The sequence below is a fragment of the Amphibalanus amphitrite genome, unplaced genomic scaffold (assembly GCF_019059575.1).
Source record: "Amphibalanus amphitrite isolate SeventyFive unplaced genomic scaffold, NRLGWU_Aamphi_draft 000977F_arrow, whole genome shotgun sequence".
Taxonomy (NCBI): domain Eukaryota; kingdom Metazoa; phylum Arthropoda; class Thecostraca; order Balanomorpha; family Balanidae; genus Amphibalanus; species Amphibalanus amphitrite.
In genome coordinates this window covers 1-274,385 of record NW_024882471.1, presented here as the reverse complement: position 1 = coordinate 274,385, position 274,385 = coordinate 1, and the positions used below count along the sequence as shown (strand labels likewise).

The window sequence follows — 274,385 nt, the reverse complement described above, 5'->3', positions numbered from 1 at the left end:
TTCAGTTGGTGACTTACCAGGGAAATAAGCTAAAACTAGAGCCCTCTATTTAATGGTCCTGTCCCATGTTGAAGAGATACCCCTAAAAGTGTTATCTTTTATCAGCCCTTATACAGCAAGGCAACACTTCTCAGACCAGTGGACAGTGAATGGTATCAACAGAAAGAGAAATTGTCAAATATTATCATACACCAGCAAAAATAAAATCAAAGTGTTTCTCCAGCGAAGAAATCAGTCCTAAACATAAGCTAAATATTGATTCTATTTTGCCACCAGAATCAAATATAGATCCTCCAATCACCTGATAAGCTAATAATAATGCTGATCCTGCTGCTCAGGCAGAACTGTTTTTCTCGCAAATTAATTTTGTAATTATTTATTAAACAAAAGATTGTATTTCAGAAAGATAGGCCGATTTTATATGGAGCTGTATTTATAAAAATTAATCATCATGGTTAGCTTGTTTGTATTGTTTTCTTAATTTAGGTACATATCCTCATAGTTCGGAGTCATATTTCAGCATGTTCTACAGGGAGTTGAGCATTATTTCAGTACCAATCTTTTCCTTGTTCATTTGTCCATCAATCACAACATTTCCAGGGTGGAACTATTAGTTTTCAGGCAGTCCAAGCAGTTTTCATGAGAAGGGTACCAAAATGGTGTCATTTTTAGATCATTTAGACAGGACTCTATGGGAGGCAGTGCGGGTGGGACTAAATGCTTACTTCGAAATCTAAGCTACGTTGCGGCATTGGCGGTTATGTGCGGCGTGTATGCCGCATGATTAGTAAGAGGCGACCACTAAATTAAAGACTCAAACGCTCCGACCGGTTCTCAATGAATAACACTGCATACCAAAAATGCCAACCGCTCTCGTCATAAGATATTCAGCTTTAAATAACTAGGTTATCTACATCATCATTTTGAACCAAATTAATACTTTCAACTTAACTCACTCATTCCTTGCTTTGTTGTCTCCAAACAGTCGTTCGATTGTCTGGAAATCGTATGCTAAATCCCGTACCTGTATGCGACTGGTGCATATAAAGGCCGATAAAAGAATTTGAATAGGCTCTGGCATGCGATTTCCTGGCTACCCAAAAAAGTCTGTTTCAGTCTTGCTATCAAAACATGACCTCGCCCGCACAGGGGGCGAGGTTGATGCAACCCCCCTAAGGTTTTTCGCGAATAACTCGCTTAAAAAGCGGCTGATCGCGACGAAACTTTCAGTACCCTCGCATTGATCAATTTAACACCCATCCTGAAAATTTCATGACCCTGACCCAAATGACCTTTGACCTGTGACCTACTTTTCGAGACCATGTTTGGCCGGAACCGCGATTCAGCGTATGTCGGCTCGCATTAGCAGCGCGTTTGCAGTCTTTTCGTGGTTTCAAGCGTTCAAACATGTGATATGATGTTGCCCCCATGCATTAGGGTGGGTGTCAAGGTCACCTGAAGGTCAGGTCAGGTCATTGACCTTTGGTGACCTCGGTTCACTTTTTCGAGTTTGACATGTTTCTAGGTCAGTTTTTTCGAGCTGAATTCGAATTAAAGGAAGGGTGCCACCTTTTGGACACAACGCAGTTTTTACAAGATTAGCCTCACATGAACCTAAAAACCGGCTTCACTTACCTATGCTCGAGACGGTCAGCATTGAATCCGCACGTGAAGTTATCATTTGCCAGTTTTGCTGCCAGCATTTGGGCAGGCAAAAATCTTCAGCACTATTTCCTCGTCGTGTTAAGGGTATTTTATAAAACATGAAATCAGCAAAGGTATGTATAAAAGTTATACTTTTGAAGCATGTTTTATCATTTTGAAAGGGTATATTTTTTCTTTATGGTATACACTTAAGTTTTAAAATTTTAATTGGGTAGTTTTTCTAGTAAGTTGCATGAAGGGTGAAGGGTTCCATAGATCTCTTAAGCATTGTAAAGGAAAAACCTTTACTCGACTTATTTGATGTTCTTTTCTGATGTTCTTTCTGATGTTCTTTTGATGAAACCTTTAGTTCAAATCATGTTATCTTCTTTCTTTTTATTTGTTCATCTTTTTGTCTCAGTTGCGCCATCAATGCAAATGGCAGAATGATATGTTGCCATGACAACAGGATATGCCAGCCGTCCTAGCTGCCACATCAAACGACCTTGAGTTGTAGTGGTGATATAAACAACGATCTTTTTTTTTGGCCAATGTATTAAATGCAATGTTTCGGTTTTTTGTATATTGTGGACGCGCTAACCACGTCTAAAAATTCAAATAAGTAAAATAGATTCATAGAACAAAAATTTCGGAAGGTGGCACCCTTCCTTTAAGCAACCACATGAACGTTTACAAAGTAGTTTTGGTGCCTTCGTAACATGTTACGAGGCTGTCAGAGGCGGTTGACACCTACTACAAATACCTGGCAGGACCTCTACTGGTTGACCTGACCTGACCTAGCCCGACCTGGCCTAAATGAATGAAGACATCATCTGTGATCAAAACTAGCATGATATTCGTGATCAGCACCCCGAAAAACCCCATAGCAGCCACACTACGACGTTCTAACAGGTCCCAATTTTCCCGCCTTTTGGGTCATTGACCTGACCTGGAAGGTCAACCGATAACCTAGGACCTTAAAATTGGGTATCATCGGCTTTCTCTCGTCACGGGCAACACGCTCGTTTTTGCCGCGAAGCTCTAGCTTGATCAGGAGCAAAACGGCAGGGGGTTATACCTTATACGTTCGCGGCTGAGTATTAATTTGGTTCAAAACAATGATGTAGATAAGTTAGTTATTTAAATCTAAATATCCTATGACGAGAGCGATGGACATTTTTGGTATGCAGTGTTATCCATTGAAAACAGGTCGAAGCTATTGAATTTTTAATTTAGTGGTCGCCGCTTACTAATCATGCGGCATACACGCCGCACATAACCGCCAATGCCGCAACGCAGCTTAGATTTCGAAGTAAGCATTTAGTCTCACCCCCGTGCTGTCACAGGATCATAAAATAGAGTGCTCCAATTTTAGCTTATTTTCCTGGTAAATTGAAGTCACCAACCGAGTTTGAACAACACAAAAATGCCAAATGCCAGTATCTTAATCTGTAAGTCCCCTGCAAAGTTAACAAGAAGCATGTGAAAATTTACAAGACAAAAACTATTATCACCCAGCAGTTTTAGGTGGCCATTCTGGACAGGTGGCCTCAGGGCTTGCAGCAATGGGCGTCACTGAATGCAAATAATACATATTAAAAACCATAGCCTACAGATTCCTAAAATTTGCAAGCTACAGCCTTCAAGAATCATAAATAATATTAAAAGGTGCCAGAATTGGTGTTATGGTCTCCAAATATGCACTGTCAGGCGACCTCCTCCCCCAGTTGCCACAAGTCTTTTTTTGTCTGTAAGGCTAAGGTTTGTTGATTGATTGGCTATTTCAATGGCACAGTAACAGTATAACTGCTGACAAGCAACTGGCACATCTTGTGCAGATTGGGTTAGTTTCCTTCCAAACCATTCCATTAAAAATATCAATATTGGTATGCCGCAGCCAGCAACGTGAGTAAATGCGTTCTCAGTTGGGAAACTACGAGGCGAGCATCCAAAAATTTATTGGTCAATAAATGGACTTTTGATGACCATACATGGGCATAAATGCAGCCCCCCCTACTAAGGGTGAAAACAGTATTGGTATAACAAGCCGGTACTTGTGGTATCTCGTCCACTTATCGCAGAGAAAAAGGCTTCCATTTTCCACTAGGAATTAACGTGATTTGATTAAATTTGGCAAATTGACTCGATAATGGCAATAGGAAAACGGCTTTTCTGCAGGTTCTGCCTCTGGGCATCACAATCAGCTGGCCATTAAATAAATGGATCGGTGTTTTGAAAGAAAATTGTTTAAAAATTTAATTTAATTGCAATAAACAAAGATATTTAATTTTAAAATAATAACTTAACCACAATTATAAAAACCATAAACAAAATAATAAAAATGACATTTTTAAACCACAGTACTGCTTACATTTTTTGGCATGTCAGTTTCAATCCACCATATTTGCCAATCACTGTTTGACCTTGTGTTGTAACTCTGCGATTTAGAGGCGCCAGTTAATCGTGCACCGAGTCAGTCGGGGAAACTATGGTAAAATCTGCTATTTTTAGCAGTCTGCTATTTTTAGCAGAAATCTGCTAAAAATGGGTACGCATGTGACGTCATCGTACCCAAATATAGCAGATTTGGGTACGGCCCCATACAAAAGCAGATCTGCACCCTAATTGAAGCAAATGCGCATCAAATGCCTGGCAGATTCATGATGAGAATAGTGCTGAGAGTGTTCTCTGCTATTTTTGTTCAGATCCGACTATTTTCAAATTCATTATTTGAAAATAGTCTGATCTGAATTAAAATATCAGAGGACATTCTCAGCACTATTCTAATTATGAATCTGCCAGGCATTTGATGCGCATTTGCTTCAATTAGGGTGCAGATCTGCTTTTGTCGGGGGCCGTACCCAAATCTGCTATATTTGGGTACGATGACGTCACATGCGTACCCATTTTTAGCAGATTTCTGCTAAAAATAGCAGATTTTACCATAGTTTCCCTGACTGGAGTGAGTGCAGGCCTCATGTGGTTAAAAACATTTTATGCCTTACTTTTTCATTTGAATGCTAGGATGCATTGAAAAGATGAAGTTATCTGATTTTATGACCATATATGGTCATCGCCTCGCCCACTCCAGCCGTTGATTGGCTGATCCAATTTTTGTTTGGCTCCTCGTAGTTTCCCCAACTGTCCTTCAGGGGATGAATAAAACGTGAGCGACGGACATAACTAGAGGAGATACAAGTAAAGTAAAGGTATGAACAGGCATAAGGGGGCATAAGCCACGTAACCTCATTCACCCTTGAAAACAACAAGCGCAATTAACACCCATTACGCGACTCACCTGCAGCGAATCCCAGGCGAAAAAGAACCACAGTCTACAGCTTTTGTGTTACCTATCAATATGTACAGTCGGCATTTGTGGTGCGGTGCGGTGTATATGTCGCTGCAAGAAAAAAAGTCAACTACTAAATAAAAACATGTGTGTGTGTGTGAAAATTGACTAATACAATCGAAAGCACATAAACAAATAAATAGAGTTACCTTTGATTTTAAACAGTCAAAGCACATTGCAAACATGAAACTATCTCAATCAAATCTGAATGCGTTGATGTTCCGGTTCGGAGGTGCGGCCCTCGAATGCCAGCAAACGAAAAAGCGCGATATTATTACAGTTCTCGGCAGGGGCGGCGCCACTACAGGGAATGCCGAAATGGATCGATAACGTTTTGCTTAAATTCAGATCAAAGTTAATTGCGCTTGTAACACTACCATTGACGCATTTAGTGCATAATGTGCTTAAAGGGACCCTCCCACCTTAACATTAGTTTTGAGTTGAGATAGCCAAGTTTGCGGCCAGGCTCAGAAACCACCATTTATCCTGGTCGCAACCCCCGCAGATTTATGGTGTTCAAGAAATTTCTTCCCTTTACTTGCAGGGTGGGACCAGCGTGGTCCCTATCTCTTAACCATTACGGGAATCTGATGACGTCATCAGGCTTTCGAACGTCCGTTTAATGTTTGACTAAAACGTTTTGTAGCACGTGGTGGTATATGCTCCTTTGCGCGCAACAAATGCCGCACTTTCAAATAAAGTCGCTAGGAACAGCGGAGATCCCAAAAAGTAAACAAAAGTAAAAGTCTAATATCTTGAAAAACGGTGAATATTTTTCGATGAAATTTGGTAGATATTCGTTTTTGCTCTTTCTGAACCGAGCGACATCACTTTCATGCCAATTCATTAACTTTTTTGAAGGTGGGAGGGTCCCTTTAAGCAGACCAGAATTATGTGAAGCAGCGGCCACGCCTGGTTGGATGGCGGTGCCGCCGTACCGAGCCCAATAAAAACGACGGTTCAATCCGCCGACAGTGTTTTTGCACTGCAAAATCACAGTTAAAGGAACACAGGCTTATATGCATCAAAATAACAGGTTGGGACAACGCCGAAAAAAAATCCACAATTTCGGCTTTACCCCAGTGACCCATATTGGCACCCGGAAAAGAAATTAAAATACACATGTGGTAAAATAAGCAATATCACAGCATGTTCCGTTTATATGGATAATTGACACCGTAGACAGCAATAATTGAGTTTTAATTTTATACAACTTGGTGAGTTATAGCAATTTTAATATCGGGATAAGCATTAATCGACGTGCCTCGAAAAAAAAAAATCCGTCGTCGCCGCCACCTCGCTAACAACTGTTCGCGCATGGCGTTTATACTGGTGAATCACTTGAATTGAGACTTCACAAAAATGCCACCAGAGGACTGCACCTCCCAGTTGTTTGGCCACAATCGAGAATTTCGGCTTTCCCCGTAGTTTGGCATTACCCCACTTTCCCCTACCTGGCCTCGTGTTAACTGTTATCGTCATGGCCTAAGTGTTCGGCGGTCGTTACACTGAGAAAAAAAAGTGAGAACACATAGCCTTCTCTGAGACCCGTACCTCTTCTCATTTTCCCTATTCAAATCAGATCACACGTTTTAAGTCCTTTTCCCGGTTAAGCCAGGACAGAAGTGGATAGAGACAGAAGGGCGCGAGATGGTCAGGAGGGCGCCGTGAGACGAGACCATGAAAAGGGCGCCATTCTCCTAGAAGGGTGCCGAGTGGTTGAAAACGTCATGTGGTCCAGGGGTGCTGAGAGGCCCGAAGGGCGCCGAACAGTCGAGGGATGCATGGTGGACAGAGAAATAAGGTCGCAAGACGGTCAGGAGGGCGCCATTAGACCATTAGAATGGCGTAATGCTGTCAAAAGGGCGCCGTTCTGCCAGAAGAGCGCCGAGTGATTAAAAACGCTATATCCTCTTGAGTCCCGCCAATTCGCCCATGAATGGAGAGCAACGGAACTTTTTTGGCTGAGAGCTTTGGTGCCAATAATGACCAGATTGGTGACATTTCAGCCGTGAAGGTCATCGCGCATGCGCAGTGACATGTATACTGGGATATACAAAAATACTCAAAGCCTATAAAATCTGACTGAAATGCAACCCATGAAAACTTCCATACAAACACCAAAGTGTATTTTTTCGTTTGTTTAGGGCGTAAGATGGCTAATAGTATTGACACGTTTAATTATCAACACCACTCGCCCTTAACTTCAGCTTCTTCTGCCCCTTGCCCACTGCTCTTAGGTCTTTAGTTGCCATTTCCTTTGAAGATATAGAACTTGTAGCACCTGTTGCGAATCGATAAACAGTAGAGGAAGACCTTGCAGCATTATCTGAAGCGACATCTCTAAAAAAAATCGCCGTATGGTGTGTTTTAGAGAGGTGCTTGCCTATGTCATTGTGCTTAGGGGTCGGATTCTAATTCATCGGGCGATTTATCAAACTTTGAGTGAGGATCTACGGTCATTGAGGTCGCCAACGATTCGAAGAATGTCAACGCTCAACCACAGAGCCATTTGAACTGCATAAGGTTGTTTGTGAGCCACAAAAAATGGCTTTAACTAACCCAGCAACCATGTATACTACAGTAGGTATACATGACTAGTCCTAGGCACAGTCCGTTGTATACTGACGTTTACATTTCTCCGTCGTGCAGGATCCCGTTGGTCACTCGGGTGTACATTTATTTTTTCAGAGGTCAATTCCTCCGAATAATTGTAGTGCTACTTCTAAAGCACGTCTCAAAATTTTTCGGGCCAAGGACATTTGTATACCTTAGTATACACCAGTATAACGCCTTATGGGGCGACTAACGGAGCGAGCGAGAGGGTGGGCCTTGCACGTGCGAAATTGCGAGGGGGTACCTCCAACTGACTTGTGCACGGCACCCTACTAACCGGTCTCTAGCGATGTGCCAAATTTGGGCACAATCGGCCCAGCCGTTCTCGAGATCTGGAAGCGGCACCCTGCACGTGCGCACGTGCAAAATGGGTCCCAACTGACTTGTGCACGGCACCCTACTAACCGGTCCCAAACTGTGTACCAAATTTGAGCGCAATCGGTCGAGCCGTTCTCGAGATCTGGAAACGACCCCTGCACGTGCGCACGTGCAGCAGCACCCCAACTCTGGCACATGGATATGCAGTGCCTAGTGGGTGCCTACCTACATGCCAACTTTGAGCGCAATCGGCCAAGTAGTTACCGAGATATTGCAACAATTGCAAAACTGACACCTCTTCGTTTTGCACGTGGCACGTGCATAAGGGGTCACCCACATGCATCGGGAATAGTCCAATACTTGGTAGAAGGAATGAAGCTACCCTACAAAAATTACCGCATGTAAATCGGTCAAGTGGTTGCTGAGATATAAGCCTCGCAAAAGCGTCCGCACGGCCGGCCGGCCGGCCGGCCGGCCGCTCATACTAAGAAATTTCCGTTAATCTAAGGAAAGACTCCGCTCGCTTCGCTCGCTCCGTAATGAACTTTAATTCTTTCTGGAAAAGTTCCAAACACACAAGTTTGTTTACAAAACCTGCAAGCAATGATCAACAACGAATGGTTATGTTAGCAAAACAACAGTTTTCGATGAGTCATACTCTTAAAAAGAAATAACAGGAAAATAATTAGGAGACGTACCTCTATGCTGCGACCGCCGAGATACCGGGAAGATTCAAGCGCTGAGGCGTCAACAAATTCAACTTGAGGATATAAATTCAGCCACCAGGTGGCGGACCATGGCATGAAGAATGCAACGCATGGCCATGAAATAGCCTAGCCATTAGTGAATTCCGTAGAGATCGACTTAAGACGATGTATACCCCAGTATACAAAAAGAACCAAGAGGATATTATCCAGGAACGCGAGACGGTCAGGGCGACGCCGTTGGAGCATGCGAAAGGCACCGTGCTCCCGAAAGGACGCTGGTAAAAGACTTGTGGGTGCATTTTCATCATTGTGCCGGGACATAATTCAGGATTGTGGGTACATACATCTGCCCTCACAAAGAGATATACCTAAAATTACACCCATTAAAAAGGTTTAGTGTCAGCCTGACCTGACCACATGCTTGTCGTGGTGTCATAACATCGATGTTAACCTCACCAAATTATTATTATTCAGTCAAAACTATGTATAGCGACCACTGAAGTAGCAACGCATGCCAGGGGCTGCTTAACCCGCGCCCCACTGGGGGGGCTATTTATAGCCCCCCTCCCGTTTTTCTGCAATAACTTCCAAACCGCTTGACGGATCGACGCCAAACTTTCAGTACCTTCGGCTGCATCAATTTGACACCTTGTGTCAAAATTTGAACTTCGTAGCTACCATAGGTCGGCCGGAAATGACGTCAGAGTGACGTCATGTTCGTCCGATTTCGACGCAAAACATTGAACCACGGCAATCGCTCCCAAGAGCTCAGTTTTTAAGCTAGATCCAATTTCTTTTCATGAAGGGACTCAGAATTGACCGCGCTATCAAACTGCTATCTCGGATTTTCAAAATTTTGAAAATTTCGAAAATTTTAAATAATAATATTCAAAATTTATATGTTTATATTTTTTCAAAAAGTTTTTGACTTTTCGAAAAAAACCGGAATATATGTGACAGAACGCATGATTATGACTAACTCTAGCAAGTTTTAGCTAAATATCTTCAAGAATGGCCAAGTTATTCGCATTATTGCAAAAAAAAATTCACAATTATTAATTTTTCAAATCAATTTTTCATTACGTATTTGACATCGTACACCAATATAAATGGCACCATCGTGTTCCTGAGCTCAAACTGCATCCAATAGACACCTTTTTTGTTGAAAAAATTATAACTTCAAAATTTGACCTTTTTTGACCTGAAAGTGACCTGACCTAAGCTCAATTCGACTCAAAATGACCTCAAATGACACAGACGACATCAAATTCGAAATCTATGGCCTAAATGGACCATAAAACATGTGTCACGTGACCAACGCATGATATAATATTTTCGTGACCTGTGATGACCTGACCCTGACCTGAAAATCAAAGTACAAGTTTGGTACCCTCAAGGTATCTAGAGCATCTGTTCACGAGTGTGGAAACCAAAAATGAGCCTGATCTGACTTGTAAGACGGCGGCCAGAGCCCAAAATGTGAACAAGCCAAAATGCTAATAATTTTTACTTTGACCTGACCTGTGACGTCATCGGTGACCTCGAGGTCAATGAAATTAGGTTCCGCTCGACAGTTTTTCCGGGGCTATCAGACGCCGTTCGAATTTTGACGATCGGCCCAGTAGTTTCGGAGTTAGGAGGGGGGGCTATGAATAGCCCCCCCCCCCCCCCCAGTAGGGCGTGTTATACACAGACCCCAGTGGGGCGCGGGTTAAAGTGAATGCTGCAACCTACGACTTACGTGACATAGGTACCTACTACCTACATTAACCCACCCATGCACATGTGTACCTACAACACAGTTAATAAGCCATTGTTCGCTAGTAATCGTTGCGCAGTCCATTGCAGTCTGTTCACGGGGGTGGCGGGGGGGGGGGGGACAGGGCACAGTACAATCTTATTCTCCTCCCAGACTACAATGTGTAAAATTGTGCTTCCGCGCCCCTATGGCGTTTCAGCCGCTCCTACGCCCGCGTATTTACATGCGAGTGCGCCGGCCGCTTCTGATTCCGGTCTCAGTTGCACCTGCTGCCGTTAAAGGGACCCTCCCACCTTAACATTAGATTTGAGTTGAGATAGCCAAATTGGGGTCCCTGGCTCACAATTACCGGTTTCGGCACTCACAACATCGAGAAATGCCTTAAATCGGAAATATTGAATTTCAAAATTGCAGCATTTTGATTCAGAGGGGCTAATGCTGAGGAATACCCCTCTGAATGTGTGACGTCAGCGCAGATATCTAACGATTTTTAAATGTTTGACTAAAACGTTTTGTAGCACGCGGTGGTATATGCTATTTGCGCGCAACATCTGCCGCAAACGCCGCACTTCTAAAATAAAGTCGCTAGAAACAGCGGAGATCCCAAAAAAAGTAAACAAAAGTAAAAGTCTAATATCTTGAAAACCGGTGAATATTTTTCGGTGAAATTTGGTAGATATTCGTTTTCGCTCTTTCTGAACCGAGCGACATCACTTTCATGCCAATTCATAAACTTTTTTGAAGGTGGGAGGGTCCCTTTAATATCAGCGCAGTGCCGCAGTCATTCAGGTGTGGACGGTCGGCACTGGCAGTGCAGTTCACTAAGGCACGAGCTCCTGTGGTGACGTCAGTGGCAACACCACACAACACCTCGGCCGCCGGGACCATCAGAAGCTATCGATCAGGTCAGGTGACGCCAGGTGTCCTAGCCAGTCAGATTTTCTGCGGTGCTCTATCACAGGCTCACAGCTCCGAGACTGAGCCGACATAGCGCTGTGTCCATTGGCGTCGGATGGGTCGTTCCAAGGCCGTGTGTGGTCGTTCCTTCGACCCGTAAGGTCCGAGCGGAGCGCAGTAGAGCAGCTATAGTTGAATGATGCCTTCACACGATGACTTTGAGCTCGTCGCTTCGGTAAAAGTCTGTGAACCCGACGTAGAGGCCGTACGCCATGTTGGCCAGAATAGCGACCAGCACGATAGCGAAAGTCACGCGGAGACACAGTGACAGAGCCTGGCCCAGTGACGTCATCATCGGTGGCGTCACTGGTTTGTTGCCAGGGAGACTTGAGATGAGATGCCCAGCCTGCAACATAAGAATGCACGCGTTTAGGTAAATTTTCAGTCAGTTTCAGAAGTTTTTTTTTAATGAATCAATCCATCAATCAATCAGTCAATCAATCAATCAATCAATCAATCAATCAATTGGCTGAAGTTTTTTTAATTTTTTTTTCACTCAAAATTTCGAAATTATAAACCCGCGCATATAACTGGGGGCTCTACAGAGCCCTCTTCCCATTTTCAGCAGTATCTTCCAAACCGTTCGACGTATCAACACAAAACTGGCGGAACATTCAGCGCCATCAATTAGACACCTTGTGTGACATTTTTAACTTTCTAGCTATCCATAGATCAGCTGAAAATGACGTCACAGTGACGTAATGTCGGTCGATTTTATGCAATACATTGAACTACGGCAATCGCTGTCAAGAGCTCAGCTTGCTAGATCTAATTTCTTTGCATAAGTAGACTGAGAATGAACGTGGCTATCAAACTGCTACCTCGGATTTTCCAAGTTTTGGGAATTAAAAAAAAAATTGTATACCTATACAGTTATAAAAAGTATATTTTTGATTTTTTTTAGTGTTTGAATTTGTTGAAAGAAAGACAGATTATGGGTATGTAATAGACCATCCATCAATGACCTACTCCAGAAATTTTTAGCCCAGTATCTTTAAAAAATGGCTAAATTTTACGCATTACCTATCGTAAAAATTTCACAAATCAAGATTTTTCACATCCATTTTTCAGTAGGTACTTTATTCACATCGTATAGCAATATAAATAGCGCCATCGTGTTCCTGAGCTCTAATCGCATCTAATTGGCACCTTTTTTGTTTAAAAAAAAAATATTATTTTCAAAATTTGACCTTTTTTATCTCAAAATGACTTAACCTCAGGAAAAATCATGACCTCAAATAACACAAACGACATTGTTTTCGAAATCTTTCAGTTAAATGGACCATAAATCATGCGTAACGTGACCGATACATGATATGGGTGAATAGGTCAAAAACGCCCCCCTTAAGCGCGAAACCTTCTGACACTCAACCCAACACAGATTACTTAAACCTTTGGGCACCATCATGAAGCTCATTCTTTTTACTACGTTTTGAGACCAAGAAAAGACACCTGCGTGTGGTATTTAACCCCCCAAAAAGGTTTTCGCATACCCTTGCAAAAGGGCGTTTTGCCCCATACCCTGGGTAATACGCCCACACCCATGTGCAAAGCGCCCCCACCCCATCTATCAACAGAAAATGATGAACATGGCAGAACTTGACGTCATTCTGACGTCATTTGTGGTCAACCTATCATAGCCTTTGGAATAAAATTTTGTTGCAATGTGTAAAATGGATGCCCGGAGGAGTCCTGAAAGTTTGGTGACGATATCTGCAGTCGTTTAGGATATATCAGCAAAAAAGGACAGGGAGAGGCCTTTTCGGCCCCGACCTACAGGGCGCTACCCTGCACTCTCACCACCGTGCAAAACGCCCCCCTTTCAGAAAACTGGGGGCGTCTTGCCCCATGCATCGAGTAGGCGTCTTGCCCCATCCACTCCATTTCCGGTCAACAAAATATTGACAAAAAACGCGGCACTAACGCCGCAGCATAATATATTCAACAGAATGACAATAAAACGCAGTTTTGAGTGATGTGCACAATAGCAAGGTTTGTGATATAAAGAGGGCATCAAAATATTAGGAATCTTCTGCAAAAACAACAAAAACAACATCCAAAACCAACATCAGCACCTACCCACGCTGCTCCTCAAGACTCAGAACCGGAAATAGAGACCTACGTAAACAAGCAGCTGACTGTTCTGAAAGACAGGAAAAAACACCTATCCGTCGATAAGAAATACGATTTGTTTAGGGGAGGCGTTTAAAGGAAATAGTTCACTTTCCTGAAATTAGTATTTTGCTATGGATTTATGTTTTTTTATGCTCAAAATGATCAGAAAATAAAACAAAACGTTTTTGTAAAAAGGATTATTTTCTATATTTTAGTATAAGAAGAACTATATTCTATATTAAATAATGTTTGACGCGGAAGCTTATTACGCGTTGACCAATCATATTGCGTAGGACAAACCCATCGGCTGTAAGCAGCATTCTGATTGGCTGACGATGACGTGACTGCATTCCTCAGCAAGGCACGCATTCCTCTGCAAGGCACTCTTTTCGGAACGAAAAATGGAATATCTTCGTCTAGGGTGATCGTTGGGCCGTAAAAGCTTCTGATTTGTGCTAGTCTCAGCGCAAGCAACAAAACTGCTATTCCAGTTCCAAACCCATGTTAAAAGTGAACTATTTCCTTTAACCCAGGGGTGCGTTTTCCCCACAGTTACCCTAAAATTTGTGTGACCTAGGATGACCTGGCCTTAACCTTAGCAACGAAGTACAAGTTCGGTGCCCTCAGGGTATCTTAGGCATATATCAAGCAGTGCGTAAACCAAAAATGAGCCTGATCGGACTTGTAAGCCGGCGTGCTCATAATTTTTATTTTGACCTGACCTGTGACGTCATCGGCGACCTCGAGGTAAATGAGCTTAGGTTTCCTTCGACAGTTATTCCAGGGCTATCAGATCCCGCTTGAGTTTTGACGATCGGCTCAGTAGTTTCGGAGATAGGAGGGGCTCTGTAGAGCCCCCCCCCCCCCCCCCAGTCACTCGCGTTATGGAAAATACCACAGTCATGCGCGGGTTAAGCGTAGAATAAGATGGTTGAGGCTCCAATCTTGAGTCATTCTTTCCAGAATTGCTAATTTACAAATGGTGACCCTCTAAATTCCTGTCTTCTATCGCTCATTATCATTATTGAATAGTTTTCCTATTGGCCTTGCAGGCTTAGCACTAACTAGATAAGGGAGTTTGGGGTAATTTGGCCGCTTTTTTTACAAAACGATATAACTTAAGATTGACGACATACTTCTGCATTTTCTCAACGCTAGCCGGTGTCGCATTCATTTTACTTTACTGGACAGTAAACTTAAAATGATAGAGTAACTACTTTTATTGAAATTGTGACGTATTACAAAGGTCTGCAAAGCGGCCAAATTGCCCCACTAGCAGGGTTATTTGGCCGGGGGTGTCACCTGTGGGGCAGTTTGGCCGTTGTTAGTTTGAGGCCGGGATTTGTTTTGCTACGGAGCAAGCGAAGGGAGCGCAGTCTTTCCTTAGTTAAACGGAAATTTCCGAGTATGAGCGGCCGGCCGGCCGTGCGGACACTTTTGCTAGGCTTATATCTCAGCAACCACTTGACCGATTTACATGCGGTAATTTTGTAGGATAGCTTCATTCCTTCTACCAAGTATTGGACTATTCCCGATGCATGTGGGTGACCCCTTATTGGGGGGCTGGCTATTCATAGCCCCCCCCCCCCCCCGCCTCCTAGCTCTGAAAGTACTGGGCCGATCGTCAAAATTCAAAAGACGTCTGATAGCCCCGGTAAAATGTCTAGCGGAACCTAATTTCATTGACCTCCAGGTCACCGATGACGTCACAGATCAGGTCAAAGTAAAAATTATCGATAATGGGCTTTTTCACATTTTGGGCTCTGGCCGCTGTCGTACAAGTCAGATCGGGCTCATTTTTGGTTTACACACTAGTCAGATCTTAGTTTATTTGATTGTTTTTCCAAAAAAAAAAAATGGCAGCACAAAGCACCTGTCTAGCTTGGGTACCTGGAACATAGTAAGACATTTTGAAAACTCTTTCTTCAAAAACCTGTGAATGGCAGTCTCTACAAGTGTTTTTGGGAATCCATTGTCTCTAAAATATTTGTAAAGGAAGTTGAGCTCATTGTGGAAATAGCGATAAGTTGAACTAAGGTTAAAAGCACGATAAATAGCAGAGCTAATAATGGCCTTCTTGATTGAACTCGGTATGAAGCTAAAGAAGCTCAAACCAAGACCAGTGAAAGTTGGTTTCCGGTAAACTGAAGTTTATGTATAACTCAGTACCAGACCGTTCGACCTTAACATCCAGAAAAGGGAGCGATCCATTGAACTCCATTTCTTTAGTGAACTTTATTTTTGGTATGTACAAATTGTATATCTCGGAATTTTGATATCGGTGACCTAAGGTCAGGTCAAATTTGCGACCTCTCCATTTAGGTACCTATACCTAAGTCAATGGGAGAAAATTGAAATGCGCCTCTTTTGGACGAATGATGTTCAAAACCCTCACAAACATCGTTTCTTGGGACAAAATGACCCACTGAATCGGAAAAATGCACCTGTTGTGCCCCTGTTGTGTGCCCCTGAGGTCATCTCAGGTCATGAGCGGTCACCAGCAATTTTTTGACAATAACTTTTGATAAAGACATGCTAGAGCGATGAAAACACGTCAGATGTATTCAGCTCGACGATACGGATCGACTGATATGCAACATGAGTCATGACCCTTTCCGGTCAGGTCATGACCTTGACCTGAGGTCAAATTTTCAAAATGACTTTTCAAGGTCAGCAAATAGTTCATTCGACGCCTCTCGACGAGAGGAATACGATGCTGCCAAAAGTAATGTCGTGGCTCTCTTGAGTCAAACGTTATTGACGTAAAACTATTTTCGTGAAAACTGCTATTTTTACAGTTTTTGCCCTATTGGAGGCTAAACCGTTGACCTGAGGTCAAATCTGAGAGCAATACTCAGAAAGGTCTGTAAAAGGGCTATCGAGTGCACTTTTCCGCGACGCTGTAGTTCTATTGGTTCCCGATCTAGCCGTTGGCAGTTTCCAAAATTGTTGAAATAGACTACATTTGGCCTTTGATGACTTCTGGCGACCTGACCTTTGACCTGACCCAAAAATGACCGAAGTGTTTTCATCCTTATTTTTGACGCTCTTTCGAATGCCGCTTACCGCGTGTCGATACGTGACCCAGGAGCCGCGTAACCCCAAATGGAAAACAAAAACAAAAACCTGGAGCCTCCGAAGACACTGAGGAGAACCGATCTGTGAAAGGAAAAAAATACCACGGGCTAGGAATGATTATCGGAATATAGCATCGTACAGGCGTACAACCTAACTATTTAAAGGTAGTGTGCCACCTTTGAAAGATTTCCCATTTTATTTTTCCTAGGATAAGAAGCTTCTGTTTTTACCTAATATCGCAAAAAAAAATCAAAAATTGGCCTGGAATAGTGCCTTTTTCGCCTAAAAGTTTATCGGTTTTTCGATATGTGTAACAACTGTAGTGGGCTGACCTGCAAACAGGCGTCGGCAACAATCGCGAATGCGGCGCACATGTGACAATAAGCAAAGGTCATTATAGAGTTACGACGTACGGGAATGAGTTATCAGCTGTCTAATCGTAGACAACACAATGTCGAGCCTTAAACTGTAAGCCTGTATTGGCATTGTTTCTTTTATTTGGCTGTCGAATATTATTCATGGTTTGAAATATGATTTTATGTAAAATAATTGATATGAAAAAGCCGTCTCTTAACCCGCGAGTTGCTGGGGGGGGCGTTAAACGCCCCCACTTTTTTCGCCGGGTCATAGCATAAAAACGGCGCGCCGCAGGCGCGCCAAATTTTGGGTACCTGTAGGGAATTGATTGAAGTTTATTGTGACAAAGTTTCAAAAAAATCGGTCGGAGAATTTTTGAGATATCGAGGTTTTAGTGACGTCATGATTTCTGAGTTTTCGACCAAAAACGGCATATGTTCAAAAAATCATATAAAATCACAGAATAGACATACAGACATGCCGTAAACGCCATTAGACTGCCAATACCATGATCAATCAAATGGCTATCTTCGATTATTGATTATCGTTCCGCATTTTCCAAAATCTTGAACTGAATCTTGGCAATTTTTCGTGACTACTTGACGACCATGATGCATGAATTTATTAAATTGAACTTTTTGAGCCAAACACGTACACATATGATAAAATGAGTGTCACCATCGTGTTCTACGCCCCAAATTACCTATAAAACATGTGTCACAGGCTGCGAATATCAGTTTTGATTTTCGGGGATATGTGCCTACCCGGTTGACCTTGTGGTGCTGTGGGGCTGTTCACCACATATCAGTGACTGGATTTTACGTTAATCAGAAATGGAAAATATCAACCTGGTGCGTGTTCCAAAAATTCAATCAGTTCGATCCAAACGGCCCCAAGTAAAAGAATTAATTAAAAGAGCGGGTTGTTATATTTAAATTACCAAAACGAAGTCAAAAACCAAAACAGCGAATCAGATAATGGAGCGACGAAGAGACGAGAATGAAATCCAAGTTTGCCAAATATGCCCTGCCTAATCTAAGTTATAAATCCCGGACAGAACGGGCCAAATCGCGGAGCCAGACGTGACGCGTCTGCTCGGGTCAAGAGCTCAGCCTAGAATGTCGGGGGAGCGGAGCGCGCGGCCCGACGCAGCGGGCTGGGCCCCAGACATGCGCAGAAACACTCGGAGACCACGCGGCGACGGATCGAGCGCGGATTGGTCAGCAGACTGCTGCAATGCAGGCTGCAGACACGCGGTCGCATCGTGATGGGACAAAGTTCACGAACAGACACGTCCTGGGCCGCCCCCCAGCGCCGGGGCGGGGTAGCGACGTCACAAGTCGGCGCGCGAATCGGTCTGCGCCGGGAACTCCCGTGCCGGCCGGCGACACACGTGGTTACCACAGTACTCACCGCCTCAGCGCGGAGCGCATACACGATAAGCCAAAACAATCACTTTTCACATCACTCGGTGCGCGACGTGATCGACACTTCACTGCGCGACGCAATAATCACTACACGGTACGGCGCAACGCAATTGTCACTGCACGGTCCTCCGCGACACAAGAATCACTACACCGCGCGACGCAGTTATCACTTCACTGTCGGCGCCACGCGATCAGGATCGTCCTCGAACGCACGTACGCGGGCGCACTCAAAAGTATCGGAAGTCCGGTTGCGGCCGGAAGTGCACGCGGCGGCCGCTGCGGGTGTGCACCGGCGCAGCCGCGGACGGCTTGTCGTCCTCGTCCGGCGATGCGGAAGACGTCACTCCAGGTCTTGAAGTCCTCTTGCTGGACGGTCTTGTAGTCGTCGGCGTCGGTGTCGGCTCGTCGGGCGCCCCAGTGGCGAGGGGCCCGAGCGAGGTCGACGGTGACGGCTGCTGCTCCGGAGCCGTAGGCTCGGTACTGCTCGGACCAAGCGTGTCCGCAGATGGCGGCATGTGTGCCGGTTTGAGTCTGTCGACGCTTACAGTGTCGTGGGCGCCAGTCGGCAGCTCCAACGTGAACACTTTAGGGCTGCGTCTGATGACTCGCATGGGGCCGCGGTACGGGGACTCCAGAGAGTGCCGCACGCGGTCAACGCGTACCCACACGTGTGTGCATGTCATGAGATCGGGTGGCACGTGCGTCGGTGGTGTGCGGGCGTGGTTCGAGCCCTGTGAGAGCGTGACGAAATCGATTTCTGACATACGCTTTGCCAGTTCTTGGACGTACTTTGTCCCGACGGGGACCTTCTCGACGGCGCAGCGGGGAAACAGCACCTGCGCGCCTGTGACGGCAGTGAATGCCGAAAAACCCGACTCTGCTGGCATAGCTCTTATACCTAACAAAACTACTGGTAGCGCGCGCAGCCACTCTTGCCGGCGCGCCCTGATCGCGGCTTTGAGCGTTCGGTGGACCCGTTCCACCATTCCATTGCACGTCGGATGATAAGCAGTGGTTCGGAGGCGATGGAAACCTATCATTGAAGACAAGTGTGAAAACAGTTCTGATTCGAATTGGGAACCGCGGTCCGTGACTACATGCAGTGGCACTCCGAACCGGGACACCCAAGTGTCGAGGAAAGCAGAGGCTACACTTTCCGCGGTGATCGAGACCAACGGCACGGCCTCGACCCAACGCGTGGCGCGATCGATGCATGTCAACAAATAACGAAATGGCGCGGTGAAGGGGTGCCCGTGGGGTACTGACGGTGGCAGCGGCCCGACTATGTCTATATATACAGTTTCGAACCGCTGTGAGGGCACGTCAAACCGACCGGGCGGAGAACGAGTGTGCCTGTGCACCTTTGCTTCCTGGCATGTTTCACACTCCTTCACCCATCGCGCAATGTCATGGCGCATATCATGCCAGAAATAGCGAGAGCTGATGAGACGGGTGGTGCCTTTCCTACCCGGGTGTGACAGGCCGTGGAAACGATCAAACACGGCGCGCCTGCATGCCTCTGGTACGTACGGGCGTGGATGTGGTCCAGTGTTTTCACACAGGACTGTGATGTCGCCAGACAGTGTTACTGGCTCCAATCGGGAGGTGTCCTGCGGGTTTGAGCGCGATCCTGGACCTGACTCGGAATCCTGGTGCTCTGAATCGGCACTGTCGGCGTCTCTCTCCTTTTCCTGCTTCTGAGCCGCCGCGATAAAATGGAGGTCACATGCATCGAGGGACACTGCATTTACCGGGCGACTGAGGCAGTCTGCCACCACGTTGTCACTGCCACGAATGTACGAGACCTCCGTGATGTATTCCGTGACGACACACCAGTGGCGCTGTTGGCGGTCAGACTTAGCCGTGTGCGGGCTGTGAAAAGCGCGCACGAGTGGCTTGTGGTCCGTTCGCAGGGTAACGTGGCGGCCTTCGATCATGTCACGAAAGTGGAGTGTGGCCAGATAAGCCGCGAGTAGCTCTCTGTCATACGCGGCGTACTTCTGTTGGGCCTGACTGAGCTTCCGTGAGAAGAAGCCAATGGGAACGGGTACTCCGTCCACAATCTGATGGAGCGCGGCACCCACCGCGACTTGTGATGCGTCAGTAACGAGCTCGTACTGCTCGCAGTGTGGCACTGGGTGTGGCAGAGTGCAGGCGCCAGCCAGAGCTGCTTTACTGTCACTGAACGCCTGAGTCTGTTCCTCTGTCCACGTCAGTTCTTTGCTTTTTGGATTGAGTCGAATCAGTTCGGTCAGGTGGAACGTGACATCGGCGAATCGCGGAATCATACGCCGGTAGAAGCCGATGAGTCCCAGATAGCGACGCAGTGACTCTGAGTCATGCGGTAGAGGGAGGTCCAGAATCTCCTTCACTCTGGCCTTGGGAGGTGTGACACCTGTGCTGGTGACGTCATGACCGAGGAAAATGAGTGACTTCTTCATGAACTCGCATTTCTCCAGTGAGATGCGAAGCTTGTGCTCAGCCAGCTTGCTGAACACGAGGCGCAAATCTTTCTCATGCTGCTCCTGGTTCTCGGAAAATACCAGGATATCGTCAAGATAGACGAATACGCACGGCACGTCTCGGAAGATGCCGTCCATGACCCTCTGGAATGTGGCACCTGCGTTGCGAAGCCCCATTGGTATGAAGGCGTATTCGTACAAGCCGAAGGGCGTGGTGACGGCCGTCTTCTCTGAGTCAGCGGGGTTCATAGGCACCTGGTGATATGCACGGAGCAGATCGATTTTGCTGAACCACTGAGCGTTGTGGAGCTTGGTTGAGAGGCTCTGAATGTGCGGCAGTGGGTAGCGGTCCGGTTTGGTTACGGCGTTGAGCGCGCGGTAATCACCGGTGACACGCCACTCACCAGGGGTACTCTTCGGAACCATGTGGATGGGTGAGGCCCACGGGGACCTAGAGGGACGAATCACTCCTGTTTTGAGCAGCACATCGAGTGCTTGCTTTGCTGCGGTTAGTTTGTCGGGCGGCAGCTTGCGTGGGCTGGCGAACGTGGGTGGAGCGCTACCGGTGTCGATGAAGTGAGTGGTTTTGATTGGCGAGTCTGTGTAATCCGGCTGGTTAGGGCTGAGAACAGCGGGGTGATCCTCTAGGATGGGCCGCACTGCCTCAGGCACCTGAGCGAGATCGTTTATCACCAAATGAACAGACTCCCCGGTCGTCGGCACACCGGGAGCAGAGAGCAGAGTGGTGGAGTCGCGGAGAACTTGGGAACCACAATCGACAACCAACGAGTTGTGAGCGAGAAAATCGTTACCGAGTAGTGGCTCTGTCACTTCAGCCACTACAAATGTCCATGTGTAACTGCGTCTGAGTGTGGGGAGGACAATATCGAGAGTGGCCTCGCCATGCACGCGCAGTGGCTGCCCGCTGGCAGTCGTGATCGAAACAGCGGACGGGTGAATTAGAGTTCCATTCACATAGGAGGGTGGAACCAGGGATACACCAGCGCCAGTATCCACGATGAATTTCAGGGGCTGATCATTCACCTTGGCTGTGACCCTAAGGAGCGGCAGGCCGAGGGCTGCGTTTACGGCCTGCTCCTCTCGTTTCCCGACTCTGAGGCTGCACGGGAGGGAGATGCAGCTCGTGAGGACGGTTGCATGGTCAGATCAGCAGCTTTGTCGGGCCAGTGACACCATGGCTTGCAAGTGCGTGCTCTGCTGCCGAAAAACAGGTGAGCACGGCATACTTTCGGCTTCAGGTCAGGGTGGAACGGCGTGAGACCGAGAGAAGCTCTTGAATCACGAGCATCACGAGCAGGGGAGTGTGTGGCGGCTCGGCTCTGCGGCTGAGTGGCCCTGTGGTACCTTGGGTGCTGCTGAGCCACCAGGAACGCCTGTGAGTCAGACTGTGGGTCCTGATCCTGACAGTGAACCATGTTAGCAGCTGGGTTTTGCACAAGAGGGATCAGCTCGTCCGCGAGTTTGCCCAACTGCGACAGTGAGAGCTCGCGCTGAGAAGCCAGGGCCGTAGCAATGCCTGTGGGTAGCGACTGGATAAATTTGTGCCGAACGAGATCGTCTCCGACACCAACCTTGTCGGCCACCTCTCTGAGTTCGCTTAGAAAGAGTGAGGGTCGGCCCGTCAGACACGTTTTGCTGATCAGTTTCTCAAACATCTCTGGCTTTGTCTTTTCGTACATGTCAGTGACGGCTGTCTGTAGCTCAGAGAAATTTTTGTTGCTCAAGACAGCACGCGGAATGTGCGAGATGGTTTCCGGAGGCAGGGCAGAGAGAACGTGGTAGAATTTGGTCTGCGAGTTGGTGATTTTGGCAATGTTAAATTGGGCGTCCATCATGGTGTGTCGTTTCGGGAACTAGCGAATGAAGTTTAGTACCGCCGTTCACCGGTGGATGGCGCTAGCTGGTAGTTTCGGCGAAAACTCCGTCTGAGATGTTTGAAGGCTTCCCTTAATCCCTTGTTCAAACATGGACCCCGTCAGCCCCGGCAGAGGTATTTGTCCAGTGTACACCGCACCTGAGGACGGGTCAGCTGAGGGAGGGGAGTCACTATTGTGGCCTGAGGAATGCCGCGCCGGTCGGGGGACGGGGTCGGGAGGAGGGGGAGGGAGGCAGCACCGTTCTTGCGGTGACGGGCTGGCTTGTCGCCTCAGCCTGGCATACGCTCAGTCGGCGAGGCGCTGCGCATGACCCGGGAGCAGCTGAGAGTCCATATAAACAATTGGCTCGTTTGTAAGCACGAACACTTGGAATGTTGCTGGTGCAGAATTTTAGCATAGGGACGATGTTTTTTTTGTGCCAAATTTTGTGAAGGTAGGTACATGTAGGGAATTTATAGAAATTTATTGAGACAAAGTTTCCCAAAAAAATTGGTCCAATTTTTAAGATATCGAGGTTTTAGTGACGTCATGATTTGAGCTTTCGAAAAAAACGACACATGTTTAAAGAAATCATGGGTAGGCACAGAACAGACATACAGACATGCCGTAAACGTCATTAGACTGCCTATACCTACCATGAACAATCAAATTGCCATCTTCGATTTTTGATTACCTATCGTTCTACGGTTTCCAAAATCTTGAATGGAATCTTGGCAATTTATTGTGACTAATTCACGACCATGATGAATGCATTTCATAACCCGCACCCCGCTGGGGGTCCTGGAATTACACGCCCTGCTGGTGGGCGGGGTGTTTGAACACCCCCCCCCCTTTTAGCTCGGCTCCTGGGCCATGTAGCGATACGGGGAAAGCGACGTTCGAAAAAGCGTAAGGAATAATGGCGAACTTTATACTTAAGTCACTTTTTCGGTCAGGTCAAAGGTCAGGTCACCAGAGGTGTTTTGGACCCATGCTACTGAAAGCCCAATTTCATGTGTTTGATCTGACCTTGACCCGACCTGTGACCTTGAAATTCAACTTTCAGGTGCTCATCGTAAGTGTCTCGTCGCGTTCTCTCGTTTGCCTTCTCGTCCGTTTTGCTGCGTCTATTGGTTCTTGAGTAGGGTAGCTCTATTGGTTCCCGAGTTGTGCGCCGCTTTTTGAAGAAAAAAAAATGTTGAAATAATCGGCTCAGCCGTTCTCGAGACCTGGAAGCGCCCCCTGTACGTGCGCACGTGCACTACACGTCGTGCAGTAGCACCTTAACCGCAACACATGGGAATGCATAGCCTGAAAGCATACATTGCACATATATGCTTTCATTCGTTTTTTTTAGTCTTGCACAGTAATAAGCTAGTTTTTGTTTTAAGCTCAGTCGCGAACCTCTGAGTCCACTTTACAGTCCTTGTCCCAGCCCATCCACACTCACCACAGCCCATCGATTATTTATATTTGAGGGCCCAGCCCAGCCCGTGACCCAGCCCAGCCCATGACCCATTGGCTGGCCCGGCCCATGGCGAACACTGCCATATAAGTCCACTCGCCAGAAAGCCCGTCGTGAAAACGGCTATTTTTCGGCAGACTGGCTTCCGCTTCGGGTATAACTTTGAGCCATTCAGTTAGCGATGTCGATTCGGCTCCGGAGTCGGAGTTAGTAAGATTTTGGTGACTCTGGGTTCAACTCCTATTCTACTGTCCTGGCTCAGACCCATTCTAATCTTGCTCCACCCCATCATTCAGATCGCAAATTCGCCAAATTCTAAGATCGATGGAGATCCTATATCGATAAAAACGCGCATCGATCTTATGCGAAAAGGCTCCAGACCGGTCACATGCATGGAAGAGATTATACCATGGAGCAACCTATGTTTTTGGCGGCGTTTCAAGCTAAGGCCGGTTACCTTAGTGTTCGTGCAAGCATCGTGCAAGTATCTCTAGGGGACGAGAATTGTTGACGACACGTGCGAAACGTCAGAAATTAGTGAAAAGCCTGTGTGAATACCACCGTCACTTATTTTCCTTCTCAGTAGCAGAAACCTTGGCAGTAACAGCAGGAGGTCTGTGAGAGGGTCAAAGCGTCCAACCCTTCCGGCGCCCGTGCCTTCGCTATCGCTTTCAGGAACACGCGCGCGGCCGCTATTGTGCGCCCGTCAAACCCATGGCCCGCCCTTTGACAGCGGGCGAGTCATCAGCGGTCCGCCCGCGTCCCTTCCTGTGACGTCACTACGGTCCTGGAACGCAAGCGAAGCGTAGCCCAGCGGTGCATTGTTGTCATTGTTGTGGGTACATACTACATAGGCATTAAAAACAATCCGCTCGGCTAGCATCATGTCTCTCTCGTCCAATAGTGTAGAATGGTGTGTAATTTGACCTCCAAAGATGAACATTTTTTAAGGTCGAGCTCATGACCTGACCGGTAAAACTCATGTGGCATCCCAATCGATTTCCTATTGTAAAACTGAACCCATTGCAGCTGTTTTTACTGCCTTTCCACGTCTCATTCACATGTCAATTGTCCAAAAGTGCTTTTTCGACCGCTTAACCCTCGCCGGACGCCGCCACAGGGGGGGGGGGGGGGGTATGCAACTATCCACTAAGGTTTTTCGCGAATAACTCGCGTAAAAAGCGGCCGATCGCGACGAAACTTTCAGTCCCTCGCATTGATCAATTTTACACCTACCCTGAAAATTCCATGACCTTGACCCAAATGACCTTTGACCTGTGACCTACTTTCCGAGACCATGTTTGGCCGGAATTGCGATTCGGCGTATGTCGGCTCGCATTAGCCGCGCGTTTGCAATCTTTTTGTGGTTTCGAACGTTCAAACATGTTATTTGATGTTGCTCCCATGCATTTGGGTGGATGTCAAGGTCACCTGAAGGTCAGGTCAGGCCATTGACCTTTGGTGACCTCGGTCCACTTTTTCGAGTTTTACATGTTTCTAGGCCAGTTTTTGGAGCTGAATTCGAATTTAGCAACCATTTGAACATTTACGAAGTAGTGTTGGTGCCTCCGTAACATGTTACAAAGCTGTCAGAGGCGGTTGACACGTATTACGAATACCCGTCACGACCCCTTCTGGTTGACCTGACCTGACCTGACCCGACCTGGTCTAAATGCTCAATGACATCATCTGTGATCAAAACTAACACGATATTCGTGATCGGCACCCCGGGAAAACCCCATAGCAGCCACACTTAACGACTTTCTAATAGGTCCCGATTTTCCCGACTTCTGGGTCATTGACCTGACCTAGAAGGTCAATCGATGACCTAGGACCTTGACCCTCGCCGGCCGAGGGGGGGGGGGCGGGTGCCGCCCCCCCCCCATAGGTTTTTTTCGCGATAGCTCCGAACACGCTGGCGATAGAGAGCTGAAACTTGGCATACCTGACCTTTGATTCAAGCCGGATCTTTTGGCACCAACCGCATTTTTGGGTCAGGTCAGGTCACTGACATATGACGTCATAAGTGAACCTCTGCACGGTCTTCAGATGTCGCAACTTCGCAACGCCCTCACTGCCAGAGGAGATGTCACAGGGAAATGAAACTTGCAGGATCTAGTATCCATTATGAGTCTCACAACTTGTATATCTCGGATTTTTCCTAAAGGTCATATGAGGTCAGGCCATTTTCGTGACCTCACCATTTATAAGTCAATGGGGAAAAATAAAGACTGCTATTCTGGCGACGGCAACGATCTACAACTATCTCAAGCACACAGAATCGTGATTTAATGCACTCCTTGCAAGGTTAGATGCGTACTTTTGCAATGTTGACCTTGCGTGATGTCATTTATGACGTCATCAAGGTCATATTATTTTTTCGTCAATAACTCTTGATCAAATTGAGCTAGCGAGTCGGGAAAGCCACCAATGGACTCAGAAAGACCTGCCGAATCGAATGATATGCGACATGACCTCTTTCGACCAACTTCGTGACCTGGGGGTGCTGACCTGACCTTGACCTGAGGTCAACACCCTAGGCTGACCTGACCCGAACAAAAGTATATCATTCGACGCGCCTGAGCGAGGTGAACACGATGCTGCCAAAATCGCGGCTCTGCGGCCGTTTGTTGCGAAGTTATTCACCAAAAACTGAACCGTGCCTTGGGGCACTTGGCCTGACCTCAGAGGTCACCGGTTGACCTAGGACCTTACAATCGGGTACCAATCTCTGCGTCTCGTAACGGCGCACACGCTCGTTTTTTCCGCGACGCGCTAGCTCCACCAGGGGGCGAAACGGCGAGGGGGGGTCGTACTCGTCCCCCCCCTCTCGGCTGGCGCATATCGACACCTTTTTTAAACCCCACATTTGTTCTCCCGTGAAGCTCAGACAAGTTGTTTAGAAACCTTCAAAAAAGGTACAGTCACTCGATTTTTCTTAAGTTTGTCTGTCTTGGCAAATCAAGCAATGCCAGAGCAAGCTTACGAACACACAAATTTGATCAGGATCGGACGATTGGACACTTCTAAAAAGAGATCTTTCGTGCTTCCCGGAAATTCACCGGAGAACAGTTGTGGGGTTTAAAAAAAGGTGTCGATATGTAGAAAACCAATAGGGCCGGCGAGGGTTAAAATTGGGTATCATCGGCTTCCTCTCGTGACGGGCAACACGCTCATTTTTTCCGCGAAGCTCTAGCTCTCAGAGGAGTGGAAGATAGAAATATCCCTGTACTGTAGACCCATTGGCTAAAACCTCTACTAGAAAGGTTTAGGTCTTTCAAAAGTGCTACTTCAACAAAACAGCTTTCGCGTGACACGTGCCAGTTGCCACGACGATCACCTATGTATGTTATATGTAGATGTATTAAGAGCAATTAATTACGGGGTAGAAGAAATAGGCTTCCCAACAAAAAGGGCGGCAGGTCGATCAGCCCAACCACTGCAACGGTTACTGAGGCATGAAATATATGCCTCTCAAAAGCGTTACAGGCTGGGCCGGGCCGTTATATGTAAATGCTGATATCTTTCCGTTATCTTAACCCGCGTGGGGCTGGGGGGTAAATTTTACCCCCCCCCCCCTCGCGAATTTTTGCGATATCTCAAAAACGGCGGCGCGCAGCGCCGCCAAACTTTCAGTACCTTTTCTTACATCAATTTGACACGTTTCCTGAAAATTTGAGCGAAATCCGTCGGAAATTTTTTGAGAAATTGACGTTTTAGTGACGTCATGTTCGCCATTTTCGCCTAAAAAGCGGCAAAAGTTCAAACGCCGCTAACGTCTTCATTTTTAAAGGAATCAAGACGTAACAAAAAGGTTATACGTAATTTTACTTTGTCTATCAAATGGCTATCTCGGTTTTTTGAAAATTTTGGATTTTAGCCTAAATTTTTTTTCTCAAAAAACTGACTTTTGGGAAAATCATTATAAAATCCAAAATTTTGAGTCTATCGAAAAAACCGGAATATATGTCAGAGAAATGGTCTATGTGCACCTACATACCAAATTTTAGAAGAATCGGTTCAAAAATGTGGGAGTTATTCAAAATTTTATGACGTTACGACACACAAAATTTTTGAAAAATGACTTTTTTGGAAGTTCTGGACCTCGTACGGAAACAAAAATAGCACCATTCGATTTGCCGTGAAAAACTGCATCAGATAGACACCTTTTTAGGCCTTAACAACCAACTTCAAAATTTGACCTCACTTGACCTGACCTTGACCTGACCTCGACCTGAAATTCATCCAGAGGTGGTCCATATCACTTATTGAGTGTGCCTATTGAATTCTATGAGTAAAATGACCCATAAAACATGTGTCGCACATGCCCTTTTCTATATTTTGTTTTTTGGTGACCTGACCTGACCTGACCGGACCTTGACCTTGACCTCTGAATGATATTGTATGCAACGAATATTGTCTTGGTAGCCTAAGAACACGTTTTGGGCGATCAGTCTCAGTCCATGACTCCATTCTTCGGCAACTACGGTGCAAGGCCGATACTGTAGAAACTTGCAATTTGTACCCTTGACCTGACCTTGACCTTGACCTCAAACTTTAAATTAAGTACATGTTTTTAGTAGTTCGTGATGAGAGCTTTCGATTGGCGTTTGAATTTTCCAAATCGGACCATTAGTTCGGGAGATAACAGGGGGGTAAAATTTACCCCCCCCCCCCCAGCCCCGCGCGTTCGGCTGGAGACCCCAGCCCCGCGCGGGTTAACCCTCGCCGGCACAGGGGGTGGGGGTTGATGCACCCCCCCCCCCCAAGGTTTGTCGCGAATAACTCGCGTAAAAAGCGGCCGATCGCGACGAAACTTTCGATACCCTCGTATTGATTAATATTACACCTACCCTGAAAATTTCATAACCCTGACCCAAATGACCTTTGACCTGTGACCTCTTTTCCGAGACCATGCTTGACCGGAATCGCGATTCGTCGTATGTCGGCTCGCTTTAGCCGCGCGTTTGCAAGCTTTTCGTGGTTTCAAACGTTCCAACATGTGATTTGATGTTCCTCCCATGCATTAGGGTGGTTGTCAAGGTCACCTGAAGGTCAGGTCAGGTCAGGTCATTGACCTTTGGTGACATCGGTTCACTTTTTGGAGTTTTACATGTTTCTAGGCTAGTTTTTGGAGCTGATTTCGAATTTAGCAACCATTTGTACATTTACGAAGTAGTTTTGTTGCCTTCGTAACATGTTACGAAGCTGTCAGAGGCGGTTGACACGCATTACGAATGCCCGTCACGACCCCTACCGGTTGACCTGACCTGACCTGACCTGACCCGACCTGGTTTAAATGCTTAGAAACAAAATCTCTGATCAAAACTTACACGATATTCGTGATCAGCACCCCGGAAAATCCCATAGCAGCCACACTTTACGACTTTCTAACAGGTCCCGATTTTCCCGATTTTCGGGTCATTGACCTGACCTGGAAGGTCTCCCGATGACCTAGGACCTTGAAATTGGATATCACCGGCTTCCTCTCGTGACGGGCAACACGCTCGTTTTTTCCGCGAAGCTGTAGCTCGATCAGGGGCAAACGCGAGGGGGGTCGTACCTCCCCTCCCTTGTGCCGTCGATGGACGCAAAATGGCCTGTGCCGGCGAGGGTTAAAAAGATTTCGCTTCGCTTGCGCGGTCCGTTCGCTCGTATATTTCTCCTTCGTTTTAACCCTCGCCCGTATTCGTGCTTGCCAGCGTCTAACGTATATGGGGGGGGGGGGGTCCGTTGGACTCTCCTTGCCGTTTGGCCTCTGATGGAGCTAGAGCTTCGCAGAAAAAAACGAGCGCGTTGCCCGCAACGAAAGTAAGCCGATGATACCCAATTTTATGGTCTTATTTATGTCACTGGTTGACCTTCCAGGTCAGGTCAATGACCCAAAAATCGGGAAAATCGGGACTTGCTGGAAGTTCGTAAAGTGAGGTTGAAAAAGGGATTTTGTGGGGTGCTGAACACGTAGTTCATGTTAGCTTTGATCACATATCTTTGATTTTTTAATGTATTTAGGCCAGGTCGGGTCAGGTCAGGTCAGGTCAACCATTAGGTGACCTGCCGGCCATCCATAGCAGGTGTTGACCACTATTGACAGCTTCGTAGCATACGAGGGCACCAAAACTATTTCATAAATCTCCAAATGGGAATTCGAAATCAGCCCCAGAAACTACCATAGAAACATGTAAAACTCGAAATAGTGAAGCAAGGTCATCAAAGGTCAATGACTTTGACCTGACCTTCACAGGACCTTGAAACCCACACCAAAAAAAAAGATTGGAAATTGCGCGGATAATGTGAGCCTCAGCCGACATACGCCAATTCGCGATTCCGGTCAAACATGGTCTCGAGAATCAGACCATGAATCAGGTCAAAGGTCATTGGGGCCAGGGTCATTAAATTTTAAGAGTAAGTGTAAAATTGATTAACTCGAGGGTACTGAAAGTTTCGTTGCGATCGGCCGCTTTTTGCGCGAATTATTCGCGAAAAACCGGGAGGGGTTCCGTTCGACCCCGCTATATGTAAGTGCGAGTGTTAAATCACTAAAAATCTGTCCTTAAAGTAAAAACAGTTTATTCCTCGAGCTGAGAGGCCAGAGTTGTACAGTTGGAGTAGGTACTTCAACATATCATGTAGGTATTTGCTTACATCCATGCATACATTCTCGAATTAAACATCAATAATACCCACTAAAGGCATATTGCTCTTTGGAACGTCGCTTTCGGTATGGGGATATCATGGGTCTGAGCCAGCTGACACGGGTGATACCCCCTCAGTGGGGTTCTGGCATGGCCTGCGTTGGATCACCCACCACCGCAATGGGCGGTTCCTCAAAACCAGCGTAATTGACCGGTGTGAGGCGGCGACGTGAGGCACGCGAGTGCGGGACCGTCCCCATGCCGTGGCGGTCCGGGTTAGGGGAGCAGCCCCCTCCCCGCGCGGCGGGCGGTCGCCCATTCATCCGCGACCCCAACCCCATGACTGAGGGGTTGACAGAGGGCAAACATCACGTATTTAAACTGGGCAAACAGACGGTGTTCTACGCTAGGGACATCTCGCGGCTGTGATTCACGATACTGCTTCGCCAAACTGCCTTTAGATGGTGGGTCAGTCGGTGTCCGTCTGCTGCTGTGCGCCGAGAATTAGCCCTATAAATTACCATGAATTACACCTTCTAGTGTGACGATACAATCACATTATCATATAGGTCGCGTTTAGATGCAAATGAAGAAACGACTGCGTTGAAAAAATATGTCATTTCATCGAACGCTGAAATGCTCGAAGTGCTCGCTAAAAAATGAACTCGCTAACTGAGCCCTAAAGGTCGGCTGCCGTGTTGCATTGCATTTAAGCCAAAAACGCGGGCTGGGTGTAAGTTGTCGAGAAACAATTTTTGGCCTGAAGTGTTCTCTAAAGTATTATCTACATAGATCCAGGGAACATATTTGCTATCTATGATGGCTTAGGAGATATTGAATCTTAAGTCCTCCGGTGTACCCTGTTTTGCGGCGGCCCACGTGTTAAAAGCTGCTGAACATTTTTACTTTGACCAAAAAACGCGGGCACAGTTTTGTCTGTACGAAAATGACTATTGTCCTATCGCATTCCACGTGAGCGGAAAATTCAGAAACCAGGGAACATATTTGCTACGACCAGTACTTCTCACGATTCAGACCGAAACGTGAAAAAATAGCCCCAAAACCCTATGGCGGGCGCCTCTCCGCGGCGCCCGGCTGCGGGTCGCTAGTTCCCGAAACGACACACCATGAATAGCAAACCAGCCGTCAACCGCGGTGTCCATAAAAACCGACGGCTTGATCGACACATGATGGACCGGCTCAGCATGAGCGGGTTCCATCGTGCCCTCGTTCGTCATGATCATTAAAGTATAGCCGGTGTTTGCAATGCACTGAACAATTAAAATTTAAAACACCGAGTGCAAAATCCAAAAGAGCCAATGGAACGCCAAAATAAAATCACCGAGAAGATAAATGCCTAACTAATCACACGGCGGAGAGATGGCACAGAAACCATCATGGAAAAGTGGCGCAGAAGCCACTGTGGAGCGACGGAATAGCAATCCATGTGGGGAATAATATAAAATAATTGATTCGGGAATGAGCGGAGGCGACAACCCGGAAGCATGGAAAAATCGAACAAGAATCACGTCGGGGTCACCAATATGTGGTGCTGTGGGGCTGTTCACCACATATCAGTGACTGGATTTTACGTTAATCAGAAATGGAAAATATCAACCTGGTGCGTGTTCCAAAAATTCAATCAGTTCGATCCAAACGGCCCCAAGTAAAAGAATTAATTAAAAGAGCGGGTTGTTATATTTAAATTACCAAAACGAAGTCAAAAACCAAAACAGCGAATCAGACAATGGAATTGGAGCGACGAAGAGACGAGAATGAAATCCAAGTTTGCCAAATATGCCCTGCCTAATCTAAGTTATAAATCCCGGACAGAACGGGCCAAATCGCGGAGCCAGACGTGACGCGTCTGCTCGGGTCAAGAGCTCAGCCTAGAATGTCGGGGGAGCGGAGCGCGCGGCCCGACGCAGCGGGCTGGGCCCCAGACATGCGCAGAAACACTCGGAGACCACGCGGCGACGGATCGAGCGCGGATTGGTCAGCAGACTGCTGCAATGCAGGCTGCAGACACGCGGTCGCATCGTGATGGGACAAAGTTCACGAACAGACACGTCCTGGGCCGCCCCCCAGCGCCGGGGCGGGGTAGCGACGTCACAAGTCGGCGCGCGAATCGGTCTGCGCCGGGAACTCCCGTGCCGGCCGGCGACACACGTGGTTACCACAACCTGACCTTGACCCTGACCTATGCTTGACTGACCCCTACATGGAGCTGACACTCTTGTAGGCCTTATAAGATGGATTGTGCACCGTTTTGACAAAGTTTATGGCGAGAGGCGCCCATTGCGAAGTCCTGAAGTCCATGCTACTGAAAGCCCGATTTCAGGTGTTTGACCTGACCTTGACCCGACCTGTGACCTCAAAATTCAACTTTAAAGTACTCATCTGAAGCGTCTCGTCGCGCTCTTTCGTTTGCCGCCTCGTGCGTTTCGCTGCGCCTATTGGTTCTCGAGTTATCGGCTGGGGGCGTTTAACGCCCCCCCCCCCCCCCCCCCAGCAAACGGTGTGTGGCGAAATACCCCAGCAACTGCCGGGTTAAGTTATGACCCCATTTCAGCACACGCAAGTGGCAGAAATGACAATGATCAGCTGACGCATTTTTCTTGGCCGAAGTCAGAGCGCGCGGCCCGACGCACCACCACCGCATCACAAAGTATGAGCAGAAGCCGCGCCCAAAGCCAGGGCCCCGGTAACGTGAGGTAGCCGAGTCGGGGCAGCGTGCGCTGACCCAAGCCGGGGCCGCAGCTTTGGGCGCGGTCTACCGCATCCCCGCGGGCAGCCCCGGGCTATCACATGACACCGGGAGGACGCGCGGCCCCGGCTTGGGTCAGCGCACGCTGCCCCGACTCGGCTACCTCACGTTACCGGGGCCCTGGCTTTGGGTGCGGTCTACCGCACCACCTAACAGGCGTGTTCGAAACCGCAGGAGATGATGATGAACGGGTTTATCGAAACTTGATTGGATGAGCATATCGGTAATAGCGATTTCAGTGTGTGCATTTATTGTTCATAGTGGTGTGAAATGTGGTTGGGGTACGACCGACAACCCGTCGGGGCGAATTTCGCACTGGGGTACTCAAAATTTGAAGAATTTAAGACGTTTCCATGAGTTTTGAACGTATGGATAAGTTCTAAAAATCCGGTTCTCCTTATCTGGGCCCAGGGACGTATCCAAGGGGGGGGCGACGGGGGCGGTCGCCCCCCCCCCCCTGGGCCCTGCCGGGCCCCAAAAGCGGGCCCGGTAGGGCCCGCTAGGCAGCCCGTGAGCGGGCCCGAAGGGCCCGCTTTTGGGCCAAACCAGGGACAGTTTTGGGCCGGCAGGGACAAAAAGTGGAAGGGCCTGTCAGGGACGTATCCAAGGGGGGGGGGGGCGACGGGGGCGGTCGCCCACCCTGGGCCCTGCCGGGCCCCAAAAGCGGGCCCGCTAGGCAGCCCGTGAGCGGGGCCCGCTTTTGGGCCAAACCAGGGACAGTTTTGGGCCGGCAGGGCCAAAAAGTGGAAGGGCCTGTTCAGAAGAATTTGTTCGAGCCTTCAGGCTTGAGGAAGGGCTCCTATGGCCCTGCCGCCTGCCGGGCCCCAAACGGGTCCCTTACCGGGCGCGAAGGTCCCGCTTTTGAGCTAATTGGCCCTCGAGAGGTTATGAAAAGGGGATCCGAAAACTCCTCTTCCAGGCCCAGTCACAGGGACTGTCCGGGCCCTAGAAGTGGAAGGGCCCGCTGGGAAAGTCTTGCCCAGGCTTTCGGGTCCAAAAAGGGCCCCATGAGGCCTTGCCGGTGCTCCCTGGCCGGGCCCCAAAAGCGGATCGGGTCAAGCCAATGACAATCTGGGGCCCGGGAGGTCTCCGAAAGCGGAAGGGCCCGCTTAGAAGGCCTTGGACCAGGCTTTTGAGCTTGAGTAATGGGTCCTCGGCCTCGACAATGTATCAAGAAAGCGGGCCCAGATATTCACTTCCGGCTCAGTCTCAGGAACAGCTTGTCCTGGCCGTGCCCCAGAAACGGAAGGGCCCGCTGAGAAGGCCTTGCTCAGGCCATCGGGCCCGAGGAACAGGCAACAGCCGATGATGGGCCCCTGTCGACTGACCTCGTGGGGATGCTCCGGTTTACAGTTCTCCAAAGAAAATGAGCTCCAACAATACATAACTAAACTAAGCTAAACTACTATTTATTATAAGCAAGCATTCTGTACAGAAGGTATCATTTCCAATTCGCATGTTTTTTTTTTACCTTGTTTCTTCCTTCATTTGAAGCGCATTTGGCAGCTTTTTAATGCATGCTTCTGCAACGTGCAGACGAATGTGACGAAAACTTAACCCGCGCCGTGCTGGTGGCCTGAACTTTCCGCCGAGTGCTGGGGGGGGGGGGGCGTTTTCACGCCCCCCCGTCTAACTCGGCTCCTGGGCCACGTAGCGACACGCGGTAAGCGGCAATCGAAAGAGCGTCAAAAATAAGGACGAAAACACTTCGGTCATTTTTTGGGTCAGGTCAAAGGTCAGGTCACCAGAGGTCACCAAAGGTAAAATGTTGACTATTTCAACATTTTGGAAACTGCCAACGGCTATCTCGGGAACCGATAGAGCTACAGCGCCGCGGAAAAGCGCATTCGATAGCCCTTTTACAGACCTTTCTGAGTAATGTTCTCAGATTTGACCTCAGGTCAACGGTTTAGCCTCCAGAGGGCAAAAACTCCAAAAATAGCCGTTTTTACGAAAAACGTTTTTTCGTCAATAACTTTTGACTCATAAGCGCCATGACATTACTTTTGCCAGCATCGTGTTCCTCTCGTCGAGACGCGTCGAATGAACTATTTGTTGACCTTGAAAGGTCATTTTGAAAATTTGACCTCAGGTCAAGGTCATGACCTGACCGAAAAGGGTCATGTTGCATATCAGTCGATCCGTATCGTCGAGCTGAACACATCTGACGTGTTTTCACCGCTCTAGCACGTCTCTATCAAAAGTTATAGCCAAAAAACTGCTGGCGACCGTTCATGACCTGAGATGACCTCAGGGGCACACAGAGGGGTCACAGGTGCATTTTTCCTATTCAGTGTGTCATGTTTACCTATGAACCGATGTTTGAGAGCGTTTTGAACGATATTCGTCCAAAAGAGGCGCATTTCAATTTTCTCCCATTGACTTATAATGGAGAGGTCGCAAAATTGACCTGACCTTAGGTCACAGATATCAAAAATCCGAGATATACATTTTATACATACTGTTACTCATATCAATCGCTGAAAGTTTCAAAGTGATTGTTCAGTCGGTGTAGCTATAGCGAGCCTTTGAACTTTTTCTGAGGTAAGGTCACTTGACGTGACCTGGTGACCTGACCTTGAACGGCCTAGGTCTGAAATTTTCACAACATGTGCGGAAATGATGTAGGAACACGTGTACCAAAAACGGCGGCGCTGCGCGCCGCCGTTTTTGAGATATTCGCGAAAAACCTGAGGGGGGGGGGGGCGTAAAAACGCCCCCCCCCAGCACGGCGCGGGTTAACAAACATCCGGAACGTTTGTGAACGGCAAATGGCCTTACCTTCAGTGCCTGGTTGTAATCCCCCCACCCCCCACCCCCACCCGCACGTCTGCCTGTCTCGCCCCTCTTGGGCTGTGTGTGTCGTGAGCGGGGTCGTTACGTGCGATTTGTGGCCCCCGCCCTACCCCATCCGGGCTAACCCGTGCCCGGCCCCCCAGCATCTGCTGTGCAGTGGGCGGGCCGGGCCGCCATATGGGGGCCGCCGGCCCGTCCCGCGAACCGCCGCGCCGGTGGCCCGCGGGACTGGCCGGTGGTCAGGGGGCGCCGCTTCGCGTAGATAGCCGCACTGAGGTGCGAGGCGGCGCGGGCGGGGGCCAGCGACTCCGTCCGGTGAGTCCGAGTCCGTGCATCGTCCACGGCAAGTGGTGTGACTGTTGGTTTGGTAACGTGTGGTTGCTTGGTCGCTTGTTGCTTGGTCTGTGACGCTGTTATTTACCGAGCATGTATGTGCCTTTTGTTCAACCGGAAATGCCATTGGTGGTAAAATGTGAGATGAGACTGATAGGAGGCAAAGAGGTGTCAATTAGGATCGATCACAAGTGTACATTATCAGGGGTGTAATTTTCCCAAAATGATTGTGGGTGCCCAGCTGTAGGGGCGCCAGGCCGCTTAGGGGACGTAGGGGCGCCAGAAGGTTACAAGAGCGCCGAGAGATCATGACAAGGGCGCCATTCTCCCAGAAGGGCGTCAAGTGATTAAAAATGCTATATTATCCAGGGGCGCAGAGAGGTCAGAAGGGCGCCGCACCGTCAGTAATGCTAAGTTGGTGGGGACGTAGGGGCGCCAGACGGTTACGAGGGCGCCGTGAGATCATGCAAAGGGCATGGTCTCACGGTCTCTCATAAAAAAGGGCATGGTCTCTCATAAAATTCTCCTAGAAGGGCGCCGAGTGATTGAAAACGCTATGTGGTCCATGGGCGCTGAGAGGCCAGAAGGGTGTCGAACAGTCAGTAGTGCTAAGTTGGCGGGGACATAGGGGCGCCAGACGGTTACGAGGGCGCCGTGAGACCATGAAAAGGGGCGCCATTCTCATAGAAAGGCGCCGAGTGATTGAAAACGCTATGTGGTCCAGGGGCGCTGAGAGGCCAGAAGGGCGCCGAACAGTCGAGGGATGCACGGTGGACAGAGACATAAGGGCGCGAGACGGTCAGGAGGGCGCCGTTAGACCATGAGAATGGTGCAGTGCTGTCAAAAGGGCGCCATTCTCCCAGAAGGGCGCCGAGTGATTAAAAACACTATATTATCCAGGAACGCGAGGCGGTCAGGAGGACGCCGTTAGAGCATGCGAAGGGCGCCGTGCTCTCGAAAGGGCGCTTGTGACATAAGACTTGTGGGTGCATTTTCATCATTGTGGGGGCATATTTCAGGATTGTGGGTGAATCTGCCCCCACAAAGAGATATAAAATTACACCCTTGTACATAATCATGCTTGCTGAAGGCTGATGCTGCTTCCAATGTCATGAATAAACGCAACCGGTGAAAAAGTAAGTGGGGCGTAAAGAGGTAATATTGGCACGAGTCACGATTAATAACTAACTGTTCATAATGTTCAGAACGTCGAACTTCAACGGAAGTGAGCTGCAAAAACGAACTTCAACGGAAGTTAACTGCAAACATTTTATCAAGGTCAAAAAACGCAAGACAATGCATTTTCATTTACAACAGGTCGAATTCTATCGTAAATTTACTGTTTTTCGGCATTCTCGATTTTTTTCACACCAGGACAGGCAGTCGCTGTGGGGCCCCTTTTAGCTGACCTCCGGGCCCTTCTCAGCTGTCGCCCCCCCCCCCCCCTGAGCGAAATCCTGGATACGTGCCTGTCTGGGCCATTAACTCCATACGGTCCAGGAAAGCTAGCACACTACCTTTAATCGCGCTGCCACCCTAGGTAACATTATGCCTAGATATGCCAGCGCATGGATTACCTATATCAATCAGTAAATGAGCAAAGCAACATGTTTTTGAAGTAACAATTATTGTTTAAATGCTGAATTTCAATGAGGTTTGGGTAAATCTGAGGGAGCTCTAAAAATTTCTTACTTTTACTAAAGGTGGAGCCATTTTTAACTTAATTATCACTATCTCCACTACAAAGTAATTCTGAGCCATGCGGGGCTATGGAACCCAAGTCATGACCTACAACCCACATAAAGGCGGTGGAGTGTTACCGAATGAAGCACACGTGGCGAAGTCGGCCGTGAGATGTGGGCTCGGTTCAGTCCACTGAACGGTCTACTCACGGCCGGTGGTGTCGGCAGCAGGAACCGGCTGGACAGCGCGGCCGGTATCGAGCGGGCCACCTGACCGGCCACCGGGCCCCGCACGGCGCACCGCCACGTGCTCTGTTGTGCCCCGTTGCCCGGACCGCGGCCCAGGGGTGCTCCAGCCGACAGCCCGCCGCCGTACCCGAGGCTACGAGTACGAACTGCGCTCCTTCTATGCCACCCGGCTCTCATGACAGCTCGTCGGTGCAAGCGCGTGGCTTCTCAAATATCAAGTCTCAACTGCCCCTGCAGGATCGTCCAGCCGACACTTGCGTAAATATCTTCTAGACTTCTCGAGGGACAAAACAGACAAAATAGTACAAAACGGAACAAGATTCATGCTGTTGTACCGAAGAGTAAGACGGGCAGTACTAATCATGTGGGGGTGTGGTTGTCCTGAATGGTCCTGAAGTGGGTAGAAGGTGGTAAAACGCCCATACATAAGGGAAACTGATCAATACTCGCACCTTGGCACGCGAGAGTTATTTTTGCTAGCGCCCATGATTCATTTGCAATTGGTCGATCAACGTTGAGAGGAAAGATCTATTAGCTTGATTAATAAGCCATATTTTCTTCATTTTTCGAGACGCTTACAAATGTGCGTCTGCGCATGTGAACAAATGTGCTACAAATATGAACGAGCGCTTTGAAACTTTCAGCGATTGATGAGAGTAGCATTATGTATAAAAATGTACCCGTATATCTCGGAGTTTCGATATCTGTGACCCATGGTCAGGCCAATTTTGCGACGTCTCCATTACCTATAAGTCAAATGGGAGAAAACTGAGATGCGCCTCTTTTGGATGAACGTCGTTCTAAAAACTCTCAAGCATCGGTTTATAAGTAAGGTGCCTAATTAGCGACCCTTTCCGATTTGCGACCTACCTCCCTACAGAAAAACTGGCAGGAGGAAACGGGGTAAAAACATCGTCAAAAGGTCAGCCATACTTTGGTTATCAAATTAAATTATTTTCCGGTCGTCGATGTTTCTGGTGGGACGTTTCATGTGAGTTTAGATAAAAATGACGAGTTTCTTATCCAAAACGTGTGTGTTTGTGCCCTCTCTGATGAAAAGCGATGCACATTAGGATGATGCACCTTTTTTATTCTGAATCGACATTCCTTTTTCAATTGATTGCCATTTTCCCATAGTGAATCGCTCAACTGTGCACAGCATGGCGGTTAAAAATGTGTCGCCACTCATATTTCCTATTTGCGCCTGACATGGTCGCAAATAGCTCAAGAAGGGGAAGAAAGGGGAAAAGAGAGAAATGAAAATGAGGTGTTGCTGAAGGTTGCAATGTGTGGCAGGGGATGCTAAATGTCGTCATCGACTGCAGGGGTGCCGAATTCAGCGCGAACCTCGAATATCATACGAGATAGCCCGCAAAATTTGGGTTTTCGCCTTCTTTTCGCCTTCGGTGCATCACGTGATCAGTTTTTACTTACGTAAATGTGTTGGATAAACGTTAATGTTCGAGTGATTGGGTGCTTTGCGTATAGGTTACATTTTTTTAGATCATATTTCATCTTTTCAGGCGTCGCATTTTTTGCCATTTTTAATATGGGGAAACCCAGGTGTTGTCCATCTGAACTGCACAGTCACGTGACCCATTTGACCTTCGGATCCAATTCTGGTAGTCAATTCTGGCGCTTTTGTTACCATAGCGAAAAATATAACCCCGTGTTCAACGTTTTGCTGACGACTAAGATTCTGCGTAATCTGGCCAATGACGTTCGAGAACTGCGGCCAAGCCCCGCTCATCTTGAACGTGATTGGTCGGACGGCGTTTAGAATCTTCGTCGTCCGGGAGACTGCGAACACGGGGTAAGCCAAGGGGTAAACAATCTGTGCGTGGAATGGGGAGTGGTGAATGTGTAAGGGCGATGATAGGCTGATTCGTCGATTTTTATTTATACTTTTATCCTTATTATACATTCTGATCATTTTGTTTATGTTCAGGAGTTTTCTCTGTTGATTTAACATCAAAAACTTTGTGTTTTACTGTTAATGCCAAGTGCCATGTTGATATTGAAATTGGGTTACAATTCCATATTCACCTGTTTTTCTATGGCCTGTTGTGCATCATATTATTGGTAATGTGAATATAGGTACTCCATACACTGCTATTTTTGGGTATATATTAATGTCTGACCTGATTTTACTTCACGTCTTCACTTCACCTTATATTTTCTTGCAGCAACAGTTATCACACCATTATTGTGCAAAAATAAGGGTGGTGTTTCGCGACACTTGCCAGCCACTTTTGATTTCCATAGAGACATCAACAAGCCTATACCTCCAACACTACCAGAGGTTGACGCTAGCTCACAGATTGCGCTGGCAGCGCCAGCGCGCCCGTGAAACACAGCCAGGGGTTTCCTCTGTAACGTCATTGTTGTCTAGGTACTTGGGCCTTCATCAATTGTTAACAGCTACAAAAATTGGAATTAAAAATGTCCAGGTATTGTGAGCATCAGCCGAACAGGGAAGTGAATTTGGCTACAGCCCATCTTGCAACGCCTCAGTGAAATTTAACGAGAAACTTAAATTGAGGGAGCAGCTACATAACTGAGGTAAAGCCCATCAATCCTTGTGGATTTACCTACATAACTGAGGTAAATCCACAAGGCACTTTGAGTTCAAACTATGAAGTGACTCCAAGCGAAATATAACAGAAATTGGGACTTTGTGGAGCTTAGAAATAATCTGCTTAGTGCTGGATGAATGTTTTCACTTAAAATAAACACCACCATATTTGAGTCATGAAAAAGTGTTTGGTAAGCATAAGCTTGTAGCATAAAAGATGTTTGTGAAATGTCACTAGATTTTAAAGTGTTAGTCTCTGCACATTGATTCTCAGATTGTTTGAATGATGAAGTCTCTGCACAGTCTCTGATTGACTGAATGAGCTCTGCAGTCACAATAATGAAGTTCATGGAAAGATATGATTTATCTTGCGATTTCCTTGAAGTGTGACTGTTTACCATATGTTGTTTTTTTATTCAAAGTTATTGTTAAAGTCAACCAACTTTTGCAACATTGAGGATCATACTTTAGATTTGGAAACAAGACATATTATGTAGTTATGCTGATCTTCTTTTCCAGTCTTTGATTATCACTTAATTTCATTCACTTTTGATGTAGTGAAATTCATGATCATTTTAATGACAAGCTACATTTGAAATGTATTGTTGCTCCCTTTTTTACCATGCATATTTTTGTGTCTTGTGAGGTCTCATATCAATATAGCAATAACAAGAGCAGTAACATGCATAGTTTGCTTGTGTTGTCATAACTTTGTACAATATTTCCAGCTTTATAATATGCAGTTACCTCACATTGGGCATCACACATATATTTTTTCCTGCAGGAGGAAAGACACAGAGCCAACTAGTGACTCATGTTTGTGCTCCTATCACTTCACCCCTGGGGAATCAGTGCCTACACCCCTTGAGTATAATGGTCATCGAGGGGTGCTGTCCTGACATGTTCACTTTCTGTTGAGAAGGTTAGAACAAATACCATGTGTGTCATTTAGTTGCATATATAATACCTTCATGTTAAGTCTGCATTAAGTCTAAAGTCTGTAGCCACCCTTAATCCTAGGTTGTTGTGACCTTAATCTAGCCTGGGTGAATATCTTGCTGTACTTAAAGCACAGACTGCGCTACGCCCCGGCACGGCGGCCGGGGCGCCTCCCCTGGAAGAAAACGGCATCGGGGAGAGGGGACGGACGGCGAGGAGCCGGGGAAGGAGCGCGGCACCGTCACCCCACAAGCCGCCCGCAGCACCGCCGTTATTCTTATGCCTCTTGGGCGCCGCCGACGCCCTGCGGTTGGGGAGCGCATCCCAGACGGGCGGGAGCCGGGAGGGCCGCCTGCGCCACCCGGCCGGCGAAGCAGCTGCCCGGCCAGGCGCGGCGGGCGGCTGGGTAGCGGCCGGACTGAGACGAGTCCCGAGTCGCTCCATGTCTGTCCCTTGCGAAACTAGTACCGCCGCCGCCCAGCCTTGATGGGTCACTACGAGGAAAAGGCGAGCCCGCTCCCAGTACCTGGCGTGGAGCTCCCGCGCGGGTACGCCGCCTCACCGATGGCCCCCTGGTCTTCTCTCTCTCTCTCTCTCTCTCTCTCTCTCTCTCTCTCTCTCTCTCTCTCTCTCTCTCTCTCTCTCTCTCTCTCTCTCTCCGTCTCCGTCTCCGTCTCCGTCTCCGTCTCCGTCTCCGTCTCCGTCTCCGTCTCCGTCTCCGTCTCCGTCTCCGTCTCCGTCTCCGTCTCCGTCTCCGTCTCCGTCTCCGTCTCCGTCTCCGTCTCCGTCTCCGTCTCCGTCTCCGTCTCCGTCTCCGTCTCCGTCTCCGTCTCCGTCTCCGTCTCCGTCTCCGTCTCTCTCTCTCTCTCTCTCTCTCTCTCTCTCTCTCTCTCTCTCTCTCTCTCTCTCTCTCTCTCTCTCTCTCTCTCTCTCTCTCTCCCCGACGCCAAAACCGGCTCACAGCGGCGTTCATGTCGGCCGGGGCGAAATGATTTGATGAATTATTTCATAAAGGCATTAACAGTGACAAAAGACAAAAGTTCAACAAATTCTACGCATGAATCATCCAGTAGGTACTGGCTTCGAGAACAGTTAAAATGAAGATGCACAAGAAATCGTAATTTCCCAATGACATGACATGGCTGTCGCAATGCTTAGCCGCAATCACCTCTTTTTGTAGTTTAAATGGTAAGTAGTTTTTGAAATTATCCGATAAAAATCTAAAATTGATACCATATGAAAGACCAATCAATTCTACACATGAATCAGGGTGTATCTTTGAGAAAAACTTGAAAGTTTAGGTGTGATAAGAAAAACAAATAAAAATGAACCATTTCCCCATAGACTTTACATTGGCTCCAAAATCGCATGGATCCAGAATTTCTGGAAGTGCCCCCGCCACAACTGCACGTGCGCTGCGCTCGAAAATGATCACGTGACCAAATCCAGATGAGATCACCGTATTTATAGTCACCGTGGGGAAACCCATAGACTTATTAGCGACCCTCCCCGGTCGCTAATTGGGAAGAGTTCCCTATTAGCGTTTTTTTTTTTTTTTGCAATGGTTTGCCAGAATACTCACTTCAAATAAGTTAGTGAATATTGGGGCAGAAAATGACTATATTTCAATAGAAAAATGAACGATCTCTCCGAAAATCAAGCCAGTAATCTGTAATACAGTGGCACCCACAGAGCGTGAGCAATGACGGTTCAAATTAAGGGGGTCGCTAATTAGGCACCTTACCCTAAACATGACACACTGAATCGGAAACTTGCACCCGTGACCCCTCTTTGTGCTTCTGAAGTCATCTCAGGTCATGAAAGGTCCCCAGCAGTTTTTTTAACAACAACTTTTGATAGAGGCATGTTAGAGCGGTGAAAACACCTCAGATGTGTTCAGCTCGATGCTACAGATCAACTGATATGCAACATGACCTTTCCCGGTCAGGTCATGTTGCATTGCATGTTGCATGCGGTGACCTGGAGCGAATGTCAAATTTTCATAAAGGCCTTTTAAGATCCAATTATAGTTCATTCGACGCGACTATACGAGGGGAACACGATTCTGACAAAAATAATGTCGTGACTCTCTACACAGCCAGAGTTAAAAGCAGAAAAACAATTTTTCGTAAAAACGGCTATTTTTAGAATTTTTGCTCTCTGGAGACTAAAACCGTTGACCTGAGGTCAAATCTGAGGAGTCAATCCAGAAAGGGCGTTAAAAGGCCAATCGAATGCGTTTTTCCGCAGCGCTGCAGCTTTCTTGGTTCCCGAGTTATGCGCCGGTTTTTCGAAAACTGTTGAAATAGGCAAAATTTGACGTTTGATGACTTCTGGCGACTTGACCTATGACCTGACCTAAAAAATGATAGAACGGCGCTGTGCGTCGCCGTTTTTGAGATGGTCGCGAAAAACCTGAGGGGGCGTAAAAACTCCCCCCCCCCCCCTCCATAGCAAAGAATATAGAAAGAATATAGATTCATAGAAAGAATCATAGCTAAGAACATCTGTAGCCGATTTCACCGAACTTTCCTTAAAATTTTATTGAGTCGAAATCAGGGGCCAGGAGTGAAGCACCGAAAGGACACCCAGTGCACATTGGTACATTCTGGTACATTGGTACATACAGTGTGATATATGACAAACCGTAGAAGCCAGCGATGACCTTGATATAGGTATTTCATGTATCATATATTACATATATTTCATATTTCATATAGGTACTTGCGCTGAGATGACAGTTGCTAAATAATGGCGACACTGTGAAGGATTACCAGCACCGAAATGTTATCGTTTTACCTATTGATACTTGATAACATTCATAGATCATACTCTGTCTACTGCATCTACTGATGTCTACTACTGGCACCAATGCTAACCAAATAAACTACGCATCTCATATTCAATGCCACCAATAGTCGGAGAAGTAAGGCAGCATGTTAAGAAAAAAAAATACTTCTCATGAGTGATTGCAAAATTAACCGCATTCACCTTTATCACGAGCAAAATATAACAAAAGGCATGCTTGGTTCATGCCAAACTAGCTACCTACATACTTCGGTGTTATGTTATCATTGACCCGGCTATTCAATACCACAGTTCCGAATGTCCCCTCTTCCCGAACAGCGGTCAGCAGTATTGCAGAACTTCTAACATTTGTGAACCGTCGCATACAGGGTCTTCAATAAATCGCGACGTTTCCATTTTACTTACAGTGCAGGCTGTAGGCACCTATAACAAGCTGCATCCCAAAATACATACACAGGTATCACATGCCATAAAGCTTAACAGACTCTGAACGATTCCTGATTGCTTGATTACCACATGTCGTATCTAGGAAATCACATTCCAAAATCGGCTGGTCTTAACAACATGACCTGATCGCCCAGAACCCCAAGTAGGTGAGTAACAATGGTGAAGGCACATAATATCGCTTTTATGTATACATGCACACTCGGCTGCCTAAAAAAAGTTCTAGGGTTAATAGTTGTTGAATTGTAGAGCATGTCTGCCAGAGCTCAGAGCATAGAGTTTTCGTCATGTTCGCCATCTGCGGAGAGGCGGCTGTCAGCGGCGGTCTGAGCGTCCGGCTCCGGCTCGGCGGCCGGACCGTCCTCCCCAGCAGCGTCCTCTCCGTCCTCGCCGTCCTCTGCGTCCTCGCCGTCCTCCTCGGCCACCGGGGAGACGCAGAGTACCGTCTCCTTGAAGCCCACCGACTTGAGCGAGTAGTCGGGCGTGGGCTCCTCGGGCGTCGGCTGCTGCGTCTCGGACAGGTCGATGAGCGGGTGCTCGCCGGGGGACGACGGGCGGCGCTCCTGGCGCGGCGCGCTCTCCGACGCCGGCTCCGAGCCGAGGCCGTGGACGGCCGGCTGAAACACCGACCGGAGCTGTCAGCGTCCGAGCGACGGCGGCCGTCACTCAGCCCGGCGCCAGTGGCAGCACCGAGACGCAATCAGTGCACCACAAATACACCTGTAACTGTGCATCACAGACAAGAATAGCTTGCTAAGCACGGCAGCTTGCGGCGTCACCTCCTGTTAGGAGTTGGAAAGCATGTTACCTGTTGGATGGACTGGAAGAAGGACTGTTTGCCCCCTGTTCGGTGGACTGGAAGGCGCGGCTGTCAGTTACCTGCGGTCCGGACTGGAAGACGCGGCTGTCTGTTTCCTGCGGTCCGGACTGGAAGGCGCGGTTGCTGTAGGTATTGCTCTCGCTGCGCCGACCAGTAGCTTCAGGTGAGTAGTTGGAGTTCACCATCCCTCCGGCGTAGGACTCGGCGTCATTCTTCTGCCTGAGTCACAGCACACACGACGTGACTCAGCACAACGCGCTCACCGCTCACAGTGTCAGAATTAATCCCTGTTTGCAACGCCCAATGGGCAATGGTCAATTACTCTTATTAAATTGATATGAACGACTATTGGTGAGATTTCGGCGTTAACTACACGCAGCACGGCCCCAGCATGGTGCGTAGCTGCAGTAGCCAGCCGTTTAGGTGCTGCGGCTGTAGCAGCCAGCCGTTTACCTGGTGTAGCTGCAGACTACAGGCCGTTTACCTGGCGTAGCTGCCGGCTGGACGACGCAGCAGCTGACGCTGACGCAGCACGGCCCCGATGATGACGACAACCAGAAGGCAGGCCAACACGGCCACGGCCACAATCAGGCCGGTGTTGTCCCCTTCCGGGTCCCCGCCGCTACCTGCGGACGGAGGTCACACATGCAGGGGACCGATGTACCGCACGGACGGAGGTCACACTGGACTGCAGAGGACCGATGTACCGTACGACACTGGACTGCAGAGGACCGATGTAACGGACAGCCACGCCGATATACAGGCAGCCAATTCACATTACTAACATATCTTTTTTTAGAAACCATTAACAGCCCCTACTAATCGCAACATATTTCTGCAGAAGTGCCATAATGATTGTTTATAGTTGCGTAAAAGAAAGACAAACAATACTGTCTCGCTAGCAGATAAGATCAAACCCGGTGTGATTGCAGCGGTAGCCAATCGTCAGGTGGGCATTGCGAGGTCGGGAGACTGCTGAGCTGGCAACACTCACCTCCACCGGACATCTGGTCCTTTTTGGTCTCCACATATTCCACAGAGTCCACGGTGTCCAGCGATCTGCCGGCGATAGCACAAAGATATTTGAGAGATGGGGCGAGACGGAGAGAGAGAGGGAGAGGAGAAGGGGGATAGAGAGGAAGAGGGGGAAAGAAGGGAGAGAGGGAGAGAGAGAGAGAGAGAGAGAGAGAGAGAGAGAGAGAGAGAGAGAGAGAGAGAGAGAGAGAAAGAGAGAGAGAGAGGGAGGGGAGAGAGAATGAGCATCGAGTACAGCGCTCGGCGCTCGGCGTACGATCCGGAAGGTAGGCTGCCCGCCGGACAGTGCTGCCCGCCGGAACAGCCTACCCACCCAGGCTATTGTATTTGCGGGCGGCCGATACTGGTGTCAGCGCAGCTCGCAGTCACGCTGACCGACTCGACAGTCGACACTCACTCTTTGATGTCGTCGGAGTCGACGGCGACCACGGCGCCTCCGCTGTCCTCTCGCAGAGCGTAGAAGTAGATTGCGCTGCCGTCCTCATCATCGTCCGAGAGCCGCCGTGTGGAGGGCGCCTGCAACACGTCAGCAGGTGGGGAACGGACGGAACGAACCGGCGCACAGAGACACTGGAGCTCGGTAAACAAAGGCTCGGTAGTCAAGATTTGGAACTAAGTACCTAAGGTATGCACACGCCCAACGGTGGTCAAAAGTCAGGGTTAAAAGCTGGTAAGACAGACAGCTTTTTTGCCGTAACTGTTAACTAATAGGACAGGGAAGGCATGGTTCGAGTTTAGATGAAATTGCATTCCTATACGATATTTCAAAATAGCCCTTGTTGAGTGTCTTGTTGAGCTTTTCTCCCCACCGTCATCCCGCTGTCCCGCGCCTTCGCTATCGTCCTGCTGTCGCTGTCCGTGACCGCTGGCCTGCTGTTCCTGCCGTCCCCGCTGCTCCCCTGTCCACCCGTAACCAAATCTCCTGCGACCCGTGCTCCAGCGGCGGCTGCGCTCGTACCTTGTCGGCGGCGCTCAGCGCCTGGAAGTCCCAGGAGAACACGGCCCGGTAGCTGCCGCTCTGGGCGATCTGTTCCAGCAGTGACGTCACACTGCCCACGTCTGTCAGCTGGCTCTCCGTGCGCACGAAGAACACCTGGTCGTCGGTAACAGGCACCAGCTGCGGGCGAATGTTCGGTCGGCTCAGTGGCCACGACTTACACACGAGAACACACTACATCTAATCCATCACTTCTGCATATAAAACATTCGCAGACAGGTCTGCGAGCTCTGGAATACATTTCAGCCCCAGTGCGGTTCCACTGACCGCCCGGGCCTCACCTGAATTGTGGCCGTGTCTCTGTTGGACTGGTCCTGGCCGTTGTTGTCGAGGGCAGTGACAGTGGCCCTGATGGCCGAGGTCCTGAGGACGGCAAACCATGCATCACTCAATACGCGAGTCCAAAAGTGTGGATGTAATGACCCACTCAACTTATCCAGGTTTTTTTGTTAGACTGGAACTTTCACACCTTTCTTCAATAGGTACATGCTGAGTATCCCTAAAATCAAACTGCTGAGCCTTAAACCTGTAGGTAAAATGCCTGTAGATACTGAAGTACATGGCCATAAGTCCTAGACTTAAGTAAATCATAAGTCCTAAAATGGCTGTTGGCCACCCTGCACACTATAAATCATTGTCCGACCTCTCCGATGAAGGAGGCGCGGCGGAACGTACTGCTGTTTGACCAGGTAGAGCATTCCGGACGAGTCCACGTCGAGCGCGTCCGAGTCCACCCGGTAGCGGACGCCAGCCACGCCAAAGTCGCCCCGATCGCCGTCCGTCACCTGAAAGTCACGGCGTTACGCACGTCACAAAAGGCGGCTCACCATCACACGCCTGCATTCAGCTAGCAAATAAATCACAGTCACCGGTGCTGACTCCCACCACGACGGGTGGCCGGAGCTCACCGTTAGGCGCAATCGCTCACTGTGAGCGGGTGTAGTGTCATTGACCCTAACTAGCAGTGACTTGGAACAGCACCGTTGGGCCTCACTGACCGCTTGGAGCAGCTGTACGGGGCCTAACTGACCGTGAGTTGGAACTTGGAACAGCACCATTGGGCCTCACTGACCGTGAGTTGGAGCAGCACCATTGGGCCTCACTGACCGTGAGTTGGAGCAGCACCACTGGGCCTCACTGACCGTGAGTTGGAGCAGCACAATTGGGCCTCACTGACCGTGAGTTGGAGCAGCACCACTGGGCCTCACTGACCGCGAGTTGGAGCAGCACCATTGGGCCTCACTGAGTACTGACCGTGAGTTGGAGCAGCACCACTGGGCCTCACTGACCGTGAGTTGGAGCAGCGGCGCCGGCAGGGAGGCCGTGGTCGAGGCGGGAAATCCGACCACGACGCTGTCGCAGCTGTCGGCGTAGGCGGAGCAGTCGAGCACCGGGCTGCAGTCGTTCTCGTCCTGTAGGCGGACACAGAGCTCAGTAGTGAGCCAGGGCCGTGCTCCGCGGCACACTGCTGGGGAGGCTCTGCGGCACAGCTCGGCCGTCACTCACCATCAGTGCAGCCTCTGAATCTCGCCACCTGTCTATGAAGGAACATTCACTTCACTCCCACGCAGACCCGGGGTTTAACGTTTTTCGTCCCTGACTAATATTTGCGATAGCCCCCGAACGCTTACGGATAGGAGCGCGAAACTTCAGTGCCATTTCGTCCATTGATTTGACATCTTTCTGGAGTAATAACTTTAGACGTCGCTCTCTTGATGACGCCACACAGTCTATTTTTATACCCTGGCACGACAAAATTCGATGTCATAGTGGTAAATTTCAAACAGCTGCTAAGAATAGTTTAAAAGATGTGGACAAATATGGAGCACATTTGTGTAATATATGAATTAAAAAATACAAAATTATTTTCTTTCCATCGTTACATGAACCATAAATAGGGGCCTGTTAACTGGAGCATATTTTAAAATCATTCGGGATTCGGTGCACATGGTAAACGAAATCTGCGGAGTTTGAGATAAATTTTTAGCATGGCCTTGACATTTGACCGTATCATTGGATTATCTCAAATGTCCTCTATCGTTTCCAACCAGTTCTGCCCGATTTTATTGCATCCTGCCATCCTCTAGGACTGGAACACATAAACTTGAGATCACTGCACATATGCTAGTTTTTGCCTTTGGGCTTTGACTCTTATCTCCGTTGTAAATGTTAGATGCTCGGAAACTGTCTCTTGTAAACCGTACAATTCCACCCAAGCAAACATAAAAAACTAGAAGTAATGAATTCATCAATCGATTTGGTATGCGTATCTTTGCACGAGTATGTTGCACTTTTCCTCTAAAAACACCTGAAGCATGCGTTACCACTGTCTGCGAAAACCCACCATAATGTCGACGATAATGAGCGTCTCGTCCCAGTCGACGATGTCAGTGCGGTCGGTCTGATCCTTGGCGCTCCCTCCGGCGGGAATGGCCTGCACCAGCAGAGACACCTGCCAGAGAGGACACACAAGCGCCGCCGAATGAGACATCCGGATCGTGGCATCCGCTTCCCGAACAACACGATCCAACAGACACACCGCCTTTGACTTGCAATGATGGCAATCGAAGGTTGTGCCAGTGGACCAAAAGCTTCCCGTATTGAATGTGTAGTAACGTTAAGATTATTAGCACCGCGTCTTTTCACTGCTAAGATGAAATGTCTCACCATGGAAGTATAGCTGAAATAATAGGTATGTATACGGAAAATTATAAAACGACATGAAGCAGTTCGGAGAGAAGCCAACTCACCTGCTGGTAGCCAAGTTTCGCCTTCTTGGAGAGTGTTCCAGTGGACTCATCGAGAGCAAAGCTGTCTTCTGGAAAATGTACGGCTTTTGAATCAGTGATGTTCATGCTCGCTGGCGATCCATGATTCGATGCACAATGTACCTACATGGCTCTAAGACAAAAATAGCGTGCATGCCGGCAGTCGTTCTACAAACATAGGCAGGTACTAATTACAATCACTACGCTTTCATATGTCGAATGCTGTTTCATCAATTCATCCCACGCAATGAGCTGGAAAAGAACAGCCACTACGACATGTGAATGCTCGTAAGATGCTAGTATAATAAGCCGCTGTCGTATACTGGTGCGCGTCACCCACCGTAACCGGGCGTGCGCAGGAAGTAGGTGACGGCTCCAGCCTCGGGGACGGCCGCCACCGTGGTCACCTCGCCGGTGAAACCCTCCGAGCTGTTGGCGAACCACTGGCGCTGCACAAACAGCGGACACACCACCGGACTCGGACTCGGACTCGGGCTCGGAGTCGGAGTCGGAGTCGATGACGGCGCAGCTGTGACGTCAGAGAGGACCTGTGATTCTCACAGAGCATACATGCAGGCGGCGAAGGGCTCACACAACTGTCCTGACTCTCCCCGTGCCCCACCCATCCGCAGGCGCCCTCGGTCACACCACCTTGTCCGGACTGACGGTCAGCACTACCAAACTACCGGTAGTAGTGAGGATGTCGGTAGTAAAGGCACCTCCTAGATTGCATCACACCCTCTCCGGAGTCACCGTTTGAGGGCAAGGAGGGAGGAAGAGAGGCATTGAGGACTGTTCCAGCGCAACTGCCTGCCTCTTGTTGATTATGGTTACGGATGTAGGAATCCCTGAGAAGAGTCGAATGTCATGGCAAGGCAGCAAATCGCGTCTACATTACAGTAAGCGGCACATGGTGAAAGCATCCCGCTAACAAGCACTGCATTTTCTGTGTCAGATGTTCATGTATCTGTTCACCGCCGGCCGTACCTGACGTCGGCACGGTTGTTGGTGATGTTCCCGGCGATGTGACGGTGGTGTCGGCAGATGTGACCGCTGTTGTGTCTGTGCTTGTTGGCGACGTCACAGGAGTGTCTGTGCTAGTCTGTGACGTCACCGGTGTGGGTGTTGTCCCTTCCGATGTTGTCTGTGCCGTTGTCCCCGTCGGCTCCGGTGTTGTCTGTGCCGTTGTTCCCGTCGGCTCCGGTGTTGTCTGTGCCGTTGTCCCCGTCGGCTCCGGTGTTGTCTGTGCCGTTGTCCCCGTCGGCTCCGTACTCGAAGACGTCACCGGTGTGGGTGTTGTCCCGTCCGATGTTGTCTCCGTAGCTGCCGTAGTGGGGGAGGAGCTCGCCTCCGTACTTGTAACGGGCGTGGTGGACGTGGGGGGCGCTGTAAGGTCATGAAGAGACCATCATATACCAATGGCAGACAGGGCGCTGTCAGGTCACAGATAGAAGACTACAGATCGGTCACTGACAGACTGAAGATAACATGAGAGACGGACGGGGCGCCGTAAGGCCACAAATACAATAACAAATCAATAACAAACGGGGCGACGTAAGGCCACAAATACTGTATCACACCAAAGACAATGCCACTCCACCTACACAAGCATATGTATATTGTACATGAAGAAAACATCACATGTGGGTATGAGTATGAGTATGAGTATGAGTTTATTGTAGAGACCATCCACGCAGTGGCTATTCTGATCTCACGTCAGATGATACATTACTAAAACACAGGATTAAAACACATACCTAAAACACCAGGCCATTACATTTTAAAAGTAAAGCAAATTAAGCAGTAGGCAAACACTATAAACACGTTAAAACACCAGATAAAAATCCCGGTGAAAGATTGTTTGCTGAATTTATAGACATTGCAGTGACTAAAAGGTTCTAGAATTTAGCAATTCACCTGTGGTGGTGGTAGTCAGTGCAGGAAGTTTGATGACCAGCGCCGAACGGCATGTAAAATGATATCCTCCATCTTCTTGGGCCTGCAAGGAAGCCAATGCCATTATTTGGCAAATTTGCTGAGATGGAATTGTTAAGACCCACGCCGGGCCGGGGGGGGGGGGTGTTTGGTCACGTCCCTTGCGGTTTTTTCGCGGTTATTTCAAAAACGGCGGTCTGGCACACCTGTTGACCCGCGCCCCACTGGAGTCTGCGTATAACGCGCCCTACTGAGAGGGGGCTCTTCATAGCCCCCCTCCTAACTCCGAAACTACTGGGCCGATCGTCAAAATTCAAACGGCGTCTGATAGCCCCGGAAAAACTGTAGAACGAAACCTAATTTCATTAACCTCGAGGTCACCGATGACGTCACAGGTCAGGTGAAAGTAAAAAATATTAGCATTTTGGCTTGTTCACATTGGCTCTGACCGCCGTCTTATAAGTCAGACCAGGCTCATTTTTGGTTTACACACTCGTGAACAGATGCTTTAGATACCCTGGTCCCTGAGGGTACTAAACTTGTACTTTGAATTTCAGGTCAGGGTCAGGCAGTGGCGTAGCTAAGGGGGGTCTCTATGGTCCCTAGGGACCCCCCTTGGGCCTTCCATGGGCTCCTATCCCCGAAGCTGACGGCAGGGTGCTTCGAAGTTTCAAAAGTTTAGGGATGGGCTGTTTCAAATCGGGATCCCACATGTATGTGGGCTTTACCTTCGTACGCACACCCTAACGAATTTTTAGGCCGGATTTCATCCACTTTATTTTTGATAAGCCTCTTTTTTAATTTTTATTGAATATGTGGAGTTTGGTTGAAGCATGTTGACGTTCGAGAATCGAGAGGTCCTCTTCAGAGCTAGTGAAGGGGCCCCTGATAGCTTGACGGGGGTCCTCTAAACTAAAGAAAGGCCCTCTTGATACACGAGAGGGCCCTTTGAAAACATGAAGGGGCCGCCTGATCGCTTGCCAGGGGCCCTCTAGGCTCTAACCTGCAGAAAGGCCCTCCATGCATAAAGGGCCCCCTGATCGTTTGACAGGGGCCCTCTGAACCAAAGAAAGGTCCTCTGGGTACACGAGAGGGTCCTCTGAAAGCATGAAGGGGCCGCCTGATCGCTTGACGGGGACCCTCTAAGCTACAGGGAAACTCTCTGATTGCATTAAGGGCCCCCTGGGCCTGATCGTCTGACAGGTCCGACCGGCACGGGGAAAACAGCATCGTGTAGAGAATCGAGCGGGCTATCGAATGGTGTGCCGTGCAGGGGTTGGCACCAGTGCTGCCAGATGGGGAAGGCTGTAATCCTCTATATCAGTTACAAAAAATCCTCCAGATTCCTCCAAATCCTATTGGTAGATATAGAAAGGCGGTCTTGGACGCTGCGGGGGGCTATACCCCCAAAAAAGTTTCACCAAATACTAAAAACCCATCGGATTTCGAATCTTTTCGCACTGCTGTGCAGTTTAAAAGATACTTTTTCTTATAAAAGTTGTTGAGTTTTCGTTTTATCTTCAAAAAACGAAAATTTTCGTCGATTTCAGGCGCTGCAGGGGGGCCGGGGGCATTTGCCCCAAATGTCCCCCTTAGATCCGCCAGTAGTTTGGTACCCTCGTAAATATAGCTACAGACTGAGACATTCTGCAGTCTCACGGTGATAAAGGACGTGATATATCCTAACGGGTAGGGTGACGCTGGGCAGGAAAATGCCTTTTTAGTCTTGAATGTGTTATATTTTTCCATGAAATTGAATATAATAATCGGGCGACAAATCCTCCAGATTTTCCTCCAGAATCAAAAATCCTCCAAAAGCGAAATTTGTCCGCAAATAGAGTTCAAAATCCTCCAGATTTGCGGAAATCCTCCAAATCTGGCAACACTGGTTGGCACGCGCCACGTGCACCGGGGAGGGCACTTTCTTTTGAAAAAATGGACGTTTCGGACGGATTTTGGATTTTATTTTATTTTCACGTGACCGTCAGACTGAGCGAGTTAAAACAACGCCTATTGGCAAGATAAATGTACCGCCTCTTATGGAAAAATTGTGAAAAGCTAATTGATCAAAATAAGGTGGAATAAATCGCTAAAGAAAATGGCATTTGTCCATAATGTGGCAACAAATGATTGCACGGATTTTGCTGCTTAACCTAATACGTTTGACAATTGAAAATACTATCATTGGAAAGAGCATTCAATTCTTTCCAAAATCCAAGTATCACGTTTGCATGACAAGCAACAGTATTCTTAAAAATATAAATGTTTCAAACCTCTGCAAAACCATTTTTAGCGAAATTTATCTACGGCTTCCTTTTGTCATAAAACTACGCACCTAAATTATAAAACACACTTGGCAGGTTCCCTGAACTATGACAGGTTCTGAAGTAGTGCTTATCATGCTAGTGCTAATCATGTGCTAATCATGTGCTAAGTAGTGCTAATCATGCTTATCAAACACGGGCACCTCGATGCGATGGATATTCTTTCGAAACCAAATCGTTTGGCCGTCAAAAAGCAATCGACCGACATTGATAGATAACCCAACCGACACAAGAACAACCAAACACCCACCAATCGAAGATACCCCTTTTCGCGTTGCGGGGCACGCGGGTCAGTCCCTAGTATACACTGAGTTTTGATGTGATGTCTGTAATTGCATAAGATCCCCAAAAAGGAATAAATGCCCAATATCCCAAGTGTTTCTCGAGGATTTCTGTGTTGATAAACTAAGATTGAGGAAAGATTTATGACCTCACCGGATCTCTGGAAGAGAAATAGTGAGCTCTATGATCCCAATGGATCTTTCGACAAATGAGAGACTTGAATATATGATTTCATCGGATCCGAAATTAATAGCCGTAGGATCAGACCCCATGAACCAATTTCTCGGATCTATGCACATGCTTGCTCAAAAGTCAAAACTGATGTCAGATTTTTTTTTCTAAATAGTGATCTCACCACAGCCGCGATTTCACCTGATGAATGGTAACCCCACCTCAATGGTGAACGTGACGGCGGTGTCATAAGGCTGCAACATAGCGCTGATTGACTGAGTAAGGTTCAGCTCTGCAGTGGCCGGGTCCAACGAGAAGTAATCCATATAATTACCTGAAAGAGAAAGTGCACAACTATCAGCCAGTGTCAAACAGTGCTCAAACACTGTCAGTAACCACCGTCCTCCTCAAAAAGGCCGGCTGCAAATTCAGCACGCTACGTTATTGCTCCATCGCAGGTTATCAAATGTTTAAGAGCAAAATTGTGTCCGATTTGTTAGAACACTTGAAAATTTTCAGACGAACTCATACAAGCCGCCTCCCTTACGATGCTCCGAAAGTCTCAAAAGCTCGTCTTATTTCAAAGACATACGATATGGACCTACCTCCAGAGGAATCCGTAATCAGAGTGTATGTTAAGTTTCCAGGAGCGTCGGGATCCGTGGCGCTTATGCTGACCCCCAACTGCCCAGGAGTCTGAAAATAATCGGACATGCAGGAAAAAAGGTAAGTTAGCTTGTGCGGCTCTTTGCTTCCTTCATATGACCGTTCACTATAGTGAACGGTATAGAAAACTATATTTGTAGAAATTATATTATTTATTATTATTACAGAAATTATATTTGTAGGATGCGCCTTATAATGCGCATCCTACAAATATAATTTCTGGCAGACAAAAGCACGTTAAACATTATAGTTACTTGAAGCATACATGCTTGAAGTAAACATTTATAATAAAAAACTATGAGCTGCACACACCGAAACTAAAAATGTAAAATTATCTTTTGTGCTTTACTGAGGTGCGGAATTTCTTTGAATTATATGATAACACTCACTCATCCGATGTGATCTGCTGTTCAATATAGACCTAATTAAAGAGGAAATCTACTACTGTGGACGTCAAACCGCGTGGGACGCGACTTTTTCGCAATAACTTTTGAATACGTTGCCTCTCAAGAACGAAACTTCGGCAATGGGCGTTTCAGACCCCGGCCTAATTTTTATTACTAAGGTTTTTTAATGTCCGATCAATATTTAGGGCACTTCCCGTTCACTCGTAATGCTAAGTGAAATATTAGCCCGGATGGCGGCTATCGTCAGGCTGCTCTCGAAGCCCCGCCTACTAACTACGAATTCCCTGCCATCTACCGTTCAGACACGACTGCCATCTGTCGGTCGATCCTCACTCAGAACCGGTTCTGCATGCTGTGTGCGTCGGGTCTCAGATGGGCGGACATCTCGAAACCGAGATTGTTCAGTATGGCCTTTTACAAGGTTTTTTAATCCGAGAAAAAACCGAGATTGTTCAGTATGGCCCTTTACCAAATTAACTATACGAATTATTGACTTAGCAGCAGGGATGCAGAGCCTTGAACATTTGAGTCAGCTCCAGCTCCGGCTCCGGCTGCGAGTAAAATGGCAATACGGCTCCGGCTCCGGCTCCGGCTCCCACTCAGGGCAAAATATGACGGCTCCGGCGGATCCGGCTCCCCTCCGGCTATGCGTACCGGTGCATTACGGAAACATTTAAGTTGGGGCATATTGGGGCTTGGCAGGATATCACGAAGTGTACTAACGTTCCTGGCGGTTTGATATCTACAAGAACCTAAAATTAAATTTTTAATTAAAAAATTAACTTGACTGTGTAAATACATATATTATATTATTATGTATCTCATTTACGTAATTACGTTGACAAGCTTACCTATTAGATAATCATTTAATTATTTTCTGTTATTCTTAAATCATCGTAATATTTGGCGTACGCGTATAGTCTTCCTATCTGGGTGACATTCTTAGCGAGTCGAAGAAAATATTTCATTGATAGAAGTGGGAACAGTCAACACTCGGTCCATTCTAAAAAGAATACTCTATGTAGGTAGATATTTGAGCCATCATTCGCCATACACGTTATATCCACAAACACCAGCTGAGCATTCATTCAGGAAGCACCGCGTACCAACCCCTACGGACCGCGACTGACCGGTCTCGGGTCAGGTAGCGCCTCAGGCAACGGCCAGCCGAGGCAGAGCTTAGCTCCAACGTCACACTATGGCTCCGCCCCTTGTGGAGTAGCCTCTGCTCACCGAGAGAGTTTCAGGAGCAAAATTTAACATTACGAGTGAACGGGAAGTGCCCTAAATATTGATCGGACATTGAAAAACCTTAGTAATAAAAATTAGGCCGGGGTCTGAAACGTCCATTGCCGAAGTTTCGTTCTTGAGAGGCAACGCATTCAAAAGTTATTGCGAAAAAGTCGCGTCCCACGCGGTTTGACGTCCACAGTAGGGCTATTGGACGTCGCCCATGTAGAGCATGCAGAGCCCGCTCTACCCCTTCGGGATAACCTGAAGGTGGGTCACATGGGCACCTCAGCCACCACTGACCTCTGGTTCATCCACGGTGACGGTGTAGATGTCCTTATCGAACTTGGGCTGCTCCGTGTCCTCGTCTTTCACATTGACTGTGATCGTGACATCAGCTGACTTGCCTCCCGGGTCCTGGGGACAACGGCGGGCAGACACATGCAGACAGAGTAGGAGCATCAAACCAGTTGGGCCTGGCGTGAAACGATCTTAAGAGAATACTCTACTTTTTATTTGGATATTAAAGTTCGGGTAAATTTTTGTAGTATGAGTTAAAAATAACATTTCAGGTGTTAGCACGTGTTACAAAAAAAAGGAATCCGAAATTTAAATGAAGTTTTAGGCACGGACGTAAGTCTTGCAGACAGTTCATAATAAATGCATTTTTTCGGCCAAAAATGGCGTGTAGGGACGTCTCAAACGAGTCGTACCTCATTTTTTTACGAATACAAGCACAATGTAGACGTTATCTGATACAAAAAACAATTGCATGAAAAGCTGCAGTAAATTTTAGGGTGATTACGTGATAAGCTCTTGAGTTATCGTGAAAAGGCGGCCGGGGGAGTTCGGCCCCTCAGTCAATGGCGGGTTACGACTCTACATTGCTAGCAGGCGGCCATTCATGTATGCTGAATCGACAACGATAACAGCAGCACAATGATAACTGTTGACGGCACTTTCCGCCCTGTCTCCGCGGCTGCTGGCGTCCCTGTTCACCTTGGCGGTGACGGTCAGCTGGTACATCGTGTTCTTAGAATAGTCCAGAGTCGCGGCCAGCTTCAGCTGGGTCGTGTACGTGGCCAGCACGTCGCCGGTCTTCACAGGCTCGGTCAGACGGAACGGGCTGTCCTCTTTGATCGTGAAGGTCAGAGCGTAGTTTGTCGCGTCGGCATCAGCATCTGGAGATGAAGAACAGTTGGTTGGCCCGTGCCCCGCGAGGAACTTTAGACTCGGCCTTTCCTGTCTTAACCCTCGCACGACCAGGCCATTTCTCATAACACGAACGACCAGGGGGGGGGTTGTTACGACCCCCCCCCCCCCTGGCGTTTCGAAACGGAAGGTCGTAGAGCTTAGCGGAAAAAAACCAACGGATTGCTCTCAACGAGATCTCGCGATTGGTGGTATATTTTTTGGTCCTAGGTCAACATTTGACCTACTTTTGACCGGTCAAATGTCAAATTTTCGGAAAAATAGACTTTTTCAACTTTCCGCGGCGATTGCGGCAAAACAGTGGGAGATATCGACTTGAAACCTTCACTATCGTGTTCCTTGATCAATTCTCTATCGTTTGGTATGTATTTCGTTTCCCTAGCTCTAAAAATGGCGCGTTGGGAGCGCCGGAAGTCGGCAAGGTCACAGTCGGCGGCAGAAATTCGAAAAATCAAAATTTAAATTTTTGAAATCTGATTGTATTTTTGGATTTGGAAGGTCCATTTGCTCCTTATAGAAGCTAATATTGCTGCATATTCCCATTGAGGTGACAAGAATTAGCAAAATAGTTAGTGGTTCGGGCGCTTTTCAAAAATAGTACCGGACGCTGTTCCTCTTATGACGTCATAACTCCGTGACCTGACCTGACCCGGTCAATTTTCTTGCACCACACGATAGCCAATGCTTGCCCCAACATGCATGGGAAGTTTCATCATGATCCATCAAACAATGTGGGTATCACCGGCAGAAAACCTAGGGATTCGGCGCACACGTTTGGTAACTGTCGGCCGGAGGCTGTACCTCTTATGACGTCATAACTCCGTGACCTGACATGACCCGATCAATTTTTTTCGGCAAAAGATGCGCAAAGGTTGCCCCAGAGTGTATTGAAAATTTCAGCCCGCTACGACAAGCCGTTTAGCGTGCACTTCGAAAAAACCTCAGGGGGGGTTGATATAACCCCCCCCCTAGGCGTTCTAGGGTTAAAGGGACCCTCCCACCTTCAAAAAAGTTTATGAATTGGCATGAAAGTGATGTCGCTCGGTTCAGAAAGAGCGAAAACGAATATCTACCAAGTTTCACCGAAAAATATTCACCGGTTTTCAAGATATTAGAATTTCACTTTTGTTTTCTTTTGGGGATCTCCGCTGTTCCTATAGCGACTTTCTTTGGAAGCAATAGTTTGGCAGCTGAAAGTGCGGCACTTGTTGCGCGCAAAGCAGCATATACCACCGCGTACTACAAAACGTTTTAGTCAAACATTTAAAAATCGTTAGATATCTGCGCTGACGTCACACATTCAGAGGGGTATTCCTATGCATTAGCCCCTCTGAATCAAAATGCTGCAAGTTTGAAATTCAATATTTCCGATTTAAGGCATTTCTCGTTGTTGTGAGTGCCGAAACCGGTAATTGTGAGCCAGGGACCCCATTTTGGCTATCTCAACTCTTGGGAGGGTCCCTTTAAATGGACTATCCCACCTTCTAAAATGTTGTTAAAACCAGTTAAATTGTGCCCGACTTTATAGATTGGATGACCAGGAACATGGTTCTGGCATTTATTTTTCATTAAACATCTTAGGCTTCCCATATTCCAAACACAAACTTTCAAATATGTGACGTCACAGCCCATAATTACCTCCTTCCCCAGGCCACATTACTGTCATAAAGCTGATTCTTTTTACTCTGTAGGCACCACAACAAAGTTCAGACCAAGTTTTAAGCGATTTTTCAACGAACAAACCCATTTAAATCAGAATGACTAAACGAGGTGACGTCACACTAACGGTCGCTCCATGTTGAAGATAGGGCCTTGCACAAGGCCCATTTTCAAATGAAGGGAACGAATTTCTTCAACACCAAGAGGCCGCGGGGGTTGCAACCTAGATAGATAGTGGTTTCTGAACCTCGCCGCAAACTTGGCTATCTCAACTCAAACCCCATGTTAAAGGTGGGATAGTCCCTTTAACCCGCACCCCATTGGGTTCTGCCGAGCAACGCGCCCCGTTGGGGGGGGGGGGCAATTTGCCCCCCCCCCCCCAACGGGTCAAAACATGACAAAGATCTCGAGAACCACGCAACCTAGCGACAAGCGGCAAACGGTGTTGGATAGCCCTATCAGGGAACTACCTTGTGACCCAATTTTGTTGACCTAGGTCAAACTGATGACGTCACAGGTCAGGTCAAAGGTCGAATTTTCACCGTTTACAGGCATTTCAAGAAATGCGTTGTAAAATCGAGTAAAATGCATTTCATTGAACATCATCGCTGGGGAAATATTCTTCAAACACATATTTTGCTATTTGAGGTCACTGATACCAGGTCAGGTCACAGAGGTCAGGTCACTGGGGGGTCACAGTATGAAAGTGTCGTGTGATACATGTTTTATGGTCCATTTTACATGACAAATGCGACTATGTGGGTCAGGCAGACTTTTGGGCCAGCTTAGGTCACGTTTTGGTCAAGGTCAGGTCAAGGTCAGGTCAAGGTCAGGTCAAATTAAGTCAAATTTCAAAGTTGATATTTTTGCATAAAATGGGTATTGATTCGATGCAGCTCGTCACGGGGAGTTCAATGGTGGTCGTTGTTTTGCCCTACGTGGTCTAAAATCGCTTTTAAAAAAATTGAGTTAAAAAATTTGACGTCATCATTTTTGAACAGTTTTTTTTTCGCTATAACTTGGCCAAAAAACGAGATATCGATCTGAAATTTGGTATGTATATAGGAAAGCACAGGCACTATCATATGTATTCCGGTTTTTCCGAAATTCGATTTTTTTATTTTTTATTTTTTCTTTAAAAAAAATTGGACTTTTTGGGGGTCAAAAATCCAAAATTTTGAAATTCCGAAATAACAGTTTTGTAGCGCCTCTTTTTGTCTACTAGACCATATAAAGAAGTTTGAAATCGTTTGGTATCTGTAGATTTGGTGAGCGTTTCAAGATTGCATATTTTTTGCTCATTTTTGCTCGAACATGACCTCAGTTTGACCTCAATAACTCCTGACCTAAGGTGACCTAAGACTTGAAATTCGGTGTGAAGGTGTCAAATTGATGCCCGGGAAGGTACTGAAAATGTGGCCGCTGTTTTCTTGGTATTCAGGAAAAACCACAGGGGGGGGCCAAATTGCCCCCCCCCCAACGGGGCGAGGGTTAACCCGCGAGTTGCTGGGGGGGCGTTAAACGCCCCCACTTTTTTCGTAAAAACGTTTCGTTTCATAAAAACGGCGCGCCGCAGGCGCGCCAAATTTTGGGTACCTGTAGGGAATTGATTGAAGTGTATTGTGACAAAGTTTAAAAAAAGTCGGTCGGAAAATTTTTGAGATATCGAGGTCTTAGTGACGTCATGATTTCTGAGTTTTCGACCAAAAACGGCATATGTTCAAAAAAATCATATAAAATCACAAAATAGACACACAGACATGCCGTCAACGCTATTAGACTGCCAATACCATGAACAATCAAATAGCTATCTTCGATTATTGATTATCGTTTCGCATTTTCCAAAATCTTGAACTGATTCTTGGCAATTTCTCGTGACTATATACCTACTTCACGACCATGATACCCGCATTTCTTAAATTGAACTTTTTGAGCCAAACACGTACACATATGATAAAATGAATGTCACCATCGTGTTCTACGCCCCAAATTACCCATAAAACATGTGTCACAGGCTGCAAATATCAGTTTTCATTTTCGGGGATATGTGCCTACCCGGTTGACCTGACCTGACCTTGACCCTGACCTATGCTTGACTGACCCCTACATGGAGCGCTGACACTCTTGTAGGCCTTATAAGATGGATTGTGCACCGTTTTGACAGATTTTATGACGAGAGGCGCCCATTGCGAAGTCCTGAAGTCCATGCTACTGAAAGCCCGATTTCAGGTGTTTGACCTGACCTTGGCCCGACCTGTGACCTTAAAAATTCAACTTTAAAGTACTCATCTGAAGCGTCTCGTCGCGTTCTTTCGTTTGCCGCCTCGTGCGTTTCGCTGCGCCTATTGGTTCTCGAGTTATCGGCTGGGGGCGTTTAAGGCCCCCCCCCCTCAGCAAACGGTGGGTGGCGAAATACCCCAGCAGCTGCCGGGTTAAATTTCGACTAGATATTTAGGCCAAAACATTGTTCCTTGACATTTTGTCAGAGCAGATCGCCCAGCCATTTGCTTAGGCCTATCAAGCTTCCTGCAACAATTTCGAATGTTGCCATAAATGCAGAATGGCGATATCTCTCGTCCTCCCGTATCCTGGGGCCCTCCATTGGTCTGAATAGAACACCAAATAGGTACAGAAACATCCACTTACCTGAGGCGGAGATGATCAGGTCGGGCACGACGATGCCGGTCGGGAACGTTTCCGACACGTCCACACTGCGGGGGAAGTCGCCGCCGAACTTCGGGCTGGCCGTGTTCCGGTCCTGCACTAGCAGTATAAATTGGAACTCACCAATCTGCAACGAAACGGCCCGCTCACCAACGATAGGCACTGCACCCGGACAGAGCAGTCAACTGACAGCTCACGCACCAACAATGTGACCCGACTTCATCCTGTCCTCGAGTCAAGATTACGCTCGTAACATTTGCCATTTTTGGTAGCTTGAAATGAAGAGTAGGTTCCTAGCTACTGGAGATATACATAGAACCAAGGCAAAAATCAATAGCGAATACCAATGCAATATTTGCTCGATGATAATACTTCGAATTTCACCGATGTCAGTGAGAGAAAATGTAGCAAATAGAGCACACATGACCAAACAATAGTATCTCAAATAGTATCAAAGATACGATGTTGATAGTTGATGATGCTACCACATGCTACATGCATGCTACCGTAGAAGTAGGCATTATTTACTGTTATTGTTAACCAGTCAAGCGGCAACAATAAAAAAGGTTACGAGATTCCAATTGTTGAACTTACCATGACCTCGCCATAATACCTAATTCAATAGGAAAATATAGAAACAGCTTATTTTGCGCTGTAAACATATCATAATATACTACATGTCTGTCATCGTCCTTTTTACATATTCAGTTGAAAACGTAATTTTCTTGCAAGACCTGATGCTTAGCTTTGAATTTAGCTTAACCTTACGCTACGTCGCTGAAATCACTTTGGTTCATGGGAAGGTTTCGTTGAATCAAGAGCGGAAGCCATAAGCTCAAAATGAGTCGCCGAATTGAATTGCATGCAACATGACTTACCTCGAGAAGCATCCTGACCTCCTCGGCATTGACCTGACCTTGACCTGAGGTCTACAGTACCTACACCCAAGTTAACCTAACAAAAGAGATACTATTTGACACAGCTGGATGGATCAAACATCTCAGGTCTTTAACAAAAAGGGTCCCGACAGGTCGGCCTCGCTCTCTGACCCGAAATCAGAGTTCACCGGTTAACCGGAAACCTTAAATACGTCATGTGCCGCTTATTGTAACGGCACACATGCTTATTCCTGCATGCAAAGCTCTATACTTTATGTACATATAGCAAGTAGAGGTGAAGCGGCACAGGAGTCGTTCTTGCCCACGCCCCCTTCCCGGCCGCGAAGAAGGGGGGGGGGGAGAGTATTAAATACATGATATGTACGGAGGGGGCTTTACAAAAACCAACATCAGTAGGTACTTACGTCCCCTCCGCATCTCATCTGGCAGGTGCCGGTCAGCTGAGCAAGTGTCGGGTAACCCTGGAACGCAGCAGTCGGTCGGCGTTACAATCACCAACCGACGGAATCATCGGAATGTAACAATTATCGCCTCAATATGCCAGCACATGGTAAAAGAAAGAACACTGGCGGATCCAAGAGGGTATTTTGGGCATAAGCCACTCCCATTGCGTCCAAAATTGACAAAGTTTTGTCGTTTTTCTCGCATAGAATGACAACTTCCCAGTTTCTATCAGAAACACACTTTATAATGCATTATTATTACATGGATCGTATGAAAACTGGGTGTGTGATAATTTTGACTGTTGGCCGCAATTTTCACATTTAATTACGGAGCGAGCGAAGCGAGCAGAGTACGTAGAATAACGGAAATTTCTGAGTATGGTCCGTGAACTTAGCGACGTATACGTATACGTTTTCAGCGACGAATTCCAATTTACTTCAAATTTATGGCATAGGTTAAATTGACCATGCTGAACACGAAAATGACATTTATTTTAACTTTTGAGCTGATCTTCATGGTTAAAATCTAGTTTAAATGACGGGGAACCGCATAACGTCGCGAAAATAAAAACCCACGAATTCCAAAGAACTGTGAACTTTCCAAAGAACTGTGAACGAATTCCAAAGAACTTTGACCTGACCTGTGACGTCATCGGTTTGACCTAGGTCAATGAAATTTGGTCACAAGGTAGTTCCCGGGTGGGGCTATCGAACGCCGTTTGAATTTTGAAAATCGGCCGGTAACTTTCCGAGATCTTAGGGGGGGCCGAAACGCCCCCCCCCCCCCCTACGGGTGGTAGGATCCGCCGGTAGCCCTACGGGGCGCGGGTTAAACCAGATATTAACCATGAAGGTAAAGAGTCACGAGCTTGGATTCCTCCACGGACGTTAGATCAGGATGAGCTCTACATTTTGCACATACATTGGAATTCGTGGGTTTTTATTTTCGCGACGTTATGCGGTTCCCCGTCATTTAAACCGGATTTTAACCACGAAGATGATGAGCCACGAGCTTGGATTCCTCCACGGACGTTAGATCTGGATGAGCTATACATTTTGCACATACTTTGGAATTCGTGGGTTTTTATTTTCGCGACGTTATGCGGTTCCCCGTCATTTAAACCGGATTTTAACCACGAAGGTTATGAGCCACGAGCTTGGATTCCTCCACGGACGTTAGATCTGGATGAGCTCTACATTTTGCACATACTTTGGAATTCGTGGGTTTTTATTTTCGCGACGTTATGCGGTTCCCCGTCATTTAAACCAGATTTTAACCATGAAGATCAGCTCAAAAGTTAAAATAAATGTCATTTTCGTGTTCAGCATGCTCAATTTAACCTATGCCATAAATTTGAAGTAAATGGGGTTGGGAACTCGATTTTTTAAGAATGCATGAAAATGATCAAACTATTTTCACAGAATTTATGGTGCATACCATTGCCTCATAAAATTAATAAGCTGAGAGAAATGGGGGAAGAAAGATAGGAAACTTGTTTTGAAAAGTTCTTGAAAAAAGATGCTCTTGATGCTGTTACGTGTCACATGTCACCTTCTGCGGTTGACAAATAATGGCGCATCTGGCGCACCACAGATTACATGTTATATCAATGGGTGAAAGATGTTGTTTGCTTCACTCTGCCATTCACGCTGTTTTTAACTTTAAATTATGCTAAAACATTTACGGATGAAATGTTCAGTGTCAAAAATTGATGTGTCTGCCGTGTACTATATTCCCACTTAACATGAGCGCGTGATAAACATTTTATGTAGGGTAACTGTGGGGAAAACGCACCCCTGGGTTAAACGCCTCCCCTAAAAAAATCGTATTTCTTATCGACGGATAGGTGTTTTATCCTGTCTTTCAGAACAGTCAGCTGCTTGTTTACGTAGGTCTCTATTTCCGGTTCTGCGTCTTGAGGAGCAGCGTGGGTAGGTGCTGATGTTGGTTTTGGGTGTTGTTTTTGTTGTTTTTACAGAAGATTCCTAAGATTTTGATGCCCTCTTTATACCACAAAACTTGCTATTGTGCACATCACTAAAAACTGCGTTTTATTGCCATTCTGTTGAATTTATTATGCTGCGGCGTTAGTGGCGCGTTTTTTTGTCAATATTTTGTTGACCGGAAATGGAGTGGATGGGGAAAGACGCCTACTCGATGCATGGGGCAAGACGCTCCCAGTTTTCTGAAAGGGGGGCGTTTTGCACGGTGGTGAGAGTGCAGGGTAGCGCCCTGTAGATGGGTGCCGAAAAGGCCTCTCCCTGTCCTTTTTTGCTGATATATCCTAAACGACTGCAGATATCGTCACCAAACTTTCAGGACTCCTCCGGGCATCTATTTTACACATTGCAACACAATGTTATTCCAAAGGCTATGATAGGTTGACCACAAATGACGTCAGAATGACGTCAAGTTCTGCCATGTTTATCATTTTCTGTTGATGGATGGGGTGGGGGCGCTTTGCACATGGGTGTGGGCGTATTACCCAGGGTATGGGGCAAAACGCCCTTTTGTAAGGGTATGCGAAAACCTTTTTGGGGGGTTAAATACCACACGCAGGTGTCTTTTCTTGGTCTCAAAGCGTAGTGAAAAGAATGAGCTACATGATGGTGCCCAAAGGTTTGAGTAATCTGTGTTGGGTTGAGTGTCAGAAGGTTTCGCGCTTAATGGGGGCGTTTTTGACCTATTCACCCTACCTCGAATTTTCAAATGATAAAGATGATGAATCGGAGGATGCTGAAAAGCAAAAGCTCATTCCAATATTTGGACTACTTTACGATTAAAATGTTTACATTCCTGTCATCTTATTGATCATTTATTTGTTCTTTTTTATGAAAATAACTTAAGGCGTTGAGAACCGAGGTAATTTCTATCTACCGTGCCGTGCTTACCAGCAACAGCAATCTATCTACGCCCTACGGTGGCAAGGGAGACTGTGAAAGAAGCGTAAGATGGATTCTAAACAATTCTTTTGTGATATACTGAAGGGCAAAGTGCAGAGAAGAGCGTACAAGTCCTGTTTTGTGCCAGGCTGTTGCAGTAACACTTATGAAACTCCGAAAACGATCTTCGTTCATGTCCCGAACAACATTACCCTGAGGAGATGATCGTCTGCAATAGCAGGAAGAGCTGATGCAAGTACTTTGAAATCCACTATCAAGTCGGTGCTATTGTTGTAATGATCACTGTGAGGTGAGATATTTTGTGCAAGGGCTGAGTGTAATGCCCAGGAAATGACCTCCATTCGCCCCCTGACCGGTCAGGGTTATAAAATTTGAGCATGGATGGCGGTCCGTTTGGGGTTCAGATGTCAATTGTATTTTGTTACTGTCAAACAATACATGTTATGCTGGCAGCGAATGTGTGTAACGTCGTTTTTCGAAGCAGAAGTTAGAACTGTAACGGCAGAGTGCTTGCTGGTCTCATCGTATTTCGTAAGTATTGTAAGTGTTGTAAGCAAAAGCATTGTCAATATTGTAAGTATTGTGAGCATTGATGTATGGTAGATATCACCTCACATGATCTCGGCTCAGATAACCCTCTCCGGTGTCCCTGTCAGTAAATGGCACCTGGATCATTACAGATAAGATAATTTGTCATAATTCTTAAAGAATTGGGTGGTTTTGACTCGTTTACTCGAGGTGCAGGTCGCATTTCAATACTTTTCCATAGGCTTGCAATGTAAAGGTCACGACTCTGACCTAACCTCAGGTCACAGATCAAAAATTCTAAGATATACAAACGACACATACTGCAGGTACTGTTTTGAAGACTTGATGAGAGGAAATAACTTCGTGAAAAACTCAAGCTCTGACGTGTTTGCAAACTTTTCTGAGGTGGGGTCAACAAACCCGCTCTGGTTACCTGACCTGACCTGACCCGGCATTTTTTTTTTTTTTTTTGCTGAGATGTGCGCAATGAGCATTTAGGAAAAGTCACCAAATATGAGCTGAATGTCTCGCGGCGTTTGGCAATTGTACAAGAAAATCCTGAAAGGTCTCCCCGTCCGAAATAGGGTTAATGTGTATATGAAGAGTTGCAGATGCCAAACATACCCAGATCTAAGACTGCAGTTCCCAGCGCCGCTGCAACGGTTTTAAAACAAACATAGGGGAGAGTGGGGTGGGTTGTATCAGTTTTTACTCCGAGACCCATAACCTCGTAACTATCCGTGATAAACTCATTATTTCCATACCATCCCCTTCCTTGATTCTTCTGCTTTTTTGTGCAAAGTAACTTTTCCGCTACCTCTACCAGTTTTTCTTCTACGGTCTCCCGAATAGAACAATGTTTTTGATACAACTTGCCCCATGGCTTGGGTGAGTTGTATCACATGCGCCCAGTTTCACCAAGCTCTGTTTGGGGTAGTTTCGGCGAAACTACCCCAAACCAGTTTCACCAAATGGGGTAGGTTCTGATTGGCCACTTCCAAACTACCCCATGGAGTAGTTCTTATTTTACCCCAAATTTGCCATGCAAACAGATGCTCACGGTCCGTGAGCAACTGAACAAGCCAATCAATCAGCTGATTATCGTCGGTTCTACCCCAAATATCCGACCAAAATTACGGCAGACATTCGTGGGGTAATCTGTGAATATTATCTGTGATACCAATTGTGAGCAAGAATTGACAGTAAAATAGTAATAAGAACATAATTTATTGAAGTCCAATCACCTGTCACGTTTGAGTACGCATTATTCATAGCATACCTACTTCAAATTTCATCCAAGTATTTTACTGCATGTAGCCTGCGCCACCTACATATGCTTGTGATCTACAACGCCAAAAGAAGCATTACAGATATCGCCCATAGCTGAATGCCAGGAATTTTACTTTTTTTTAACTATTAAAGGTTTTCTTCAACAGTGACCTTGAATACCGGATGAGGAAGCCTTGAAATATAAACAATAAAAATGCACATTCTTCACGGTGGTTACATGCTGCGTCTTGTTGAAATGATCCAAGTACTTGTGTGATCTATTCAAATTATCATTTGAGCCTATATATGGCCTTGATTTGAGGCATCTATGTATTACGGTCAATGTGCAAATATCCAGCAAATATCAAGACGCTAACAACTGAAATCAATATTAAAATGCCGTATACCTAAATCAGCAAGAGGATGTGTCGTGCATGCCTAGGTAATTTTCATTAGAAATAAAAAGCATATGGTGCACGAAATTCGTAAGAAGCAGTTGTTAAAAATACCAGGCCAAGTGGATTCGATACTTTCCATATCTTTTTTTTTGTCGCTGTTGTGCATATCTCAATTAAGTTGCGTTATCTGTAATGTATGTATTTTGTAATGCACATTAGAAATAAAAAGCATCTGGTGCAAAAGATTCGTAGTTAAAAGTCGTCAAAAATACCAAGCAAGGTGTATTCGATAGTCGATACTAAAACATGCACTACTTTACTAAAACATTCTAATTATAAAACACTAAACATCTAATCTAATTTAACATCTAATCTAATCTTAAATATCTAATCTAAACATCTAATCTAAGCATCTAATTTACTAAAACACTAATTAATATTAAAACATTCGATACTATTCGATAATAAAACTAGATAAATAGATATTCGATAATGTAACCTATCCATCAAGATTCGCGGTTGTGCATTGCATTCCTTTCTCAATAAAGTTGTGATTCTTGGAAACTGAGGTGCCATGGTGCCATCGTTACCAAGGTGATTGGTAGACAAATACAAAAAGCCAAATCGAATGTGTTCTTCATTTCACGCCGTCGTGAAATGAAATTCTCGACCAATCAAAACGTTCCGTTGTTTTGCTGATGCTGCTTGCTTAGCAAACATTCACAAGAGATGCCGAAACTACCCCATGGGGGTAGTTTGAGCTGGTGAAACTGGATTCTATCCCATGGGGTAGAATGGAAATCTACCCCATGCCGAAATTACCCCACTTGGTGAAACTGGGCCATGGTGGGGTAATTTGTATCACTATTTCACGTTTCAGGGAGTGTGCTTGCTACTGGTTTTGAACATAACAACAACATTAAATGGGGTTAATACAATGTATAGGTATGCTCAAAGGCTTCACTTTATTAGACCAAACTTAGGTCAATGCAATCCGAACGAAACATCAACAGACTAGACGCAAAAGTGGCCCGTTAAGAGCAAAGAAGCCAACACCTTGTGCCGAAATGGAACGAGCATTGACTAGCTACCTACAAACGCGAGCCAGGGCTTAGCTTTCGCGATCAAAAGCAACATACCCATACATACATACATACATACATGTTACAACATACCCCACCCGGCTCTGATACAACATGTACCTAGCCGCCATCTTGGAAAAAACATCCTCGTGCTAAAAAAACAGCGAACAGCTGGAGAAATCCGTTTTCACTCACGCAGCCTTAGAACCTACCCTCACCACCGCTACGGAGATCTTTCAAATTCGTGCACATCTAAATGCCCAGAACACACATTTTCATGCAACTTATTTTTTTAGAATGACATTAAAAAAACATAAAATCGGCTCTCACCTCGAGACGCGTCCACTCAGCCACAAGACAGAACAGGGAAAGATGGCGCCCGGAAAACCTCGTCGGCTGGTCGTGTCGCGAGCGCCATCCATTGGATAAGTTTGGCACAATTCGCCCTGATACAACTTGGACATGATACAACTCTCCCCGCTCTCCCCTACATAGGACATACAAACATGTACATAGGATACATAGGATGACAGGCGAATAACCGCTCACGCAAGGAGCGGAGCTCCGCCCCGTCCAAAGTGGCCAACAAAGCAGAGGCAGAGGCAGCATCACATCTTCCATCAAAGAACTGGTTTCTGGCTTGGAAGATGAGCTCCATCTTTGCATCCGAGTCGGTGCTGTCAGGAATCAGCTGGTCTAATGGAGTGAGAGTAGTGAGACGACTAGCTATTGTATCAGAGCTGCCTGGTCTTCGTAGCATTTGCACCGATTCTTCTCGATCGGACTCTGAATTCTGTTCCTCCTGCGTATTACTTGAGGCATTGCTATGTAGCTAAGTCTTTGGCAGAGTTTCATTATCCATGCTTTGCAAACAGTGCCATAACAACACAGTTAATTAATCACCAAGCTTCTTTGCAAGTTCCAATACAGTTGAATCGCACGCGATTTGAGTGCAAAAATAAAGAAAAGTGCCAACTTGTTCTCGTAAAATATTTTGAATATTGACCTTAAAGGTATTATCAGGGTTTTTTCCAAAATTTCGGAGTTACTCAGTGAAACGTGTAGAAGAAGGTGACTGAAGCCCCAATCCAAAGTCATTCGTCTCAAAATTGCCTAATTTTCCAATGGTGGGCCTCCAAAGTTTTCGCGGCTGCCAGCCGCGTAAACTTGCGAGTACTTGGTGGTCCATCTCTAAACGCCCATAGGGTTTACACTAGCGGAGACTTTTCTAAATATTTCTAGGGAAAATATAATGGATCTAGGGAAAATATAATGGATCTAGGGAAAATATAATGGATTACATGCTCCATTATATTTTCCCAAGACAAAATAGGGAAATATAGCATAGGTCCGTAACAGTCGCCGAACACAACCTTCTTCTCATTCTTCTCAGCTTCTCATTCTAGATATCCTGTGGGTTATCAAAATAATTCAAATTAAAAAATTGTGTTGTGTGCGTTCAAACTAAGCTCATCCCGAGTGTAATTCAAGAATGTCTTAGTTCAAGTAATTAAACTTGAAAGTGATATAGCTCAAGCAATGAAGAAGCTTGGATGGAACTAGTGTTGAATCAAAGTTACCTATCATTTTTAATGCTAAGTGCTGAACGTTACCAATAATTCGAGACATCCGTTGTAAGATGTATGACGCAGATCAACTTTGATCAAGTGAAGAAAATAGATTTCAGATGAAATAATGTCAATGTTCAAGGCTGAGCGACTGGCAGATTTCGGAGTGAGCACGAGTGGCCTTGAGACATTCTGTTTCTGTAGGTACTCAAAATAAATAAATTATCATGTTGTGTGCTTTGAGGTTAAGTGTTATCAGTGGTGCTTCATGGTTGTGCTTTGTTGTTGGTGTATAGGCATGTTTTGAGCACATTGCAGCATGATATTGGTGGTGTGTAAAGCAACTGATCTCCGCAGACTTTGCACTTACTTGCAAAGCCTGCGGACTGACTTTGCAGACTTTGGCTGACAATGAGCAATGCATTGCTGACTGATATCATTTATTCTGTGTTTGTAGCACAAAGTACAGAAGTGGCACATACATTGTTACTTTGAAAACCTGATGTGAATTTTGATGTAGAAAATTGGTGGCTGACGTTGAGTCCTGACGTATTGTGAGTAGTGTACATCTGGTGCATTGAGCGCAGACTTGAGACCAGTGACGTTTGTATCAGTAGACTGTGTTTGAGTCTACTTATATGGGTAGTCATAAAGCAGGCGTCACACTTCTTTTTGCAACCAAGGAGATGCGCTATACCCAGAGATGCTTTCTCACCAAACCTTACCAAACCAAACCTAACCTACAGCGCCTCTCTTCGTTCGTTCATGGTTGCAAAAAAACAAGTGTGACGCCTGCTATACTACTACCCTTATATGGCCTTGGTTTGAGTGTGGTGACTGAGTAAGCTGGTGTGTATAGCCATGCAATAAGTGTTTTGAAATATATTTTTGGGACAGTAGTGAAATGGTGTGTTTTGGCCATCTGGCATGGATGATGGAAAGTCACTAACTCAACTTCAGGAACGCTTCTTCATTATCCCGCGAGTTGCTGGGGGGGGCGTTAAACGCCCCCACTTTTTTCGCCGGGCCATAGCATAAAAACGGCGCGCCGCAGGCGCGCCAAATTTTGGGTACCTGTAGGGAATTGATTGAAGTTTATTGTGACAAAGTTTCAAAAAAATCGGTCGGAAAATTTTTGAGATATCGAGGTTTTAGTGACGTCATGATTTCTGAGTTTTCGACCAAAAACGGCATATGTTCAAAAAATCATATAAAATCACAGAATAGACATACAGACATGCCGTAAACGCCATTAGACTGCCAATACCATGATCAATCAAATGGCTATCTTCGATTATTGATTATCGTTCCGCATTTTCCATAATCTTGAACTGAATCTTGGCAATTTTCGTGACTTCTTCACGACCATGATACATGCATTTCTTAAATTGAACTTTTTGAGCCAAACACGTACAGATATGATAAAATGAATGTCACCATCGTGTTCTACGCCTCAAATTACCTATAAAACATGTGTCACAGGCTGCGAATATCAGTTTTGATTTTCGGGTATATGTGCCTGCCCGGTTGACCTGACCTTGACCCTGACCTATGCTTGACTGACCCCTACATGGAGCTGACACTCTTTTAGGCCTTATATGATGGATTGTGCACCGTTTTGACAGAGTTTATGACGAGAGGTGCCCATTGGGAAGTCCTGAAGTCCATGCTACTGAAAGCCCGATTTCAGGTGTTTGACCTGACCTTGACCCGACCTGTGACCTCAAAATTCAACTTTTAAGTACTCATCTGAAGCATCTCGTCGCGCTCTTTCGTTTGCCGCCTCGTGCGTTTCGCTGCGCCTATTGGTTCTCGAGTTATCGGCTGGGGGCGTTTAACGCCCCCCCCCCCCCCCCAGCAAACGGTGGGTGGCGAAATACCCCAGCAACTGCCGGGTTATGCTCATCTAAAGCACAATGATCTATTTTCTCTTCGCAAGGATTGATTCCTAATTCACTGTCAATTATAACCTGGGCCAGAAGGTTTCGCTGAGCCACAGGGTTCATACAGATTCATCCACAGTGCTCAGCAGTGTATGTTTTCAGATTTCAACAGACTGTATTTTTTTCTGTATGTACATATGCATCATGCAAGGGTACAACAGATGCGGTATTTGGTAAGCAGTTGGCAGCAAGGTGGTGTTTGTACTTATTGGCAGAACTAGTTGAGCAGGACTAAAACTATCCTAGTTTCTCTCCAGTTTACTCAGATCCGTCTCAACACATTGAACATATTGAAAGCGTTCATCCATGAAATGTCTGCATGTATACTCATTTCCGAGAAGGCACGCTCGTCGCTCATCCATTGCCGAGCAGGCACGTGCGTGCCCATCGCCGGCGCGCATTAGCGCGCGTCCATGGCTGGGGCGCACGCGCGCGGCCATGGCCGGCATGCACGCGCGCGCGCCCATCGTCGGCACGCAAGCGCGCGCCGCGTCCTTACCCGGCGAGCACGCCGCGTCCGTACCCGGCGCGCACCCGCGCGCGTCCACAGCCGGGGCGCACCCAAGCGAGTTCGTACCCGGCACGTACCGGCGCGCACCCGCGCGCGTCCGTACCCGGCCCGCACCCGCGCGCGTCCACTGCCGGCACTGACAGACCCTGACAGACGGGCGTGCTGCCGTCGGCGGTCCTGACAGATGAGCGGCGGGCCCGGCTCCCGCAGCTCCGGCAGCGGGCGGCAGCCATGGTCGGCATACACGCGCGCGCGCCCATCGTCGGCACGCAATGACGCAAGCGCGCGCGCGTCCATAGCCGGCGCGCACCCGTACCTGGCGCGCACCCGCGCGCGTCCGTACCCGGCCCGCACCCGCGCGCGTCCACTGCCGGCACTGACAGACCCTGACAGACGGGCGTGCTGCCGTCGGCGGTCCTGACAGATGAGCGGCGGGCCCGGCTCCCGCAGCTCCGGCAGCGGGCGGCAGCTCCGGTGACTGTTCCGGCAGCTCCGGCAGCGAGCGGCGTCTCCGGCAGCGCTCAGCAGCGGCGCCAAGCAGCAGCAGCGGCTGAGCCAACAGGCGGCCGCGGAGGCACGCCCCCCCCCCCCTTTGCACATTGTTCGTCCATGGAGATGTCTGCAAGCACGCCCATTGTTGAGAAGGCACGTGCATCCATGGCTGAGCACTGAGCAGGCACGTGCGACCCCTTTGCACATTGTTCATCCATACATACCTTATGATTAGTGCGAGTCTTACAAAATCTTGAACTCAGAAATACCACAAGGCAGGCTGCCTGGGTGAGTTGCTAATATGAACATAATGAACATTATACATTAGTGCAGTACCTATAAGCATCCATGCTGTGTGAAGGACCTGGCCCTCACGTTCATTCGTTTGGTGATTGCACATGGTGGCATGTGTACCAATTGTTCTCCCTAACCCTTCTTACAACTTTGACTAGCAAGTAGAAGCTGGCAAAATGCAAGGAGCTTACAAAGCATGCCTATATGTAGATAACTGAGGATGATTCTCTCAATTAAAGCATGATCTGCACTCAGCAGCTTCTTCTGTTCTGTTCCACAAACTAAAACTGAAATGCCTCAATTTTCCTCAAAATATAATCATTTATCACTCATAAACAACAAAAATATACATTAAGTAGGTACCAGGGCAATAAAAAACATACAAGTTACATATTTTTTCATGTACCGTCCTTTCACAGCAGCAATATGTAGAAACGCACCAAGACGTTCACGGAGAGCCCACCCATAACAAACTATAGTTGAAGCCGGGGCTCTGCTGCAGCAGCAGGGGAGACGTACAGGACACAGAGGTCATGTCACAACATCATGTTGTACAACCTGTTGTTCGAAAAAACAGATCAACATAGATCTTGAAAAACTGTAGGTAGCGCTTTCTTCAGTCACTTAGGTAAGCTTTCTCGCAAGACGTTACATTAGATTGACCACTCTTGACAAAATAATCAGATTGAAACTTAGCTCTTGTGCCTGATGCACTTACATTTCAATTTATTGAAATAAAACACTCAAATTTACCCTTGAAAATTGTTGACATTTAAATGATATTAATCAAGATTTGATGATCAGCAAACAAGCTCAAGCTATTCAAATCACACCCAAATCATAATAATAACTTTGGCAATGTTGATAACTCTTGCTGTCTTATTGAAAAGCAAATCTTCAATTTGTTCATATCCAAATTCAATGCCAAGCACTGAAATCTTGTTGCAAGGCCCTAAAAACAACAGACAAAAACAAAACAGACAAGGCCCGTCTTGTGGAAATCGACAGTGCGGTGCGGCGGCCTTGGCGAAATTTCCCAAGGCTGCTCTTTGTTTACATTTTAGTGATGGGCCAACTTGGCCGCCCAAGTACTTGTTTTGCGTGAGTAAGTACAATTTTGTCAATTTTGAAACGGCTATATCTCGCAAATTTTGGTACCGATTTACATTTTATGCATATATTTAGAATCGGCAGAGTCTGGGGAGTTCATTGATTGGAAATTTATGCCGATTCCTTTCAATTTTTAAACCCTGATAATCCCTTTAAAAAATGAGTAATTTCCAGATAAAATAACAGCTAAATCAGTTTTCGCTTGCCAATAAAACTCACAGATATTGAAGCTCCATTATTAAAGGAACATTTTAGTATATGCCATTCTTGATAAAACTTCTTAGCCACGCAATACCAGCGCAAAATAAAGAGACACTGAAAACACGACCAATCACTCCGATTTACCATAGGAAAATACATAGAAAATGTATGTCTCAACTGCGCCAAATATACAGACAGTTATATACCTACATGTGACGTCATGATTAGCCCGACCAATCAGAAGCAAGTTGTTTTCAGCCACAAATAATTAATTTCTGAACTAACTAGGCATTTTTTTAACAAAGTGATTTTAAATTAAATCATTAAAAATTCTGAGCTTTTTTATTTTACCAAAACATACAGAGCATGCAGATAGGTCCCAACCCTATTGGAATTCGTCGCTGAAAACGTATACGTATACGTCGCTAAGTTCACGGACATGGCCGGCCGGCCGTGGTCACGATTCTGCGACGCTTATATCTCAGCAACCACTTGACCGATTTACATGCGGTAATTTTTGTAGGGTAGCTTCATTCCTTCTACCAAGTATTGGACTATTCCCGATGCATGTGGGTGACCCCTTATGCACGTGCCACGTACAAAACGAAGAGGTGTCACTTTTGTAATTGTTGCAATATCTCGGTAACTGCTGGGCCGATTGCGCTGAAAGTTGGCATGTAGGTTGGCACCCACTAGGCAATGCATATCCATGTGCCAGAGTTGGGGTGCTGCTGCACGTGCGCACGTGCAGGGGTGGATTCCACATCTCGAGAACGGCTCGACCGATTGCGCTCAAATTTGGTACACGGTTGCGGAGCAGTTAGTAGGGTGCCGTGCACAAGTCAGTTGGGACCCATTTTGCACGTGCGCACGTGCAGGGTGCCGCTTCCAGATCTCGAGAACGGCTGAGCCGAATGTGCTCAAATTTGGCACATCGCTAGAGACCGGTTAGCAGGGTGCCGTGCACAAGTCAGTTGGAGGTACCCCATCGCAATTTAGCACGTGCAAGGCCCACCCTCTCGCTCGCTCCGTTGTTCGCCCCAAAAGGCGTTATCTGGTTTTATTCTCCGGGATTTCATATTTTATAACGACACCATGACAACGGGCGATAGTAATCCACGCGTGTTTTCATCCTTTCCATTTATCTTCTAAGCGACGACAAATTTAGCGAAAGCGAAGCGAGCGAAGCGAGTCACTTTTGTAACAATTGCAATATCTCGGTAACTACTGGGCAGATTGCGCTGAAAGTTGGCATGTAGGTAGGCACCCACTAGGCAATGCATATCCATGTGCCACATGGTTGGGGTGCTGCTGCACGTGCGCACGTGCAGGGGTCGATTCCAGACCTTGAGAACGGCTGAACCGATTGCCCTCAAATTTGGTACACGGGTAGGGACCGGTTAGTATAGGGTGCCGTGCAAAAGTCAGTTGGGATCCAGTTGGCACGTGCGCACGTGCAGTGTGCCGCTTCCAGATCTCGAGAACGGCTGGGCCGATTGCGCTCAAATTTGGTACATAGCTAGAGGCCGGTTAGTAGAGTGCCGTGCAGAAGTCAGTAGGAGGCATCTCCTCGCAATTTCGCACGTGCAGGGCTCACGCTCTCGCTCACTCCGTTTGTCGCTCCAAAAAGGTGTTTTACTGGTTAGCCGGTTGGGGTGGACCATGTTATAAAATGAAACGGTATCGTGTAGGGGCAACAAAAAAGAATTATTGCCCCCTGTGACGCCACTGTAGCCCTCGGGCAAAGACCTCAACAAGCATTATTGCCTTCGGCTACGCCTCGAGCAATAAAGCATATTTTGGTCTTCGCCCTCGGACTACAGTCTACAGTGACGTCACATCGGGCAATAATGTTTACTATTGCCCGCTACTCCATATAGTATTCATATACTTTATAATGCACTGCAGAGTATAAGGAAGCAAACTCCGAGTTTTTTATTTCGAGAACATTTTGGCATAATTACGCCAATAGTCAATACCACCTGCGTCCATTATCACCTTTTTCGATCCGCCAATGAACCAAAGAGCTAGTCCATAACGAATGAAACGAAGCGTTTCTGTAAAGGTAGGAGCGATGAGCAGCATGATGGCAAAACATTTGCATTAAGTAACAAAATTACTTCATTACTAATGGCCCGCACGATATTGCCAAAGATGTACCTACTACCTATCACGTATAGTACATCAGAGGGAGAATTACTACTAGTCTACAATTTGCAATATTTGCATTCCATACACTCTGTCAGCCCCATCGTCATCATCACTGAAAAGGTACAAAAAAATCGTATACGATTTAACAAATGAATATGATGATATTCTCAATCTTACCTTCTGATCGTAGTCTCGGACACCAGACAGAGTCGGCAGAGCCGTGAACTCGATCGCCTGGGCAGTCGAATTATAAGTAACTTCCACATACTGACTGGCATCAATTGTGTCATTGGTGTAGACATACGGAGCCCAACTGACACCTGTGAACATCAAGCAGAAGCAGTACGTTAACCCGTCAGTCTCAGTCTCAGTTTCTGTAATCATGAGCCCGCTAGTCTCAGTGTAAACAGAGATCGTCATTCACAGTAATCAGTGTTACAGCCTGTCGGGCCTATCAGTCTCAGTCTCAATGCAACAGCCCGCTAGTTTCAGCCTCAGTGTAGGGGAGGGTGGGGTAATTTGGCCGGTGGTGTAAATTGGCCGCCCCCACCTGTACGATGTCTAATAAAAGTGAGTGAAATAACTCTAGTCTCTATTCATTTGTCATGGGTAGAAATAAATGGAGGACAAATTTCAAAACTTTGCCCCTCGTAGTTTTATTCAAAATTAATAAAACTTTAATTTCATTAGAAAATGGTAACTTTTACATCTGCTTAAAAATTTGTATATATTTAGGGGCATTCCATGTCAACCGGGACAGCCAAAATCGGCCACCTCTGCGATTTTGTTCAAACTTGGTATACTTATTGGCTATTGGGTGAAACCTCTGAGGGTTAAAGGATTTTGTCATATGCCCTCAGGCTACAGAGATACAAGCCGCTTAACCCGCGCACCGACGGGGGGGGGCGGATATCCGCCCCCCCCTGAGGTTTTTCGCGAATAGCGGGAAAACCGCGGCGCGTAGCGCCGCGAAATTTTGTATGACTATTCCCTTATCAATTTTACACATGGTGTGCAAGTTTGAACCTCCTACCTTTCAAGGTCAGGTCACCAGGTCACTTTGAATGACCCAACCTCAAGTCACTTTTTTGCAACTTTGTCACCGTGCCAGAGCTACAGTAGATGTCGGAGGCCTTTGAAAGTCGCAGGATGTTATTAGGTCATTAGTAGCTACAATTTGTATATCTCGGAATTTTGATATCGGTGACCTAAGGTCAGGTCAATTTCGCGACCTCCCCATTATAAGTCAATGGGGGAAAAATCAACTCCCTGTTTTTACCACTAAAACGGGTCGGAATGGCCCCATATACCATACATGACTTCATATACGATCAACCTTCACTACCTTGAGGTCTGTTTTGCTGTTGGGCAGCTGTGAGGTCATGTGACGTCATCAAAGGTCACCAAAGGTTTTTGGCCAATAACTCCGTACAGGAACAAGATACAGACGCGTGGATGGTCTCATTGTGTTCAGCTCGTCAAGACGCATCGAATGATATACATGATGACCTCGAGGTCACGTGACCTGAGGTCAACCTTTGACCTTGACCTTTCGAGGTCAACATATATATCATTCGATGCGGATTGACGAGAGGATCACGATGATGCCCTTAGTTTGTTCCTATCTTGACTAATTCGAAAGTTATTCGAGAAAAACTCTCTCCATATTTAGCGCCGCCATTTTGACTTTTTCGACCCCTGTGACGTCATCTTTGACCTGACCTGAAAATGACCTTTGTAAAAATTGTAGATCTTGACCGTGCGTATCCGATGCCGTTTACCGCTTGTCGCTATCTTGCTTCGTTCTCGAGATCTCAGGGGGGGGCGGTCATCCGCCCCCCCCCGTCGGTACTAAGTTGGCGCAGACCCCCGTCGGTGCGCGGGTTAACTTCTGCTTTTTTAGCAAAATTGGACGTGTATTGCAATCTTGAAAGATCTCTAGCTTCAACATTTTTGAAGCTATCAATTTCAAACAAACTGAAACGTGTACATAAGGCGTTATGCTAGTTAAATTTGGCAATTTTTACATTTTATGGTGATTTTGAATTTATCTTATTTTGATTTAATTTCTTAAAATCTAATTTGTGAAAAATGGGTACCCTTCGATCTTGCTCAAATTTAGATATTGTCTTCCACTACACGTAACGCACACGTGCTGAGAAAATTAGAGTGGGCCAACGATAACTTTGGATGATATAGCAACAAGTAGTGCAATGTAGCACGGCCAATGGAAGGGGCGGATTTCGCCAACTCCACCTGTTTTTCGCCAATAACTCACGCTATAATTATTATATTAACGTCAAACTTTCAGTATCTGTGTAGAATTGAATTGCAAATCCTCCCGTGCAAGCAATAGCTAAATCGGTCCGCAACTTTTCTAGTAATAGCGGTGTAAAGTCAAACATCTTGCCGGAGCGGCGCGGCGGCCGGCGCCGGCAGTTGCCGCCTGAATGGTAGACTGTGCCGGCGCGGGACTGTTCCATCTTTGCACTGCGCTTCTTACCGCTGATTAAGATCGATTCGTGTCAAATTTTGTGTGAAGGCTTAACCCGCGCCCCACTGGGGTCTGCGTATAACACGCCCTACTGGGGGGAGGCTATTCATAGCCCCCCCCCCCTCCTAACTCCGAAACTGCTGGGCCGATCGTCAAAATTCAAACGGCGTCTGATAGCCCCGGAAAAACTGTTGAAGGAAACCTAATTTCATTGACCTCGAGGTCACCGATGACATCACAGGTCAGGTCAAAGTAAAAATTATTAGCATTTTGCTTGTTCACGTTTTGGGCTCTGGCCGCCGTCTTACAAGTCAGATCAGGCTCATTTTTGGATCACACACTCGTGAACAGATGCTCTAGATACCCCGAGGGTACCAAACTTGTACTTTGATTTTCAGGTCAAGGTCAGGTCATCACAGGTCACGAAAATATTATATCATGCGTCGGTCACGTGACACATGTTTTATGGTCCATTTAGGCCAGAGATTTCGAATGTGATGTCGTCTGTGTCATTCGAGGTCATTTTGAGACGAATTTAGCTTAGGTCAGGTCACTTTCAGGTCAAAAAAGGTCAACTTTTGAAGTTAAAATTTTTCAACAAAAAAGGTGTCTATTGGATGCAGTTTGAGCTCAGGAACACGTTGGTGCTATTTATATTGGCGTACGATGTCAAATACGTGCTTGAAAAATTGATTTGAAAAATTAATAATTGTGAATTTTTTGCAATAATGCGTAAAACTTGGCCATTTTTGAAGATATTTAGCTAAACCTTGCTAGAGTTAGTCATAATAATGCGTTCTATCACATATATTCCGGTTTTTTCGAAAAGTCAAAAACTTTTTGAAAAAAATGTAAAAATATAAATTTTGGATTTTATTATATCAAATTTTCGAAATTTTCAAAATTTCGAAAATCCGAGATAGTAGTTTGATAGCGCAGTCTATTCTGAGTCCTCTCATGCAAAGAAATTGGATCTAGCTTAAAAACTGAGCTCATGGGAGCGATTGCCGTGGTTCAATGTTTTGCGTCGAAATCGGCCGAACATGACGTCACTCTGACGTCATTTCCGGCCGACCTATGGTAGGTACGAAGTTAAAATTTTGACACAAGTTGTCAAATTGATGCAGCCGAAGGTACTGAAAGTTTGGCGTCGATACGTCAAGCGGTTTGGAAGTTATTGCAGAAAAACGGGAGGGGGGGGGGCTATAAATAGCCCCCCCAGTGGGGCGCGGGTTAAAAATGTAGGTACACGCAATCTAATGGTCAAATGAATACGAAAATAAAGTGGTAAAAATTGAATTATTAGGGTGCAAAAACAATCTTTGACTGAAACGTTTCCCGCGTCGGCCGATCCCCGCCTCTGCCGGCGACATCTTACTCTTATTAGGCCACTAACTACTTAATTTATGGTTAGATTAACTAGAGATTCTCATAACACTACAAATGTCGTATAAAGGAAGAAATAGGAAAATCGGCCGGTAACTCTTAGAGCTATGGGCGTATAAACGCAAAATAGTCACTATAGCAAATTTGATCACTTTTAACCTCATTTGATCTTGAAGATATTGATCTAGGACCATGAAATTGACACACGATGAAGTTCCCCACCGCCCCACTTACAATTCAAATTCCGTTTTTTTTTTTAATACCTTTTTTGGCTAAACCGGGCCTTTCTCCCCTAACGCTGGGAGAGTCAGGAGTATTTCCTTTTTGCAACCAAAGAGAAGCGCTGCCCAGAGAATGCCTAATGGAATCATTAAAAAAAAACTGGCTTACATCTCCGCGATGACCACCTATCTTCATGGCTTAGTAGTTAGTGTGCCAAGTGTACCCACCTCGTAATCTAAAGGTCGCTGCCTCGCAGCCGGTCAGCCTCAAGTGTTTTAACACGCATTCGCTTTTTAAGTAGCATCTGGCCAGCCGGCAAATGTGAGGGCTAATGTTCGTATCTAAGTAGCATTTGGCCAGTCGGCAACTGCAGTGAGGGCTGTATATATTTACGCGTGTTAGATTAGGTCAGGTCACGTCAGGACAGGTTAGGTTTGCTTTGGTTTGGGGTAGAAAGGAGCATCTTCGGGTAGCGCCTCTCCTTGGTTGCTAAAACGAAACAGGCGAGTGCCAGACATTACGAAGTCCAAAAGACAGTTACGTAGACGTCGGCCCATTCTGGATTTTTTATATGATGTAGCTAATGTATAGGAGAATAAAATATGTAAAAACCAGCAAAATAGAAGGGTACCCATTTTGCAGAAAATCAAAATTTATTTTTTTTAATTTTAATTAAGTTCACTAATTACTTAATTATGTCAATATTGTTATCCTCAAATTAAAGCCTGATCTATTCCCTCCATTTCACACTTTGTCTCGTGCAATGTCTAAAGCTTCAATGGTTATGACGCTTTTAAGATGATAATGTGCCTTGCCTAAGTCAATGTTTGATGACGTGTATCTCGGAAACGTGACGTCATATCTTGACAAAAAAATGTCTCCTTTCTTTTCACATATAGATAAGTAGTTTCACCAAGTTTCGCAAAAATCGGAGGAGGTGAGGTTCAAAATGGTCATTAATTGTCTCACTTGACGTGGAATGCCCCTATAACATGTAGTATTTGGGCTAAAAACGAATTCAGACATTATAGCGCCATTCTTGGCGATGCTCAGCGGTTCCAAGAGCAATTTTATCTAATTCCGTAAAGCTGTGATGACTTTATAGACAAAAATTTTCAGAATGGCAATATGGGGTAATTTGGCCGGGACTAGCGGGGCAACTTGGCCGGTGCGCTCATGGTCACTATGCTGGGACGGCCGAGTTTTCATGGTCAATTGTACCATAAATGACATGATTCATGACCAACTTTGACTACTTTGATGCCTTACTTCCGATTGGTCAACTGTAAGAGCATGTGACGTCATCAAAGGTTACCAAACGTTTTTTGCTAATAAATCCTTACATAAAAAATGATACAGCCGCACAAATGGTCTAATTCCGTTCAGCTCGCCAAGACACATCGAATGACATGCATGATGACCTTGAAATCACGTGACCTTGAGGTCAAGCGACCTGATGCAACGTGACTTGGGGTCAACCTTTGACCTTGACTTCTCAAGGTCAACACATAGGTATATCTTTCGATGCGGACTGACGAGAGAATTGCGATGGTACTCGAAGTTTGGCTATTTTGACCCCTGTGACCCCTGAGTCAACATCAAAAATGCGGCAAATGCGTCATAGGACACACGTCATTGCTGAATCTGAAGCTGACTCGCAATATAACAGAAAATCCCGACCGCAAACTAACACCGGCCAAATTGTCCCACACCCCCGGCCAAATAACCCTGCTAGTGGGGCAATTTGGCCGCCTTGCAGACCTTTGTAATACGTGACAATTTCAATATGAGTACCTAATTACTCTATCATTTCAAGTTTACTGTCCAGTAAAGTAAAATGAATGCGACTCCTGCCAGCGTTGATAAAATGCAGAAATGTGTCGTCATGTATATTGATAGAGACAAGTAGAAAAACACGGAACAAATAGTGCATGGACGCGTTTCGATTATTAAATCTTCATCAGCATGACATAATCATTTCTCTGTGATTATGTCATGCTGATGAAGATTTAACCCGCGCGGGGCTGGGGGGGGTAAATTTTACCCCCCCCCCCTCGCGAATTTTTGCAATATCTCAAAAACGGCGGCGCGCAGCGCCGCCAAACTTTCAGTACCTTCTTTTACATCAATTTGACACGTTCCCTGAAAATTTGAGCGAAATCCGTCGGACATGTTTTGAGAAATTGACGTTTTAGTGACGTCCTGTTCGCCATTTTCGCCTCAAAAACGACAAAATTTCAAACGCAGCTAACATCTTCATTTTTAAAGGAATCAAGACGTAACAAAAAAGGTTATACGTAATTATACTTTGTCTATCAAATGGCTATCTCGGTTTTCTTTAAAATTTTGGATTTTGGCCCAAATTTTTCCAAAAAACTGACTTTTTTGGGAAAATGATTATAAAATCCAAAATTTTGAGTGTATCGAAAAAACCGGAATATATGGGGCATTCCACGATAGATCGTACCAGGCCCGTCACCCTCATCCCTCAGATTTTAATGAAAATCCGTCCTAGGGGTAATCATAGGCCCCAAAGACGCCTGGCAAAATATCAGACTTCTCAGATCAAAACTTTTTTAGTTATATTGCATTGCATTTTTTTAACTTCGGTTTGTAACGGTGAGTTAGATGGCCTATAACTCAAGAACGGGTTAAGCTACCAACAAACAGTCAACAACACTAAGCTTGCGATGAATCAAAAATTAATATTACCATTTAAAAATTCCAAAGAAAAATTTTCATTATTGAGCAAAAACCTTAATCTTTTTTCATTTGCCTCTAATGACCTTTGGGACCAAAATTTTTCAAATTTTTATTTTTTCAAAATAAACTTCATGTCATTGCAAATCGACATGCAAAAAATTAGAAAGGTGTTCTTTCTATAAAATCCTCATTTTCCCGCAAACAAAATGGGGTTCGGAGGGGTTGATACGACCCCAGCACGCCGTTTCGCTTCCAATAGAGCTAGAGCCTCGTAGAAAAAACGAGCGTGTGTGCCGCAACAAGTCGCAGCGATTGGTACCCGATTTTAAGGTCTCAATTTAACCGGTAGCGTCTGAGGTCAGGTCAAGTGACTGAAGTTACGGGTTCGGTTTTTACATACATACATACATACATACATAAAGGTTTATTTGACCACGTGACAGTCAACGACTGGTAAAAAGTAAATAACTTCGCAAAAAATGGCCGCAGAGCCGCGATTTTGGCATTATTGTGTTCACCTAGCTCAGGTGCATCGAATGGTATACTTTTTGCTAGGGTGAGGTCAACTTAAGCAGTTGACCTCGGATCAAGGTCAGGTCAGAGCCCCTCAGGTCACGAAGCTGGGCAAAGGGTATCATGTGGCATATCATTCGATTCGGAAGGTCTTCCCGTGTCCATTGGTGGCTTTCCCGACTCTCTAGCTCCATTTGATCGGGAGTTATTGACGAAAAACTCGTACGACCCTAGTGACGTCATAAATGACGTCACGCAAGGCTACCAATGCAAAAGAAAAGCATTGGACTTTGCAAGAAGTGCATGAAATCACGATACCATGTACGTGGGATAGTTTTAGATCATTCTCGGCGCCAAAATAACAGTGTTTATATTTCCCCATTGACTTATAACAGTGATGTCACGTGACCGACCTAACCTCACGTAACCTTTAAAATTCCCAGATATACAAGTTGTGAGACCTCTGGAGGACACCATGTATGAGCCCTGTAACTTTCATCTCGGACAGCTATGGTCGTTAAGGCGTCCAAAACAATGTCAGAACCAAACAGCCTTTTTCACCCTCGCGCTTATAGGAAAGAGGGTTGGATGAACCCTCTTTTCACTTTTTCAGATGACTTAGACTTTAATTGAAATTTCAGTAACCCGTGATGTCACTAGGCAGCTTTACCACGCCATTTGTAAGCTCCCCTCCCGAAATTACTATTCGAAACCGTTATCGTAACGTAAAATAAATATATTTATAGAAAGAACACCTTCCTAATTTTTTGCATACTTCTTAACAATGAGCCAAATATTTTTTTAAAGAAATAAAAAATTTAAAAAATTTGGTCCCAAAGTCCAAAAAATACAAATGAAAGAAAACTCGATATGTCATATATCAAAAAAGCAAATTTTTCGAAATTTTAAAAGTACATATTAATCTCTGTTTCATTGCAAGTTCAATGTTATATAATATTTGGCATTTGAATAATCCGTCTTAGAGTTACAGCCCGCCAAACTTAGCGCTGCAAAGCAAGATCCAAAAAATGTTATACACCATAACTCAAAAAATACTTATCTGATAAGCCTGAAATTGTTACAGGTGGATTCAGAGCCCCTGATTACCCCTGAGACCAATTCTCGTCAAATTCCGAGAGATGAGGGTGTCAAATTGGAAAAAAGTGGTACGATCTATCGTGGAATGCCCCATATGTCAGAGAAGTGGTCTATGTGCACCTACATACCAATTTTTAGAAGAATCGGTTCAAAGATGTGGGAGTTATTAAACATTTTATGACGTCACGACACACAAAAATTTGAAAAATGATTTTTTGGAAGTTCTAGACCTCGTACGGAAACAAAAATAGCACCATTCGATTCGCCGTGAAAAACTGCATCAGATATACACCTTTTTAGGCCTTAACAACCAACTTCAAAATTTGACCTCACTTGACCTGACCTTGACCTGACCTCGACCTGAAATTCATCCAAAGGTGGTCCATATCACTTATTGAGTGTGCCTATTGAATTCTATGAGTAAAATGACCCATAAAACATGTGTCGCTCATGCCCTTTTCTATATTTTGTTTTTGGTGACCTGACCTGACCTGACCTGACCTTGACCTTGACCTTTGAATGATATTGTATGCAACGAATATTGTCTTGGTAGCCTAAGGAGTTAGGACACGTTTTGGGCAATCAGTCTCAGTCCATGACTCCATTCTTCGGCAACTACGGTGCAAGGCCGATACTGTAGAAACTTACAATTTGTACCCTTGACCTGACCTTGACCTTGACCTCAAAATTTAAATTAAGTACATGTTTTTAGTTGTTCGTGATGAGATCTTTCGATTGGCGCTTGAATTTTCCAAATCGGACCATTAGTTCGGGAGATAACAGGGGGGGGGGGGGTAAAATTTACACCCCCCCCCCCTCCAGCCCCGCGCGTTCGGCTGGAGACCCCAGCCCCGCGCGGGTTAATAATCGAAACGCGTCCATGCACTATTTGTTCCGTGTTTTTCTAATGTGTCGTCAATTTTAAGTTTTATCGTTTTCTAAAAAAAAAGCGGACAACCTCCCCTAAGCTTTTCAAGTGTAAAGGCCTGGCTACACTATGCGTTTTCTGCGTGCGTTTTTTGCGAGTTTGCATGATTTGAGGAATATCGTTCTAGAAAGAAAAGACATTACGTTTTGGTATATGTTTTTCACATAAACTTTTAATTAATGTACACGTTTTATTAACTTTTATATAAATATTAAAGAAGTTATATTAATGATAATTTTTCTAGAGCGATAGGTATTGCGCGCAAACACGCAATCTCGCAAAAAAAAAACGCACGCAAAAAACGCATAGTGTAGCCAGGCCTTTAGAGTCTCATATGTGTAAGTAGTAAGTACATTGTACACGTAAACAAGCGCATTTTCTTCTTCCTGGCAGCCTAGCCCTGCTCGGCCAAAATTACCGCGGCAGAGCTCGTTTAAACGGACCATCCCACCTTCAAAAAGTTAACATACCTAAAAGTGATGCACCATGGTTCAGAAAGAGCAAAAATTAATATCTTTAAAATTGCACCGAAAAATAGTCACCGTTTTTTAACGAATAGACTTTCACTTTTGTTTGCTTTTTGGAGCCAACGCTGTACCTATCTACGACGTCACTTGGAAGCAATAATTTGCTGGTTTTTTTAGTGCGGCAGATATTGTGCGTAAAGCCGTAAAGTAAAGCAGCATATATTTACCACCGCAGCTTTACAAAGTTTTTAGTATAAGATTTTAAAATAGTTAGATTTACGCTGACGTTACAAACGCAGAGGGGGTATCCAAAGGCATTAGCCCCTCTAAATCCAAGTGCTGCAACTTTGAAATTAAATATTTTCGATTTAAGGCATTTCTCGACGTTGCGAGTAGGTAGGTACCGAAACCGGTGATTGTGAGCCAGGGCCCCAGTTTGGCTATCTCAACTCAAATCTAATGTTAAGGTGGGATGGTCACTTTAATGCCAGGTGACGTTCTCTCTCCTCCAACTCTCGGATACCATTCCAGTGTTTTCTGCAGGAAGCTAGTTAACCTACACTGCTGGACATCACTGACAGAGGGCTTGCAGACCGACGCGATATACACAGATTACTCGTCCGCCTTTACTAGTGTTAACCACAGGCTCCTGTTACTCAAGCTCGGTCACTCTTTTAAAGGGACCCTCCCACCTTCAGAAAAGTTTATGAATTGGCATGAAAGTGATGTCGCTCGGTTCAGAAGGAGCGAAAACGAATATCTACCAAATTTCACCGAAAAATATTCACCGGTTTTCAAGATATTAGACTTTTACTTTTGTTTACTTTTTTGGGATCTCCGCTGTTTCTAGCGACTTTATTTTAGAAGTGCGGCGTTTGCGGCAGATGTTGCGCGCAAATAGCATATACCACCGCGTGCTACAAAACGTTTTAGTCAAACATTTAAAAATCGTTAGATATTTGCGCTGACGTCACACATTCAGAGGGGTATTCCTAAGCATTAGCCCCTCTGAATCAAAATGCTGCAATTTTGAAATTCAATATTTCCGATTTAAGGCATTTCTCGATGTTGTGAGTGCCGAAACCGGTAATTGTGAGCCAGGGAACCCATTTTGGCTATCTCAACTCAAATCTAATGTTAAGGTGGGAGGGTCTCTTTAACATCAGAGGTCTTGCATATAGCTGGATTGAGTCCTACCTGTGCCAGCGCTCCCAACGGGTCATTGTCGATGGGAAGCACTCTGAGTGGACGCCAGTCTTGTCTGGCGTCTCGGAAGGCAGCATTCTCAAGACGATATCAAGACGATATCATTCACTCTCCGCACGACCCCGGTACAGTGTACTTATTACCTGGACGGACATCAACTGGAGCGATGCGATGCGAGCAGATGCGCGATCTCGGTGTCGTCCTGGATGCAAAACTGACCTTTGCCGATCATGTTGATGCCGCGGTTGGCAAGGCGAACCGTAAGTAATGCTCGGTCTGCTTATGCGCAGTGTCCAGATGTCCCCATGTGCTCGCCACCCAGGCTTCAATCATCTTGCAATCTTGTCAGCGTACAGAGCCCACGTGCGGTTCGTGATGGAGTACGCTAGTGTCACCTGGTCCGAGGCCGACGCAAATCATCTCAAACGCATGGAACGTGTTCAACATAGGTTTCTGAGTTTTACGCCCCAACATGTGGTTGGGGCGTAAAACTCAGCCCCGCTGCCCTTCCATGGACTACTACACCTCACTCCTGAACCATTTTAAAGTGACCATCCCACCTTAACATTAGTTTTGAGTTGAGATAGCCAAATTGGTGGCCATGGCCATAGGTGTAGGAACAGGGGGACGGGGGAGCCGGTGGCCCCCCCCCCCCCACTTTTCATAGTGGGGGGCCAGTAATGTTAACTGCCCCCCCCCCACTTTTTGCCGAACTTTTTAATGTAGGTATTTGTAGGCATCACCCCGAAGAACAAACTTGACGGTTGTCCGGCCTGCCCTTCCATGAAAATTTCCATTTGTGCTTCATCATTATTGAGTGCAATTTTCCTCCACCCAATGAAAGGTAACTTTGTCAGAAGCAATAAGTGACAGCTTAGGGGCAGCGCGCGCTGCAAAGAGAGACAATACTGGCACAGCAGAATGCGTAAACGGCGTAAACTAACAATTTATGTTAGGCGGCCTTGCATTAGTTGATCGGTTACTGGCATAGGCGTAGGAACAGGGGGCAGGGGGCAATGGTCCTCCACTTTCGAATGGGGGCCAGCAATGTTAACTGCCCCCCCCCCCCCACACACACACACCTTTTGCTGACTTTTCACTTCTGACGTTTCACGCTCGCTCGTAATAAAAGATGTTTTTGGATGCTTCTGGAATTCGCATGGGTGCCAACCAGTGGCGGATCCAAGGTGGGGTCACATGGGTGATGCCCCCTTGGGGCCCGGGGGCACCACAGGCCTACCAGGGGCACCACCGACCTATCAGGGGTTCCACAGACCTGACAGGGGCACCACCGGCCTGTCAGGAACACCATCGGCATAGCATGAGCACCACTGGTCTGCCAGGGGCACCACAGGTCTTCCAGGGGCACCAAAGGCCTTCCAGGGGCACCACTGGCCTCGCAGGGGCACCTTGGGCCTGTCAAGGGCACCACGGACCTGTCAGGGGCACCTCAGGCTTGTCAGGGCCCAGGGGCACAACAGTCCTTTCAGGAGCCCCACAGGCCTGTCAGGAGCACCACAGGCCTGTCAAGGGCACCAGAAGCCTAGCAGGGGCACCACATGTCTGCCAGGGACACCACAGACCTGCCAGGGGCACCACAGGCTTGCCAGGGGCACCCACTGGCCTCGCAGGGGCACCTTGGGAGTGGGACTGTCAGGGGCATCACGTGGCTGTCGGGGACACTTCAGGCTTGTCAGGAGCACCACAGACCTGTCAGGGCCCAGGGGCACCAGCGGCCTAGCAGGGGCACCACGGCCTCGCAGGGGCACCACCGACCTCGCAGAGGCACCATGGGCCTGTCGCTGGCACTTCAGGCTCGTAAGGAGCACCACAGTCCTTCCAGGGGCACCACAAACCTGCCTGGGGCACCTGCGGCCTAGCAGGGGCACCACAGGCGTGCCAGGGCAAAAACAAATAAATGAAAAATGAAAATAGGGCACCACCAAAATTAAGTGGCCGAAATCAGTTGAGGTTTTAATTTTGGGTATAGGTAGGGGCACTACTTCGATTCATGACCCTCCCCTTGGAGTTTTCCTGGATCCGCTCCTGGTACACTCGTGGGCAGGTTGATGTTCGAGTACTCTTTATCCACCGGGCTCCTATGGCTCAGCATTGGCAGCAGCCGCCTGGTACCGGTAGACTGTGCCGCTTCACTTACTTGTCAAGCGGCACAGCCTACCCACACCGTATGACACCGGTCTGGGTCGGTGGCTGGAAGGCAATGTGGGCCGCCTGTGACGTCAGCGCAGCGGTGAGGGCCGAGCCCGGAGGCATGGCTCGGGTCGGCGCGGCGCGGCGGCTGGCGAGGGCTGGGGAGTGAGGTGGGGTGGGAGCATGGACCATCGCGCGGCTGGGCGAGTGTGGTTAACTTTCGCGTCTCCAGGCGCAAATTGTTCCAGGTCTAACAATTGCGCTAAAGCATTTGTTAAAATACCCTATGCCCAAGACAGCACCTATATCATTTACTTGCTATGCGCATTACGACGCACAAGCATGACATTTTCACGTGGGTCATGTGTGTGAACACACATGACATGACATTGTCACAAGCATGACCTTGGGACAGCCGATAGAACTTATGTCACAGGTGCATCGAGGTGCGGAGCTACATTGTTTATAAAATATAAGTGTTGATGCCTTGGTTGAGCTGATTTGTGTCTATTGTTTCGCACAGCAAACGTCCAGAGACGTGAGAACTGGGGATTATGGGTAGTGCGGCAGCCAACGCCCAATTTAAAGTGAATATTACTGTTGCTCTAATATGTGGTCGCAGCCACCAATAGCTAACCGTTTCAACTAGGAGCAAATAATTCGGGCACTCAGGAGGGTTCGAACCGGGCTCCTCCCACCGGACATTTTACGACACGAGCGTTCATCCACTGAGCTACCGAGAATGATCCCTAACTGCACAAAACGAAATGACATTCGCCCGCTGACCGCCAATGACAGTTGTGTGACATTTGATCGCATTTGACCGCGGAGGGTGGTCACTGGTCTCGGTAGCTCAGTAAATGAACGCTGGCGTCGTAGGGTGACCGGTTGGTGAAGCCCGGTTCGGACCGTCCCGGGTGCGCGACTTATTTGCCCCTTGTTGGAATGGTTTCCTATTGGTGGATGCGACCACATATTAGAGGAACAGTAAGATTTGCTTTAAGTTGGGGCGTTGGCTGCCGCGCTATCCAAAAACCCCAGTTCCCACGTCTCTGGACGATTGCTGTGCGAAACAATAGACACAAAGCAGCTCAATCAAGGCCTTCGCTTATTTGTTATAAATAATGTAGCTCCGCACCTCGATGCACGTGTGACATTAGTTCTGTCGGCTGTCACAATGCCACGCTTAAGTGCGTCGTAATGCGCATAGCAAGTGTGATGATAGGCGCTGTCTTGGGCTAGGGTATCTTAACAAATGCTTTAGCGCCATTGTTAGGTGGAACAATTGGCACCTGGAGACGCGAAACTTAACCACACTCGCCCAGCCACGCGATGGACCGTGCTCCCACCCCACCTCACTCCCCAGCCCTCGCCAGCCGCCGCGCCGCGCCGACCCGAGCCATACCTCCGGGCTCGGCCCTCACCGCTGCGCTGACGTCACAGGCGGCCCACATCGTCTTCCAGCCACCGACCCAGACCGGTGTCATACAGTGTGGGTAGGCTGTGCCGCTTGACAAGTAAGTGAAGCGGCACAGTCTACCGGTACCAGGCGGCTGCTGCCAATGCTGAGCCATAGTAGCACGGTGGATGAAGAGTACTCGAACATCAACCTGCCCACGAGTGTACCAACGCGGCTGCGGAGGCCAGGGGCACGCGTCCATGAGATTAAATTTCTGGACGGGAGTCTCCCCAAGATTTTGGTCGATTTTTGTCACGTTTTTTTTTACCAATTTGAGCATGCTTGCGAACATAAAGTGGCCGAAATCCGAGGCGAAAATGGATTTTGGGGGTAGGTGAGGTTTTGTGCCTCTGGGAACCTGCCCCCCCCCCACTTTCGAAAACGTTCCTACACCTATGGCCATGGCCTGCAAATACCGGTTTGGGCACTCACAACATCGAAAAATGCTTTAATTCGGAGATATGGAATTTCAAACTTGCAGTTTTCGGATTCTAAGGGGCTAATGCATTGAGATGCCCCCTTAGAATTTGTGACGTCAGCGGTGATCTATCGATCTTAAAACCTTATACTAACATCTTTGTAAAGCAGTGGTGGTATATGCTATTTGCGCGCAACATCTGCCGCGAACGCCGCACTTCCAAAATGAAGTCGCTAGGAACAGCGGAGATTCCCAAAAAGTAAGCAAAAGTAAAAGTATAATATCTTGAAAACCGGTGAATATTTTTCGGTGAAAGTTGGTAGATATTCGTTTTTGCTCTTTCTGAATCGAGCGACATCACTTTCATGCCAATTCATTAACTTTTTTGAAGGTGGGAGGGTCCCTTTAAAATCCAGTCCATCAAAGCTCGCCTAATTCAAACCGACATGAGGTTCTTGCAGTCTGTCAAGTGTCCTACATGGCCGACTGGACTGCCAGTATCATGTCTCCGTGTTCTCGCTGGCTGTTCCCTCACGACGTACCCGTCACACTGGCATGTTCCATGTGCCGGGCGGGCGAGTGAAATTTGTGCGTAACGGCTTCCTTTCGCGGTTACCGGAAACATGCCACGCGCTTTTGAAAAAAGCGCCAGGGGCAGGGACTGATTTCTTTTACTCAATACTCACAATCTTTTTTAAATCTCAGGTTTTTAAGTTCGCAAACAGTGAGGGTTTCTACTGATGTCCAATTATTGTCCATAGTTGGGGCAGCGGTGCTATCTACATATTCTTAAACTACGCTGTCTAGTCATTCATCTTCTATAATCGTGCTTCTTTTAAGTGCCCCATAATGCCCCATGTAATCAGGAGATGGCGGCTCTTACTTGTGACTCCGGTGGCGTTCTGTGATGTAATGAGCTCTATGTTAGTCTCCGGCCAGTTATTCTTTCTGACCGGTCCCACATCCGGACAGGTCAGCGGCGCCTCTGTGGGCATAATCAACACCAATCAGTCATTTCAACGTTGCTCAACACCGACAAACTAGCTGAAACCCTAATGCATAGGGCATAGTTACATGCGCATTGTGCATTGTGCAACCTTATGATTATAAGCATATTTAGTGACCGAATCCTCAATAAAATCTGAATAAATAACAGAATAACAAAATTCGGGTGTATTCGATCACAGATCTTCGTCAACCGATGGGCCAGCATGCGTCGCAATTGTAGACATGTCAAACACTTTTTTTGTCACTTCACATGCACAAAAGTAGATATATCCTCAGATAAAGATTTATACATGTTATTGATAATTCTAAAGGTCAGGGGTGTCTAATACAATACAGGAAACATAGATGTGACAATAGTATGTGGGCCTAAGCACGTAAAAAGAAGATTTTAAAGTTCGAACATATTTTGTGAGACGATAAAATAGAGAGCATAATATACTTGTATCCTGCACAAAAATAGAGCACATACTACATTCACAGTACATTCAATCTACGCAAACATTCCGACACAATCGCTTTTTTAACGTTGTGAGATTTTGCCAAATGCTAACCCGCTAACCTACTTTGGAAGTACACTGACAACCAAAACGATTCTCTATTCCCTTTGATCATGGTGTGTCATGCTCCTATAACTCTGCCGTTTTCCTGGCGGAATGCCCTTAAGATACTCAAATGATTCCTCAAATGATTCCTTTTAAGCATATCAGGGGTTTTGGTCTAAAACAACACCCGGATCATTTTCTTCGAACATACCCAAACTATACCGTCATTCTTTAAATACCTCCCTTGAATTCTTCTAATATACCCTAGTGTACAGTCTCTGCCGCTACTGTCAGATACCGTACCTGTGCCGCTCGGCGCCTCCGGCGGTGACCGGTCGGCGGGCCGGGACTGGCCGGCAGGGCGGGCGAGGAGGACGGGCAGTCGCTCCCTGGACGTGTTGCTGACCACTAACCCGCGCCCCGCTGGGCTATTCAGCCATACGCGCCCTGCTGGGGATAGAACCTTAACCCTCGTTTTGGATGTGTTACGATATATAAAGGGAAATCGGACGAGGAAGCTGAGAGTAATGAGACAGTTTCTGAGCAAGTTCTACGACGAATATACCTAGGGCATTATTATTTTCCCTTCTGGGTCTATGTGGGGTCTAATGCAAGAATACATTGAGATCAGTGATGGAAATCACAGAATAATAGGGGAGTGTTACGTGGTATAATGCGAGTATAGTTTGCAAAATATTCCCCTTATACGCTTAGAAGGAATACTAGAGGTTTCGATGTAAGGGTATTTTGGTAGGTTAAAAGGAGTGTACTGTGGGTATCGCAGGGAATAGAACAGGAATCATATTCCATTCCTCTTCGGTACTTACTAGGGTATATTAGAAGAATTCAAGGGAGCTATTTAAAGAACAAGGGTATAGTTTGGGTATATTCGAAGAAATGATCAGGGTGTTGTTTTAGACCAAAACCCCTAATATGCTCAAAAGGAATCAAAAAGGTTCTCAGTGTAGGGTATATTAGAAGAATTTCAGAGTGATATTCAAAGAAAGTGTATTTGGGGTATATTCGGAGAAATGATCAGGGTGTTGTTTTAGACCAATTCCCCTAATATGCCTAAAAGGAATCAAAACAGCTCTCAGTGTAGCTGCCAGGAGGTGCTGTTGTCGTTCAGAACTGGACAACAGTTAAAAATCTTTTTTTTTACGTGCTTAGGCCCACACACTATTGTCACATCTATGTTTCCTGTATTAGACAGCCCTGACCTTTAGAATTATCATTAACATGTATAAATATTTTATCTGAGGATATATCTACTTTTGTGCATGTGAAGTGTCCAAAAAAGTGTTTGACATGTCTACAATTGCGACGCCTGTTGGTATCGGTTGACGAAGATCTGTGATTGAATATACCCGAATTTTGTTATTTTGTCATTTATTCAGATTTTATTGAGGATTCGGTCACTAAATATGCTTATAATCATAATGATGATTTTCCTCACAACGCTTAACTCTTTACATTGTGCAACCTATTGCAAAGATATGTGCGTACCGTAATGCTGGACCATCTGATGTGATATTCACTCTTTCCGCCTTCTCTTCTTGAAAAGAACATATTTCTAAATGTAATATACCTCATTTGCAAATGAGCTTTCTCATTTCGAAATATGTGCACTGTTTGGGCTGAATTAATTTCCAAGCACGCTCAATATATGTAGATGTGCGTGTGATCTACCCACCGACCTGTAGTTGTTGGCGGCACAGTGGTTGTCGGTGAAAATGATGTCGTTTGCGAGGTGAGCTCTGATGTTGATGAAACTGTCGTAGGCTCCGTTGAGTCTGTTGAAACCACACTTGATGCTGAATCATCTGCAAAATAATAATAATAATAATAATAATGTCGTAAAGCTCACGTATGTATGTACAGGTCTCGCGGGTTTTAGCGGTACGTTTTGCACCTAGAAAATTTAGTGTACTTCAAGCTATATCGTCGTCGTCTTAACCCTCGCCCGTAAACGGCGATCTGCCACCTTCGCCCATGCAGGGGGGGTTGGTGCGACCCCCCCCCCCCTTGGCGTTTGAAAACGGAGCGTCGTAGAGCTTAGCGGAAAAAACCAACGGATTGCTCTCGCCGAGATCTCGCGATTGGTGGTCTATTTTTTGGTCCTAGGTCAACATTTGACCTACTTTTGACCGGTCAAAGGTCAAATTTTCGGAAAAATAGATTTTTTTCAAATTTTCCGCGGCGATTGCGGCAAAACGGTGGGAGATATCGACTTGAAACCTTCACTATCGTGTTCCTTGATCAATTCTCTATCGTTTGGTATGTATTTCGTTTCCCTAGCTCTAATAATGGCGCGTTGGGAGCGCCGGAAGTCGGCAAGGTCACAGTCGGCGGCAGAAATTCGAAAAATAAAAATTAAAATTTTTGAAATCTGATTGTATTTTTGGATTTGGGATGTCCATTTGCTCCCTATAGAAGCTAATATTGCTGCATATTCCCATTGAGGTGACAAGAATTAGCAAAATAGTGGTTCGGGCGCTTTTCAAAAATAGTACCGGACGCTGTTCTTCTTGTGACGTCATAGCTCCGTGACCTGACCTGACCCGGTCAAGTTTCTTATACCATATGATAGCCAATACTTGCCCCAACATGCATGGGAAGTTTCATCACGATCCATCAACCGATGTCCGTACCACCGGCAGGAAACCGCGGGCGTTGGCACTCAGTTTGTGAAAATCCGGCCGGAGGCTGTTCCCTTTGTGACGTCATAACTCCGTGACCTGGCATGACCCGGTCAAATTTTTTTTTATCAAAAGATGCGCAAGGCTTGCCCCATAAGGTACCCAAAATTTGGCGGCGCTGCGCGCCGCCGTTTTTGTACTATTTCCGAAAAACCTCAGGGGGGGGGGGTTGCACCAACCCCCCCCCTACATGAGCGAGGGTTAACCTTCCAGGCGGTGGGGGGGGGGGCAATTTTTTGCCCCCCCCCCCTTTAGTTTTTTCGATATATCTCGAGAACCGCTGCGCCGATCGTCACCAAACTTTCAGTACCCTCCCGGGAGCATCTAGCGCACATGGTGACCAAAAATTTTTCCAAAGGCTACGATAGGTTGGCCGCTAATGACGTCAGAGTGACGTCATTTTTGCCATTTTCGACCCAAAAAAAGGTTTCGCGGGAAGAGCTGTCAGGCCTACAGCTTTAGAGATACAGAAAAATGTTTTAGACATAAAAGGTGTGGAATTAAAAGAGCTACAAAACTGCTATTTCGGTTTTTCGAATTTTTTGGATTTTGACCCCAAAAAATCAAAAAATAGATTTTTTGAATATAATAGCCAAAAAATCCAAAAAGTTTTTTGAATTTCGAAAAACCCGGAATATATGTGATAGTCCCTACCACCTTCTATATACATACTAAATTTGAGATCGATACCTCTTTTTTTGGCCAAGTTATAGCGAAAAAACTGTTCAAAATTGATGACGTCAAATTTTCAAACTCAATTTTTAGTAATTCTAGACCTCGTAGCGCAAAACAAAGACCACCATTAGACTCCCCTTGACGAGCTGCATCGAATCGATACCCATTTTATGCAAAAATATCAACTTTGAAATTTGACCTTTTTTGACCTGACCTTGACCTGACCTCCACCAGAAAGTGACCTAAACCGTACCTGATGGTCTTGTAACCAACACCATTGAGTTGGAAATGAAAAACTGGCCATAAAACATGCATCGCATAACCTTAGTAAAGTTGGGCTCATGTGGTGACCCTTGGTGACCTTTGGTGACCTGACCTGTGACCTGACCTGGTATGACCAGTGACCTCTAATAGCAACATATTTACTAGACAACTGGCGCCTTATCGCTGATTTTCGACAAAATGCGTTTTACTCGGTGTTGTAGCGCTTTCCCTAGAAGCCCCGTGAACGGTGAAACATTTTATCTTTGACCTGACCTTTGACGTCATCGGTGACCCCGAGGTCAATGAAATTTGGTTTCCTTCGACAAATTTGACAGGGCTATCGAACGCCGTTTGAATTTTCCGGATCCGTCCAGTAGTTTCGGAGATACGGGGGGGGGGGCAAAAAAGTGCCCCCCCCCCACCGCGCGGAAGGTGGCTGGTAGGCCCACCGCCTGCCGGGTTAAGCTTTTAAGTGTTGAAGATGCGATCGACTTGTTGGGTAACAAGCCGGCCATGATCGTGTAAAATGGCTTCATCGTAGATCGATTAGTTTCTGAGATATAACCGGAAATGTAAAGTGCAAAACCTACCGCTTAATTTCGCGAGACCTGTACACTACATACCTACACACATGTCCACTGCCGCGCTGCCGCAGGTCCCCGACCTAGGATAGCCTCACATGACTAGACCTGGTCGGAAGCCTTCACGAGCCCGAAGGAAAACACCCACATCGCCCTGTCGCTCCCGGGTATAAACGGCTCCTTCGGCCCTGGCCCGACACTCGACAGGACATCCTTCTTAGAGCAGGGTGATATCCCGGCAGTCACATTTTACAGGATCAGTTCTGAAGACGCGGCTCCCCAAAGTTTGGTCGCGGAAGGCTCAGCGGCAGGGCGGCTGACCCGGTCCGCCCTGCGACAGAGGCCCTTTGCTCCGCTAGCTACGAACTACAGGCATTCTACGCCGCAATGCATGTGGTGGTATTCACAGAGGCTCGGACCGGTTTCCACCTCCAGGTGACACGCAGCAGGGTCAGGGGTCAAGGAAAGGTCATCAAAAGGCGGACAGCAATCGACAGTCCTGTGAAGCGTGCAGTTGCCCCCCCCCCCCCCCGCCCTCCCCGCACGTGTCCGCACGTGATCGCCCAGACGACGGTGACAGAGGGCCTATCGGGCTTGACCGCGGTGAAGGTCATTTATGTGGCCAGCGGGTCGGGTCAGGGTGGCTCGGCCGATTGTGACCGCCGCAGCCTTAGCTGGGTTCCAGCAGCGGCCAGGAGGCGAGCAAGTGAACTGCACTTTATGTTCTGTTCAGCGTGATTTTGCTTTGTAAGCATTGTTGTATGGTTTGTCACTTTATAAAAAAATGGAGTTGCCTAGAATATGGCGTGTTTCTATTGCTGTAAGTGTAAAAATGTGTGCCGCGCTACAACGGCAAACGGCAATCGAAAACAGAGATGCCAATCGGATACCAACTTTTTGGTATAGCGATATCGATCCAATACCAATTTGGTATGTTGTACCGGTCCCACTTGAAGTTTTCACAAATGCTTCATAAAATTGTGTTACAATTGTGCGTTTAATGTGGCGCTTTAGATGCAATAGTACGTATATGAATTTGACTGATCGAATCGTACAACATCTCGATGTTTCGTATTGCTGTTTTTTGCGTTTTTACATGACTTGGCTGAAGAAGGCAGCCGAAATGCTTTTGAAAGCTTCTATTGAAACAATAAGGTGGTGTCAGAGAAACGTTTTATACATTTTTGCACAATAAAACTTGGAAAGGAAAATGGCGAAAATGGCACTTATGTACCGTAATGTAATGTAATGTATTTAATGAGACAATCCTCGATGTACTCGGGGCTATTACAGTCTCAGTTATGTAGTACAAAGCATGCAACATATGTACACAGCATTTCCTGCCCTATCATAAACCACGCCTAGGTTGCTGTAAAATATAGCACATCTTATACACACACGAGACGAATCATCCACATTTAACAACAATCGCTCGATAGTCATTGCTCTAATAGTTCGGACATCGGACCACGTCACTCTTGCCCAGTCACGGTGCGACTGTCACATAGGTGGCTTACTAAGTGACTCCGGAAAGCTGGCGTCGAGCGTAACGTCAGATCATGTGGCAGCGCATTATACTGGCGAGGTGCACGACAGCAGAAACGCCTTCGTCCCATCTCTGTATGTGACATTGGTACGTACAATGTGTTGTTTTGTCTAGTATTGCGGTCACGGGTCTCTGAGCTTTTAATGAGATTTTCAGCCAGTGCTTCAGGTTCGCCTGCGCGACGTACTCTATGAACCATGCACATAGTGTGGTACTGGACGAGCTCATTAGCTTTCAACCAACCCAAACGTTGAAGCAGATCGGACACATGGTCAAATTTCTTGCGACGGAAAATGACTTTGGCGGCATAATTGATCACTTTCTGAATCCGAAGAAGATTTTTGTTTGTGGTATTACCATAAACGGATAAACAGTAGCGGATATGAGATAAAACTAAGGCATCCACTAGAATAGAAATGGTAGATGGCGGTAAATGGCCCCTCAATTGCGACAATCCGGTAAGAATTCCGAAACAACGGTGCACAACAACAGAAACATGAGTGTCCCAGCTAAGGGCACAGTCAAAATGAACTCCAAGATTCCTCGCTTCGGAAACAGGAGTCAAATTACAATTATTAAATTTTACAACATAGCTGGAAATGTTTCGCAAATTCTGTGGGCTACCTAACAACATTAATTGAGTTTTCTCAGAATTAAGTTTGAGCCCGTTAGCTCGGAACCATGACCCCAGAGATTCCAACACTTGTTCCAGCCTGCTAACAACAAGATTGAATTCCGCCTTTTTACCACTGACTAAAATTTGTGTGTCATCTGCATACTGCACGATCATCGCATCATCAGCAAATAGACTGAGATCGTTTGCAAAAATGCAGTAAAGCAATGGACCTAGCGCTGAGCCCTGAAATACACCGATATTATTAGGGAGCGGCTTGGAGCATCGGAGGTTTCCCAAGCTGTCAGAAAATGTGACACTTTGCATATGGCCCATAAGGTAGCTTGAAAACCATGAGACATCAATCCCATGTAGCTGTAATTTTGTTAGGAGTTTGGAGTGGTCAATTACGTCAAAGCATTTACTTAGATCAAGCATGCACAGGAATGAAAGCTCTCCTCGATCATTAGCGGAGAGGATATAATCAGAGACGGTCAGCAGAGCTGTTTCGGTTGAATGGCGTGGACGAAAACCATGTTGAGTAGAGGAAAGAAGATGATTACTAGAAACATAACTGTAAACTTGCTGGTGAACGGCTCGTTCTACGATTTTGGCGATCACGGGAACTACCGAAATCGGTCTATAACTGGATGGTTTAGAGGATTCTCCTGACTTAAAAATTGGAGAAACAAGTGAATGCTTCCAAGAAGAAGGTACTTCAGATAGAGAAATACTAGAATTGACAATGTGCAGGAGCACATTGCCAATTGCAGCAAAAGATATACGGATCATGTGGATATTGATGCCATCCTGGCCACTGGCAGATGATCCGCTCATCTGAAATATCACATCACGCAGCTCTGGGAGAGTCAGTGGGGTGAGCTTAAATGCACAGGCACCCACCCGCGGTAGGCGACATGGGAGGTCAGGGGTCGGCCCTGAGTTCCTTGCCTCGCTCGCCGCTCGTGGGCCAACGCTAACAAAATATTCATTCAGCTGATCAGCCGTTGCTGTAGGTAAATTTCTATCAGCCTGTTTTGTGCCCACAACAGACCTTATTGCTCGCCATGTGGAATTTGGACCTCCATCATTGATCCGCCGCTGAATGTCTAGCCGGATGTCGCGTCTGATGGCCGATCGTACAGCGCGATTCAGATTTTTGTACTCAGATGAGGTATGACCGCCGGTGGCGAGTGCTGCACGGCGGCAACGCATGAGCTCTCTGTTTATCGCGTGTTTTATCGCGTGTGTTTATCGCGAAGGAAGAAAGAAGTGAACCTGGACCCAGATAGGGAAGAGTGGGGCACATTCGTGCACGGGGCACATTCGTTTTCAGAAGTTTATGGGAACACGAGTGACTGCACGAGCTAAAGGTAAATTATGAAAATATGTCTATCATTGCCGCCCTTCGTTCACTGTAGAAGACAACACTGTATCTGCTGTTATGCTTGATAAAAACGCAAATTTGTAATATTCGTGCGCTTTCCAAACTGTTCTCATGTCAACCATTTTCGTGATCCTGACTCGGAAATGTGGTTTAACTTTTCAAAATTGGGGGCGAAGAAGCTCACTTTATTCACGGAACTGCTGCAAACTTGTTTGTTGAAAAACTGTCATTTTTTCAATAACAAATTTTGAAATATATTACAAACAACGTTGTGGGGCAGGTTCGTGCACGCACTGCCTAGGGGCACATTCCTGCATATTCTTTTTCCGTTTTTGCGATTTATGACTTTATCTGTAGTAGTGACGCTCGCCTGACTTAGTCTCGGCTGCTTGCGACGTCGTGACAAGTAATTCTCGTGACCTTGGAGAGGTCACGGAAGCAGGTCGATAGCCGGCAGTTGGCACATTCTTGTTGGCCAGCCCATTCTTTCTACCAGTGCTTTCCGCGATAACTTATTTTCGGACCTGCGATAACGATAAAACGATAAGAAAGGTTTGCGACAACGATAAACGATAAACGATAAAAAAAATCAAAAAATTAACAGCGATTGCGATAAAACGATAAAACGATAACGTTGATTGCTTTTTAATAGCGATAACGAAACGATAAACGATAAAGCGATGACGATAATTGTTTTTTAACAGTGATAACGCAACTATAAACGATACAACGATAACGATAATTGTTTTTAACAGCGATAACAAAAGCCATAAGAAATACAGCTTAACCCTCGCCGGCACAGGGGGGGTTGATGCAACCCCCTAAGGTTTTTCGCGAATAACTCGCGTAAAAAGCGGCCGATCGCAACGAAACGTTCAGTACCCTCGCATTGATTATTTTTACGCCTACCCTGAAAATTTCATGACCCTGACCTAAATGACCTTTGACCTGTGACCTACTTTCCGAGACCATGTTTGGCCGGAATCGCGATTCGGCGTTTGTCGGCTCGCATTAGCCGCGCGTTTGCAAGCTTTTCGTGGTTTCAAACGTTCAAACATGTGATTTGATGTTGCTCCCATACATTAGGGTGGATGTCAAGGTCACCTGAAGGTCAGGTCAGGTCATTGACCTTTGGTGACCTCGGTTCACTTTTTCGAGTTTTACATGTTTCTAGGCTAGTTTTTGGAGCTGATTTCGAATTTAGCAGCCATTTGAACATTTACGAAGTAGTTTCGGTGCCTTTGTAACATGTTACGAAGCTGTCAGAGGCGGTTGACACGTATTACGAATACCCGTCACGACCCCTACTGGTTGACCTGACCTGACCTGACCCGACCAGGTCTAAATGCTTTAAGACATCATCTTTGATCAAAACTAACACGATATTCGTGGTCAGCACCCCGGAAAAACCCATAGCAGACACACTTTACGACTTTCTAACAGGTCCCGATTTTTCCGATTTTCGGGTAATTGACCTGACCTGGAAGGTCACCCGATGACCTAGGACCTTAAAATTGGACATCATGGGCTTCCTCTCGTGACGGGCAACACGTTCGTTTTTTTCCGCGAAGCTCTAGCTCGATCAGGGGCCAAACACGAGGGGGGGTCGTCCCCCTTGTGCCGTCGAAGGACGCAAAATGGCCTGTGCCGGCGAGGGTTAAATAAGTGTACTTAACCCGCGCACCGACGGGGGGGCGGGTATTCGCCCCCCCCCCCCCTGAGGTTTTTCGCAAATAGCGGTACGACTATTCCCTCATCAATTTTACACATGGTGTGCAAGTTTGAACCTCCTACCTTTTAAGGTCAGGTCACCAGGTCACTTTGAATGACCCAGCCTCAAGTCACTTTTTTGCAACTTTGTCACCGTGCCAGAGCTACAGTAGATGTCGGAGGCCTTTGAAAGCCGCAGGATGTTATAAGGTCATTAGTAGCTACAATTTGTATATCTCGGAATTTTGATATCGGTGACCTAAGGTCAGGTCAATTTCGCGACCTCCCCATTATAAGTCAATGGGGGAAAAATCAACTCCCTATTTTTACCACTAAAACGGGTCGGAATGGCCCCATATACCATATGTCGCCGCCGTAGCGGCTCCAGTGTGTTATGGCACGCGCCATTTTGCATATTTTCACGCAGTCGGAATTTCGCCGGTGCTATTGTTGTCGTGTGAATGAACTCGTTGAAATTAGAAGGAAAAAATGGCGGACAATATAGATTGATCGATTCGGAACAAGTTTAATTCGACTTCCGTATCATTCGGATTTTGCTTATTCGTAACTTTACCAGTCTCCGGGCCGGATTCGATTCGTTCGCAACATTTTTTGGTCCTCCGGGTCGTGGATAACGTAATTTGTGTGTCGTCTCGTTCGCTCTAACGTAATGTTCACGAATAACGTAGCCTTTGAGCGTTATATCGTCGTTCGCTCTAACGTCATTATCGTGAATTCAGTTACGTTTTGAGTTTCGCATCGTTCGCACTTAACGTAATGACCACAGATAACGTAACGTTCCGCGCATTGCATGGCTTCTAAGCATAACAACGTATGCTCTGAATGATCGTGCTGCTCAACATCAGCAAATAATCAACATGGATCAATCACCCGAAGCAGCAAGATTGAAGCGGATCCGAGCAAACAAGAAGTCGTGTTTGACACGCATCTGCAATCGAGCCGAGAATCTGATCGCAGTTCGAGGCAGTCGTACCATTCTCCAAGAGCTGCTCGGTGATATTGACCGTGCAATGGACACAGTGACGGACTCCAATGAGTCATACTTGCTGGTATTGACGGACGAGGAAGAGAAATCGAAGGCAAACGAATACATGATTGAAATCGAAGCGCAGCGGAACAGTATCGTTCAAAAGATAATGACTTACCTTCAATCGAGATCTGACGAGGCCGCTTCTGAAGCTGGTGCAGCGTCGTCCCATCGTTCGACGGCAGCTGTGGCTCAGTCACATGAGGCTGTGATTCAGGCCCGTCTGACCGCCTTGAAGAGCCGCCAGGAAGAAAAACGTCTTCAGTGCGAAAAGGAATTTAACCTGAAGATTCAGGCGGCTAGAGAAGCGGCTGAAACAGCCGAACTTGAAGCTCGACTGCGGCAAGAAGCCATTGAGTCAGGGACAGTCAATCTGGATAGGACTGATGACATCAGAGACGAAGCTGCTGTTGCCGATTGTGAAGGTGAGCATGAACGCGCGAACGTTGGTGAAAACAACCTGAGAACAGCAGACTGGATCAGGAGGCTGAACGGTCCTGAGGCCTCACCAGCTCAACAGAGAGAGACGACAGCGCGCCACACCGAGCTCCACAGCGTGCCGCGCATAGCACTGCCGAAGTTCTCGGGTGAGCCTCTGGAGTGGCCAAAGTGGATTGGTCTTTTCGAGGCGCTGATTCACAAGCAACCAGGGCTGTCAAACGCAGAGAAAATCGTTCATCTACAGTCGGCAGTCACTGGTCCGGCGCAGAAAACAATCGAAGGGATGCTATACGATGGCGAGCTCTACCCGCAGGCGCTACAAGCTCTCCAAAGTCGATTCGACAGGAGTGACGACATCGTTTTTGCACACCTGAGGGCTGTTTTCGAGAGCCAGCCTCTGAAGCACCTCGACGCAGCAGCCCTAGAAAAGTTTCAAGCTCGTCTCCACTCGGCGGTTACGACTCTCCAATCGCTCGGCTATCATGGTGACGTCACGAGCCGCGAGAACTTGCGACGGGCAGTCGTGAAGCTGCCGATTCAACTCCGTCACGAGTGGGGAAAACGAGCAGTAGAGCTGGAGCCAAGGCAAGTCACACTGTCGGATTTGGATGACTGGCTAGCTCTACAAGTCCGGATATTGCTCAGCAGCTCAATGTCTGAGCGTGAAGGAAACAGCGGCATCAGCTCAGCGGCAGACAGTCAGCGCCGACCGCCGGCGTCGCGTCAGAGGCATGGATCGAGTGCGCGTTCGGCTCTCGCCACGGTGGCCACTCAGCATGGCTCCCAGCCGGCGTGCCCCCTCTGCAATCGCCGACACAGCTTGGCTCGCTGCAATGCATTTGCCCAAAAGTCGGTGTCGGAACGAGCTCGATACATCGCTGACAATGACAGATGTTTTCGCTGCTTGGAGACGGGACACATCTCGAGAAGGTGCCCGTCCACATCTGTCCAACAGTGCAGTTCTGCCGGCTGTGGAGGCAGACACCACCAGTTACTACATGGCAGCCAGCGTGTTTTCGAGCGTCGTGGAACGGAGCAGGCTGCCGCGCTCGAGCAAACCCAACATATGGATCCAGCAGAGCAGCACTCAACTAATCGCACGATCGGAGCCGCGCTGAATGCGACCTGCAGAACGTCTACACTTCTTCAAGTCGTACCAGTGCGTGTGTACGGGCCAGACGGCGAGTACAGTGACACGCACGCACTACTGGACGCCGGAGCACAAACCTCTCTCTGCACCGATCGGCTGAGGCAGCGCCTGGGTATCATCGGAGAACGCCAGGAGCTGCATCTCAACAACGTCGAAGGGGCCGGCGAGAAGAGAACTGTGCACCGATTTGAACTGCAGGTATCGCCAATGTCGGATGGAAACGGAAGAGCGGATATTACCGTACAAGAGGTATATTCCGTTCCTAAGCTGAACGTGCAGCCGCAAACAATCGACTGGAGTCGGCGACACGAGTGGCTCCATCTCTCGGATCTCGACATTCCAGACACTAGTGACAAGCCGATCGAACTACTGTTAGGCGCTAACGTCACTGAAGCAATAGTGCAGCACGAGGCACGCGTTGGTAGGCCAGGCCAGCCAGTGGCCGTTCGTACAGCCTTTGGTTGGTGTCTAAGCGGCAACATCACACAGCTGGTCTCGCCTGGTGCTCGTCACGTCATGCACATGGCACGAGTTGACACTCGAGAAGAAGAGTTGAACTCTCTGGTGAAGGAATGGTGGTCCACCGAGTCCTTCGGCACCAAATTCAGCGAGAACGTCGCCTCATCAGCTGAAGATAGGCGCGCGGAGAAGCTGCTCGCTGAAACGACGAAATGGCGCGGGGACAGGTACGAGACCGGTCTACTGTGGAGATCAGACGACGTCTCCATGCCAGACAACTACACAGCAGCACTGAATCGGCTTGAGAGCACGGAAAAAAGACTTCTCCGCCAACCAGGGACGGCAGCTGCATACAAAGATACCTTTCGACAGTATCTGGACAAGGGATACGCTCGAATGCTCTGCCCAGAAGAACTCGAGAGAGCAGACAAGAAACGATGGTTCCTGCCGCACCATGCAGTGGTCAACCAAAACAAGCCAGGAAAGATCCGTGTGGTATTCGATGCTGCAGCCAGCTACAGAGGAACGTCTTTGAACAGTCAGCTTCTCACTGGCCCTGACTTCCTTCAGACGATTCCCGGCGTTCTTCTGAGATTCAGGGAGCAACAAGTCGGCGTTTCGGCCGATATCGAACAGATGTACCATCAGGTGGCGGCAGTGAAGGACGATCAGCCGGCACTCAGCTTTCTTTGGCGAGATTTGGACACCACCCGGCCTCCTGATGTGTACCAAATGGACCGTATTATCTTTGGAGCCCGGTGCTCACCGGCTTCGGCATCGTATGCTCTTCGCAAGACCGCCAATGACATGGCGGCTGACACTGACTCGGACAGAGCGGCGACAGAAGCGGTCCTCTGCAACTTCTATATGGACGACTTCCTCAGCTCGGAGCCAAATAGCGACTCGGCTATTTCTAGCCTCACAGCAGTGACAGCACTCGTATTTCGAGGAGGCTTCAGACTCACCAAATGGCTCAGCAATGCTCGTGACGTCCTCGCCGCTGTGCCAGAGTCCGAGCGTACGCCATCAGCGGCAGATCTGACCGTGCAGCTGCCGACAGAACGCATCCTCGGTTTGCTGTGGGACGCAGAGACTGACCTGCTAAGGCTGCATGTTCATCACCGAACTGTGCCTCCTACAAAACGGGGTATCCTTCAGATGGCTGCCTCCATCTACGATCCACTCGGATTCGCCTCTCCATTCACTCTTCTCGCAAGAATCGTGATGCAGAAGCTGTGGGCACTGAAGCTCGACTGGGACTGTGAGCTCACAGGAGCGACGGCGGAGGAATGGACTCGTTGGACGGGAGAATTGGCGTGCCTAGAAGCACTCACAGTTCCTCGGAGCTTCAAAGCATGCGACTCACCTGCACATGATCGGCAACTTCACATATTTTGTGATGCTTCCGAGCTCGCTTTCGGGGCCGTGGCCTACCTCAGAGAGACATCGGCTGACGGCACTGTGTCTGTCTCTTTCGTCATGAGCAAGACTCGAGTCGCTCCATTAAAGAAGATGACTATCGTTCGGCTTGAAACTCAAGCGGCTGTGCTAGCCGTTCGACTGGCAGACGCCATCAGAAGAGAACTGAAGCTCGCAATTGATGGAGTCAACTTTTGGAGCGACAGTATGGTGGTTCTCCAATACATCAACAACGAAAGCAGACGCTTCCACACGTTCATCGCCAACCGAATAGCAGAGATTCGCCAAGGCTCAGAACCATCGCGGTGGCGGCATGTCCCAGGATACCTAAACCCGGCGGACGACTGCTCGCGGGGTCTGCCGGCTTCTCAGTTGACACCGGATAGCCGCTGGATTCAAGGACCTGCCTTCCTTCGCCAGCCGCCGGATCAATGGCCTTCAGAGGTTCGCCAAAAGGCCATAAACGATGGTGATCCCGAGGTCAGGGTCGTGAATCTCACCTCCACTGATCTCAGCACAGGGATTGTTCTCCCTGACCCCAGCAGATTCTCAAGCTGGACTCGCTACAAACGCTCCGTCGCCTGGCTGATGCGGTTTCTCTGCAACTTCGTGGCCAGACACGGCTCTCAAGAAGAGCAAGAATGGCGCCGTGCTGGCACGCTCTCGGTGACAGAGTTGAACGATGCAGAAAACCTTATTCTGCGCAAGATGCAAAATGATCAGTATCATCAGGAACTGATCGACCTGAAGAACGGCAGATCGGTCTCTAGCAAGAGTAGTCTGCTGGCACTCTCACCCTGGCTGGATGAAGACGGTGTCATTCGGGTCGGTGGTCAGCTCGTCAACGCACCACTCCCAGCCACGGCTCGCCATCCAGTGATCCTGTCTCGCAGCAGTGAAGTGACTCGATTAGTAGTCACGCACTTCCACAGCCAGCTTCTGCACGCTGGCGCCGAACACGTCATCAATGAAGCCAGACAGCTGTACTGGATCCCCAGGGCACGGGCGACAGTGCGGAAGATCCTGTCAGCCTGCCCGCTCTGTCGACGAAGACGAGCCCAGCCTCAAACGCCAAGAATGGCTGCGCTTCCGAAAGCGCGCTTAGCTGTGACACACCCATTCTGCAACGTCGGCATCGATTACTTCGGCCCGATACTCACCAAAGTAGGCAGGAAGACGGAGAAGCGATACTGTCTGCTGGTGACATGTATGTCTACCAGAGCAGTCCACCTCGAACTATCGACATCTTTAAGCACCGAGTCGTTCCTCATGGCCTTCCAGCGTTTCGTCGCTCGTCGCGGTAGGCCAGCTTCGGTGTACTCGGATAACGGAACCAACTTCCGCCGAGGGGAAGCTGAACTCCGACGTCTTCTAACCGGCCTAAATCAAGGCTGCATCAGTGATCGGCTCGCCCAAGACAATATCCGCTGGTTTTTCAATCCTCCCACCGCATGCCATATGGGAGGTATTTGGGAGCGAATGGTGGCAACCGTGAAACGAGCACTCCGAGTAGTCCTTGGAAACTTCATCGTTCATGAAGAAGCTCTACTGACCGCTATCGCAGAAGTAGAGGCAGTCATCAACAGTCGACCTTTGACGCACGTCAGCTCAGAGGCCAGTGACTTTGAAGCGCTCACTCCCAGTCACATCCTTCTCGGCAGACCGGCGTGTCTCTTGCCGTCTCAGCTCAGTGACTCATCACGCATGAATGTCAGGAGTCACTGGCGGCAAGCACGAGCCATAGCCACACAGTTCTGGCGAAGATGGCTCAGGGAATACGTCCCCACCCTCGTTCAGCGCACCAAATGGACGTCAGACGTTCGGAACCTGCGCGTCGGAGACTTGGTGCTGCTAGCCGGCGACGACACGCCAAAGGGATTGTGGCCGCTGGCTCGAGTCGCTCAGGTGTACCCTGGACCCGATGGTCGTGTCCGTTCTGTGGATATAGTGACCGCTAGAGGACGTCTCCGCCGTCCTGCTAGCAAAGTGTGTCTCCTCGAGGGGAGTGATGATGATGGTGATTAGTGGTGCAACTGCGCTCTGCCCAGTGTGTGTATCGATGGGCATGGTGCCAAGGGTGACGACGGGTCACTCTTGGGGGGGAGGATGTCGCCGCCGTAGCGGCTCCAGTGTGTTATGGCACGCGCCATTTTGCATATTTTCACGCAGTCGGAATTTCGCCGGTGCTATTGTTGTCGTGTGAATGAACTCGTTGAAATTAGAAGGAAAAAATGGCGGACAATATAGATTGATCGATTCGGAACAAGTTTAATTCGACTTCCGTATCATTCGGATTTTGCTTATTCGTAACTTTACTGGTCGATCGGGTCGGATTCGATTCGTTCGCAACACCATACATGACTTCATATACGATCAACCTTCACTACCTTGAGGTCTGTTTTGCTGTTGGGCAGCTGTGAGGTCATGTGACGTCGTCAAAGGTCACCAAAGGTTTTTGGCCAATAACTCCGTACAGGAACAAGATACAGCCGCGTGGATGGTCTCATTGTGTTCAGCTCGTCAAGACGCATCGAATGATATACATGTTGACCTCGAGGTCACGTGACCTGAGGTCAACCTTTGACCTTGACCTTTCGAGGTCAACATATATATATATATCATTCGATGCGGATTGACGAGAGGATCACGATGATGCCCTTAGTTTGTTCCTATCTTGACTAATTCGAAAGTTATTCGAGAAAAACTCTATCCATATCTAGCACCGCCATTTTGACTTTTTCGATCCCTGTGACGTCATCTTTGACCTGACCTGAAAATGACCTTGTAAAAATTGTAGATCTGACCGTGCGTATCCGATGCCGTTTACCGCTTGTCGCTATCTTGCTTCGTTCTCGAGATCTCGGGGGGGGGGCGGTCATCCGCCCCCCCGTCGGTGCGAAGTTGGCGCAGACCCCCGTCGGTGCGCGGGTTAAAGTTTATTTGCTGATCTATACACTTAGCAGATGGCAGCAGTTTGCGCACACATACTGTCGCGCGGCATACCTACACTGTCGATCGTCTTCCATTTTTCCATCATCCCGTTTTACATTTTATCGTTTATCGTTCATAATTTTTGAAACTTGCGATAAGTGGATGAGCGATTATTTTGAAGATTTAGCGATAAACGATAACGACCAGTATAACGCCTTTTGGGGCGACTAACGGAGCGAGCGAGAGGGTGGGCCTTGCACGTGCGAAATTGCGAGGGGGTACAGTCACCAGCACTTGCTACTAATCACCTCGTTTTTGTTCAGTAGTTTGAAGACCGATCAATTCTCAGTCGCGCAAGATACGTCAAACGGTCCGTTTGGTCCTCCGATTTTCGAATACCTAACTTCTTTTTGTATATTCAAAGCATTTTGGGATGGGGAGCCAAAAAACCTCTTTTCTGCCCTAAAGTGTGCCCCAAGAAGTCGTAGAACCTAGCCCCGCCTCTGATCCACAGACCACTAGTGCCATCTCTTGTCAGCCGAACAAGCCGTAGAAGTAAATAATGTCACGTGACCTTTGCACACGCTACAATTACTACGCAGCTGTAGTGGGGGAAGCGGGGCGGAGGCGTGGAGAGGGACGCGATCGGTCGGCTGGGGTCAGGTCGCCGAGGTCAGAGGTCATCCGCCGGAGGCTGTTTAAGCGGTTGGGCCGTGTGGGCTGGGACCTGCGGAGTGGGGAGCGCCTGGACCTGTCTGGAAACAAGCCCTACAGGCTACAACGCTGTGACAGTCGAGAATATTGTGAGGAAAGAGAGAGAGGGGGAGAGGGAGAGAGAGAGGAGAGAGAGAAAGAGAGAGAGGAGAGAGAGGGGGAGAGGGAGAGAGAGAGAAAGAGAGAGAGGAGAGAGAGAGAAAGAGAGAGGAGAGAGAGGGAGAGAGAGAAAGAGAGAGAAAGAGAGAGGGAGCGAGAGAGAAAAAGAAAGAGAGAGAGAGAGAAAGAGAGAGAGAGAGAAAGAGCAAGAGAGAGAGAGAGAGAGAGAGAGAGAGAGAGAGAGAGAGCGAGTGCGAGAGAGAGAGAGGCAGTGCGAGAGAGAGAGAGAGAGCGAGAGAGAGCAAGAGAGAGCGAGAGAGAGCAAGAGAGAGAGAGAGAGAGAGAGAGAGAGAGAGAGAGAGAGAGAGAGAGAGAGAGAGAGAGAGAGAGAGAGAGAGAGAGAGAGAGAGAGAGAGAGCTAAGAAAGACTGGAGAGAAGGGATAAGGACGGGATGAGAGAAAAGAGAGACAGAAAAGGAAAACCAGAGAGGGTAAAATGAGAAAGAGGGCAATGGGTAAGAGGGAGAGAGAGAGGAAATATTTAGTTGTGTCAGCTTGTTTCACATGTAAAATGTAAATTTGTTTTCCATCATTACAGGTTCGGATTGGAAATTAAATCTTAACATCCTTATGATAAACACACGTTGACGGGATGCAGTAGCGGCGGAGCACCTTCAATTAAGGGGGGGGGGGGCACTGCCGACTTTTGGTCCTATTATTTCCATGCAACGCACATAGGGCTAATGTTGAAATGCCAAAAGCAAAGGGGGGCACGGTGCCCCGGTGCCCTCCCCGTTACGCCGCCTATGACTGGATGGGGACGCTTTTATTGTCGTCATTGGGAGCTCGGCACTAATGGGGTCTGGGGATGATGTTGAAGGTTTCGCAAATGTTTCATAAAAGAGATGCTATTTTTTTGCACAGCCTATTAAACATTTTTTTTTACGTTTGCTATGAAAATGTTAGGCCCAGTTCCTTCAAGATCAGGTCTACGACTCCACTGCTTACAACAGGAGCTAGCTAACATAACATTAACCCGCGCCGTGTTGGTGGCATGAACTTTCCGTGGCGACACGCGGTAAGCGACAATCGAAAGAGCGTCAAAAATAAGGAGGAAAACGCTCGGTCATTTTAAGGTCAGGTCAAAGGTCAGGTCACCAGGGTTCATCAAAGGTCAAATTTTGTTGATTTCAACGATTTTGAACACCCGACGGCAACCTCGGGAACCAATATAGCTACAGCGCCGCGGAAAAGCGCATTCGATAGCTCTTTTAACGCTCTTTCGCCAACATGTCCTCAAATTTGACCACAGACCAACGGTTTAGCCCCCAGACGGCACCGCTCTGATTGACCTCAAATTTGACCTCAGATTAACGGTGTTTTCACCGCTCTAGCACGTCTCTGTCAAAAGTAAAAAAAAACTGCTGAAGACCTTTTATGTCCTAAAATGACCTCAGGGGCACACACAGGGGTCAAATGTGCAATTTTCCACTTCAGTGTGTCATGTTTACCTATGGACCGATGTTTGAGAGGGTGTAGAGCGAAATTCGTCCAAGAGGCGCATTTCAATTTTCTCCCATTGACTTATACATAATGGAGCAGTCGCAATATTGACCTGAACTTAGGTCACAGACATAAAAAATCCGAGGTATCCATTTTATACATGCTGTTACCCTAAGCAATTACTGAAAGTTTTAAAGTGATCGCTCAGTCGGTGTAGCTACAGCGAGCTTTCGATTTTTTTTTCTTAGGTAAGGTGACTTGACGTTACCTGGTGACCTGACCTTGAATGACGCTACGCGTCGCGTCGCCGTTTTTGAGATATTCGCGAAAAACCTGAGGGGGAAGGGCGTAAAAACGCCCCCCCCCCCCCCCAGCACGGCGCGGGTGGTCGACATAGCGACTCGGACTGAACAAATGCCTTTAACGTTTCAACGGTTGAATAACGTGAGAGGATTGAGGTAGGCTTGTATCGGATTTTCTTCTCCTTGTCGGTGGTTTAGGTTGAAGTTAATTTCGCGAGCTGTCCATAATCATTCAAGAGGGAAAATTCAGCTGCACATCGTTCGGGTCCAAGTAATAGGTACCGAACATTTTCAAATTTTGTAGTTAAGAGCCAGTAGTCTACGAATATATTCAAAAAACAATTAAAAAGAATAAGCGAACCGGTTTCGTCTATCAAAGACTTCTTCAGAGCGCTTTTTCAAAAACGTATTAGAAGAAAACTAGCACAGTGACAATCGTTTGAAATAAAATTGGATTCAGTAAGAGCTAAGAGCTTCATTTTCCGAAAACCGCTGACAGTTGATAGCTCAATGACACTTAGAGCCGTGCATAAGGAGGCGTGAAAACACTCTCCTCATCTCGTTCTATTACGAGAGGACCATGTCATGGCGTGAGAAAGATGTTCTCAAAATAAATGACACTGTGTGAGTGAATAAATAATCCTCGCCCCCTTGGGCTATTGGCGGACCCTACACCTGATCGGGTGGTGCAGCCGTTTCGCCTTCCACCTGAGATCTCGGAAAGCTACCGACCGATTTTGAACATTCAAAGAGCGTTCGATAGCCCCACCAGGGAACTACCTTGTTACCAGGTTTCGTTGACCTAGGTGCAGCCCATGACGTCACAAGTCTCAGGTCAAAGGTCGCATTTTTTCACCGATTTAGTCTAAGGAATGCGTTACAGTCAGTTAACACATCAAATAAAAGGCGTGTTATCGAAAAAAATCGATGGAGCGTTGGTTGTCTAATACATATGTTGCCTAAAGAGGTCATTGATGCCAGGTCAGTTCACAGAGGTCAGGTCACTAAGGGTCACAATATGAACCCAACTATGCTAGAGTCGTATGATGCATGTTTTATGGCCAATTTTACATTTAAAGTTCAATGGTGTGGGCTAGACGGCCATTGGGGCCGGTTTAGATTACATTCTGGTGGAGGTCAGGTCAAGGTCAGGTCAAAGAAGGTCAAATTTCAAAGTTGATATTTTGCATAAAAGGGGTATCTATTCGATGCAGCTCATCACAGGAAATCCAATGGTTGTTTTTGGCTTGCTCTGTGTGTTCTGTGACGGCTAAAATTGAATTTGAAAATTTTACGTAATAAATTTGAGTAGTTTTTTTTTTGCCATAACTTTGCTAAAAATGGAGCTATCAAGATTAACCCGCGCGGGGCTGGGGGGGGGTAAATTTTACCCCCCCTCGCGAATTTTTGCGATATCTCAAAAACGGCGGCGCGCAGCGCCGCCAAACTTTCAGTACCTTTTCTTACATCAATTTGACACGTTCCCTGAAAATTTGAGCGAAATCCGTCGGAAAATTTTTGAGAAATTGACGTTTTAGTGACGTCATGTTCGCCATTTTCGCCTCAAAAACGGCAAAAGTTCAAACGCCGCTAACATCTTCATTTTTAAAGGAATCAAGACGTAACAAAAAAGGTTATACGTAATTTTACTTTGTCTATCAAATGGCTATCTCGGTTTTTTGAAAATTTTGGATTTTGGCCTAAATTTTTTCAAAAAACTGACTTTTTTGGGAAAATCATTATAAAATCCAAAATTTTGAGTCTATCGAAAAAACCGGAATATATGTCAGAGAAGTGGTCAATGTGCACCTACATACCAAATTTTAGAAGAATCGGTTCAAAAATGTGGGAGTTATTCAAAATTTTATGACGTCACGACACACAAAATTTTTGAAAAATGACTTTTTTGGAAGTTCTAGACCTCGTACGGAAACAAAAATAGCACCATTCGATTCACCGTGAAAAACTGCATCAGATAGACACCTTTTTAGGCCTTAACAACCAACTTCAAAATTTGACCTCACTTGACCTGACCTTGACCTGACCTCGACCTGAAATTCATCCAGAGGTGGTCCATATCACTTATTGAGTGTGCCTATTGAATTCTATGAGTAAAATGACCCATAAAACATGTGTCGCACATGCCCTTTTCTATATTTTGTTTTTTGGTGACCTGACCTGACCTGACCTGACCTTGACCTTGACCTCTGAATGATATTGTATGCAACGAATATTGTCTTGGTAGCCTAAGAACACCTTTTGGGCGATCAGTCTCAGTCCATGACTCCATTCTTCGGCAACTACGGTGCCAGGCCGATACTGTAGAAACTTGCAATTTGTACCCTTGACCTGACCTTGACCTTGACCTCAAACTTTAAATTAAGTACATGTTTTTAGTAGTTCGTGATGAGAGCTTTCGATTGGCGTTTGAATTTTCCAAATCGGACCATTAGTTCGGGAGATAACAGGGGGGGTAAAATTTACCCCCCCCCAGCCCCGCGCGTTCGGCTGGAGACCCCAGCCCCGCGCGGGTTAAGTTTGGCATACCTAGAGCACATAGCTATAGAACATATATTTCAATTTTAATTTTGAAAGTTGTTGGTATTTTTGGGGTGTTATAGTTCTATAGTTTTGATGGTCAAAATCTTTTTTTTTTTTTGGAAATAAGAGTTAGCAGTTTGGTAGCGCTGTTTATTTTACATCTTTTTTATCTTGAACATTTTTCGTTATCTTCAAAACTGTAAGCGTGACAGCTCTTCCCGCTAAACCTTTTATTGGGTCGAAAATGACAGAACACGACATCCCTCTGACGTCATTTGTGACTAACCTTTCATAAGAGCTCTGGAAAAAATTGGTCACAAGGTGTTGAAATGATGCCCGGAGGGGTCTTGAAAGTTAAGTGGCGACATCGACATTTACTATACTTTAGGAGATATTGACTGAAAAGGAGAGAGGGGGCCGTTTCGCGCTACCCTCTCCCCTCCCCCCTCAACGGGGCTTTCAGTTGCTGCTCTCACATAAATCTTGGTTATATTACAACGTAGTGGAATTGCAAGTGGCAATATAGGAGCTTCCTGCCAGCGCCGGACCAGAGTTTAAACACGTTAGGCGGCACGGGCGGACATCGATAGCAGCGCCTCTATCGGTCACTAGGGAAAGCTTGGCTGAAGGCGACGAAATACCGGCTGAGTTGTCACACGTTGAATAGGTTTATAGACATCCGTCTTGTGAAAAATTGAACTTTTGCCTTCAATATTTCTACAGGCAATTTTAGAAGTGTCTTCACATTGATTACAAAACCATTTAGATTATTGTATTCACTTCAAGCCTTTCCTATTGTTCTTGATGATGATGCGGGAACTATTTCTAATTAGTGTCTCTAGCTTAGTAAAAGAACATACTATGCAAACGATGAAAAAAGCATAAATGGAAGGTTTTATATGCAATTTTCTCTAACAATTAATGGTAAATTATCTACATATCAAGGAAAAGATGCATGCTAACTGATAATTTAAAGTTCTTGGTGCCAATTGTTTTCCTCTTTTCTTATGTCGCCCCAATGGCCGCGAATACACTTGTGATAACGCCTATCGCATGCAGGCTGAATTTTAACATTTAACTTTTGAATCTTTAAACCGTTGAGCTTTTTAAAAGTTGTATGAACTGTTCAGCTCCTTTTTTGGTCCTGCAGCGGGCTTGTGTCATTTTTCAACCAATATCGAATTAATTTTTTTTTTTAGTCTGGCTACCTCGCCAACTTCTTAACTGAATCGTTTAGTAGCTTTTGATTGGGCACTGCCCACATTGTCTGTCTAGCTTTTCGTGTCATAAACACTGTCTATGACACGAGAAGAGGCTGCTGACATCGTTAGTCGCGGTTGGATAATACCAATCCACGTCCCAGTGGCTGCTCGATCGCACTTTCCCTGGCCCACCTCTCCCACCAGGCTAGACTTTGCCTGGCACAACCGTCGCCTCAGTGCCTCGGGCGGTGACCCGTTCAAAGGGGCTCACAATTCGTATGGTGCCGTGGCTCTCAAACCAATACAGAACAGTGAAACGCAAAGGCTCACTTTCCATATAAGGCGAACGGCTGATTCTGGCGACGGGGCTTCATTCATGCTACGGCGCCCAATCACAGCGCCGCATTTCAGTTAGTGTCGGGCGCAAAAGCTACTATGCTCCGCCCTTCCATCACGTGACCCTGCCCTCACGTGGCCTCAGTCACGTGGTGTTTCCACTTCTTGGCGCATGGCGGCGCTAGTCTCGCAGGGGCGGTGGTAGCTTGCTCCCCCGCCGTCCGGGGGTGATGGGTAGCAACTGCTGGTGACTGTACCTCCAACTGACTTGTGCACGGCACCCTACTAACTGGTCTCTAGCGATGTGCCAAATTTGGGCACAATCGGCCCAGCCGTTCTCGAGATCTGGAAGCGGCACCCTGCACGTGCGCACGTGCAAAATGGGTCCCAACTGACTTGTGCACGGCACCCCACTAACCGGTCCCTAACCGTGTACCAAATTTGAGCGCAATCGGTCCAGCCGTTCCCGAGATCTGGAAACGACCCCTGCACGTGCGCACGTGCAGCAGCACCCCAACTCTGGCACATGTATATGCAGTGCCTAGTGGGTGCCTACCTACATGCCAACTTTCAGCGCAATTGGCCAAGTAGTTACCGAGATATTGCAACAATTACAAAACTGACACCTCTTCGTTTTGCACGTGGCACGTGCATAAGGGGTCACCCACATGCATCGGGAATAGTCCAATACTTGGTAGAAGGAATGAAGGTACCCTACAAAAATTACCGCGTGTAAATCGGTCAAGTGGTTGCTGAGATATAAGCCTCGCAAAAGCGTGACCACGGCCGGCCGGCCGGCCGGCCGGCCGCTCATACTCAGAAATTTCCGTTAATCTAAGGAAAGACTACGCTCGCTTCGCTCGCTCCGTAATAACCGATTTACTTAACAGTGATAACCAGTATAACGCCTTTTGGGGCGACTAACGGAGCGAGCGAGAGGGTGAGCCTTGCACGTGCGAAATTTCGACGGGGTACCTCCAGCTGACTTGTGCATGGCACCCTACTAACCGGTCTCTAGCGATGTGCCAAATTTGAGCACAATCGGCCCAGCCGTTCTCGAGATCTGGAAGCGGCACCCTGCACGTGCGCACGTGCAAAATGGGTCCCGACTGACTTTTGCACGGCACCCTATACTAACCGGTCCCTAACTGTGTACCAAATTTGAGCGCAATCGGTCGAGCCGTTCTCGAGATCTGGAAACGACCCCTGCACGTGTGCACGTGCAGCAGCACCCCAACTCTGGCACATGGATATGCATTGCCTAGTGGGTGCCTACTTGCATGCCAACTTTCAGCGCAATCGGCCAAGTGGTTACCGAGATATTGCAACAATTATAAAAGTGACACCTCTTCGTTTTGCACGTGGCACGTGCATAAGGGGTCACCCACATGCATCGTGAATAGTCCAATACTTGGTAGAAGGAATGAAGCTACCCTACAAAAATTACCGCGTGTAAATCGGTCAAGTGGTTGCTGAGATATAAGCGTCGCAAAAGCGTGACCACGGCCGGCCGGCCGGCCGGCCGGCCGCTCATACTCAGAAATTTCCGTTAATCTAAGGAAAGACTACGCTCGCTTCGCTCGCTCCGTAATTATCGTTTATTGTTTATCGCTCATGTTATCGCACGCGGAAACCACTGCTTTCTACATACGTTGTGCAATGCATTCTTGTCGAAAGGAATCAAGTAAAATGACCCGCTGCCAATTTCTCTTGGTAAATTTCTGGCAATGCCCGGTAATTCCTCGAACTTTGCAGGGTGCACGGAAGTGCCCCACCCCTTGCACGAATGTGCCCCATACATGGGGCAGTTTTGTGCAAACGTTCAGAGTTATTAAAAGTCATTTTTTTCTAATAGAAGCGATAACTTTAGAGGATAACTTTAAAAGAGGAAAACTATCTGCAATAGTTCCTTTTCATATAATACTACAATCAACAATTTTGCCATGCCATTGCACTAACCGACGAACAGAGATATGGATTTATCCATTTTTTGCACGAATGTGCCCCACACTCCCCTGTATTGTAAAAGAGAATGAGATAAACGAAAGCCAATCATGAGACAAGACGTGTAACCAATATCGAGCAAATCCCTAATCAAGTGAGCCGGCCGCGTACCTCATCCGACCGGCGACGCGGTCCCCACAGTTCTGCCGGTCGCAGCTCGGCGCACCCCGTCCGCCCGACCGCGCCTGGTCACGTGACCGGTCGGCGGCCTCGGGCGATGACCGCTCAGTGGTCGGCCGGCCGGTGGACCCCCAGCCGGCCGGCCGGGCGGCCAGCGACGCAACACAGTAACACTACACTATGCACGCCTGTAACAAAGACCCTTCCTTGAAAATTAGCTTATCAAATTTAAAACTTATGACAATGTTTTTGCAGTTTTTTCACGTGCGGTGTAAAATGACTACCACATGGTAAGATGGACCACAGTGGTCCGGCTAATCCCAAATCGGAAGTTTTGTCATTTTCATGACGCCTTGCGAAATAGCCCAACATTGCGAAATCCTTACGTGTAAATATAGCATCGCTCTTCACAGTAAAATGCAACACAAAGTAATCATGGAAGAAAGGCACCAACATTAAATTTTCTTCATACCTCTAACATGAGACTAGTTTGACAAAACTATCAATTTTCTCAAAAGCTCAAAATCCATGCGCCCTGGCCCCATGAGCCCATGAAGTGGCCATTAACGCGAAGGAAAACAAAGGTAGTGTGTGCATAAAGCAGCAGATAGCAGCAGCGGCGGCTGAGTCGGGAGGGATGGTGGTTCGTGTTGCTCCACTATTACCCCACTTTCCTCTTACCCCACCTTCCTCTACCTGAAAAACCGGATATGTATGCATATTAACTATATAGGACATTCTTCATCATATGGACTAACCTGCACTGACGAAGGTAGCCAGCAGCAGCAGTAGGACAGTCCGCGGGCCAGTCCGCCCAACTCGCGCCATGGTATCGCCGGCGAGCACCCCACGCTACCTGACCTGACCTGACCCGACCTGACCCGACGGGACACCTGCAGCTGCCGCGGGTCAGTCACTGGTCACGGCCGCCCACTGGGCCGCCGTCGGTTGGCCGGGGCGCGCCGATTGCCCACCTATCTCTGGCTGTCTTATCTAGTGAGCCGGTGCTGACGCGAATGGTGGCTATCGGCCGCCCGGCACGGATCGGTCGGATCGCGTCCGATTTCAGACAGCTCACGGTGCCCCCCCCCCCTCCTCCCCCTTCCCTCCCCTCGCTATAGCGCTACCGGGACCGAGAGCCGTCGGGAATCAGACTGCCCTCAGACGCCTATCGCCTCAGCTCGGAGCGGCGCTAATCCGCCACCTATCGGCGCCGACGCCAGTGACGTCATCGACCCGTGCAGACAACGGTGGTGACGTCAGCAAACCGTGCAACTGTATGATGACGATATTGACCCCTGCAGCCGACACGGTGAAAGCCGATGGCCTTTTAAAAATGACGTTTTCGTGCAAAGTACCATATATGTATATTATATATGTATGTAAGTCTTTTTCAGCGGACTGCTCGTATACACGTATTTTTGTACCTTCTCCTAATTTTTGTCATGCACCTACCGAGGACGTTATGACCGGCTCAGGGCAATAATTTATCATACCTACCCGTCTGTCGTGGCCTCGACTGAGCCAATAGTTAAACTCTAACGCAGCGCAATCCATCTACATAGACCCATAGTCCAGCCTCTTCACCTGGGCCACGATTTTGACCTTACCTTCTTTGGGGCACCTGACCTGACATCAGATGTCACCGGTTGGCCCAAGACCTTAAAATCGAATGCCAGTCGGCAATCGCTGTGTCTCGTAACGATGCGTGCGCTCACTTTTTCCGTAAGTTTCTAGCTCAACTTTGGAGCGAGACGGCCGGGGTCTTTCCACCCCTTCTTTACCATGTTCGCGAACAGTTCATGAACGTTCGCAGACTGTTCGCTGTTTGTTCACAAAATTTGACCGATGACGTCACTTGTTCTCGAACACAACTGTTTTTGTTTATTTGAAAAAAAAAATGAACAAACACCAAATCCTGTATCAATTCATTCGTCACTAACATGTGCCACTCGTCGAGATAGGTTGACTGGCTTGGATGCGATCTGCATTTACAATGCTCCCACTGTATAGTGACAGCCGAGTCGGCCCCCGTCCCGGTCCCGCTCAGTCCCAAAGGGCCAGCCACCCAGCCACCCCTCACCCCTGCCCCTCTGCGCCGGGCTAACGGTGCCCGTGCCCCGCGGCGGCAAGGGGAGGGGGAGGGAGGGTCGGCGCCGTCCCCCCCCCCTAACGGAGCGGTAGGGTCGGCTAGCAGGGGAGAGGAATGCGTGCCTCATGTGACCGAGCCGGTACTCCCCGGTATGGGGGGAGGGGGGACGTGGCCGGTGCGGTCGGCGGCGGACAGGAACAGGGGTGGAGGGGCGGAGGGGCGGAGCCGAGGCCGCCCCGGGGGTCGGGACTCGGGGGCCGCCGCGGCGGCCGCCGGGTGGCAGGCCGCGAGTCCAGCGGAGGCGGCGTCACCGGCGGGACGGTCCACGCGGCGAGTCAACAGGTCGGTGGTCAGCAGTGGTGCCCTGTGAGCTGAGCGTCTCCGCCGAGCGGGACACAGCAGCGGCTCTCCGACAGCGAACGGGTGGCCGCGGCGCTCTGGACCTCCCCAGCCCGGCAGCTTGGAGCTAGGAACCGCGGAGGAACTCGACACTCTGCGACTGCAGGTGAGTGCAGTGCTGTGCACTTTGCAGAGTGACCCGACCACAAACCGACCAAACCGTTGGGCGAGTTTAATGCTGATACTCATTACTCAGCCTGGCCTTTTGGGTAATAACCGTGACCTGGTACATTTCGATATTGTCATCTCAAGGTCAAGTTACCAATTATTCGTCACCTCTCGGTAAATTATTTTGCATGGATACGATAGATCTTGTGAATGAGTAATGAGTACGTAGCAGAGAACTGTCTACGACGCCCAGGGTAGGTGTGATGCCCATTGCCCTTATTTATGACAATAACTTCTTTTACTTTAGCAGCATTACAGGTGAAACAAATGCTGTTGAAGCAAAACACTGACGGAGTTTGGTGACCACCATTATCAGTGGGTCGATTTATTAGCCAAAAACATGGTTTTATGCGATATTTTTTTATGCATAAATGTCTGTCATAAAAGCGACACCGATTCACCGCTCAGTCGTCATTTAAATCTGCGATGCTTCGGTAAACAAGTTTAGTTTGTTGTTCACCAAAAACAGCGTGATTTGAGTGCTTCAATGTTGTCGGTTCATCAGATATGCTGCTATCCTAAGCATTGTAAAAAATCCGAGATTTTCCGGCACGTCCAAGACGCCCATACCATTTTTGCATGTAAAATGTCTTACATTTTTATAAATATGTCTAATAAATATGTCTAACAATATTGAATAAAATGTCTTACGTTCCAGAAGTGGCTTCATTGCGATGAATTGCTGCTAATTGGGGTGAATAGGCGGACAAAATATTGGAAACAGTGCATATTTTGAAATTGGCTCATTTTTCCAGCTAGGCAACTTTGTTTACAAATGCTGAAGTTTTGTCTTTTTTTAAACGGTACTCCATCTGTTCTAAATCTCCGAAGGCCATGTTATGATGTTACTGACGTACAGAGTGTAACGAAATTATCCGGACATCATTCTTCCCGCATGGAATAAAAAAGCAAAGCAATCTGGAGCTTTTCCTTGTAAATGACGATATAGCCACCTTTCATAAGAACACCGTTATGAATGCGCTGGATCATTCCAGTTTTTGATGCGATTGGGATCCGGACTATTTCCAAGACATGCCCCGTTAGCCCAGAAGATAGGAGGTTCTCTCAGCATCATTTCTCATTCTTGTAGGGACTGACGTGGCGCGCTGCCCGCAGGAAGACAGCGCGGCTTGAATCACGCATAAGTGCGCGTTCAGAAACCGAGCCCTGCTGTGCCTTGGACTGCCTTGGACGAAAACTGAACCTGGTGAAAAAAGTGAACCTGGTGGTGACTCGGCCCTTACTCATAACCAGTTGGCAACCAAAGTGGGACGTTTTACCGTACTCTAATGGTCAAATGATAAGGCTTCAACAAAATACTGAATAGCCCGCGGTAAAATAGCACTGACACCATTTTTCCTTAAGGGGTGAGGCGTATTGGACGGTTCTCTCCTAATGGGCAGCCGTTTGGTAGCTTTTTTAGTTAGATAGGCAATAAATGAATATTTCCACTGCGATCTGCAAACAGCAGAACGCCACTTCTTCTTCTTCTTCTTCTTCGTGGATTAGGGCGCGTAGAGCAGAACGCCACGCGATTCCCGGGATCATGTGATTGTGTTGTTGCCGAGTTTTCCCGGCCGCTGATTGGCTGCGCTCGGTCGGCGCTCCTCTGTGATTGGCCGGTGGCGCCGTGACTGACCTGGCCTGGGGCGCGTGCTGCTGTGACCGAGCTGGCGGCCGGCCCGGGTCAGCTCAGTGGCGTGTGGCAGCGGGCGCCGGAGCAAAGCGGTCCAGGGCGCCCACTCAGGCAAGTCTCTAATACTATTTTCGTTATAGTTCGTCACATAATTTTCACTCATTTTGCATTGGACGTTTGACCAAAGGACGCTGGGGAAAAGTGAGCCTATAGGTATTGTTTTTAAGCGGATCTTTCAAAACCTGCCGATAATTGGAAATGAACTCCTAGTGTTTCTTACGAAGCACTAGATCGAATAGGTATTGTTTCATTTGTTTTTTAACTCGCGCCGGGCCGGCGTTCGGTGCCAATCGTGCCGGGTCGGGGGGGTGTCTGAACCTCCCCCCCCCGTCTAACTCGGCTCCTGGGCCACGTAGCGGTAAGCGGCATTTGAAAGAACGTCGAAAAGCAGGCGAAAATATTCAGTCATCTTTAGGTCAGGTCAAAGGTCAGGTCACCAGGGCTCATCCAAGTTAAAATGCTGCCTATTTAACTTTTTTTAAATACCGGCGTGTATCTCGGGAACCAAGACAGCTACAGCGATGCAGAAAAACGCATTCGATAACCCTTTTAGCACTCTTTTTGTGTTGTGTCCTCAGATTTGAACTTGGATCAACGGTTTAGCCTCCAGACGACAAAAAGAAATCCAAAAATTGACATTTATAAAAGATAAAAAAAAAACATTTTTCTGTACTTACGTTTGACTCAAGAAAGTGACGACATGGATTTTGCCAGCATCGTGTTCCTCTGGAGACGCGACGAATGAACTATAACCTTGAACTGCCGAACCGACGATAGATATTTCAAGGTTGAAAATGACATTTCAAGTCGACAAACCTTGAGATGTCATTTTGGAAAGTTCGCCTCAGGTCAAGGTCATGACCTGACAATATCAGTCGATCCGTGTTGTCGAGATGAACACATCTGAGGTGTTTTCATCGCTCGGGTATGTCTCTCAAAATTTATTGTCAAAAAACTGCTTTGGCCTTTTCACCCCCCCCCCCCCGCCCGGTGGGCGCCGATGACCGCTGTAGTCCGGGCGCCTAAAAACCCCAATTCATCATCATCACCCCCCGCCCGGAAAAAGGGGTATCAGACCAAAACGCGTTTTTAATATTTGGTCTTTAGTTGGTCTGTTCGATAAGAACCGATAAAACCGTACCTAGATTTATATAAAAATTAACATTTGATAATGACACTCATTATGTGGTATTCTGGTCGTTACCTACATAAAGTAAAAACAAACATTACACATCGCACTTGCATTCCGACAAAATTAATTTGTTAAAACTGTCAATGCATAGACCCGGGAGGTGCGGGCCGGTTTTGTGAAAAGACTATTTTCTTCCAGTGGGCAGTGGCTAGACCTGGTTTTCACTCTGTGTGCGTGAAATTTCTCTTTGCCTGCAAAGTGTGCCTGATATTAGGCATCTGGGATCAACTATTTTGTCTCGATAACTTTTAATAAATCATGCGCTTTTTCGATCCGTCAAAATATAGCACACCGGGAGGTATAGGGGAAAGTGGGTGTATTGCGCCCTCCTAACCAATTGCGCCCACCAACATTCCCACGGATTCAATGGCATGTTTAGAATTTAGTGTTCGAAAACATTATTTTCACTACTGGATAGTTCATTTTATGGCCCAAAATCTCCGATGAAGCCAATCTGCAAAGCTCATTACGCCATCAAAGATGTTATGGCGTTTTCTTAGCTTTTTTGCAGTTTGAACCGTTGGCTATAAAAATTTGCGATATTTGTGTGATTTTCAGAGTGATATTTAGAAGGAAAAACTTTTTTCATTGTATTTCACTGAAACAGTAAACTTCCTTCAACATCTTTATGATAACTTCTACGCTTTTATTAAAAAGTACCTAAATTTTAATTGCGCCCATGGCAATTGCGCCAGGGGGCGCAAATAAAATAATGGTGTAGCCATTATATCACATATATCACGACAGTATGAATGCATCATTAACTGATTGCAATAAATAAGGAGTTTAATGTCAGGCAAGGGAGCAGCCCGCTGTCGTCAGTCCGTAAATTATTTCTCTCGTCAAACTTATAATGCAGCTGCCATTTAGGCTACGACTTGTGGTGTAATTGACAAAATACGGCGTGAGAAGTGACAGCTATGATAAGAAAGTAAAAACTGATGTCATTAAGTTGTCAAAACGATAAAAATTATTAATTTTGAGAGAAACGATTGAAACTTTAACTGTATACATAGGCACAGACGTTCACATATATCTATTCGGTTACAGTAAACGTTTTCGTTGCACTTTTACAAGCGTACGGACACATGTAAAGTTATCTACCTGGGCAAAACACATCGCGATTTATATCTACATTTATTATTTATCCAGCCTGAATAACATTATAAATGTTTAAGTAAGCCGCAATGACATTAGACTGCCGGGGTGTATGCATTCCGTCTCATTCACTTAGCCATGTTAAAGTATAGGGCGCAATTGGGTTCTAATTGCGCCATCCCCCTGGCGCAATTTACAGCAGTTGTTGGCAAATGCGCCCTTTTGCACGTTTCTGAAAAAAACAGCTGTCAGAAGCAAACGAAACATTCTTAATTGATCGGGAGGCTCTTAAATCGTAGCCAATGAGTTCCTCTTTGAAATGGTTGGTTACCAGTGCATGCTGGTATCTCCAGCGATTTTCTTACAATTAGCGTTTTTCCTTAACCCTCGAGTTGCTGGGGGGGGCGTTAAACGCCCCCACTTTTTTCGCCGGGCCATAGCATAAAAACTGCGCGCCACCTGTAGAGAATTGATTGAAGTTTATTGTGACAAAGTTTCAAAAAAATCGGTCGAAAACTTTTTGAGATATCGAGGTTTTAGTGACGTCATGATTTCTGAGTTTTCGACCAAAAACGGCATATGTTCAAAAAATCATATAAAATCACAGAATAGATATACAGACATGCCGTAAACGCCATTAGACTGCCAATACCAAGATCAATCAAATGGCTATCTTCGATTATTGATTATCGTTCCGCATTTTCCATAATCTTGAACTGAATCTTGGCAATTTTTCGTGACTACAAGACCATGATACATGCATTTCTTAAATTGAACTTTTTGAGCCAAACACGTACACATATGATAAAATGAATGTCACCATCGTGTTCTACGCCCTAAATTACCTATAAAACATGTGTCACAGGCTGCGAATATCAGTTTTGATTTTCGGGGATATGTGCCTACCCGGTTGACCTGACCTTGACCCTGACCTACAGGGTGTCCCATAAGTTCGTTCTCACCTTATATTTGCATGTAAAGCAGAGTACATTGCGTTTTGATATGTTTATAATCCCTCAATGTGCTCCCCATTTCATAGGCAAACACATGAATACATGCTGCGACATGCCAACCGGCATGTTTGGCAGCATAGCAAGCTTGAAGTTAGCCCAGACTGACTTGGTATGAGCCGTGAGCTCCTCAATGCTGGAACACCGCTTCGTTTCGACGAGCCTCGATTTCAATATTCCCAACACATTTTTATGAAATTTGGATCCGATGAGTTGCCTGGGATGTGAACTTGCCACAGACGCCTATCATAGTCTCCTGGCACTGCTTCTAAGCTTTGCTTGACCTGTGCACTGATGCACTGTCTTGCTTGAAGATGGGCCTACGACCTCCCGGATGCCATTTTCTCCTAAAAAAATGTGGTCATACTTGCGGTTCGAGTTAAGCTAGAAAGCTGAAACTCCTAGATCTTCTTGGAGAAGCATTCTGCGTCCCAAGACTGTTTCTGGAGTATCAATCGCAACGTGATCAGTGTCTGGACGCATATTACCCCACATTACCGTGACCATGGCCTTTTGTATAGGAATAAAGCGGGATGACACAAAGGCCTTTTCCGTCGCCCATATGGGACCGTTTTGGGGTTTGGACGGGTGTTTTATCTCGAGCACGGACTAGGTAGTCCAGATGACCACATTGATGTCATCGGCCCTCCAGTTTTGTTAGCCTCAGGCATAACGAAACACATGTTTGGCCATTTTAAGACGTTTTTGACTGTTTTGAGCCCTCCGGTAAGTAGAGCTTAAGTCACCTTGAGTTAGGTACCCTGAAATGATACTCTTAGACAGCTGGTAATGCATCCTGAAAAGCATGTTTACCAACTTTCTAACGCTAAGACCCTTTTGACGGCCATTTTAGCGCCACACAGTTTTGGCCACATGGCTCACTCGTGAAAGCTGACAAAAAAAGAGCATAAACTTGCAGCGATTGACTCCCGACAAATCATCGACGTCACTTGTTGACTGTGCGTCCAGTTAGCGACAGACATTGGCTACATACTGGATGGTCTCAATCACCCTCAGCCGTTGTGAATGGCCCAGTGCGGACTAAATACCGAGACGTACCCGTATCGGAGACCTCTATGTTGCGGCGTAAGCCGTCTCCACAGGAAGTGAACTCTCTGGCAAAAAATATTTTGTCTAGACGAATTAGTTACCGCGGAGCACATTCACAGTTGCCATGGCAACCCCAAAAGCTCAGTTACAAAATAGATTAAGCGTGGCTTTAAATAAGAGAGCCTCTAAAAGAAAAATTTAGGTGAGAAGGAACTTATGGGACACCCTGTATGCTTGACTGTCCCCTACATGGAGCTGACACTCTTGTAGGCCTTATATGATGAATTGTGCACCATTTTGACAGAGTTTATGACGAGAGGCGCCCATTGCGAAGTCCTGAAGTCCATGCTACTGAAAGCCCGATTTCAGGTGTTTGACCTGACCTTGACCCGACCTGTGACCTCAAAATTCAATTTTTAAGTACTCATCTGAATCGTCTCGTCGCGCTCTTTCGTTTGCCGCCTCGTGCGTTTCGCTGCGCCTATTGGTTCTCGAGTTATCGGCTGGGGGCGTTTAACGCCCCCCCCCCCCCCAGCAAACGGTGGGTGGCGAAATACCCCAGCAACTGCCGGGTTAAGGTGGCGCAATTCACCCTCCTTCCCCTAAGCCATGGCCCGGGAGGTATGGGCCGGTGCCATGTTTCATATTCTTTTCTAGACATTGAGCACAATACTCGTAGCTGGTATCTAACTTGATCTCTCTCAGAGCCCAGGTACCGCATAAGCGGCCAACAGCTCACTTTATGGAGGCCTCCTGGACACATATGTATTTTGGTAAACCCTAACTATGTTTCATGAAATAATACAAATAATATTTTTCAATTCGATTGCAATTTGTAGTTAAATTTTCGTCCCTCCGCGACAAAAATAACTTATTGAGGACAGAGGGAAATAAATGAAAGCATCAGTTTATTGATTTAGGATCACCGGGGGTGGGTGGCCACTGGCCAGAACCTCCCGGTTAGGAGGCCAGAATACGCGTAGCATCTCAGCGCATAATCTTGCAAGAAAGCTTCAAATTGTCTAACCAGTCTTAATTTGCCTGCTTTTAACTTTATGTTAGCGATGGTCTGACATAATAAAACGAGTCTGGTTCAAACTTAGCACGAATTTTCTGTATATACCGTACTTTGCTCGAAGACGGCAAAAAAGCTTTATCACCGTTCATTGCCAAAGAAGACGGAGGAAGATTTTGGAAATCACGTGGGTCGTATAATGTATAACGAAATGGCTGCTAGCAATTTACACGGTTAAATATGTAAAAATACGTAACTTTTCTTCAAAACTGCGATGGCCCATAGGTACCTCACGGGTATCTCCTATAACTGAGAAATTAACTTGTACTTCTAGTCAGTATGAGTCAAAACACCAGATACCCAAGTACCACCGTCTTTCATGCCAGTCATCGATGCCTTATCGTCACATAACGATAGCGATACATACTCGCTCGTCTGTCCTCTCCAAGCTTCCATTTTCACTTCAAACGTGTCCTTAACGAAATCAATATTGAATACATCATACATCAGAAACCTGCTTTAACGGCATTTTAAAGAGATGCTCCACTGGTAGGTATACCATAGTACCTAATGGATCATTCAAGGGATCTTAATAATGAATCATTTACGATTACCGGCACATCATGCTCGTACCAGCACGCTGAGTCTTACATCATTTTTTAAGCATATTACTATTTACTTGAGTGACTTCAAGTAAACTCAAGTAGGTATTCATTGAATTGGGTGACCAAATAATAAATCGAGCCTAACAATCGATTTTGACCCGAACCTCGATATCTGTTAGCCGTAACACGCGTGGCGCGACAAATAGGAGCATGATTGATAATTCGATTACAGCTAATTGGAAAAGCGATACCAAGCCAAGTGCGTTTCAGTCTTTGCAACTGTTCTTTATGGTTTATCTGGGACGCCCTGTGCGCAGATAACTTCGTGCAAGCTGCCGCTTGATGCCAAGCTTATCGTGGTGTTCACCGCTGTCAGGCAGCCGGGCCTTATCTTCACGTGCCCCTCACCCTGAGTGACGGCCTGAAAGGACTCTGAACCTCTGCTGTCCTAGCCACACGCCTAGGGCGCCCACCGACTGTTAGGACTATGAACTCTTGCCGTCCTCGCCACCGCTTATCGCAATCGGCCGCGAAGATACGACCAGCGAGGGATGGGGAGGGGAGGGAAGGGTGGGGTGGCGTCTGGTAGACGCAGTCCTGGAGACTCGGGACGGGCTTCGCTCGACCCTGGAGATTGGCGACTCCGGGGTGGTCCTTCAGAACGGTCTACAGACTACTTACTCTGTGACACTGTCAGATCTTCCTCCGACGCCAGTGAGTCGCAACTGTGTCAGCTCGAGGTGGTACTTTTTACCATGGCCTGTGGTAGCTTATTGTCTGTGATGCCGACAGCAATGTCCGTTTGTTGTCTGCTTGTTTTCGTCTGATTGTTGTCGCCTGTGTTTTTTGTCTCTGTTGACTTTTTGTTGTCTATAATGTTGTCGTCGGTTTGTCGCCTATACTGTTGTCAATAATGCTGTCTGTTTGTTTTTTGTTTTGTCTGTTGTCTGTTTGTTGCATGTTTGTTGTCTATAATAACATCTGTTGTCGTCTGTATGATGTAGTCTGGGCGGGCTGGGACGGTCTGGGGAGGTCTGTTGTGGGGCGGGCTGGGACGGTCTGGGGTGGTCTGTTGTGGGGCGGGCTGGGACGGTCTGGGGAGGTCTGTTGTGGGGCGGGCTGGGACGGTCTGGGGAGGTCTGTTGTGGGGTGGGCTGGGACGGTCTGGGGAGGTCTGTTGTGGGGCGGGCTGGGACGGTCTGGGGAGGTCTGTTGTGGGGCGGGCTAGGGTGGTCTGTGGTGGTCTAGGGCGGCAAAAACCGTGACACCGTACCGTAAGGTTTGTGAGGTTCGTTACAGTTACCTGTTTTCCAGTGAAACAATGCTTTACGTCTGACAAGTTTGTTGTTTGACACATCCAGAAAAAGGGCTGAAGATGGTACCTGTATTGCATAATGTTTCGCCCATATATATGTGGCATTGGCCAGCCTGAACGCCCCTCTTTCTGGCCACCAACCAAGTCGGCGCGGGTCGACTGCCCGCGCAGCAGCAGCTCGCTCCTCGGTGTGCGGCTATTACCGCAAAAGTGGCGCCCCCCCCCCCCGACAAACGACCCGTCTCACGAGCCGCCCGTTTCGAATAGCGAATTAATGATTTGATTTGATCTGTATTTGCGTTTCCTAACCAGCATTCCCATTGTTGCAGATGAAAGGAGAGGATCGCTTCCACTTCGCACAGTTATCTGCGTTTTAGCGCGGCTACCTAAGCTGGTTGGACATTTTACGAAGGCGTTATCGAAGATAATTAACATGCTGCTTTTACAAGCGATACCAATCACGGGACTGCACAGTGGCGCCCAGGAGCGTCCCACCGCGGAGATATTCGGTAAGTTCGGCAGGTATGCCGCTTCGCTGTTCTCACCATAACCGACCTACGGTATGTACGGCTATTTCAACTCGAATAAATCGTTCATACGAGGCAAATCGTATTACACCAGGCCTGTAGGTGACTGTGGAGTAGTGGCGCCATATCCAGAGACGGGGACTGAGCTGTGTACCGGCCGTATGACCAGTGACCACTGACCGACGGTGACGAACGACTGAGACTGTTGTGTGACTGACTGGGACCGCTGTGTCACTCTGAGCAGCCATGACGGCCACCGCCTGACGCTGATCACTGTGGTCAGGTGGAGCTCGTACACCCAGCACCAGCGAATCGTCAGAGAGCTCCAGCGGCGACGAGCAGACTCCGGATCCCGGACAGACGTTCCGCCCGGATCCCGGACAGACGTGCCGCCTGGATCCCGGCCACCGTCCGGACGTGCGGACGGCCAGCGATGTCGCGGAGACCTGTCCCCGCTCGCCGAGCGGCCGCCGGGAGGCCGCAGAGGAGGTGGGGAACACAGAGACGTCTCCGCTGACCGGGGAAGGCTCTGTCTCGGACGACGCTGACCAGGTGAGCTCTCTGTCCGACTCGCCGCGCCAGCACTCTGATCAGAGTGTGGCGTACCGCTCGGACGGCGACTCTGTGTCCGTGGGCTCTCCGACTGCGTCTTCTCCACAGTCCAGTCAGTCATCTGAGTCCGACTGTGAGCGGACGCGGCAGCCGGCCGCCGACACCGCCCAGCAGCGCTACGACTCTCTCTGCCGCTCCCTGGAGACGCTGATCTGCTCCGCCGAGTCCGAGGAGCCGGCCCGCGGTGAGCCCGCGGTCTCTGGTGGGAGGTCTCCGGCCAGCCGCTCAGCGGCGTCCGGCGCCGGCAGCTCGGAGCGCCGAGTCGACAGGACGCTCCGCGCGGCCCCCGAGCAGCCGCCCCGCTCCATCGGTTACGCGGGTTTTGTGGGTGTGCCGGTCCCTCGGAGCGCCGGCCGCTCTGACGGCTCGCACGCGGCCGCTGCCGACTTCACCTGTCTGCGGTCGGCCGGGCCGGCTGCCCCTGTCCAGAGGGCGCCGCGCGCCATCCGGGGCGCGAACCGGCCGCAGCGGCTGCCGGCGGCCGGCGGCGGCGGGAGCTGGGCGGGGGACGGCCGCTGCGCCGCCCCGGCAGCCGACGGCGGGCTCCAGTGGCGCGTACCCAGCCGGGAGGAGCAGCGCGCTGCCGCCGCCCGCCGGCTGATCGCCACCGCCCAGCCGGCCGAGCTGCTCTCGCCGACCGCCGCCTGGTACCAGGACTTTGACCAGCTGATGGCACAGTGTCGCGGCGACCAGCCGCTGCCGCCGCGCGCCGGCCGCCGGCGCTACCGGCAGCCGACACCGTCCCAGGAGACGCTGCGCCAGCTGCGGGAGCGCGTCTGTCTGGGCTGCACACGCGCCTTCCCAGAGGCCAACTACTTCGACGTGTACTGCCACGTCAACACCGTGTACGCCTGGTTCAACTGGAAGCTGGACGTCTGAGGGCGGCTGTGTTGGAGAGCTGAGGGACTGAGGGCGGCTGTGCTGGAGAGCTGAGAGACTGAGGGTGGCTGTGTTGGAGAGCTGAGGGACTGAGGGCAGCTGGTTAGAGAGACGAGGGACTGAGGGCGGCTGTGTTAGAGAGACGAGGGACTCTGTGTGGCTGTGTTAGCGGGTCGCAGCATCTCAGCCCCGGACCATCTTTATGAAGAGTTTCTGCGCTTTGTAACCTGTTCGTCGCGCTGTACCAGCAGAGGTTTGTCTCTGACGCGGCACGGACTAACTTTGACAAGTGGTGCCATAACTTATAGTACAAATCAGAGTACTGGTAGCGATGCTCCTGCATGCGGATTGTGGCTGTACACGTTTAACCAAGGTTAACCAAGGTTTATTCTTCAACCAAGGTTGTGCTTCATACATACTCATTTAACGCGCATAATTCATTAGCATGTTGCCATTTTAGAAGGAACTCTATTTCTGATTTTATACTACGGTGTTCCAGTTCACTCTAAATGCATACATTTATTATTCTGTAACTTCAACTCAGGCCAATGATCTTTGCCTTTGAATGGGTGCTTTTGCGCTCACATGTGTGGGTTTTATGGTTTGACTTGGGTGTGAATTATGTTTGTTGTTTCCCATATGTTGTTGATTCTTATTGAAATAAAGTTATACACTGGCCCAAAGCTCATTACCGATCACAGCGATGATTTACATGAGCAACTGTTCACCAGCTGTTGGCTATGATGGGCGGAGTGACCGGCCATCATATCGGGTGGTGTCCGTTATTTAAAGAGAAAATGGATGTACTGAACGTTACTGGAACCCGTTATTGGGACGATACTGGGGCGTAGCGACCATTATTCAGAGGGTAACTAGGTGTATCGGCCGTTATTCAGACGGTAATGCAGTGTGGTGGCCGTTATTCAGACGTTAATGGGGTGCATGGTGACGCTATTCAGGAAGTAACTGGGCGCAGTGGCCATTAATCAGACGATAACGGGGCGTAGTGACCATTAAGCAGACGATAACGGGGCGTAGTAGCCGTGATCCAGACGATAACTGGGTGTAGTGATCATGGCAACGGGTCAGTGGAACAAGAGAAGTGGCGTACAGAAGCCGACGTCTTTGGAAAATGCGACCGACGCAGGTTTCTGCACATTCTTGCGGCCGATTACACAAAAGGGCTTAGATTGACACTGACACCGTTTTCCACACTTGGTTGCATTTTACGCCAAAACTGTTTTATGAAGCGACTGCGGGACGTGCGGGTGTAGCCATATGATGTAATCAAAGTGACAGTATCATCATTTTGATGAAATTTCATATTGCATAGGCCCCATCTTTCTGGTCCGGGAATGCTCACTTGGTAAACATTTTGGTCGCATGTCACGATAAAGACAATCTTCTAACTTGTCCGTTGAATGACACCATCTCCAAGCGCCTGGTGGTAGGTTGCGCCGCAATGCACCGACAATCCTGCCGCTAGATGACACCAGCTCCGAGCGCCTGGTGGTAGGCTGCGCCGCAATGCACCGACAATCCTGCCGCTAGAGGGCACTGGCTCCGAGCGCCTGGTGGTAGGCTGCGCCGCAACACACCGATGATCCTGCCGCTAGATGGCACTAACTCTGAGCGCCTGGTGGTAGGCTGCGCCGCAATGTACCGACAATCCTGCCGCTAGATGGCACTAACTCCGCGCGCCTGGTGGTAGGCTGCGCCGCAACACACCGATGATCCTGCCGCTAGATGGCACTAGTCACCGAACGCCTAAAAGCACGCTGCGCCGCAACCACCACACCTTGCCCCTTAGCGGACCCGTTGCAGTTAGTGATAGTGTCTCAGCAAACATGTCTCATTCTTCCCTAGCTTTTCCTGCTGCCGAATTTTTCACCCAAGGCTGGTGCAAGAGAACAGCATTTGTTCCAGAAACGGAAAGCAATTATAGGCCCTATTATAACAACCTAGAGAATAAAAACGAGAATCCCTCCGTTCCGTCCTCAGGCTACTGAAATCTTTTCCTTCACGCCGCAACCCCCACTCCGGGCTGGACAGGCAACAAAAAAAAAAACACAAAAAACAATGAGAATCGTGGTTAAAATATAGGTTTGCAACTTTCCTCACTTCCTTGCGTAATCGAAAAAAAAACATTAAAATCTAAAGCATTTCGGAAAACCTTCCATCATAAGCTCAAACATGAACGATTCAAGGCTATAAATGTTGTGCCGTAAATCGTGTATTATCGAACTGAATAAGGAACGTATTCCAAAATATGGAAATATGGAAAGTATTCTAATATAAAATACAAATTTGCTTAGGATCTTTCATTTTTTTGCAAGAAAGCTAGCAAACAAATATTTGCATATTGTACTCACGCAGTAGTATTTTACTTATTGTACAAATTTAGCTCGATGTTTGAATGGACGGATTGACATAGCCGGAGCTCCGGCTATGTCAATCCGTCCATTCTTAGGGTGGGTTCCAGGCTCCGGCCCGGAGCCCGGAGCCCACCCTAAGCCAACCTTGTTGCCTAGGCCCCGTCCCTCGCCGTTCCAGCGCGAAATTCCAGGTAACGGGATAATGTAGCGGCATAAGTTTAACGTGCCCTTCAAAGCCGGACGCGGCCTGTCCCACTCAACTAGCTTCAGCTGGCTGAGCTGCGGCTGCTCCCACCAACCGCAGCCCATCCCGTCAGGATGCTCATAATACCGAACGCCAGAGCGACTCGAACCCGGGCTCGTACAATCAACAATACATGCAATGCACGGCTCGGAAGGCGATATCTATATCCCTAAAAAGTTCAAAGCAGCATCGTAGTAATTTTCAAAATGTTGACCAAAAAACTAAGCTTATCATCCCTGCATCCAGAAATCACTCATTCATGAACCGAGCTGAGTCAGTTTTCAGTTTATTCGCATCAGCATGTACAGATAAATGCCGCTCGTTTAGCGCGGCTCATTGTCTGGGAGTCGCGCGGCCCGGCCACCGTCCCCGGTCCGCCCCGCAGTCTGGTGACGGCTCCGAGCGGCCGGCTGAGGCCCCGCCAGCCGGGCGCGACTCACACCGCCACACACACACGAATACACACACATACACACGAGCTTAGGAGCGTATGAACAGCACACACCCACACACACAGTCTGAGGTGCTCACTGGTGCCGCGCACCGCCGTCACGCGGTGGGTGGGCCGTCTGGGGAGGCCGCAGCCTCTGGGTGGCTGGGCCGGCCGGCCGGCGCCTCACCGGTCTCTCTCCGGCCGCCGGCCACTGGCCACGAACTGCAGGGCGCTGGGCGCCGCACACGCCGCTCTCGGCCGATCCGGCCGGAGCGGGGCGCTCATCACACACCGCCCCAGTCGCGCGGGGCGGTCGCACCACGCCAATGGTCATCTAAAAATAGTCTGCGGCGCGCGCGCGCCGGCCGTGCTGCCGCGGCGGCCCGCTCACAGCGCGCCGGCCGCAGGCACATGTGGTGCTCGCCGCGCTCACCCCTCTCGGTCGGCTGGCGCTGGCAAGAAGTCGTGCTGTGGGTGGCCGCCGCCGTCCGCCGCTCAGTCCAGGTTGTCCTGGAAGATGAGGCGCACGTGCGGCGTGGCGGCGCTCAGCGGCGTGGCGCAAAACGGGCACATGGAGTGAAAGCCGTTGGTGCCGTGCGGGATCATGACGGCCGACCAGTAGCGCACGGTGGCCTCCGAGGCCATGTGGCCGCACGGACTGAACGCGTGGGTCGGCCGCTCGCAGTCCACATGGAAGCACGGCTCCATGCCCATACAGAGGCGCACCACGGAGCCCGTCTGTGGGGAAATACAGGGTAGCGGTTAGGCGAGCGTCGAGCAGTCACAGACAAGACAAGACAGGGCAAGGGTTAGATGGACACAAACCCAGAGACTGATACGCAGCAGACAGGCGTATAACAGACAAAGAGATACGCAGAAACATATACAGCTTTACGGTACCTAACAGTCACAATATATTATTCCATCTTACGACATAAGAAACTTCCTTCAGAGAAAAATAAAAAGTACTCCCTGGCGCAGACTAAGTCGATGCGTAGCGTGGTTCGCCATGCCGTGCCGCGCCCTAGCTAGTGCGGATCAAGTGTTATACCGTCCGTACCGCGTTCCTCGCTCGCTCACCTTGAAGCACATTGGGCAGGTGAGGGAGTCGGTGCCGTGCTCGTGGCCCCACTGGTGGCGGCCCTGCACGTGGCCGCAGTTGAGGTACACCCACGGATCACCGTCACCCGTGGCGGGCGCCGCCGACTTGCGTGGGATCACCAGCGTGTTCAGACCCACCTGGCGGACGGCGGAGCAATCACAGACAGCGGTCAGAGGGAGCGGCTCTGTCACAGACAGCGGCCAGAGAGCGGACATGGAAGGGGGGGGGGGGGCACAGACAGCGGTGAGAGGGAGCGCAGATTGCAGTCATAGAGCGCTCAGAGGGAACCGCCCACCGTCCCCCTTCACTGACCGGACACTGGGGTCGGCCGGCGTTGAGCTGGTCCACCATCCGCTCCAGGTCGTGTTTGGTCGGTGACCGGCTGAGACCCTCTGCCGAGCGCCACAGCAGCGTGGCGCCGCACAGGTCCACCAGCGTGCCGTCCTGCAGCTCGCTCGTCTGGTCCTCCATCTGTCCCGATACACACAGCCCGCAGTCAGAAGATAAGACATTGCACACACTTCGCAGAGACTCATAGATGTCTTGTCCTAACCCAACGCTAGGTATATGACCGATGAGTGTATCCTGAGCTGTGTGTGTGTGTGACTATTAAATGTAACCTGAGCAGATTGTATAAACGTAAACATAAGACGAGCCTCCCCAGCACTTCTGCAGCATATTTATTTCTAGGGGCGGGAGAGGGCGGATCGCGGTACCCCTCCCTCCCCTACCGTTGTGTGGGACCCAGAGTCCCTGCTAGAAGACTCCTTTCATCTCCTCCACCCAGTGTGCCGCACCTGTTGTTGTTGTTGTTGTTGTTTGACCCCCCGGCTACCGCCGGAGCGGTAGCGTAGCCGACCGGCTCTTGTGGGCCATGTATCCGGCGGCCAAGGCCGCCACCACGTCGTCGCGCCGGACATCGTGGGCCGCGCCGATGATGTTGCCCAGCGCACGGAGCCGGGGGCCGTACAGGCACGGGCATTCCAGCAACACGTGCGCCGGGGTGTCCGCTGCTTCAGAGCAGACTAGGCAGCGGCCCGCAGGGCATTCCTTGTCGTCGCATTGAGCGCACTCAGGTGTAGGTCTTCGACCAATCCGGTGGAGGTACTGCTCCGATCGGGCCCAGTGGCCAGACCGGAGCTGGTGGATGTCGACGGCCTCCTCCCTGGTGGCGGTCCGGACCGGGGCGGGGGCGCGGTCCCCCATGACGGTGCGGTACCAACCGACCGGCCAGTCCGCCTGCCACTTCCTCTTGGAGTGCCGCGCGACAGCCCGCGTAAGAGTACGGACATCCACCGGCGTTGACTGCTGAGGAAGAGCGGCCGCCTCCTTGGCCAGGGCGTCCGCTCTTTCATTACCGGCGAGCCCACAGTGGGCCGGGACCCATTGCAGCGTGACCGTGCTGCCGTCGGCCGTCATGCGCCGGAGCTGGGCCCACAGCCTAGCGCCCAGTGTGCCGCACCTTGAGGCGTGCCCCGTCCCCTCCCCCATCAAATCGTACCTTGAGCCCCTTCTGTGCGGCGGAGCGAAGTGCGAACCCTCCCCTCCCCCATTGTACCATACCTTGAGCCCCTTCTGTACAGTGGAACGGTGCCCCCTCCCCTCTCCATCATACCGTACCTTGAGCCCCTTCTGCGCGGCGGAGCGGTATCCCTCTCCAGTATACCGTACCTTGAGCCCCTTTTGCGCGGCGGAGCGGGTGGCGCGTAGGCCATACATGCCGCCGCCCACCGAGACCTCCATCCAGGCGCCGGGCCGGCCACGGCCGCCGCAGAACGCGCCCTGCGGATGCATCAGTAGGATGCCGTTGGTGGTGAGGCCGTCGATGATGCCGTCCGTCTCCCACTTGGTCGCCTTCTCCTGGAAGAAGGAGGACGTGATGAGTGAGGCTGCGGAACGCTGAGGACACTAGTGTTGAGCGACTGGACACGGCAGAGTTAAAACGATGCGGGTGCCAGGGTGGAGTTGCGACTAGCGTATGATGATATAATCCGTCCAAAGCTGCGATTGGGACTACATTCGAGGCGCTGACTGGGCTAACTCGATCAATGTCTAGCTGATCTAAGTCGCAGCAGACGCAGACCTTCCCACTGAACCCCTGAATCCTGACGTCGCTCAACCGACCCGCAGCCCACTCACCCCGAGGAAGATATTCCGCGACGAGTCGAACCCGGCGGCGTACACGTTGGCGCGCATGGTGGCTCGGTTGACGAGCAGCCGGCAGGCGAACCTGCTGATGGTGCTGTGGACCACCTTGCTGTCGCGCGTGTCCTCCGCCTTCACGCCCGGGATGGTGTCCAGCACGACAAAGTCGATCGGCGACTCGGACGACCGGCCCACCTGAGACAGCGGACAGGCGGGTGGTCAGATGGGCAGATAGACGGTCAGACGGACAGCGGTTCGAGGTACAGCGGTCAGGGGTACAGCGGTCAGATGGCTGGCGGTCAGACAGACGGCAGTCAGACGGACGGTCAGAGGATATCAGTCATAAAGACGAACAGATGGCCAGCGGTCAGATAGACAGCAGTCACACAGGATCAGATGAATTTAAGAAAAGCTCAAGCTTCAGTCGGAGAGTTAGGCGGAAGTCACATGGAGCCATCTCGCGCCAGGGATAGGCGAGGGTGACACGGGCCAGGCGGAAATCGCATGGGGTATCCATGGTCGAGGGAAGACCGCACAGAGTTATACGCATCACGGGCTTGTTGGGATTTCACTGGAGATGACAGGGATACACGAGGTGGCAAAATAAGTCAGCCGTACACACCTGAGGGTAATACAGGTCAGTCACCCGTCATAAGCGACAGGCAGAGTGCTAGTCTGGTACTTAAACACCAGTGGTATAGCCCACTGCCACTGATGGACATATTGGGGTCAAATACGTTCCCTAGCGCTCAAACATTGCAAAAACGAAACGCGGACAAAAACGCAGCCACGCGGATCCGTTCCTATTTAGCTCGCTGCAGAAAACAACGGAGCCTGCGTGACACTCAATGACCCCTGTGCTACTGCGATTCAGTCAATTCCGTCACGGACAAATGGACTCGGCCGACTGACTGGGGTGCCGCCGGTGCAATGTGACACCCGAGCGGTGCTGCGGCGGGCGGCGCCGGCCGGAGACGGAGGGGACCGTGTGACCGGGTCAGGACACAGGATGGTACCGGCTGACCGGGCAGTGCCGCGCCGCCCGGTACACGGGGCCGGCGGCACCTGTCCGGCGCCGCCACCCGTGCCGGGCCGTCAGTCCCCCCCCCCCCTCCCCTCCCTCAGAGACGGCACCCGCCCCCCTACCAGAGCCGCCCGCCCGGCACCGGCGAGCAGCCGTCATCACCCCACGGCTGAGCCGCCGGTCGGAGCGACACACGAGACCGACGACTCGTGTTCAGAGGCTCCGGCTCGGCGGCTCGGTCACACCCCGGGATCGGGTTAACACGCTACGGACCTGGGCCCATTTGTTGGAGTCTAACACGGATCGAACGGTATCTGTGAAACATCCGGACAGTATCCGTGAAATATCTAGACATTATTCGGCCAAGAATCGATCCACGCCCTGATAAATAGCTAGGAAGTTACAGGAAGTATCCACTATTACGACATTGTCATCCGGGTCAAAGAACGTGAATTGTCTGGGCAATATCGATCTGGGATCGAGCAATATCCGGATAGTGTATGAAAGATTTTCCCAGTCGGGCGTCGAACAGTCTCCGTTCAGTATCCGTTCGGTATCCGGTCAGTATCCGCAGTCCGCACCGTATCCAGTCCGTACCCGTTCGGACCGGTGACGGCCGCGCTGTCTCACCTGAAACAGGTCGGTGTCCGGATCGGGCGCGTACTCGACAATGATGGCCTTGTGCCTGGAGAGTGTGTACGAGACGCTGTGCTGACACCGGTCCCGCACGGCCTGCAACCGGACGGGGAGAGGGTGTAGTCAGAGGGGTGACACGAAACGATGGCACAGTGGGACTGGTACACGTATATACGGACACAGTGTGATCGGATAACTAACACACACAAGATACACACATGGGCGAGACTGAAGAGACTAGTACTGTCACAGTGTCATCGTAGGGCCTGAAACACACACACAAGATACACACATGGGCGAGACTGAAGAGACTAGTACTGTCACAGTGTCATCGTAGGGCCTGAAACATACGATGTCATGTTATCGGAAGGACTGAAACAAACGACACTGCGTCGTCGAAGGACTGACACGATGTCATTGGAACTGACACAAACTGCACATCATCATCGGAGGAACCAATACCTTCCTAACACAATCATGGACATCGTGCCATTAGAGGGCCTGACGGCTGACACACACACAACACTGTGTCAATGGAGGGACTGCCACAAACACCTGAACGGTGTTACAAAGTTCACCGACGACACAGACAGACACGGCTGATTCACGGTTCGTGGACACCGGTGACCGACCGGCAGGTGCGGGACCCGCCGCTGTCTGAGTCACGTCTAAAGTCACAAATGTCGCCGTGGCGCCGCGACATGCCGCCACTGGCACAGTCGCACGGCGCCGTGACCGCCGCGGGTCGTCAGCTACAGTCACACGCCGGTCCGTAACCATCAATAAACTGGACAGTAGTCACACAGCAATGCACCGGCCACAAGCCAGTTAATCGTGCAATACAACAACAACAACAACAACAACACCGATCACTGTCCACCACGTACCGACATGGGTAATAAGTCACAACCCCACCCTGTCGGCAGCTGTGGTGAGGCGCGGGCGCTGCCACGAGGACCGGACAGCCAGGGGCGCCCGTTCTCCTGAGGCGGGCCCTGCTCTGCTCTGCGGCCGCCCGCCGACCAGTCACTCACGTACCGCCGCCAGTCACCCCAATACCAGCGCATGACGGCACGACGGGCCGACGTCATAGCGCGACAGAGCCCGTGACAAGAGCTGGTGGGTGGCCCCCGGCCGTGACGGTACGCCGCCGGACCCGTGACGGGTGACGGACTTCGGCGGACAGTTGCATCATTATCTTACAAGACCAATGGCGTCATCAGCCTGCAGGACTCTAGATTGTGCTGGAGGCCAGGGAAATGTGGCATAGTGGCGGTATGGCGCACATGGCCTATTGAGTGTTTTCCGTTAGTATTCTGTTTTCGTATTGTTTTGTTGACGAGGCGTTTGTGATTAGCCCACACCTTTGCACTAAGTCGTATATCAAGCCTATCATTTATGGCGTGTATGATAAACAGCAAACAATGAACCCAGTAGTGTATCGTCCCGAGGCTCAGACTGGGCTACTCCGATAACACCTCTCTGTAACCTGTTGTGAGCGGTTACAATGGGTCTCGATCCGGGCAGCTCGAGCAGCTCTCGGGCTGACGCGGCACCTCTCCGCGCTGACGGTAGTCCGTCGGTATCGGCGGCTCGCGTCTCTATCGTCGTGACGTCACGGCGCGCTATCGGCCTGGCCGTGGGTTAGGGTCGCGGACGGGTGGGTCGACCGCTCCGGTTGGCCGCCCGTAACAGGGCTGAAGGGGCGGCGCCGGCCCTGCAGTCGCAGATGGGTGGCTGGCGGACGGCTCGGCCTTCATTCAATATACCCTGGACTCGGTCTACCGGGGCCCTTAGCACAGCGGCTCGGCAGGTCACGGGCCGCGTCAGCTGACAGACAATCAGCTGAGACGGCACAGGCCGCATGGACCGCGACGGCTGATTGTGGCACGGGCCGCCTCAGCTGATTGTGGCACGGGCCGCGTCAGCTGAGAGTGGCACCTACCGCCCCACCAATGGAGACCTGAGACCCGTCTGACGTCACACCGTCTGTGACGCAGGCGCCACGGCTGATACGGAGTACGGACCGAGTAACAGGACCGGCAACATCGCCAAGTGACTGGGCCGCACTCAGTTCAGTTCGATTTAGTTTATTTCATTTGTAACTAAAACAGTGAATATTCAGTGGTGGACCGGCGCAAAAAAATACTTAAGCGTCCCCCAATATAACTTAAACACATATTAGATGATTATTGCGTAACTCGGATTAGCCAGCACTGAGTACCAGCCTCACAAGCAGCTCACCGAGCGATCCTCTGTACCCGTTGGGCTCCTGAACGCCGGGCGGCCAGAGTCTAATTGCACGCATGTGTCGGTATTATATCGGCCCTGAACGCCGACCGGCCAGAGTATCACTGCTGGTATACGTCGATATTATATCGGCCTGGACTGCCGGTGTGGCAGGGTCCCACTGAGGGTCTATGTCGACATTATATCGGCCTAGACTGCCGGTGTGGCAGTGTTCGCTGCTGCCTCCCCGTGGTCCCAGCAGCCGGCTCACCTGGGACATCTGTGGCTGCTTGACCTCGTAGTAGCGGGCCGGTTTGACTCCATTGGCGGCCACCCGCTTGTGCAACAGGAACTTGGACGGCCGACGGTCCTTGTCGCCATGAGCCACGATGCCATTGTATCTGCCGGCAGCGCGCGCACGTACGTCACAATCACGTGCACACAGGTGCACAAGCACGCAGCACACACGCAACATTAGCATAACTCGCAACTCATTCGCAGTATGAGTGTAAAACGCGCACACGCACGCACACACGTCCGGGCCGCTCGGACGCAGCTCGGTGCCGGGAGTTTTCCGGCGCGCTGTCACTCACAGCCGCTCTGAGGCCCTCTCACAGCCGCTCTCAGGCGTCTCCGGTGCACACAGCTAAACACAGCCACTCGGGGGTCGGGGACCAGGGAAAAACGGACAGACGGCCGGGAGGAAAGCCGTGCTCCGCTGAGCCGGCGGGCAGGAAGTTCCGCCGGCAGTTCCGGCCGCCGCCTCCGTGCCCGCGCAGATAGGACGGCCGGCGCAGCCTTTACCGCGGGCGGACGGCCAATGACGGACGAATTCGTATACACCACACTGCAGCCTCTAACGCGGACGGATGGACGGACGGCCAGTGACTAAACATAATGCCGACTATCTCGCACCACACTGCAGCCTCTAACGTGGACGGATGGACGGACGGCCAGTGACTATCCATAATGCCGACTATCTCGCACCCCACTGCACTTGCAGCCACTACCCGGCAGACGACCCACGACTATCTGCATCCATATGACTCGCACCGTACACTGCAGCCTTTACTGTCAATGACCCACAACTACATATTATTTACTGTACCTAGTGCCCAGTGGGACCTTTAGCTGCCAACCACGACTCACCCGAGTATGACGAGCTCGCCGTAGCGGTGGCCGGCCGGCGGCCGCGGGGTGACCACCTGATCCTGCGCCGGACCCGACGGGACGCCCTCGGGCGGCTCAGTGTCCGGACCGCTGCAACAGCGCACCGTCAGAACAGGTGCCGACTCGGGCGGCCTACACATATCGGTCAGAGAATAGTACTAGGGGTACACAGGTGGGAAAGGAAGCTGTGCTGGGGCATGGGCACCGACATAAAAATGTCGCAGTTACACGTCGGCTGAAGTTATCAGTCAAAGGTACACGGGACAATTGGTTAAGCTGATCACAGGCACACTGAACTGGAGTTTATCAGTATTGGGGTGCACAGGACTCAACTGAAAACGAAATAACTATATTAGTGAAATATAGCAGACGAAATACGCTGAACACATCATAGCCTACATTAACGGACATTAGCACAACTGGTAACTACAGCAGTCGCAAACCATCCCGGGTAAAACTAACCGCACCAGATGAACCGTGACTCAGCTGTGATTGAGGCAGACGACGCTAGAACGGAAGACGAAACGTAGGGCTCCAGAGGCGGACCCGTGAAGCCAAACAACGCGACTAAAAACACTGCTCGGCCCGGCTTCGGAAGGCTCGCGTGCGTCCCACCGGCCATAGCCGAGCGGTCCGCCAACATTCAAAGTGGTGCTAAACAAGACGGCGACATAGGTACTATGGACTGCAGACACTGATGCGATCGGTGACGATCGGATTCGACATTCGATAAAGAGACGTATACCGTGTGCAAGATTGATAGCGGGGTAAAAAATATATCCAAAATAATATCCAGCTGAGGATTAAATTCCATGCGCCCTCAAATACTGGTTGGCGTTTTCTAGCGCTGGTGATTTCGCCTTCTCTGACAGAGAGCGGGAGTAGGCGGAACAGACCTACAGCGACCCCCGAGAAACCCAATTGAAAGTCGTTTCTCGGCAAAAACCATGGCATTGTCTGGTCACCGAGGGGAGGAAGCCAGCTGTACGCCGCTGAAAGGCTTCGGGCCACATAGCGGCCACGGATGGCGGACCGATATCTCCCACTGCCCAACACTAGGACCTCGACCAGCATTGCGGAGCCGGTACATTCGACTCCCAGCTGGAACCGTTAAAATATACTGGGATCCGGAACCGTTCAAAACATTAAACGACATCGCATTTCTGGCCGCAAATATATCATTTCGACAAGGAGAGCGTTGGGGGGGGGGGGCAAGCGACCTGCGACATTCCAACCCGCGTCCTGGCGTTGGGATGATTCGATCTGACGGCACACTCAAACAAAGTCCTCATTGGTATTTGGTGTGGAACTGGGGTTTACAAACATACCTAATCCGCCTTGTGGCCAGAGCGTTAGACAACAAGACAGCAGGACAAGCCGTACAGTACAGTACAGAACAAGCCGTAATCGCCACGCTGTGTATGTGGAAGGCTTGTGATGGCAATACATACATGCATAGGTACATACATACAGGACGTGTGCCCACAGTCGTCCCGCGGCGGTCCGCGGTCGTACCTACTGCGGTGGGTTACTCACTGTTCTGGCATGCCGACGTCCATACAGTGTCGGATACATAGGGGTCACTGCCGGGCCAGCGACTGTCCCCTGCAAAAGTGACAGTAGAGAGGGGTTACAAATCTATACCTAGTGCCGGATACATTGGGGTCACTACTGGTCCAGAGACCTTCGATAGTGCAGAGGTGCAGTAGTCACCTGCATGGAATACAGAAGTAATAGCCAGAGTTGCATCTTCAACAGTGACAACTGAACAGGGAGAGTTATGCTTTCAACAGCAAGAACAGAGTTAAACCTTCAACAGTGACAACAATGAGAGTTAAGTGAGAGAGTGGGCCTGACAGTGAGTGGGTACTTCATACTGAGTGGGTCCTGGATAGATCCCCACTCCACATATACCCTAGCTAGACTCTGGGGGATCCACACTTCATAAATATCCAGGAGGCATCCCCACTCTACATACACCCTGGTTGTATCCCCATCCACACACCCTGGCTGTATCCAAACATAGCATGAATTGATCCACATCACACTTTAAAATGCATGCTTGGGATGGATCCACACTTCACAGATACCCTGGGAGGATCCACCTTCAACAAATACCCTGGATTGACCCTCACTCTAAAATAAGTACCTACCCTGGATGGAACCATACTTAACATGTACCTACCTACCCAGTTGGGTGGATCCACGCCACACAAATACCCTGGGAGGATCCACAAATGCTGTTAATGGGTTCATAATCCATAACTACTCTGGAGTTATCCACACTTCACAAACACCTTGGATGGATGCATACTTCATATATACTGATAACTGTAGAAGGATCTGCACTGCACAAATATGCTGGATGGATCCAAACTTTATTTACACCCTGGATGGATCCTACTCCACATGTACCCTGAGGCCTGATTCCTATGGGGATCAACTCTGCTTTGCCCTCATCAGATACCTGAGGGAGATGAGTATGGATACCCCATGAGCAATTAATATCACTTGCTAAGAATATCTCACCTCTATAAGCAGTATATAGAGAATGTTTCTATGAATTTCTGCCAAAAACAATGGCATTTTAAGATCTCGAATTAGGATTCAGGCATCATAGGAGTCTCTGTCTTCTCCATAAATGTCAGACATCATGGACTTAACTCACAAGCACAACATAAGTGAAAAGCAACTGCAATGATGCAATGTATGGTATCTGCATGCGATAGGTAGACCTCAATACCAATCAATCAGACACCACACCAAACCAAGTTAAGTTGCAGAGAATCAGGATGCATTCAGAACACTTGCAGTAAGAGCAGGATGAACAGATGATTACTTTTTCCACTATGCCAATGCCCCAACTTTCATGATAAATCACTATCACTAGTTAGGTACTTCATTATATGCTGAATGACAAATGTTAGCACCCTGTGGACTGTGGTGACGTGACCGTGCTGATAACTTAACAAACCCAGATCCTATCATTATTTTAAGGTCACGATGCACTTTATGGTCTGCACTGCCATTCTTTGAACAAAGAAAACTCACACTGATGAATGTCACATCACAATAATGAAAACAAAGCACAGACACGCCACTGGTATGCAAGGATATAATAACACCTTTTTATACAAACCTTGTGCAGGGTATAACGGATAATATGGATTAGGCACCGATCAATAACACAAAATTGATTTTAGCCGTTGGCAATCACTGAACCTATTTGTATTACCTCTAACGACCCCAAAGCTCACACTCTCCGGGCATTGCACAGCATCTACGCTTTCAGCTTGAGCTTGAGCCGTCGCCAGTCTTTTCAATAGCAAGCCAATGCTCGATCTATTATGACAGCTGACTAGTTTCAAGGCTGAATACCAGCTGATTGTGTTTTCATCATAAATGTAATGACATTTGAAGTAAATTTTGCACATTTAAAGTTGTAAAAGCTTTTCAAAATGTCATGTAAATGTTAAAATTACATGGAAATGATATCAAATCACAGCTTGTCATAAGCACTGTCGTGAAATCATTTCAGGGTATCACAACGTTTAGGGACATAAGTGAAAAATGGTTATTTGTTTAGGAATTTCCCTTCAATTACTTTTCTTTTTTTCTTTTTAGGTTGTGAATATTTAAAAAAAATAAATATTTTCTATCTTTTATGCTAAATTTTGTAAACAAATAATATATCATACGGCCAAAACCGCGCGACCTTGACGACAATCAGCTGAAAAGAGTTGATGGCTAAAGAGACATTTGTGAAACAATGATGGCGTCGGATACGCCCAAACAGTGCGCGGATATCGTCGCGGATGGGGTCGTGAGATTTGTGTGCAGTCGTGCGAGATATGGTGTCATGTTGATGTTGGATTTGTGTTGGTGAGGAGTTGTAAAGTGGAAGAATAGTGAATTAAATTGGACTTGTGTTGAATGTTGCGCTCACTTAGAAGTGATTCAGTTCAGTTCTCGGTTCCAGCTTGAAATAAGCCTTTTCAATTGGCCGAGCTCAGGCTTCATTCGGTGTCAGCCAAGGCCTTGGGTTGGCCAAAGACAACCCCTTGGAGGGTGTGCAGAGTGCTTTCCTGAGTACCATCTAAACTGAAGGTGCGACTCCTGTGGCTTGTGAAGGAATCAGCAGGTAAGGATAACGGGCGCAGACAATCCGTTGATTATATTGCAGAAACGCAGTAATTAGTTGCCCACCTACCCTCAATACAATTATCTATATTTACTGTGAATTTGCCAAACAATGAAGCAATGAAACTGGTCTAAGATTTTGTATAACACCTTTTGTTGAACTGCAAGATGAGGATGTAGAGCCATGCACCTGTGAGAAGAGCCACTAAATCTGATTCACTACCTACGTACATATGTGACTTGGACTGCACTTGGATACCTATGTACCAAACCATGATCATGATCATGGGACCTTCACTGCAATAAGGAGGATCAGGAATAAGTTGTTAAATAGAGGAAGCTCAAGCTTGACTTCTGTTTATTGAGGAACAGGAAAACACAATGACAATGAATTGACATCCATGAGCAAAATGAATTAGGGTTGCACTCACATGCATTATCTATCTTCATTTTCCCCTTATCTCTACAACCAAATAGGCATTCCTGGGGGGATCTAATGCATTATGCAAAGGTCCCCAAGGTCATCATCATCAACATTAGCAAGGCCGTAGAACTGCTCCATGGAACTAGGTCATGAATTGAAATCATTGCATAATTTATTTGTTGTTTGCCTACTTGTTCATGAACAGCTGGTTGTTATGCAATGTTAGGTGGGAAGGTAGTTAATAAATTCATTCCTTCAAGGCCATCTTTTCACAAAAAATTGCTCGCATCCTGAATGTTCATGGATGTCTATGAACAGGATATCATTTCTGACATTCCTTTGTGCTGTTCCACCATTCTCATACAGTGCATACTTGGCTCCAGGCTTGTGCTAGGTGTGGAAGATAAGCTAATCCTATTTCAAGAACATAAATTCATGATTTGTTATCTGTTGATTTCATTTCATGAATACTATTGTGTTTTGTACTTTTTGTGACGTCATGCAAAACGTCACTGAGGTTGTGCAATGTCATTGGGATGGGGTGTTTTGTTTAGCTTCCGATCAAATTGAGCCGATCAAATTGAGCTGGTGAGTTCGGAAAGTCATCAATGGCCTAGGAGGCCTACGGTATCAAATGATCTGTGATATGAGCTTCGACTGAATTTGTAATCGGCACCGCGCGGCGCTGAGGCTTCGGGCTGGAGCTTCAAAGATCATGACTAAATAACTAGCCCTTTTTAGATAGGTCAAAGGTCAGGTCACCGAAGGTCATCAAAAGTCAAATCTGGTTTATGTCGACAATTTTCAACAAACCGGCGTATAACTCGGGGACGGGTAGAGCTACAGGGCCGAGGAAAAATGCATTTGATAGCCCTTACAACGTTCTTTCTGTAGACTGTCCTCACATCCGACATAAGTTCAACGGTTTAGTCTGCAGAGGGGAGAGGAGACACTGCAAAATTGTCGTTTTTTTTGCGAAAATAGTCTTTCCCGCAATAACTATTGACTCAAGAGTGTTAAGCACCAATTTCTTCCTAAAGGAGAGCAATTCAATTTTCTTCCATTGGCTTCATATTGAAAGATCTCGAAATTGGGCTGGCCTTAGTTCACTGATATCATCCTGGTCTTAGTATTGGAGCCTGGAGGCTGGAGAACATTCCAGGATTGGTCAGAAGGATTGGTCAGGCAAGACAAAGAGCACCATAGACTGATGGACTTGTTTTATTTTCACCGTGATGCAAGCTTTAAATGAATGCCTGGAATGGGATTTGGAATCGGAGTGATAAAAACTGTCAACTCTGCAGCCCTGAATTTTTCTCACCCCTGATGCGGTACATGATGCTTGCCGGGACCGTCACCCATACGAATATGCTTCAAAGGTAGTTGAATTCATCATTGAATTCGCGTACCTACACATACATTCCACAATCCCATTGAAATTTCTGAACGGGAGGCAGTAGGACCGAAATCGAAGAGTTGGCGGGCCATGAGAGAGAGCTATCCCGTGCAATAATGCGCTCCTCAAAGGTAGCTGTTGCGACCAGCCGCCCTGCAGGGGCCACCGTGTGTCATGGTGTCGCCGCATTAACGACGAGGTATAGGAGCAGGAGGGACCGTCTGAGGGTGGTACGGTACTTGCCTCTTTGCAGTCTATAGCGTGTGGCTAGTCGGGTCTTTTGTATCACGGCAATACCTGCCTAGCTCCGTTCTCGCTGATATTGATGTTCCCGCCTAACCTGCTCGGTGCCCCGTCTCGGGATTTAGAATCATGGTAGGAGCTGGCGTCGTAGTGTCGTTCGTGTTCTGGAAGGCTCGTCGTGTCTGTGTTTGGTTCTGTTCGCAGGTGAATTGGCCAAGTAGAATCTGTTTGTCGTTTTTCATTTATTTGAATATTTTAGGCGGACAAAAAAACATTGTTTTATTACACTTTCTTTCTTGGTGAGTTTTTAAAAAGTTTGTTTATGTAATTGTGTTGACCCATTAAAATGGGCACAGTTATTTATTAACATTTCAGTGGGTATGCACTGCTGCGGATTTAAGTTTTTAAAAGCTCGGAGGTTCCAACCAAAATGGTAAAAAAAAAGTTTTTTTTTCTAGGCTTTACAAGCTCAAACAAGCTCGAAATAAACCAGAATAGTTGTAGTAGGCTCTGCTGGTCCGTGACCACTCCTTATTTTGAGACACTTTGTCGATTGTGCCGCGTATTCAGGTCGTCCGACAGACAAGACACGGACAGTGTGCGCAGACTGCACCTGGGAGTTGCGGTGTGCGGTGTGTATGTCCGGTTGGGTAGACCGCTCTACATCCTCCCTGGCTTTAGCTGCGCGCCTTCTGTGCTGTTCCCATGTTGTTGATGCTCGGCTGCTCGTGGCAGTAATCGATAGCCCATTCTCCAACGATTAAACGTCAGCAGACTAAGTGAAGATGCTATCGGCTGTATGAGGCGAGCTCTATGGCCGATCAGCATTGGGGCCAGAAAATGTCACTGTATTGTTACTGTTTCTTACGTCGAACATGCGTAAGAAAGTATCTCATCCACCCACAATTGCACAAAGACTAACTTAGCCGTTAGGTGTTAGTCAGCGCCCACCATCCATTCCGCCAATCGTGGCGGTCACGCGGAAACCGCCCTTGCCGGGCTGAGGTCACACGTGGCCCCCGCGCCTGCTCGGGTCGGTGGTGTTTGCTCTCGCGTGGACAGCGGCAGCGGCACGTCGTATGTCGCTCCCCCTGGCCTGACAGCAGGCCGGGCTGGTCGGCGCGGCCCGCGGCGGCTGCGTGCCCAGGCCGACCCTGGAGCGATCACGTGCCTGTGTGCACGAGCGGCTCGTGAGGTGGCCCGGGTCGCCGCCGCTGGTGTTCGGGGCTCGCCAGGCCGCCGCTGACGTGTGGCCGTCAGCTGTCAGTGGGCCTGTCCGGCGGGCGGCATTCGCGGCCCGGTAACGTGACCCATATAGTTGTCACTCTGCCGCCCGGGCTCGGCTCCCGACTCTGTCCGACTGTCCCGACTGTCCCTGTCCCGACTGAAGTTTCTGTCTCTACTCCCAGTCTCTGTCCGGCTGTCCCTGCTCCCAGAACCTGTCCCGACTCCCAGTCTCTGTCCCACTCCCAGTCCCTGACCTACTCCCAGTCGCTGTCCCACTCCCAGTCTCTGTCCGGCTGTCCCTGCTCCCAGTCGCTGTCCCTGCCTTGACTCCCAGTGACTGTCCCACTCCCGGTCTCTGTCCGACTCTAGTCTCTTGTAGGTCCCCGTGTAGGTCTCTTCCGTCAAGGTTCGTCGTGTCCGGTTCAGTATCTCTCCTCTATCATGTAGTTATGTCCGGTTCAATATCGTTCCCCGATCATGTATGTCCGGCTCCCCTCGCCGCTTCTGTCTGTCCGGTCCAGTATCTCTTTCCGATCCTGTCGGTCCGGTGCAGTCTTTTCCCCTCCATCCCATCCCATCCCTCTCTCTCTCTCTCTCTCTCTCTCTCTCTCTCTCTCTCTCTCTCTCTCTCTCTCTCTCTCTCTCTCTCTCTCTCTCTCTCTCTCTCTCTCTCTCTCTCTCTCTCTCTCTCTCTCTCTCTCTCCTCCTCTCTCCTCATCTCTCCTCTCGCCGTGACCGGCCAGCCACCTGACCGTACCCGGTGCCCGTGCTGGCCGGCCGGGCGGGCGGGCGGCCGGGCGGGGCGCGTCGGCTCTGCGTCCGGCTACACCCGGCGCCCAAGGCCGCGGCTGTCTACCGTGCTGCAGCAGCCGCCGCGCTGGCCGCCCGGTAAACAGCGCCTGGCCCACCGGCTGGTGTGCTGCAGGTCGGCATACACCCCGACAATGTGTCCAAATTCTGAGCCGAAACGGACGTGATCGGCTTGAGTAGTCTCGCAGGGTGGACCGCTATATGACTATTTGTACGATGTGTTGGCTAAATTTTTGCCCACTTTGGGTGGAGTATTCGCAAATATTTCCGCGTGCCACACGAAGGTACTGCTGCTTAAATGCAGTGCATCGTAGTGAAAGGTGTTAAGAACTTAGTACAACAAAATTGTACGCTGTTATGTGGAATTATTTGGTGAAATTTCTTCTCTCAGTAGATATTTTCGACAGTCCAACTCTCAAATGCAAAAGGATCTAGGTAAAATAACAGCCCACACTGGCAGGTATGTTGATGTTAGGCAAAACGGACCCCTCGTTTGGGCTGAGACGGACGTCCCTGAATGAGTGAGACGGACGGCCCGGAAGGAGTGAGACGGACGGTACTGGTACGGAATAAGTGAGACGGACGGTACGGGGGAGTGAGACGGGCGGCCCAGAAGGAGTGAGACGGACGGCCCGGAAGGAGTGATCGGACGGCCCGGAACGAGTGACATTGTCATTCTGAAGTGAGAATGTCGAACGTCCCATAATAGGTAGCGGGACGCACGTCCCGGAAGGAGTGAGATTCACATTCTGTGACGAGTGATGATGAGTCAGGAATGAGTGAGATGAACATTTCAAAAGGTGTTGGACGAAGGTCCCGGAAATAATGCGATTGACTTTTCTGAAGAAGTGAGATGAACGTTGTGTGGGTAGAGAGACCCACGTTTTCGGTGGAGTGAGACAGGACTGCTCCTGCCGTGGTGTGGGCTCGTGGGAGAGGGTGTGGAATTTGGTCTGTGGATGCCGTGTGGGACGAACCGCTCCTACCGTAATGTGAACGCCGTGTAGAAGAGGATGGACGCCGCGCGGGAGCGTGTGGACGCCGCGCGGGGGCGTGTGGACGCCGTGTGGGACGGCTCCTTTCGGTATCGATTGGCTGACGCGCGGTTCGTTTGACGGAACGACTCGTCGAGGCGGTGCGCGGCTCCGAGCGGACGGCGGTCGCTCTCGTCGGGACGGCTGCTGCGTGTGATCGCCACCGCAGTGTGTCGACGACCTTGGGCGGCCGGGCGGCGGCCGACGGCCCAGTCCCACACTGCACTGAGCGGCGGCAGTCTGACACTGCAGTGAGCGGTGGCCGGCCCAGCTCGACACTGTACTGAGCGGCGGGTGGCACAGTCCGACTATACCGCACTGCTCGGCCCAGTCCGCTACCCTCGTCGTCCGTACATACATACTGAGCCGGACCAGTTAGCGGCAGCCGCACTCTACTGACGCGGCCGGCGGCTCTCGTTGGATTCAGTGTTCTCGTTTCTCCGGCACGGTTGGGCGGTTGTCCGGCGGCACGGCGAACCGCCCACTCACGGTGAACGGCCCGTCCCCACCGGTCAGTCATCACACCAGGAACTGCAGCGGCTCACTGGCTCGGCTGGTATTGATGGCTTTTTCCTTTTCTAATCAGCACATTCCCAGTCGCTGATGTGTGTGTTATGTAAGTTCCTGCAGGCTGCTGTGCAGGTCTCTATGCGTGGACAGTGTGGTGTGCGGCCCTGAGACTGAGCTCTACAGAATTGGACTCTGCCGGACCACAGTGTGTCCAATCGGTTCCAACAGTCTTCTTCACAGCTCCTTACTGGTTGCTCCCTTTCTCATGGCTTCCTTCCGCCCCACCCCACCCAGTTATGGTTCCTCTCAATTCTGCTCTCTGGACCCCTCCGTCTCGTGTACCTTACCGGTACACGAGACGGAGTGTACCGGTATGTATGTACCGGTACATACATACCGGTACCATATGTACCAGCATGTATGTACCGGCGCGGTGACGGCGGACTGCGGAGGCCGTCCGTCCGTCCGTCCGTCCGTCCGTTGACCGCTCCACCTGTCACCGGCGCCGAGCCCCCCCCCCCCTGTCCGCTGACCCACTGACCTTACACGGCGGCGCCACGGCCGGCGGCTGAGTCCTACCCCGCCCCGAGGAGATGTCACTCGGCCACAGACCCCGTCATCGGCGCCTGAGGCTGTCACATACACCGCGCTCTCCTGCCTCGCGTTTTGCAAGCGCGGTATTCTTCGTTAGCTGGGCGGTGCATCAGTCCGAGTGATGTCACCCCGTCCCCCGCACGTCCCACGTCCCGCGCTCTGTTTGTCCCGCTCTACCCCGCCCCCTCCGGTGCCTCCCCCGCCCCTCCGCCCCCTCCAATGTCGGCGCCGCCGGCGAGTGCCGCTCCGAGGGCCGGCCGGCGCCGCTGGCTGCCGACCGCCGCTGCACTGTCGGTGGCCCGGCTAATGTGGCCTTGACCGCTCGACTACCGGCAGGGCGGCGCAGTCGGTCGGTGTCGGTCCTCTGGGTGGTGTGGTCTGTTCAGGAGCGGCAGCACGTGCTCCGCCGGGGAGAGGGGTAGAGCGCTGTCTGGAGAGAGGGGAGATATGTCGGTGGGAGGAGCGGTCGGCAACAGTGGCCGTCACCTCCTGCGGCTAGACTTGACAGGAATGGCCGACATTGCAATGACTGCAACGGGCGCTCCGGCAGATCAGCATTGTCGCAAGCGGCAGACCAATATTATACCTTGCAGTCCAGACCAGCACATCATCAGTCACATGCAGACCAGCACATTATCAGTCACCTACAGACAAAGGGACGGACGGACGAAAGGGTGGGACGCCCGTGCGCAACACGTATTGCGTGCTTGCATCAGTCAGCGCTTCGTCCGTTTACTTTGTGGTGTTGTTTTATCTGCGCATTAACGGTCGACGAAGGTCGAGCTCTGAGGGAAAGAGGCTCGCCGATGGAACCAGTTCTCAAAGGGTCTACCGGGAAAATCAGTTTCCCAAGGGCTTCGCCGAGGATAGGTTTCTGTGGACTGCACCGCTGTGATGATGTCCGTAATGCACGGGGACAGGTAGCCGTTCGCCATTCTGGCGTGGCGCCTCCGAATCAGTACTGGCACGTTCTCAGTGCGTGGACACTGGACGGCTCAGCGCTGGGTGGTCAGCGCTGGCGCCACTCGTCTCCGGCTAAGCAGGGCTCAGCACGGCTCTCAGCAGGGCTCAGCTGGGCCCAGCAGCACGGCGCTCAGCACAGAGCGGGGCGCGCGGTTCATGGCCCAACTCCCTCCGGTAATGGTGAGAAAACAGCCGGCGCTGTGAGCCCGCCGGGCCCGAGTGGTGAGCCGGCGCCACCGTCTGAAGTGAGCCGCCAGCGCGTGTGTACCGAGTCGCGGTGCTCTGCGGCCGTGTCGATGGCCGCGCTCGGAGCCGATCGGGGGCTGACACGACCGAGAGACGGAGCGGCGGCGGCCGGCGGCGGCCGGCTGCCGACGTTATTTATCACCGGGATCAATACTGGACGGCTCACTCACTCAGCGCGACCTGCCGCGCGCCGCGGCCCGTCCGAGGACCGCTACCGCTGTCTGATGACCGACTACCGCTGTCGGAGGGTCGAGGACCGGCTACTGCGGCTGCCGGAGGACCGTGTATCGCCGCAGCCGCTCCGAGGACCGGCTGCCGCTGTCCGAGGACCGCTACCGCTGTCTGAGGACCGCTACCGCTGTCTGAGGACCGACTCCCGCTGTCCGAGGACCGGGTACCGCTGTCCGAGGACCGGGTGCTGCTGTTCGAGGACCGGGTGCTGCTGTCCGAGGACCGGCTACCGCTGTCTGAGGACCGACTGCCGCTGTCTGAGGACCGGCTACCGCTGTCTGAGGACCGGCTACCGTCGCTGTCTGAAGACCGCCCACTGCCTCGGTCGGAGGACCGGCCGCTGCCGCTGTGGGGTCGGAGGACCGACTACTGCCGCTGTGGGGTCGGAGGACCGGCTACTGCCGCTGTGGGGTCGGAGGACCGACTACTGCCGCTGTGGGGTCGGAGGACCGGCTACTGCCGCTGTGGGGTCGGAGGACCGACTACTGCCGCTGTGGGGTCGGAGGACCGGCTACTGCCGCTGTGGGGTCGGAGGACCGACTAGTGCCGCTGTGGGGTCGGAGGACCGACTACTGCCGCGTCGCGCTGTCGGATTACCAGCTACCGCCGCCACGTGTTTGGGCTATTGTCGCCACGGCACCGAGGTGGTGCCGCCACGTGGATTGAGCTACTGTCGCCACTGCTCCGAGGTGGTGCCGCCACGTGGATTGAGCTACTGTCGCCACGGGGCCCGTGCACTGCCGGTACAGGGCAGGTGTATTAGTTTAACTGCCAGTGTGAGGGCGCAACCAGGGGGTCCTCCGCATTGTCGCCATCCTCGCTGTCCTCAGTGCGGGACTGAATCGGTCGGCGGGTCAAAGCCTGTTATTGTTCGAATCAGTTGCTAGCCGGTCGAATCTCGATGCCTGAAGATTACGGCCTCAAAGCAGCAGTCCGATGCCTGCAAAGCAGGCGTCTGCAGTGCTCTGAGCGGTTTGCACAGGTATTAACTCCGTCGCGGAAGTGTTATCGGAACGGCTGAGCGCGCAGCTGCCCGCCGCCCGGTGGTTCGCAGTCGGCCGCAGGGGTATGCTGATAGGCCGAGCCGAGCCAGTGGCTGCTAAATGTCCGCTCGTTGTATTAACAGTAACGGTTACGGACTCATTGGGGCGAGACACCAATGCTAAAACTTGGCAACAGGTAGGTCGGATCCCTGAAATCACCATTGAAATTTAACTGGTCGCGTGAGAAAGATGGAATGGAAAGTATCGACGGCACAGGTGGTAGTTTGTGCTTTGAGTTCATTAACCCTCGCCGGCCGAGGGGGGGGGGGCGGGTGCCGCCCCCCCATAGGGTTTTTTTCGCGATAGCTCCGAACACGCTGGCGATAGAGAGCTGAAACTTGGCATACCTGACCTTTGATCCAAGCCGGATCTTTTGACACCAACCGCATTTTTGGGTCAGATCAGGTCACTGACCTATGACGTCATAAGTGAACCTCTGCACGGTCTTCAGATGTCGCAACTTCGCAACGCCCTCACTGCCAGAGGAGATGTCACAGGGAAATGAAACTTGCAGGATCTAGTATCCATTATGAGTCCCGCAACTTGTATATCTCGGATTTTTCATAAAGGTCATATGAGGTCAGGTCATTTTCGTGACCTCACCATTATAAGTCAATGGGGAAAAATTCAAACTGCTATTCTGGCGCCGGGAACGATCTCCAACTATCTCAAGCACACAGAATCGTGATTTGATGCACTCCTTGCAAGGTTAGATGCGTCACTTTTGCAATGTTGACCTTGCATGACGTCATTTATGACGTCATCAAGGTCAAATTAGTTTTTCGTCAATAACTCTTGATCAAATTGAGCTAGCGAGTCGGGAAAGGCACCAATGGACTCAGGAAGGCCTGCCGAATCGAATGATATGCGACATGACCTCTTTCGACCAACTTCGTGACCTGGGGGTGCTGACCTGACCTTGACCTGAGGTCAACACCCCAAGTTGACCTGACCCGGACAAAAAGTATATCATTCGACGCGCCTGAGCGAGGCGAACACGATGCTGCCAAAATCGGCGCTCTGCGGCCGTTTTTTGCGAAGTTATTCACCAAAAACTGAACCGTACCCTGGGGCACTTGACCTGACCTCAGAGGTCACCGGTTGACCTAGGACCTTAAAATCGGGTACCAATCTCTGCGTCTCGTAACGGCGCACACGCTCGTTTTTTCCGCGACGCGCTAGCTCCACCAGGGGCGAAACGGCGAGGGGGGGGGGTCGTACCCGCCCCCCCCCCCTCGGCCGGCGCGTATGTAGAAAACCAATAGGTCCGGCGAGGGTTAAATTTAATGCCGAATTGAGTTTCAGAGCGTTTTGCGCACCACACGATTAGTTAAACGAACCCCCAGCTGCTACCAAGCATGGACCCAGTAAATATTGTCACAGTGCACATAAAGGGGCTCTCCGTTGCTTCTTTGCTACCTTTCGTTACGGAGGGCCTTAGACGCTAAATACTGCAGCTTCTTTTCATACATTGGCAGCCGAGCTCCCCGCTCACTAGCAACTTCGAGAGTCGGCTGTCGCAGAGCCGCTCTGTCCGTGCCCATCCCACTGAAACGCGCTGACACCGCACCCCGCTGACGGGCGCTGTCTGACCCGCACCCCGCTGACGCGCTGTCTGCCCGCTGTGCCACACCCCACTGACGCCTGCTGCCTGCCCGCTGTGCCGCATCCCACTGACGTCCGCCGTCTGCCCGCTGCCCACCCCACTGACGCGCCGTCTGCCCGCTGCCCACCCCACTGACGTGCACTACCTGTCCTGTGTCCGCACCCCACTGACGCTCTCTGTCTGCCCGCTGTGCCGCAGCGATGGACTCGCCGGATGCGACGCTGCAGTTCCAGTTCCAGTGCGGCCTGGACCGCGGCTCGGTCACCGTCGACACGGCCGGCCTCACGCTCAAGACGCTCAAGGAGCACGCCTTCGACTTCCTGACGCACAAGGTGGGTGCCTGCGGACGGACGGCGCGGCGGCGGGCGGCTGCCAGCGGCCGGCACGCTCCAGTTCACTGGGCGCCGCGCCGGTGGCCTTCATTGGCCGTATCGGCCGGCGGCCGCTGCCAGCCGGCGACGGTCGAGTCGGTCTCGGCGCCCGGGCCTTTGTGCTGCCGCCGGACCGGTCGGGGGCCAGGGGGTATATAACTGGTAGGCTGGGCTGGGCACCAGCGGACCGGCCCGGGATGGAGGTCTGTGGTTGGTTTCTGTGTTTCTACCTAAGTAGGAATAGAGGCAGAAAGCATCGCTTTGTGAATGCTTGTTTCTGTGCTTGTTTTCGCCAGTAGGCAGACCGCAAGTATATTTAGCTATTCGCAGTTGGTTTGACATCTGTCCTGGCATTCGGGGGTCCGACTGGGTCACTGTCTGTCAGCGAGCTCGTGGTGCGTCGCCACTTTTCCTGCTTGGCAGTGGTTTCGGGAACGCGTTTTTTACTATGGTCCGTGGCCCTTTTACGTGTATTTTACACGGTTGTCTATTGTTGCATTTTGCGCAGGCTGGTCTGTTGTATTATGTACGATGGGCGTTGTGTAATGTGCATGGTGATTTGTTGCTGTGTCTGGTGCGGGTTGTTGTGCTGCATTTTGTGCGACAGATACGGTGATCTGTATTTTGTATGTACGTGCTCCATTGCTGTATTGCGTACGGTCTGGTCTGTGGCGGTATTTTGTATGTATGGTCTTTTTTACCGCGGCGGGTGAGCCGGCCGGAGTTCCGTCAATATTGACCGGTCGCGGGCAGAGGCCGGCCGACCGGCGCGCGCTCTGTGTACCGAGAAAGGAAGGCCGGAAAGGAGAGACAGCGGGAGAGAGAGCGAGCGAGACAGAGGGGAGGACCAGTCATTGGCCCTGGCCCTGATCTCAATCTTGACCTGACCTACTTGGATGGCTGTTCGGCTCTCACGGGCGCCCGGCCGTGACCGTGACCCTGACCGTGACCGTGACCTGGGCGCGGAGAGGGCAGTGTCGGCGCCCGCCGGCCGGCCGATCCTGTGTCCCGCCTCCTTTCCCGGCTTTATCCCTGTCCGCCGTTTCCAGAGTCGATGACCTGCCTCTCGGTCCCACGGTGCACTGCGGTGCCACTCGGCGCGCGCCCGGACCGGCCGGGCCCCCGGCCGTGCAGACCGGCTCACAGTTGGGAAATCCCCAGCTAGAGAGCACGTCCGGCATGCCGGCGAGTCGGCTGGCCGTATATGGCACTGAACTCGGGGTGAGTCAAGTTATTAAATAATTTTACCAAATGCAGCTATTTTAAGAAGACCACCAACGTGTATCGTCAACATCCTGATAGCCGCATACTGTGTCGTATCCCGATCCCTGGGTAGCGGGTAGTAGCCCCGTGCCCCGGTCCCTGGTGCTGTGCCGTATCCGGATCCGTGGGTGGTCGGTAGTGTGTAGTGTGATTCCAATCCCCTGCACTGGGTTGTGAGCGTATTCACATGCCAGAAGACGCCGCCGACCCGACCCGCCGAGTGCCGCGCATTCCTCCCACAGCAGCGCACCGTGCCCGGCCGTGACGTCATGGCACCCAGTGGCGTCATCGGTGACGTCACTGTCCGATAAATAAACCATTGCCGGGCCGGCGGAAATGTCAGCGCGTCGCACCGGCAGGTCGATCTCAGCCGTACCGATGATGGGCTGTTTTTGCGGTGCGTTTTTTTTCTGCCCGAGATGGCGGCTGCTGTGTGAGCCCCGTGGAGTGGTAGAGGCGGTGCGGTGGCGGCGGTGGCGGCGGCGCTCTCACCTCTGTACCGCGCGGCGCGGCGCCCCCGGTCGGCCGTCCGGTCTCTGTCGTATCCGGGTGGCCGCCTCAAAGCGGGCTGGGCCGCGCCGGATGTCACCGGGCCCCGGCGGCCGGTCTCGTATGACGTGAGTCCGGGACGGGTGTCGCACCGGCCGGCGACCCGTCCCACCGGTCATTGAGGCCGACAATGGCGCCGGCCGCCGGGTGGGCGTGGCGGCCGGCCGTGTGTCGCCGCCGCTGTCGACTCAGCGCGGCGCCAGCCGGAACGACTGGCGGCCTGTGGCGGAGGCCGGCCCGCCGCGCCGCCGCCGCCTCGGCCTTCGGTGTCCGTGTCCGTGTCGAAATGCGGGGAATACCGGGAGACCGCAGAACTGGTGCCAGACGCCCGGCCTTTGTGTCACGAGGGTGGGTGGACGGGGGCGGGAAGAGTCGGCTAGAGGTCTCAATCGGATGCCTCTTTGTATTCCAGCACCAAGACAGTGCCATTATGGTGTTCGGATATTTTTGTTGGTGCCCCATATTGTCATTATTAGCCTAGTGCGCTGTAAAGTTTTTTTTTACCATCCCCTGCATAACGGTTGTTTAGGTATATTCGCTGTTCCAGCCAATGTCTCGAAATCGACATTAGTACTAAAAATCTGTAGAACGTTTGTGGACGGCGCTGGGGGGAATGTGGACGGTGTGGCGCGGTGTATGGACTGTGGCTGTGGGGCGCACCGGCAGAGCTGTGGCGGTGTATGAGGTGTCCGCTCGTTCCCCGTTGGGCGCGGACAGCGGCCCGTACTGGACACCCGGAGTGCCGGCCGCGCCGCCCGCCTCCGGGACCGGTGGATCCGGTCCGGGGCCGGCCCGGTGATACGACAGCCTTTGGGGGCCGACCAGGCTCGTTATCGGACGGCGCTTATTTCGGGCCCGCTATGGACCGTCCGGAAATAGCTGCCTATCTGTGATGTATGACGCTATTTGACGACTTGGCTACTGTTTGCTCAGAGCAGTAATGACACCCACTGCTACCATTCGTATATCCTGCTCGTATAGCGCGGACCCGTCACTTGTGTAGCGCCTTTCCGCCGTGGCGAAGTAGGGCGTTTGACCACGGTCGATCTGATGGACGCCTATTGACAGAACCTGCTGTCAATGGACTTCCCTGCGCGACTCGCCGCGGGCTGTCGCCGCTCTGAGTTGTCCACTGAGTGGGGCGGCGCCGCGCTCAGGGCCGGCCCGCCCTGCACACAGCGCCGTCGCCGGCCGGGCGCGCTCCGCCAGTCGTCACCGGTCGCCGCCGACTCAGACGTCGGCCATGCATTTACCATCGGCGGCGGCGCTGTGGGAAGTTTGCCGTGCGGCCGGTGCGCTGAGGCTAATGTCAGGACGCTGCACCTCGGCGGCGGGAGCGACGCCCGCCGGCCGCCGCCCGTCGGATAAAGGTCAGACGGTCCGCCGTCGGACCACAGCGCCTGAGTCGACTGGGAGGCCGCCGCCGCTGTACTCGCCGCCTTTATAACAGCGGAGCTCAGAGTAAACAGGCACTCGGTACGCCACACCCGCGCAGCTCTGGCTTCCGTACCGCACATTAAATAGGTACTGGCTTATTTGCTACGTGAATGTTCGTGGCAGTGGCCTCGGCCGCCGCTCCTAATGTGCGGTGCAACCAACCGCTGCCACTGGTAGCATCATCATGGGGGTCCATCACCTCGCAGCCGACTGTCGACCCCAGGGAGACTGCTGGTCTATATGTGCGGTCCTCCCCAGGGAGACAGCGGCTGTCCGCGCAGTCCATCCCAGGGAGACACTGGTGGTCCGCGCGGCCTCTGTTGGTCCGTATGGTCCACTGTTGGTCCGCGCGGTCCGCTGGCGGTCCTCTTGTGAGTCTGTGACCCCCAGGGGAGCGCTACCCGGACGCTGAGCTCGGGTAACCTATGGCCGTCATTTGCCGGCGATCATGCGACGGGCGGTAACGAGGAAATGGCATTCCTGTGTCGTGCCGGCGGCGTGTCCCGCCCGGCACGGTCGGCCGGCCGGGCGTGCGGTGTAGACGTGTGCAGTACCCAGCCATTGCGTCTGAGCCACGCTGCCACACCAGGGCGTCTGAACGTCTCGCCGAGCCGGGCCGCTCTGGAAGTACGGCGACTCGGATCGACCGCGCTACGGAGAGCTGACTGACGCCGGTGGCAGTGTTGCTGATCGCCAACTGACGACGATGGTAGTCAACGCTGTCGTCTGACAAAGTGACGTCAGTGACAATGATCCTGGTCACTGAGTGACTTCAGTGACCAGTGACTTGTCCACGGTGTTACTGTCAACAAAATACATAAGTTGCAGTGTTGTTTATAACCAACGGACACTGCCAGTGCTTCCGATCATCAGCCGACGTCAGACGGGGTGCTGGAAGATGACGTCAGCGTGCCGTGTGTGTGTTGGATAAATAGTCCATCAAGCGAGCAGCACGTAATCAATGTCGCTACACCGTGCAACGGCAAGACAGGACGATGGTCGCTGATGTGACTAGTTTGTGGTCGCTGACGTTTTTGGTTCGTCATTCCACCGGAGAAGTGGTCGTGCTACGCCTACAAGCTAGTCGGCCACACTGATATCTTGGAACCTGCTGGCTGCTACATACAGATAGGTACGGAAGGACATCTTTGGGCGATATTGCTCAGTTCTGGGTCACATTAGGTATGCCCCGTTCACGCTGCAGAGCTCAGCCGGCGAGCCGCAGTCGGCGCACTTGCAGACGACGTGAAAGTCCGTGCGAACTGCGACGGGTGGCTAGTGGCATATTTTCTTGTGCTTCGGTTTTTCTAAGTGAAGGGCGACACTTGCTTAAGCGAACCAGAAAGACGGTCTCACTCACTTCCAAACCAGAGAAGGTGATATTTTTATCGTGCTAGCTATTTTATCGTCTCGTATGAGCTATGTTATCGTCTCGCCGGTTCCCGCGAAGGTGATGTGCAGTGGAGCGGTCCGGCTGGTGGAATGTCTGTGCGTGACCGGTGATCCGGCGATAGGTGCCGCGGATGGTCGGTCGCGGGGTATCGGTCGCCGCATCTGGCACGCTGCCGGCCCAGTCGGCTGGCGATCCGCTGGCGATGTGGAGAGAGGGATGAACCGTTAGTCGTGCCAGCCTTGACGCCTATTTCCCACTCCCATCCGCGCAAGGGTCTGCTTTACCTTCGGCCGTGCACGGGTCTGATTCCACCTATCTGTCGTGTTCTGGTGTTTGCCGGTGGCCGTCCGTTTTGTTTATCACGCTATGCCCGTCCATTCCTTGCCCATCGTATGACCGCCCCTCTGTCCGTCTTTTGTGTGTCTTGCCCACCTTTCCGTCTGATCGTCTACCTGTTTGTGTCTAAGTGCTACCAGCGGCCGGACCATGCTCTGATCTGGTCTGCCTGACTGTGTTTATGTATCTGTGTGCCGGCAGCGACCTGTTCAGAGGCCAGTTTCACCAACAAAAATAGACGGCTGCGATTATTTTTTGACAAAACGATAGTCTCAAAATGTCATTTACTGCTGAAAATGCGAGTCGGTGACTTGAAAAATGTAGCAATCTAGCTTTCAAGTGCTGTATTATTTGGTCAGCAATTACTTTTTCACCTGTTAATAGGATTTATAGACTATCGTTTTGTCAAAAAAATAATCGCAACCGTCTATTTTTTGTTGGTGAAACTGGCCTCTGGTCTATCAAACCGTGTGTGTGTGTCTGTGTGTCGCCAGCGGCCGGACCATGGCCTGGATTATCTGACTGTGTTTGTGTGTCTGTGTGCCGGTATCGGCCTGTTTTGATCGGCCTGACCGTGTTTGTGTGTCTGTATGCCGGCAGCGGCCGGACCATGGTCTGCAGTATCTGACCGTGTTTGTGTCTGTGTACCGCCAGCGGCCGGACCATGGTCTGCAGTATCTGACCGTGTTTTGTGTGTCTGTGTATTGCCAGTGGCCGGACCATGGCCTGCAGAGTGCAGTATCTGACCATGTTTGTGCCCGTGTACCGCCAGCGGCCGGACCATGGCCTGCAGCGGCTGCCGGAGAACCTGCTGCTGTTTCGGCACGACCCGTCGGCGGCGGCCGTGCTGCAGCTCATCAACTCGGTCACCGACGTCACCACCAACAGCCTGGTGGAGATCGTCATCAGCGGTCAGTGCCTACTGCCTACCACATCCTCCTGCCTACCACAGTGCCCACCCGTGGGGATGTAGGACGGGTGTGTGACGTCTGCCCGTGTGGTTAGAACTGGTCTCATACCGTCTGCCTGTATGTATGGGTGGATGTGGTTGCTTACCGCATCCCTGTGAGCATTTAGCCTGGTTCCGCACAGTCAACCCGCCAGTCTGTATGGATGGATGCTGGTTTCGAATGTACCGTCTGCCCTGTGGCTGGATGGTGCGCCGCGCCGCGCCGTCTGCCTTGATGGTGCGCCGTCTGCCTGCCGTCTGCCTTGATGGTGCTCCGTACCGTCTCCCGTATGGCTGGATGGTGCACCGTACCGCCTTCCGTATGGCTGGGTGACGTTCCGTGCCGTCTTCCGTATGACTGTATCATGCACCGCGCTGCCTGCCGTCTGAGTGATGCACTGTGCCGTGCCGTTCCGCTGTGTGCCTGGATGCCGTCTCGGCTGCAGTTGCGCGCTGTCAATAGCGGCCGCTCGCTGCGCTGCGTGTGACGGCGTCATTACGAGCTGGCGGCCTTCCCCGCGGTTAATTAGCACCTTTTTCCGGTATGGTAGCAGCCGCATGCATTGTTGAGGCGCTCTGCGGGGCGGCGGCGCGCGGCGCAACGCTGCAGCGGCGGCTGTGTCTGTGCTGCTCTCTGGCCGCTCTGTCTCCGGCCGGCGGCTCCCGGCGCCGGTCCGTGGTCCGTCCGGCTCCCAGAGCCGGTCTGTGGTCTATCTTCCGTGGTCTGTGTCGCGCCGCCGAGCACTCGCACCGACCCGACTCCGCCCCGAGGCTGTACCGGCTCTGTGACCCATCGCCGACACACCAAAGACGCCCAAGCCATGGGTAAGGTGTCCTCTCCCGCAGCCAGCACAGTCAGAGCCCACCCAGTGCACCTGTTCCACAAACTCTGGCCTCTGCCCAGTCCCCCAGTCCCGACTGTGGCCTCTGCCCACTCCTCCACCAATCTCGACTGTAGCATTTGTCAAGTGCACCTGTCCCGACTGTAAACTCTGCCCAGTCGACCAATTTCGGCTGCAGCTTCTGCCTAGTCTATCACTTCACAGTGCAACTTTAATATCTACACCTACGTGATGTCCCCTGGAACGGCTCGGTTCTGCATGGTTGGAGGGGGCGGCTGCACGCGGCTGGTCCGCCGGAGCGGGGTGGGTCGACGGGTGGAGGGGGCGGCCGCACTCGGCTGGTCCGCCGGAGCGGGGTAGGTCGGCTGGCTGGCACCTCGAGCCCGTGGGAGCTGTCCCAGCTGTGTATTGTGACTGCCACAGTCTCCCCCGCGACCGAGCGCGTCCTGAGTCTTCCTGGAACGGCCGTTCGCACTGGGTGCCTCCCCCCCCTCCCCGACCGAGGGCCCTGCGCCCCACGATCGGTCGCCCCGTGCCGTTGCTGTCGGCCGCCCGCCTCGTGTCTTACACCCTCGACCCGACCGGCGACCGGTCACTGGCTGTTGTTCCCCTGCCACCAGTTGGAGTCGGTGACGGGTGACTTTGCGTTCGGATTTGACCGGCCCGTACACCGCGCGGTGGGCGTTTGCCTTAGTTGGAGTCCCAATTCCCAATTATGTTCTAGATTATCTCACCTAGAACCTAGTTTAGACATGAGTCTCAGAGAGGACGACACAGGCAGACGGGAGATCTCCATCACATGTAGCGCCAAGGTTAATGATGCACAATCATCTTTAGTGTAGAGTGTGGACGTTTGATGCCAAGGAGACACCTGGTTTTACGATGGAAGTGTGTTCGTTTCTGACGACTCTCAGTGGCGTCTAAAATGTCACCTCTCGCCCGGTCCAATCACTGTTTTGTTTTGTTTTTTCCGTCGGTAGCATACAGGTCGCCGATGACCACTGTAGTCCGGGCGCCCAAAAACCTCCCGGTAGCATACAGGGCGAATGTTTCGTGGGTTTGAGACTGTGTGATCGTGGAGACCGTGTCCCATCACTTGTGAACAACATGACTGTGTGGAAGTGGGGGACGGAGTCATTCACTACGAGCCGCCTGGTAACAGGGCTATGGGAGCTGCTGTGTGGAAGTGGGGGACGGAAGTCTTTCACTGTGAGCCGTCGGTTAGCAGGGCTGTGTGAGCTGCTGTGTGGATCTGGGGGACGGGGTCACTCACTGTGAGCCGTCGGTTAGCAGGGCGGTGTGAGCTGCTGTGTGGAAGCGGAGGACGGAGGAGCGTTCTGTGTGGCGGTCGGCGCGCTGGGACTGACCGAGCTGCTGGGTGAGAGGAGTAGGACGGGGTAATGCTCTGTGTCTGACAGCCAGGGCTGAGCCAGATGATGGGTGGAGGTTGGGGAAGAGTTAGCGCTCTGTGTGAACCGTCACCGCTGGGTTGAAATGGAGACGGTAATGGACCGTTCACTGTGACCGTCTGAGTAGCGAGGCTGAGTGACTGCTGGACGGACCTGGTGACGGTGTACCGTTCTTTGCGGCCCGCTCTGACCAAGCCGCCGCGTCTGCCGACAGCCACCATCACACAGCAGGCGGCGGCGGCGCTGGACGTACGGCCCCACGCGCTCTACATCCACTCGTACAAGTCGCCCACCTTCTGCGATCACTGCGGCGAGATGCTGTTTGGTCTGGTGCGGCAGGGACTCAAATGTGAAGGTGAGTCAGCCGGCGCGGCGGTCCGGCCCCGTCATCGGGTCACGGACAGCTCAATGCTGTCAATGTGCTGAAGGTCGATGTTAGTGATCTCCAGCATGCGATACATAGTTTGATATGGGGTCATCGTTGTAAGAAAATGCCATTTATCTGGACTTGGTGGATCGATGTGACGACTTTTGTGGTCAGCAGAACCGATACTTGCACCTCAGTACGTGTGCCCGATGTTGACCAGCGATTTCCGTTCGCGTTCCTCATAGTTCCTGGTCCGTAATTCGCATTGCGGATCGTTTTGAGAGTTTTTGGCGCACTACGGATCGGTCTGACGCGTGCCTTTTCTGCTGTCGGCAGGGTGCGGCAAGAACTTCCACAAGCGGTGCGCCATCAACGTGCCCAACAACTGCCTGCCGCGCGAGCGTCGGCGCAAATCGTCCTCATCCCACCTGCCGCAGTCGTCCTCCGTGACGTCACTCATCTCACACGCGTCCGAGGACTCGGTGAGGACCGCTTCCGTGTCTCCAGACCTGACCAAACTGACCCGACCCCGTGCTTGGCGAGGAGTCATTAATGGCCCTCCCGAGCTAGGCTGTCGTCATTATTCGTGACGGCGAGATGCAGCACTTTGGTTGCAGTGTGACGTTGCGCCGGCCGCTCCTTGTACGGCATTGGAAACAGAAGGTCTTGGAGTCTTGCAGCTGTCTGTTCAGCAACTGCCAGAGGGCCCTGGTGCTATGTACGGCAGCGTTCAGAGGACCCAGACCGTCTGTACGAAAGCCAACCGTTCTCCGCTGGTGCTCCCCCTGACCCGTGTTTCCGTCTGTCTGTTGTGCTTCCCTGACTCGTCTCCCCGTCTGTCTGTTGTGCTCCCCTGACCCGTCCCTCCGTCTGTCTGTCTGTTGTGCTCCCCCTGACCCGCCCCTCCGTCTGTCTGTTGTGCTCCCCTGACCCGTCCCCCGTCTGTCTGGTGCTCCCCCTGACCCGTCTCCCCGTCTACCTGTGGTGCTCCCCTGACCCCTCCTTCCGTCTACCTGTGGTGCTCCCCTGACCCGTCTCCCCGTCTACCTGTGGTGCTCCCCTGACCCCTCCTTCCGTCTACCTGTGGTGCTCCCCTGACCCGACGTCTCCCCGTCTACCTGTGGTGCTCCCCTGACCCCTCCTTCCGTCTACCTGTGGTGCTCCCCTGACCCGCCCCTCCTGTTATGCTCTCCCTGACCCGTCTCCCTGTCTGTCTGTTGTGGTCCCCCTGACCTGTCTCCCAGTATGTGGTGCTCCCCTGACCCCCCCCCCCCCCGTCTGTCTGTTGTGCTCCCCTGACCTGTCCCCCCGTCTGTATGTCTGTGTCAGCAGGGCACGGCCATGTCGATGCTGAACGGCAGCACAAAGTCCCGCTCGCCGTCGCTGTCCGGCCGGCCGCCATGGACAGAGCGCGAGATCGCCGGCCGCATCGGCATCCCGCACACGTTCGTCGTCCACTCGTACAAAAAGCCCACCAAGTGCATGCTATGCAACAAGCTGCTGGTCGGCGTGTACAAACAGGTATGGACGGGGCGGGGCTAGGTGTGGTGGCAGAGAATCGGCGGGGCAGGGGTGGACGGCAGCGCAGGGGAAGAGGTCGTCGGTGGTAGGAATGGGTCGACATGATCTTGAAGATGAGGTAGGAGGACGAGAGTTAGGGGATACGTTTGCGAATTGTCGGGAGTTGTGAAATAATTTTAGAAGTAAGACACTGCTTGCAGTCTCTAATGTTGGTTCATAGCTTTGAATACCTCCAAATCAAGTTACGTTGGCTTGCTTATCCGTTATCGTCGAGGGTGAAACGTATCGTCACAGTACCAAAATTCAGCTTGGACTTGGACTTGGACTTGGAGTGGCTATGGCTGTCTCCCTGTCAGGCTGATGGGAGCCCGTTGTCTGTTGGCCGCCGAGCTGAACTCAGCGTCTCTGCCGTCCGCCTCACAGGGTCTGCAGTGTCGCGACTGCAAGTACAACGTGCACAAGAAGTGCGCCGACCGCGTGCCGCACGCATGCACGGGCGACGCGCCGTCGGAGCCGGGCGCTCGCAGCCAGGAGGAGGACGCCAGCGACGCTGACTGCGAGCCAGACGCCGGCGAGCCGGACGAATCGGAGGAGGAGGAGACGGAGCCGGGCGGCTCGCCGACGGGCGGCCGGACCGGCGGCGGCGAGCCGCCCCCCGACCCGGCCGCCGACACAGACAAGGAGTCACTCTGCACGTGAGTGGAGAGACGCCCGGGTGGGGAGGGACGGGGCAGGGAGGCCGTCTGTGTGCTGCGGGCAGTCTGACTGTGGAAGGGAGAGGGTGTCTATCTGTGGTGTTTGCTCCTGTGTTTGTCTTCTAGTGAGTCGCGAAGAGGCAGATTATGCCGACAGTCTGATCTGGCTCTTCCAACAGTCTGTTCTGGCTGGAGCGCGCAGTCTGGAGTCTGGGCGGGTTCCCCGATACCCTGGACAGGTGCCCAGCGGTGGCCTTTTATTTTCAAACATTTGTAATTCGCGGTGAGGCGTGTTTACAGCCGGCGTTCCGGCCGGCAGAGTTTGGTGGCACGGGCTGCAACCGAATGGCACGGCTCGGGACGCGTTGAAACGGAGACGGGCTGGAACGGATTTGAATAATACGCATCGGATTGGGACGTAGACGGATGGGAACGGAATGGGACGAGCTGAGCGAAATGACGCCCGATTGCGACCAGTCACTATTGAGGAGAGTCAGATAGTGCCAAGCGAAGGCGGTGTTAAAACGGACGACTGCGACCATATTAATGGATGTGAGTCACCACTCACCGGGGAATGTAATTACGAGCGACCGAAGAACCAGTCTTCGCGGATTAGCGGAAAACGTGTGGCTGGCCGGCCGGCCGTGGTCACGCTTTTACGATGTTAATATCGCTGCGATCATGAGGCCGATTGACGAGCGGTCTGCTCAATTTGATAGTGTCATCACTTAGGCTTTATATCCAACTGCTTTTGGTGCGTCTGGGTGGCAGTAACGGCACGTACCGCGTGCCCATTGAGAGATGTTAAAAAGTTGTAAACAATCAATATTATTCCGCTAACAATAACACTGTAGTGGCCGGGGGCCGATTGCACTGTAACTTGTCCTGTCGGTGGGGACCCAGCGGGCGATTCATTTTACACCTTTTTGCACTCAAAATAGGCATCTTTTCATTCAATTTCGGCGAATTGCATTCAATTTTAGCGATCTCTCTATTCGAAGCAAATGAGAGATCGCTAAAATTGAATGCAATTCGCCGAAATTGAATGAAAAGATGCCTATTTTGAGTGCAAAAAGGTGTATATGCGTTACGGTAGGGCTCGTGAGCACGTGCAGAAATCGCCTATGTATCTAAAAGGCGGTTGGGTCATTTGCGCTCAAATATGGAAGGCTGGCTGGGACTGACTAGATGGGTGAGCCGCACAGCTTAGTTGAGATCTCACTTCGCACATGCGCTCGTGCAGTACCCAATACATAATGCGCTCGCTCGTTCGTCGCCCAAAAGGGGGTTACCACTTTATTTGTCAAGCTGTGCCCTGATTGTTCTCGCTCGTTCGTTGCCCACAAATCTTGTTACTGGCTTACAGAAGCTGGGCTCTGCACACGGTCTTGTATCGTTGTCACGCCGTTTTGAGGCCTGGAAGCGGTTCAATGCCATCTCTCGCCGCTGGCAGTATGAAGAGCGCCACTGTGTTTCGCTCGCTGCGCCTCTCGTCTGATAGATATGGGCGCGGCTCGCTCGCTCTCGCCTCGAGTGCGTATTGTCGGGAGTTGGCGCTGAAGAGGCCTCGTTTGAAGTGGCCGCGTCTCTGAACAGTAGCGCTTCCGATGGTGGGCGCGCGGCGCGCCGGTACTGGGACAGCGAGGAGGCAGCTCCTGCAGCGCCGCCGGTACTGGGACAGTGGGAGGCAGCTCCTGCAGCGCCCCCGGCACTGGGACAGTGGGAGGCAGCTTCTGCAGCGCCGCCGGTACTGGGACAGTGGGAGGCAGCTTCTGCAGCGCCGCCGGTACTGGGACAGTGGGGAGGCAGCTCCTGCAGCCGGTCTCCGGTACTGGGACAGTTGGAGGCAGCTCCTGCAGCGCCGCCGGTACTGCTGTGGGAGGGGACTCCGGCGGACGGTGGGTACCGGAGTGAGCGGACGACATCTCTCGGCCGTTTATGGTGATGAGCTGACGGACCAACCCCTCTGTTTCAGGAGCGAGTCGCAGAACATTCCCGTCCAGCGCCTGTTCCAGTCGGTGAAACACAAGAAGGCGCCGACGGTGACCATCAAGGAGGGGTGGCTGGAGCACTACACGGGCAGGAACCCCGAGGTAGGCGGCGCTTCACCGGGCCGGGGCGCGGGGCAGGATCTGTGGGCGGGGTACGGGCAGGTCCGAGTATTGTTGATTTTGTTTCATTGCTCTTCGGGTCAGGTCGTCCTACCGCCCACCGAAGCCCAAAGTCTGCCTGCCAGGCACGAACACGCACGTCATGATCTGGTGTGTCGGAACTCTGGACACACCCGGCTAAGTAGGCTTTTACTCCGAAGGACGAACCTTGACCCTTCGTCGCGCTCTATTTACAGAAAAAGCGTCACTTTTGGCGACTGGATACCAAATGCTGCACCCTCTACAACAACCACATGGACAGCAAGTTCTACAAGGAGATCGCGCTCTCCGAGATTCTGGCGATAGAGGCCAGCAAACCGAACGGTGAGTGGCGCCCAGCGCGCCGGACGGATGGGGAAGTGTGGGGCGGCCGGGAGAATAGAGGGACGGGCGACAGACTACAGGGGATGGGCGGGGAGCTAGATGGGACTGGTGGGAACTGCAGTTTGACAACCGGGGTATCGCAGACAACAGCTGGGAACTGCAGGGGACTGGCGGGAGACTGCAGGGAACTGCGGAGATAGTCGGGGAACTAGATGGGACGAATAAGTTTTGGTAGGGAAACTAGAAGGGATGAATTAGCAGGCATTCGTATTTGGTGCTGTTGTATCAAAAGGCAGAGCAGCCGGCAGTCGGATGTTCTGACTGGAACTACCCCCCCCCCCCCACCCCTCTCCGCCTCTGCAGACGACTCGTACTCATTCGAGCTGCGCACGGCCAACCTGGACTACTTTGTGCTGGAGCGTCCGGTGGCGGCACAGGGCCCGCCGCCGCCGGCCATCACCCTGCCTGACGGCACGGCGGTGGAGGCCGGCAGAGACTGGGAGCAGACGATCCGGCAGCTGATGCAGCCGCCGGGCGCTGCCGCCGCGCCGCCGCCGTCGGCCGCCCAGAGCGGCGCCGAGCGCGACACGGCCGAGCCCGACCCGTCCACCGACATCACCACCCTCTACCAGATCTACTCGGACGACGTGCTGGGCTCGGGCCAGTTCGGCATCGTCTACCGCGGCGTGCACCGCACCAGCGGCAGACAGGTGGCCATCAAGATGATCAACAAGCTGCGCTTCCCCAACAAACAGGAGACCCAGCTGAAGAACGAGGTGTCCATTCTGCAAACGGTCTCACACCCTGGAGTGGTGAGTGGCGCGCGTATAGACCGTTAGACCGCCCTCTGATAAGCTGTTCTCTCATACCTACTGGTCTCGCAGACTGCTCTCACACAAACTGCTCACATAGACTGTTTTCACACAGATCATCTTACAGACTGCTACTACAGCAGCTGAGGTCGCCAGCGGTGATGCGTGGCGCGCTTTACTTCCAGCTCATAAATGCAATAGATGTTTAGCCGTATATATCTGCTATGTGTCGGCTCATTATGTCCAATACGGCGATGAAAATGAGGGCTGTCCGCATATCAGTGCCCGGGCGGCTGCTTCCGGGTCCAGTGGGCGCTACCCTGAGCTTACACCGGTGACCGGCAGGCGGCGCACAGGTCTGATTGTGTGTAGTTACGCCGGTAACCGGTAGGCGGCGCGCAGGTCTGACGTGTAACTGCTCTGACGGCCGCCAGGTGGTGCTGGAGCGGATGTTCGAGACCCCGAACGAGGTGTTTGTCGTGATGGAGAAGATGGAGGGCGACATGCTCGAGATGATTCTCCAAGCCGAGAAGCTGTGCGAGCGGAAAACACGCTTCCTGATCACACAGGTAGGATTGTCGGCGGCCACGCCCTGTCCCCGTGGTGTGCACTAATCCCCCTGACCGCCAGTGCCCCGTGGTTGCCCCGTGGCATCTCCCGACTCTAGTCTCCCTCTAGGCTCTAACAGTACTCTGATCACCAGTCTCCTGTATTTGTATCCCCTAGCCGCCAGTCTGAGTGGTCATATGCATCAGTATTATATTTCTCTTAGGCTGAAATGAAATATAAAACCAGGAGAAACACGCACAGTGTAATATCTGCCTGTTCCGCCCCTACGCCGTCTTGTAGCTGAGTTTTGTGAACTGTTCCCTGGTCCGCTCGGCCCCCGCCCCTGCCGCCGTCCCCTGCCGCCGCCCCCTGCCGCTGTCCGTGGCACCCCCACCCTGCCATCGTCCCCTGTACCGTACGGTGGCCCCGCTCTGCCCCCGTTCGTGTGCGTCGGGTCTCCCCCGCCCTGCCGCCGTCCCGTCTGCCGCCCGTGACGCCGCCGGTGTCCCGCCCTCAGATCCTGGTGGCGCTCAAGTACCTGCACAGCCAGAACGTGGTGCACTGCGACCTGAAGCCAGAGAACGTGCTGCTGGCCTCCAAGGAGGAGTTCCCGCAGATCAAAATCTGCGACTTCGGCTACGCCAAGATCATCGGCGAGCGTTCGTTCCGCCGCTCGGTGGTCGGCACGCCCGCCTACCTCGGTCAGTCGCCGGCACGGCACGGCGCGTGTCGCGGGCGCGGGACCCGATACGGGCTCCATATCACGGTCATGGGTCGTGTCATAGTCACGGGACGCATCACGGTCACCATATTACCGTCACGTAAACCTTATGCTGTCACGGTTACGGGACACGTCACGGGTTCCATATCACGGTCACGGGTCGTGTCATAGTCACGGGACGCATCACGGTCACAATATTACCGTCACGTAAGCCTTATGCTGTCACGGTCACGGGACACGTCACGGGTTCCATATCACGGTCACAGAACGCACCACGATCATAGTATTACAGTCACGTTGACCTTGTACTGTCACAGTCACGGGACATGTTAGGGGCTCCATATCACGGTTACCATATCACGGTCACGGGAGACGTGTGACGGTCGCGATCAGCCCATCACGTGCTGCGGTAATCTGCGCTTCTCTGCGACGGCGCGTGCGTCGTTGGTTTCCTAATGCAGCGGTGAGCGCGGTGCCGATCCCGGAGATTATCACCGCTCAGGCGCCGCACCTCTCCCCCGGTACTCCCCCGGTGTGGTGTAATCACTCTGCTATCGCTCCAAACGTATTTGCCCTCATTCCATTGGAGATTTTTATAGGCTGTTCTTGCGTCACGAATCGGTGATCCCTGCGATTTAGCACTTCAGTGCTGACATCTCAAGTAGCTGGCAATGTTGACTTTGTCTGCCAGAGTTCGGCTCCAGGGGGGTCACATAGGCACTATCGCGTGGGGTCGCGGTGTGCCGCTGCGTCCTCCGCTCGCTATCGACGCCGTGTGGTACGCGGTGGGCAAACACTGCTCGGAGAGCTGGGTGACATCACCTCCACCGGCTCGAACGGTAGTAGTGTGTCGAAACCGGAAGGCACACTGCAGCGCGGTGCATGGGCGGGTCCCACCCCAGCTGCCGAGCGCCGACCGGCCGGCCGGGCCTATCCGCCGCCGACGGACCCTGGCGCTGGCTGAGACCGATACCCCACCCCCCCCCCCCCCCCTGACCCCCGGACCCGTCCCCGCCCGCAGCGCCCGAGGTCCTGCGCAATAAGGGCTACAACCGGTCGCTGGATATGTGGTCGGTGGGCATCATCATCTACGTCAGCCTGAGCGGCACGTTCCCCTTCCACGATGACGAGGACATCAACGACCAGATTCAGAACGCCGCCTTCATGTTCCCGCCGCACCCGTGGAAGAGCATCAGCCAGGAGGGTAGGTCGCCGACCGGCGGGTGCGAGTTACCCAGCTCTGGGCCTGCTGCTGCTCTGTCTCCCGTCTGTACCGTCCGCCGTCCGCTAGTTTCACAGCGCTTAGGGTGGAGTAAATTAACAAACTAAGTTCGCGTAGGACGCATGACGTTTACAAAGCCCAGTGGAGATAAATTACCGTGATGTGTATGTTTCCTGTCGTTATTCACGTCAGCCACTGGTTCCGTGTTCACTGTTCCATTCTTACCTTTGTCTGCTCATGTCTTCCCCAAACACCCTCCCGTTCTCCCAGCCGCTTCCCCCACTGTCCAGTGCCCCCCTCGCGCCCCTCCCTCTCCCCTGTCTCATTGTCTCCCCGCTGACAGCGCCCCTCCCTCTCCCCCCGGCAGCGATCGAGCTCATCAGCTGCCTGCTGCGGGTGAAGGCGCAGCGCCGCTTCACCGTTGACAAGAGCCTGATGCACGTCTGGCTGCAGGTATGTCGCCTCGCTGCTGTACCCCTTTTCCCCGACGGAACTCCTCCCCACGCTGTGTAGACACTGTGGAGAGGGCGCTTTCGTGAGCTCAGAGGATAATAGTCATCAGACGAACTGCATCGCAACAGCCGTGCTGGCTGACAGTTATTTGAACTCCTAGAAGCGATGTTTATTAGAGTCCCGAGGACGCCTGAAACATGATTCAGCCCGCTGTAGTCGGGCAGGCTTTCTTCATGCTTGTCGGCCAGTGCATTGAGTCACATTTGCAACGTATTTTCAACACATTGTGTCTTGGCTTGAATCAAGGAAGCATTCAGCTCGCTACTTTAAAATTGCTGTATGCAGCAAGAAATGTGGGAAAATTGATTTGGAATTGTTTAAGAAAGAAAAAAAACAGAAACCTGGCTTTTCTCGTCATTTTCTATATTTTTTTTTTTTTCGTTTTCGAACTTCGGATCTGCTGTAATTGGGCAAAATGGAAACTGGTATCACTAGCACTGTGTTTGTTTTCGGGTGTTTGTTCAGCTGCGGAAGTTTACACTGCACTGTGGCTGGCCGCGGCGCGCCGGTGCCAGTGCGCGGTGCGACACTGGTTCTGTTACGGTGTATGTGTGAGCTGGTGTGTACCGCGCCCCTCTAACCGCCCGCCCCGGCAGGACTTTGAGTGCTGGTCGGACCTGCGCGCGCTGGAGCGGCGGCTCGGCAAACGCTACCTGACGCACGAGTCGGACGACGCGCGCTGGCAGGCCTACCAGCGCCAATGGGCGGCCGGCGCCGCGCCGCCGCGCAACTGACTGCTCCGCCGCGCCGGCCGAGCACGTGCCGCGCGCCGCGCCGGCGTCCGGGGGCGCTGTGCGCCCGCCGAGCCGCGCCCGGCCCAGCCGAGGTATCTAACTGGATGCGTGAGTGAGTGATCAGTGGCGCCGTGACGATTGTGTGTCTGTGCGAGAGATTGGGCAGCCTGATGTTGGCGCGCAGTGAGAGGCGCCCTGCCTATATTTGTAAGAGAGCCGAGGCGATCTGCCTGTATTTGTAATGACGGGGGTTTACCCCGACCGGTGCTGCTGGAGGACCACGAACTGAGACGCCCGGCCAAACTGTACAGCCGATATGTGACGATGTGTAAGTACAGCTCGCCAAAATTTATAGCCGCAGCCGCGCGGCGGGCGCGGGCCCAGAGAGACCAAAAGTCTAGTTAGTTTGTGAGATGTGTATGCGCCGGCCGGGCTGATGTGGCGAGCGTTGGCCGCGGACTGTCGGCCGTCGGAGCGGCACGGGTGCGTTCACATTCCGTGGTGGTGGCCGGGTAGGGGTGTGTGGGGCGCGCCGCGGCCGCCGCCGGCCGCCGCGCCGGGCCGCCCCGGCCGGCCGGCTGTCTTCCTGCGGCTCGTGCGGCGGCCGGCGGCGGCGCGCGCCCCTCGGCCCAGCTGAAGTGCCTGGCACGCGCCGCCCCTGCCGGCGCTGGGCGGGCCGACGATGCAATGTGCTGGAGTGGCGGGCGCCGACGGCGGCTGGCCGGGCCTGGTCGCGCCCGTCCGGCCCGACTCGTGATAGCCGCCGCGCGCCGACCGGCACCGGCCGCCTGGCCGCCAACACCGTGTCTTTATGCATTCGCTTGTATATCGTTCCATTGAGGTGTGGGTGCGCGCACCGGGGCCGGCGCCGCAGCCCCGCGTCCGAGCGCCCGCACTCGGCTCGTGCTCGTTAAGTGGTTTGTAAGTGTTATCGGTCGTAATTCAATTTTATTATAATATACTCGTACTTGATATCGTGAATGTGGGACATGGTGAAATGCGTTATCGTAGCAGCTTTGGTGAGCTAGCGGGTGAGGAATTACGGGGCGTTTGTTCGGCTAGAGTACAGGGAAATCGTCTGGAATGAATCCGAATATCCGAATAGATAGATAGAATCCGAATAGGGGAACAAGTTTTGTGCTTTAGGTAGCACATGTCACCCCAGTCTAAAAATATTCCACCCAATGTTCGATGTCGCATACCAACCGCTTTAGAGCCACGAAGGCGCTCGAAATGGTAACTTCACTTCACTTCACTTCAGTATATTTTGGAAACGAAGAACAAGAAACATCGGAGAAAATAATCACGGATCGGCGCAAAAGCAAAATGCTTAAATCAAAGCACCTTTCCTACAAAACCTAAACACAAATAAACGCACAAAAAAAATGAAATATTAACACGTAAATTAAGTGCAAAATAAAACCACCTGGCAACAGGTCACGACGGCCCAGCCAGCAGCCCGCCGAGCAGCCCTCCGGACATAGTCACAGGTGTCCGGGCCCCGGGCAGCAACAATCGAGTACGATGTCGTGTAGTGTGTGTGTGTGTGTGTGTGGGTATGTGTGTGTGTTATTGCTGTGTGTGCGTGTTGAAGCGTTACTACAATGTATGCATGGAGATGATGTGTTATGCTGATTCCCTGGTTCTCAGTAAGATCATGGCCGAATAGGAGTGCACTAAGCTTGCATTTGTAGGAAATGTTTTCGAAGTTTTGTATGATTGTTCGCGCCGCGTTGAGGAGGAGTGATCTTTGGTGTGTGTATAGGGGGCACCGGAGTATGTAATGTGCAGTGTCTTCTTGGTGATGTCCACATGTGCATGCTGGGCTTTGTGCAAGTTGGTGTTGATATAGATGTGCATGTAGATGTGATAGACCGACTCGTAGTCTGGTGTGGTATGTGTTAGCCCTTTTTGTCCCTACTGAATGCAGTGTTGGTGGCTCCGGTGCCCCAAATCGCTGCCAGACTTGACGAGTGAATTCACGGCGGGATGGGGTATTGCGAAGGGTTTCAGGAAGAAGATTCCATTGCCGAATGGTGGCAGGGATAAAGGACTTACGGAAGGATATTAAACGGGTAGTAGGGACTGAGAATAGTTGGGCTTGGCGTAGTCTTAGTCCCGTAGCCCTTTGTCGTGTGTTTGTTATGAGGCTTGTCAGGTATGAGGGGAGGGGAGGGTCGTTGTATAAAAGTCGATGGAAAAATATTAGTCTGTGTATGCGTCGTCTGTCTGCCAGTCGTTCCCAGCCCAAATCTTTAAGTAGTGCGTCAGTTGATGCTCGAAATAGGGCCCCAGTCACCAGTCTTGCGCAGCGATTTTGTAAAGTTTGCAGTCTCGCTGAGTCGAACAAGGTCAAGTGTCCATCGTAAATAATGTCGCAATAGTCAAAGTGTGGTCTAATGTATGTCGTAATCAAGTCACATTCAGCACACGTCTCGGTAAAAATTTCGCAATAGGGTAAACTGGTCCTAAATGATAGTTCACTGTCTTGATGATCGAATTTACATGTTCATGGAAATGTAGATCAGTGGAAAAGGTAAGGCCGAGATGTTTGTGACTTGTTGAACTTGGTATCCTTTGTCCGTCAAACTTTAATCCTGGATTTGAGTTATTTTGTTTGTTTGTAAATGTTTGCAATACTGTTTTTGTGCACTAAAGGTAATAGCCCATTCTGATCCGTATTTACTGATATTGTCTAAATCGTTTTGTAGGGATTGTGAATGCGTTTTGCTGTTCTGTGGATAGGAGGAGTATAGAGAAGTATCATCTTCGTTTGTTGTTTTGTTTGATAGGTCAAGGTACATCAGGGCGAGCAGAGGCCCAAGAACGGAGCCTTGAGGGCAGCATGCCATAATTTTTTTGTGGATGAGAAAAACTGGTGCCTAGGCTATGCGTACTACTTGGGTTCTGTATGAAAGGTAACAAGTTAGCCATGATAGAAGAAGTAGAAGAAGAAGTGATAGAAGTAACGAAGCGCATAGGGACAGAATCGCATCAGCAGTCTAAAGGTGCCCCCTGAAGCATAGTCGGTTCATACAAAAGTGCAAGGCTTATCTAGCGCTACGAACGGCGCTTTAGCTTGGTCGCTGTATCCTGACAATTCATAAACTGTTAGCATATCCCTCGAGCTGGTGTCGTCAGTCATCACCCTCTGACCTTTACCGATTGTTTAATGCCATTCCTGTGGTCAACTCGCGCGACCGGTCGCCCTACAGATTCAGAACGGCGCGCTACAGGCCGGGGTTAGCGCACTCCCGACCAGTGCTCAACCCTCGCCTGGCTGGGGGTTTCAGCCGCGCAAGCCATGTTGGAGGGGAACCACTTTAATCACTACCAATTATTCCGAAAACTTAAAAAGACGCGGTAAAAGCGGTGGAACGTTTAAAAAGCTAAATATGTCGATAAATTTGACGTCAGGTAGGTAGACCGTATGACCTACAGAGGTCAAGGAAAGTGTAAATCACCATTTTTTCCGATACCGTTTTACGATACACTGGTTTTACTATGACTGCACTGTATGAATGTGAATAATTTTACCATCATTGCGTCGTTCTAAATAGCACGCATTTTGTGAATGTGACGTGTATTTTCAATGAACATTGTGACCTAAAAAGGCAAAGTTTAAGCTTGGCTTCATGTCAAGTTGACCTGAGCCCATTTCTTTAGCGCATTTGTTTTTTGTGTAGACTTATCAGGACGCCTCTCACTAAAAATGTGTATGCCATGGCCGTCGCTATTGCGGTTTCCCGGTCGCATTTTCGCCCTGAGTGAAGGGGGAGAAAGGTTGGTGACTGCGGGGATATGACCCCCCCCCCCCCAGTTAAAATGTAGCAATGCAAGAAGAGTCCATGTCTTCCGTTCCGCAGACGGGCGCTCGTGAAACACACTGCAGGGGCGTTCCACGGCAAATCGACAAATAAAAAATTAAATTTGCACCCTCATATTTTATTCTTCGCTGAAAACTGGTGTAAGGGGTTGTGATGGGCGGGGAAGCCAGCTGTGGCAAGGATTTTTTTTCTTCGAACAACGGTTTCCGAGATATAGCCTCGGGCAATTCCTGGAGGTCGCGCTGCAGCCCTATGTTTGGCGGCCTATAACTCAGAAACTATTTGTTTTCTACGATAAAAACTTTATATGGTTCAACTCACAATCAACCAACAAACATTTTGGCTATCTCGGATTTTCAATTTTTGAAAATTTTGATCACGTGACCTTTTAACCTATTTTTCGAATAGTGACCTTAATATTTTCCCCACTGAAAGTTGCAATTTTGTCTGATGACGATTAAAGCCTTATCAATTGTCATTCATATGCGATAATAAAAAAGTGGCTATCGCCCTGCGTTGACCTCAGGTCAGGTCATTTTTATGACCTGTCCATTATTACGAGCGGGAGCGACAGCGAGATCTCGAGAATAAAGCAAGATAGCGACAAGCGGTAAACGGTGCAGGGTACACACGGATAAGGTCTATAATTTTTACGAGGTCATTTTCAGGTCAGGTCGAAGATGACGTCACAGGAGCAAAAAGGAAGTCAAAATTGCGGCACTACATATATGTGAAGTTTTTTCTCAAATAACTTTCAAAGTATCCCAGCTAGGAACAAACTAATAGTACCATCGTGATCTTCTCGTCGATCCGCATCGAAACATATGTATGTTGACCTCGAAAGGTCGAAAGGTCAAAAGTTGACCTTAGGTCACGTGTCACGTGGGGCATTACACGATAGATCGTACCAGGCCCGTCACCCTCATCTCTCAGTCAAATTAGATTTGAATGAAAATTGGTACTAGGGGTAATCATAGGCTCCAAAAACACCTGCCAAAATATCAGACTTCTCAGATGAAAACTTTTTGAGCTACATTGCAAAATATTTTCTTAACTTCAGATTGTAAGGGTGAGTTTGATGAGCTATAACTCAAAAACGAAACGGTAAACAGCTTTGACTAACGATGAATTAAAGATTAATACAGTTTTTTTTAAATTGGAAAGAAAAGCTTTAGGGGAAGTTGGGGGAACGCCGAAGACTTTTTTTCTGACGCCCGTAGCACGCAAGGTAGACAACATACGCTATTCTTGTTGGCGTCATTCGAGAGGCCAGTCTTTTGCCTTTCAAACATACCAGGCGCATTTGATGAATTCGCATACCGTTAAAGGAAAAGGGCCACCTTTAACATGGGGATTGAAACTGAGATAGCCATCTTGTAGCCCGTGTCCGAAAACCTGACTGTCTACCTCCTTACGGCCGAGTTCGGCCTCCATTCGTAGTTATCGGCAATTTTAAAAGAAAATACGCCAGGAATGCGTCCTTATCCCAGGAATGCGTTCTTATCCGACAATACAGCCACCCGCGGCGAGGCTTTGGTTTTTTACCAATCAGCTCCAACCAGCTCAGCTTTAACCAATCAGCTTATCTGACACAATCCGACGAGTCTGTCTTCTGAACGCTGATTGGCTTGAGTGTGACGTCATCGCTATGCCATCATACAGTAGGTGCCGTAGAGAGTATCAACAGTACCAATATGTTAAATAGTTTTAAATACTTTTTCGCGAATTGTGCACTTCTGGCACCACTGTTTTAAAAAGAAAATGAAAAATAATAATGTCAAAATGAAAAGCAACGATATCTTCATATTTCACGAAGGTGGCCCTTTTCCTTTAAGCGCACAAACTAAAAATATCAAAGAAGTGACTTTTTCGGCGTTGCCCCGGACTGCGGGGAAAGCCGAAAATGGGAGAAATGATCTACGGGGAATGCCGACATTGATGTTTTGCCATTTTATCTCAAACTTTATCCAGAATTCATCAAAGCTGACACACGTTTCAAGAGCTTGAGGACGCGGTGCACACTGGAAGTTATAATTGTGTGATATAATAAGAAAATGCCAGGTAAATCATTCCTTATAGGTAACAGGCCGTTGTGTCGGTTGAAAGTGTAATTTGTGTGACTAAAAATACGCGTTGCTATTCTACAGCAGTAAAGTCCACGTAGCGTGCTTTTAACACGTGCGTAATCGCACGTTTTCGGCATTACCCCAGCCAGCCATACTTTCATTTGCAGGCCCATCATAACTTTTCAACGTGCTGTATAAATTTCAAATAGGCAGCACACTTATGCAAAGACATGCTAAAGATTACTTGACCGAATTGGCCAGACAAACGGTAGCATAATGAGTAAAAAATGCAGCTTCAAAGGCGCATGTAGCACAAGGGAAACGTACCTTGAAAACGCTCTTGGCGCCCTCACAGTCGAAGTATTCCGAATGACGACTCGTAACAAACATGCGATAATTGTAGTCACTTAAGCTTCAGAGCATCACTGACAGGTGGCATCCATGTTTTACGGTTTTCGAAATATCTCGAATTTCGGCTTTGCCCCAACTCCGGCATTGCCCCAACTTCCCCTACATATTGAAAAATGTCGTAATATTTTTTTAAATTCTCTATAACGGCCCTTGGGACCAACATTTTTGCCATTTTTATTTCTTCAAAATAAATTTCAGGTCATTTAAAATCGACATGCAAAAAAATAGAAAGGTGTTCTTTCTATAAGTTCCTCATTTTAATGCATACAAAATGGGTTTCCGGGGGGTCGGTACGACCCCAGCTCGCCGTTTCGCCTCTAATGGAGCTAGAACCTTGCGGAAAAAACGAGCATGTGCGCCGTTACAAGATGCATCGAATGAATAATGATATACCACATTTTAAGGTCTCGGGTTCATTGGTGACCCCTGAGGTCATTTCAAGTGACCCAAATTACGGGTCCGGTTTTTGGTAGATAACTTCGTAACAAATGGTCGCACAGCCGCGATTTTAGCTTCTTTGTGTTTGCCTAGCTCCGGCGCGTCGAATAGTACGCTGTTTGTTCTGGTGAGGTCAGCTTAAGTCGCTGACCTCGGGTCAGCACACGCCACACTGCTGTGTATTTGGCTCCGCTCCCCGACCGGGCGGCCCAGCCGGCAACCAGCCTCCGGGCATCACGTGACCGCTCCGAGTCCGCGGCAAAGCCAACCAGCGCACTATGGTTGGAAACGGCCTCACGGATGGCCGGGGGTCAACGCGAAAAAATGTTTTGCCCATAACTTGTTAATGCGTAGACCGACTGCGATGAAACTTTGCATAGGCATACCAGTGTCTTTCGTGCATCATACAGTAACTCAGAAATGACGAGGTCACGTCACGTCACGCGTGTGTGACGTCATCATTGCAAGTATGTCATAAGTCGCCTATGTCTTTCGTTATGTTATCGATATCGCGAGGCATTTTGAACATGTTTTGAATACTGCTATTACTGAATGGATATTGTTGTTATGCTTTAGGGCGAGAAATATCAACGTAGTGACGCACAGTGTCTTACTATTGGTCATAAAGGGTTAAAAATTTGGAGAAAGAGTATAGTATGATTTTTTTTTAGATTGGGCAAAAAAGTAAGAAATAAAATGACGATCAAATGACAAAACATGCGTCAGATTAACCCGGCAGTTGCTGGGGTATTTCCCCATCCGCCGTTTACCGGGGGGGGGGGGGCGTTCAACGCCCCCAGCCGATAACTCGCGAACAAATAGGCGCAGCGAAACGCACGAGGCGCGGCAAACGAAAGAAGAACGCGACGAGACGATTCACATGAATACTTTAAAGCTGAATTTCGAGGTCACAGGTCGGGTCAAGGTCAGGTCAAACACTTGAAATCGGGCTTTCAGTAGCATGGACTTTAGAACCTCGCAATCGGTGCCTCGCGTTTCGCGTTTCGATTATATCGTCATCAGTTGGTCCTAAATAAATTCAGTCATCAGTTGGTCCTAAACAATCTGTCACAACTGTCACAACTGTCACAACCCTTCATATAAGTGCTAAAAGAGTGTCAGATCAATGTAGGGGTCAGTCAAGCATAGGCCACTGGCCAGGGTCAAAGTCAGGTCAATCAGGTAAGCACATAACCCCGAAAATTAAAACTGGTACCTATTCGCAGCCCATGCATGACACATGTTTTATGTGTACTTTTGGGCGTAGAACACGATGGTGACATTCATTTTATCATACGAGTACGTGGCTGGTTGAAAAAAAGATCAATTTCAGAAATGCATGCGTCATGGTCGTGAAGTAGTCACGAGAAATTGCCAACATTCAGTTCAAGATTTTGGAAAATGTAGAACGATGATCAAAAACCATAGATAGCCATTTGATTTGCCATGGTATTGGCAGTGTCATGGAGTTTACAGCATGTCTGTATGTCTGTTCTGTCAGTGGATATCCATATCCATACTCCAGGATATCCATACACGTTTGCACGATATTCATACTCCAGGTGCAGGGGCGAGCAGTTACTTCTTACGAGGGGTGCGGAGTCGAAGTCAGAGTCGGAGTCAGAGTCGGAGTCGGAGTCAGAGTCGCCCAGAGTCGTGGCAGCGAGCCAGGAGTCGGAGTCGGAGTCGGGGTCGGTCAGGAGCCCGCAGTGGAAGTCGCAGTCGGTCCGAATCGGAACAGCTCCATCGCGACTCCGAAACACTGGCAGGGGTCCGGAGTCGGAGACAGAGTCGGCCGGAGTCATGGCAACGAGTCAGGAGTCGGAGTCGTAGTTGGAGTCGGATTTGGCGCCACCACGACTCCGCAACCCTGCTTCTTACCATCATTTATAAGGATAAGCGATTGCAAGACTGACGAGCCGACCTGGTGCTAACGAAGCGACGGGTAGGTACGCCTCGGGAGATGAAGCTTCACGGACGATTTTGCGCACAAGTGCGCAGTCTGCTTTTACGTTCCCCTTACGCAGAATTGAACAGAGATTTATTCTGCCAAAAAGCTCAATGGAGGTCGATGGAGAACTTTTTGTATGTCCAATGAAACATAAACGCAATTTTGCAAATATTGCTGTGGTGACACTGCAAACAGAATGCAATGCCGTTCCTGATTTTGAACACGCATGGAAAAAAGAGTCACTCCACTCGATAGCCAACATAACAAGGATTATTTTGATATATAATAATCCAGTTTTACAACGTCATGGAGGTACTCCACATGCTATCACCAGCGCGGTTGTTAAAACCTTTGACGGCGCACCAAAAAAGTCACTGTCAGAAACTCCCGATTCCACGTACAATAATGGAGACTAAATGCGCAACTAAATAATTTTTTCTTCCCAATTCAAAACATTTCATCAATTTCCAACAGAATGACACCCCAAATATACATATATTCCGAAATTGCCCACGGCCATCCGTGAGGCCGTTTCCAACCATAGTGCAGCGCGGCGCTGGACAAACAGCGCCGCCACAGAGATGGTTAACAGTCGGGTCAGGCCACGAAGCTGGGTGAATGAGATCAATTGCACATTCGATTCGCAGGGTCTTCCCGAGTCCATTGGTAGCTTTCCCGTCTCTCTAGTTCAATTTGATCGAGAGTTATTGACGAAAAACTCTTATGACCCTAGTGACGTACGAATGACGTCACGCAAGGTCAACAATGCAAACGTGAGGCAAAAATGACTTCAATTGGACTTTCAGTAACCAGTGATGTCACTAGGCAGCTTTACCACGCCATTTGTAGGCTCTCTTCCCGAAATCACAATTCGAGACCATTACGGTGACGCAAAATAAGTACATTTATAGAAAGAACACCTTCCTAATTTTTTGCATACTACTTTATAATGATCCAAAAATGTTTTAAGGTAAATAAAATTCAAAAAAAATTGGTCCCAAAGGCATAAAAATGGAAATGAACGGGAACTCGATGTGTTATATATCAAAAATAGTTTATATTTCAAAATTTTAAAAATGCATATTATTCTTTGTTTCAATGCAAGTTCAATGCCGTATAGCATTTGGCATTTGGATTATCCGTCTTAGAGTTACAGCCCGCCAAAGTTGGCGCTGCAACGCAAGATCCAAAACATGTTATACATTATAACTCAAAAAGTACTCTAGCCTGAAATTGTCACAGGAGGATTCAGAGCCCCTGATTACCCCTTAGACCAATTATCGTTAAAATCCGAGAGATGAGGGTGTCAAATTGGAAAAAAGTGGTACGATCTATCGTGGAATGCCCCACGTGTCACGTGACCTAAGGTCAACTTTTGACCTTTCGACCTTTCGAGGTCAACATACATATGTTTCGATGCGGATCGAGAGGATCACGATGGTGCTATTAGTTTGTTCCTAGCTGGGATACCCTGAAAGTTATTCGAGAAAAACTTCATATATATGTAGTGCCGCAATTTTGACTTCCTTTCTGCTCCTGTGACGTCATCTTTTACCTGACCTGAAAATGACCTCAGTAAAAATTATAGACCTTATCCGTGTGTACCCTGCACCGTTTACTCGTTTACTGCTTGTCGCTATCTTGCTTTATTCTCGAGATCTCGCTGTCGCTCCCGCTCGTAATAATGGACAGGTCATAAAAATGACCTGAGGTCAACGCAGGGCGATAGCCACTTTTATCATCGCATATGAATGACAATTGATAAGGCTTTAAACGTCATCAGACAAAATTGCAACTTTCAGTGGGGAAAATATCAAGGTATATCAAGGTATTAAATATCAAGGTATCAAGGTATAAATATCAAATATCTTCGAAAAATAGGTCAAAAGGTCACGTGATCAAAATTTTCAAAAATTGAAAATCCGAGATAGCCAAAAATGCTTGTTGGTTGATTGTGAGTTGAACCATCTAAAGGTTTTATCGTAGAAAACAATAGTTTCTGAGTTATAGGCCGCCAAACATAGGGCTGCAGCGCGACCTCCAGGAATTGCTCGAGGCTATATCTAAGAAACCGTTATTCGAAGAAAAAATCCTTGCCACAGCTGGCTTCCCCGCCCATCACAACCCATTAGAACAATTTTAAGCAAAAAATAAAATATGAGGGTGCAGGGCACTTGTCGATTTGTCGTGGAACGCCCCTGCAGCTCTGTTGAAGCTCGCGGCCGACGGCGGCTCGCCGAGCGCCGCGCCGTAGGTCCCTGGCTGGTTCGCCTGATGCCAGCACCCAGCAGTGTAGGTACTATCTAGTGGTGCAAGTCACAGAAAATCTACGCCCAATGTCCGTAAAATGTCCAGTACCTTCGTAGACTGTCCGTCCAAAAATGTCAAGCCAGCAATTTGTTCACCTACAGATATCCGAAAACTACGCAATCGTTCACTTTCAACACTGTTATTTAATTGGCTTTTAATGTTATCTTTCCAACCAAAAAGTGATTGTCGGATCGAGAGCTGGAGCTTTCTATTCGTCAATCAATGCTATACGTGATTACTTTATTAAAATGCTGAAGAGTACCTACCTAGCAAGTGATTGTCCAATGTTGGTCCAGAGCCTGCTGCCTCTGTCCAGCCAAATTCCGTAGGTATTGAAATTTGGACATTGGACAAAATCGGAATTCCGAGGGTTGAGGTTCCGATTGGCGCCACAACTAGCAGTAACCTGTAACCATCCCTGGCCCTGCGGCCCTACCGCGCCGGGCCGCTGACGCTGCCGTCTGCCCGTGCCGGCGGCACCCCGGGCGGGATGCGGGCGGCAGCGGCCGCTCGCTGCACAGGGTCGCCGTGTGGCGGCGCTCCGGACGCCGCCCGCCCCCGAGCCAGCCCCGCCGAGCGCCGACTCCGTGACGCGCACAAGGGTCCGTGAGCTCCGACCGGCACCGTCACAGAGGTGAGCTCCCGCTGCCGCACCCGGCCGCCGCCCCGCCCATACCCCGCTACTGCCCGCGTCCTCTACCCGGCCCACGAGCTGCCTGCCCGCACTGAATCGACACTTACCGGGGTTACATGAGCAAGTAAATGCGTATCAGGAACGGATTTTCCTATTCGCTCACCATTGTAGTCCGTTTGTAATTCGTATTAACTCTGCTCATGTAACCCCGAGCACTGTTTCATTACTCCGTTTTGTGAGTACCGAAATAACTTCACTGTCACTCATGGGCGCCTAACGTCATGTGAATAAGCGATAAACCTTTTTGGGCTCGACTTCGGTGCTCGGGGTTTTACGTCTTCAAACTCATTTTCAAAGTTCTTAATATCTGCCTCTGGTGCTTTTCTCTTGGCGTGGATTAATTATGGAAAACGTTACTATTTTCATACGATCATCTCTTCGAATTTCAATATAGGTCGCCGGTCAGCTCAGCTGAGATCCGTCTGTTTTGCTGAAATATGTTCCCTTGTGCTACGGTCGCTGGCCGCTACTTATTTCTGAATTTTTAACTCGTAGACGCGACACTCAGAAATGAATATCCTTATCCAATATACATAGAGTGTTTTGATTGTCAATACAATACAATACATTTTCCGGCATACAACTGCTTTCATTAGAAGCCATTATCATTTTTCAGTATAGTGTATCGTATCTTTAAGCATTTGAGTCTTTCATTGCCTGAACGTACTAAACCTGGCGTTGATTCACGATCGTCCGCAATGGTCGCTCTCCAGGACTTCACTGGAAGTGATACCTATTGACTGGTAATTTGTCGGTACCATTTATTGCCTGTATAGAAATCGTTCTCCATGTGGCTGTGCTGTTCGGCTCTGGCCTCTGGCCGAGGAAGGGTGGTTATTATTAGCAGGACTACGGCAAGGAAATCCATGGTGGGAGGGGCCGGCGGCGTGTGTCCCGTCCTGACTGGTCGGGCTGGGGCTCGGCCCGGCCGCAGCGCCTTTGCTAAATTAGCCGGACCGCCAGCCGACGGCCCCGGCCACGACCCGAGGCCGGCGCGCGGCGGACGAAGCAGCGTCTGTCGGCGGCGCTGGGACGTCGGCCGCGCCGGTCCCACCAGACCGGGTCTTGGCTGCACAGCGCGCACGCCACTCATCATCAAGGCCGTCATAGTCGGCACCGCAGTCGCTCGGCACGCGCCTCGCTGCACTGCGGCTCTGATGATATGCCGTCTAATTATTAATTACATCAACGCGCTGTAGCATGGTGCACCGTCTTTCTACTAATTTAGGAATTTACGAAAAGAAATAAGTGAACTTCGAACTCCGGATGAGGTTCAAACCGTGATGCGGAGAACGGCAACATTCTAGTTTAATTCTACGTAGTACTTTTACTAGAATAGACCCGCGGTCGATATTGTGTACGGCTTGTTCGCAGTTAGGGCGCACCGAAATCCGCGCGGCCCATGGCCTTTGCATGCCGGTCGGTGGGCCAGCCAAGGTCAAACATGGCAGCCGCCCTGCAGCCAGCACAGAGCGTCGGCGGGCGGGAACGGACGGCTGCAGCCTGACCTCGGGGACGCTGGACGATGGACGGTGACGGGACCAGACCGGGCACCGAGACGGAGCTGACGGGAACACCGAGACTGTGACGGGAGCACCGAGACTGACGGGAGCACCGAGACTGTGACGGGAGCACCGAGACTGTGACGGGAGCACCGAGACTGTGACGGGAGCGCCGAGACTGTGACGGGAGCACCAAGACTGTGACGGGAGCACCAAGACTGTGACGGGAGCACCAAGACTGTGACGGGAGCACCGAGACTGAGCTGACGGGACCGGACCGGGCACTGAGACGGAGCTGACGGGAGCACCGAGACCACTGGCGGATCCTGGGGGGGGTCCACGGGGTCATGACCCCCCCCAAAAGGTCTGAGAGGGTCATTTGACCCCCCCCAAAAGCCGAAGACCTAAATGCGCTATAGACGCCGTCTTGCATGCTCAAAATCACCTGTCAAACACTTCTGAGCTAATACCTTTGTTTTTCTGGATCGTGTTGCGTGAAAAGGCGTATTGAAGACCAGAATCTTACTCGTTTTTGTCTCAACCGTGCGAGCACCAGGGGATGATCCAGGAAAACTCCAAGGGGATGGTCATGAATTTAATTCGTGGTGCCCCTACCTATACGCAAAATTAAAAACTCAACGGATTTCGGTCACTTAATTTTGGTGATGTCCTATTTTCATTTTTTATTTTGTTTGTTTTATTTTTAGTGCCCCTGGGCCCTGGCAGGTCAAAATCACGTCTGAGGCGAAAGAAATTCACGGGAATCCCAAAAATCACGTCAGGACATTCAGGGCCCTCTGACCAGCCTGACAGCTAGGGCCCTTCTTACTTCCTGGGGCCTCCAGTGAATAACCGCTAGTGTCTGTGTCTGACCGCTAGGGCCCCTCTGACTCCTCAGTAGGTAGGAGGCCCTCTGTAGAGGAGGTCCTCTGTAGAAAGGAGGCCCTCAGTAGAGAGGAGGCCCCCTGTAGAGAGGAGACCCCTTTAAAGAGGAGGCCCTCTGTAGAGAGGAGACCTGCTGTAGAGAGAAGGCTCTATGTAGAGAGGAGGCCCTGTGTAGAGAGGAGGCCCTCTGTGGAAAGGAGACCGCCTGAATGCAGAAGGCCCTCTGAAGAGTGGAGACCCGCTGTAGAGAAGAGGCCCTCTGAAGAAAGGAGGCCCTCTGTAGAGAAGAGGCCCTCTGAAGAGAGGAGGCCCTTTGCAGAGATGAGGTCCTCTGGCTCTTTGAAGAGAGGAGGCCCTCTGTAAAGGAGGCCCTCTTAAAGGGAGAGACCCTCAGTAGAGAGGAAGCCCTCTGTAGAGAGGAGGCCCTGTAGCTTCTGTAGTTAAGAGGCCCTGTGAAAAGAGGAGGCCCGCAGTAGAGATCGGTGGTCCTCTGTAGAGAGGAGGCCCCCTCTGTGTTTTGACAAATGTTTTTGCAAATTTTTCGCGGCGCTTCGCGCCGCCGATTTATGTACATACGTACAGGTCAATACGAAATCTTGACTGTAATTACCTAAACCAACCGTGTCAAATTGAATCAGAATTCATATGTGTGCTGTAAAGGAACTCCGGCTTGTACTGCAATGCTAAAAGGGTGGTAAAATTTGTGTTTTGGAGCTGTGTTTCGACACATTCTTTTGCAAATTTTCTCGGCGCTTCGCGCCGCCGATTTATACACCAATCAATAAGAGAGAAATAACAGTGACTGTAATAACACCAACCGTGTCAAATTGAATCGGAATTCATATGTGTACTGTGAAGGAACTCCGGCTTGTACTAGCATGCTAAAAAGGTTGTAATATTTGTGTTTTAGAGCTGTGTTTTGACAACTTTTTTTTTGCAAATTTTTGCGGCGCTTCGCGCCGCCGATTCATACACAGGTCAATAAGAGAGATCGTGACTGTATGCTACTATTTACTAATGCATTAGGCTAAAAGTGAGGTAACTATATCTACTTCTGGGTTTTTAAGTCGGTCGACCCGCCTCCCCCCCCCCCAGTAAAAAATCCGTGGCGACGCTCCTATATAGGTGGGTTTCACTAACTAAAACTACTGAGCCGAGTGACTTACGATAAAACTTCATCTTATAAACGACGAAGATCAAATGTCATTTTTTGATCTCGACATACTCGCTCCCTACCACCCCCCCCCCCCCGGTCGTCAGAATTCATTCACCAGACCTGGTATGTCGGCCGACTGGTGACCCCCCCCAAAACGACCCCCTAGATCCGCCCTTGACCGAGACGGAGCTGACGGGAGCACCGAGACTGTGACGGGAGCACAGAGACGGAGCTGACGGGAGCACTGAAACGAAGCTGGGCAGGTCATCCTAATTCCAAAGGAACAGACCAGTAACACATACTGATTCGCTTACACAGCAACTCCGGCGTAGGTAGGTATACCGCGCTTTGACAAGTACCAGTACCTATGCAACGAACTTTGGATAATTACTTCACGTGAGCATGCGTGAGCTTTTAAATCTAATGGAGACGCCTGCCATGATATCGTTCGGCATATTTTTCAATGTGGTGTGTTTAAAGTGAATCCTACTGCTTTAGTTGTGTGCTTTGGTGTTTTATGTTCGCGGCCGTTCAACTGATATTCGCGATGGTTTTTCTTAGGGCGATGAAATTAGGAGATGACGACGTTGATTGGGAAGTTGAGGCGTCACGACGCTTCTGGCTCGTGGAGCGTGCGAGACCCTCTTAGCCCCACTGGCGCCCAGCTGGCAGCCCGAGGAGCATGGAGTTCTTGGAGTCTCCGGATGGTGTGACTGAGCCCTGAGGCTCCCAGAGAGGCGTGGCCGACCGGCTCCGAGGAGCCTGCGAGGAGCGGCGGAGGTGGCTGGGTGTTGGCCCGGTGCCGAGCACGGGCCAACGCAGCCCCCCGGCCGGCGCTGTGGTACGGTCCCGTGGTCTGCTCCGTGCTCTGTCGGTATAGTTCGGTCCCGTGTTCTCGGTATGGTATACGGTCCCGTGTTTTATCAATATGGTATGGTCCCGTGTTCTGTCGGTATGGTACGGTCCCGTGGTCTGCTCCGTGCTCTGTCGGTATAGTTCGGTCCCGTGTTCTCTGTATGGTACGGTCCCGTGTTTTGTCAGTATGGTACGGCCTCGTGTTCTGTCGGTATGGCACGGTCCATTGTTCTGTCGGTATGGTACGGTCCCTTGTTTTGTCGGTATGGTGCGGTCTTGTATTCTGTCGTCATGCTACGGCCCCGTGGTCTGTCTGTATGGTACGGTCCCGTCTTTTGTCGGTATTATACGATCCCTTGTTCTTTCGGTATGATACGGTCGGGCCGGTCCCGTATTCTGTCCGTTGGTATGGTACGGTCCTGTATTCTGCCTGTATGTTACGGTCCCGTGTTCTGTCGGTATGGTATGGTTCCGTGTTCTGTCGCTGTGGTAAAGTCTCGTGTTCTGACTGTATGGTACGGTCCCGTGTTCTAACTCGTCAGTATGGCACGGTCCCGTGTTACTCTACGGTACGGTCCCGTGTTTTGTCGGCATGGTACGGTGAACGGTCCCGTGTTAAAGGGACCCTCCCACCTTCAAAAAAGTTAATGAATTGGCACGAAAGTGATGTCGCTCGGTTCAGAAAGAGCGAAAACGAATATCTACCAAATTTCATCGAAAAATATTCACCGGTTTTCAAGATATTAGACTTTTACTTTTGTTTACTTTTTGGGATCTCCGCTGTTCCTAGCGACTTTATTTGAAAGTGCGGCATTTGTTGCGCGCAAAGCAGCATATACCACCGCGTGCTACCAAACGTTTTAGTAAAAGATTTAAAAATCGTTAGATCTCCGCTGACGTCACAAATTCTAAGGGGGCATACCAATGCACTAGCCCCTTAGAATCCGAAAACTGCAAGTTTGAAATTCCATATCTCCGAATTAAAGCATTTGTCGATGTTGTGAGTGCCCAAACCGGTATTTGCAGGCCATGGCCACCAATTTGGCTATCTCAACTCAAAACTAATGTTAAGGTGGGAGTGTCCCTTTAAATCTGTCGGCATGGTGCGGTCCCGTGGTCTGTCTGTATTGGTCCCGTGTTCCGGCTGTTGGTATGGTACGGTCTCGTGTTTTGTCGGTATGATATGGTCCCGTGTTCTGCCGGTATGTTACGGTCCCGTGTTTTGTCGGTATGGTATGGTCCTGTGTTCTGTCGGTATGGTACGGTCCCGTGTTTTGACTGTATGGTATGCGTGTTCTGTCGGTACGTTTCCTTGTTTTGCCTGTATGTTACGGTCCCGTGTTCTATCGGTATGGTACGGTCCCGTGTTCTATCGATATCTTACGGTCCCGTGTTCTATCGGTATGGTATGGTCGCGTGTTCTGTCGGTATGGTACGGTCCCGTGATCTGTTTGTATGGTACGGTCTGTGTTCTGTCGGTACAATGCGGTCCCGTATTCTGTCTGAATACGGTCCGTGTTCTGTCTGAATATTACGGTCCGTGTTCTATCGGTATGGTATGGTCCGTGTTCTGTCTGTATGGTACGGTCCCTATCCTGTTTGCACGGTTTCACCATTTACGAGTGACCCATATCCCTACTGGCGCGGTGTCGGGCACGACACTGGCCTGTTCGGCACGCCATCCGGTCCCCGTTTGAGCTGGGAGTGGGCTCCCCCTGGGGACCTCTCGAGTAATTTGGTTGCCGGCTGACAAGGCGCTCGATCCGTTTTCAGTCGCCATGAACGTCCAGTCGGCACCGCAGGGCAATAACATCCAGGTGCAGGGTCTGCAAGGAGGAGTGGCCGGCCGCTGCTCTAACTGCCAGGTCAGTGCACACTGCTACCCCTTTACCTTTCTCTCAATCTGTCCCTCCGTAACAAGATTCCTAGAAATAGGAAATGCAAATCCCTATGACGTATACGTTCCTGGACCGGCTGGCGCAGGCTGGAACCGGTGGCGGCTGGCAGCGGGGAACCCCCGCCGGTTTCGGGAACTCCCCGCTTCCCGAAGCCGGGCCGATGTTTTGCGCATTGCGAAGGGTTCTGACTGAGCGCGACGCCCTGCCGCCGGCGGGCCGGTGACGCGCTTTCTCCATTGGCGCCCTTCGCACAAACACGGGTGAATCATCGGGCCTGGTCTGGGTCAATCCACAGTGTATGGAGGTCCATCAGCGGCCGAGCGGCGGGCCGTCGGGCCCGGAGCACGGTCGGGTGCCAATGGACTCGGACCAGGCCGGGGCCCATGAGTTCCATAGCTGGTGTGGACCGATATACCTACGGCAATATGGACATGGTGTCGACCGATTACGACCACTTTTGGCCCTTTGGGGCGCCGCAACAGCACCAGTTTCACAATTGATCAGGCTCGCCAATCCGCTTCGCACTTGCTTATCGAGCCGCCGACATTTCATGCAACGTAATTCCGGAAGTTGCGCTACGTATGAATAAATAAAGCCTTATCCATCGGTGAAATTACAATTATGCCAAGCGTCAGGCTGTGCAATGTGCATGGCCACTGGGCGGCTGGTGCCGGCGCCCTTCTGTCAACTGATTGGCGGCAGACGTCTCGGTAAGCCCGGCTCGTCCGACATAAACAGAGGGGGGCCGACCGGCCGGCTTTGGGCGCCGCCGCCCCCCCCCCAGCGGGGGCGGTTCAGGGTCGCCGGTGCTCTGGTCGGGTCCGCCAGCCGCGCCGCTGCCCTCGCCAACCGCCGAGCCGGCGCTGGCCCGTCCGCTCCACCTATTAGAGAGGTAAAATTGGACCATGCAGCAGCACCCGGCTGCCAAAAACCAATGGAGCTGGCGATTTGCACATGTTGTGGACCCGGCCCGACAGGGCGTCCGACTGAGAGCTGTATGGAGACTAACTAGATCAATAAATACCGCAAACATCCGCATTTCGCTGCTTTCATTTCAAGCTGTCAATGCAAAAAGCATTGTTCTCAAATGGGAGTGTTTCAATAGCCGTATGTGATGCAAAAGTTCGTAGAGTTACACATGAAGGACATCACATATACGTAGCCTACTCGTCCCGTGCCGTGTACCGTCCCTTACCCGCCCTTTGTGACGTGTCCGACACCTGCCGTACAAGTGTTCGTCTGTGTGCCGCTGCCCCTAGGCGTGTGCCCTGTGTCTGTGTGTCTGTGACCTGTAACCTGTGTACCCCGTGTCTGTGTCTGTGTACCCCGTGTCTGACACCCGTGTACCCCGTGTCTGACACCCGTGTACCCCGTGTCTGTGACCTGTGTACCCCGTGTCTGTGACCTGTGTACCACGTGTCTGTGTCTGTGTACCCCGTGTCTGTGTCTGTGTACCCCGTGTCTGTGTCTGTGTACCCCGTGTCTGTGTCTGTGTACCCCGTGTCTGTGACCTGCTGTGTACCCCGTGTCTGTGACCTGCTGTGTACCCCGTGTCTGTGTCTGTGTACCCCGTGTCTGTGACCTGCTGTGTACCCCGTGTCTGTGTCTGTGTACCCCGTGTCTGTGACCTGTGTACCCCGTGTCTGTGTCTGTGTACCCCGTGTCTGACCTGTGTACCTTGTGTATGTGACCTGTGCACCCCGTGTCTGTGTCTGTGTACCCCGTGTCTGTGACCTGTGTACCTTGTGTCCAGGGTTGTGCTTGACTCATGAGTCGAGTCAGAAATTTGACTCAACTCTGACTCAAATGAGTCAGATTTGAGTCGAGTCGGATAAAAGGTTGAGGTGTTGAGTTGAGTCAGAGTTGAGTCGGACAAAAATATTAAGGTGTTGAGTTGAGTCAGAGTTGAGTCAGTAAAATAACTTTTGACATTGAGTTGAGTCAAGAACATTTAGGAACATGAGTCAGCTGACTCAACTTTTTAGAAACAATATATAGTATAAGTTTTTCATTCTCCCCCCGCTTAACAACTTACGCCTGGCCCTGCTGCCGGATTTTTTCAACCCCCCCCCCCCCCCGCTCAACAACTTTTTTATCTGAGTCAATTTTGAGTCAACACACTTGACTCAACAAAAAATTTGAGTCAAGTTTGAGTCAACTCATCTTTTCATTGAGCCGCTTAAGTCATGAGTCGAGTCGAGGGAAAAAATCAGCTCCTTGTTTGAGTCAGAGTTGAGTCAGGCCATTCTGAAGTTGAATGATGAGTCGAGTCGGCAAATTTTTTTGAGTCGAGCACAACCCTGCTTGTGTCTGTGACCTGTGCACCCCGTGTCTGTGTCTGTGTACCCTGTGTCTGTAACCTGTGTACCCCGCGTCTGTGACCTGTATACCCCGTGTCTGTGGTCTGTATACCCCGTGTCCCTGACCTGTAACCTGTGTACCCCGTGTCTGTGGTCTGTATACCCCGTGTCTGTGGTCTGTATACCCCGTGTCTGTGGTCTGTATACCCCGTGTCTGTGACCTGTAACCTGTGTACCCCGTGTCTGTGACCTGTAACCTGTGTACCCCGTGTCTGTGACCTGTAACCTGTGTACCCCGTGTCTGTGACCTGTGTACCCCGTGTCTTTGCCTGTGGTCTGCGTACCCCGTGTCTGTGACCTGTGTACCCCGTGTCTGTGTCTGTGTACCCCGTGTCTGTGACCTGTGTACCCCGTGTCTGTGACCTGCGTACCCCGTGTCTGTGACCTGTGTACCCCGTGTCTGTGGCCTGTGTACCCCGTGTTTGTGACCCGGTACCCCGTGTCTGTGACCTGTGAGCTGTGTACCCCGTGTCTGTGACCTGTGTACCCCGTGTCTGACACCCGTCCGGTCTGCGCCGGCAGAACGGCGTGCTGACCGACTCGTTCACGCCGTGCGGCATCGTGCTGGCCATCTGCTTCTTTCCGCTGGGCCTGCTCTGCTGCTGGATGATGCGGGAGAAGCAGTGCAACATGTGCGGCGCCAAGCCGGCCATGCAGCCGTAGAGCGGTCGGCGGTCCGGTCGGCGGTCCGGTCGGTCGGCCGGTCGGCGGTCGGCGGTCCGGTCGGTCTCCGGTCGGCGGTCGGCGGTCGGCGGGCCGGTCGGCAGCTGTGGGGACAGAGGGAGAGCCGGGGCCGGCTCGGCGCTGCGGCCGGAGGGACTCTGTGAGATGAGCTGCGTGGCCGAGGCGGGCTCCGAGCGGCTGACTCTGTCCCCCGCCACCAGCGGCGGCAGCGGTGCAGAGATGCCGCCAGCGACCAGCGCGGCGGGCCACAGACTGCGTGTTCAGTGAGCTGGCGAGGTGCTCCGGGCCACGGTGTCTGCAGCGGTGTTCACTGTTCAGTGTTCATGCCAGTATCGGCTGCCTTAGCGTCAGTGCCGTTCATCGCTTCATCGTTTTTATCTCCCAGACATGCCTCCCAGTCGCCTACTGATTCGTTCATTGCTTCTGAATGGCACGCGTTCCTATCTATGGATCGTGTGAGTGACTGTCATTGACATTGATAACTGGTCCTTATTTCCCACGGAGAAGTGCTAAGGTTCTTCTTTGCACAGCATCCCAATGCAGTGCCGGGCACCCTTTTTCTTATATATTCCTTCATTTTAATTTTTACTAAGTGCAGAACAACCGCGAAATGACGCTGTCTGTACTTGTAGGATTGTATAGGTACCGACCGCAAATACCAGCAAGGTCCTGTACTTTTCTATTCGTTTGGTAGCTTACATGGTTCACTTTCCATCTGTGTGAGATTGCCGCAGCTTTTAGATCGGATTTTGCACAGCTGTTGGTGTTTGTTCATTCACAAGCGTTTTAGTGTGTGTGTGTGTCGTATGGACGAACCAGTAAGCCGCTGGAAGGTTCCCTTCATGATATATGACTATAGCCATTTAAAATAACTTTATACCGATCGCAAGAAAATCGTGTCACAAGACTTGGTGCTCGTGTTTGCTAGCTGGTTTTTGTAGGTACGTACCTATTACATGATACAGAAATGCACATTTTGTTCAATAATGTAGTAAAATTTGGCGGGCCGGGCCATTAAAACGTCTCTGATGCGTAAGGGCCCAACCCTTAGCATTCCCATTTCGGCCGTGCGCCCGCCACTCGAGCTTCGATTGCCAATCGCTTGCATGTGAAGTGCCGGGGGCCGTGAATCGTTTACGCTTCTGTCACGTATTTTAATACAGACTTTGTTTATTTCCTAGAATTCAATGTTTGACTAAGGGTCAATGCCTGGACAGTGTTAGAAATGAATGTCAAGATATTGGTAAAGTCAAGATATTGGCTAGCTCGCTAGCTGATCTAACTCTCATCCGGATAACCTACATGAAAATGGTGAATTATTTTAGTACCGATCATGTAGTCAACTTCGAGAACGTCGCAACCTGTACTACCAGCAGTGCACTGGACTGTCCTCCCACTACCGCGCCCTCTGCTCCAGACACTGGTTCTGTCTTTCTTTGGCCGTGGGGTGGCAGCACTACTGGGGGCACCCGAACCAAACTCTAATCCAATTCATCTCCCTATGCAGTATGCCTACGTGCATGTGCGACTCCCGCCCGACAGCGACGGTTTGTGCGGCTGTGCCCTGTATCGGACACAGTGAGCATGGATAGTGGATAGGGTCGAGCGGCAGCCACTGCTGAGTGCTGACCGCCCCTATCTTGATCTCTATTATTCTCTACTGCACTGTGACAAAATACTGCCGAGTGCCGTCATTGCTACCGAGGGCTGTACCGGATAGGACCAATGGCAAGGCAAGGGTTGCACCGCGGGTTTGTCACGAATGTAGCGAAGTGAGATAGATCATGCATGCCTTATGCATGCTGAGTAGGTACTGAGATAAACTTTGCGAAAATCTTCATAGCTCTGCTGTGGAAGAGAGCACCAAATAATGAAACATATTTCCCTTATATGTTATCCTGCAGGTCTTAGGCGTAAGCTACGGCATGTGAGCAGAAAGTGTTAAAATTGTAAAGATCGACGATTTTTCGAACACCTCTCGCCACTCATACTCTTTTGGTCATAGGCGGCGGAACGGGGAGGGCACCGGGGCACCGTGCCCCCCTTTGATTTTGGCATTTTAACATTAGCCCTATGGGCGTTGCATGGAAAGAATGGGACCAAAAGTCGGCAGTGCCCCCCTTAATTGAGGGTGTTCCGCCGCTAGTGCTTTTGGTCCATGTCTCTCGAGAGCCCCGGCGGAGGAAAGCAGTGCTTTGAAAGCGGTGAAACCCGACTCAAACCATCGCGCCTTTATTTGCTACGACTCAGATTGGACCTCACCGGATTGGACTATTGCTAGAACGCTGGCATAAAACTACATTCTTTCATTATCAATATTATGATAACCTCTGGTACATATGCGAAGATTTTCTTAAATTAGAAATTAGAATACTGGAAATGTTACAGATATCCATAGTTTTGTCACCTTATGACACCTTGATAATTTCCATACGGTGTCTCTTTTATCAACGGCGCTCTTGTTTCATATACGACGCCAATATCAGCTGTTCTTTTTGCAGGCAGTGAGTTGATACTAGTAGCTGATGTTCACAAAAACCAATCGAATATCGTCATATCTGCACGTGCATATAGTTGCATCATATTCACATTCAGATTCCCGTGCACATTCGCGGACCCCTTCGATTTGGCTGAAAATTGCACAGTAGATAGACCATGAGCTCCTAAGTGCAAAAATCATCTTTTTATTTACCGACATTAAGTATTTTCCAAGTTATTCACGTTTGTTTTACTAGTACAATATTCTGGTTAGTAAACTTCCCGGAAAAATCGGACCTCATCAAATTTCAAGAAAATTTCAGAAATGATTAAGACTCAGTAGTTCTTTACAAAAAACTAATTTGCATCAAACGTGGTCGCATAGTTTCCTCAGGAGAAGTCTCTAAAGTTCAAGGTCGTTCAAGGTCATGCAATTTTTCTCACTTTTTGGAGTCGTTTTACACGTGACAGTTTCGTATTTATGAAGGACATTAGCTATACATACTGCAATAACAATATACTAAGCACCAGAGGCATTGTTAGACCAAAGGGCGAAAAACAGTCGATAAACCTATTGAGCAAAGCCAAGAGGCAAATACAAGTGATATTCAGATTTCCCGTCCTAAAGTGAACTTGCCGGACCCCTCCGATTTCGTTCAAAGTCACAGGAATGATGCTCCTTGACCTCCTGAACACGAAAATAGTGCTCCTTTTGACCGACATCAAAGACTTTTCCAGATATACGCATGCGTGCACATTGAAATTGCATATGTTGCATATGGCACGTTGGGCGGACCCCTTCGATTTCGCTCAAAATCACAGGAATGATGCTCCTTGACCTCCTGAACACGAAAATAGTGCTCCTTTTGACCGACATCAAAGACTTTTCCAGATATACGCATGCGTGCACATTCAAATTGCATATGTTGCATATGGCACGTTGGGCGGACCCCTTCGATTTCGCTCAAAATCACAGGAATGATGCTCCTTGACCTTCTGAACACGAAAACAGTGCTACTTTTGACCGACATCAAAGACTTTTCCAGATATACGCATGCGTGCACATTCAAATTGCATATGTTGCAAATGGCACGTTGGGCGGGCCCCTTCGATTTCGCTCAAAATCACAGGAATGATGCTCCTTGACCTCCTGAACACGAAAATAGTGCTCCTTTTGACCGACATCAAAGACTTGTCCAGATATACGCATGCGTGCACATTCAAATTGCATATGTTGCATATGGCACGTTGGGCGGACCCCTTCGATTTCGTTCAAAATCACAGGAATGGTGCTCCTTGACCTCCTGAACACGAAAACAGTGCTACTTTTGACCGACATCAAAGACTTTTCCAGATATACGCATGCGTGCACATTCAAATTGCATATGTTGCATATGGCACGTTGGGCGGACCCCTTCGATTTCGTTCAAAATCACAGGAATGATGCTCCTTGACCTCCTGAACACGAAAACAGTGCTACTTTTGACCGACATCAAAGACTTTTCCAGATATACGCATGCGTGCACATTCAAATCGCATATGTTGCATATGGCACGTTGGGCGGACCCCTTCGATTTCGCTCAAAATCACAGGAATGATGCTCCTTGACCTCCTGAACACGAAAATAGTGCTCCTTTTGACCGACATCAAAGACTTGTCCAGATATACGCATGCGTGCACATTCAAATTGCATATGTTGCATATGGCACGTTGGGCGGACCCCTTCGATTTCGCTCAAAATCACAGGAATGGTGCTCCTTGACCTCCTGAACACGAAAACAGTGCTACTTTTGACCGACATCAAAGACTTTTCCAGATATACGCATGCGTGCACATTCAAATTGCATATGTTGCATATGGCACGTTGGGCGGACCCCTTCGATTTCGTTCAAAATCACAGGAATGATGCTCCTTGACCTCCTGAACACGAAAACAGTGCTACTTTTGACCGACATCAAAGACTTTTCCAGATATACGCATCCGTGCACATTCAAATTGCATATGTTGCATATGGCACGTTGGGCGGACCCCTTCGATTTCGTTCAAAATCACAGGAATGATGCTCCTTGACCTCCTGAACACGAAAGTAGTGCTCCTTTTGACCGACATCAAAGACTTTTCCAGATATACGCATGCGTTCACATTCAAATTGCATATGTTGCATATGGCACGTTGGGCGGACCCCTTCGATTTCGTTCAAAATCACAGGAATGATGCTCCTTGACCTCCTGAACACGAAAACAGTGCTACTTTTGACCGACATCAAAGACTTGTCCAGATATACGCATGCGTGCACATTCAAATTGCATATGTTGCATATGGCACGTTGGGCGGACCCCTTCGATTTCGTTCAAAATCACAGGAATGGTGCTCCTTGACCTCCTGAACACGAAAACAGTGCTACTTTTGACCGACACCAAAGACTTTTCCAGATATACGCATGCGTGCACATTCAAATTGCATATGTTGCATATGGCACGTTGGGCGGACCCCTTCGATTTCGTTCAAAATCACAGGAATGATGCTCCTTGACCTGCTGAACACGAAAACAGTGCTACTTTTGACCGACATCAAAGACTTTTCCAGATATACGCATGCGTGCACATTCAAATTGCATATGTTGCATATGGCACGTTGGGCGGACCCCTTCGATTTCGCTCAAAATCACAGGAATGATGCTCCTTGACCTCCTGAACACGAAAATGGTGCTCCTTTTGACCGACATCAAAGACTTGTCCAGATATACGCATGCGTGCACATTCAAATTACATATGTTGCATATGGCACGTTGGGCGGACCCCTTCGATTTCGCTCAAAATCACAGGAATGGTGCTCCTTGACCTCCTGAACACGAAAACAGTGCTACTTTTGACCGACATCAAAGACTTTTCCAGATATACGCATGCGTGCACATTCAAATTGCATATGTTGCATATGGCACGTTGGGCGGACCCCTTCGATTTCGTTCAAAATCACAGGAATGATGCTCCTTGACCTCCTGAACACGAAAACAGTGCTACTTTTGACCGACATCAAAGACTTTTCCAGATATACGCATCCGTGCACATTCAAATTGCATATGTTGCATATGGCACGTTGGGCGGACCCCTTCGATTTAGTTCAAAATCACAGGAATGATGCTCCTTGACCTCCTGAACACGAAAATAGTGCTCCTTTTGACCGACATCAAAGACTTTTCCAGATATACGCATGCGTGCACATTCAAATTGCATATGTTGCATATGGCACGTTGGGCGGACCCCTTCGATTTCGCTCAAAATCACAGGAATGATGCTCCTTGACCTCCTGAACACGAAAACAGTGCTACTTTTGACCGACATCAAAGACTTTTCCAGATATACGCATGCGTGCACATTCAAATTGCATATGTTGCATATGGCACGTTGGGCGGACCCCTTCGATTTCGTTCAAAATCACAGGAATGATGCTCCTTGACCTCCTGAACACGAAAGTAGTGCTCCTTTTGACCGACATCAAAGACTTTTCCAGATATACGCATGCGTGCACATTCAAATTGCATATGTTGCATATGGCACGTTGGGCGGACCCCTTCGATTTCGTTCAAAATCACAGGAATGATGCTCCTTGACCTCCTGAACACGAAAACAGTGCTACTTTTGACCGACATCAAAGACTTTTCCAGATATACGCATGCGTGCACATTCAAATTGCATATATTGCATATGGCACGTTGGGCGGACCCCTTCGATTTCGTTCAAAATCACAGGAATGATGCTCCTTGACCTCCTGAACACGAAAATAGTGCTCCTTTTTACCGACATCAAAGACTTTTCCAGATATACGCATGCGTGCACATTCAAATTGCATATGTTGCATATGGCACGTTGGGCGGACCCCTTCGATTTCGTTCAAAATCACAGGAATGATGCTCCTTGACCTCCTGAACACGAAAACAGTGCTACTTTTGACCGACATCAAAGACCTTTCCAGATATACGCATGCGTGCACATTCAAATTGCATATGTTGCATATGGCACGTTGAGCGGACCCCTTCGATTTCGCTCAAAATCACAGGAATGATGCTCCTTGACCTCCTGAACACGAAAATAGTGCTCCTTTTGACCGACATCAAAGACTTGTCCAGATATACGCATGCGTGCACATTCAAATTACATATGTTGCATATGGCACGTTGGGCGGACCCCTTCGATTTCGCTCAAAATCACAGGAATGGTGCTCCTTGATCTCCTGAACACGAAAACAGTGCTACTTTTGACCGACATCAAAGACTTTTCCAGATATACGCATGCGTGCACATTCAAATTGCATATGTTGCATATGGCACGTTGGGCGGACCCCTTCGATTTCGTTCAAAATCACAGGAATGATGCTCCTTGACCTCCTGAACACGAAAACAGTGCTACTTTTGACCGACATCAAAGACTTTTCCAGATATACGCATCCGTGCACATTCAAATTGCATATGTTGCATATGGCACGTTGGGCGGACCCCTTCGATTTAGTTCAAAATCACAGGAATGATGCTCCTTGACCTCCTGAACACGAAAATAGTGCTCCTTTTGACCGACATCAAAGACTTTTCCAGATATACGCATGCGTGCACATTCAAATTGCATATGTTGCATATGGCACGTTGGGCGGACCCCTTCGATTTCGCTCAAAATCACAGGAATGATGCTCCTTGACCTCCTGAACACGAAAACAGTGCTACTTTTGACCGACATCAAAGACTTTTCCAGATATACGCATGCGTGCACATTCAAATTGCATATGTTGCATATGGCACGTTGGGCGGACCCCTTCGATTTCGTTCAAAATCACAGGAATGATGCTCCTTGACCTCCTGAACACGAAAGTAGTGCTCCTTTTGACCGACATCAAAGACTTTTCCAGATATACGCATGCGTGCACATTCAAATCGCATATGTTGCATATGGCACGTTGGGCGGACCCCTTCGATTTCGCTCAAAATCACAGGAATGATGCTCCTTGACCTCCTGAACACGAAAATAGTGCTCCTTTTGACCGACATCAAAGACTTGTCCAGATATACGCATGCGTGCACATTCAAATTGCATATGTTGCATATGGCACGTTGGGCGGACCCCTTCGATTTCGCTCAAAATCACAGGAATGGTGCTCCTTGACCTCCTGAACACGAAAACAGTGCTACTTTTGACCGACATCAAAGACTTTTCCAGATATACGCATGCGTGCACATTCAAATTGCATATGTTGCATATGGCACGTTGGGCGGACCCCTTCGATTTCGTTCAAAATCACAGGAATGATGCTCCTTGACCTCCTGAACACGAAAACAGTGCTACTTTTGACCGACATCAAAGACTTTTCCAGATATACGCATCCGTGCTCATTCAAATTGCATATGTTGCATATGGCACGTTGGGCGGACCCCTTCGATTTCGTTCAAAATCACAGGAATGATGCTCCTTGACCTCCTGAACACGAAAGTAGTGCTCCTTTTGACCGACATCAAAGACTTTTCCAGATATACGCATGCGTTCACATTCAAATTGCATATGTTGCATATGGCACGTTGGGCGGACCCCTTCGATTTCGTTCAAAATCACAGGAATGATGCTCCTTGACCTCCTGAACACGAAAACAGTGCTACTTTTGACCGACATCAAAGACTTGTCCAGATATACGCATGCGTGCACATTCAAATTGCATATGTTGCATATGGCACGTTGGGCGGACCCCTTCGATTTCGTTCAAAATCACAGGAATGGTGCTCCTTGACCTCCTGAACACGAAAACAGTGCTACTTTTGACCGACATCAAAGACTTTTCCAGATATACGCATGCGTGCACATTCAAATTGCATATGTTGCATATGGCACGTTGGGCGGACCCCTTCGATTTCGTTCAAAGTCACAGGAATGATGCTCCTTGAGCTGCTGAACACGAAAACAGTGCTACTTTTGACCGACATCAAAGACTTTTTCAGATATACGCATGCGTGCACATAGTCGTTTTGAGTCTAAAAGCTTCTAAAGAGGCCAATGTTTGGCTATACCGTAAGTGGTCTTTAGGCATACGAGTCAATGCAGAGGTCAACTTAACGGTCTCTCCTGCCTAAACTAAGAAAGATACAGAAACCCGGTTACCACCATTCGATAGTCCTTGAATGTATCTACAACACATAGGAAATTCAAGGTCTTGACGTTTTTGGTCTGGCCGCCAGATGACGCCAAAGTTGACATATATTTGCGCCACCTGGTGGGCAGTTGTAGAAGCTCGACGAAAATGCGCTTCTAATATGTTTTAGCCACATCCATTCTGCATCGACCGGAACTAGAAACTTGAAGATCGGTGTAGTCGTATTGAATGTAGAAGCTTCTAAAGAGACCTATGTTTGTCTATGCACCCCTTAAGTGGTCTTTAGGCATGCGAGTCAATTCAGAGGTCAACTTAACGGTCTCTCCTGCCTAAACTAAGAAAGAAACAGAAATCCGATTACAGCCATTCGATAGTCTTTGAATGTATCTATATCATATAGGAAATTCAGGGTCTTGACGTTTTTGGTCTGGCCGCCAGATGGCGCCAAATTTGACTTATATTTGCGCCATCTGGTGGGCAGTTGTAGAAGGTTGACGAAAATGCGGTTCTAACATGTTGTAGCCACGTCAATTCTGCATCGATTGACACTAGAAACTTGAAGATCAATTCAGTCGTTTTGAGTCTAGAAGCTTCTAAAGAGACCAATGTTTGGATATACTATACACCCCGTAAGTGGTCTTTAGGCATACGAGTCAATGCAGAGGTCAACTTAACGGTCTCTTGCCTAAACTAAAAAAGATACAGAAATCTGAATACCGCCATTCGATAGTCCTTGAAAGTATCTACAACATATAGGAAATTCAAGGTCTTGACGTTTTTGGTCTCGCCGCCAGATGGCGCCAAAGTCGACATATATTTGCGCCACCTGGTGGGCAGTTGTAGAAGTTCGACGAAAATGCGGTTCTAACATGTTGTAGCCACATCAATTCTGCATCGACTGACACTAGAAACTTGAAGATCGGTTCAGTCGTTTTGAGTCTAGAAGCTTCTTAAGAGACCAATGTTTGTCTATACACCTCTTTAGTGGTCTTTAGGAATTCGAGTCAATACAGAGGTCAACTTAACGGTCTCTCCTGCCTAAACTAAGAAAGATACAGAAACCCTGTTACCGCCATTCGATAGTCCTTGAATGTATCTACAACTTAGAGGAAATTCAAGGTCTTGACGTTTTTGTTCTGGCCGCCAGATGGCACCAAGCTTGACATATATTTGCGCCACCTGGTGGGCAGTTCTAGAAGCTCGACGAAAATGCGGTTCTAACATGTTGTAGCCACGTCAATTCTGCATCGACTGACACTAGAAACTTGAAGATCAATTCAGTCGTTTTGAGTCTAGAAGCTTCTAAAGAGGCCAATGTTTGGCTATACACCCCGTAAGTGGTCTTTAGGCATACGAGTCAATGCACAGGTCAACTTAACGGTCTCTCCTGCCTAAACTAAGAAATATACAGAAACCCGGTTACCACCATTCGATAGTACTTGAATGTATCTACAACACATAGGAAATTCAAGGTCTTGACGTTTTTGGTCTGGACGCCAGATGACGCCAAAGTTGACATATATTTGCGCCACCTGGTGGGCAGTTGTAGAAGCTCGACGAAAATGCGGTTCTAATATGTTGTAGCCACATCCATTCTGCATCGACTGACACTAGAAACTTGAAGATCGGTGTAGTCGTATTGAATGTAGAAGCTTCTAAAGAGACCTATGTTTGTCTATGCACCCCTTAAGTGGTCTTTAGGCATGCGAGTCAATTCAGAGGTCAACTTAACGGTCTCTCCTGCCTAAACTCAGAAAGATACAGAAATCCGGTTACCACCATTCGATAGTCCTTGAATGTATCTATAACATATAGGAAATTCAAGGTCTTGACGTTTTTGACGTTACCAAGCGAATAACAAAGCTAAGGTCTCCAACGATTCCCCGATTCACGGACTACCTTCGCCAAGGTTCGTGACCTACAAGGTCATGACCTTCCAGGTCAATATCAAGGTCAAACGACGGGAACCGGTCGGTCAAAAGGAGCACTATTTTCGTGTTCAGGAGGTCAAGGAGCATCATTCCTGTGATTTTGAACGAAATCGAAGGGGTCCGCCCAACGTGCCATATGCAACATATGCAATTTGAATGTGCACGCATGCGTATATCTGGAAAAGTCTTTGATGTCGGTCAAAAGGAGCACTATTTTCGTGTTCAGGAGGTCAAGGAGCATCATTCTTGTGATTTTGAGCGAAATCGAAGGGGTCCGCCCAACGTGCCATATGCAACATATGCAATTTCAATGTGCACGCATGCGTATATCTGAAAAAAGTCTTTGATGTCGGTCAAAAGGAGCACTATTTTCGTGTTCAGGAGGTCAAGCAGCATCATTCCTGTGATTTTGAACGAAATCGAAGGGGTCCGCCCAACGTGCCATATGCAACATATGCAATTTGAATGTGCACGCATGCGTATATCTGGAAAAGTCTTTGATGTCGGTCAAAAGTAGCACTGTTTTCGTGTTCAGGAGGTCAAGGAGCATCATTCCTGTGATTTTGAGCGAAATCGAAGGGGTCCGCCCAACGTGCCATATGCAACATATGCAATTTGAATGTGCACGCATGCGTATATCTGGAAAAGTCTTTGATGTCGGTCAAAAGGAGCACTATTTTCGTGTTCAGGAGGTCAAGGAGCATCATTCCTGTGATTTTGAACGAAATCGAAGGGGTCCGCCCAACGTGCCATATGCAACATATGCAATTTGAATGTGCACGGATGCGTATATCTGGAAAAGTCCTTGATGTCGGTCAAAAGTAGCACTGTTTTCGTGTTCAGGAGGTTAAGGAGCTTCATTCCTGTGATTTTGAACGAAATCGAAGGGGTCCGCCCAACGTGCCATATGCAACATATGCAATTTGAATGTGCACGCATGCGTATATCTGGAAAAGTCTTTGATGTCGGTCAAAAGTAGCACTGTTTTCGTGTTCAGGAGGTCAAGGAGTATCATTCCTGTGATTTTGAGCGAAATCGAAGGGGTCCGCCCAACGTGCCATATGCAACATATGCAATTTGAATGTGCACGCATGCGTATATCTGGAAAAGTCTTTGATGTCGGTCAAAAGGAGCACTATTTTCGTGTTCAGGAGGTCAAGGAGCATCATTCCTGTGATTTTGAACGAAATCGAAGGGGTCCGCCCAACGTGCCATATGCAACATATGCAATTTGAATGTGCACGGATGCGTATATCTGGAAAAGTCTTTGATGTCGGTCAAAAGTAGCACTGTTTTCGTGTTCAGGAGGTCAAGGAGCATCATTCCTGTGATTTTGAACGAAATCGAAGGGGTCCGCCCAACGTGCCATATGCAACATATGCAATTTGAATGTGCACGCATGCGTATATCTGGAAAAGTCTTTGATGTCGGTCAAAAGTAGCACTGTTTTCGTGTTCAGGAGGTCAAGGAGCATCATTCCTGTGATTTTGAGCGAAATCGAAGGGGTCCGCCCAACGTGCCATATGCAACATATGCAATTTGAATGTGCACGCATGCGTATATCTGGAAAAGTCTTTGATGTCGGTCAAAAGGAGCACTATTTTCGTGTTCAGGAGGTCAAGGAGCATCATTCCTGTGACTTTGAACGAAATCGGAGGGGTCCGGCAAGTTCACTTTAGGACGGGAAATCTGAAGATCACTTGTATTTGGCTCTTGGCTTTGCTCAATAGGTTTATCGACTGTTTTTTCGCCCTTTGGTCTAACAATGCCTCTGGTGCTTAAGTATATTGTTATTGCAGTATGTACAGCTAATGTCCTTCATAAATACGAAGCTGTCACGTGTAAAACGACTCCAAAAAGTGAGAAAAATTGCATGACCTTGAACGACCTTGAACTTTAGAGACTTCTCCTGCGAAAACTATGCGACCGCGTTTGATGCAAATTAGTTTTTTGTAAAGAACTACTGAGTCTAAATCATTTCTGAAATTTTCTTGAAATTTGATGAGGTCCGATTTTTCCGGGAAGTTTACTAACCAGAATATTGTACTAGTAAAACAAATGTGAATAACTTGGAAAATACTTAATGTCGGTAAATAAAAAGATGATTTTTGCACTTAGGAGCTCATGGTCTATCTGCTGTGCAATTTTCAGCCAAATCGAAGGGGTCCGCGAATGTGCACGCGAATCTGAATGTGAATATGATGCAACTATATGCACGTCATATCTGCAGTTTTCCATGTAACGGAAGTTGGCACAGATTCAGCACAGATTCAGCACAGCACAGATTCGGTAGGGGGAAAAAAGGCCCCGGTAGAGGGAAACCTTTATGACCCGTTTTCCCCTAGAAATGACGTCACAAAGAGGTAAAAATGGGTATCAATCGAAAGCTCTCGTTTACCCAGACACAGTCCTGCAGCAAAATTTCACTTTTTCCCCATAGGAAAGTTTTTACGGGAAAATCAAAATTTTGGGTCAATGGGGGGTCCCCCCCGATTTCGTTCAAAATCGGCACACAGGTGCCCCACCACCAGCCGAGAAACTTTCCCCAAAACGGTCCCCGTTGCATTGACGTTTAAGGCCCGTAAAGCCCCCTAGACTCGTAAAATATCCGTAAAATCGCCTTTGTACGGACAAAAAAGTGGTGCTATGGTAAAAATGGGTATCAATCGAAAGCTCTCGTTTACCCAGACACAGTCATGCAGGAAAATTTCACTTTTTCCCCATAGGAAAGTTTTTACGGGAAAATCAAAATTTTGGGGCAATGGGGGGTCCCCCCCGATTTCGTTCAAAATCGGCACACAGGTGCCCCACCACCAGCCGAGAAACTTTCCCCAAAACGGTCCCCGTTGCATTGACGTTTAAGGCCCGTAAAGCCCATCGCCTTTGTACGGACAAAAAAGTGGTGCTATGGTAAAAATGGGTATCAATCGAAAGCTCTCGTTTACCCAGACACAGTCCTGCAGGAAAATTTCACTTTTTCCCCATAGGAAAGTTTGTACGGGAAAATCAAAATTTTGGGTCAATGGGGGGTCCCCCCGATTTCGTTCAAAATCGGCACACAGGTGCCCCACCACCAGCCGAGAAACTTTCCCCAAAACGGTCCCCGTTGCATTGACGTTTAAGGCCCGTAAAGCCCCCTAGACTCGTAAAATATCCGTAAAATCGCCTTTGTACGGACAAAAAAGTGGTGCTATGGTAAAAATGGGTATCAATCGAAACCTCTCGTTTACCCAGACACAGTCCTGCAGGAAAATTTCACTTTTTCCCCATAGGAAAGTTTGTACGGGAAAATCAAAATTTTGGGGCAATGGGGGGTCCCCCCCGATTTCGTTCAAAATCGGCACACAGGTGCCCCACCACCAGCCGAGAAACTTTCCCCAAAACGGTCCCCGTTGCATTGACGTTTAAGGCCCGTAAAGCCCCCTAGACTCGTAAAATATCCGTAAAATCGCCTTTGTACGGACAAAAAAGTGATGCTATGGTAAAAATGGATATCATTCGAAAGCTCTCGTTTACCCAGACACAGTCCTGCAGGAAAATTTCACTTTTTCCCCATAGGAAAGTTTGTACGGGAAAATCAAAATTTTGGGGCAATGGGGGGTCCCCCCGATTTCGTTCAAAATCGGCACACAGGTGCCCCACCACCAGCCGAGAAACTTTCCCCAAAACGGTCCCCGTTGCATTGACGTTTAAGGCCCGTAAAGCCCCCTAGACTCGTAAAATATCCGTAAAATCGCCTTTGTACGGACAAAAAAGTGGTGCTATGGTAAAAATGGGTATCAATCGAAAGCTCTCGTTTACCCAGACACAGTCCTGCAGGAAAATTTCACTTTTTCCCCATAGGAAAGTTTGTACGGGAAAATCAAAATTTTGGGTCAATGGGGGGTCCCCCCGATTTCGTTCAAAATCGGCACACAGGTGCCCCACCACCAGCCGAGAAACTTTCCCCAAAACGCTCCCCGTTGCATTGACGTTTAAGGCCCGTAAAGCCCCCTAGACTCGTAAAATATCCGTAAAATCGCCTTTGTACGGACAAAAAAGTGGTGCTATGGTAAAAATGGGTATCAATCGAAAGCTCTCGTTTACCCAGACACAGTCCTGCAGGAAAATTTCACTTTTTCCCCATAGGAAAGTTTGTACGGGAAAATCAAAATTTTGGGGCAATGGGGGGTCCCCCCCGATTTCGTTCAAAATCGGCACACAGGTGCCCCACCACCAGCCGAGAAACTTTCCCCAAAACGGTCCCCGTTGCATTGACGTTTAAGGCCCGTAAAGCCCCCTAGACTCGTAAAATATCCGTAAAATCGCCTTTGTACGGACAAAAAAGTGATGCTATGGTAAAAATGGATATCATTCGAAAGCTCTCGTTTACCCAGACACAGTCCTGCAGGAAAATTTCACTTTTTCCCCATAGGAAAGTTTGTACGGGAAAATCAAAATTTTGGGGCAATGGGGGGTCCCCCCCGATTTCGTTCAAAATCGGCACACAGGTGCCCCACCACCAGCCGAGAAACTTTCCCCAAAACGGTCCCCGTTGCATTGACGTTTAAGGCCCGTAAAGCCCCCTAGACTCGTAAAATATCCGTAAAATCGCCTTTGTACGGACAAAAAAGTGGTGCTATGGTAAAAATGGGTATCAATCGAAAGCTCTCGTTTACCCAGACACAGTCCTGCAGGAAAATTTCACTTTTTCCCCATAGGAAAGTTTGTACGGGAAAATCAAAATTTTGGGTCAATGGGGGGTCCCCCCCCCGATTTCGTTCAAAATCGGCACACAGGTGCCCCACCACCAGCCGAGAAACTTTCCCCAAAACGGTCCCCGTTGCATTGACGTTTAAGGCCCGTAAAGCCCCCTAGACTCGTAAAATATCCGTAAAATCGCCTTTGTACGGACAAAAAAGTGGTGCTATGGTAAAAATGGGTATCAATCGAAAGCTCTCGTTTACCCAGACACAGTCCTGCAGGAAAATTCCACTTTTTTCCCATAGGAAAGTTTGTACGGGAAAATCAAAATTTTGGGGCAATGGGGGGTCCCCCCCGGATTTCGTTCAAAATCGGCACACAGGTGCCCCATTACCAGCCGAGAAACTTTCCCCAAAACGGTCCCCGTTGCATTGACGTTTAAGGCCCGTAAAGCCCCCTAGACTCGTAAAATATCCGTAAAATCGCCTTTGTACGGACAAAAAAGTGATGCTATGGTAAAAATGGATATCATTCGAAAGCTCTCGTTTACCCAGACACAGTCCTGCAGGAAAATTTCACTTTTTCCCCATAGGAAAGTTTGTACGGGAAAATCAAAATTTTGGGTCAATGGGGGGTCCCCCCCGATTTCGTTCAAAATCGGCACACAGGTGCCCCACCACCAGCCGAGAAACTTTCCCCAAAACGGTCCCCGTTGCATTGACGTTTAAGGCCCGTAAAGCCCCCTAGACTCGTAAAATATCCGTAAAATCGCCTTTGTACGGACAAAAAAGTGGTGCTATGGTAAAAATGGGTATCAATCGAAAGCTCTCGTTTACCCAGACACAGTCCTGCAGGAAAATTTCACTTTTTCCCCATAGGAAAGTTTGTACGGGAAAATCAAAATTTTGGGTCAATGGGGGGTCCCCCCCGATTTCGTTCAAAATCGGCACACAGGTGCCCCACCACCAGCCGAGAAACTTTCCCCAAAACGGTCCCCGTTGCATTGACGTTTAAGGCCCGTAAAGCCACCTAGACTCGTAAAATATCCGTAAAATCGCCTTTGTACGGACGAAAAAGTGGTGCTATGGTAAAAATGGGTATCATTCGAAAGCTCTCGTTTACCCAGACACAGTCCTGCAGGAAAATTTCACTTTTTCCCCATAGGAAAGTTTGTACGGGAAAATCAAAATTTTGGGTCAATGGGGGGTCCCCCCCGATTTCGTTCAAAATCGGCACACAGGTGCCCCACCACCAGCCGAGAAACTTTCCCCAAAACGGTCCCCGTTGCATTGACGTTTAAGGCCCGTAAAGCCCCCTAGACTCGTAAAATATCCGTAAAATCGCCTTTGTACGGACAAAAAAGTGGTGCTATGGTAAAAATGGGTATCAATCGAAAGCTCTCCTTTACCCAGACACAGTCCTGCAGGAAAACGAAATCGGGGGGGGGACCCCCCATTGACCTAAAATTTTGATTTTCCCGTACAAACTTTCCTATGGGGAAAAAGTGGAATTTTCCTGCAGGACTGTGTCTGGGTAAACGAGAGCTTTCGATTGATACCCATTTTTACCATAGCACCACTTTTTTGTCCGTACAAAGGCGATTTTACGGATATTTTACGAGTCTAGGGGGCTTTACGGGCCTTAAACGTCAATGCAACGGGGACCGTTTTGGGGAAAGTTTCTCGGCTGGTGGTGGGGCACCTTTGTGCCGATTTTGAACGAAATCGGGGGGGGACCCCCCATTGACCCAAAATTTTGATTTTCCCGTAAAAACTTTCCTATGGGGAAAAAGTGAAATTTTCCTGCAGGACTGTGTCTGGGTAAACGAGAGCTTACGATTGATACCGGTTTTTACCATAGCACCACTTTTTTGTCCGTACAAAGGCGATTTTACGGATATTTTACGAGTCTAGGGGGCTTTACGGGCCTTAAACGTCAATGCAACGGGACCGTTTTGGGGAAAGTTTCTCGGCTGGTGGTGGGGCACCTGTGTGCCGATTTTGAACGAAATCGGGGGGGACCCCCCATTGACCCAAAATTTTGATTTTCCCGTAAAAACTTTCCTATGGGGAAAAAGTGAAATTTTCCTGCAGGACTGTGTCTGGGTAAACGAGAGCTTTCGATTGATACCCATTTTTACCATAGCACCACTTTTTTGTCCGTACAAAGGCGATTTTACGGATATTTTACGAGTCTAGGGGGCTTTACGGGCCTTAAACGTCAATGCAACGGGGACCGTTTTGGGGAAAGTTTCTCGGCTGGTGGTGGGGCACCTTTGTGCCGATTTTGAACGAAATCGGGGGGACCCCCCATTGACCCAAAATTTTGATTTTCCCGTAAAAACTTTCCTATGGGGAAAAAGTGAAATTTTCCTGCAGGACTGTGTCTGTGTAAACGAGAGCTTTCGATTGATACCCATTTTTACCATAGCACCACTTTTTTGTCCGTACAAAGGCGATTTTACGGATATTTTACGAGTCTAGGGGGCTTTACGGGCCTTAAAGGAAAAGGGCCACCTTCGTGAAATATGAAGATATCGTTGTTTTTCATTTTGACATTATTATTTTTCATTTTCTTTTTAAAACTGGTGCCAGAAGTGCACAATTCGCGAAAAAGTATTTAAAACTATTTAACATATTGGTACTATGTTGATACTCTCTACGGCACCTACTGTATGATGGCATAGCGATGACGTCACACTCAAGCCAATCAGCGTTCAGAAGACAGACTCGTCGGACTGTGTCAGATAAGCTGATTGGTTAAAGCTGAGCTGGTTGGAGCTGATTGGTAAAAAACCAAAGCCTCGCCGCGGGTGGCTGTATTGTCGGATAAGAACGCATTCCTGGGATAAGAACGCATTCCTGGCGTATTTTCTTTTAAAATTGCCGATAACTACGAATGGAGGCCGAAATCGGCCGTAAGGAGGTAGTCAGACAGGTTTTCGGACACGGGCTACAAGATGGCTATCTCAGTTCAAATCCCCATGTTAAAGGTGGCCCTTTTCCTTTAAACGTCAATGCAACGGGGACCGTTTTGGGGAAAGTTTCTCGGCTGGTGGTGGGGCACCTGTGTGCCGATTTTGAACGAAATCGGGGGGGACCCCCCATTGACCCAAAATTTTGATTTTCCCGTAAAAACTTTCCTATGCGGAAAAAGTGAAATTTTCCTGCAGGACTGTGTCTGGGTAAACGAGAGCTTTCGATTGATACCCATTTTTACCATTGCACCACTTTTTTGTCCGTACAAAGGCGATTTTACGGATATTTTACGAGTCTAGGGGGCTTTACGGGCCTTAAATGTCAATGCAACGGGGACCGTTTTGGGGAAAGTTTCTCGGCTGGTGGTGAAGCACCTTTGTGCCGATTTTGAACGAAATCGGGGGGGACCCCCCATTGACCCAAAATTTTGATTTTCCCGTAAAAACTTTCCTATGCGGAAAAAGTGAAATTTTCCTGCAGGACTGTGTCTGGGTAAACGAGAGCTTTCGATTGATACCCATTTTTACCATTCCACCACTTTTTTGTCCGTACAAAGGCGATTTTACGGATATTTTACGAGTCTAGGGGGCTTTACGGGCCTTAAACGTCAATGCAACGGGGACCGTTTTGGGGAAAATTTCTCGGCTGGTGGTGGGGCACCTGTGTGCCGATTTTGAACGAAATCGGGGGGGACCCCCCATTGACCCAAAATTTTGATTTTCCCGTAAAAACTTTCCTATGCGGAAAAAGTGAAATTTTCCTGCAGGACTGTGTCTGGGTAAACGAGAGCTTTCGATTGATACCCATTTTTACTATTGCATCACTTTTTTGTCCGTACAAAGGCGATTTTACGGATATTTTACGAGTCTAGGGGGCTGTACGGGCCTTAAACGTCAATGCAACGGGGACCGTTTTGGGGAAAGTTTCTCGGCTGGTGGTGGGGCACCTGTGTGCCGATTTTGAACGAAATCGGGGGGGGGACCCCCCATTGCCCCAAAATTTTGATTTTCCCGTAAAAACTTTCCTATGGGGAAAAAGTGAAATTTTCCTGCAGGACTGTGTCTGGGTAAACGAGAGCTTTCGATTGATACCCATTTTTACCATTGCACCACTTTTTTGTCCGTACAAAGGCGATTTTACGGATATTTTACGAGTCTAGGGGGCTTTACGGGCCTTAAACGTCAATGCAACGGGGACCGTTTTGGGGAAAGTTTCTCGGCTGGTGGTGGGGCACCTGTGTGCTGATTTTGAACGAAATCGGGGGGGACCCCCCATTGACCCAAAATTTTGATTTTCCCGTAAAAACTTTCCTATGGGGAAAAAGTGAAATTTTCCTGCAGGACTGTGTCTGGGTAAACGAGAGCTTTCGATTGATACCCATTTTTACCATAGCACCACTTTTTTGTCCGTACAAAGGCGATTTTACGGATATTTTACGAGTCTAGGGGGCTTTACGGGCCTTAAACGTCAATGCAACGGGGACCGTTTTGGGGAAAGTTTCTCGGCTGGTGGTGGGGCACCTGTGTGCCGATTTTGAACGAAATCGGGGGGACCCCCCATTGACCCAAAATTTTGATTTTCCCGTAAAAACTTTCCTATGCGGAAAAAGTGAAATTTTCCTGCAGGACTGTGTCTGGGTAAACGAGAGCTTTCGATTGATACCCATTTTTACCATTGCACCACTTTTTTGTCCGTACAAAGGCGATTTTACGGATATTTTACGAGTCTAGGGGGCTTTACGGGCCTTAAACGTCAATGCAACGGGGACCGTTTTGGGGAAAGTTTCTCGGCTGGTGGTGGGGCACCTGTGTGCCGATTTTGAACGAAATCGGGGGGGACCCCCCATTGACCCAAAATTTTGATTTTCCCGTAAAAACTTTCCTTTGGGGAAAAAGTGAAATTTTCCTGCAGGACTGTGTCTGGGTAAACGAGAGCTTTCGATTGATACCCATTTTTACCATTGCACCACTTTTTTGTCCGTACAAAGGCGATTTTACGGATATTTTACGAGTCTAGGGGGCTTTACGGGCCTTAAACGTCAATGCAACGGGGACCGTTTTGGGGAAAGTTTCTCGGCTGGTGGTGGGGCACCTGTGTGCTGATTTTGAACGAAATCGGGGGGGACCCCCCATTGACCCAAAATTTTGATTTTCCCGTAAAAACTTTCCTATGGGGAAAATGAAATTTTCCTGCAGGAATGTGTCTGGGTAAACGAGAGCTTTCGATTGATACCCATTTTTACCATAGCACCACTTTTTTGTCCGTACAAAGGCGATTTTACGGATATTTTACGAGTCTAGGGGGCTTTACGGGCCTTAAACGTCAATGCAACGGGGACCGTTTTGGGGAAAGTTTCTCGGCTGGTGGTGGGGCACCTTTGTGCCGATTTTGAACGAAATTGGGGGGGACCCCCCATTGACCTAAAATTTTGATTTTCCCGTAAAAACTTTCCTATGGGGAAAAAGTGAAATTTTCCTGCAGGACTGTGTCTGGGTAAACGAGAGCTTTCGATTGATACCGATTTTTACCATAGCACCACTTTTTTGTCCGTACAAAGGCGATTTTACGGATATTTTACGAGTCTAGGGGGCTTTACGGGCCTTAAACGTCAATGCAACGGGGACCGTTTTGGGGAAAGTTTCTCGGCTGGTGGTGGGGCACCTGTGTGCCGATTTTGAACGAAATCGGGGGGGACCCCCCATTGACCCAAAATTTTGATTTTCCCGTAAATACTTTCCTATGGGGAAAAAATGAAATTTTCCTGCAGGACTGTGTCTGGGTAAACGAGAGCTTTCGATTGATACCCATTTTTACCATAGCACCACTTTTTTGTCCGTACAAAGGCGATTTTACGGATATTTTACGAGTCTAGGGGGCTTTACGGGCCTTAAACGTCAATGCAACGGGGACCGTTTTGGGGAAAGTTTCTCGGCTGGTGGTGAGGCACCTGTTTGCCGATTTTGAACGAAATCGGGGGGGACCCCCCATTGACCCAAAATTTTGATTTTCCCGTAAAAACTTTCCTATGGGGGAAAAAGTGAAATTTTCCTGCAGGACTGTGTCTGGGTAAACGAGACCTTTCGATTGATACCCATTTTTACCTCCTTGTGACGTCATTTCTAGGGGAAAACGGGTCATAAAGGTTTCCCTCTACCGGGGCCTTTTTTCCCCCTACCGAATCTGTGCTGTGCTGAACCTGTGCTGAATCTGTGCCAACTTCCGTTACATCCGTTTTCCACTGCTCTTCATGAAATTCTAGTTTATAGAATATGGCATATGGCATTTCGGCACTTGATTTTCTTTGGATTTTCGCCATTCGATTTGCAGTCTTGGGAGGGCGGCGGCTGATGGAGGTGTCAGTGTGTTTAGTTCCAGGCCGCACCATCCTGAAAAATACGATTTTTTAATTGTTGATGGTAGCATACAATAATGGCTTTCACAGTGAAGGGAAAGCATGGCCCATTGGTGGGGGCTCTTGATCAGGGCACGAGCAGCACACGTTTTCTGGTAAGTTTGCTCAGGTAGTAAAATGGGATTATTCTTTTAAAAAATTTGAAGTTATTTTGGGTCAGGACTTAGAAATGGTTTGGGATGTTTTGCCGAAATTCCAACGAAATCATGTTTCTGTGCAGGAGGACATATGCCGGCAATTGCCAAGTTTGTTGTCAATAATGTAATTCAAATTGGAACATGAGATATAAGCAAAGAACTGAGCCTGATCAAAGTATCTAGTGTAGTGTAGCAACGTTCAAGGCCAAGATGAAGGACTTACTGCGCCAGAGTAATGCAGTTGAGTAGGTCTATGCAGTGATGGTGTACTTTGTCACTGCTATGCCGTCATTGTACCTGTCAATTTATCTGGTGTGTTTTTTTCATACCTATGTATATTGTCATGACGATGATTGGAGAAAAGCCCTATTTTAGCGGAGCGATCTGATGAAGTGCAATAAATAAATAAATAAATCCATGTTTGGGGTTACATTCAGAAGTGCTCATTTTCCCATGATAGTGACACATGGGATCCCTTAGTTGTTTTGGGTTATGGCGCATAGCAGCTTGGCTCTTGTATCCAGCACACTCCAAATAGCTAACATCAAAGTTGCATAGAATTATATTCACTTTATCTTATAAAAAAGGCACCTAAGGCAGCCCAAACAGTGTAATGCATGCCCTTGTCACTTTCAGATAAACATTTTTTCCTAAAGATTGGTCACTTTCATGAAGACTGGTTTTCAAAAACTGCTTTGGTTGCCACATCACTGTGCCATCACATGCCACAACTGCATGGTCGCTTTCATGACATGGTGGTAACATAATCCCTGAAAAAATAATGGTAGACTGTTTTGAAGGCTGTAAATAGAAGAATAAAGGCAGGAAGTGGTTTTAAAATTGTGACTGCAAAAACTGTAATCAGTGACAGGCATGCATGGGTGGAGAATGTTTGAAAAAGTTACCCCGGCCGGCGACCGATAGTCGGAAAGACGACTAAGCTCACGTTGTTGTCAACGATCATCATAAACAAACCCCTATTCTGACCCATGGAAATGGAATAATGGACGTTGTGTTTGTTAAAGGGTGAGCGTTGTATCCGACATTGTATCATTCATAACATTTTTGGCGATGATTGAAAAGGCGATTTTCTTTTACTAAGTGATTTTTTTACTTAAACTTATGCAATTTCACAACAATATCCAAAGAGTCATTATGAGTAAATGTTGCGTTTTCAGCTTTTTATTGTGTCTCAAAATAGCTACAGAAAGATGACAGCTCACCTCGTAGGAGCTTTACAGAGAAAATTGAACGTTCGAACCAAAGCACTAAAATGGGTCACTGACATCCAGGGACACAGTCTTTTTCAATGTTGGGTGGCTCAACCTCTTATAAGACAAATAGAGAGTCTATCCAGGGATATCGACCGGTCCCGGTCTCGTAGCTCAATCGCTTGAGCGTTGGACTCCGCGTGGCGAGAGCACGCGTTCCGGTTACAACAGTCCGAGCTCGAAGCGTGACGGACGCTCGGTGTATGAGCATCCTGACGGCTACGCCCTGACGGTATGGTTGCGGTTTGTGGCAGGCCAGTCGAAGGCAGTGAGGTCAAGCAGTGGTTCTAAAAAAGTGCGCCAAAGGCGCGCCAAATTTTCGAAACTGAACACGATTTGAGAGCAATATTGGCATTGGCAACCACACGCAGGTCCTAGGGCTCAACGCCACCGCATGGTAAGTTGAGTACCTAAATAGTGTAAATACCTTCCTGATTTGCTTACGCCGATGGCAGTCAACATCCGAAAAACGACAGTTTTTTTCTCGCATGGCGACAACTTTTAGGATTTACAAGAGTGGAAAAGTTGCCCCGGCCGCGCCGGGGTAGGCTGAAAGTTACCCCGGCCACGGCCGGGGTGGCCGGGGCAGGTTCTCCACCCATGCAGGCATGTTAGTTTGAGTAATATAATTCCTTTTAACCCGCGCCCGGCGCCCGGCTGGGGGTCCTGGATTTCCATGCCCTGCTGGGGGGGGGGTGTTTGAACACCCCCCCCCCCTTGTAACTCGGCTCCTGGGCCACGTAGCGATACGCGGAAGGCGGCGTTCGAAAGAGCGTAAAAAATAATGACGAAATCACTTCGGTCAATTTTTTGGTCAGGTCAAAGGTCAGGTCACCAGAGGTCATTGAAGGCAAAATTTCGCCGATTTCCAGGTCGAATGTCGAAAATTTCCGAGAAGCCAACGCATAACTCGGGAACCAATAGAGCTACAGCGCCGCGGAAAAGCGCATTCGATAGCCCTATTAACGCCCTTTCTGAGTAATTCTCTCAGATTTGACCTAACGTCAACGGTTTTGCCTGCAGGGGGCAAAAACTGCAAAAATAGCCGATTTTTTTCGGAAACAGTTTTTCTGCAATAACTTTTGATCCAAGCCTTGTACGAGCTTAGTTTTACCGGCATCGTGTTCCTCTCGTCAAGACGCATCGAATGAACTATAACTTGACCTTGAAAGGTCAACTTGAAAATTTGACCTCAGATCAAGGTCATGACCTGACCGGAAAGGGTCATGTTGCATATCAGTCGATCCGTATCGTCGAGCTGAACACATCTAAGGCGTTTTCATCGCTATAGCATGCCTCTATCAAAAGTTATTTGCGAAAAACTGTTAGATAGGTACGGGGACCCGCAGTTGCTACTGTACACGAACCCCAAGGCTAACCGTCTGTCCTGTCCAGTAACAACCGATAACATTGATATCGACTGCTGGTCCCTGTACAAGAGCAGCTGAGGTTTCCTGTGAGTACCCTCTGACAGCTTATCGTTGTTGCGTGTGAGGGTGCTGGGACAATTTACTCAGGGTCGCTGTACAGTAGCAACTGCGGGTCCCTGTACCATTTGTGACCTAAGATGACCTCCAAACAAGGGTCACGGACACCATTTTCATATTCTGTGTGTCTAAACCACTTGTAATTCGGTGTTTGGGAGTGTTTATAATGTCTTTCGTCCAAAAGAGGCGCATTTCAATTTTCTCCCATTGACTTATAATGGGGAGGTCGCAAAATTGACCTGACCTTAGGTCATCGATATCAAAATTCTGAGATATACATTTTGTACATGCTATTGCTCTTAGCAATCGCTGAAAGTTTCAAAGCGATCGGTCACTCGGTGTAGCTATGACAAACATTGAAACTTTTTATGAGGTGAGGTCACTTCAAGTGACCTGGTGACCTGACCTTGAATGACCTTGGTCTGAAATTTTCACAACATGTGTAGAATTGATGTATGATAAGGTGTACCAAAAACGGTGGCGCTCCGCGCCGCCGTTTTTGAGCTATTTGCGAAAAACCACAAGGGGGGGGTGTTCAAACAGCCCCCCCCAGCAGGGCGCGGGTTAAAGAATAAATTTGGTTCTGGTAGTTATGTAGACCCATTTTTCAAATATCTTGGGATGCATGTCATTAATTTAAGAAAGCTTACATTACTGCTTACCTCTAAGATAAGGGTCAGAAAGAAGGTAAGTTTTGTTCCATGGGCTTAGCCATCTTGAATCAAAGGTACCCCAGCCTGTCAAGTCAAGGCTACCCCTGGTTTTAAAGTAATCCCATTTTAGGGTTCATCATTATGGTTATTTGCTCACGCTTTTATTGGCTCAATTTTGCTCTAATTTCATCTGTCATATTTTTATATGAATATGTGGGGAATGGCCAGGGAATTGTTGAAAGATTTCCAGCAGCAGTAATCTCTGCTATGGTAATTGGTATATAGCTCTGCTTTTACAATTGTCTCATTCTGCTTATTAGAATGAAAGTGAAAAATTAACCCACGCCCCGCTGGGGGTCCTGGATTTCCATGTCCTGCTTAGGGGGGGGAGGTGTTTGAACAACCCCCCCCCCCCTTTCTTACTCGGCTCCTGGGCCACGTAGCGATATGCAGTAGACGGCGTTCGAAAGAGCGCCAAAAATAATGATAAAATCACTTAGGTCACTTTTTGATCAGGCCAAAGAGAAGGTCACCAGAGGTCATTGAAGGCAAAATTTCGCCGATTTTCAGGTCAAATGTCGACAATTTCCAAGAAGCCAACGCATATCTCGGGAACCAATAGAGCTACAGCGCTACGGAAAAGTGCATTCGATAGCCCTATTAACGCCCTTTCTCATTTCTGAGTAGTTCTCTCAGATTTGACCAAGCGTCAATGGTTTTGTCTGCAGGGGGAAAACTGCCAAAATAGCCGATTTTTTCGGAAACAGTTTTTCTCCAATAACTTTGGACTCCAGCATTGCACGAGCTTACTTTTACCGGCATCGTGTTCCTCTCGTCGAGACGCATCGAATGAACTATAATTTGACATTGAAGGGTCAACTTGAAAATTTGACCTCAGGTCAAGGTCATGACCTGATCGGAAAGGGTCATGTTGCATATCAGTCGATCCGTATCGTCGAGCTGAACACATCCAAGGCGTTTTCATCGCTCTAGCATGCTTCTATCAAAAGTTATTCGCGAAAAACTGTTTGATGCCATTTGCGACCTGAGGTGACCTCAAGGGCATAAACAGGGGTCACGGATACCATTTTCACGTTCAGTGTGTCTTGTTTACTTGTAATTCAGTGTTTGGAAGTGTTTATAGTGGCTTTCGTCCAAAAGAGGCTCCTTTCAATTTTCTCCCTTTGACTTATAATGGGGAGGTCGCAAAATTGACCTGACCTTAGGTCATCGACATCAAAATTCTGAGATATACATTTTCTACATACTATTGCTCTTAGCAATCGCTGAAAGTTTCCAACGGATCGGACCCTCGGTGTAGCTATGGCAGACATTGAAACTTTCTATGAGGTGAGGTCACTTCAAGTGACCTGGCGACCTGACTTTGAATGACCTTGGTCTGAAATTTTCACAACATGTGTAGAATTGATGTATGATAAGGTGTGCCAAAAACGGCGGCGCGGAGCGTTTTTGAGATATTCGCGAAAAACCACAAGGGGGTGTTCGACCCCCCCCCCCCCCAGCAGGACCCGCGCCAGGGCTGCAGAGTCAGAGTCAACAGTGGTCAGAGTCAACAGATCCGTCTGGGGTCAGAGTCAGGGTCATTTTTGGAAGCCAGTGTCAGTGTCACCAAAAATCCATTGACTTCATGGCCCTGTTTCTAGCACCAGATACGACAACTGAAAAATGTCCCCGGCTCCAGCCCAGCCCCAGCAGGCTGTTACACATCCACCCTGCATGGCCCTAGGGTCAGCCGATGCAATGGTCAGCTGCCCGAGAGTCCCACTCGAGGTGCAAAGCAAACATATCAATGAACATCTCACCATGAAACCCACACTCTTGTAATCTCCACTTCACTCCTTCATGTAAAGCTCAACAAGGTGTACCACACTGTTGACAGCTTGGTTGCGGTTTGGCAGGTGTTCACGGCCAACTCTGCGCAGCTGCTGACGTACCACCAGGTGGAGGTGCAGCTGACGTTTCCTCACGAGGGCTGGGTGGAGGCCGACCCGGACGAGCTGCTCTCCTCGTCGCTGCTCTGTATCGAGAAGACGGTGGAGAACCTGCGCGCACTGGAGGTGGACGAGGCGGACATCGCCGCCATCGGTCAGTCAGTCAGGGGCGGCGTGTGCACCGGGCGCGCTGGCGCTGCTCAGGGGCGGGCTGAGCTCAGGTACAGGTCAGAACTCAGAGCGAGGTCAGTGACACACTTCTGAGGTCAGTTCATGGTCCAGTTAGGGTTAGATAAGGGTCAGGCCAATAGTGAACGTTAGGGAGGTTGGGTCAGGGTCTGGTGTGGTCAAACGAGAGTTTCCGTGGCAGCCGTCTGTGAGGTCAGATCAGGGTCGGGCCGGTGACTGTCGGTCATTGTGACGGACTGCAGGGCCTCATATTGGATGAGAAGCTCAGGTCTTCTCTGTTACGACACGCTTTGTTATGACACGAATGACTCTCTTACCCACTGAGGCTGTAGTTACAGGCCCGTTTATGTTTCACTCCTGTATCAGCACCCCGAAAAGCCATAACAGCTTCACTTCACGAAGTTCTCGGGCAGGCCCCGATTTTCCCGACTTCTTGGTCATTGACCTGACCTGGAAGGTCAACCGATGACCTAAGACCTTAAAATTGGGTGTTATCCGGTCTCCTCTCGTCACGGGCGGCGCGCTCGTTTTTTTTTCAGGAAAACTCTAGCTCGATCAGGTGCCGAACGACAAGGGGGTCCCCCCACACACACGTTGTAAAACACCGCACACGGGCAAGGGTTAGTGATTTGTTTCTGCTCGCCAGGGTTCAAATCAGTCAGGCTTATGGTACCTGACTGCGGATGCAAGCACGATTTCCTTTTCGACGTTTTCTTGTCAGTAACTCTCAGAAATGGTGCCATGAACTCGTACATGGGAGTGGAGCTCGCGGCGTATCTGGACGACGGCCGGCGACGGTCGGCTGTACCCACATTGTTTGTGTGGACAGCTGGTTTACGGTTTGCTGTACTGAGTCGGACAGTTTCGCCGCCCTATGACCGCGGGTGGCCCCGGCTCAGCGGAAATGACACTGTGGCTCGGCCTGAACGACGGCGTCTGGAGCACATCGATTAGAGTTCTGTGACTTGATGAGCAGTCTGGACAAAGGTCATATATCATACGTGTATCGTCATTATCGGTACTCGCTATTTTCTGGTAATGGCCGAGTCTGGGCCGCTAGTCCTCTGGCTAGAACCCTCCCCACTCCCAAAGTGGTAGTGATTTAATTCTAATTACCGTTCATAATCTGTACACTTATTTTGTCTGGTTTGGCTAAAAAAAATAAACGATAAAACTTGCCAATTGAGAAGTTTCTTGTGAGACGATCATGGTAGGGTACCTTTGGCTAGTTTTTGCGTGAGCCTCAGCCCAGTGTGGCTAGTTCAGCGCAGTTCTCCCGCGGAAAGCTGGGGGACAGTCCCACGACTACCCCTGTCAGGCCGCTGGGCACTGAGCCCCCTCCCCTGCCTGCAGGCATCACCAACCAGCGCGAGACGACTGTGGTGTGGGACCGCACCACGGGCCGGCCACTGCACGCCGCCATTGTCTGGCTGGACGGCAGGACCACGCTGACGGTCCAGTCACTGCTGAGCAAGTGAGTCATAGGTCACACCGACCGCACAGACCGTACAGACCACGCAGACGGTCCACTCCAGTCACTGTTGAGCAGGTGGGTCCACACAGACCATACAGACCATACGGACCATACAGACCACACAGACCACACAGACCACACATGCGGTCCAGTATATTGTGTTGATTTGGATGGGAAACGACATCCAAATAAAAATAATCTTGCACTTTCATCTTAAAATTTAAAGAGCAATTTTCCCTTCCCAATTTTATCGAGAAAAAACATTTGCATGCATTATCGTTCTACTTCCTACATTTTACTACACTTTTATATAAGTTGATGCTGTTGATCCTTTTTCCACCCTTTTTAGGTCTGATCTGACTGGCAATTTTCCACTCCTATCCCCATTTTTGGAGAGGAATTTCCCCTCTGACACCCTAGCTTAAATACGATTTCGGGACACTGGGCCCAGAGTACCGTGCAGACCATACCGACCGCATATACCATACAGACCACACAGACCATACCGACCGCATATACCATACTGAAAACACAGACCACACAGACCACACAGACCATACCGACCGCATAGACCATACCGACTACACAGACCCTACTGACAGAGACCGCACAGACCACGCAGACGGTTCAGTCGCTGCTGAACGCGAACAGGTGGGCCGCAGACCGCTCAGACTACAGGCCTGTCGGTCCTACATAGGTGTTCGGACAAAGCCGTGCTGACTGTCCTGTCTGTCCGCAACAGACAAATAAACTCTCTGACGCCTCGACTGTCTGGCCGTCCCAGGTGTCCGGACAGACTCGCTGACTGTCTGTTTGTTTGTCTGTCTGACTGTCTGTCCGACTGACTATCTGTCCGTCCCTTATGTCTGGACCGGGACTAGTCTGACTGTCTTTCGGTCCATTGCAGATGTCCGGACCGCGACAAGGACTCTCTGAAGGAGCTGTGCGGCCTGCCGATCACCTCCTACTTCAGCGCCGTCAAGCTGCGCTGGCTGCTGGACAATGTGCCAGCCGTGTCCGAGGCGCTGAGCGCCGGCACGCTCATGTTCGGCACGGTCGACACGTGGCTCGTCTGGGTAGGTGCTGGTCGGGGCACGACTGGTGGTCCGGTCTTGATTTGGCTACTACTTACTACCCAGTCTTGGGCGCCCAGTGTGACCGCGACTTAGCCTCAGCTCATCTCGGTGTCACGGCATCCAGCTAGTCTGTCACCAGTCTAGTTGTTCACAAGCCGCTGTTCACGACTCCACCGTGCTGAGCTGACTGTTGGTGTGACCGCTCTCTGTACTCTGATTCAATGTGTACTGTGTAGTCTTCAGTCTGACCTCCGTCTGGCTCTTAATCGGACCTAGTCTGACCAAAGTTACACATCTGACCTCTGTCTGACCTCTGTCTGACCTCAGAACCTGACGGGCGGTGTGAACGGCGGCCTGCACATCACCGACGTCACTAACGCCTCGCGTACCATGCTCATGAACCTGGAGACGCTCCAGTGGGACGACTACCTGTGCAGGTGAGGGGCGGGTGACTCTGGTGACCGCCTGGAGACTCCTCAGCGGCACCACGGGCCAGCTGAGCTCAGCGGCACCACTGGGCACCTGATTCCCCCGCGGCACTACTGGTCAGCTTCTCTGACCCCTCCGCGGCACCACGGGCCTGCCCCACTGACCCCTCAGTAGCTCCATTAGCCACCCCCTCTAACCTCTCAGTAGCTCCATTAGCCAGCTCCTCTAACCTCTCAGTAGCTCCATTAGCCAGCTCCTCTGACCTCAGGGCTCAGCGGCCCCGATCACATGTATGATAGTAATGACGTGCATGACATGGATGTGACGGATAGGAGTCAGACTGACTCATAGTGATAGACGGATGTGAGTCACGGCGACTCGTTCATCTGCTAATGAATAGCGCTGGCTGCGCTGAGGCAGGGCCCACCAGTCCTGAGATCGGCGCCGGGTGCGGAGGTCGGGCGCTGCCCCCCCCCCCCCCCTCCACCAGAATCTGAAGTCACCCGCTCTCCACGGAAGTCTGTAGGGTCCACCAGCCAGTCCTGACATTGGCGCCAGTTGCTACCCCTCTGACCTCCCCCCCCCCCCATGAGATCGGAGGTCTGGCGGTGCCCCCTCTCTATGTTCGCCGCGGCGCACCGACCTTTGGCCCTGCCTGCAGTGTGTTTATTGTAGCAGACGCTGTAACATCCTCCTTGATTGCAGTCTGTTTTCACCACAATCAGCCATGCGGCTGGCAAATAATCCTACGCCTGACTTTGTGTCTTCAGTGATGCCTGTGTCTGTTTACCATCCCAGAGTCGAAATAGACACTTTTTGTGATAGCTCTTTATCAATTACATATATGAAAACCCCAGGTATGGTCTTGGTAGCGGGAGATAGCCTGCGAATAGAACGGGAGAGGAGCCTGCGATCGTCACCCGCTCGGGCCCTGTGTAGTCACACCGGCCGGCGCACATTCTGCTCGGACAACTCTAGCCAGCGGCCTATTGTGATTTGTGATATTGCGTGTAAGGTGTTGTGAAAAACCAGAACAGCCTTTGGATCTCACTGAAAACATTGGCAATATATATAGCACTCACCTAAAAAAAAAGTCTTGGTAGCACTTCTTATCGAAATAGAACCGTCAACCGGTTGGTAATTTGGATGATGTTGATCACTGAGTTGTGTCGCAAATCAATCTCTGCAAATGGCTGCTGACAGTGCGCTGACCGTGTGTCGCAAATGTCTGCTGACATTACGCTCTGACCGAGTGTCACAGATGGCTGCTGACATTACGCTGACCGTGTGCCGCAGTTGGCTGCTGACATTACGCTGACCGTATACCACAGATAGCTGCTGACATTAATTACGCTGACCGTGTGCCGCAGTTGGCTGCTGACATTACGCTGACCGTGTGCCACAGGCTGCTGCTGACCGTGCTCTGACCGTGTGTCGCAAATGGCTGCTGACATTACACTGACCGTGTGCCGCAGAGGGCTGCTGACATTAGGCTGACCGTGTGCCGCAGAGGGCTGCGCTGACATTAGGCTGACCGTGTGCCGCAGAGGGCTGCCGACATTACGCTGACCCTGTGCCACAGGCTGCTGCTGACATTGCGCTGACCGTGTATCGCAAATGGCTGCTGACATTACGCTCTGACCGTGTGCCACAGGCAGCTGCTGACATTACGCTGACCGTGTATCGCAAATGGCTGCTGACATTGCGCTGACCGTGTATCGCAAATGGCTGCTGACATTACGCTGACCGTTTGCCGCAGAGGGCTGCTGACATTACGCTGACCGTGTACTGCAGAGGGCTGGTGACGCGCGCTGACTGTATACCACAGATAGCTGTTGACATTACGCTGACCGTATGTCGCAGGCTGCTGCTGACAGTGACAGTGCTTTGCCCGTGTGCCGCAAATGGCTGCTGACATTACGCTCTGACCGTTTACCGCAGGTGACTGCAGCTGATCTTTTGCTTTGACCGTGTGCCGCAGGTTTTTCGACATCCCGCGGTCGGTACTGCCGCAGATCAGGAGCTCCTCGGAGGTCTACGGACACCTCGTCTCGGGCGCGCTCAAAGGCGTGCCCATCGCAGGAGTAGGTGGCCCACTCGCCTCCCCCGCTCTTTCGGAAGTGCTTTTCTTTCGTCGCTTTCTGCTATGTCGTTATCGCGTTTCTTATCTTTCGTAGAAGTTCGCTCTTTTGTAGTAGGGGAGAGTGGGGCAAAGCGGCCACCCGGGGCAAAGCGGCCACCCATCGTTTTAGCCCTTCATAGCTGGCGTCAGTTCCAATTTATGGTTTCCAATTATACTTTTCTTCACGGTCGTTCAAATGAGCCAGACCGGGGTTTCAGGCCCATCACCATTGTTCTGTGAAACACGGAAAAGCATTTCTAGCCAGGTTACCAACTATGTTTACAATTTTTAAATGTTTTGTTATTCCATAACCGTTTGGAATTTTTATAAGCGTTCTTGTCCATGTATTGCATGGTTATCGTACTTGTATTCTACCAATTTTAATGTTTTTTACCCCACTAATAGCTAAGCTGGAATATTTTTGTCTCGGACGGTATGCGCGGGGCAAAGTGGCCGGGGCAAAGTGGCCACCCCCCAATTGGCCATAAGTTGCCTCCATCTGGATAAAAAACAGTACCTTTTCAGATTCAAATGTGTCGTAATGCTTTTATCTTGGCCACTTTTCAGTTGCATGAGTTATCTACCAAATAATGCAATTAAATTTTTATTTTCATGAAAATCTTTTCTTTGTTTACCTACTGGTGGAAGATGATAAAGTAAACATACATCCTCGCTTAACCTTGTCACCATAAAATACCCTAGTCGTACACGAGGCAACTATTTTGTTTCTCATATCGGGACTTGAGGAGACGCCGGTGGCCGCTTTGCCCCAGGGTATGGGGCAAAGTGGCCAATATGCATAGGTTTAAAGTTTTGTCAATATCTTTCATATGTGAACGCCTTTGGAAATAAAACGCAGTTAAAATAAAAGGCAACTTAATAGGGATCACATTGGTATAGAAAGAAGCTTTCCAAGTTTAAAAATCAAGCGTTGGCATCGTGAGAAGCGTTAGGGTGGCCGCTTTGCCCCACTCTCCCCTACATCCTCATGAACCAATTGCCTTCCATCGGATAAATTTCCGTATTTTGTTCTACCCTCTGCACAACGCATCTCAATACACGGAGTGCCCCACCTGAGAATAACGCCCCCTGCTGGCTGCTAGTGTCTCCTCACTGAAATTTATTTTCGTCTCAGAATCGTTATAGCCCTTCTGATTTGGGTAGCCCTGTCTGAACTGTGTGATTTTCAATCGTTGACCTGTTTGCCTCCCCCGCTGATCAGTGATATGGTCCCTCCACCGCCTGTCCCATGGCTGACTCTTGCCCCCCCCCCCCCGCCGCAGATCCTGGGTGACCAGCAGGCGGCGCTGGTAGGACAGGCCTGTCTGCAGCAGGGCATGGCCAAAAACACGTACGGCACCGGCTGCTTCCTCCTCTACAACACCGGCTGCAAGGTAGGTGCGCCGGCCTGCCTGGCCGGCAGCTCTAATAGAGCCCGGCTCGGTCCTGGAATACTAATTTTTAGGTTTCAGTACCGTTAGTTTTTATGCTAAGCTATTTGACATTTATTTGTTGAAGTCTGTGTAGGAACAGCAAATATTAAGGCGTGGATTTCTTGTACGTACATACATTTCATCTTCTTTCGGCGCGTGGATGTGGCAGACAGCGATACCGGGGTTATTCAGTCACCTGGCGGACTGAGTTATTGACTGATGTTCCTTCTGCGTGCTGCAGATCGTCCAGTCGACGCACGGCCTGCTGACCACGGTCGGCTACCAGCTGGGGCCGCGCGCGCCCGTCACATACGCCCTGGAGGGGTCGGTGGCCATCGCCGGCGCAGCCATCAGGTGAGGCCGCGGCTTCCGACATCGCCCGGCAGCTTCCGACACCGCCCGGCGGCCGTCGGCGGTCCGAGGGACGGGCTGAGAGTGGCAGCTGGTGGGGATTGGAGGGAGTGGGCTGGACTGGACATTCGCTGTGTCACAGTGCTTGGACCATCGACTGACACTCGCTTACGGATTCATCCGTCTATCTGTCTTTCTTTTGTGTCTTGCAAGTGGCTGCGGGACAACATGGGCCTGATCTCAGTCTAACACTGTCTGTCTGTTGATCTCCGCTCTTCTGTATCTGGGCTGGACTGAAACTGATATTGTACTTTGTGTGTTACAGGTGGCTGCGGGACAACCTGGGCCTGATCTCGGACTGACACTGTCTGTCTGTCTGTCTATGTGTTACAGGTGGCTGCGGGACAACCTGGGCCTGATCTCGGACTACTCTGAGGTGGAGACGCTGTCTCGGAAGGTGGCAGACACGGGCGGAGTCTACTTTGTGCCGGCCTTCACGGGCCTGTTTGCGCCTCACTGGGACGCCACGGCACGCGGGTGAGTGGCCCGCGCCGCGGCCGGCCCCGAGGACCGGTCGGTGGTCGGTGGGACCGCTCGGTGGTCTGTCAGTGTGTTCATTAGACTATGCAGTCGCACTGTGTACTAACACCTCCTGTTCTTTCTCCAGGACCATCTGCGGGCTGACGCAGTTCAGCACCAAGGGGCACATCTGCCGGGCGGCGCTCGAGGCCATCAGCTTCCAGGTACGCTGCGTCCACTGATCACAACTCACTACTGCACCCACTGAGAGTCGGGCTCACAGGTCAACGAGCCGGGGGCATAGCTCATTAGTGCATCTACTGATGCCTACTCACAGTCCAGCACTGCACAATGCACATAGTTAGGTACTGCCAGCCGGTCTCACAGTTCCCTGTGAGACGCCCCCCCCCCCACACACACACACTGACCGTGTGTGCCGCTCTGTCCCCGCCAGACTCGTGAGATCCTGGACGCCATGAACCGCGACTCGGGTCTGCCGCTGCGGCGACTTCAGGTGGACGGCGGCGGCACCGCCAACGGTCTGCTGATGCAGCTACAGGCAGACCTGCTCGGCATTACAGTGGGTGAGTACCTGTCAGTGCTGTCAGTATTGTCAGTGCCTACTGTCAGTAACTCAGTATTGTCAGTGCCTAGTGCCTACTGTCAGGTATTGTCAGTGCTTCTGTCAGTGCTGTCAGTATTGTCAGTAAGGCGCCAGTAATTCTGCTGACGCAGCTGCAGGCAGACCTGCTGGGCATTACTGTCGGTGAGTACCAGCCGCGCGCCGACGGCGTTCTGTGGCGCTCCGGCGGCAATCAGTGGTGCGCCCAGCAGTCAGATGGCCTAGCCGTTGAGCCGACCCATTACTTTCTCTAATCATGATCCTCCAGCGAGTTATGTGCTCTCTTAGCTGCGGTATCGTCAAGGATGTCGCTGTTACAAATTTGTCACGATCACCAGCCTGTTTCTGTCGTAGCATCCGCTATCGTATAGTCGTATCCTGTCACTGATTTCTACACCTCACAATACCGCAAAACTCAATGTGGCCCCCCCCCCATGTTTCGTGTTCGGCTTTCTGCCGTCTCGGTGGCCAGTTGCGCGGCACTAATGCGGAACCCTCTACTTTATCTACCCTCTGCTCGCTGTGCCGGCTCTGCTCGCTCTTCTCTGCTCCCTGACTCTACCTGATCGTTTGGCAGTCCTTTGTTGGCTGACCTGGTACCCTCTGCCCGAAGGTCCCTCGGTTACCTGCTGTCAATGCCGGAGACGACAGCGCTGGGCGCGGCTCGCCGTACTCTGCTCGCTGATGTGACGCCCTACTCTGCTCTCCGTACCCTCTGCTCGCTGTACTACACTCTCTGTCCCCGCCCGCAGTACGTCCCACGATGCCGGAGACGACCGCTCTGGGCGCGGCTGCTCGCTGTACTAACTATGTGCTCTCTATACTCTCTCTGTACTCTCTGTCCCCGCCTGCAGTACGTCCCACGATGCCGGAGACCACCGCTCTGGGCGCGGCGATGGCGGCCGGCGCCGCCGACGGAGTCTCTGTATGGAGTCTGAGCTCGGACGAGCTGAGCCGCGGCGCCACCGACACCTTCCAGCCGCAGATCGGCGACGACGGTACGTCCCGTCGGCTCCCCGGCCCCCGCCACACTACGTAGTGGGCGCTACGCAGTGGAGTTGATAAATTTTATTGCTGTTTAGGGTCTCTGGAGGACGTTAATTTATCCGACCTAAATGATACCCTGTTGGTTGATACGCGTTATTTTTAGGAACCTGAATGCTGGACAGTGGGCATTAGGTTACGTCTCACCATGTCACAATGAACAAGGGAATTGGCAGAATTTCTCATGTCTTGTACTGTGGCAAGACGTTCATTGCCGCCCTAGTGTCGGTTCATGCTGGTCTCCAGAATGTCTGGCTCTGAATCTGGCCACGGTTTTCTTCACGTAGAACGTTCCTAGCTCGCACCTACAGCCCTCGCACAGCTCTTGAAGCGCTTTAGAAAAGATGCTCGAAATTTGAACTCCTGTGGGCAGCTCTGCTCCCACAGATCTGCATTCAGATTTCGACGATAACGCCAACATAGCCCGAAGGCTTTGTAGCCACACAGAAACCATAACAAAGACTCGCAATGATCCACGCCTAAGACTGATCCCGTCACTGGCATACGTCCTCCCTCCCCGCTGACCGACTGGTGCGACTGTTTCAGAGCGGGACCTGCGGTTCGACCGCTGGCAGGAGGCGGTGCGCCGCAGTCGCGGCTGGGAGCCAGAGACCGAGCCGGCCACGCTGCCAGGTACGCAGTAGCGCCGCCGCTGGCCGAGTGTAGTGGCGCCAGGGCGCGTCTAAGGGTGCGGCGCGGCCCGCGAACGGCCCGGGGCCGGTGTGTGAGTGGCGCGGCTGAAAGTCGCCGTGTGGGCAGCGGTCGCCGGCGGGCAGCCGGCCGTTTCTGCCCTCCTGTCTGGTGTACAACAGCAGATTAGTCAGATAGTGCCATATCGTATAATCGTGATCCCAAAGGGATTTCAGAGGCATTCCTGACACGCATGGCCTTCTATATTGTACAAACTCAGTGGAATAACCGCCAATGCAATATGCAGTACCTTTTCTACCCATATTGTTGTGCCTCTTATACAGTGGTGCCTTGATCGCGTCCCGACACAATGGTCGCACTATGGACGTCGCTTTGGTGGTCAGCTATTGATCGTGATTGGTCGGCTGTCGATGATATCATCTTATTGGGCATTTGATTAAATATATTTTGTAGTCTTATTTTGTTTTTGTTGTTTTCTCCCGGAGCAGTTTTGTTTTGTTCATTAGCTTCCAAGATTACTGTTAGTTTCCATTAAGTTGATCCGGCAGGCAGTTGATTTTTTCACTAAGTTGATTTTTTCCTTAGTAGGTGTTTGCTGTAATTTTTTTTCAACGATCAGTCCAGGATTCGCATCAGTGAGAGAAACCACCGCCTTAGGTGTGCCGCTGGGGCCGGATTAGATCTGAATTCAGCTAACACCGGGATGTTGTCCAGTAAGACGGACGAAAAAGACATTAGCATCGCGTCAGCGGGTTTCGCTTCAAAATGCCTACGAAGAGACACATCAAGCGGGCACAGGCGCCTAAAGGGCAACGGGATCTCTGAGACGGAGTTTTGCCGTCCAAAGGCAAAAGCGATCACGTTTGGGTGACCTCTGGCCTAACGCAATGACCTCTGACCCGACGTAATCGATTTTGCCTTTGTGACAGGGAAGTGGGCCGGCTGACTGGCATATGAGACGTAAAGCGGGGCGTCAAAGACGGTGATAACGAGTGACGCATCAGGCGACTGACCACTTCTGACCGCTAACACCTGTAATGAGGGAGAAAGAGAGGATGGTTCGGCGGCGTCGGCTGTGGTTGGGGACGCCGGCTGCCGCCACTCCAGCGCCGCTGCGGGACTGCCCATTGAGTAGTTCGTTACACGTGCAGGGACGTTTTAAGTGGACTTTGATCCCTCGACTCGCGGTCCTCGCCTACACGGAATTTCCCGATCGGGCGGTAGAGGTCGGGTGGCGCGATGAGATCGGCTTCAGGCTGAATCTGGCCTGGGAAATCCGCCAGCTTAGAGCACTCGTTCGCAATGTTGAGAAGGAAAATACATCCTTCGGCCCGCCTGATTCCTCGGCCGGCTGGGCTGTGACCGTGCGATTCCGATCTGTGACCTCTTTGTTGCCGTGCTGTTCTGTTTCGTGCCTGAATGACTTGTGGCTCTGATTTGTGCCCTCCATGTGACTGTTCTTGTGACTGCGTTATTCAATATATAGGTACGATACGACTGTACCACCTGTTGCGTGCTATAATGATCACGTTGTGACATTGTGGTGCAGCATTATGACCGTGTGCTCGTGTGGCTCTGCCCCCTGTTCCAGACGCCCGCCACCGTCTCCTGTCGTCGCTGCCGCCCGTCTGGTTCGCCGTCTCGTCGTTCCTGCTGCTGCTGCTGGCCAGGGAGCTCAGATGACGTCAAACCGCAGCTAGCTGCCGTCCTACACGTCACTGATGTCACCGTCCGGAGCTGTTCAAAGGTCCACTGACGTCGCCCGGACTGTGCCTTTAGTCTGGCCTCAGCAGACGTCGCCTACGGCTCCGCCTCGAGCATCGAACGCCCGCTGACGTGATATCCCTCGTATGGCTGTTTTGTCCACATGTGAGTGCTAGTCGCCCGTCGAACTCATGTGGCTACCCGGTGTCAGTGGGCCACGGAGGGCGTTTTCGCCCGCGATGTACGATCGTCAGGGGACTTATTGAGCGCAGCTGCGAGGGACTTCGGGTGGGCGGAGGGACTGCCAGACTGCCTGGCGGTACGTATACCGCGCCCGTCGGACCCGCGTACTTGGCCCGCGGTCGGGATTTTGAAGCAGTTTGTGTAGTGCTGGCTGGTAGTTTCTAAGTCTGTGTAGTCTGTTCCAAGTGCCGGCCGGTCGCACCGGTACCGGCTCGACTTCCTGAGTATTGTCTTTATTGGGCCAGTGATGCATCCGATTGGTCGGTGAGAGAAAGTGATTCGAATGTCGTCTTTGGCCGTTGGTGTGTCACCGAACGGACAGCCAGGCACGGCGGCTTCGCTTGTGACGACCTAGAATGTGCATTGTGCAATAATCCTATGTCAGTTGCTCAATCTGTTCCATTAGAGCTTGACATGATGATGGGCAGGTGACACGGTGATCTTGCGTGACGTGACTGTCGTGAGTGAAACATTAGTCGAGAATAAATAAAGTACGCAGTGATTACAGTGGTGAATAAAACGAGAATCGGGAGTGTGCGGCCAGAAGGATGTGTCATCGGAGAGTAAACGGGAGTTTGAACCCTCTTCTCGGGGCCTCAGCAAGTTTGCAAACTCATCAGACGACTGGCCTCACTCCTGCCTCCGGCCAATTTCGTCAGTTTTTGAACTAGCTCGTCAATATACTAAACTAAAGTGTTTTAGAGTTGACGTTTGGGGAATCTGTCTGCAACAGGAGCGATTGCCCCGAGAGGTAGGGACTAGGGAAGCATGTTGGGCCTGACGAGACCCCGCCCCGCCGAGGTGGCGGTAATACCCCAGAGTCGAAAATTCCGAATACATTTGTGTGAAGCATTATAAAAAAACTATTTTTAATCCCTAAAATACTATTGAGAGCTGTGATGGATATGGTTATTATATCTTTGCTTAGAATACGCAGAAAATGTAGATTATCCACCACATACTTGATCAGAATAATTGAATTAGTACCAACAACTTCTAATCAAACGAATCTTTTGCGCTGTTTATGTATCAAATTGTGCGGCAAATCCTACAATTTCAACGCAAAAAAGCAGCTATTTGTTTTTCATAGGGCAAACGGGGCAAACAATATCATAGTATGCTACATTTTTAGGTTCTTTTTTTCAAAGATTATTATAATCAGTATAATGGCTGTGCCTCCAGCAATATGTATTGCCCAAGTATTGCCGCTGTTTCGTTTATTTTGTCCTGGTCCTGACTCTGAGTCCTCTTCATTCTCTACTCTCCTGATCGGTCTTTTCTTCACCTCATTTTCTTAACATGCACTAGGTACACTTCTGCAGGATTGGGATCACCTTCATTCCTAAACCCCAACAAACCAGACTTGATTGTTTGGGCTTAGTAGAGTAGGGATAGTTCGTTTTTTAAGTTCGACCCCCACTGTAATAGTCTCTTTGAACACAGCACAAGAATTGCTAGCTGAATTACTGATAAAACTGGTGCACATTTATTTCGCAGACCATTGATTATATTCAAAATTATTTCTTACTGGCCGTTAGTTCCCAGACTCCTAGCTCTTAGCTCTTAGTTGCCTAATTATTATTATTATTATTATTGTTTATTCAGCATCGTCATGCGACAAAAAGATACATCAGTTGGGCAAACTAGGCGGCGGGAATCAAAATATGGAGGCATCAAAATATTGATTCTGGTGGGCGGAGCTTTGACCATATATGGGCATAGAATCAATATTTTGATTCAATTTGGGACACTCCCACCTTCAGACGACCCGTTACGGCGGAAATAACCCCCATGACGGCGAGATTTTTTGACAAGTCAATACAAAAAACTTCCCCGCTTCAATTTTTCGCTGCATGGCTATCAGCCGTTTGTCGCGCGTACCTTTACGAATGGCATAAAGATTCCGCCGCCATAATTCAACAAAAACGTGCTGTTAAAATTTGCTCTGTTTATCATTAACGACGAGCCTTTGTAATTTTTTCATAATTTTGTCTAAAAGAAAATAAAAAATGCGTTATTTAGTGGTATAATTCATTTATAAGAAATATTCTTTTTCTTTGCATCTAGCCACGATTTCCGGTTCCCGCCATTTCGCGCCGGCGTCGTGGGTGTCCGGATGCAACGTAGTGCTCCCGGTTTTATTTTGTTTAAGCGACCTTTTCTGAAGTGTAAGTAACAATGGATCATATTTTAAGACACTTTGAAGTGTGTTTTTCAATTTCAGGCATGTGATCTTAACGTTTCTTACCGAAAACTCATTTTAAGAGATGGTTTTAGGAACATGGCGCGGTAGCGACGTCAGCGGCGCGGGACGCCTTCTCACTCTTCTATTGTTTTTTTAAGCTATATATTTTTTGAAAATGATGTCTTAGGTGTAGTATTTCAGTGAAATATGATGTCCTCTAAAATTTACGGTATAAATTAGTTACAAGAAGCCTAATGTTTTGTCTCACATTATAGAATTGTTGGGTGGACTCATGAAATTGGGGCAGTGCATGTCCTGTATTTTACATTATTTGGATGTTTTAGCCTCTGCTTGTGTCTCACTCACCCAATTGTTGCTACAACTTTTATTTGTAGCATTTAAATTTTTAAGGGCAACTAGGCTATTGACTTGTTCCAAGTTAAGATTGAAAAGTCGCAGTGCATGTTCGTGTTTGCCTTATCTAAATAGTAGGTATGTAAGCTTGGCTTGTAATTGCTTCGCCCATTTTTGCTACATATTTAATGATGCTTATTTTAAGTGTAACAAAAGCAAGTTGCTGAATGGTGTAAGCCATATTTACATTATGCGTGATCTTCCAGAAAATTATGTGTCTAATGTACGTCAGTCCAGGGAATGCTGGATAGTTAATGTTCAGGATTGTCCATGCCAATGTTAATTTTAGAGGCCAGTTTTATCAACACAAATAGCTGCCTGCTGGATTTTTTTGCCTAAAGACTGCTTCACATATGGAGCGTTAACATGATGGGCACGTAAACGGATAGGGCTGTACCGTTCATGCTCTGTATGTGAAGTAACTTTTAGTCAAAAAAAAGTCCAGCTGCCACCTATTTTTCTGTTGGTACAACTGGCCTCAAATCTACTTTTTTGGCAGAATTTATATAACTGCATGAGATGACAGTTGTTGGTGCACCTGGTGGCATTCAGTGGAAATTTAAGTGACATTAAGTATTTAATTTTTTATTGAATATATTCTAAAATTAATAGTTGCTGAACAAGTAGAATAATAACACATATAGTTTCCTAATTTATTGTTCACAAATGTCCTAATTATTGTGTTCTGTTGTTTGCTGCAGGTCAACCAAGGTTCAAACACTGGTCGTTGCGGGGATCGGCTTCAGAGGGTCAAGGGTGGCGTCTTGAATCGCTGTTCAGTCGACAGGCAGCTGTACGACAACGCCATCCCTGTCAACCAGAGCGTCGACCGAAGTAGGGCGGCGTTGCGCGGACCTGGCCGCACCCGACCAACCGGTGGAGTACCTGACGGGCTGGGCGGAGACTACCTACATCACGACCTTTTGAACTTTGATCTCGTGGCGAGAAACAATATGACGTAAGGAAGTGTGTATGTGGCTGGCGGGGCCGAGGGTGAAATGCGCCACGTGTTTATCCTGCCGGATGACGACAGCGTCACCAACCTGTCAAAGAACGAGCTGGTGCAGCGCGTGATGACTGCCATCTCGTCCCTAGAACCGGAGTAGAAAAACGTGCGCATAGCCCAAATGAAGCGAACCAAAACACAGACAGGACTGATAGCTTTTCGGTCGAGAATGTTCTGAAGATGCTCATCAGTAGACCAATTGGTGACCGCTTTCGGTGGTAATATGGGATCTTGTGGTGTTCCAAAGCGACCTGCTCTGGGTGTGGACATAAGTGGCTCAACCTGACAGGATTGATGTTTTAGGTAGCCGTGCTAATCATAAACCCCATATTGAGTGTATATGTACAAATTTTGTTTATATTTATTTCATGTATTTGATTCGAAACTGAAAATTGCTCTTTGTAATTAGGCAACATCGAGACGTTGAGGTCATTCTCCAGACGTTTATTTGTTTTTTCTTACCTGTCCACGGTATGTCTTATTGGTTAGGTCTCAGTTTCAAATATTATTAACTGCATGTTTTGCAAATACGTAGCCATATTGAATAAGAGACGTCCTAAAAGTGAGTATTGCTTTGCATGGGATGTGAGCATCAACGACAGGGCTTTGTGATGGCAAATGTGTGGCAATTGCAGGGATCGTAGTGAAATGTGTTATGAATATCATCGTATTATTTGCGACTGCAAATACATCCGTGTATATTTTCATTCAAAGTGTGCAATTTGTGCAACGGGCTTGAGTATATTGTTCGGCGAAATATCTCTTACTGTACTCCACAGAAATGGGACGGGATACAGATGCGTAGAAACACATTCATGAACACGTGAAAGACGATAAGTAAACTTTTTTTTTACTCAAAATCAATGCTACAAAGCAGGGATGTGGAGCCGTGAAAATGGCAGACGGCTTCGGCTCCGGAGGGGAAAATCGGCTCCGGCTCCGAGTAAAATGGTCGGGCTTCGGTTCCGGCTCCGACTCAGTACAACCCCTATACAAAGGTCAGCACGGCTCCCTTCACGCATTCCCTCGAAGGCTTGCGGCTTTGAGCAGGGAGCCAGGGTGAGTGCTGAAAATCCCTGGTCTACCGTGGGAATAAGGTCTAGAAAAAAATTACACGATCCTGTGCTGATAATATCTTCATGAATTTATTGAATTTGCATTATTTGCACACAAGAAACATTCCATAAATCGATTTGAAGAGTGAAGTACGTCTGCAGAAAGTCAGTTCGCAGAATCAATATATTGATAAACCAGCTGATTTCAGAATCAAAATAATGATTAGCCAGCTGTTTGCGGAATCAAAACATTGATTCTCGCCGGGATTAGCCGCCGTGATGAATCAATTTCTTGATTATTTTCAAGACGCTTTCCTAAACTAACCAAAGAGGTTAGGGCTATTGTTTCGTGCCTGGCGGGTAGCTTCAACGTTGTTCTTCATTTTGTGAAGAAACTATCTTGAAATTATAGCCGGTTGCTGAAGAATTGACGTTTCTGTGATGGTCTGCACGTATGCCCATATATGGTCAAAGCTCCGCCCACTAGAATCAATATTTTGATGCCTCCATATTTTGATTCCCGCCGCCTAGTTTGCCCAACTGACATACCCCCCCCCCCCCCACCCACACACACAGTTAATCAGCACTCAGGAGGTTAGTAGTCTTAACAGGCGCCGCGAGGCCTGACAGTTGCTTGCCAAAACCATCTTCAAACTGTCTATAAGACCACTTTCTTGGAGTGGTGCCCGGACTATGTCGTGATCGACGTACCCAGCAGCGATGTGCATGATAGCGCCGAAGTTCCCACCACACAGATTATATACGTGGCCAATAAACGACCCATCCAACTGCTCGGGGTACGTAGCAAGTCTGGCCAGTCCAGTGACGTAGGCTTGGCGAAGACGGTGGTCAGCGCGGAAAGCATTACGGAATGCGCGGAGGGCATCACCTCGCAGCACCTCACCGATGCGAGGCACCCCAGCAGCAATCAAAAGAGCCGTATGGTGCGCAGAACGCGGCAGACCCAGCGCTGCCTTGATCAGCGAAGCCTGTCGCGAGTCTAGACGCTCAATGTCGGCGGAACTGAGGGGAGCCGTCTCACAGCCGAAGATCAGTGCCGGCAGCACTACTGTCTTCCAGAGGAAGATTTTGTCAGCAGCAGTCAGGCGGTTGGTGAAATTGCCCAGGGGTGTGAGGCCATAGAATGATGCACAAGCGCGCCTGATGCGCTGAGCCACGTGGCTGTCTGTGCTGAGGTTGTCATCAAGCACCGTACCGAGGTGCTCGGTCGTCTGCCGGACCTGCAGCTGCTGTCCTGACAGTGTCCACCTCGGCGTGCTCGTGAATAGTTCCTGTCCAAATATAATACAATGGCTCTTGGTTTTTCCCGGTTCAGGGTGAACGAAGTCGAGGCGCCAAGTAGCCGCGAATTCTCCCACCATCTGTAGCATTGCACCGAGGTCACGCGCGTTCGCAGATATAAGGAGAATATCGTCAGCGTAGCAGATAGCGGGTACGTGCTGGCTGTGTAGATATGCTCCACGACCGCTGCGATCTAGGACCTCAATAAGAGGTAAGATGAAGATGTTTGCAAGGGTTGGCGATAAGATGGCCCCTTGTCTGGTGCCCCTGCAGACCAGGAACGCTTCAGATGTGGCGCCACCAAAAGTCACCCTTGCAGAGAGGTGGCGGTACCAGGTGACCATGAGGCACCAGCAGTAGTCGCTAAGATAATCTTCCAGACGGAAGAACAGACCGTCATGCCATATTCGGTCAAAGCATTTCCTCGCGTCAAGGTTTAATAATATATAAACAATCCCACAGGGAAAGACGACTTCAGAAATTATAATTGAACATATCAATAAATCACACAGCATTTTGATTTAACAGAAGGGTATATCATCGGTGTTAGTAACTTATTTTGAAAATATTACTCATATCTCAAGTACAATGTGCGCTAACCAGTTTTCTAAGTCATTCAGCTATCTTGTGCTTGCTCAATAAAATGTTTACAGTTGGGGTCGAACTTAGAAAAAGCGAACTATACCTAATGATTTTGATTTCCACTTCAGATTTATTTTGCTCAGATTTTCTTGTCTTTTCAATGTGTTTTTGCATGTGTGATGTAGACATTTTTTTATGAAAAAATACATTCTATTGCTGTATTATTTTAATTGCCCTCACAAAAGCAGGTATCCTCATTTCACATTTTGATTTTACAGGGATTCTTAAGTCTGCAAGCATGGAGTCGTTTCATGAAGCTGGCCATCATTCTGGGAACTTTGATGACATAAAAACATTGATAGAATCTAAGCATGTAGATTTGAAGAGTGAGCTAGCAAAGGGACAAGCGTTGCAAGAGAAAATCCAGGACATGACTGCTCAGATGGATGACCTGAACACAACAATAACATCAGAGGTGAGTGAGTTGTGATTACCTAGCATGTGTTCTTTGTCATGTTTTACCCTGAAGTGATTCAAATTCAATACCTACACCACCTACATTCTTTTTCAGCTTTCCTGCTCACATGGAGGGCACGAGGACCAAACAAGTTTTTAACCCTCGCCTTGGCAGCAACATTTTTGCATACATTTGATGTGTTTGTAACTACCTCAAAAATCTCTGTAGAACTCTGTGTTCTCTTTTTGTTGAATGACTGCTCTTTTAATCACCGTGTGTGGTAACAGGACCCGTGTCTGTTTGACTCCAGATTCGGCCGGCGCTCTCCGACTCGACTGAGCAGCTGCAGCGGGCCACGGCGGAGCTGGCCGAGACCACCGAGCTGCTGCAGCTGGTGGAGCAGCTGCTGCAGCTGGGCCGGCAGCTGGCCGCCAGCCGCCGGCTGCAGCAGGCCGGCCAGCTGGCGGAGGCAGCCGACTGTGTCTCGGAGCTCCGTCAGCAGACGCAGCGGCTGGAGGATCGTACCGGACACCAGGTACCAGACTGCACCGCCGGCATCCCGGGCCGGTCCTCAACTCCTCACTCAGGGCAGGGCGCCAGATATGACGCCATGGGATCGCTTACCTCCTGGCCGCCGATCTATCACCACCACCGATTTAGCCGTAGATGAATTTAAACAATGAATAGAACCGTTTGATCGGGCATTATCGACCGCCTCCATGTAACCATGACGCTGCCACGGGTTCGCTGATTAGTTCGGCCGCCCGTTTTCCGCCAGGTGTCTCTGCTGTCGGACCTCCGGGACCAGGCGCTGGTGCAGGAGGAGGCCGTGCTGCACGCGCTGGTGTGCCGCTGGCGGGCGGCGTTCAGCTGGGACGACTCGGACGCGGTGCTGACGGTGAGGCCGGCCGGTCTGGAGGACACGGCCGCCGGACTGCGCCGGCTGGGCCGACTGGGGCGCCACCTGGAGCGGCTGTCTGAGGCCGTGCTGGGCCGGCTGGCCGCGCCGCTGGTGGCCGGCGGCCGGCTGCAGCGGCGCCGGGACGCCGACTCGCTCACCCTGTCCGTGTCGGCCGCGGAGCCGGGGCCGGAGCCGGAGCCGGGGGCCGTGTACGCCGCGCTCACCGAGCTGGTGACGGCGCTGGCCGAGGCGGCGCTGACCGGCCCGCTGCTGGCCGAGTTCGGCGCGCTGGCCGGACCGGCGCTGGCCCAGCGGCTGGTGGACGGCCCGCTGGCGGCCGCCATTCCGTCCGGCCCGCAGCAGCGCGCCGCCTTCGACACGGTCATCGAGAGCACGGAGCGGTTCAGCGCCGCGCTGGCCGAGCTCGGTGAGCGGGGGCGACTGATATCCGCGCTACCGCCGGCTCCAAACTGTGCCAATACCGACAGTGTTTGGAGGTCAATTAATGTCCAATTTACGTGATCCTTGTTCCCCATATTTGAATAATGCGTTGTTTCAGCTAATTTCTAGCTCACGCGATTCCCATTTCTCACAGTCCAGTAACTTTCTGCTCCAGCCTTCCGCAGGGATTCCCGCCCCTATGTCTCGGATGTGCCTGTGCCCCGGCCCGCGGCCTCGTCGGTTCTTCTCTGACGCCGTCGGACCCCGCCGCCGTCGCCAGGGTTCTGGGATCGCTCCGACTCGCTGCTGGCCTACGTGTCGGACGTGGACCGTCTGATGGTGGACCGGGTGTGCGCCGACCGTCTGGCGGCCGGCCGCCGGCTGCTGGCCGCGCCCCTGCACGTCACCGTACCGGTGGGCGGCGGGCCGCCGGCCGCGGACGGGCCCGAGCCGCCCGACGGAGCGCTCACCGACTGCCTGTACCGCCTGCCGCGCTGCCGCGTCAGGTAGGAGGGCGGGGCGGCGGGCGGAGAGGACGGGAGCATCACCGGTCCAAAGAATGGCTGTCACAGGAGGTTCAAATCGTATGCATAAATACCGTAAACAGGATTAAGCAGCACGGACTAAAACTCAGGCACAGGTAATGGCTATTAAATTCAAAATGATTTTCACACATTTCAGCCCATCTAACAGTTAATCGAAGTTAGCAAGAATCGTTTGATCTACTGGTATACGTAATACGCATTTGCCTGCACCGGTGTTTTATGCATGCAACCAAGACGTGTCGTACGTAGGAAAGTACGGCACTTGAAAGATTAGGCCCATGATGGCACGGTGCCGCTGGTCGGAGAGTTGGGATTGCCCCGCTTTGGATTCTGATTCGGGGGGAGGGGGCACTCAGAGCGGAAAGGCCCAGCTACAGGCCGGATGGTTTGCAGGGGATGACAATAGATTTCAGTGCACGTGGACAGGTAAACGTGAGACACAAACGTGTTCCGTGAGGCACAGCGTAGAATCGAACTCGCCCGTGAACATCCAAGCTTTAAAAACAATTTCAGCTGCAGCAAGACTGGGAGTGGGTACATTCTCTGCTTAGTGGTGAGAACAGATTACGAGCTGGGTCACCAACTCACCAGAGCCGCGAGATCCCGGGGGCTGGCCCGCAGCACAATTCTCATGTGGATGCAATGATATGGTTTGTACTCACTCATGGGGTCAGATGGGCTGGGGAGGGGAGTCGTCAGCCGATGGGTATCGAACTCGACTGATAACGGTGAGGACAAGGCCACCGCGGCGGCCAGGCACATGGTGTCCCGCGGCCAACGCATCGTCCAAACGACAACGATGGCCTGCGGGCGCCTGAGCTTCTCAGCTTTGTGGCACCAGCCGGCATCACTGTCCCCAGCGGCTGAGCAGTGGGACGAGCCACCAACGGGGATTAACTGACTCCTCAATTTTAAATGACAGAGGTCCTTATAAGTCACTGATGTGGATGATTTCCTAAATGGGTTCTATTTTCTACAGATGTGTAATGCTGGTGTCCAATAATTGCCAAACTATCGCATTTCAGGAGTCATGAAGGAAACGACCACAAATTATGTTAAGGTGCTCATCTTCGAACGAAAGTCATTGTGATCCAGGTGAAAGTATATTTTCTAAAATACATTTGGAACCACCAATCTACCCCCTATCTAACATTCTCGCATCCGTGAACATTGAACAATATCAGATTTGCAAGATCATCACACTGCTTCCAACTTACATACACCCGCGCACCGGGGAAAAATATCCAAAATGAGTTTCATCATCTCAATATCTGTCTGGAAACGCACATTACTCATAAGAGGTAGTGAGTGAACCCTGTCCACTTTCACAGCTCTTTACCGTGAAATACTTACCGTTTACCATGCACATTACGCATTCCTATCCTCTGAGCTCTCAACATACTAGCCAGAGTAGTCGAGTCGCATAAATCTTAATCAACACGTGTCCATAAGACATACTGCACTTCATACAACTTTCGGAATACGTTGGAAGGATAAACCTAGGCCAGTTTTACCAAAAAATACCAGCCGGCCGCCGAAATAAAATATCCAGCCGAAAAAATAGACGCCACACAGCCACGAGTTTCACAAATAAGAAATTCCAGCCGACTTCGGACGGAAATTATTTGTCGCCGGTAGTCAGCTGATATTCTGTTACGATATCAAATTACGATATGTCAAGGAGGTTAATAAATCATTTAAAGCATGTTTTCAATGAAATTGAAGCGTGATTTCTAATGCAAATGCTATATACATTTCGAAATATTATTATCGTAAATTATTACATTATTTTCAAGAGTAATAACAACAAAGTAGAGCATTATAAACTTTCATATCTATATTAACATTCTGGTGCCCAGCAAAAGCCAATCAATACAAAACTACCAAAATGTAAACGTAGGTACGTCATTCATAAAGGTGACGTAAGGAAGCTTGCATTTAAGGCAAATTTACGATGGATCTTTTTTCCTGTCAGCCTATTATATCAATTTTTACAATACCTTCAACTTGCTATGTACCTTTTTGTCTGTTTTTAGTCGCACCTTGTAGAAAATCATCGTGTAGACCGAGAACGCAATGTGTGGACAGGACCTCCACCTATGAGGTGGGGCCTAGATGGGACCACTCCAGTGGCAGCGGAACACCTTCAATTAAGGGGACACTGCCGACTTTTGGTCCCATTCTTTCCATGCAACACCCATAGGGCTTATATTAAAATGTCAAAATCAAAGGGGGGCACGGTGCCCCGGTGCCCTACCCGTTCCGCCGCCTATGAGTCCCGCTCCCGACAGATCCGGGAGCCGCACCTCTTTCCTAGCTTTCAAAAGAGCGGCAAAGAAGCGGTCAACATTGCTCCCAGAGACGCCACCTGAAGCTGGACGGACGACGGACAGTTCCGCAGCCGAGCGATTGAACTGCGGTGCTACGAGGCGGCTTCGCGTGCACTGCATTAGCACCTTCTAGCGGGAGTAAGAGGGCTAACGAACTCGCCAAGGCCTATATAAAGCATTGTGCCAAGGCGAGTGTCTTACCTTAGGAAAATACCTACCCAGATTAACTGCTGCACCGCGGTCATTGCAGGGTTGAGGGTGGTCGCTCGCCCCGCTTCGGCGAGGTGGATGTCAGACTGCCCGGCTAGGTGGTTTTAGCCGATATGCAGGCCCCGTTTGCCGGGTCCGGTCGAGAAGAAGGAACGCCACACAGCAAAGAATACTCGCTCCGGGCCCGCTACACTGGTCCAGCTCGTAAGTCGGAACAAATTAACAATACCTGCGCTAGCGTCGTCGACCGTCGTTCGACTGCGCCCAGTACCGCTCAGTGGAGAGTCATGCCGAACTCTTCCGCGTGTGCCGAGATCATTCGTTGCGCGCGGACACAATCGTCCGACGGAGACCGCTCTGCATTATGATCGGGTGGTCACCACCTTGGTCGCCGGCTTTCACACCCAGCCGAGCCGTCTGGCTACGCCCCAAATGATCGTCTAAGCCTTTCGATTGGTTTGTAACTCGGGTCTAATATCGAAATATTTGGGAGTTAGGACATGTTAAATCCGTGTTCATGAACAAATATACATTATGCAACTAAAACGCTTTACTTACTTTAACTTTTCTAGGCTGATGACAAGGCATACACCTATTCATTGCAATATTTCTAAAATGTAAATAAATCATGACCAATGGGCATAAAAAGCGACAGCGATCCACTAGAAGCTAGTGTGGAAATCCACTGACGTAGGTCGCCTCGTACTGGCGCAGCTCGTAGCTCGTCCAGCAGCGCCAGCGTCTCCCGCACCCGGCCGCCCGCCTTGCCCGCCTGCACCATCAGCCGCTGGAAATGGCTGCGCTGCCGCTCCAACATTATTAGCTTGACCGCCTGGCCGGCCCGGCAGATGCGCGCCATCCGACGCACGCAGTGTACGTCTTCAACAGCGCCGGGATGTCGTACGACACGACCGCGTCCACGTCAATACCGCGCGCTATAGCCTCGAGCACACCAGCGCGGCCATCTCACCTAGCGCGCGCCGCCGCCGGCACGCCGGCACTACCCCACAGAACTCAGTCACGCGCGCGCCCAGCACAGACAGCGGTAGCTCCAGCTGGTGCGCCACCTCGTTCCAGTTGACCAACACGAGCGAGAGTCGCCAGTCGGGCTGTCGGAGCAAATGGTGCATCACCAGCGGCTTCAGCGGCTGCGGCGCCACCACGTTGAACGTCTCGCTCAGCTCGGCCGGCGTGGTGAACCTGCCGACGAACTAACCGGGCAGTGCGACGGCGGCGGCCGCCAGCAGTCGCGGCTGGAACAGCGACATTCGCTCCAGCTTCTCCGGCCTCCGGGTTCTGTGACAGGGTGGCCAAGAACGGCAGCTTCTGCAGCGGCAGGTGAGGCGCGCAGACGGCGGCGGCCGTCAGCCGGCCGGCGATGCAGGGCGGCGGGCCGTGGCCGCCGCCACCCGCTCCACCGCTTCCAGCCAGCCCCTCTCGGCCATCTCGATCACCCGGTCGGCTTCGTCGATCACCAGATAGCGCAGGTGCGCTAGCGAGAAGCCCTCGGAGCTGGTTATGTAATCCATCAGCCAGCCGGGAGTGCTCACCACGATCAGCCAGGGAGACCGGGCCGCGCGGCCCCACCGCCACCAGTTGGCGCCCCCTCGTGCCACTGTGTCTCCACCAAGCAGCCGGACGCAGAGCGGCGTGTCGGCGTCGTACTGGCGGAACACGGCGGGCACCTGAGCGTGCAGCGCCTGTGTGGGTAGCACAGCTAGCGCGCGCACCCGGCGGCCGGCGCCGCGCCTGCACTACCGGCAGCACAAACGCCAGCGTCGTACCGCGGCCGGCCGGCGCCGAGACGCAGAGGTCGGCCGGTGGCAGCGGCGACTCTGTGGCCGCCAGCAGCTCGGGCAGCACGGTCACCTGCACCAGGAACACCTGTTCGATGCCCTCGGCGGCCAGCCGGGCGCGCAGCTCGGGGCAGAGCGCCGGCAGATTGGCCGGCGCCGGCCACCGGTCGCCAATCGGCTGCGGGTGCGCCAGCCAGTCGGGCAGCGCACGCGGTGCACGGCCTGTCGGCTCGAGCGCTCCACCTCGTCCAGCACGGTGAAATCGTCAGCGGCGACGTCTCCGTCCGACTCGGAGGTGTCCTCACTGTCGTTATTGGCGACGGCGGCTGCCGCTGTGCGCTCAGTCGGCCATCACAGCAACACTCGCCGATGATTAGCGTCATCGAAACCGTCGGACGACGGTGGATTCACCACCGTTTTTGCAGCAGAGACTGGAAAAAACCTCAGCAATAAACAAGGAAAAACCTCACAACATGCCACAGCCTGCAATTGTGCATATTGTCATTATATTTCTCACATGACAGAAAATATTTGTTGCTTTATTCTAGGAACTGGCATGAAAAACATAAGCTAAATCAAGCTAAGTGAATTATTATTGTATTTCAACATGAGACTGGGAAAAAATCCTTGTCACTGTCAGCATGACCAGTGTAACGGACGGGCTGCATGAACATTTCGGCGCATGATCTGAAAACTCTGTGTGCAGAAAGTTCAGCGCTGAGGTGAACAAATAACATTTTGGCCGCAATTTGCCTGGTGCCTCCACAATTTTCCAAAACTAACTCACAATACTTACAGCCAGTTTTAACATGATCCCTGCATGACTCAAGCATGCAAGATACACATGCATTCAATATCAGCACAGTGCACACACAACAGTTATGGATTCATTTACATTTTACAACATTACTATTATTTTCTTTCCCTTCAATATTGGCAGCATGACTTGCTGAGTTCAGTGGCACAATCTTATGACAGCAAGTTTGTTCGGGTTCGCAACCATACAAACTTTGCACGTTTTGCTTCAAAAACAAGCCTTTATACATTTCTTTCATGCTATTCAATTTCTTTTTAAAAATTTATTGTCATTTATCTTGAAAATCTTGTCAATTCGGTCTTAGCAATGTCAATGCACCTTCCCTATTCCGCACAGCTCAAGCAAGTTCCACCCAAAAGTAGTAGTAGTATCAGTAGCTGGCGCCTTGCCATGTCAAATGTAGCTGAATATGTGAAAACAGTGACATATTTATTTAAAATCTTGAGTCCAACGAGCCTACCCTCTCTGCCTCTCCTTCCATCATTTCTTCAAGCACCTTCAATTTTCGAAAACAAAAATGACCTTCCATCATTATTTTCCACTTCCGTCCGAGCAATGAACTTGTAAGCTGACCACTAGTTAATGCTCTATCATCTTGCTGTTGGGTGCTTGTAGCAAAAAGATAATATTAAACGAAAAAACTAACACCACAACACCAAACACCCGTCTTGTTGGTTTCTTTTGGTCCTGCCTGGTGACAAAGGCTCTTTCTTTACGCAATATCATCAGTATTCCTCTTCTAATCTTGAAGCCAGATGCTTTACAAATTGGCCATGAATGATACTAAATTATTATATGAACTGGGAAGCGCAAATCACGATAATTAGTAACAAATGAGGCCATTTGTTCCAACACGACATCAAAAAAAATAGACGGGGTCGCCCGTCTATTTTTTGGGCTGTTTTTCTACAAATAATGGCGCAAAATAACACTCCATTAATGCCGCATTTGCCGTTGGTGAAACTCATGGCTATTTTTCTGGCTGATATTTTTCCACGCCGGCGGATATTTTTTCGCCTGGTTGGTGAAACTCGTCGGCTGGTTTTTGACAGAAAAATTGCGCCGGGCTGCTATTTTTCTGTTGGTAAAACTGGCCTATTCAGAAATGGACAAGACAGTCGGGGAGCTCTTGTCCGACGATTCTGCGATTGTTCGTTGTCGGACTGTTGACATGTGCATCACTATGAAACAAATCATTGTCTTCTTACGCAACATTGACAATAGAAAATGTACGCTGATATGTTTGGCAAGGCACTAATTGGAAGTACACGATTATCCGCTAGGTTCTCACACCTCGAACGCAATCACATTAAGCGCCGTTGAGGCCCCCTGGACTAATATTGCATGGCCCCAGTGGCCTTTAGTAAGCTCGCACCGGAAATACCAGTAGCACTTTCCCTCAGTCCCCAATATAACATAACGTATCTCCCAAGCACGTTTTCACCTACCCCACCCAGCGTGATCCATGAGTTTCCAAGTCGTTACCTCAGACTCGCCGGTCACTGGCACCAAGTTGTGTCCCAACCGCGCTGATACAGCGACTGTCGCAGCGGCCCCACAACAGCTGTCCCAGCGTCGCTACAGCAGCTGCTGTCCCAGTGTCTTTACAGCAGCTGCTGTCCCAGTGTCTCTACAGCAGCTGCTGTCCCAGCGTTCCTACAGCAGCTGCTGTCCCAGCGTCCCTACGGCAGCTGCTGTCCCAGCGTCCCTACAGCAGCTGCCCCAGCTGCCGGAGCAGCGGCAGGCTGGCGGCGCGCACGTCGTCGGCGTTGAACACGGGCCTGTACCGCCGCAGCTCCTCCAGGCGGAGCGTGTCGGCGCCGCAGCAGCGCGCGATCAGCGGCCAGTTCATCTGCGCCACGTGGCCGCCCGTCAGCTGGCGCAGGAACGTCCAGTACGAGCGGCGGATCTGGTGCGGCTCCAGCACGGCGGCGCTCAGCACCAGGCCCGTGCTGAGCGCGTAGAGCAGCGCGCCGCCGCCCGGCGGCCGCGGCAGACGGCCCGACGCCGCGCCGTGCCAGTAGCACGCCTCCACCGTCTTCCAGAACAGGTAGAGCGTCAGCGAGCGGCTGCTAAAGAACCGCAGGCCGACGGCGGCAGCTACCGCGCCAGCGGGCAGTGCGTGCCAGGCGTCGTCCCGGCCGCGCTGCCGGCGCAGCAGACAGCTGACCAGTCGGAACAGGCCCGAGAGGGAGCCCAGGCCGAGTCCGAGCCTGAGGAGGTCGGCGGCGGCGGGCGGCGCCGGCGGCCGGCTGGTGGTGACCAGTTGCAGCAGGCCGCCGGCCGCCGTCACACCCGTCTGCAGCGACACACCCAGCAGCAGCGACTCGCAGAGGCCGGCGGCCGCGTACCGCGCGCAGCCGCCCGCGTGCGGACAGCACGGGTGGCGGGCCACGGTCAGCGGACGGTGCGGGGACGGCGGCGGCCGGGCGCCGCGCACCAGCCGCACCACGTACCGCACCAGCTGGGCGCCCGCCGACGGCTCCTGGCCCCGGCCGTCGCCCGGCGGGGGGCAGACCTCCGCCGTCCCCAGCAGCGCCTTCGTCAGGGTGCCCAGGAGTCCCTCGCACTTGCCCTGCTTGTACATGTAGAAGATGGTCGCCAGCGTGGCAATGGCGAGCAGTCGTTCACCATTTGGGACATGTGGCACCACCCCTCTGGCCTTCAGGATATTGAACAGGGTTTCTGATGCCACATTGGTCATGTACACTGTCAGAGCATTTCTCCTGTCCTCTCTTTCCAGAAAGATGGCCATGTAGGAAGACATACAGGCAGCAAGCATGATGGATTCTCTTGCTGGGATGAATGGCAAACTCCTCACAAAACAGAAACATGATAAAAAGAAGTAGCAGTTTGCTCCAAGGAATGTTGAAGATTGTATGGTTTCTTTTGCAAGCTTCTGAAGAGTGGATTTATCCAGCTTCTTTGCTTTGATCAGTCTTGAAATCATAAACAGCGGCAGATAGATTTTCATGGCTTCCCGAACTCCTGGAATGCCAACATCCAGCCATGACTTTGGACATGATGATGTCCATGTGTGGGCAATTTCATGACACCCATATGGTGCTCTTGACAGCTTACTTGCTGCTATCATTCTGGATAGTTAGATACAGTTCCAGTTCCAAAAGATTACAGGTTGTCTCTTGCTGAGTGTACTGTACCAGTGCAGTAGGTACTGTCCCAGTACCCTGGGTGATTCCTCAGCAATACTACAACTTCAGCAGTCAGCACTTAGTTCCACATCGCGACTAACCACTAGGTTCAGCACCCTCAACAGACTGGATGGCGGCTGCTAGATCCCCACGTTGAGATTGTGTCCGTTGGCACATGAATCTCACTTTGTACTTGAATGATACAATTATCTCAAGAGCTGGGAACTTTACCATACCATATCTCAACGTCCTTGATCGCAGCAGTGTAGAAATGGGATATCTTATCTGTTCTTGACTACAGTTCACTTCTCTGTCAGGGCCAGAGGGCTGAGGTGGGGATGCACACCAATTCCATCGTTTGACTTGGCATCGTTATGACTTGCAATGTACTATTAAAATTGCTGGCCTTATCCTCATGCATAGGTATTTTGGAATAAAAGGAACTTAGCCTTTTTTAAACAAAGAGCAATGACCATTGTCTATGTGCAAAATGTAAACAACAATTTATAGAGACGATTGTGGGGGATCCGCGACAATATCTGTTTGAAATACTTTGCACGAGCAGCATCGGCAACTTTTTACAAAATCAACCAATCGGCTTTCGCAGCAGCTGACGCTGATTGGTTCATATTAGTTCGACCAAGGCCATAGAATACCGGTCCGACTATCTTGCGACGGTCGTAAAATAAGCAGCAGATTGATATTCGTGATTTCGCTGCTATGAGAATCATGCCACATGATGTGGAAAGCACTTTTCTAGCGCCAGCTTTGCAACATCGTAAAGCTTAGGAACTACACCCCGATTGTAACGAAAGTGGCGCCATTTGGTTCGCCGTAGGCAATTTGATTAGCCGTTTTTATATTAGATATTATACATAGGTACCCAGTAAACAGGCCGACGTCGGCCGACGTCGGGGTGACGTCGGCAACTCGGCATCGGCATGCCGACGTCGGCCCGACGTCGGTCCAACCTCGGCACGACGTCGGCTGGATGTTGGATATGCCCGCATGTACCGACGTCCAGCCGAGGTCCAGCCGACGTCGGGCCGACGTCGGACCGAGATCAATTGCTGAGGTCCAGCCGACGTCGGGGCGACGTCGGACCGACATCGGCCGCTGTTTTGACCGTTAAAATAATATAAAATACCGTTGTTTGGTCTAACTTTGGGCCGTGTGGGTAACTTTGTTCCACGAGGAAAAAAATGGCTAAATTTTAATCAGCTTAATACCTATGCGCGAGAAATGGCATTTTTGGGCCGGAACCAATGAAGTAGTCAATGATAAACCCAGGGGCACAAAAAATACGTCATCATATCGATTTTGGATTTTCTAGATTTTTTTTGGTGAAGCTCCTTTTTTCACCCAATATTAAGGTTTAGGTAGGTCCCTGTACGGGGCTCAGATGCTACCAGCCGAATCGATTTTTGCAATTTGCCTGAATAGGACATCATGTGAACTTTGCATTCGACTATTGGTAATTTATTTTCCTCAAACATTTTTTTAAAATTTGGGGGTGGTCAATGTTTATACATATTTTTTGCCGTTAATTCAATAACTTTGGGCCACCCGCAGGAAGGGTAAATCCAGGGGTGATTTAAAGTTCCGACACCATATGATGAAGAGGGTCGTCGTGTCGTTCGTTGTGTTCCGTGCCTTTTATTGTGTGTGGTTTGTCGCGTCGTTGGTTGTGCGTTAATGTCCCAGCGGGATACGTAAGCGACCTACAGTCATGATGGTGTGCATCATCCCGTGACTATGTTTGTACAATGTACAAGTTTGCTGTTCCTTTTTTTAAAAGCCCCTAAGTGGACCAATGTATCCATAACGACCGCTAACATTGATACTTTTGGCTTTTCCATTGTTTTATTTATGCATTTATTCATATGGTACAAAGTTATTTTTGTGCGGGTAACATTGTGCCACTCTAATTTCAAAAAAATAAATTATATGTCATTATCCAAAAAAAATTAAGAGTGACTATAGGTGACCAGCAGGGATGTCACTGCCTTACTGCACAATTTCCTGAACATTTAACAAAATAATTTGGAAGTAATACGAAGAAAAGTCAAAAACTGGTACAAAGTTAGGCCAAACAACGGTACATGCTTCATGTTTCATAAAAAGCTTCTGTATTCAAGATATCCTCAGGAAACTCAAATCTTCCTCCACGCCGCAACCCCCTGATCCGGACTGAACGGGAAACTTTATCCCATTTGGGATTGCCCGTAAGCCGAGCTCGCCCGTAGCCGTGTGCGGTGAGTGCTTGGGGGCTGCTCGGCCTATCCTTTGGTCAGGCTCAGCCCCGGCAACTCACCAGGGCCGGGCCCAGTTCATATAGAAAGGCCAGTCGGCAAGTGTCACTTTGCCAAAGGGACACTTATCAAAGGGACACTTTGGGAAACGTTGGTGCAGGTGTGTAAGAGTGGCTATATGAATCCATTGTGGGGTCGCCCTTTCCAAAAGTGTCACGTAACAGCAATGGGACCAGGGACTCTATATGAACTGGACCCAGGGTGCTCGCCAAGAAGACCAATGTCTCCATCCTATCATCCTTCCGGCTCTGAAATGGTCTTGTCAGACCGAAAGGGAATAAACCAACAAAACAAACTGAATTCGCTATCTGGCTGCGTGGTGTAGTGGTTAGCGCACTAACCTCGCGTTCAAATGACACGGGTTTCGAATCCCACCGCCGGCTGATCTTTTTGGCGTGTTGTCCCAGTAAACATGCCGACGTCGGCGATTGGGGGGCTCGAATCCCGCCGCCGGTTGATATTTTTGTCGCGTTGTCCCAATAAACATGCCGACGTCGGCCCCGTCGGTCCAACGACAAACGATCTCGTCAACCTTGGCAAACGACCTCGGCCCGACGTCGGCTCGACGTCGGCTGGACTTCGGCTGGACGTCGGAACATGCGGGCATATCCGACGTCCAGCCGATGTCGGGCCGAGGTTGAACCGACGTTGGGCCGACGTCGGGCCGAGCCTCGGCCCGACGTCGGCCGGCATGTTTACTGGGTAGGTATGTAATGTATGCTAAGCTAACCCCAGTTAACCTTGCTGACCTTCATAACGTCTCAAATGTTCTCGCGTATTGTAGCCATTCCCATAACTCAGCAATTACTGATAATGGGATGGATCCTGGCTCCCGAGGATGGCTGCACTAGACGAGAATGCTTAGCCGGAGCTTTGAAGGTCACCGAGGTCACCTGAGGCCACCATATTTAATATTCAAAACAGCCGGTCAAATTGTACATGGGCAATCAAATTCATTTATATGCATGTAATGCATGATTGAGCTCATTGCCGTTCCTCCGGAGGGGCTAACACGTGAAGTTTCTAAATATTCTGGCCCTGACGACCCTACGGTGGCACGGACTCGAACCGGCTCCGTTTGACCATGTCCACGTGTAGAGGCCCACATTAGTATTCTTGATGACCTACCGCCACGCCGGACACTGATGCTCTCACGACAGTCTCGAAACACATAATCCCTATGAGCCACCGGCCCCTGTGTCTGAGCGCCCTGCGTGTGTGCTGACCGCGGCGCGCGCTCTGATCGGCCTCCCGCTGTGTCCTGGCCCGTCTGATCGGCCTCCCGCTGTGTCCCGGCCCGTCTGATCGGCCTCCCGCTGTGTCCCGGCCCGTCTGATCGGCCTCCCGCTGTGTCCCGGCCCGTCTGATCGGCCTCCCGCTGTGTCCCGGCCCGTCTGATCGGCCTCCCGCTGTGTCCCGGCCCGTCTGATCGGCCTCCCGCTGTGTCCCGGCCCGTCTGATCGGCCTCCCGCTGTGGCCCGTCTGATCGGCCTCCCGCTGTGCGCGTGCCGCAGTGAGTCGGCGGTGCAGTACGCCGAGCTGGTGGAGACCACGGTGTCTGAGGCGGCCGGCGGCGCGCCGCTGCTCGCGGCCCGGCTGCACTACACGACCGGCCGGCTGCTGGAGCTCTACTGCGCCCTGCTGCCCGAGCTGCACCGCCACCATTTGGCCAGCGTGCCGGAGCAGGCGGCCATCGCGCACAACAACCTGCAGCTGCTGGCGCACCGCGTCACCGCGCTGGCCGTCCGCCACAGGTAAGCGGCCCAGCCGACCGGCGGCAAAGAGGTGGCAATACTTGTCCGCTTTTCCTCGCGTAATTCACACTTGACTGCCTTTCAAACTTAAAACATCATTTGAACGCCAGCAGGCTGCATCCTCCTGGATGTTCTGGGCCCAGGCGGTACCCTACACCGCTTCTGTTGAGTGTGTCTGTCTGGGTGACTGTCCGTAGGTGTGCGGACGGTACGTTTCTGGACATGGTGCCCGAGCTGCGACGCACCGGCTCCGACATCTTCCTGGCGGCCCTGACGCATCAGAAGGAGCAGCTGCTCGATATTCTCTCGGAGGCTGGTGAGAACAACAACCAAGGGGACTGGGATGGGTATCTCTGTGTGGTGTCGAGTATATCCTTCTCTCTACCCTGAAATGCGATTAACGATTTCTCCTACTGCTCACTTGTTCCGCCGACCACCGATGAAGTGGATCATGTTTTCTGTCTGCCACTGATCTCGGCCCGGCCCGGTACCCGTCGAACAGGTCTGGAGAACCTGGCGCAGACGGGCGACCTGTCGGCCACGGCCGGCGCCGCGCTGCGCCGCTGCGGCCACCAGCTGCGCCGGGTCTGCCGCGTCTGGCGGCCCGTGCTGCCGGCGGGCGTGCACGCGCGCGCCGCTGGCCTCCTTCTGTCCGTGGTCACCGGGTGGATCACGGAGCGCGTGCTGGCCCAGCAGGACATCTCGGCCAGCGCGGCCAGCCAGCTGACGGCCGCCGCCGGACCGCTGGTCGACGACGCACTGGCGCTCTTCAGGGTCAGTGGATGACAGGCGACGGGTGGGCCTGCTGGGCCCCGGGGCCACGCGGGTCTCTGGCTGTATGGTATGGGGTCTGATGTTGTAATGTTGCTTTTACAGGATGTAATCTATCTGATGTGTGGGGCACTTCTGAGTTTCTGACAGTGTGTGATTAATTATCTGACAGACGACAGTATATGTATGGTCTCTCCGTCAGTACGGAATATATGGGATAGTATGGGATGGACAGTGCGCTGTGTCTGTGACTGTGTCGGGGCCCTGACAGTGACGGTGACCCTCTGACGATCGGCCCGTGCCCACAGCCGGACACAGAGGGGGAGGAGGACCCGACAGAGGGAGGCGCGCCGGCCGTCTCGGAGAGCGAGGCGCGCGCGCTGCTGTCGCGCCACACGGCCGGCTGGGGCCGCTTCACCGAGCTGCTGCTCGTTCTGGAGGAGACCATGCGCGGTGAGTCTGGCCCTCCACAGGGCCCATGAACTGGCCGGGGTATGCCACTGTATACAGTCCCTGTATACAGGTGTGTATTGTGTAAGTTCAGCTGTATAGGTATACTGGTTTAGTGTGCCTTGTATGCGCTGTCCGTGCTGTGTGCTGTGATCGCCGTCTGAGCAGCACGTGCTCTGCCCCGCAGGGATCCTGGACCGGTGGTCGGACGGCAAGGGCCCGCTGGCCCAGCACTTCAGCGCCGAGCAGGCGCGCCACCTGGTACGCGCGCTCTTCCAGAACAACGAACGGCGCGCCGCCACGCTGGCCAGGATCAAATGAGCGCGCCCGGCGGGTGCGGGCCTGCACCGAACCGAAACCTGTACCGCGTCTCTGTGCGAGTGAACACAGTGCCTTCGGGGAGCTGCGACGGAAACTGTCTGAAATCGGAGACAGACTGGGCTGTGGGCGGCCGGTATATCGCGATATAACTATATAATTTCTAACTATGTTTTGGTGTTTATCCTGGAGTTGTTATATGATCTTTGTTTTGAATATAACTACAATTGTAATATGACATAAATATTGTGTATTGTGTTTACCAGTAAAACGCCGTTTGGGGCAAAAGAACGAGCGAGCACAGCGGGGAGCCATGCACTTGTGAACATGCTAAATGAGACAATTGCAAATGACGTGTGGGAGCCAAAAAAAGGGTGCACCAAATTATAGGGAACTTGAAACAATAAGTGGAGGTCATCCGAGGTCAAGGTTACCGAGGTCATCTTCAACAACAATTTTGTGTCTGATGAGTGATGCGTCTGTCTGATGAAGTCGCATACGGGGAATCGAATGATGGCTTTATCGATTCAACCGTCTCGATAATGCGGAGGATGAATGCATGGATAGACAGAGACGTTTGCACTGGTCCTCCCTAGATCGCCTGAGGTTACCATATTTCTATCGGTTGATGAAATTACGCACGGCGAATTTTAGTCTTCATGGTTGATAGGTCTGGCTGGACACTGAAATGCAGCATATCACTATGGGATGTCTGGGTAGTGGGTACCCAGGGCACTGTTTCACGCCACGCCGCTGCTCATGACGCGACCAGGTGTTGGCTCTCATTGTCTATGGAAGGGTAAGCAAAAATGGCCGAGCTTACCGTTTCCCAGAAAACCGAGTGCCAAATTCCTGGAAACGTCATGTGCTAAGACAGGGCCCTAACAAAAATAAAAACAAAAAAAGCGTATGGGATAGCTGCAGGCAGCTGCAGGGTAAGTGCTTGTCTTGGGAATTCTGGTGCAATATTTATAAAAAAAAATACTTTGATTAGTCCCGAAATGAAACTGCTGTTGGATTGACGAAGTTCTTTTGTAATTGTATACATTTATGACGCAGCTGTAACAACGAGGTGAAAATTATTTTTTCCGAGCATGGGGCATGTAACGGAAGTTAGCAGGGATTCAGCAGGGGTTCAGCAGGGATTCAGCAGGGATCGACGGCCCCTACGATTTCGCTGAATTTTGGTGGAGAGGTGCAGAATGGTGTCCTCTATCGAAAATCCTAGTGCCAAAATGCGGGGAATCCATCAGGGGGGCCACAAATCCCAAAAAACAGTATGCCCTCAGGGCACAATCGACGAACTTTGAAAACCCTACTTCTAGCCGTCAAAACAGCTAAAAATGCACGTCATTCGAAAGAGGACAAAATTTTACATGCAACGGTACCAAATTTAGGGGGCTAGCGCCCCCCTGAACCGAACAAAACAGCTTCAAATATATGGGCCCGGGAGTATGCCCTCGGGGCATAAATAAACGTTTTCAACAATTTCAGGCCTATAACATCGACAAAATCCAGCAATATGCACATCATTGGAAAGAGCGTAATTTCCCAAACAAAAAACCCAAGTAACATTTTTCGATGGGGCCCACCTGGGGCCCACGGGACCCAATTGAAATTTGTGGCCCAATGGGGCGGCCCCTACGATTTTCTTCAAAATTTGCACAGACACTCTCCTGGGCCCCCTCTTCAATCTGGCTGAAGAAACCTACCGGGGAATCCAAAGGAAGGGGCCCAAAGAGGGCCCCAAAGAGGCCCTTTCTAAGTATTGCCCCTAATTTCGCGACCAACCCCGGCAATATGCACATCATTGGAAAGAGCGTAATTTCCCAAACAAAAAACCCAAGTAACATTTTTCGATGGGGCCCACCTGGGGCCCACGGGACCCAATTGAAATTTGGGGCCCAATGGGGCGGCCCCTACGATTTTCTTCAAAATTTGCACAGACACTCTCCTGGGCCCCCTCTTCAATCTGGCTGAAGAAACCTACCGGGGAATCCAAAGGAAGGGGCCCAAAGAGGGCCCCAAAGAGGCCCTTTCTAAGTATTGCCCCTAATTTCGCGACCAACCCCGGCAATATGCACAGCATTGGAAAGAGCGTAATTTCCCAAAGAAAAAACCCAAGTAACATTTTTCGATGGGGCCCACCTGGGGCCCACGGAACCCAATTGAAATTTGGGGCCCAATGGGGCGGCCCCTACGATTTTCTTCAAAATTTGCACAGACACTCTCCTGGGCCCCCTCTTCAATCTGGCTGAAGAAACCTACCGGGGAATCCAAAGGAAGGGGCCCAAAGAGGGCCCCAAAGAGGCCCTTTCCAAGCATTGCCCCTAACTTTGCGACCAACCCCGGCAATATGCACATCATTGGAAAGAGCGTAATTTCCCAAACAAAAAACCCAAGTAACATTTTTCGATGGGGCCCACCTGGGGCCCACGGGACCCAATTGAAATTTGTGGCCCAATGGGGCGGCCCCTACGATTTTCTTCAAAATTTGCACAGACACTCTCCTGGGCCCCCTCTTCAATCTGGCTGAAGAAACCTACCGGGGAATCCAAAGGAAGGGGCCCAAAGAGGGCCCCAAAGAGGCCCTTTCGAAGTATTGCCCCTAATTTCGCGACCAACCCCGGCAATATGCACATCGTTGGAAAGAGCGTAATTTCCCAAACAAAAAACCCAAGTAACATTTTTCGATGGGGCCCACCTGGGGCCCACGGGACCCAATTGAAATTTGGGGCCCAATGGGGCGGCCCCTACGATTTTCTTCAAAATTTGCACAGACACTCTCCTGGGCCCCCTCTTCAATCTGGCTGAAGAAACCTACCGGGGAATCCAAAGGAAGGGGCCCAAAGAGGCCCTTTCTCAGTATTGCCCCTAATTTCGCGACCAACCCCGGCAATATGCACATCATTGGAAAGAGCGTAATTTCCCAAACAAAAAACCCAAGTAACATTTTTCGATGGGGCCCACCTGGGGCCCACGGGACCCAATTGAAATTTGGGGCCCAATGGGGCGGCCCCTACGATTTTCTTCAAAATTTGCACAGACACTCTCCTGGGCCCCCTCTTCAATCTGGCTGAAGAAACCTACCGGGGAATCCAAAGGAAGGGGCCCAAAGAGGGCCCCAAAGAGGCCCTTTCGAAGTATTGCCCCTAATTTCGCGACCAACCCCGGCAATATGCACATCGTTGGAAAGAGCGTAATTTCCCAAACAAAAAACCCAAGTAACATTTTTCGATGGGGCCCACCTGGGGCCCACGGGACCCAATTGAAATTTGGGGCCCAATGGGGCGGCCCCTACGATTTTCTTCAAAATTTGCACAGACACTCTCCTGGGCCCCCTCTTCAATCTGGCTGAAGAAACCTACCGGGGAATCCAAAGGAAGGGGCCCAAAGAGGCCCTTTCTCAGTATTGCCCCTAATTTCGCGACCAACCCCGGCAATATGCACATCATTGGAAAGAGCGTAATTTCCCAAACAAAAAACCCAAGTAACATTTTTCGATGGGGCCCACCTGGGGCCCACGGGACCCAATTGAAATTTGGGGCCCAATGGGGCGGCCCCTACGATTTTCTTCAAAATTTGCACAGACACTCTCCTGGGCCCCCTCTTCAATCTGGCTGAAGAAACCTACCGGGGAATCCAAAGGAAGGGGCCCAAAGAGGGCCCCAAAGAGGCCCTTTCTAAGTATTGCCCCTAACTTTGCGACCAACCCCGGCAATATGCACATCATTGGAAAGAGCGTAATTTCCCAAAGAAAAAACCCAAGTAACATTTTTCGATGGGGCCCACCTGGGGCCCACGGGACCCAATTGAAATTTGGGGCCCAATGGGGCGGCCCCTACGATTTTCTTCAAAATTTGCACAGACACTCTCCTGGGCCCCCTCTTCAATCTGGCTGAAGAAACCTACCGGGGAATCCAAAGGAAGGGGCCCAAAGAGGCCCTTTCTAAGTATTGCCCCTAATTTCGCGACCAACCCCGGCAATATGCACATCATTGGAAAGAGCGTAATTTCCCAAACAAAAAACCCAAGTAACATTTTTCGATGGGGCCCACCTGGGGCCCACGGGACCCAATTGAAATTTGTGGCCCAATGGGGCGGCCCCTACGATTTTCTTCAAAATTTGCACAGACACTCTCCTGGGCCCCCTCTTCAATCTGGATGAAGAAACCTACCGGGGAATCCAAAGGAAGGGGCCCAAAGAGGGCCCCAAAGAGGCCCTTTCTAAGTATTGCCCCTAATTTCGCGACCAACCCCGGCAATATGCACATCATTGGAAAGAGCGTAATTTCCCAAACAAAAAACCCAAGTAACATTTTTCGATGGGGCCCACCTGGGGCCCACGGGACCCAATTGAAATTTGGGGACCAATGGGGCGGCCCCTACGATTTTCTTCAAAATTTGCACAGACACTCTCCTGGGCCCCCTCTTCAATCTGGCTGAAGAAACCTACCGGGGAATCCAAAGGAAGGGGCCCAAAGAGGGCCCCAAAGAGGCCCTTTCTAAGTATTGCCCCTAATTTCGCGACCAACCCCGGCAATATGCACATCATTGGAAAGAGCGTAATTTCCCAAACAAAAAACCCAAGTAACATTTTTCGATGGGGCCCACCTGGGGCCCACGGGACCCAATTGAAATTTGGGGCCCAATGGGGCGGCCCCTACGATTTTCTTCAAAATTTGCACAGACACTCTCCTGGGCCCCCTCTTCAATCTGGCTGAAGAAACCTACCGGGGAATCCAAAGGAAGGGGCCCAAAGAGGGCCCCAAAGAGGCCCTTTTTTAAGTATTGCCCCTAATTTCGCGACCAACCCCGGCAATATGCACATCATTGGAAAGAACGTAATTTCCCAAACAAAAAACCCAAGTAACATTTTTCTATGGGGCCCACCTGGGGCCCACGGGACCCAATTGAAATTTGGGGCCCAATGGGGCGGCCCCTACGATTTTCTTCAAAATTTGCACAGACACTCTCCTGGGCCCCCTCTTCAATCTGGCTGAAGAAACCTACCGGGGAATCCAAAGGAAGGGGCCCAAAGAGGGCCCCAAAGAGGCCCTTTCTAAGTATTGCCCCTAATTTCGCGACCAACCCCGGCAATATGCACATCATTGGAAAGAGCGTAATTTCCCAAACAAAAAACCCAAGTAACATTTTTCGATGGGGCCCACCTGGGGCCCACGGGACCCAATTGAAATTTGGGGCCCAATGGGGCGGCCCCTACGATTTTCTTCAAAATTTGCACAGACACTCTCCTGGGGCCCCTCTTCAATCTGGCTGAAGAAACCTACCGGGGAATCCAAAGGAAGGGGCCCAAAGAGGGCCCCAAAGAGGCCCTTTCTAAGTATTGCCCCTAATTTCGCGACCAACCCTGGCAATATGCACATCATTGGAAAGAGCGTAATTTCCCAAACAAAAAACCCAAGTAACATTTTTCGATGGGGCCCACCTGGGGCCCACGGGACCCAATTGAAATTTGGGGCCCAATGGGGCGGCCCCTACGATTTTCTTCAAAATTTGCACAGACACTCTCCTGGGCCCCCTCTTCAATCTGGCTGAAGAAACCTACCGGGGAATCCAAAGGAAGGGGCCCAAAGAGGGCCCCAAAGAGGCCCTTTCTAAGTATTGCCCCTAATTTCGCGACCAACCCCGGCAATATGCACATCATTGGAAAGAGCGTAATTTCCCAAACAAAAAACCCAATTAACATTTTTCGATGGGGCCCACCTGGGGCCCACGGGACCCAATTGAAATTTGGGGCCCAATGGGGCGGCCCCTACGATTTTCTTCAAAATTTGCACAGACACTCTCCTGGGCCCCCTCTTCAATCTGGCTGAAGAAACCTACCGGGGAATCCAAAGGAAGGGGCCCAAAGAGGGCCCCAAAGAGGCCCTTTCTAAGTATTGCCCCTAACTTTGCGACCAACCCCGGCAATATGCACATCATTGGAAAGAGCGTAATTTCCCAAACAAAAAACCCAAGTAACATTTTTCGATGGGGCCCACCTGGGGCCCACGGGACCCAATTGAAATTTGGGGCCCAATGGGGCGGCCCCTACGATTTTCTTCAAAATTTGCACAGACACTCTCCTGGGCCCCCTCTTCAATCTGGCTGAAGAAACCTACCGGGGAATACAAAGGAAGGGGCCCAAAGAGGGCCCCAAAGAGGCCCTTTCTAAGTATTGCCCCTAATTTCGCGACCAACCCCGGCAATATGCACATCATTGGAAAGAGCGTAATTTCCCAAACAAAAAACCCAAGTAACATTTTTCGATGGGGCCCACCTGGGGCCCACGGGACCCAATTGAAATTTGTGGCCCAATGGGGCGGCCCCTACGATTTTCTTCAAAATTTGCACAGACACTCTCCTGGGCCCCCTCTTCAATCTGGCTGAAGAAACCTACCGGGGAATCCAAAGGAAGGGGCCCAAAGAGGGCCCCAAAGAGGCCCTTTCTAAGTATTGCCCCTAATTTCGCGACCAACCCCGGCAATATGCACATCATTGGAAAGAGCGTAATTTCCCAAAAAAAAACCCAAGTAACATTTTTCGATGGGGCCCACCTGGGGCCCACGGGACCCAATTGAAATTTGGGGCCCAATGGGGCGGCCCCTACGATTTTCTTCAAAATTTGCACAGACACTCTCCTGGCCCCCCTCTTCAATCTGGCTGAAGAAACCTACCGGGGAATCCAAAGGAAGGGGCCCAAAGAGGGCCCCAAAGAGGCCCTTTCTAAGTATTGCCCCTAACTTTGCGACCAACCCCGGCAATATGCACATCATTGGAAAGAGCGTAATTTCGCAAACAAAAAACCCAAGTAACATTTTTCGATGGGGCCCACCTGGGGCCCACGGGACCCAATTGAAATTTGGGGCCCAATGGGGCGGCCCCTACGATTTTCTTCAAAATTTGCACAGACACTCTCCTGGGCCCCCTCTTCAATCTGGCTGAAGAAACCTACCGGGGAATCCAAAGGAAGGGGCCCAAAGAGGGCCCCAAAGAGGCCCTTTCTAAGTATTGCCCCTAATTTCGCGACTAACCCCGGCAATATGCACATCATTGGAAAGAGCGTAATTTCCCAAAAAAAAACCCAAGTAACATTTTTCGATGGGGCCCACCTGGGGCCCACGGGACCCAATTGAAATTTGGGGCCCAATGGGGCGGCCCCTACGATTTTCTTCAAAATTTGCACAGACACTCTCCTGGGCCCCCTCTTCAATCTGGCTGAAGAAACCTACCGGGGAATCCAAAGGAAGGGGCCCAAAGAGGGCCCCAAAGAGGCCCTTTCTAAGTATTGCCCCTAATTTCGCGACCAACCCCGGCAATATGCACATCATTGGAAAGAGCGTAATTTCCCAAACAAAAAACCCAAGTAACATTTTTCGATGGGGCCCACCTGGGGCCCACGGGACCCAATTGAAATTTGGGGCCCAATGGGGCGGCCCCTACGATTTTCTTCAAAATTTGCACAGACACTCTCCTGGGCCCCCTCTTCAATCTGGCTGAAGAAACCTACCGGGGAATCCAAAGGAAGGAGCCCAAAGAGGGCCCCAAAGAGGCCCTTTCTAAGTATTGCCCCTAATTTCGCGACCAACCCCGGCAATATGCACATCATTGGAAAGAGCGTAATTTCCCAAACAAAAAACCCAAGTAACATTTTTCGATGGGGCCCACCTGGGGCCCACGGGACCCAATTGAAATTTGGGGACCAATGGGGCGGCCCCTACGATTTTCTTCAAAATTTGCACAGACACTCTCCTGGGCCCCCTCTTCAATCTGGCTGAAGAAACCTACCGGGGAATCCAAAGGAAGGGGCCCAAAGAGGGCCCCAAAGAGGCCCTTTCTAAGTATTGCCCCTAACTTTGCGACCAACCCCAGCAATATGCACATCATTGGAAAGAGCGTAATTTCCCAAACAAAAAACCCAAGTAACATTTTTCGATGGGGCCCACCTGGGGCCCACGGGACCCAATTGAAATTTGGGGCCCAATGGGGCGGCCCCTACGATTTTCTTCAAAATTTGCACAGACACTCTCCTGGGCCCCTCTTCAATCTGGCTGAAGAAACCTACCGGGGAATCCAAAGGAAGGGGCCCAAAGAGGGCCCCAAAGAGGCCCTTTCTAAGTATTGCCCCTAACTTTGCGACCAACCCCAGCAATATGCACATCATTGGAAAGAGCGTAATTTCCCAAACAAAAAACCCAAGTAACATTTTTCGATGGGGCCCACCTGGGGCCCACGGGACCCAATTGAAATTTGGGGCCCAATGGGGCGGCCCCTACGATTTTCTTCAAAATTTGCACAGACACTCTCCTGGGCCCCCTCTTCAATCTGGCTGAAGAAACCTACCGGGGAATCCAAAGGAAGGGGCCCAAAGAGGGCCCCAAAGAGGCCCTTTCTAAGTATTGCCCCTAATTTCGCGACCAACCCCGGCAATATGCACATCATTGGAAAGAGCGTAATTTCCCAAACAAAAAACCCAAGTAACATTTTTCGATGGGGCCCACCTGGGGCCCACGGGACCCAATTGAAATTTGGGGCCCAATGGGGCGGCCCCTACGATTTTCTTCAAAATTTGCACAGACACTCTCCTGGCCCCCTCTTCAATCTGGCTGAAGAAACCTACCGGGGAATCCAAAGGAAGGGGCCCAAAGAGGGCCCCAAAGAGGCCCTTTTTTAAGTATTGCCCCTAATTTCGCGACCAACCCCGGCAATATGCACATCATTGGAAAGAACGTAATTTCCCAAACAAAAAACCCAAGTAACATTTTTCTATGGGGCCCACCTGGGGCCACGGGACCCAATTGAAATTTGGGGCCCAATGGGGCGGCCCCTACGATTTTCTTCAAAATTTGCACAGACACTCTCCTGGGCCCCCTCTTCAATCTGGCTGAAGAAACCTACCGGGGAATCCAAAGGAAGGGGCCCAAAGAGGGCCCCAAAGAGGCCCTTTCTAAGTATTGCCCCTAATTTCGCGACCAACCCCGGCAATATGCACATCATTGGAAAGAGCGTAATTTCCCAAACAAAAAACCCAAGTAACATTTTTCGATGGGGCCCACCTGGGGCCCACGGGACCCAATTGAAATTTGGGGCCCAATGGGGCGGCCCCTACGATTTTCTTCAAAATTTGCACAGACACTCTCCTGGGGCCCCTCTTCAATCTGGCTGAAGAAACCTACCGGGGAATCCAAAGGAAGGGGCCCAAAGAGGGCCCCAAAGAGGCCCTTTCTAAGTATTGCCCCTAATTTCGCGACCAACCCTGGCAATATGCACATCATTGGAAAGAGCGTAATTTCCCAAACAAAAAACCCAAGTAACATTTTCGATGGGGCCCACCTGGGGCCCACGGGACCCAATTGAAATTTGGGGCCCAATGGGGCGGCCCCTACGATTTTCTTCAAAATTTGCACAGACACTCTCCTGGGCCCCCTCTTCAATCTGGCTGAAGAAACCTACCGGGGAATCCAAAGGAAGGGGCCCAAAGAGGGCCCCAAAGAGGCCCTTTCTAAGTATTGCCCCTAATTTCGCGACCAACCCCGGAAATATGCACATCATTGGAAAGAGCGTAATTTCCCAAACAAAAACCCAAGTAACATTTTTCGATGGGGCCCACCTGGGGCCCACGGGACCCAATTGAAATTTGGGGCCCAATGGGGCGGCCCCTACGATTTTCTTCAAAATTTGCACAGACACTCTCCTGGGCCCCCTCTTCAATCTGGCTGAAGAAACCTACCGGGGAATCCAAAGGAAGGGGCCCAAAGAGGGCCCCAAAGAGGCCCTTTCTAAGTATTGCCCCTAACTTTGCGACCAACCCCGGCAATATGCACATCATTGGAAAGAGCGTAATTTCCCAAACAAAAAACCCAAGTAACATTTTTCGATGGGGCCCACCTGGGGCCCACGGGACCCAATTGAAATTTGGGGCCCAATGGGGCGGCCCCTACGATTTTCTTCAAAATTTGCACAGACACTCTCCTGGGCCCCCTCTTCAATCTGGCTGAAGAAACCTACCGGGGAATACAAAGGAAGGGGCCCAAAGAGGGCCCCAAAGAGGCCCTTTCTAAGTATTGCCCCTAATTTCGCGACCAACCCCGGCAATATGCACATCATTGGAAAGAGCGTAATTTCCCAAACAAAAAACCCAAGTAACATTTTTCGATGGGGCCCACCTGGGGCCCACGGGACCCAATTGAAATTTGGGGCCCAATGGGCGGCCCCTACGATTTTCTTCAAAATTTGCACAGACACTCTCCTGGGCCCCCTCTTCAATCTGGCTGAAGAAACCTACCGGGAATCCAAAGGAAGGGGCCCAAAGAGGGCCCCAAAGAGGCCCTTTCTAAGTATTGCCCCTAATTCGCGACCAACCCCGGCAATATGCACATCATTGAAAGAGCGTAATTTCCCAAAAAAAAACCCAAGTAACATTTTTCGATGGGGCCCACCTGGGGCCCACGGGACCCAATTGAAATTTGGGGCCCAATGGGGCGGCCCCTAGATTTTCTTCAAAATTTGCACAGACACTCTGGCCCCCTCTTCAATCTGGCTGAAGAAACTACCGGGGAATCCAAAGGAAGGGGCCCAAAGAGGGCCCCAAAGAGGCCCTTTCTAAGTATTGCCCTAACTTTGGACCAACCCCGGCAATATGCACATCATTGGAAAGAGCGTAATTTCCCAAACAAAAAACCCAAGACATTTTTCGATGGGGCCACCTGGGGCCCACGGGACCCAATTGAAATTTGGGGCCCAATGGGGCGGCCCCTACGATTTTCTTCAAAATTTGCACAGACACTCTCCTGGGCCCCCTCTTCAAGGGCTGAAGAACCTACCGGGGAATCCAAAGGAAGGGCCCAAAGAGGGCACCAAAGAGGCCCTTCTAAGTATTGCCCCTAATTTCGCGCTAACCCCGGCAATATGCACATCATTGGAAAGAGCGTAATTTCCCAAAAAAAAACCCAAGTAACATTTTTCGATGGGGCCCACCTGGGGCCCACGGGACCCAATTGAAATTTGGGGCCCAATGGGCGGCCCCTACGATTTTCTTCAAAATTTGCACAGACACTCCTGGGCCCCCTCTTCAATCTGGCTGAAGACCCTACCGGGGAATCCAAAGGAAGGGGCCCAAAGAGGGCCCCAATGAGGCCCTTTCTAAGTATTGCCCCTAATTTCGCGACCAACCCCGGCAATATGCACATCATTGGAAAGAGCGTAATTTCCCAAACAAAAAACCCAAGTAACATTTTTCGATGGGGCCCACCTGGGGCCCACGGGACCCAATTCAAATTTGGGGCCCAATGGGGCGGCCCTACGATTTTCTTCACAAATTTGCACAGACACTCTCCTTGGCCCCCTCTTCAATCTGGCTGAAGAAACCTACCGGGGAATCCAAAGGAAGGGGCCCAAAGAGGCCCCAAAGAGGCCCTTTCTAAGTATTGCCCCTAACTTTGCGACCAACCCCGGCAATATGAACATCATTGGAAAGAGCGTAATTTCCCAAACAAAAAACCCAAGTAACATTTTTCGTCGGGCCCACCTGGGGCCCACGGGACCCAATTGAAATTTGGGGCCCAATGGGGCGGCCCCTACGATTTTCTTCAAAATTTGCACAGACACTCTCCTGGGCCCCTCTTCAATCTGGCTGAAGAAACCTACCGGGGAATCCAAAGGAAGGGGCCCAAAGAGGGCCCCAAAGAGGCCCTTTCTAAGTATGCCCCTAATTTCGCGACCAACCCCGGCAATATGCACATCATTGGAAGAGCGTAATTTCCCAAACAAAAAACCCAAGTAACATTTTTCGATGGGGCCCACCTGGGGCCCACGGGACCCAATTGAAATTTGGGGCCCAATGGGGCGGCCCCTACGATTTTCTTCAAAATTTGCACAGACACTCTCCTGGCCCCCTCTTCAATCTGGCTGGAGAAACCTACCGGGGAATCCAAAGGAAGGGCCCAAAGAGGGCCCCAAAGAGGCCCTTTCTAAGTATTGCCCCTAATTTCGCGACCAACCCCGGCAATATGCACATCATTGGAAAGAGCGTAATTTCCACAAACAAAAAACCCAAGTAACATTTTTCGATGGGGCCCACCTGGGGCCCACGGGACCCAATTGAAATTTGGGCCCAATGGGGCGGCCCCTACGATTTTCTTCAAAATTGCACAGACACTCTCCGGGCCCCTCTTCAATCTGGCTGAGGAAACCTACCGGGGAATCCAAAGGAAGGGGCCCAAAGAGGCCCCAAAGAGGCCCTTTCTAAGTATTGCCCCTAATTTCGCGACCAACCCCGGCAA

General features: G+C 49.8%; 8 protein-coding genes and 1 long non-coding RNA gene across 17 annotated transcripts; 6 read left to right on the top strand and 3 right to left on the bottom strand.

Annotated features, from left to right (window-relative positions):
- Positions 1–44,624: 44,624 nt before the first annotated feature.
- On the bottom strand, positions 44,625–122,679 carry LOC122368808 (protocadherin-like protein). Of its 3 annotated transcripts, none has more exons than XM_043343061.1 (24): positions 122,420–122,643; positions 97,615–97,740; positions 95,251–95,352; positions 79,500–79,642; positions 64,833–64,889; positions 63,512–63,656; positions 58,994–59,175; positions 58,298–58,411; positions 56,297–56,387; positions 55,913–56,025; positions 52,897–52,978; positions 51,967–52,365; positions 51,320–51,508; positions 50,962–51,029; positions 50,556–50,663; positions 49,501–49,623; positions 48,887–48,996; positions 48,493–48,574; positions 48,173–48,331; positions 47,612–47,730; positions 47,174–47,238; positions 46,664–46,805; positions 46,239–46,398; positions 44,625–45,976 (listed from the first exon to the last, which is right to left on the bottom strand). In XM_043343061.1, the coding sequence occupies exons 1-24, from the start codon at positions 122,487–122,489 to the stop codon at positions 45,626–45,628; spliced, it is 3,300 nt and encodes a 1,099-aa protein (XP_043198996.1). In that variant the 5' UTR covers positions 122,490–122,643; the 3' UTR covers positions 44,625–45,625. The 3 variants fall into 3 exon arrangements, with proteins under 3 accessions (XP_043198996.1, XP_043198997.1, XP_043198999.1); XM_043343062.1 differs by having other exon boundaries at positions 52,252–52,365; XM_043343064.1 differs by lacking the exon at positions 51,967–52,365 and having other exon boundaries at positions 122,420–122,679.
- Positions 122,680–124,046: 1,367 nt separating this feature from the next.
- Positions 124,047–135,997, top strand: LOC122368803 (G protein-regulated inducer of neurite outgrowth 1-like). Of its 2 annotated transcripts, none has more exons than XM_043343052.1 (4): positions 124,047–124,258; positions 133,631–133,810; positions 134,112–134,898; positions 135,150–135,997. In XM_043343052.1, exons 2-4 carry the CDS (start codon positions 133,735–133,737, stop codon positions 135,340–135,342), a joined length of 1,056 nt encoding a protein of 351 aa, XP_043198987.1. In that variant the 5' UTR covers positions 124,047–124,258; positions 133,631–133,734; the 3' UTR covers positions 135,343–135,997. The 2 variants fall into 2 exon arrangements, with proteins under 2 accessions (XP_043198987.1, XP_043198986.1); XM_043343051.1 differs by lacking the exon at positions 124,047–124,258 and adding an exon at positions 125,979–126,067.
- A 2,197-nt stretch (positions 135,998–138,194) lies between these two features.
- LOC122368806 (protein pellino-like) lies at positions 138,195–150,057 on the bottom strand. 4 transcript variants are annotated; one of them, XM_043343059.1, is made up of 10 exons: positions 149,817–150,057; positions 148,214–148,282; positions 146,657–146,767; positions 145,779–145,908; positions 143,273–143,374; positions 141,613–141,813; positions 141,145–141,333; positions 139,786–139,944; positions 139,452–139,610; positions 138,195–139,109 (listed from the first exon to the last, which is right to left on the bottom strand). In XM_043343059.1, exons 2-10 carry the CDS (start codon positions 148,234–148,236, stop codon positions 138,867–138,869), a joined length of 1,317 nt encoding a protein of 438 aa, XP_043198994.1. In that variant the 5' UTR covers positions 148,237–148,282; positions 149,817–150,057; the 3' UTR covers positions 138,195–138,866. The 4 variants fall into 4 exon arrangements, 2 of the variants coding, with proteins under 2 accessions (XP_043198994.1, XP_043198993.1); XM_043343058.1 differs by having other exon boundaries at positions 149,913–150,020; XR_006254306.1 differs by having other exon boundaries at positions 139,786–141,333; positions 149,913–150,012.
- Positions 150,058–150,435: 378 nt separating this feature from the next.
- LOC122368805 (serine/threonine-protein kinase D1-like) lies at positions 150,436–180,275 on the top strand. Of its 2 annotated transcripts, none has more exons than XM_043343056.1 (15): positions 150,436–150,818; positions 161,343–161,476; positions 167,266–167,404; positions 169,908–170,048; positions 170,397–170,542; positions 171,390–171,581; positions 172,005–172,276; positions 174,252–174,369; positions 174,624–174,750; positions 175,114–175,562; positions 175,997–176,131; positions 176,629–176,812; positions 177,854–178,036; positions 178,422–178,507; positions 179,164–179,894. In XM_043343056.1, exons 2-15 carry the CDS (start codon positions 161,345–161,347, stop codon positions 179,299–179,301), a joined length of 2,442 nt encoding a protein of 813 aa, XP_043198991.1. In that variant the 5' UTR covers positions 150,436–150,818; positions 161,343–161,344; the 3' UTR covers positions 179,302–179,894. The 2 variants fall into 2 exon arrangements, with proteins under 2 accessions (XP_043198991.1, XP_043198992.1); XM_043343057.1 differs by having other exon boundaries at positions 150,459–150,818; positions 171,393–171,581; positions 179,164–180,275.
- A 9,948-nt stretch (positions 180,276–190,223) lies between these two features.
- LOC122368804 (brain protein I3-like) lies at positions 190,224–201,521 on the top strand. Of its 2 annotated transcripts, none has more exons than XM_043343053.1 (3): positions 190,224–190,938; positions 197,170–197,261; positions 200,177–201,521. In XM_043343053.1, the coding sequence occupies exons 2-3, from the start codon at positions 197,175–197,177 to the stop codon at positions 200,315–200,317; spliced, it is 228 nt and encodes a 75-aa protein (XP_043198988.1). In that variant the 5' UTR covers positions 190,224–190,938; positions 197,170–197,174; the 3' UTR covers positions 200,318–201,521. The 2 variants fall into 2 exon arrangements, with proteins under 2 accessions (XP_043198988.1, XP_043198989.1); XM_043343054.1 differs by lacking the exon at positions 190,224–190,938 and adding an exon at positions 194,075–195,382.
- A 20,237-nt stretch (positions 201,522–221,758) lies between these two features.
- LOC122368807 (glycerol kinase-like) lies at positions 221,759–239,806 on the top strand. Its single transcript, XM_043343060.1, has 14 exons — positions 221,759–222,041; positions 227,414–227,600; positions 228,989–229,109; positions 230,017–230,185; positions 230,513–230,622; positions 232,596–232,698; positions 234,020–234,130; positions 234,411–234,523; positions 234,914–235,057; positions 235,188–235,263; positions 235,494–235,623; positions 236,516–236,659; positions 237,252–237,338; positions 238,948–239,806. Exons 1-14 carry the CDS (start codon positions 221,964–221,966, stop codon positions 239,037–239,039), a joined length of 1,665 nt encoding a protein of 554 aa, XP_043198995.1. The 5' UTR covers positions 221,759–221,963; the 3' UTR covers positions 239,040–239,806.
- Positions 239,807–240,953: 1,147 nt separating this feature from the next.
- Positions 240,954–243,615, top strand: LOC122368811. The gene is made up of 2 exons (XR_006254307.1): positions 240,954–241,471; positions 242,604–243,615. It is a non-coding gene; the product is annotated as an uncharacterized LOC122368811 (long non-coding RNA).
- A 2,510-nt stretch (positions 243,616–246,125) lies between these two features.
- LOC122368809 (centromere/kinetochore protein zw10 homolog) lies at positions 246,126–262,347 on the top strand. Its single transcript, XM_043343065.1, has 9 exons — positions 246,126–246,322; positions 246,615–246,839; positions 247,083–247,632; positions 247,927–248,152; positions 260,323–260,562; positions 260,760–260,878; positions 261,065–261,336; positions 261,642–261,786; positions 261,971–262,347. Exons 1-9 carry the CDS (start codon positions 246,146–246,148, stop codon positions 262,102–262,104), a joined length of 2,088 nt encoding a protein of 695 aa, XP_043199000.1. The 5' UTR covers positions 246,126–246,145; the 3' UTR covers positions 262,105–262,347.
- LOC122368810 (transmembrane protein 135-like) lies at positions 254,435–256,960 on the bottom strand. The gene has a single exon (XM_043343066.1). The coding sequence runs from the start codon at positions 256,436–256,438 to the stop codon at positions 255,053–255,055; it is 1,386 nt and encodes a 461-aa protein (XP_043199001.1). The 5' UTR covers positions 256,439–256,960; the 3' UTR covers positions 254,435–255,052.
- Positions 262,348–274,385: the final 12,038 nt, after the last annotated feature.

Excerpts from the sequence above, each read along its gene's own strand:
- LOC122368808 (XM_043343061.1), bottom strand. The coding sequence starts at position 122,489 with ATGGCGCGAGTTGGGCGGACTGGCCCGCGGACTGTCCTACTGCTGCTG. Across the intron at positions 95,353-97,614 it reads TGTGCCGCCAACAACTACAG|AGGCGCCGCTGACCTGTCCG; the intron begins GTCGGTGGGTAG and ends TTATGCCCACAG. Across the intron at positions 58,412-58,993 it reads AGCTGACCGTCACCGCCAAG|GACCCGGGAGGCAAGTCAGC; the intron begins GTGAACAGGGAC and ends CGTTGTCCCCAG.
- LOC122368803 (XM_043343052.1), top strand. The coding sequence starts at position 133,735 with ATGCTGCTTTTACAAGCGATACCAATCACGGGACTGCACAGTGGCGCC. Across the intron at positions 133,811-134,111 it reads TCCCACCGCGGAGATATTCG|GTGGAGCTCGTACACCCAGC; the intron begins GTAAGTTCGGCA and ends CACTGTGGTCAG. Across the intron at positions 134,899-135,149 it reads CGCGCCATCCGGGGCGCGAA|CCGGCCGCCGGCGCTACCGG; the intron begins CCGGCCGCAGCG and ends TGCCGCCGCGCG.
- LOC122368806 (XM_043343059.1), bottom strand. The coding sequence starts at position 148,236 with ATGGACGTCGGCATGCCAGAACA. Across the intron at positions 146,768-148,213 it reads GACGTCGGCATGCCAGAACA|CGGTCCGGACACTGAGCCGC; the intron begins GTGAGTAACCCA and ends GCGCTGTTGCAG. Across the intron at positions 139,110-139,451 it reads CCTGCCCAATGTGCTTCAAG|ACGGGCTCCGTGGTGCGCCT; the intron begins GTGAGCGAGCGA and ends ATTTCCCCACAG.
- LOC122368805 (XM_043343056.1), top strand. The coding sequence starts at position 161,345 with ATGGACTCGCCGGATGCGACGCTGCAGTTCCAGTTCCAGTGCGGCCTG. Across the intron at positions 161,477-167,265 it reads TCGACTTCCTGACGCACAAG|CGGCCGGACCATGGCCTGCA; the intron begins GTGGGTGCCTGC and ends GTGTACCGCCAG. Across the intron at positions 175,563-175,996 it reads CGGTCTCACACCCTGGAGTG|GTGGTGCTGGAGCGGATGTT; the intron begins GTGAGTGGCGCG and ends GACGGCCGCCAG.
- LOC122368804 (XM_043343053.1), top strand. The coding sequence starts at position 197,175 with ATGAACGTCCAGTCGGCACCGCAGGGCAATAACATCCAGGTGCAGGGT. Across the intron at positions 197,262-200,176 it reads GCCGCTGCTCTAACTGCCAG|AACGGCGTGCTGACCGACTC; the intron begins GTCAGTGCACAC and ends CTGCGCCGGCAG.
- LOC122368807 (XM_043343060.1), top strand. The coding sequence starts at position 221,964 with ATGGCTTTCACAGTGAAGGGAAAGCATGGCCCATTGGTGGGGGCTCTT. Across the intron at positions 230,186-230,512 it reads TCGACACGTGGCTCGTCTGG|AACCTGACGGGCGGTGTGAA; the intron begins GTAGGTGCTGGT and ends GTCTGACCTCAG. Across the intron at positions 235,624-236,515 it reads CCTGCTCGGCATTACAGTGG|TACGTCCCACGATGCCGGAG; the intron begins GTGAGTACCTGT and ends CCCCGCCTGCAG.
- LOC122368809 (XM_043343065.1), top strand. The coding sequence starts at position 246,146 with ATGGAGTCGTTTCATGAAGCTGGCCATCATTCTGGGAACTTTGATGAC. Across the intron at positions 260,563-260,759 it reads GCGCTGGCCGTCCGCCACAG|GTGTGCGGACGGTACGTTTC; the intron begins GTAAGCGGCCCA and ends GACTGTCCGTAG. Across the intron at positions 261,787-261,970 it reads TCTGGAGGAGACCATGCGCG|GGATCCTGGACCGGTGGTCG; the intron begins GTGAGTCTGGCC and ends TCTGCCCCGCAG.
- LOC122368810 (XM_043343066.1), bottom strand. The coding sequence starts at position 256,438 with ATGATAGCAGCAAGTAAGCTGTCAAGAGCACCATATGGGTGTCATGAA.